The following is a 288,358-nucleotide window of genomic DNA, read 5'->3' as shown; positions in this document are numbered from 1 at the left end:
CTCATGAACTCCCACCACAATCGATGGGAATGTTCACATGTGCAACATTAAGCATGGGCTTAAGCATTTGTGAGACTGGAACCTTGGTTTATGAGGTAGAGAGCAGGCAAGGGAGATGGTTTATTTCTATTTATGAATCTAGCCAAACAGAATGATCAACATTCCTTGTTTGCCCCAAATCACAAGAGGTGACGGTGTTTAATACATGAAAGCACAGAGACTGCTTCAGCTATAATGCCATGAAACAAGGGACTGGTTTTATTACCCAAAGTCAGGGGAATTATGTTATAACCAAGAGAACGGGCTCCCAGACATGGCTATAACTCTGCAAAACATATGCAAATATTCAACTCTCTCCTGTACTATTAGAAAATTAAGTACCGGAAACCTTAAAACCATGGGAAGAAATTAAACAGTTCTCACAGAATGAAAAATTATTGTACTTTGTAGGTGAATGGGTGTTTTGTTGCTGTTGTTCTCAGCACAGCCAGACAATACAGAGAACAAACACTGTAAAAATCAGTTATGCTATATGGTTCCTGGTGTAGTTACCCAACCTCCCTTCAGGGCAGTTATTTGCAGTATTTACATTTTTTACTAAATTATCAAGTGAAAAATCCAATTGTTCCTAATGACATCCACTCTGTGTGTCTCCCATTCTCATATATGAGAAAGGGTTTATTATCCATTTGTAGTAATTAAGGCACTGATGTTCTATGGATCCATAAAAACAACTTCATTAAGCCAACAAAGAGATTTTTATCAAAATTACAGCTGCAAAATATTTATTTAAAAATAAAAGCTGAATTCAAATGTGTAGCAAAAAGATGGTTTGAAGAGAAATATAGCATCGGAGAACCTGCAGTGTTCTTAGAACTGGCCAAAAGTACAACTCTCTCTATATATTGTGAAATAGTTATATTGCTGGCTGCAAGGAAATGAAGTAATTAACCAGCTAAAAATGTCAATGCGATATTATCAGTTTGATGACACTGCCCATTAGTATTTGAGCTTCACTGTTGTAAAATGTTTAAGTAGCTGCTTTATTGAAGTGCAAGGCAAGATATTATGGTCAAAATTGGAAAAGAAAAAAATCTTTCAACAACTTTGCATGATTTGTTACCGATACATTGAACATGTTATTAGATCTATGACTGAAAGCTGGTGTTCCATACTAGTGCTTTTATAAGAGAGACCCATTCAACAATCATTGTATATCAGGCATGGAAGGTTAGGAATTGCATATCTCCATCCAGTCAAGTAATTCATTAGAAAATCCATCAAAGGAAAGGAAGGGTTTTTGCTTTCTCTGCCAGATCATCCCTCTTAGTGCTGTTCAGAAGTAAAGGTTTCATTATGGGGTTTCTTTACCCATAAGAACATGCTCAACTGATGCCAAAACATGCCTCTCACACAGAGATGAGTGAATATTTGGTTCTTCAGTTTGGTGGCTGAATTAAAAAAATCCATAGAAAATTTTTGTTTTGAATTGAATCAAACCTAAAATTTTTCAGTTTTTCATTTCATTACAATGTTTATTTCTATTTTGTTCTGTTTGAGAGCATTTTATATCCTGTTTAAAAGAGATCTAACTACATTTCTAAACAAACCATCATTTTGAAAGAGAGTCAAAACATTTTGAAATTCTCAATATTAAAGAAACCATTATGACTTTTTCAACAACAAAAAGAAAAATTCCATTGTGCAACTATTTGCCAAATTCACAATTTTTTGCCTTTTGCAGCAAATAAAACATGACTGAAAAATTTCACCCGGCTCTACTCTCCCAGCCTTGGGAGCTTGGTATGGTTTACCCAGCCCTGACCAGGGACAAAAATGGATATGCTGGCCACTATGTCCACAGTCTCCTATGAAATTGACCTACAGCAGAGAAGCCCAAATTATCATCCTTTTCAAACCTAGGGCTAAGTAGAATATCATGGAGTAAGGCCTCAATCCAGCAAGATATTTAAGCATGTGCATCACTTTAAGCACATGTCTAGTCCCATTGATTTCAGTGAAGCTCCTCTTGTGCTCAAAAGTATAGTACCACAAGACGACATGCACGTACTTAACTAATTTACTGAAGCAGGGCCTTAAATCCACAAAGATAGTTCTGCACCACCCACAGCAGGCAAGTCAGCATTAGATACTGGTGTTTCCAAAATAACTTTTTTCCCAAAATGTATGGTTTGCAAGAAATTTCAAAATATCTAAACTTTCTGCAAACTTTGAAATCCCGAGTTTTAGCCAGTTCTACTCACTTGAGCCCCTGAACAAGACTATGATGAGTCTCAATTTTTAAGAAAAAGAAAAGTAGTTAAGAAGGAAGAACTACACAATAAGAAAGCTAACAGAAGATGCATTAAAATGTAATGGGTTGTCCTATTTCTTCCCCCTCCACCCTCACTACTCCCATTACCACCACCCAAAGTGTCATACTGAAGAAATCTGGGTTCTAGCGAATCAGAAAAGATGTTCCTGGACACGCCCGAATTCACTGTCATTCCATCAGCCAGCCAGAAGGGATCACACTCCTTTAATTGCTAGACTGTGCTCTCTCCCACCAAAGTTCACTAGCTTTGTGGTGCCCCTGTGTCAACCTAGAAAACTGTAGACCTGCACTCAGGATACGTCTACACTATAGCAGCACAGCTATGGCTCTGCATCTGTGACATTGCAGCACCATAGTGTAGATGCATCCTACATCAACTGAAGGGGTTTTTCCTGCAATGTCGTTAATCCACCTTTCTGAGAGGTGGGTAACTAGGTCAACTGTGTCGACAGTGGGAATTGGGTTGACCGACTATGTTGCACATGGCATACAAATTTTCACAGCCCTGAGCGATGTAGCTAGGTCAATCTAATTTTTAGGTGTAGACCATGCCTCAGATCCTTGTAGCAGTACTATGAACTCACAGAATAAAAATCAGACTAGCCTTTTTTCACATTTGACTTTGGTGTGATAATTACCGAGTCATTCACATGTAAAAGCAGTCCCATAAATATAATCTTGGATGGATCCTATTTGAAGCAGCTTGTAAACCCTAATGATGGTGGTGTACACATTCCAGATGTAAGGGCCTGATACAACTCCCATTGAAGCCAATGGGTTCAGTGTGATTTGGACTGAGCCTTTAAGAAAAAACGTACGTTTCCTTACTGGACTGTTCTATACTACACTCCCAAAAATCTTAGTTAAAATGTTGTACAAAATCTGTTTAATGGTTTAATTTCATGATGCATATTACACTGTACAAATTGGATTACTAATTATCTACTTAATTTATATAAAGTTTTACTTCTATAAAGCAAATTATTTGCATATATATTAACCACAGTATGCATATGAAATAGGACTTCAGAAAGTGTTATGCATTAACTCTCTACAATAAAGTTTGATTTTATGTCTTAAGTCAACAGGGAGAGCTGCTGGGACTGTTTCTGACTCCAAGCTTTTACAATGCCTAACATAATGGGTCCCTGATCCTGGCTGGGACCTATAGGAAGATATAAAATACAGATATAAATAATAAATTTTCCTGATTTTATTATTTAGGCTTTTTTGTTACATAACATCATTTCCCACAATGCGTCCTTAAAATCGACTAGAGATAAATTTGCTTAATTACCCTACAGTTCTACCACCAAAATTACCTTTTCCACCAGGATTTTCTGGCTGTTTTTTGTTTGTTTGTTTTAAATTTAATTAAAACCTCTCCTTTAAATTAGAAAAATATAGCGCACTGGGGAACCAAATATATAAGGGTGACATTTTCAAAAGCCTTCAGTATTTGACCTAACTCTGCTTCAATAAAAGTCAACTATTGAATGTTGAAAGTTAACCTGTCTTCAAAGGGCAGTGTCTTTTAGAGCTTGTGAGTTTTTTCATAATGACTCACGAGTGGTGGAAACTCCACAAGTCTTGTAACCTAAAAATAAAAACAGATTTAAATTCAAATAAGCAGTTTAAAAAATAAAGTTTCTATGGTTCAGTATGAGCCAGTGAGGAAATTTTTCAAAATCCCCAGGACACAAGGTGCTGAGTAGAGATGTGTGAGTAACGGATTGTTTGGTTTCCTGGCCAACCAAAAAAAAAATGAAAAAAAAAATAGTTTGGGGTTGAACAAAACAGTTCATTTTGTTTGAGGATTGGGTTTTTTCTTTAATTTTAAAAACAAAATTGAAGTAAATGTCTAAACAAAAAGATGTTTTGAATAAAAAAAATCAAAACATTTTGTTTTGAAAATAGAATGAATCACTTCTGTTTTGCGGAGAATTTTTTTGGGGGGGGGTTCCCCAATCAAAATAATGTGGTGAATTTGACACATATTTGTGAAATGTTCTGGTCAAGATGAATCTGCATTTTTTGGCCAAAAAAAAAAATTTAATCAGAAAATTTTCAATGAGGCTACTCCGAAGTCATTTGGGTGCTTTAAAAATATTGCCTAAACTGGCCTAATTCTGCTCTGATTGAGGTAAATGGTAAGACTCTCACTGATTTCAGTGGGAACAAGAGCAGGCCAAATTTTATTAACTTGTTTTAGAATATATGGTTACCTCAAAATATTCAGATTATATCCTCCACTGGGAACTAGAGACTAGCAAAACTGGCAGCAGTTCTGCAAAACTCAAACCGTGTTTTTCCTCTGAGTCCTTCTTATTGGAACCCACCAAATTTGGGGGGTTGGTGAAATGATGCATGTTCTGATCCAGGTCTAGAAACTGGCAAAACTGGGCGTGGTTTTTTAATTCAGATAGATTCATATTTTGGAAAGCTGTAATTTGGGAAGGAGTGCAGGCCAAATGGTTATAGTGTAGGTTAAACTATAAGTGGGGAAAGGAGTGTGTGGTTTTCATGTTTCATGTTTCCCATTGGGAATGCTCTTTGGGGCTATATCATGACCAGGCCACGAGGGAGACTGCGACTCAGAATTTCCTATCTGCCTGCAGGAGTAATGGATCAACCCTGATTGGTACCCAGCATGCTGCGCACAGCTCAATATGCCAATAGAGCTACGGGGCTGGACATCTTGAGGTGTCAGCCTTGGCTCCATCCACTTCCACCCACCTGCTGGAAAGAGAACATAGCGATTCTGTGGAGCCTGCTTCCGCTCCCTGTAATGCATGTAGCTGGGACCAGGGAGTAAGGGGTCGCCCCACACCTCCTTGTGCCACCATGCAGACCAGGTTATGATTTGACCCTTTGTACGTATCTGCTTAAAACTTGCTATGTAGTTGAGATCCTGGCAGGCAAGACCATTTTTAATTCATCCCAGAAACTAAAGGTGAGCTGGCTCGAGGTCCACCTGTGCCTACTCCCTAGGACTGCAGGAAATCAATCACGTGCGGTATGCTAGCATGATCCTAACAGATGATTCCCGCTCAGGGCTCCAAAAAAGAACAATAGAAAATCCTAAATCCCCACCAAGATGCCCTGCTATGGGAAATTTATTTCCCAACCCCATTTCTAACAATCAGTTCAACTCTGTGCACATGGGCAATCAATCATCAGGGTTAATTATATCAAAGAGGCACATCTCCCCACGCTCACATAAATATTAATGATATTTAGGTATGGAACAAGGGAAGAGTAACCCTACCAACAGGGACCCAATACAGCAGTGCACTTAAGCATAGTCCCATTAGTCCTGATCCGCAATGAGACCTGTGCAGAAGAACTGCTGAGCCTGCACAGAACTCCACTGAGGCCTAACACAAGGGTCCACCTGCATTCATCTCAATGCATGACTGGGTACTATGTGCATGCTTAAAGTTAAGTGTCTGCTTAAGCGATTTGCTGGGCTGGGGGCTAGATGAGTAAAATACAGCAGATGAGAACACTCACATCTGTTTTGATTGCATGTCTCTCAGCATTACAACTAAAACAAAATGTAATTCCAGAAAGGATTTTGTATTTATTTATTTTTTTTAGAAAAGTAATATTCAGTTCATCCTAAAGCAATTAATTAGAATCATTCCATTTCCCCCCTCAGAGCTCATCATTGTCTCTGCTGCTGAACAAAGCTCACGGTACAAAATGGAATACATGCAACCACCGTGATTCTATTAATCAAAACTATGTTAAACCACTTCAAAGTGAATATCATGAATATTTCACCTTCATTGCTGTGAGCTTCAACAGGAACACTTAGAGGTTCATGCTGAGAAGTAGCAACACGGTGCTTTTTATTAGAGACTGGGAGGCTTTAGCTGCAGGCAAGTTAACAGCCTTAGCATCTCTTCTAGCCCTCAGCAAGCAGGTAGTTATTGCTATCTTCTATAAATCACTTCTGATTTATACACAGACCAAGAACCCTGTTCATTAAAATTACTTTTAATAAATTTCTACTTTTTTTTATTCACACAAAGGCCTTTTTCCTTAATAAGTACTAGACAGTAACTATGGGCCCGATCCTGGAACAATTACTCACACACACAATCTCTCTGACATCAATGGGACTACTCATGTGAGTAAAAATGTCCAGGTCAGGCTCTATAGGTCAAGTTTTCCATGTGTCTGCTGCTGAAAACAAAGACCTGGATCTTTCAAGGGCACAATCCACAGCCCATTGAAGTCAGTGGAAAGCCTCCCATTTGCTTCAGCAGTTTTTGGATTAGTCCTCTAGGGCCATAATCTGCTCTAACCTACACTGGTGTAAATCCACTGACATGGAAAAATTACTCTAGATTTACACTGGTGTGAAGAAGAGCAGAATTTTGCCCTTAATGTTGTTTTACACTTAATGTCTAATTGGCACTTAATCTAATAGGATTAAAGGCTAGAAGGAGCGGGGGGGGGGGCTGATCTTTGTTGGTTTTTTTTAAACCTCACATCACTCACTTTGATATATTGATGCACTGGCCTCTGCACTGAACTGCGTCTTTATGAAAAGCAAAGCAAACACTCTTATTCTTAAGCCAGAGATAAAAATCGCACCTGCTTTGCCTGAAATGCTCAGCATGGTATTGCCAGTAACAGTACTTAGGAACATAACTGCTCAAATTATTTGCTATAATGGTGCCATTCTATGGTTCCCAGCAGAATTGGAATTGCTGAACGTTGCAGTCTTCACAAGTAAAGAAAAGCTAGTATGGTGCTTATATGAAAATTCACTATATTTCTGCTACCGAGGGAATAGTTTCCTCCTGTGATAATCCAAAATGTAAAACACATTGAGTGTTAAGACTTCTGAATATAAAATAAAATTGGTGTGAATAAATGATTATTTATATAAAAAATGCACAGTCAGAACATCTGCTACATATGTAGGACCATAAAATTTAACCATTTCACTGCTTTGCAGGAACAGCAGCCTACTGTAAGATATGGTCCATTCCCAATCACTCATACTAGCTCTGATCCCTCATTAGCTATAATAAAAGATTATTTCTTAATGGATACAGGGTTTTTTATTCTATTATTTGTCTTTTATAAACCTGTTTACTTATAAACTCACATTTTATTTTTTTTAATACAAGGAATTAAAATATCAGCTTCGAATAGGGTAATAATACTTTATCTCTTCTCCGTGTTTCAATAAGGAGAGTTAATCTGAGCAACAACTGACTATGTCTACACTACAAATTACCTCGGTATAACCTATGTCACTGAATGGTGTGAATAATCCACACCCCTGAGCGATGTAAGTTATACTGACCTAAGGGTTGGTGTGAACAGCAATATGTCGGCGAGAGAACTTCTCACACCAACATAGCTACCGCCTCTTGTGGTGGTAGGAGTTATTAAGCTGACAGAAGAGGTCTCTCTCATTGGCTTAAACATCTTCACCAGTGTCGTGTAGACGTAGCCTCAGTGATTGTAGGCACAATTGGTTAAAACAAAAGATACTGAGGCAGGAAAGAGAGAGATTGCTTAGTAGATAAGGCATGGGGCTGGGAATCAGGAGAATGAGGTTCTAATTTCAACTCTGCCACAGCTGTGTTGTGTAACAGCGAGTGAGTTGGTTCCTCTTTCTCCTTCCACCATTTGTCTGTTTAGAGTTTACTCTTTGAGGCATACAGCCTCCTACTACATCTATCTACAGTGCCAAGCATGATATTGTTTGGAGTCGCTAGATGCTGCTGTAGAACAAATTACAACTGGTAGGGATCACTGTAATGGATAGAAGGAGGGCCTTGCAGTCCATTTAAACAAAGTTTTAAGTAAAAACGGCTCCTGTTTCTTATTATTGTCAAGACAAGCAATGTCATTTTTCGAGGTCAGGTGGGAGAGGGAATAGGATTAGTTAATCTAGAGGAGAAGGAAGATTTATAATAGTGTTTGTGGCTGATGTGTAAATTAGATCTACCATTAGAAAATGTCACATTGGCCATTTTGAGGGGTTCAAGGTCAGAATGGTTGTTGCTTGGGCAGAGAGAAGAATAGGCAGTTGCTTCTTTTGGTAAGTTTCTCCCTTGGACCCTGATTCAGCAAACCCCGTCAGCACATGCTCAAGTACTTTGCTGAGTCAGAGTCCTGACCCCTTTTGGCATCTCCCCTATGGGAACAATAGTAAATTAATCCTCTCACAGGTATCACACACATGATGGAAGTAACATATCACTATAGTGCAGGGAGAGTCACCTCACTGGAGTACAGCGTGGACTGGTAGTGGAGCTGAAAAAGCAGGTTTGTATGGCTTTTTCACTTAATTTACAAACAATTCAGTCTTTTTGATGGGATATTCAACATTACTGTTATTGAAATGCTAACGTTGTCCTGCGCTGATAAATTGGGTCATTCTGACTGCCATAAAAGGACCTTTAGCTAGAAGATGGCAACTACATGTTATTTGTTCTACATGTCATTTGTTATATGTATTATGTTGAACAAGTTCCTCTGTTGGAACAGACTCCAAGAATTTTCCTAACAGGCTGCTGGAACTGGAGTGAATTGACTACAGTATTTGAATTTTTCATAAGGCAAGAAAAATCAAATTCATGTATGAAGGGAAACATTGCCTGTTAATTCTCACTGTGCTGCTCTTGCTAGTAAGACAAGTAAGGGTGCCCTCTATCTTTTGAGCCTGGTAATCAGGTTTAATTCTTTCCCATTGGTTGCTTCTGATTCTCCCACTTTGTTTTTCTGTGCGTTCATGCTTATGCATTGTTATGCTGGAAAAGTATCAAGTCATCATGAAGGTAAATTAGGTGACACCACCGCAAAGCAGAGTCCGTAGTGCCTGCAGTCAAACTTTATACTAGTAGGTAGGGTGACCAGATGTCCCAGTTTTATAGGGACAGTCCTGATATTCAGGGCTCTGTCTTACATAGGCACCTATCGCCCCTCACTCTGTGTCTTGATTTTTCACACTTGCTATCTGGTCACCCTACTAGCAGGGGAAGTAGCACTTCTTCGGGTGATGGAATGTGCTTCCTTTCCTGTCAGGCAGGGTTGAGGCATATCAACAAGGTGGCATGAGGAAACTCGTACTGCCACTTCCCATACTGTAGCAGCTCTGAGGATAAACAGAGGACTCTAGTCTCCAGAGCTGTCAGTACTGCAACACTATATTTGCCGAAAGAGGAAAGAGAGAAAATATGAAAGAACGGAGGACTCAGAATGTACGGCAACACTACCATGCCCTTCCTGTCCCTCTGTATCCCACATTAATCCCTTGACGTAGCTCAACATATACTGCTGTATTTTCTTGTCAAGATGTTCACATTTTACAACAGGAGAGCCATTAAGCACTCAGGCCCAGGTCTCCATTCACCCAGTCCTCACTCCCTGGGAAGGTACAAAACAGCCAGAACTTGAGAGGTTTCCCCATGTTCCTGATAAAATCCTTTCCTCTCTCCTTTAGGAAAAGACCTTTTCTTATTCCACCGCTGTGTAAATAAAGGGCTAGATCATTCCCTGGTAGGGCAAACCCCAAGGGAGAGGAAATCTCTGTGAGGATCTACTTACAGCATTCCTCTTCAGTTGTTCCTGGGGTAAGAGGGGTGTGTTTGTATGTGTTTATCTCTCTGCTCTAGTAAAGGCTGCAAAGTCTGACCCTAAACCTGGCAGAGACCCACCACCCTCTGCAGCAGAAACCCATCATGTTGCAATGGCAGCTGAGTATCTCTTCCATGCATACTTGGCAGAAGAGGGGATCCATGCATGGAGTTCCTGTCCCCCCAGGACCAGATTTCGAAATATTGGACCAATATTAGGTTCACGCATCACAACACATCTAACCCTTGCTGCATGCTTCTTAAATAGCAAGAAAGGCTGTTTGAGGATGTGCTGCTAATGACATCTCTCCCAAAACCAATGATGGTCTGGAAAAGTGACTTGCATCCCCCAAGGCAAGATTAAAAGTCTCTATTTATTGATCAAATAGTTAACCACCAAATACTACATTTTACAGTCTAAAGGTGTGATTTATTAAGGGCATAAAGAGACTGTAAAAAGAAATACCCAGCCTAATGCGGTGACCTAGCTTTTAACATTGGTAAGTCAACACATTATACTCCTTTAAAGCCCTGATTTGTTTAATTTTGTGACATTAGCCCTTTCCGGGTGGCTGAAGCCCTACGTGACAGATGGAGTATTTTTCCCCACACTCTTTATACCTGGCCAGACACAACACGCCTTTTATGCTTTCGTTTTAATTGAACACTAAAAAATAATAATTCACTGAGTGAAAGATTTAGTATACCACGTAAAATATTAAATGACAATAAAGTCACACACACACAAATTAAGAGAGAAGCCCTAAAATCTAACCTGTATGAATGTCATATTTTTCTGATGTCCATTTTTCATTTCCCCCTCCTTTAAAATGCAATAAATTACCATTATTGGTAAATATTTATATTCAGTTCAGCAACACAGAGCTACTGATAGTGAACATTAGCTCTCCCCCCAAAAAATATTCCCATCTCCCTGAGACATTATCACATATGACTTTCTGAAGGTTTATAAATTGTGTCTGAAGGAGCTAATTTAGGGAATACCTTTATTCTGACCTCCAGGGCTTTTAGCTAGGAAAACTAAAACAAATTAGGACTTGGATATTCACATACATACTGGATAAAATCAATAGTTTTAATTTTCGCATTTAAACCCACAATTTTCATCTGACAGGCTCAGCAGGTTTTAATGGACACAAACAATTTACTTTTACTGTTTTAATTGTTTTTAGTCAATCACTTTTATTGCTTCTCTGCATCTGACTAAACAAATTAATAGAGCTATGTTCATAAATGATTACTTTGTAAAATGGCTTGATACACATATTTGACAGTTCCACCTTCAATTACTGCCAACATTAGTAATATTTATACCAATAGGTATGTTTATTCAGGTTTTTCAATTAAAACAGGAACAGTACTGATCAGAAAAAAAACAATGCCTTTCATTCAGTTACATACAGTCTTTCTGCCAACAGAATAATGTATCTAGTCTGAACAGAGAGCTATCATAAAATTTACTCTAGAGTTGACTGAAAACTGTTTTCCAGACAATGTTCCTATCTAGTCTAGATCATGGTACTGTTGCTAGACAGGAAGATGAGCCCAGTGGTTCAGATGCTAGCCTGGGACTTCAGAGAGTGGGATTCAATTCCTTGCTCTGCCATAGACTTTGCTTTTCTGTGCCTCAGTTCCCCATCTGTAAAATGGGTATAGTCACATTTCCCTACCTCACAAGGATGCTGAGGATAAATATAATAAACATTGTGGGGTGTTCACATACCACAGCAATGGGGGTTGTATCAGTATCTACGGATATGTCTACACTGCAAAGTGAAGATGTGATTATAGCACAGGTAGGTTATGCTCATTGTCTGCTTACACTTAAGTAATATCAGAGAGAGCTGTCTGTTCTTCATTTACTCACATTGGTTCTTGTTTTAAAGCCAGGATAGCCAGCCACTGCAATAGACACAAACCCTGTAACACATTACGTTCTGCATTGGAAGACTAGATTTAGATCAGATTTATATATATACATTGGAAGACTAGATTTATATTTTGGACCATTCGATACTTTTGTATAATTAAACCCTCATTGGCTAAGTAACTCGTGACTTTCATAAATCTCCATGTTTTTAAAAAATATAGTATTCAGTTTATTAGATTTCTGGAAAAGGAACTTTTTTCTTTCTTTTTTTAACTGCAAAGCACCCACTACAAAGGGGTCTGATCCTTGATTAGGTGATACAGCAGTAATAAAAAATTATATTTAATTTGTCCTGTCACTAGTCTATGTCCCCACCCCAACAACAGCAAAACTACAGACAGTACACACGATATTTCATAGCACACCTTATAAATTGTTACATAAATGGGAATATATTGCCCAGATCTCATCTATTTATTTCATCTTCAATCTGAAATTCATGCAAAATATGACACATTTGATTGAGTCTTTCCATATTCCTCAAAAATACTTAAACAAGTTCCTCATTTTGTATTTTAAGAATTACTCCCTACTAAACAAATATTTGATCATTGAGTCATTTGCACAAAATCTTTTTTTCAGTTAAAAAAAATGCAGGTCTTCCAAATCCTACCTTTTGGTTGTGGGGCTGCGCTCAGCTCGTATTGAAATATGAAGCTGATGGTGGCCATCTTGTTTAGATGACATGTGCCCTAGAGTATTTCCATGGTCAAGACTCTTCAATAAAGGCTAAGTCCAAGACAAGGTAATACAAAGCATTCTGATTACAGATATCCATTTAGATTAAAGTTTTGTATTAAAATCCAGGGAGATGATCAACAGCACCATGACCAAACCAGGACACAGTTGTTCTCCCAAGACTACAAACAACAAGATCATCTGATCTTCATGCCCTTTATGGCGGTTCAGCAGGAGAGTGACCTAACTGATTTTTAAACTTGCCTTGAAATGTTAACACCTTGCAGAGAGTCAGAACAGTCATTATCTTTCTGTGGACCAATAGCCTGGGATAGCCAACCTTTTGCAGAGCTATTTAATGGAGTCCTGACCTACTGGGTTTGGTCCGTAAGGCTGCTGAAAGCATGTGGTGAGAAACTTTGCTTGAATCTGATATAGTTTGTGAAGTCAGGCATTTGTAAATGTCTTATCTTGATTTTTCTTGTAACCATTTCTGACTTTAATGCCTCATTACTTGTACTCACTTAAAATCTCTCTTTGCAGTTGTTTTATGGTTTTAATCTAATCCAGTGTGTTTAAATTGAAGTTTCTGGGTAACTACATTTGAGGTGACAAGTTGTGTGCATATTATTCTCTTAAGGAATAACAGACTTAATATAATTGGTACTGTCCAGGAGCGTCCTGGGCAGGACAAGACATAGGGGGGAAATGTAAGACTGGGGTGTGTTGTGGTCACCCTGCAGTATAACCAAGGCTGATGACAGCGAGACTGTAACCCAAGTGTGACTGGTAGGCTGCTGCTACACACGGTCACTCAGAGTGTGGCTTGCAAGCTCCAAGGCTGTTTGTGAGTGACCCAGGTGCAGGCTACATCAGCAAGGCCTTGGAAGCCACACAAGGTTGCAGGGTAGAGGTGACACAGCTGCTCACCTGTCTGGATTGTATCCTGGTGTGTCACAATGGTATATACACATTGTGCCTCCCTAAAGAGCTTACAATCTAAACAGAAAAGACAAGATCAAGGAAGTAGAGAACTGAGGCACAAAAAAGATTAAGTGACGTGCCCAAAGTCACACAGTCTCGGCCACAGCCAGGAGTCAAACACAGATATAGTGAGTTCCAGTCCAGTTCCTTAATCACAATACCATCCTTCCTCAAAGCATCCGCTTACGTTATTCCCACCGGTGTTTATTCTAATCTCTGCACAGAGAGAAGCTACACAGGGGAACAGTTTGGCCCCATCTGTTTAATTGTGGAACATACACTTAAACACATACAAGAGAGACTAAAATAATGTGCTGATACCTGTGAAAAGTTCACAGCTTGGAGAGATTACCTCTTCCCACTGCAATAGCAAGGATTTGCCATTGTCTCTCCTAAAGCATGAGACAGAGCTATTGTACAGAGATGCTAAGGATTTATCCTCCTTTAGTGTACATGCATAACTCTCACTAGAATCACATGTGGACAACAAGCAAATATAATCTGAGTCCAACTATTTAGAATAAAATTTGCACCCAAGATACAAGAAGCTATATGTCAGATTAATCCATTGCTGGTAATCATACCCAAACACTAAACCCCAGATAAATGGGGCTTGTAAAGGATACAACAGCTGACTGTGTCTACCAAACATTCTATTGCCACATCGTAAATGTGTTTTCCATTTACAAGCACACAAAGGGTACTTTACTGCCAATTCCTGCTTTGATGGCACATCTTATGACACAATACAGCTGAGCCACCTAAAGCAATCTCAGCTACAGAATAACCTTTCACACAACCAGCTCTTCCATCCATTAGCACTGTCAGACACAGCAGACCGCCAGGTTCTGTGCGTAACCTCATGTCAGAAAATAAAAAATTACAGAAGGTTTGTGTGGTGCAGGAGGTTGGTGCCTTTGGTGATTTAGGATTGAAGCCTGTTTAGGTCGTAAATAAAAATGGGATTTGAGTCTCAATTCACCCCACAAATTCTTTTGACTCCATGACATCTTTTCCATCCCCACTTTCCCCTTCCCACCCCTTTCCCTCTCACTCTGACTCGCTCCTTTATGCTTGGGATTTTGAGTCAAGTAACGCGAGAAAGATTTTTTTTTTTAATGGGGAATTCTGCTGCCCTAGTTCCCTCAGCTTCAAAATCAGAGCCCTAGTACAGCCCTTTGGAGAACAGAAATGGGGGCTTTCAGGGTGTTTGACCAACAATGAGCAAAAGGGCAACTATATGACAATGAAAAGACAGAGGGTGGACAGCTGATAATCTACATTAAATAAAGGCTTTCGCTTGTAAACAAGAAAGCAGTCCCTTGAGTAAAGTAGTCCCTCTCTTCTAGGCTTGTTGCTGTGGGCAGGACTCAGACTGCCTGCTTGTTTTATACACTGCTTTTTCTGCATTCCCTTTGGGACTGAAGAACTACCAAGCCTGAAGAAACCCTGAGACCTGGAGTTCCTCATGAGAAGAAACTGCTTGGAGCAGAGAGTTTTCTTTGCTTATTTAGTACCTCTTCCGACAGCATGCGGAGCTGTAACTAGTTCCAAGCACTATCTTCAGAACTGGGCTTGATCCTGCATGTCTTATAGAAACACAATTCCCCATGTGTTTGCCTGGGCAAGGACTGCACAATCAATCCCTTATGCTTTGTCAGTGGGTGACTCAAAGTGCCAGTTTACTGCCAACTGCTTTAGCCTCTGCCCTGCCCAGCCTGCTGCAGGCCTTATCCATAAACTAGGCAATTCAGCCGTCAGTGGCTGGTTACCAGCCTACCTGCACAAGTGCAAACCCCTGGTGTAGACAAGCAAGCAGTACGAGCTGCTATTGGCAGCACCACAGCTTATTCCTGATTGATATCAGGGTGCAAATGGCATCTTGTAGAGCAGGGTTTCTCAAACAGGGGTCGCTGCTTCTGTAGGGAAAGCCCCTGGCAGGCCAGGCCGGTGTGTTTACCTGCCCTGTCCACAGGTCCAGCCGATTGCAGCTCCCACTGGCCACAGATCGCTGCTCCGGGCCAATGGGAGCTGCTGGAAGCAGCGAGGGACTTACTGGCCGCTGCTTCCAGCAGCTCTCATTGGCCCAGAGCAGCGATCCACGGCCAGTGGGAGCCGTGATCAGGGCAGGTAAACACACCAGCCCGGCCCTCCGGGGGCTTTCCCTACACAAGCGGCGACCCCTGTTTGAGAAACCCTGTTGTAGTGTCTTTACTTTTCTTCATGAGGGGTTTGCACTGAGACAGCTACACTGTGGGCTGCCACTGATAGTTGTAACCTGAGCAAATCCATGCTCTCGATAAGACTTCTCATTACCAAATCACACTACAGGGGTGTCACTGACTGAAACCACACAGAGAATGCAGATGCATGAACCACTTCCACAGACAGACAACTGCCTGAAAAAGAGTGTATTTGCAGGAGGTAGAAAAAATAAATCAATCTCCATCTCTGGATGAGGTAATGTGCAGGGATCGTTTTAGTCACTGAGGCATGGTTCACTTCTCCCATGAGACTGGGAGATAAACAAATAACCAAGGAACTACAACACTTGCATTTAGTTCCCTTGTGGGATCACAAACCACATCCGCTTTCTCTCCGAATGTGTATCGGATCTAAGTCATTTAAAAAAAACTGTAAAAAACGACATGGAGTCAGTTACTCCTGCCATGTGACATTAGCTAAACCACGACTATAAATAACCCAAACCAAAGCCATACAGAGAGCCTTTAGGAACAGCTCGTTGGTACATTGTCCTGTATAGGGCGACCACCTTTTCAAAAGGCAAAAGTGGGACACAAGCAGGGGGCCCTCCCCCTATGTAGTGGCCCCGCCCCTGCTCCTCCTCTTCCTCCAACCGCTCGGCCAGGCCGGAAACTGGAGCTGGGCCATGGTAAGGCCTCGAACCTTCCACCTGCCCTAGGCAGGAGGCTGGGTTGCCCGAGATCAGCCCCGGGGTGCGCCGCCCAGAGCAAGTGGAGAGTCTGGGGCTTCCCACAGCAGCCCAGGCTCCCTGGGTGGCTCTTACTGCTGCCCGGCTCTAGCTTCTGGACGGGCCAGGGGGAGTGGCCTAGGGGGCAGGAAGAAGAGAAGCAGGGCCTCCTGGTGAGGAGGGGCTAAGGCGCCCCTCGGCATGCCCCCCACCAGGAAGAGGCTGGTGCCACCCCTGAGCCTCGGGCAGGTGTGGAGCAGCGCCGCAGGGAGACCAGAACAAATGCTGTGTTCGAGTCATTCAGCTCAGGACCAGGACTTGAAGTCTGCATTTCGGGACTGTCCCATCCAATTTAGGACGGGTGGTCACCCTAGTTCTGTACCTTCCACTTTTCCTGCACTACATCAAAACAATTTTTTTTGGTATCCAGTAACAGCCATATGGTTCATACCCTCTTTAGTGCTTCATTTCCCCAAGGAATCCACCTCACACCTTCTTTCTTGCATGATCCCTATGTTTAAGTCAACAGCCCTACATTGTGGCAAGGAGGCTGTTCTGTACATTATTGCTTCCTAAGGTCTCATGGGGGATTTTTAAGGAACAGACTAGTTGCTTTTTGTTCCTTTAACGGAAAGCTGATGAAAGTCACATTGTACTCTCAGTGTGTTAAAATATATGTTGCATTTCAGTCTCCTTGGGGCTATTGTAACCAGACAGATTTGGGGGTTTTCTAGGCTTTTCTTTTTAATTTTACATCTAGTGTAACCCATGCATGTAAATCCCCTTCTAGTGGCAGGTCCACTAAAGGATAACGACTTGCTCCTGCTACTAGGTAGTGAAGTTACTCCTTTTGCTCAGGTAACAGAGGTCTGCATTGTGACCATAAAGGATCCAAGTACAAACCCTGCTAAGGATCCATGCAAGAGGCGCCATTGTAAAAGCAACATCCCATCAAGGGCTGGCTTCTTCTGATAGGCCCCAGGTACCCAGGACAAGCTTCCTCTTACAGGGGAAGAATGTAACCAACTGGCAAAGTGTACATCATACTCCCCTCTAATGGCTGGTTGACTAGAAAATAAGAATCTACTACCGCTACCAGATTTACTCTTCCCTAGAGTGGTAGATGTCTATGCTGCAGGTTCCAGCTTCAAACCCTTCTGATGGCCCATTCAAGGGAAGGTGTCATTACAATAGTATACAATTCCTCATCCTGATTTTATTCCCATAACATCAAGAGCATGGCATGTTTACCCTGTTAGAGTTCTAGGACCCCTCTTACAAGGCAGTTTCTGAGGGCTTTATATCCAGACTTTAAGTGGTTGATTGATTCTTGTTAAGTGTGGATGCGCTCAGCACTGCACAAGAGAAAGGCAGTTCCTTCCACAGTTTTCTGCTGGCACATAGAGGGAACACACATGCCATGGGCTGAAGCCTAAATGTATTAAGTCCTCATTCTAAAAACAAATCATTTTATCGATTAAAAATCGAGCAAGTATTGAAGACTTTAAAAATCAAAACATCATCATTAATTGGTTTTGCCTCCAGTTTGACAACAATAAACCTAGACGCAGGCCATCTACTGTGCATGGACAGAAACAATTTTCTACTCTAATTCCAAACATTTTAGCTCGTGAACTTCATGTCCACACACAGCTGTCAGGTTTACAAGATGGCCAGACCAGCTCTTGGGGGGCACATTCACCCGCGAGCATAGGCCCTGGGAACCATTTGAGTCCTTCATGAATGTCTTTGGCTTAAATGGTGGAACATGCATTGTGTGGACCTTCTGCATTCAGGTGACCTTTGCCCTCTTGGGCGCCAAAGGCAGAGATCCACTTTCTGAAGAGAACCCTAGAACTAGGGAATCTCAACTATCTGAAGTTCTAGAAAACGCTGCTTGTAAAGGGATTCGTGTAACAGGCAGGAATGGCTTCTGCATGCCCAGGTGGATTTGAACACCTCTGTGTTGTGCAACGGAAAAGTAAAGTAGGGCCTACTATGACAGGGCTTCCTACAGTCAAAGTCCAGAACAAAAAGCTATGAGGTCTGGTTTTCTTCGGGCAAGCCCAGAGAGAAAAGGATGCCACCATTGCTTTGCTCCACTCTAGCATTTTTCAAAGAGATCATTCCTCCCTGAGTCTCATTCCTAAACTTACCTCCGACCAGCATATCCCTCTATAGTATGCTTCAGGGAGATGAGAAGGAGAAGAAAATTAATTCACAGGAGCTGGCCAAGCCCTGTTACCCTGTAAATCCCAGCACACAGGACAAGTCCCTTCTGTAGCCAGAGGAAGGGCCTGATCCTAACACACACACACACACCCCTCCCCTTTTTAGAGATATATTTTAAAATATATCTAAGACGTACAGTCAGGAAACGAGATCAGAAGAGAGACACCTTTGGAGTCTGGAGCAAAGCTCTTCAGCCAAGTTGAAAGTCAAACAGAATGAAAAAGGGAATAAAGAATCAAAGGGAGGAAGTTGAATGTAACCTGTAAGGTTCTGAATGGTGCAGAGTTGTATTTTGTATTAAGGGAGCACCAAGAAAATAAGCATTTAAAGAAATCCATTTTGTAATCATACAACACATGCAAATGGTTGTGTATTACCTATAATCTTCCCCTTCCCGCTCAACACACTGACTGAATGTTAGGGTTGCCTGTGTGCAGGGAGGCACTCACCTCTTGAGCATCTCCTTGTGACTAGGTGTGGTATAATATAAAAAAATATAGAGACATATACCTATCTCCTAGAACTGGAAGGGACCCTGAAGGGTCATCAAGTCCAGCCCCCTGCCTTCACTAGCAGGACCAAGTACTGATATTGCCCCAGATCCCTAAGTGGCCCCCTCAAGGATTGAACTCATAACCCTGGGTTTAGGAGGCCAATGCTCAAACCACTGAGCTAACCCTCCCCCTTTTTCTTACTCCTGCCACCCACTGTGACCCATCTGCCTGCCCCTGCTGGTCTTCTGTGGCTTGGCCCTCCAGCCGGGCCACACAGTCAAAATGAACCCCTTCCTGGGTAGCAAAGAGTCCAAAAGATAAAGTTTATCTGCCCTCACCAGGGTCTTCAGCTCCCGTCCTCAGCCCTTTAAATTCAGCCCTTCACTTGGACTTCCACATGAGCCCTGTCCCCTTCTTGGGGCTTAGACTAGGCTTGTCGTCCTGCCCCCCAGGGTTTATGCCACTTTGCCCCCCTGGGCCCACCCACTACTCTAAGTTCCAACCAGGGATGAACAGCACCATGTACTGCTCAATTCAATTTGCTGCTGCTGCTGCTGCTACTTTCCTGGGCCTTTTTCCACTTGGCCCCATTATCTCGAAGTTCTCAGGTCCCTCAATACCGAGCTCTGCCAGTGCAGTCAGAGAAGAACCTTGGCTAGTGCTCAGGCTCCTTTGGCCGGAGAGGAATGGAACACCATGCCCCTTTAGTCCCAGCCAGGGACTGCCCTGCTAAAGCCTTGCAGCGCCTTTTATCTGAGCCTGCTGGTTCTGATTGGCTGTTGCTAACCCCTCTAGCCCTTGAAGGACTAGGTCTCAGTAGTTTCTAAGATGGCTTCTCCGGAGAGGCCTCTCCAGGCAGGCCTGGAGGACCCACCTTCACTGCTCCTTTCCTCCCACATTGCTGCTTCCTGGGGTAGGGAGCTTCAAAGACCAGGTACACTCCGACACACTGTGCAACATTAATTAGGCCCTCTTGTGCCCAGACATTGTCAAATGTTACATAGGAAATCTTGGCAGATCTCCTGATTCCCAGTCCAGTGCATTAATCCCAAGAGAACAGCCTCTCGTCTCACAACCCTCTGCCTCTCCCATTGAAGGAGGCAATGAAAACAAATAGTTTGAGACCATGTAGTTAATTATGGCAGCCTAATATATACTCATAAGGGGGCTGAATTCAGCCTTAGGCAGAGAGCAAGTGTGGAAAGTCTCAGTCTAAAAGTTTACAGTTTGCCAAAGTTATAAGGAATTAAAAACAGTGGCTTGTGATGGAAAGTCTTAAGCCACTTCAACTATAGGTGACACTACCAGCACTGCCCATAATTTAAGACAAGAACACTAAATTGATGAACTTGTAATTAGTCACCTTGTCTCCAATTCTCCCACCCACTCTCTCTGTTTCTTCCTTGGTCTTGCCAGGTCTTTACTTAGATTACAAGCAATTTGGGGCAAGAATTGTGGATAAAATTTTTGAATGTGCCTAAGTCCCATTTTCAAAAGTGACTTCAGATTTAGTCTCCTAAATCCTACATCTTGATTTTCAATGACAGGCACCTCAATCACTTAGGCATTTTGAAAAATGTACCCTGTCTTTTCGTTTTCATTTTCTGTATAGCACTTTTGGGTGCTGAATAAATAAATAATAAGAGAACCCACCGGTTTGGTAATATCAAGCCAGTCTGATTTGGAAAAGTAAACTGGCACCAACATCGTGCCTAGGCTCTTAAGGTCCTATCAGGCACCTGAAGACAAGCAGTAACACATGTTAGAGAAGGGTAAAGCCTATTTAGAAACCTGCACACACGTGGAAGTGTACTGGTACCCACTGAGGATTTCTGAGTCCATTACTTCAGACCGCTCATCTGGGATAATCGCATTCCCACCTGCAGCACAAGAAAAGCATTGCTAAACACAGGGCCATGGAATTAATGTGGTTTTGCTCTGTCCCTTCCAAGGGCTCCTCTCTGTGTGTGCACTGAAGACAGTGGAAATAATCCTACTTATTTCAGTGAACTTTGGATCAGGCCCTATTTCTGCTTCAGTTTCTGGCATGGTTTGATTTACTACATCAGCTCAAAATCCACTCTATGTTGGGGATTGGTGTGCACACGCAGTACAGTAGTATTCTGAGGAAATACACAGCTCAGCAGCATTCCAACCCTTTTACAAAAAATAAAATCAGAGGGGCTATGTAGTAAGAGGGGGGGATGTGAACAGATGCTCACAAAAGGCTATGTGGTGTCAGGTGGTTTATTCACCATAAATGTAAGTGGGGAGCATTCTGTGTGAAGTAACTACATGGACCAAGGCCCTTTTAAATGTTAGCAGCCATTTCTCACTCAAATTCCCACGGAAATAAATGGCTTAGACGGGAAATAGCAGCCTCTCTCCCACAAAACTATTTCTTTATTTTGATTGTCACATGAAATGTCAGAAAACACCTGCCCTGGCTTCTACACACCCTCCACAAGTGACATATAAGATCCAGCAAAAGCATACACAGAATTCTGGTTAGACTTTACCAGGAACGCTGTGTTCTGATCTGGGCACCTCCCCTTCAAAAAGATATAGACAAATTGGAGGACGTTGAGAGAGGAGCAACTGAAATTATCAGAATGGCCAGGTGCCTGGCTTTCAACTGGAAAGTCCAGTCGAAAAGGAAACCTGACAGTGTCCAGTCAGATCTACTGACCAGAAACCAAAAGTCTCGTTACCTCAGGTGGGGGAGGTTCTGGTCATCACCCACACCAGCCCCTACTCAACCAGGGCCACCTCCTACCTGCGTCGGGCAGCTGTAGCTCCCCGTTCCGGCTCTGCAGGTGAGTCCCTCTCAACCTGGGCAGGGAGGGAGGGGAAAAACGCATAGTGACAGGGAGGAGTGGGGAAAAGGAGCCAACGAAGGGCAGGGCCTTGTGGGAGAGAGGCGGGGCAGGGGAGGTTCCAGCACTCCTGCTGGAGTGTCTGTTTTTTAAATATTACAAAGCTGGCAACCCTACGCTGGAAAGGCTTATGAGGGAAGCTAAAAAGAGTTAAGTACAAATTGCTTGACTAACTGATGACTGGAGGGAAAGGGGAAGACTTGATATCATCTATAGATATTTAGGGGATGCAGACTGCAAGGATTAAGAAAATTATTAGGAAACCAAGAGGTATGTCTAGAAATAATGTGACGAAATAAGGAAAAGGAAAATATAGGATGAAACACCAGGAACATTTCCCCAGCAAGAAACATCCACAATTAGCTGTGCTCAGTCTTACATCCAACTGAACTCGGAAAAGGATTAAGATTATTTCAACTTTAAATATACCCAAAACTAGAAAGAATGTTTCACGGCCACTTCATTCCTCTCCACTCTCCCTGTTATATTTAATTTTTCACAGCCAATACTTATATTGCACCTCTGATCCATTCCAGACTTAAGGAGAAGAGAGAGATGTGCCGTACTTGTCTCTTAATGGCCATTTTAAATACATGAGCATAATGATCTGATAGCAGTGTTGTGTGTTAAATGGTTATTAATTGATATTTGTATACAACACATGACATGTACTAACAACTAATGAGACCTGTGAAGCAAGATAGTTATTTATTCATTAAGAGATAAATATGCATCTCAGCACCAACCAATTACAAATATTACCTAATTCAGAGTTGCACTCCTGTCATTAATTATTTAAGAAAGTTAATATATGCATATTGGTTGTGTTTATGCTTAAACTTCTCATAGTGCCAGGATGGGACCTTCCAGCTTTATCTCATTAGCTACTCTGCATATGTATAGTAGGTGATTATGGTTTTTACATTATTCACAGGTTTTTATCAAACATTAAAATAGTCTTACTAAATGTGGGTATGTTTCTGTTGGTTTCCAAAACACAGTGCTCTCTCTACTGGTCATTAGAAATATTGCACAGCCGGACATCAGACACAAGCAACCAGGAATGACTCAAGCATATACACAAATATACACAGATAATGTTAGTGCTCCTCTGCTGATAAATAAAAATTAATTGCTGATCCATAAATTTATGAGAAATTATTTTATGTTTATTTTATTTGTAGCAATATATAGAAGTATGCCAGCCACATGTAGGTTGTACATTCGCTGTAACTAATGGTTAATTTGTAGGGAAAAATTCCCTCTGTCTGTTTCTAACTATTGAGTAACTTTCCTGCCAGGGAATTAATCTCGCTCAATAAAATTATCCATAGGCTTCCATTGTCATGTGTTACATGTATTATGATGCGGTATTTTCTCTGCTCCACAGCTTTCAGAAGTTTGTGAGATGTATATACCATAGATTTCCCCCATCCCCAACAATTTTATCATACAGAAAGTAATGCAAGGGAGCATCAGCTATCCATACGCCAAGTAGCATAGCAATGCCTTTCTAGAGATACAATGTACTTGAAAGCCTATCTTTGTATAGTTTGCAAAACTAAATGAGCACAGTACAGTGTCCTTCAACTGCAAGCCATCCCTCCCTGGAGAGGTTTGGTCCCCTTCTGGGAGAGACAAAAGCAAGCTAGATAGCCATCAGCCAATTATGGAGATCAAGTATCTTTTCTGTTAGCAGCTAATAATTAACCACTGAGCCATCAAGCCCTCTCTCAAGGGAATGCAAGTCACACACAGCCATCTCCCCAACTCCCAAAGAGGTTCTGTGTAAAACCTGGGAGCTGTTCCTTCCCGTCTGGCCCATCCTTCCCGTCTGGCCCACCTCATGTTACTGGCCCAAATCGTCACTGGCCCTGCTGAAGCAGCACTACCATAGTGCCTGTCAGTCACCAGCTTGACATGCCGCCTCATGTATTTCTGCCTCTCATTTGTCTTCTATTTCTAATTTCCCAAAAGATTCAGATTGTGTCATTCCTCTTTGGGTCTTACTCAAGGCGTTCCTTGCCCTCCACTTTAAAATGACTCCTTTTCCCCTGCCTCCCCTCACAAATGGTACCATCCTTTTTAATTAGATGACAGGCTTTTACTTTCTTTATTAAAAACCAAGTCAGGGAACTAAGGTGCCGTCTGCTACACCGGCCTCACCACTCCATCGGCTGCACTATTTCTGTATGCAAATTGCTTTCCAGCTTTTTGCTAACCTATTAGATGCAGGCCTGCTTCGGAGGATCCTGGTGCACAAATCACATAATACACCTAGAAACTGGCAGTCTCCTTCTGGACACTTCAGAGCAGTGGGATTCAGGTTCTTTGGGCAACAGCATCAAACATGGGACTTTGGGGTTTAACTTTAACCAGCAGGAACTGCTGTATCTAACAGAGACTTGGAGAATGGCATGTACAGATGCTCCTAAGGTTTAGCAAGTTGTGGTCCAAATTCTGCCTGGTCCTTGCAAGGGTGTACAAGGTGTGAAGGCGGGATAGGTGTGAAAGGAGCCTTTTTCCACCCTCCTTGCACACTCACCATAAGGGGTCAGTACATTAACAGATGTCAGTGGGCAAGGACTATTTCCTTCCAACATCCACCACAAGAGGTACATGCTACCACAGAAAAGGTAAGGGAGAGGTGGGTCACGGACCCACACCATTGCACCAGCCTGGTCACATTCTAAGGGTGGGGGCTAGTGCCCATGTTGCACTCATGGTACATAAAGGAAGAAGTTTCTCTGCCCTAGCAGTGTCACAGGCCAAGGTATAATTTGCCTTTGCTTGTGAGTCCAAGAACCCCTATTCATAATGTGCTTGGACCAGCTGATTGTTTCTTGGTCATTTCATATGCCGTCTCACTCAGAGAACTTGTTTATTTTGAACCCAAATCACTCATGTGGTGACTATAACTAGAGACAGAACCTGGGACCTATAGAACTACCAGCATAAGTTTCTATGCTTTGAGCTAAATTAGTCCCATGGCTGGCATTGCAGCAGACTCAATATCCTCTCTGAATCAGGCCTACCACACACTGAACAGTGGGCTACACTTGCATTATGATTGATTCCTAAGCCCAGTGCACCTAGATTCTCTAGGAGAAAGAGGGAGGTTTATGTGAATGCTCCCAGAACTCCTGTGACATTCAGATCTAGGTCCAGAATCTGAATTGGAAGAGATTTTTGGGTGAATTAGTCCATCCCCCAAGTCAGCGCAGGCTTGCACTCTGCACTACATAGACTTCACCAAGGACGGATTTGGCCCACAGCTTTTCTGAACCAGACCTAGATTGTATTTGTTGTTATTATTGAATTATCCCAGTTCAATCAACAGATCCACTGAGAGCTCAACCTCTAACGCACCTTATCTACATTAGGAACAAAAGAAATCCTAACAATGGTGTAGGCCCATTACAAGATGAGACAATAAAAATATTAAATATTTCTGTTCTGTAGTTGGAAAGAAGCATGTGACATGAGGATGATTAACTACTACTCCTGGGGGAAAACTGTGCCACTGAGCATGTGCAGAATTCATATCCCCCACAGACTTTTTCTCTCCGCAGAAAATACATTCTGCCAGAGAAGAGCTGCAGTTATGCCTTTTGCCCACCAGGGACTGCTATGGCACCAGAACAGAGGGCTCACTAGCCATAGCAGCCAGCAGCTGATAAGGAGGAGGAGAGGCTGCATTCCTCAGTGCCCTGCCCACAGGACCAGGTAAGGAGGCACGGGATATCGGGGGGACAGACAGAGCGGGGCACATGGAGCTGCTGGGGGGGGGTCACAGAGACTGGGGTTCATAAGGGCTAGTGGGGGACAGACTGGGGGGCTGAATGGGAGTGGGTGTGCAGGGTCACATGGGGTTGGGGGGGCAGATGTGCCTGACTGAATGAGAGAGGCTAGGGGTCAGCCAGGGTCTGTATGGGGGAGGCTCCCCAACTCCCTAACAATCCCTCCCCACCCCCAAAAACACCTGTTGCATACTTCGCCCACCCAAACCCAACAACCCTCCAGGTTCACTCCCAGGCTTCCTTTCAGCAATTACTTCTATCTCCCTCAGCTTCTCCGTTACCCAAAGCCTTTGCACAGGTTCTGAGGGGTGCAGGAACTACATTGCTGTATTGTAGTTTAAATGAATTATTACTCAAAGTTCTGTATTAATATGCCTAATATGGAATCTATTTGTCAAAAATATTTCCTGAATCTTTTTTGTGGTCTGTATTGTTACAGATATACTTGCGGGCAGCTATTTTGAAATAAATTGCCAAAGTAATTGAAACTGGCGTGATTATATTGTGTCATTTTGACAATATGCAGAATTTTGCAGAATTTTAAAATATTGTGTGCAGAATTTTTATTTTTTTGGCACAGAATTCCCCCAGTGGTAGCTACTTTCCACTCCATTAGTAATTAAGGAGGATGTTAAACATTGTAAATCAACAGGCCCAGATCATTTACACCCAAGAGTCCTAGAAGAGTTGACTGAGGAGATCTCTGCCTCACTGATGTTAATTTTTAATACATTTTGAAATACTATGGAAATGTCAGAAGTCTGGAAGAAGTATACAAATGTTGTGCCGATATTCAAAAATGGGAAAGCACCATGACCCAAGTAATTATACTCTGGTTAGTCTGACATCAATCCCAGACAACATAATAGGATAACTGATACGGGATTCAATCAATAAAGAAAGCAAGGATGGGAATATAATTAATGGTTTTATGGAAAATAGGTCTCATCAGACAAACCTGATTTCATTTTTATTGGATCACAAATTTGGTTGATAAAAGAAACTGCATAGATGTAGTATACTTGGATTTTTATAAGGCATCTGACTAAGCATCACAAAACAGTATGTCTAAAAGTTAACACTATAAAATATCAGTAAAGCACATCTTTAATAGATTAAGGACTGGTTAACTAGCAGATTTTAAAAAGTAGTTGTCAATGGAGAATCATCGAATAGACATTCCACAGGGATCAGGACTAGGACCACTGCTATTCAATATTTCAATCAATGATATGGAAATAAATGTAAAATCGCTGCTAATAAAATTTGCAGATGATAAAGACTGACAGAGCAGTAAATAATGAGGACAGGGCAGTCAGATAGAGTGATCTGGACCACCTGGTAACCTGGGCCCATTCAAACAAAATGCACTTTAATAAAGTCAAATGTAAGGCCATACATCTAGAAACAAAGACTACAAGCCACACCTCCAGAATGGGAGAGACTGTCCTGGAACACAATGAGTCTGAAAACGATACAGGTAAGTCTCATCTTACACACATTTAACATGCATGAATTCAGCTTTGCGCGGTCGGGAAAAAAAAAGAGAGAAAAAAAATAACTATTTAAATTCTATACCTGTAGTGCGGGCAATTCCGCCCGCGATTACACTCAATGTAATTTTGACTATACGCAATTTTCGCTTTACGCGCTGACTGCGGAACGTAACCCCATCATAAGATGAGACTTGCCTGTATAGTGTTCAGAGCGTACGAGTACCTCCACATGAGCTCCCAAACGATGCAGTGGCACAAAAGGGCTAATGCAATCCTTGGATGTATAAACAACGGAGTAGCAAGTTGGGAGGAGATTTTACCTCTGTATGCAGCACTGGTGAGACCATTACTGGAATATTGTTTACAGATCTGGGCTCTACATTTTTAAAAGGATGATGAAAACCTGGAAAGAATGAGAAAAGAGCCACAAAAATTATTCGACGGTTGAAGATAATGTCTTCTAGACAGAGATTAAAGAGCTAAATCTGCTTATTTCATTTATAAAAAGACTGAGAGGTGATTTGATTACAGTATATAAGAACCTTCAAAGGTGAGAAAATACCGGGTACTAAAAGGCTCTCTAAACTAGCAGAGAAAAGCCTTTCTGGAAGATATGATTTAATTAAATACAAGTTATTGGGCTCAGTAGAGATGTAACTGGGTGAAACATAATGACATGTGGTATATAGGGGATCGATCTAAGTGATTAAAAAACCTGTAAACAGAGAAGATCTATTTTCTCATCAGTTTTTTCACTTATTTGATTTGTGCAAGACGAAATAGCATCATGAAGGATGTTTTCCCATTTGCAAGCTCCTTTGAGCTTGCATATTAGAAACTTCATAGAAACCATAGACACATATGAACGACATTCATCCCTCTGCAGAGGGCCAGCAGAAGACCTAAGCACTGCTTACATCCTGCTTATACTCTTTAGGCAGCCTTTGCATGAGGGTTGGTTTTTATTTTTACATCCTTCCTGCACCAATGTTGGCACACAGGACAGATCTAGTCTCTTCCCTTCCTCTCTGACATTTGCTGCTGCTTCCATCTGCTCTATGGTGTCAAGATGAACTGTCCTGCCTTCCCTTCTAATATTCTTCTTATGGTTTCTCTTGGGTACCCTTTTTTGCTCACATCAGTTGGTTTCCACGTGATGACTTCATGTGGGAGTCTGTGTTGGCATCTGTACATCCAAAGCTTCCTTCAAAATCTAGTGGAAACGAGCTGCTGGTTGAGGATTTCTCAGCTCTCTTCATTGGTGATGAAGACTTTCCATCCAATGCTCAGGATCTTTGATAGGCACTTGTTTGCAAAGGTGTCCAGTGTGGTGTTGAACATTTTGGTAGATCTCCAGCTCTCACAGCTGTATAATAGTGTAACCGACACACCTCCTGAGAGTGGTGTTCTGTCCCCTCTAGTGGCACTGAGACCACTTAGAGAGAGATTAATGAGTCTGTTCCACAGCCTTAACTAAGAGCCATGTGGCTTTTAGCTCCTGCCATTAGAGGCTCATACATTTAGCTCCAGAGGTCCCAGGTTCAATCCTGCCTGCCGACGACTGGGGTCTGTCAGTGTTATAAGTCGGGGCTTGTCCAGGATTTCAACTGGGAAGTCTCTAAAGCCCAGGATGTGCTTCCTCAGCTAGAGGAAGTAGGTAACCCACACACCTCCTGGGGGTGGTGCTCTGTCCCCTGTAGTGCAGTGGTTTTCAAACCATGGGTCACAACCCAGAACTGGGTCGCGGAATGTCAGGCGCTGGGTTTCAGCAGCTCTGGTCAGCACCGCCAACCGGGCTGATAAGAGTCCTCTCAGCGGTGGCGCAGCAGGCTGGTCCCTACTCGTTCCAACACTGTGCTGCACCCCGGAAGCGGCCAGCAGGTCCAGCTCCTAAGCGGGGTGCGGGCCACAGGGCTCAATGCGCTGCCCCCACCCTGAGCACCAGCTCCGCACTCCCATTGGCCAGGAACCGGCCAATGGGTGCTGGGGGGGGGTGTCTGCAGATGAGAGCCACACAGAGCTGCCTTCACGCCTCCGCCTAGGAGCCAGACCTGCTGCTGGCTGCTTCCCCTCACCCCCAGCCCAGATCCCTAACCCCCTCCCATGCCCCAATCCCCTGCCCCAGCCCAGATCCCCTTCCTGCACCCCAAACCCTCATCCCTGGCCCCAGCACAGAGGCCCCCCCAGCCCAGAGCCCTGACCCCCTCCCACACCCAACCCCCAGCCCAGAGCCCCTCCCACACCCTGAACTCCTCATTCCCGGCCCCACCCCGCAGCCCTCACCACCGCGCCCCAACCCTCTGCCCCAGCCCACAACCCAAACCCCTCTGCTCCAGTTCTGTTGGCTCGTGGGCATCAACAATTTTCTTCAACTGGGTCGCCAGAAAAAAAGTTTGAAAACCACCGTTCTAGTGGTACCGAGACCACTCAGGGAAAGATTAATGAGTCTCCTCTACAGCCTTAGCTAAGGGCCACGTGGCTTTTAGCTCATGGAGTTAGAGGCTCGTGCATTTAGCTCCAGAGGTTCCAAATTCGATCCCACCCGCCGACGACCGGGGCCTGGCAGTGTTCCATAGCACTGAGATTGCAGCGGAGTTGAAAGTTCTCAGTTTTGTTCTGGTGCTGCATATCTTCGCTTTCCATACACTGGTGAGTTTAGTGAAAGCTGTGGATGCCTTTCCTATCCCTGCTGTCACTTCCACCCTGAGGCTAACCTGATGCTGCCCAGGTAGATGAACTGTTCTATTTTTATTTTTTACGGTTTTGCCTTCTAATGTGATGTTGCTGCTGCATGTCTGGGTTGTGAGGATGCTAACTGATTCTGAGCCCTGCTTGGCCGTCTCCTTCTGCAGCTTTTCAGGGGTGTTGGTCAGTAACATCATATCATCAGCAACGTCTCTGTTTTCCAGGTGTGCTATACCAACGTTTGTGTTGCTACTATATTTATTTACAGGGTTTAATCTTAACATATTAGTTGAAAGGAAGCTGTAATCACTGCTCAGAAGTGCTGAAATATTAACAATGGACTGGGCAGATTTTCAAGCATCCATGCTAGCCTGTTTTCATTCCAGTTCCACTCTGCTTCAAGGCTTTAGTAATGGGGACTGTATGGTCTGTGGAAAGTCAGGCAGAGTCACTGACACCAAAGATGGCTCCCTCTGCTCATTAGAGCAATTGTAACACGCGTGTATTCTAAGCAAAGGCCATTTTCACAAGCACTTGCAGATCAGCTGTGAGACACAGGCTCAGAGTCATGCATCCACCAGTTGTCAATAGTCTATAACAGGGGTGGGCAAACTTTTTGGCCTGAGTGCCACATTGGGGTTGCAAAACTGTGTGGAGGGCTGGGCGGTGAAGGCTGTGCCTCCCCAAACAGCCTGACCCCATCCCCTATCAGACTCCTCCCACTTCCCGCCCCCTGACTGCCCCTTTCAGAACCTCCAACCCATCCAACCCCCCTCACTCCTTGTCCCCTAACCGCCCCCTCCAGGACACCCTGCCCCCTGACAGGCCCCCCTGGGACCCGACACCTATGCAACTCCCCCATTCCCTATCCACCCCCCCACCCCCTGAGACTCCCACGCTTATCCAACCCCCCCAGTTCCCCATCCCCTGACCACCCCCCAGAACCTCCACCCCATCCAACTGCCCCCTGCTCCCTGTCCCCTGACTGCCCCCCAGGACTCCCCACCCCTTACCCAACCCCCGGCCCCAGCCCCCGTACCATGCTGCTCAGAGCAGCATGTCTGGCAGCTACGCCGCCCGGCCAGAGCCAGACAAGCTGCCGCACTGCTTGCAGGAGCATGCAACCCCGCCACCCACAGCACTGCCCACATGGCGGCGTGGCTGTGGGGGAGGGGGGGCAGCAAGGGAGGGGCCAAGAGCTCAAGGGCTGGGCAGGATGGTCGGGCGGGCCGGATGTGGCCCGCGGCCCATAGTTTGCCCACCTCTGGTCTATAGTGACATAAAGAGAGTAAACGGTGCTAAAACTGTCTCAAAGTATGACAGTCCCCATCTTGGCCAACACACTGGGGATTCAACCTGGGACCTCCAGAGCTAAGGCATGAGCTGTTACAACTTGAGATAAACAGCTATAGCTCTGTCCCAAGTCATATCCTCCATGGATCAGCACAGCGGGAGACCGGAACACACAGTCACCAGCGGGTCACTACGCAGGAGACGTAGCTCTATTAGAGCAGCACCCCAGCAGAGATCAGGGCTCCACTGGGCCAGGCACTGTGCAAACAAATAATGTGATAGTCCTTGCCCCAAAGATCGTACACTCTAAATACAGCAAACAGACAACGGAAGTGGTGTCATCCCCATTTAACAGGTGGGGCGACTGAGGCAGAGAGAGATTGAGCAACACAGGAGGTCTGCGACAAAGCTTGATCACCTATATCCCACTCCCTGACATGCACGATCCTTCCTCTCCACCCATTGGCCAAGACTCCCAAGTCAGAAGGAAACAGAAGACCCAATGAAAAGGCATCCGGTATGAAATAATTACAACTAATCACTAAGTCAAACAAAAAATGTGTTACAAGAAATGCCAAATAAAAAGGAAGACCAATACTGCACAGCTGGCTGGTGGGTGGTTTCAAGAATCCTCCGGATCTAGGTAATAATTGGAGATATACCAATCTCCTAGAACTGGAAGGGACCTTGAAAAGTCATTGAGTCCAGCCCCCTGCCTTCACTAGCAGGACCAATTTTTGCCCCAGATTCCTAAGTGGCCCCCTCAAGGATTGAACTCACAACCCTGGGTTTAGCAGGCCAATGCTCAAACCACTGAGCTATCCCTCCCCCCCAAAAACCCAATTATGAGGAATAATAACAATTGGAGAAATACCCATCTCCTAGACTGGGAAGGGAAAGGTCATCAAGTCCAGCCCCCTGCCTTCACTAGCAGGACTAAGTACCGATTTTTGCCCCAGATCTCTAAGTGGCCTCCTCAAGGATTGAACTCACAACCCTGGGTTTAACACAGGCCAATGCTCAAACCACTGAGCTATCCCTCCCCCCGAGTCATCTACCTGCAGGAGACTATCACCTATCCAAATGATCTCCCATCACTTTGTAAATTACATCACAAGGATTAGTTAGGATCATATGGGCAAATTATTATTCTGAAATAACATTTGATGGCACTTCTCTCTCTCTCTCATACACACACACTTTGATGTTATAAGCAGAGTCACACTCTAGATCCAGTCTCTTGCACTCCTTGGAGAAAAGTGAACTAAAGCTAGTTCTTATATTTCTGGCTTCTCCATCCAATCATGACATCTTGGTTTTCAGAAGCAATTCCAAGAACTTAAATTACAGCGTGTTACTTCTTAGAGAGCAGTTTGTTTCTAATATTACAAATGCCAGACAGAACTGCTCTGGTTTACGTGATTGCCTAGATGCAAAAGAACTGAATTGGAGGTGGGAGGGGAGACTAAGCAGCCCACGTTTTCATCCATTCCCTGAATTTGGGTACGGGCCATTTATCGTTACGCAGCCCAAACACCTTTGACGTGATATCAGTGAAAACGGATGATTCTTTTTCAACCTTCGAGTTAGAATAAACTGGCTTTGAAACGTGTTTCAATGAAATTAGCAAGAATTCAGGACAATTGTCTAGTTTAACTCGGAGGGCTCATCTTCCCTATAAACAGTTACAGTGTTTAACCCAGTTGTAAGTTAACTGTGCCGTCATTGTAGACAAAGCTACAGTGTCAAGAACTCTTCACGATACCAGTGGAAAGTATCTGCTGCTTGGTTCAGTGGGCAGCGCAGGACTCTGGCTTGACTCAAACCCACACCTGTTCAATTCTTAGGTATCATGCAAAAGTACTCAGAAATGCACTGCACTCCCTTCTGTGCCCAGCTTTTCCAGTGATTTTAAGGTTAGCTCCTCTCTGCTTTAGAACCCATGAGACCCACCACTTTGCAACAGCTGGATCAGTGTCACATCAGCTGAGCTAATCAGGACAAAAGCCTTGGCAGACATGATGCTGAGCACGTTTTGCCCTACTCTCTGCTTTCCACAAAGTCCTGGCCATCTTCCTATCAGCCAATGTGATTTTTTTCCCCCAAGCCTGACTGAACACTAACATTTTGTAACTTAGCCAATCACAGATTCAGTTCACCCAGGACTGCTGGCCTCCGCCGCAGTGTGGCAAAATCCAAAGGGATTTTAAGCAGGATGAGTTACCTTTGCTGGGCTACCCCCATGTACCATAATGAGCAATGGACACAGTGGGGGCAAATTTTTGAAGGGTCTAGCTGTTAATTTTGTACTCATAGTAGGCCATGCAATTGGCTGGTTAGACTGATAAACCCCACTGTTTGCTGATGCAAAACTTAGAGACTGCTTGGAAAAAAATGTCTGGGTCTGTCAATAGGGCACTAAAAAGATTAACCATGAACGTGATCTGATGCCCTCGCAACATTATTTCATCGATTTCTAGCCATACAATCTTGCTTCCCAGAAGCATTAAGAATGGCTAATTCCAGTCTTCCCCTTTCTTTCCTGCTTGGTTATTTTTCTTTTCATCCTGTTAGATTTATTTCACAGCTGAAGTGCTTAATCTCATTCCATTTTGTTTCCCCATCTGACTTAACCCTAGTTTCCGTTCTAACGCTCATTGTTATTCCTTCAAAATATCTTGGCTCCTTTAATTGTGAGTGCTTTGCACTGAAAACTTGACTGTTTTCCACAGTTCCTCTGTTGCGGTTACTTTTAAGTTCCTTGGATTACATTGTTTTGACTGAGCTGTCAGATTTCAGAGCTTGTTACTGACTAAAAACATATGGAGCACAAAAGAAAAAAATGAAGACCATGAAACACACCACAGACCTGCAACCCACCCTTGTCGCCAGTAGGTGGCAGAACAAACCCACTTGAACTTGCTGTATAAAGGCTGTGGCAGAAGTAGTTTTGGCAGAAGCAAATTCCACTTCTGCACATGGAAATACAGTCTAATGATGAAAAGTGAACAGATTTGCAGTGGGACTCCCTCGAGAAAGACAACATTTACCCCAAGGAGAGCTGACACTAGCTGCATTTTTAAATGCTCCCCATTTCATTTCCCCCGCAGTGATCTGCTATTGCTTGGTGTTTCCATTTATTTTTAGTGAGTTTGATACTCACAAATCACAGACTAAAACGACGGGAAGCTCTAGTCGTGTGTTTGTGTGTCTAGGATGCACAGCATGAGCAGGAAGCAGTAGTGTTAATTTCCATGCTCTGTGCTACTCTGGAGGGGAGACTTCAGAGGGAAGCATAATAGTTCAGTCTCCTGGCTACTGATACTTCAGCCTCTTGCCAGAAGGGTGCCAATTTGAATGTGTGGGCTGGACTTTGGGTCTCTCTACAATCCACCCCACCCCCCCCAAAAGGTGTTCATAACTCGGATTAGATAAACCCCATTAGCCAACTCGGTTAAAATAGCAATGAAGACACGGCAACTCGGGTTTTAACACAGGCTAACAGCTCAAGTTCAAGCCTACCGGGGTCTATCTACATAGCCCTTTGGAACGAGCAAGCGAGCCTCCCAGCCCTGGTTGACAGACTCAGGCCAGCGGGGCTTGCACTAGCGCTATGAACAGAGCTGTGGCAGTAGACCCAGCACTTTTCAGTTTACAGCTTGGGCTGGGGCTCAGCCTCTGAAGCCTAACGAGCCCAAGCTCCACCCAAGCTGCAACTTCAAAGCACTGTCTGCGTAGTTGGTTTTGAGCACCACTGGCTGGAGTCCGTCCATTCGAGCCGGGAGGCTCCCTCCCACTCGCTCCCAAAGGCTGTGTAGACATATCCTAACAGAGCCTGCAGTTCAACTCAAGCTGCTAACCTGAGGGTATGTCTACACTATGAAATTAGGTCGATTTGATAGAAGTTGATTTTTAGAAATCAATTTTATACAGTCGATTGTGTATGTCCTCACTAAGCACATTAAATCGCCAGAGTGCGTCCTCACTACCGTGGCTAGCATTGACTTCTGGAGCGGCGCACTGTGGGAAGCTATCCCACAGTTCCCACAGTCTCTGCTGAACATTGGAATTCTTGGTTAAGCTCCCAATGCCTGATGGGGCAAAACCATTGTAACGGGTGGTTTTGGGTACATGTCGTCCATCTCCCCTCCCTCCCTCCATGAAAGCAACTGCAGACAATCATTTCACGCCTTTTTCCCTGGGTTACCCGTGCAGACGCCATAGCACGGCGAGCATGGAGCCCGCTCAGCTCACTGCTGCTGTTGCGAGCATTGTAAACACCTCGCCCATTATACTCCAGTATGTGCAGAACCTGGCTAAGAGACGGCAGCATGAGGACGATTGTGAGGAGGACATGGACACAGATGTTCCTAAAGCACGGGCTGTGGCAATTGGGACATCATGGCGTCAGTGGGGCTGGTTGATATAGTGGAACGCTGATTCTGGGCCTGGCAAACAAGCACAGACTGGTGGGACCACATAGCATTGCAGGTATGGGATGATTCCCAGTGGCTGTGAAACTTTCGCATGCGTAAGGCCACTTTCCTGGAACTCTGAGTTGCTTTCCCCCACCCTGAAGCGCAGGAATACCAAGATGAGAGCTGACAGTTGAGGAGCGAGAGGTGATAGGAGTTGCAAGCTTCCATAGGGCTATCAGTCGGGAATCAATTCAGAGTGGGCAAATCTACTGTGGGGACTGCTGTGATTCAAGTAGCCAATGCAATCACTGATGTTCTGCTGACAAGGGTAGTGACTCTGGGAAATGTGTAGGTCATAGTGGATGACTTTGCTGCAGTGGGGTTCCCTAACTGTGGTGGGGCGATAGAACGCATATCCCTATCTTGGCACTGGACCACCTTGCCAAACAGTACATAAACCACAAGGGGTACTTCTCAATGGTGCTGCAAGCACTGGTGGATCACAAGGGACATTTCATCGACATCAACGTGAGATGGCCGGGAAAGGTGCATGACGCTCACATCTTTAGGAACTCCAGGCTGTTTGAGCAGCTGCAGGAAGGGACCTACTTCCCAGACCAGAAAATTACTGTTGGGGATGTTGAAATGCCAATAGCTATCCTTAGAGACCCAGCCTACTCCTTGCTCCCATGGCTCATGAAGCCATACACAGACAGCCTGGACAGTAGTAAGGAGCAGTTCAACTATAGGCTGAGCAAGTGCAGAATGGTGGTAGAATGTGCCTTTGGACGTTTAAAAGCTCGCTGGTGCTGTTTGCTGACTAGGTTAGACCTCAGTGCAACCAATAGTCCCATTGTTATTACTGCTTGCTGTGTGCTCCATAATATCTGTGAGTAAGGGAGAGATGTTTATGGCAGGGTGGGAGGCTGAGACAAATTGCCTGGCTGCCAATTTTGAACAACCAGACACCAGGGCGATTAGAAGAGCACAGGCAGGCGCGCTGCACATCAGAGAGGCTTTGAAAACCAGTTTCATGACTGGCCACGCTATGGTGTGACCATTGTGTGTGTTTCTCCTTGATGCAAACCCACCCCCCTTTGTTGATTTTAATTCCCTGTAAGCCAACCACCCTCCCACCTTCGATCACAGCTGGCGAAGGAATAAAGTCACTATTGTTTTGAAACCATGCATTCTTTGTTTATTAATTTTTTTTTAAAAGGGAGATAACTGATAAGGTAGCCCGGGTGGGGTGGGGGAGGAGGGAAGGATAAGGCCACATTGCTTATTGTAGCCACACTACGAACCAAAGCTGTTTGAATGACAGCTTGGGCCATCCTCTGGAGTGGAGTGGCTGGGTGCCTGGATCCTCCCCCCCACCACGTTCTTGGACATGTGGGTGAGGAGGATATGGAACTTGGGGAGGAGGGCAGGTGGTTGTACAGTGGATGCAGTGGCTGTCTGTGCTCTTGTTGGCTTTCCTGCAGCTCCACCAGACACCTGAGCATATCCGTTTGCTCCCCCATTAGCCTCAACATTGCATCCTGCCTCTTCTCATCATGCTCACAATTCTTTTCCTGGCTTCTGCCACTGAATGCCTCCATGCATTCAGCTGTGACCCATCAGTGCGGGAGGACTGCATGAGCTCGGAAAACATGTCATCGCGAGTGCATTTTTTTTGCCTTCTAATCTGCGATAACCTCAGGGATGGAGATGATAGGGGGAGCATAGAAACATTTGCACCTGTGGGGGGATAAAAAGGGAGAGTAAAATTTAAGATGATACATTTCTGAGAACAAAAAGGAGACTCTTTCACAGTGAATCAAGCAATTCACAGCGGACCACACATGTGCTTTAGGTACAAGGTCACATTTTGCCTTTTATATTGAGCGCCTGCCGGTATGGTGACACATCACACACGGCTGGGCAACAGAATTCAGTTTCCAGGCAGCCATGGTAGGCCAAAGGGTACGCAGGTTTGGCTTCTAATGCCTTCATAAAATGTGGGAATGTTTTCAAACTGCAATGCTCTCCTTTCCCATAGCAAGCAATGCTGGTTGGGCTTGCCATCTAAAAGGAGGGGCTGTGGTTTTCGGGTGGATGTGCAGCACACACCCTCTCCCACCCCTCCACGTGGCTATTTGGGATGATCCTGTCACCCCTCTGCAAGGCTATTCTCAGGGATGATCCCTTTTAGCCAAGCACAAACAGCCCAGCATGAACGGAGTCCTTTTACTGTTTCCTTACAAAAATTCCCCTATTTCAACCAGTTGACCATGAATGATATCACTCTCCTGAGGCTAACACAGAAAGATATAGACCAAATGTTGCTCGAATGCAACCACAACCCAGGACCATCCGCTGCCATGCTTTGTGCTGCAAGGATTCCAGACTACTTGCTACTGACTTGGCGTAGTAAGGGGCCCTACCATGAAGGACGAAATAAGGCATCCCTCCCCAGAAACCTTCTGCAAAGGCTTTCAGAGTACCTCCAGGAGAGCTTCATGGAGATGTCCCTGAAGGATTCCCACTCCATCCCCAGACACGTTAACAGACTTTTCCAGTAGCTGTACTGGCCGCGAATGCATCCCAAGTCTTCAGGGCAAATCAAACATTAAATACTATTGCTTTTAAACCCTGTACTGTAGTTACAAATGTGCACTCACCAGAGGTGCCTTCTCCACCTTCAGGGTTGGGGATCCCGCCTTGGGGGCATTAGCTCCAGAGTGATGAAAAGGTCCTGGCTGCCAGGAAGAACAGATTCATCGTTTGCCTGCTGCACATTCTCCTCCTCCATATTGTGTGAGGCTCCCCCGTTGAAGGTGTCCACGGACAGTGGTGGGGTAGTGGTAGGGTCCCCCCCCTTGAATGCCATGCAGCTGATCATAGAAGTGGCATGTCTGGGGCTCTGACCCAGAACAACCATTTGCCTCCTTTGTCTTCTGGTAGGCTTGCCTGAGCTCCTTGACTTTCACACAGCACTGCTGTCCCTGTTGTAGCCCCTGTCCATCATGCCTTTACCCAAGAAGCAAATGCATGTGCTTGCACCAAAAGATGTACACACCTCCCATTACTGGAAGAATATACCTGTTCTCCTATTATATTTTACCATGGCTATTGCACATGCAAGTTTAACACAATTACATTGTGGTGAATCAGTTCCTTAGGCTATTATATGGAGTTTAAGGGTAGGTACCAGGTTACAGGAGAACAGGGCCGCCCGGACGGGGGTGGGGGGAAGCAAGTGGGGCAATTTGCCCCAGGCCCCGGGGCCCACAGGGGCCCCGCGAGCCCTGGCCCGGTGACAGTCTGGGTCTTCAGTGGTGGGGGGCCCTTCAGTGCTGCCAAAGACGTGGAGCGACTGAAGGCCCCCCCCCCGCCACTGAAAGACCCGGACCGCCGCCGGGTGAGTACAAGCGTCGCAGATCCCCCGCTTTGCACTAGGCCCCCTGAATCCTCTGGGCGGCCCTGCAGGTGAAACGCAGGAATGTTGTTAGTTACTTAATCTCTAGTATTTAATGTAACAATTTGAGGGAAGGGGTGTTTTGTTTTGAACTTCTTCAGTCACCATTGTTTCAGAAGAATTTCTAACCCTAAACGACAAGGAGCTCAAGTCACAAGCAGAGAGTACGCTGGAGGTTACCTAGGGAGCAGGTGTCTCAGAGTACAGTGTATGGCTCTCTCTCTGGGGGAACCACTAAGACTGCATCTGGATCACTGCATTTAGTCTGGGGACCTCATTACCGGAGAGATATTGACATAAAGAAGTGAGTTCACCAAAGATCAACACAGTTAGGAGGAAGTGTTCGAGCCAAATATGTGCCGTTTGGCTAAACCATGACTAAGACACGTGAATGGATGTGAACGCCAAAGGAAGACAAGAGCTATTTGTTTAGGGCTCTATAAGAGGGAACAAGTGAAGCAGTCGTCTTCTAAGATAAACCCCTTTGCTTGTGATAGAGGCAGGAGCAGCTGAGCAAAGTGTGTTTATCATCCCTAATTTCTATAACAGATCTGGCATAGAAGTCAAGGGGTTCAGAACAGCTGGCTTGGCTCCTGTTTAAACACCCAAGTAACCAACCTGATTTTCACAAGTGCTGAGCATCTAGCAGCTCTCACTAAAACCAATGGGAATTCAGTGGTGTTCAGCACCATTGCAAATCAGACCCCCCAGTTCACTGCATACAAATGAATTTAGGAGCCAAACTTTTAGGCAACCATTTGTGAAAGTCTTGGCCCAATCTTCCAGCTCTGTGACAGCTTACACCTTCCAGGAACCCACGTTTGAAGTGTCCCCATGGGCCATATCCCACAACAATGTGAAAATTAAGTCAGAAGAACGTTAATTGTTAATGACTTAGGGCCTCCTCCTACCTCTCCTCATAGGGCTACTTCAGGTTGAATTCCTGGCAAACTCTCTGTCTGGATCCCTCTCTGCAAGGAGCCATTGCTGGTCCTTCCACAAATCCCAGTCCCTGGAGAGCCCCATCTGCAAGTTGCTATTCATGAGTGCCCTCTTCCGGACTTTTGGCCTTTTATCCTGCTTCCCTCTCCCGGCCTACAGTCACGTGATTCCGCTAGGGACTACACTTCCCAGAATGCTGACCTTTACAGAGCCAGAACTTCAAGCAGCAAGTTAAGGGACAGTACACTGTGTTTCTTTACAGACTTGTCTAGACAGCAACTCCTCGCTTAATGTTCTAGTTATGTTCCTAAAAATGCTACTTGAAGCGAAACATTATTAAGCGAATCCAATTTCCCCAAAAGAATTAATGTAAATAGGGGGAGGTAGGGTCCAGGGAAATTTTTTTCACCAGACAAAAGACATATACTCTCTTTGTGTTTGTATGTGTGTGTAAGTTTTAAACAAACCATTTAATACTATACACAGCAATGATGATTGTGAAGCTTGGTTGAGGTGGTGGAGTCAGAGGGTGGGATATTTCCCAGGAATGCCTTGCTGCTAAATGATAAACTAGCACTCGGCTGAGCCCTCAAGGGTTAACACATTGTTGTTAATGTAGGCTCACAATCTACAAGGCAACACAAATGGAGGAAGGAGACACAATAGACGCATGGCACTGGCTGCAAACATTCCCTGCGGAAACTGAACGTGATGATGAACCCACGCTATCCCACTGGAGCACACCACTCCCTCCACTTTCCAAAGTGCACGTGCGAGAGAGACAGACAGACACACACACTGTCCCTTTAAGTATGCTGACCCCACTAAGTACACTGTCTTTTTAAGTAGATCAGCAAGTTGAGACAGCAGCTGCTGCCAGCAAGCTCCCTCCATCCTGAGCCCTGTCGTGTTTGTCCCCCACTGCTCTGTGGAGATGGGGTTCAGGAGCACAGGGACACCCTGACATCACCCTTCTCTCCCACCCCCGGCACAGCAAGCAGGAGGCTCCCAGGAGCAGATCCAAGGCAGAGCAGCACACAGCAGTGAGGGGAAAGGAGAGAGAGCTGAACTGCCATCAATTGATAGCCTGCCCATAGCCAATGGGGGGTGGGAGGAGAGCCGGCCCACCCTGGTTCCAAGCCCCCATCAGCTCGCTCCAATTGGCTGCTCTTCCTGCAAGCAGTGGACAAAGCAGGCAGCTGCCAAATGACGTTATAAGGGAGCCTTGTGCAACTTTAAACAAGCCTGTTCTCTAACTGATCAGCAATGTAACAACGCAACAACATTAACCAGGACGACTTTAAGTGAGGAGGAATATATACATATCTGATTTAATTCATACCTTTGGCTATTTCAATGCAAGTCGATATGTGGGCGTACCCTGAGTGCCTGGAAGTGGTTCCACTCTCTGCTGTAGCATCCCCTCTTCACAGCATGACACTGCAGAGGTCGTCACCTCTGGCACCTCCTGCTGACCACTTCTTCGGTCTACAGATGGCCTGTCTCCGACCCTCCATCTGGGTCACCCTTCAGGACAGCCCCCTTCGAAACAGAAGATCCTTTGCCCCTCTCCGGCTATGCTAAAGTTCCCTGCGCTTCACCCCTTCTCCTGGGGACTGCAGATTTCCTACTTTTATCCTTGGACTGAGCACTGTCTCCCCAGGCTTTTTCCCTGGAGGCCCTTCTTCCTAGCCTCCCCTCCTTAGGGACTCTGGCAGCTTCTCACAGATTTCTCTCCAGGCCTAACCTGCTCCCTGTAGTCCTCTCCAGCCTGCCTTCACCAGGCCCTTCCCAGAGAGAGGGAATTCCCACTGCTCCTCCCACTGCAGTCTCCCCTGTCTCTCTAGTCACCCTGACCCTTTCACAGCTGAGATGGCTAGTTTTAATTGAGGCACCAGATCAGGATCAGCTGGAGGTTAACTGTTACATCACAGGGCAAGGCTCAGCTTAAGTCCATTCCTTGCCAGCTTCATTCAATTGACATAAGTGCTTGGACCACAATAAGACTGTCCACACACAGAACACCACCAAAATAGGTAAGAGTGGGAAATACAACTAATAGTTATTTTGGTTCCATTCACCATGTAGACAAGCACTAAAAGAATCAGGGCACAAATACCTAAAGTTCCCCCAGGACATACACATTTATAAACCAAGAACTGTCCTCAGCTGCTTCTCAACTGCACTTTTTTTTTTTTTTTAACCAGTTAGTTCTGGAGGGAAAGCTCTAGGCTGAAATACCCTGGTTCTAAGGTTTCCTTACATAACCTGGAAGTTTCCTCCCACCCTTGGTGTAGTTTTATATCTGCCACTGATTTCATCCCTTTCGTTCTAAAGCCGTCAATCAGAACAGCCAGATAAAGGAGATACATAGGAGCCAGCAGGCTCTGCCATAGCACAGTGCACATGGGGTCCGTGGTGGCTGACTCCACCGTCTGACCCAGAGACTGCTAGCTGGTGGAACAGAGGGAAATTCAGGGCTCTGGATCTGGCCCACGGGATTGCCCCCTGTGGTGCCACGGGCCCTGCGCCGCTCTGCAGAAGCAGCCAGCACCACTTCCCTGCGACCCCTGGGCAGGGGGCTCCGTGCATTGCCCATGACTCCAGGCACTGCTCTCCCGCAGCTCCCATTGACTGGGAACAGGGAACTGTGGTCAATGGGAGCTTCAGGGGAAGATACCTGGAGGCACAGCAAGGGCAGCGCACACGGAGCCCTCCGCTCCCCTCCCCACCCCCGGAGCCACAGCACTTCCTGGGGCAGCGCGGCATGGGGCCAGGGCAGGCAGGCAGGGAGCCTGCCCTGCCCCGGTGCATACCGCTGCTACCCCGAAGCCGCTTTAGGTAAGCAGCACCAGGCCAGAGCCCGAACCTCTCCTGCACCCTGCCCCCCAACTCCCTGCTCTAAGCCCCCTGCCTGCACCTTGCACCCCTCCTGCACCCCAACCCTGAGCCCCCTCGTGCACCCCAACTTCCTGCCCTGAGCCCCCTCCCACACCCCTGCCCTAAGCCCCCTGCTGCACCCCAACCCCCTGCTGATCCCCCTTGTACATCCTGCACCCCAGCCCCCTGCCCTGAGCCCTCTCCCATAGTCTGCACCCGTCCTGAGCCCTCTTGTACATCCTGCACCCCAATCCCTGCCCTGAGCCCCCTCCTACACCCCAACCCCCTTCCGAGCCCCCTCATACACGCCGCACCCCTCCTCTGCCCCAATCTCTTGCCCTGAACCCCTTCCTGCACACCGCACCCCCCACACACACACTCCGCACTCCCTCCTGCACCCTAACCCCGGCCCTACATACAATTTCCCCACCCACCTGTGGCCCTCGGCCCAAAAAGTTTGCCCACCCCTGCTGTAAACAGTAACTCCTCAAAATCTGACCCACCAAGCCATGTCACTATTTCCCCTTCCCCCAAATCAGCTCCAGGGTTTCTTTCAAACACAGTTGTTCCACCCACACACCTCCAACAAAGCACAATTTCCTCCTTGCCACATTCAGTGAAGAAGGGTGACATACAGCACTTTGGAGAGGGTGTTAGAACCTTACAGCTAACAACTTCATTACAGTTCTTGACCAACAAGGATTGCACTTACGGTGACCAGACAGCAAGTGTGAAAAATCAGGACAGGACATGGGGAGAAATAGGAGCCTATATAAGAAAAAGACCCAAAAATCGGGACTGTCCCTATAAAAACAGGACATCTGGTCACCCTAATTGCACTCCCTCCAGTCACAAGTATACCACCACCCATGGTAAATATGCACTAGCAGCAGCTAATTCCCAAAGCCACACCACTCTCCTTGATTTCCTCTACTCTCTCCTGAACTCCACTCCCAAAAATCAGGCTGCAGTGCCTCCTTTTGAACTGAGAACATAAATATACCAGGTCTGAGTAAGAACAGGATTGATTGTCCTTGTTTACGATATTGGAGCTATGAACGTGTGGGGTTTGGTTTTGCTTTTTTCAAGAAGCTGGAATACTTTTCTTGAACAGATGGAAGATCAAGTATGAAAGGCATGCTCAGTATTACAGCATACGAATAAACAACTGCATGAGTGTAACAATAGCTTTTTCTCTATGCAGAGCTGATTAAAAAGGCTTGGGTCGGGGGGAAATCATTTTAACAGGTCTGAAACCAGTCAGTATTTATGCTTATTTTATATTAAACTCCACCTACTAACAATAAGCCAAGACAGCACACAGGTGACAGTAAGAGCTTAAGGCCCATTAAACTCTGAATTTCCTAATCTATCAATTACAGAAGACACATACCAAACAACATTAGGCTGAACCACTGTTCAACTCAGTGTTCAGTGGTCCTGAAAACCTCATTTCCTTTACCTGCAGAGGCAGCCCAGTGATTCTAAGTTTGGCCACAGAATACTACATGCAAGGAAACTGCCAGACTTTTAAAAGGAATGTTTGTATCATGTATCTCAATTGTAGACAGGAGATACATCCATAGTGTCTAAAGACTTAAATAGATTCCCATTGACAGCTAATAATGATAATGGGCCAATCAGTCATTTTCAGTGAATAAAGCTAAAGTTGCCTGACTCCTAGAAATAAGGATATGACCAAGCTCCAGATCTGGACATTTGTCTTAGTTCTTCCATGAGTGAGAAAGTTCTTGTTTTTAGTTTCTTTCAGAGATGCCATTGCATTCTTTTGTACTGGATCCATGAAAGGAGAGTACAATATTTTGTACCTTTCTATAACTGGAGTCACAGTGCTGCACTTGCTTGGATCCCTGCAGCCAGTGCACTTCCTGAACTTTGAAAGTTGACAGCAAAAAGGCCCCAGTGATTAAGACAAAGAAATACACTTTTCAGCTAGTTTCATGTATCATCTACACCAGATGAGAGCTGAATGCAGTTCTAAGTTAGTTTCCAAATTACTAAGTACTCCCTGCTGAAATGTTTAAATAGTCAGATGGCTTTTGTAATGTGTTTTGAGGAACCTTAGGCGTAGATTTGATACAAACATTTTGGATATGGATTTTTACTTTGCCCATCTAGACGAGCAGCAGATCCAAAGGGATTAATTATTTAAATTCAACCTATTCTTGGCTCTGTATATGCAGAAGACAGACCCTCCCCCAAAGATCTTGCATTCTAAAATAGAAAAAAATTTGCATTGGATAATCCAAAGAAGGGCATAACTGAAGGGTTTGGGTCTTATCGCGAATTCAATTTGTGAAATAAGGAGCTATATTATCCCTTTTTGTTCTGTAAAGCTGAACTCATTTGTGTAGGCCCACTGGTTCTGGAATCATAAATGGACAATACTGAAGGTGTGAGCGTGCCAAAGCACTCCATCACAGCCATCGCTCATTTAGCCTGCTGTCCAAGAACCGGACCTGAGAGATGTGACAGGCACCTATAGTTTCCATTAAAAACGCTTCAAATTGCTACATTTAAAAATATCAACTCCAAATTCTCATTCCAGTGCAGAGAAACTAAAGGGCCTTATTCCAGCTTAAGTTTTACCCTACTATAGTATTAATATTTGAAGCATGAACACATGCTATAACATAAAACAATAGCATAAGTGCCACAGCAGCCAGGTCTAAGCTTTATTAGCATTACATATGCAACAAAGTTCCTCCTCTACCTTGCTGGGTCCCGTGCTTATTGGCAGATTTGCTCGCCTCAAAGATTCCCCATGTGGGTCAGGGAACAGCCCAGAGACCTTCCCCTCTGGTAGAACCCACAGTCCAGGTCAATTCCTCCTGTGTCTGATCAGGAGTTGGGAGGTTTGGGGAGAACCCAGGCCCACCCTATACTCCAGGTTCCAGCCCAGGGCCCTGTGGACTGCAGCTGTCTAGAGTGCCTCCTGGAACAGCTGCATGTCAGCTACAACTCCCTGGGCTACTTCCCCCTGGCCTCCTCCCAACACCACCTTTATCCTCACCACAGGACCTTCCTCCTGCTGTCTGATAATGCTTATACTCTTCAATCCTCCAGCTGTTCACTCCTAATGCCTCTTGCTCCCAGCTCCTCACATGCATCCTACAAACTGAAGTGAGGTCCTTTTTAACTCAGGTGCCCTGATTAGCCAGCCTGTCCTAATTGATTCTATCAGTTTCTTCTTAATTGGCTCCAGGTGTCCTAATTAGCCTCCCTACCTTAGTTGGTTCCAGCAAGTTCCTGCTTATTCTGGAACTGCCCCTGTTACCTTACCCAAGGAAAAGGGATCTACTTTGGGACTAATATATCTGCCTTCTAACACTCTCCTGTAGCCATCTAGCCTGACCCTGTCACACATAGTATCCAGACATTTTAATTTAAAAAAATTCTTTAATTAGCAATGTAGCAATTAAAGTGTGTCATTTTACACACCTTATTCTGAACATTGACTCAGTGTTTGTGGATTAAGTATGAAAGACTAACACGAGCTCAAAACTAGAGTAGGACTATTCTAGAAAGACTAACTGGCTACTCCTTAGAAGTGAGGGTGGCCAATAAATAAGATTCTGATTTTTTAAAAGAGATGGCACATAAGCTACATGCTTAATTCATGTATGTAAATACTAAAATAGCTTGTACATGATGTATGCTGTTGTGGTATTTGTAGGTATTCTTTTTTTTTTAAATCAAGCCATAAGTGTGGAGATATGAGTATATGTAATTACATGCATTTATAATAGTAGGGAACAATGGTTGTCTATGCAGTCATACACATTAGAGATCTGACTATGCTTCTGCTTTGGAACCACTGAATACCAATTACTAGCATGTACAGAATGTTAGCAACATGTGCACTTACCTGTGCTATTTCATAATTAACTGGTGTTTAAATGCAGATATATTTAAAAGCAATTAACACTTAAGGTATGATGTGTATTCAAACATGAGTTTACTTTAGTAGTAGTTATTCTCATTGCAAAAGAGCAACATTTGCTGATTTACAAGGGGATACATCTCAAAGTTATTCAAGCAAGTTTTTAACAGTTCTGCAACACTAAACATTTGCTAAAATAAACATATCAAAAGGTCATAGGTGCTTAAAGAATAGGTTTATTGACAATATTTTCACAAATAAACATTCTAAAGAAAATTTCAGAAATCTCTCAACTTAAAAATTTTAAAATTTTGTTCTCATTGGTAAAATATTTCCAAAAAAATTCCAAAAAAACAAAAAAGGTATGATGTCAGTATGTTACGTCATTTTTGAAAAACTTTCCTAATTCCAACATTTTGGTTCAGTCCTTTTATTTTTATGATACATAGCCAACCCTTCAGCACAATGAAAGAAAACCAGCTGTTAATGTTTGATTTCCGTTCTGTCTAGGGAACACTAATCTTAAAAAAAAAAAAATCCTTTTAACAAGCCTCTCCTCTGAATACATCCGGTCTGCTTTGAACTTGATGAGCAAGCAAAGTCAGTAAGTAGTACATTACCTTACAAATATACAAACTGAGCCAAATTATTCTGGTACTATTCAAAACCTGTATTTCCCCAAACGTATATATAAAGCATATCACATAGAACAAGAAACTGTTAGCATGAGGTTTTGGGGGTCATTTTTGTATTTCAGGAATCTGAACTTCAACTAAAAAATGGGATCCTTTTATATTGTGATAAAAATGTACTCGAATGTTTTATAACATTAATATTTATTGCTTTATATGAATACTGTATTGAAAGCCCAAGCATTCAGTTTACACACAGAAATTATACAATTATATACCGTTTCACAATGGCAGTGAGCACTCATTACAATCTACAAAAATCTACTTTACAGAAATTTAAAAACTCTAAATATCAAAAAGATACAGTTGAAGAAACAGGTATAAATTTGGCAGCCAGTAATTGTGATTGGGAGGTTGCAGTTTGGATGTCTTTAAATATGGGAATTTGAAAACATTGCGAGTTTAAAGCAGTAGTTGTGCTTTGAGCTGGTTTGGAAAAAAAAAAGTAACACTGGCTGTCAAAGTAGCATGTTCAAAAATATTTAGTTCACTTCCAAAATGTTATACAAATTATGGTGATTTCTATGCACCCCTAAAACGTTTAGTCATTTAGCTCAGGTACATAACTAAGGTAATATATTAGTTCTTCCAATACAGTGGTGTATCATACCAATGACATTTGCCTACATTAGAATTTTGAAAGAAACTCCTCTAATATTCACAATGCTCTGAGAAGCATTCAAAAGGCAAGTAGCTGTCCAATTTTTCTGAGATATTATTAGGTTTGCAAACATTCCACCTACAAAAGTTTAAGATCAAGTTTTGATTACTCTGTCCGTCCTCCACATAAAGCACATTTTCTCATAAATAAATGAAATCCTTTCACTCAGGCACCTCAGAAGTATATAAAAGTGTTGTAGTCTTAACAGTTTTCTTGGAATGTGTTTCACCTGGTGTTTCCAACAATGCTAAGATTTCCAGTGTTCCATATGGGCCAGATTTTATTTGGTTTATTCAGAGGCAAAAAACTGCCTTGAGAGGTGAACTCAGTCTTTTCCAATAGAAAAAGTGTACACTGTATTCATCTTTTGTAGAAACAGAAAAATATAACATTTCCCCCCTTAGAATTGTGTGTGTGTGTGTGTGTGTGTGTGTGTGTGTATAAAGTAACATTTTAAACACAATTTAAGGTTCCATAGTATGTAGTCAAATAAGTCTGGAAACCAGCATGAAACCCTATAATTCACGTTAATGTTGAAATTGTAACCAAAATAGGAAGTAACTGCTATAGCTGTCAGAAAGACAAGACAAAAAGCTTTCTTGCGTACATATAACTAAATGTGGTAATCTCCAAAAAGTTGTCAAAATTATAATTATTACCTTCCAGTTTAAAAACTTTTATTCTAAATAAAAAAAACTATACACAAACCACTGATTTGACCAAACCAAAAAGTCAGCGGTAAGCAGGACCTGAAGGAGCTGGTATTCACAGTTCTTAACATGTACGGCTCTTTCAGGGTTCGATCCATGGAGAAGTTTATTTTACAACCTGCTTCTCTTGTAAAACTAAAGGTCCACTTTATTACATAAAATTATTTATACAGTGTAAAACCAGAGCCTTATGGAAAATACTGCATCTAAGTGTATTTAAATTATTAGTCTTGCTCCATAGGTTCTTCTGCAGCTTCTGTGGCTTCATCACTGTTTTCCATAGGGGTCTCTGACGACGTTTCAGGAGTTTCACTGGCATATGATCCTAATTCTTCAGTTTCATTGCAGTCAGCTCCCCTAATGACAGATCCACTATTTTCACTGTCTTCAGAACATAAAACCTTCTCTGCTTGAGACTGGTCAGATTCCTCCATTTGATTATTCTCCTCGGAGATCTCTTCATTCACAGTTAAGGATTCAGTGTCTTTTTCTTGATCTTTTCTTTCTGGAGAAACATCTCTTGGGGACATGAAGGACTCTGAAAGCATTTACATTCATGACTTAGTATTAACAGTACATTCTTTTTAAACAAGTCAACAATAGAATTAAGTTAGTTTGAATACCCAAACATTTACACTAGGGAACTGATTTATTTAGAATATAAAAATGCATTACTCTATTTTTCCTCTATAGAAAAAGTGAGTTGATGTACATTTTAAACTCTGAGCCACCTTAAAAATACTAAAGTTACCAACTTCCACAACACCATATTATATACAGGATTTACAATATAAATATGAATGTAGTATGACACCATTAAACCTTGTGACTTTATACAGAGAAGCTTTTAAGCGATGAATGGGCTTTTCTTACTTCCTCACATTCCCATATCTTTTCCCTAGAGTAGCCAGTCTTCTTGATACGAGTTGTGAGAACACAAAATTGTTCTGAACACAACGTGGACATCAAAATTCCACCCAGCAGGATATTTTACAAACTATGTTGTGAACCTTGAATGTAGGGAACCAGAATGGAAGAGAGGAAGAATCTGCAGATACAAATTCATGCCAGCCTCTTCTAGATAGAATATGTATGTGTTTACCCTGCACTAGTGCCAGCTTCAGGGCCCTCTGGATAGTACTCTGCATTACAACTCACAAGGCTGTTAGGTTTTTGACTTGCTACCCTGGCACTGTTTGAGTTAGAAATTGCTGTGTGATGCTCAGCTTCAAGGACAAGAATCACCTTACGTTCACTTTGCTGTAATTTAGGAATAACACTGACTGTCAAGTGTAGTCCCCGCCCCATTCAGGCGTCCTCAAGAGAAGGAAGGTCCCAAAGTAGATCTAGATACAACCTAGAGGATTCCCAGTCCCTAGAAAAACTTTACGCATATATGGATAAATCTGAAATACCTTCTTCCTCTTCCTCTGTACAATGCTGTCTGGTACAGCTAGTATCTTTTTCTTTATCCTGAGGTGTAGAAGATGTTTCAGTCTCTTCTGTCATGACCGAAGAGACTTCACTGGAGGCAGTTTGGTTAGATGTCTCTCTTGCTTCCCCTTCTTTGTCATATTTAAGTCTTTTTACCTCATGTCCCTCTGCTTCCACAGGGTCATCTTCAGGGTGCTTATTTTTTACAGGGCTGCCTTGAGTACCTTCTGATTCAGATGCTGGTGATTCACTGTAAGACCCAAAGAAGCCACGCGTGAGTACCAAAAAACATTCCATATCTTGCCTCATTTCTTATACCACTCATCTGAGATCAACAGAGCAGCATATGGGAGAACATTATTTGCAAGGTATTCTCCAGAAGAGATCCTACACAGTAGAACTCAATCTGCTCATTATTGGCTAAAGCCCAGATTTATTATATTTTCAGGCACGAGGTAAAGACCACACTTTTTTTTCCAGCATTTGGGAAGGAGTTGTATAATTGGGCAGATGTATGGTGGGTCTGGATTATGGTTTATTATGATTTGAGGAAAGGCAGATCTATAAGTAACAAGCATTTATGATTTTAAAATGTACTTGTTTTAGCGTACCATCCTGGCAGTAGTTAAATGTGGAAACTTAGGGATCCCCTCTTAACTCAACCTTACTCATTTTTCAGTCACACCTTTTTTACTAGATATCCACACAATCAGAAAAGAGCTGGACTACTATAAATGTATAAAAACTCAGCAAATAAAGCTGAGTAACATGTTCAACTAGACAATTCTATTGGAGAGTCACAGCCCAATACAAATCTTCTCTTTGCATATATTAGGTCAATAAATAAAAAGTAGCAAGTAGATATCTAATACAGTTGAGTATTTACCACAATACTTTTGAAATGTCTTTACCAGAAGGGACATGTTACTTTAAAAGTATTTACAATATTGTAAATGTGAAGCATGAGAATAATGAAATATTCAATATGTATTACTCCGCACAAACCTGTGGTTTTTCTCTTCCTTTTGCTGCAAGTTTGATTCTTTATTGTCTGTGCTGTCGGGCAAACCGTTTGTTGTCATAGGAGTTGACAAGGAAACCTTCGGTCGATTTACTGGTCTGGGAGTTCCAGGACCATTTATATTAGCTCTAAAAAATACAATTCATTTTTTAATCCTTTTTGATTAAACAATTAAAATATACTCTAGATTCAGAAACCCTGGAAAAGGAACATGCTAGAATATTTTAATTTTCAAAGCTGAATTATTTAGTCCAAAATCCAACATACATCCTATCATGCAAAATCAGTAAAATTCACCTGCACACGAACTGGATTAAAAAATGATTTTAAAGCATCAGTGGCATTCTGTAATACCCTACTATGGCAGGGTGTCTGGGCCAGGTGCTTCCAAAACCATAAGATTTCTTCATCCTATCACACCCCCACCCAAGTACATGTTGCCTCTTGAAACTGCTCAACTTACCTCTCTGAATAACCTGGTGAGTTTCCTGGAAACATAACACCATTCATCCTGTTTAAACTATTGGAATTATTTTTCCTACGAAAAATCAAAAATATTATACTTAGCAATTTAAGGTTCCTTAGTTCACAGAAGGAGATTTTTAAAAAAATCTTCTGGTTAAAAGTAATTACAGATTACTAGATTTAAATAATATATTCCTATACACTGGGTTTATTTTTACAACCAAATTGACTTCAATATCCATTAAGTGCACTGTCATTTGCCTTTGTTCCTTATACCCTGAATATCTTCCTTGACATCCTCTAATTTCCTTTAAATAATTTATCTTCAATGTGACTATACCCATATTTAAAGTGAAGCACATGCGTACCTGTTTGCTGGATTGGGGCTTTAGATTTTAAACTCTGCGGGCAGGAACCGTGTCTACTGGCTATGTAAAATGTCATGTGTGACTATGGGATAGATGCAAAAGATAAAACCACCACCACCACCAAGTTCGGCCTTCATTAAAGGTCAGTTTCCCCATTACACCACACCCTTTGGAGGACAATACTCTCCACACACAATAGATGCTGATCCAGCAAGAATGCCTTCAGACCCTACACACTCTGATCCCACTCAACATCCTTCAGGTTCTGACATGTGATGAGTAGGGTTTTCACATGCCTGTGAGACATATGCCATCCTTAACTGTTATGACGGGGCACAGTACTGTCATTTTTATACTTAGTCCTGCTTCACTGCAGGGGACTGGACTACATGACCTATCAAGGTCCCTTCCAGTTCACATGTCTATGATTTTACAGCCTCATCTTAAGATAATAGCATTGCAAGAGCTTGTTTCTGTGCTTTACCTACATTCTTCAAATTAGTATCGTGACAGGGGGCCTTCTCGTAGTTGGGAAAGTAGCTTTTGCAGGCCCAGGAAGACAGACTGAGGTAGAAGATAATTTGGCACTTCCTCTTCTAGACAACTCAACTGGCCCTACAGCCACTTTTTTTAAGTCTGTTTTTCCTCTTTCATACAAGTGTAGATTTTTTTTTTTTTTAATTACTCCCTTTCACTGCCCCGTCAGTTTCCAGATCCTGTACTTTACTTTGCAGTCGTCCAGGGACTCAGATGTAATCTAGGTTTTATCTAAATAGATGGAACAGCACAAGATGTCATAGGAGCACTAAACTGCCTACTGTAGGACAACCCTACTAATGGTGGGATGGGAGATGTGGGAATCCTCTCTTGATATGAGTTGTGGAAGGCAGGAATCTATATTCCCTTTGGTTCAGTTCCAATGAGATTCTCATCTCTGAACCTTTCACTTTTGCTTCAATGTTTGTTTTTCAAGAGACCCAAACTAACCCCATATTTGTGCCTCCACTAAGCATCACTTTGTATGCCAAGTTGCTGTTCAGAGTGTATTTTTGCAGAAGGAATTAATTTCTGAAGAGGAAAAGAGTTTATTACAAAGACTGACAAAACATTAGTATAAGAGTGGGGATGATGCAATTCTAACACAGGCGTTGTTTAATGCACTCGTGTATGGTTTTGAATTAATAAACCGTGCTGTAAATTTTGGCTCAGAAGCTTGTTTTTCATCCCAAAGTTACTACACAGGTAGACCAGCAAGCAGTGTATGCCTGCAGGACATCACCTCTTTTGCCACACAAAGTTTGTGATATTCTGAAGGGCATTTGTTTAACTCATTGACATGGAAGTTGAATTTTTGTAGTGCATGTCTTGTTGTTGGCAAGAGGATACACCATTATTGCCAGCAACAAGAACACACACAAAAAAAACCCTCCTAATATAATCCCAAATCTTTAAGTAGTTGAAAGTAAATGTATGCTTACTCTGAAGATGGGTATACACAGCTGACTACCATGACATTCTGTAATACAAAAAAAATGTAGTGAGTTTAGAAGCGGAAAAATGAAACATTTCTGATCCTGACAGAACTTGTAAACTTGAAGATTAACAAGACAACCGGATTTAAAAAATTCTAGCTGATAAAAGTAATATTCTCTACAGAACTTTAAATTAGATTATTCTGAAGTCAAATACAACCTTGGAAGTAATTTTTACCTCCTAAAATCCTCAATGGTAAAGGTGCTTTGCTACTGTGAAGACTACAAACCAAACAAGATTTCCAATATGCTACAGTAGAGGTCAAAGCAATTTAAGCCACATTTTGGTGAGGTTTGTAACTTAAGATGTTTTGGTTACATTAAGCTGATACTCCACACGGAACTGTGAAAATCCCAAACTGCTGCCAGTGCTCTTCAACAGTGGTAGGTATAGCAAAGCTATAATAATTTTTACCCTATGTCATGTAATCACCAGCTCTTGGTTTACACTAGTACTCCCATCAGTCCTAGCCCAGGCAGGGCTTCACTAGTGCTACACCAACAGTGAGAATTTCAGAAAAAACCTTACTGTGGAAAAAGTATAAGACCATTTTTTTTATTTCAGAAAAAGGGCTGATTGTTTGAAAGATAACTAATGCATATACAAGATGACTATGCCAATGCAGTTTTTAGTGTGCATTATAAGAATCATACAACAGGGATTTCTGAATTAGCAATTAAAGATAACATGCAATGTTACATACTCCAGTATGTGTGTTGGTTGGTTGCAACTAATTACAGCACAAAACATGGTCCAACAACATGAACATCTTGCGACAGAACATCAACACAAATATCAGAAAGCACTGATTAGTTTTCTGACAAAGGTGTCAAACTACCAGAGGATTCAAGGTATGTGTCAGACTGCTCGATCCCCCATGATAAAAATCAGACTGTAAAATACACACACTTTAAAAAAATATCTATATCTATCTATCTATCTCAAGGCCAAGATTTTCAAACTTGAGTGCCTAAGTCTGTAACTCTTACAATTTCAAGTACCTTCTGAACGTGAACACTGTAGCACTGTTTTAGCCTGAAACAACTCTTAAGGGTGCTCTATTCATTTCAATGAGGTTTTAGGTTTAGATATCAGTTATCAAGAGCCACATTTTCTAATATCGTATTACTGCAATTGTACACACAATTCTGGTAATTGCATGCACAAAGGGCAGAAACAGTGGTGCAACTAAAGAAATGGACTGCATATTTTTTCCTCTCACTGCTGAACACTACATCAGCTTTACTAGATAAAAATTTAGTCACTAGATGAGAGCTATAATCTACCCTGAAACCAGCCATAAGCATCAGTGGCAGATCCACTATAGGTCAGCAGCAGTATGGGGCCCTAATTTGCAATCCATGACGACTTTCACATGCCCCAAATGTAACTGGGCCTTCCCAGGAGAACAACGATTTGACATCAATTCTGGAAGTGGTACTGCATGCTTTTGGCAAACACTCTATATAAATACTACAAACAAGTTCTGTATGCACTTAATGAGGGTTTTAATGTGCTAAAAAAATTAAAGAGAGCTGAAAAATAAAAGCTGGAGGAGAGATTTTTGAGTTTGGTTCAAACCCACAAAGCGAGGAAGGAAGGAAGAACTGCCCAGACCTGATAACTTACATGGTTGCACCCATTACATATGGCTCAGTTATTTAGTGGTGGGGGTTCAGAACAGTGACCGATATTAAATCCTATATAAATTGCAATATTGGAGCACTACAAACTGATTAACAGAGACAGCCTTAATCCTGGAATTTATTTGCTTTTGAGTAAAAAATATTTTAGAATAGCTTTTTGCAGTTACCTTTTTAAAAAAATAACCAAATTGGAGTTGCTATTATAGCCATAATGAAGCCAATAAAACGTTGGGAGTCATTTAAATATGATATAGTGGGTAGTTACAATTTAGCTCCAATGCCTCTGAAAGGAAGACATACCTTCTCCACTCCTCTAAGAAACTTGTCTGTTCCTGTATAGTTCCTCCTTGGATCTGTCAGCAACTCACAAAGTCGCTGAATAGTAAAGGGGATACTGCAATGAAATACATAGAGAACAGTGTAAATGGTACTTAATGGGTAAAAGGCTGCTAGGAAGCAACTGCATTATTGCTCTCCCTGCAGGCTGAAAAGGTTCAAACAGAGGAAGTAGAATTTGACTGAAAGAGCTTGTAGTAAAAGGATAGTTGGTTTCCTCTGCACTTGGTGGTAGGGGTGTAAATCCCAGATCATGTTGACATAATCTCATTAGTGCTCATTGAGCTAGCATGCTAAAAATGGTAGTGCAGCCATAGTAGCATGGGCAGCTGTGGCATGGGGTAGCTGCCCCGAGTATGCACATGCTGTGGATACGTACTTGGGGTAGGAAGCCCATGTCACTGCTTGCCGCTTCCTATGCTTCTGCGTCTACGCTACCATTTTTAGCAAGTAGCTCACTTAGTAGTGCAATTATGTCTATGCAAGCTGGGAATCACACACTCAGCTCCAACTGCAGACAGCTTTAATCTCGGATTTACATTTCTCATTTTGCATAAACACTTAGAAAACACAGCACACACTTTTGGGCAATACATCCTCCACCAAAAACCCAAAAGACATCATTCAAAAAAAAAAAATCACAAATTCACTTAGCACACTGTATTCAATAATGAAGTTACATGTAGATTTCAATTCAAGAAATCAGTCACAGTTTAAGATTACTTTTATTGGGTAAATTATGATGGTAACAAAATATGTGAAACAGCAACAGTAAAAATGCTTTAAAACAAAGATTCACACTCCTATATCTGGCAAAAATAAGAAGCGATTCTCAAGACCTATTTTGATTTTACAGTTTATAGGAAATGCATTACATTTTGTAAATAGTACAGCCAGTTGTTAATAGTTCAGAAAAAATATGGTATCTACATGTTCAGCTCTGCTGATATATATAAATAAAACAAAACAAGTATGATTAGTTTTTCTGCTGCATTGAAATAGGACAGGGCTATATACCCATATAATATTTTGTTCATACAATCTGTCCTCTGTCTGGCAATTTAGTAATTGATTTCACACAAACACTAGCAAGACCAACTCACATTTTTCATTTTAGCAATGCATAACAGGATCAAATATTTAAGTTTAGCTGATCTTAAATATTGTTATTGGAAGTGCATGTATTAATATACATTTACAGTAAATCTATTTTGTTACAAAATAATCAGCATTTAGCAAAACTTTGTGATTTATGGTACAGGAATGCAATACTGCTTTTTAAGCATTCTAACTGAATTTGTCTGAGCTTGAAGTCATTACACTTGGAACACAAAGTGCTTAGTACAATATGAAGAATAAGAATTATATATTGTGACAAAGTTCCTCCTTGGTGGGTCCTGAGCTTACTGGCGGATTTGTTCACCTCAGAGATTCACCATGTAGGGGTATGGCTACACTTACGGTTTGCAGCGCTGGTAGTTTGCAGCGCTGGTCATCCAGCTGTGTAGGAGCAGCGCTGGTGTGTGGCCACACTCACAGCTACCAGCGCTGGTGTGTGGCCACATTTGGAGCATTTGCAGCGCTGTTGGGAGTGCTGCATTATGGGCAGCTATCCCAGCATTCAAGTGCACCAACGTGCTTTTCAAAAGAGGGGGGTGGTGGGGGGTGTACTGTGACAGGGAGCGGGGAAGATAGAGAGAGTGGATTTTTGGAGCCAACACTGAGTGTTAGCTTCCTGGATTGGAAAAATCACAAAATGTTCATGAGCCCTTAGTCTTAACTCTAATTGCAAACAGCCTGCCTGTTTGCTGTGATCAGTGTTTATTTTTTTAGATAAGCAGTTCAACGGAGCGATCGGCTCCGTTCTGTTTCATTCACTCTTCCTGCCTGCCTCTCATTTGATCGTTCACAGCCAGGTATAGATAGCTCCTGTTTGCTGTGATCAGTGTTTGTTTTTTTAGATAAGCAGTTCAAACGGCTCCGTTCTGTTTCATTCACTCTCCCTCCCTGCCTGCCTCTCATTTGATTGTTTACAGCCAGGTACAGAACGGAGCTCCGATCGGAGCTCGTTCACAACAAAACAAAGAAAGGCTGCATAACAAAACAAAGAGAGTAATTTATAAAAGCATTCTGGGATACACCTTATTCCCTGGAGGCCAATCACAGCGCTGGTGTGTGGCCACACTTGATGACCAGCGCTGCAGCACCAGCGCTGGAATCCTTATTCCCCATGCTGAGTGAGGTGTACGGCCAGCGCTGCAGCCAGGGAGTTGCAGCGCTGGAAGTGCCCTGCAGGTGTGGCCACTTACTAATTGCAGCGCTGGTGGAGGCTTTCCAGCGCTGCAAATCGCCAGTGTAGCCATACCCTAGGTCAGGGAACAACCCAGAGACCTTCCCCTCTGGTAAAACCCACAGTCCAGGTCAATTCCTCCTGTGTTTGATCAGGAGTTGGGAGGTTTGGGGGGAACCCCGGCCTGCCCTCTACTCCGGGTTCCAGCCCAGGGCCCTGTGGACTGCAACTGTCTAGAGTGCCTCCTGGAGTAGCTGCATGAGAGCTACAACTTCCTGGGCTACTTCCCCATGGCCTCCTCCCAAAACCTTCTTTATCCTCACCACAGGACCTTCCTCCTGGTGTCTGATAATGCTTGTACTCTTCAATCCTCCAGCAACACGCCTTCCCGCTCTCCACTCCTACTGCCTCTTGCTCCAAGCTCCTCGCATGCACACTACAAACTGAAGTGAGGTCCTTTTTAAACTCAGGTGTCCTAATTAGCCTGCCTGCCTTAATTGGTTCCAGCAAGTTCCTGCTTGTTCTGGAACTGCCCCTGTTATTAGTCCCAGATTAAGTAGATCCTTTTCCCTGGGTAAAGTATCTGCCTTCTAAAACACTCTCCTGTATTGGTATCACAGACCTGTGGATCCTCCCCTTAGGCTGAGGGGAGGTCCTTTAGCAGTGGGCACCAACAGGAACACTCTCTTGTAGCCATCTGGCCTGACCCTGTCACAATATGTAGGCAATTTTAAAAAATTACACCAAAACAGTTTATACGCACACTCAACACGATTCCATCCCTGCTACAGAACTGTTACAACTGTGTTACTTAGAAATTAGACTACTAATTTTTATAAAAAAATATAAATGAATCTAGTTTGCAATGGGTAAGTCACTCAAGCTAGAAGAGCACATTTTATGCCTACTTCATTAAATAAAAAACGGATCTTGTTCAAACATACACTGATCTTATTTTTCACCAAGAATATGCCATCTTAGTCAGGAGGAACCATTTTCAACCAGTGAGAGTGGTTACTGGCATTAATTCTATTGGAAAGCCCTTAAGGGCCAATGTTTTTCCTATAAACAAGGAGAAATTGTACCAGACTAAATATCACCCATTTTAATGTGTTTTGCAGATTCTACCATGTGTTACGGTACAGTGGAAGGTATATAAACCATAACCTGAAACAACTAAGAGGTATGCTGTAAACAGAATCTAGGAGAAATCTTATATTTGGCATGTTGTCAACATATCTACCTCCAAATACCTCAGAGATGATGCGTATCAGCTGTACTGTGGATTAATCAATATTTATCATTATCATACACCTAAACCATAACAGAATCTCATCTTTATTTCACTGAGTCTGACAGGCTAATCTTTGTGGGTCCGTACATAGCTCCTTCAAATGGCAGAGAATTAAATACATGTACGGCTTGCGACAGGAGCGATAAAGCAAGAGGACAAGAATATTCCCAGAACACACCTTCACTGTAAATTTCTTTTGTATCAAAAAAGTAAGTCGAAAGGTAGGAATTTAGTGAATGTTATGGCAGGCATATTTTATTTGTCCACCAGGTGTTTGACCCCTCATCTGCCTACCACTGACCAAAATTATATTTTGACTGTTTTTTCTAACTTGGTTCCCTACAAAGTTTGACTAAAATGAGCTCATGTATTCCTTTTGGTTCAATTTACTCAATGAGAATGTCCCTGAGACTGTGAGGGTTCACTTCCTGTTAATACCGCTCAGAACATCTTTGCTATGGATTAAATTATACCTCGTGTTTCATCAAGTTTTGGCCAAGGTGTTGAGTGACTTTACTCAGAGATGCCAAACCAGAAAACCTCTGCCATGCACAGATTCTTCAATTTGCTCCCCTTGTTGGTAGTTTCACTCACTCTCTCCCCCAATCTCGGTAAGTGTGCAGGAGGATTTAATTGATTTGTGAACTCACCCATATATGTGCTGCAAATCTAAATCATATGCATAGCTGGATAAAGATATAACTGCTGCTCGTTTGTTGGGCACTTTTTTTGGGGCTGTCGGGAGGGACAGGACAGTAGTATACAACCAAAGCTGTAACAGCTAATCTTTAAACAGTAAATTTAAATTACCTGTCTGCTTAAACATCCCTTTTACACAGACCTATAGTTTAAGGAGTAGCATATAAAAAAAGTGAAAGTGTCCAATCTGGTTAATTTATTTTTAATAGGTATTGGATGTTTGGAATACAATTTGAAAGACTAACATACATGAAGGAGTTTATGAAACTCAGTGGGATTCAGCTTATTTAGGTGATCTCAAACCCCATAAAATTTAAGATTTGCAGTTTCAAAGTAAATTGTACGTTCTAATTTTTTATTTTAACCTACACTATAATCTGTGTTCTGGCCAACAGCAACACTGTCTCCTTTAAAGCATCTATAAAATAGTGAACTTTGTTTAATTGTATAGTAGATGGCACCAAGCATCCAAGTATGTGCTTTACAATAAACTGACACTGAGTTACATGGTTGACTTTTTAATTAGCCGACTTCCAGAGGCAACGACATCTCAGCTACAGTGAATTACGTAAAAGTCGTATACAAGTACATATAGCAATTAAAGGTGTGGCTTTAAACCAATTTAATTAAAGTAAGTGCAACTTTGTGCATGGACATTCAAACGAATTTAAAAGTGAGCGTACTGAGGAGGTTGCACCTACAGTACTAAATAAGTTTCTAAACTCTTAGTTAAATCCATGCACAAACTGCATGATAAGGCCAAAGATTTCTTCAACTGAGCAAAAGGATTAGGAATTCCATAATCAAGTGAAAATGATCAGAACTGCACTTCCCAGTGCCATTGGTCAGAGTACTGTGAAGAGAGCCTGATCATGACAGCCATGTTGCAGTGTGTTAAGCAAAAAGGGACTGAAGAGAAGACGAGGAGAAACTCCTTTAGTTGGTCACATGACTAAAGGGGAGCAAAGACAAAGTTTGTATATTCTAAACATGAATATTTCTCTAAGGTACCCAAACAAAAAGCCCTCCTAACACAATAATCACAACTGACGTAGGGAGACTAGATCAGAGACGTGAAATATCAGGATACCGGGGGAAGGGGGGAGAGACGACAAAAACAAGAGCCGCTGGAGCATAGGAAAAATTGGTAGGGTCTGAGCACCCACCAGCAGCTCCATGCCCCGCCCCCCCTGCCCCAGCTCGCCTTCACTCTGCCTCCACCTCCCCTGAGCTGGCTGCTGCGTCCTGCTTCTCCCTCCAACGCTTGCACCACCATACAGCTGATTAGCACAAGCCTGGGAGGGAGGGGTGAGGAGGAATGTGGCGTGCTTGGGGAAGAGGTTGGGCCAGGGCAGGGATTTGGGGAGGGATCCAATGGGGGAGGAAGGCAGGGGCAGAGTCGGGCCGGGGCAGTGCAAGCCTGTGCGCCGGAGGACAAAATATCGGGACCATTCACGTCTCGACCGAACATTGGTCGGGACGCGGGACAAACAAGTAAATATCGGGACAGTCCCAATAAAAATCAGGACGTCTGGTCACCCTACAACTGAGGACCAGTACCCATTCAAAAATATCAAAGATTAAGGAAGCTTACCTCTATTAAAAAAAAAAAAAAAGACAGCATACCTCCACCAGTGTGTTGGAAGTGGTGCTGAAAAGCCAGAAACTAACTCAGACTAGCAAGAGTGCAAGGACTACATCTGAAAATTAGCCCTAGAAGAGTTTACTTCTTGTTGTAAAGAATTTTCCATGATCCATACACTTCCAGTGGTTAGTTTTGGAAGTAGTCACAGTTTACTAGAAAAGGGACATGGGAAACATCTTAAGAATCATTTTGGCATATAAGTTTCTTAAATGTGGCATGAGAATCTGACCCTACCCACATACAATGTCAGATGGATACAAATTGATATTTTGGGTTTAAACAAGCACTGCCATGTCACTATGCAGCCACCTGAAAGAAAAAGCATACTTATTCTCTGTCCAAGTCATTTCACCCAAAGTCACCGATTACCCAGAGAAGGCAATCATCTCTTAGTAACTGCTTTTGTATGATGTCTTCGTTTACAGATCAAGAGGAAAGATTAAACGTGCCCTTTTTCTTCCTATCTTATGCTTCCTGGAACCAAGGCCAGGAAAACCTGTTAGGTCAGGGTCACAGTAAGCAGCCACATTTTCTGTTAGGCTACCCTGCAATGATCTGAATAAGAAGATCCATGAACTAAAATGGTAAAAGGCCTGAAAATAACTGCTCTGGAGCAACTGGTGCTCTCTGGAGTCAAGATTTCAAAGGAGTTCATTAAGTGACAGCAATGCTATAGATAAAATAGAGGCTCCATTATCCCAATGAGGGAGGAAAAAACCCTATACTCTTAAAAGAGAAGTGGTGTCTGCAGGACAGCCTGACAGACAGAGGCAAGAACATACTGGTGGTGTAGTGGTGATGTGATACGAAATCTTCATCTGATTGGTTGCTGCTGCCTGGTTGTCAGGAGCAGGAAAGGATAGCTCAACAATAGAGACTGATGAACCTGAGGACACAGAATTGAGTTTTATTTACGTCTAGTGTCTAACGTCACATTACCAAAAAATTCACATGTATTTTATGCAACAATTCTAGTAACTTAAGTGTTATTTTTTATTTTGCCAACAGAAACTTATAGTATATTGCTTAGGTCTTCATTGTCATGGGCTTTATCAGAATCATGGGCTTTATGGAGCAGGATACATATACCATATTTTTAAGCCTTTTAACTGTATGTATTGCTGTTGTAATATAGGCCTGAGTGTAGGACTGGTCTTGAATTTGTTCAACTGAATCAGTTTAAATTAACTGATATTGATAAGCATATAAGGTATCAGACTGTACAAACTGCAGCGTGTCTGTGTTATATGTTGCTTTAGATACACATCATTGGACTATGATAACTCAACAAGAATCATAGCCTCATTATAATAAAGTTATATGAGTTGCTACATGGATTATTTCATTCCTGTCTGTGAAAAGTTTTGAATTTTAGCATTTGTTTAAAGGCAATTATTATACGGCCTCTGGTTTTTCCAACTGGTGACACTAGCTGGTTTCCACTTTTAAAGAACACATGAGGAAAGTGTTTGGAGTTTTTCCTTAGAGTTATAGTAAAACTTTTTAAAAGTTTGCTTTGTCGTCACAGTATTTTAATAGTGTAAAAGGCTCAGACACCTAGAAGTTTTGTCGTGTGTGCTTGGAACTATATGATGTGGTGGTTGCCTAGCTATTCATTTCCTCTGAGTGGTTTACGAGTTTAGGTAAGCTATGCAACATAAGCAAAAAACAGCTTTGAAATAATAGAACAAAAAGCCAAGACATTAGGACAAGTTTTTACTTCCTTAAAGTAGGCTACCATTAATACTAGCCAGCAGAACGTAAGAAATCATGTTACCATTTGTAGGTTTCATGGAAAAATTCTAGGCATCACACTTAAGTCAGAAATTTGAATGTGAAAGTACCTGAAAAACTTTCAACATGCAAAAAACATTTATTTCGATAGAGTCAATTCTGAAGCACAATCCATGTTTTAAATAACGTCAGTCTTAGAGAACTGTGATGATAAGAACCACTGATCTAACTCCAGCATATGAATCTCAAGAGGGGTCACCACAGTCCTTTAAAGTTAGCATTCTCAGAGGTAACATGGAGGAAGGTTCTAACATGTCCATTTGCTGATCAGCTGAAAATACATCAGATAAGTGGTTGGTACAAATTAACAGAACACTAATTAACTGGATAATAAATTTGTGACTGAGTGTGCTATCAAGCCATTACAAAGAAACAGCAAATAAGAGAGTAGACGCCCATGAAAAACAAGAGCTTTATTTAAATGAAACAAAGTGAACTTCAGAAAAGTCCTTTTACAAAAGCAATAAGCAGCAAGAATACACTTTGTAGTCTAGAGAAACAAACAAGTAATCTTTCAAATGCTAAAAGTATACTTAAACAACCAGTAAACACATGGTTGTTTTTTTGACCTACAAATCTGAATCTGTAGTTTAACAAGTCATAGTAGATACACTGTCTGTCTTTGTTGCACTGTTTGTCACAGAATTCATTGTTCTCAATGGAGCTGCCAAACTGCCACATGCAAGTTAAGGGGACAAACACCGAATGGTTACAGTTCATAAAAACCTAAGCACCTAAAAGTAGGTTAAAATAAATCTGACTTTTTGTACCTATTTCTATCAACATGCCTCTTTATGTATACTTTTTTAATTGTATGAACAATGTCCGTTAAAGAAAAATGGAACCACAGATTTTAAAACAACTGAAGACACTAACAAATGTCACAAGATATTAGAGTAATCATTAAAAGACAGATTTCAGACTGAGTTTTTAAAAGATCACAATAAAATATGTTTAAATTGATAGGTACCGATTTATTTGTAGCTGAAGTTGTCTATGGCAAGCGTTGAGCAGAATAAACATGTGGAAGTAAATCACAGTAAGATTGGAAGGGACCTCAAGAGGTCATCTATGAAGGATGATACATTGCCTAGCCTTGAGAAAAAAATTGTTCAAAAACAAATGAGATTTGGTTAAAAATTACATACCCATTAAATCCGGTGACGATTTTCAGGATTCGTTCCTTCATCTCCTCAAAGGGAATATATTCCACATTGGGATTAGGGGGGCCTCTTGGTTCAGGTGCGGAGGTTCTGAAGTCATCCATCACTTTCTCCAGTTTGAAGATAAAATAGCCTTTAAACTGAGACCACTGAATCCTAAATTCAAGGTAAAAAAACACAAGTGACTTAAGACACATGAAAAATATCCATATTATAATTTTGTTTAGACCAAAGCAAAAATCTTAGAAAAGCATGCATTTTTATAACCAGGTAGCTCAAAGATTTAATATTTTTAAGCAATAAATAGTTTACTGTAGCCAAAGATGAGACATTTTAGAAGACTATTCCAAGGATAGTAGACCGGACAAAATTAAACATTTTATCTTCAACAAGAAGGCTGTCACCACCACTTTTGTACATAAATTTAGATATGAAATTTTACAAAAGCTCTTTTGCAGTCCTGAAGAGGAGCTGAACATAAACTTATTCTTCAGTTGTGCAACTCAGTAAGTGACAGCTAAAATTGTCAGCTCTTCATAACATGGATAATTTTATACTACATTTGTAGAACACTTTGGGTCAGCAATCCCAATTATTATTCCCATTATAGTAGGCCTAGGAGCCCTATGCATGGACCAGGACCCCATTGTGCCAGATGCAGTACAAACAGAACACCAAAAAAAGTTTCTGTCCCAAGGAGCTCACCATGTTTTAGCCAGGGGTATATAGTAAAAGTCATGGACAGGTCACAGGCCGTGAATTTTTGTTTATTGCCCATGACCTCTCTGTGACTTTTACTAAAAGTATCCGTGACTAAAACGTAACCTTAATAATGAGATAGCTTTGCAGATGTTTACAGGAAGCACCTCCCATGGGTGTTGGGCAGCATAGGAGAAAGCATGCATATGCTTGTTTGAAATTTTAAGTAAGTGGGCAGTGGCAGCTGGCATCATGGATTGATCAGAGGTAAGCAGCCAGACAGCCAGCGAGATGATAGATAGGGCGGGGATTCACTGTGAAGGGTCTTGAAAGTGAATACAATCAATTTATGTTTGATGTTAAATGAGATTGCAGCCAGTAGAGGGATTCAAAGAGGGGGGTGACAGCATCAAAGCAAGAGATTAGGAAAATGATCTTTGCAGTAGCATTCTGAATAGGTATGAGCAGGGCAAGGTTTCATTTGTCAGAGCGAAGGAGATTGCAGTAATCAAGGTGTGAGATGAGAGCCTAGACGAGGAGTTTCAGCTGTTCGAGTAGATAACAAAGGCCATATCTTATAGATGTGGTGCAGAAAGAATTGGCAAGATTTTAGGTATAGCCTGGATGTGAGGGCCAAGAGTGAAAGGCAGAATGGTGGTGGTGTCCACAGTATTCAAGAAATGAGGTAGGGCTGAGGGTGGGGAGATGAAGCACTCTGTTTTCTTCCAGGTGCTTCTTACCACTAATAAATAATATGGAACATACTGATTTTTTTGGTCCATATTTAATTCATATGGGTATCTACAATAATAATAATGTAATTCATGTGGAATATTAAAACAAAAGAATCTCTCTAGCACCTGTGTAAGAAACCACTTCTGAGGAATATTTCAAGTTTAAAGAATTAATATACATTCAAACCAACCTAGCTTTTAGAAAAGCACACAATTTCCTTTATTCAAATTTAAATTTGATATGAGTCTTATAGACTTGAATTTAAAATGGAGCATGGCCCTATATAATAAGGGAGTAAATGTTTCTACTTGTGTTGAGCTGGGATATATTAACCTTTTACTTCCAAATGTCCACCTTGGTGTGAACAGTATTTTTGCCTTCACCTTTTTGCCTAACACAAGATACTATCTATTCAGCCCTCCTCCAGTCTACAACATCTCTGCCAAGGTATTGGCGGTAAGATAGGACTATGGCTAAAAGTCTAGAATTGTGCTAACCTAAAAGATGTGCATACTATAACTATTCTCTTATATAGTTACTGGTCTTAAGTGTCTCTTTAGAATAGGCTTAAGTTACATGCTTCCATATTAATTTGTGAAAGGAGAACTTTACAACAAATCAGACCTTTTTTTTGGTGCCTTAACTCATCTGTCTCCCAGGGCTTGGCTACACTTACAAGTTGCAGCGCTGGTGGAGGCTTTCCAGCGCTGCAACAACACCCCGTCCACACTTGCAGGGCACAACCAGCGCTGCAACTCCCTGGTTGCAGTGCTGGCTGAAAACCCATCCCGGCAGGGGTATAAGGAGTGCAGCGCTGGTGATCCAGCGCTGCTCAGCAGGTGTGGACACTCACCAGCGCTTTACCTGTCCTCCAGGGAATAAGGAGTTATCCCAGAATTCCTGTTCAGCCACTCTGCACATCAGTTTGCACTCTACTGCTCTTGCCTCAGGTGACCCGCCCTGTAAATGCCCCGGGAAATTTAAAAATCTCCTTCCTGTTTGCTGCAGCCAGGTGTGGAGTGCAATCAGTTTTAATCAGTTACAGGTGACCATGCCTCCATGCGGCAAACGAGCCCCAGCATGGAGCACTGGTGAATTGCAGGACCTCATCAGTGTTTGGGGTGAGGCATCTGTTCAGGCACAGCTGCGCTCCGGCCGTAGGAATTACGATATCTTTGAGCAGATATCAAGGGCCATGCTGGATCGGGGCCATGATCGGGACGCAGTACAATGCAGGGTGAAAATTAAAGAGCTGCGGAGTGCCTATTACAAAGCCCGAGAGGGGAATCGACGATCCGGAGCTGCTCCCACGACCTGCCGTTTTTACAGGGAGATGGATGAGATACTTGGGGGTGACCCCACTGCCAATCCCAGGATAACGATGGACACTTCTGAGCAGGCTGGGGGACAGGAGGAGGAGGCGGCGGAGGCGGAGGCGTGGGGGGGGGAGGAAACCGCGAGTGAAGCTCCTGGCATGGGGGAAGAAACCGCAGATTCCCTGGAGGCATGCAGCCAGGAGCTCTTCTCAAGCCAGGAGGAAAGCACCCAATCGCAGCAGCCAGCAGTTTCAGAAGGACAAGCAGAGGAGCGTGTTACCGGTAAGCGGCTTTTATTTTCTGGGTGAAATGTTTCTGGAGAGGAGGGGGGGTTATGGATGCATGCATGCCAGCCTCTAGATGTGGAATAGCCCGTTGATGTGGTCTATCACGTCGCGGTAATCTGCCTCAGTTATCTCAGCAAAAGCTTCATCCAGAGCGTGGGCAATATGCCTGCGCAGGTTTATAGGCAGAGCCACTGTGTCCCTTGTCCCAGTGACGGTGACGCGTCCGCGCCACTCTTCTGCCAGTGGTGGGGGGACCATTTCTGAACACAGGCAAGCCGCATAGGGTCCCGGGCGGAATCCACATTGCTCTAAAAGAGCCCCCCGCTGTTCCCTAGTGACTCGCAGTAGGGAAACATCTTCCAGGATTAAGTCCTGTGAAAAATGTTGGGAGACTCTTTAGTGAAGAGATAGGGAGATAAGATCACCCCTGCATCTGCATCTTCATTTCACTCAACCCCTCTAGCACTCCAGATTACCCGAAGCAACCAGCTCCCCTCTTTCACCCAAGCCCCACTTCTCCCCATATAAGCACTGCTCACTCACCATTTCGTGGCTTCTGTAGTGTTATGCGTGTGGGTAAAAGAATGCTTAAATAAGAACTCACTCCCTCAGTGTAACAATTCATGTCTGGAGATAGTGGATACAATGCTGCCCGTGTTAAATGTTGTCATTTCTGTTTCTACAGTGACCTTGACTACTGGACTGCCCAGATGTTCAACATCACAGAGGCTTCAAAATTTGAGAAAAAATCCCCGAAAGAACAAAGAAGACATGCTGAAAACTGTTCTTAATCAGTCTGCTCGAGAGAGTAAGGACTTGAAGGATTGGCGAGAGAAAGAAAGCAGGACACGCAAGAGAAATGCAGTGGCCAAGAGGAAAACCACGGAGCGGCTGCTAAGCATCCTGGAGCGCCAAGCGGAGTCTATAGAGTCACTCGTTGCCATGCAAGCAGAGCACTACCGTGCTACTCCCCCACCCGCCCCGTCCTTTGTGCCTTGTGCCCCAATGTCAGCTCAAACCACCTTTCCCCAGCATCCAGGTTCTTACCACCACCAGCTGCCTCCAACACCTGTACGTTCCCCAACCAGCCCTGATACCTACCACCACCCTTACCCTCTGCATTCAACCCCCATCACCATGCAGTATATGAACCCTGAAGTGCAGGATTCATTAAACAGCAATCCAGACAGGGCATATGCAAACTTGTGACTGTACAGTTCACCAACCCACACCCCTGCCCTCTTGTGTTCATGAAATGTTGTGTGTCTGTCTGTCTGTCAAGGAAGTTTTTTTCTTTTCAATAAAACAATTCTTGGCTTTGAAAACAGTCTTTATTATAGCAGATAGTGAAAGATACCTTAGCCCAGTAAAGAAAGAGGCACTACAAATCATATTATTATTATGGATAATAGAATAACAGTGTAAGCAGTGCAATTCACTCCCATGCAAGGCAGCAAACATTATTGTTGGCTTTCAGCCTCAAATTCTTCCCTCAAGGCATCCCTAATCCTTGTAGCCCTGTGCTGGGCCTCTCTATTAGCCCTGCTCTCTGGCTGTGCATATTCAGCCTCCAGGACTTGAACCTCGGTGGTCCATGCCTCACTGAATGTTTCACCCTTCCCTTCACAAATATTATGGAGGGTACAGCAAGCGGATATAACCGCGGGGATGCTGCTTTCCCCCAAGTCTAGCTTCCCATACAAGCAACGCCAGCGGGCTTTTAAACGCCCAAAAGCACACTCCACAGTCATTCTGCACCGGCTCAGCCTGTAGTTGAACCGGTCCTTGCTCCTGTCAAGCTTCCCTGTATAGGGTTTCATGAGCCAAGGCAGTAACGGGTACGCGGGGTCTCCAAGGATCACAGTGGGCATTTCGACATCCCCTACTGTGATCTTCCTGTCTGGGAAAAAAGTCCCTGCCTGCATCTTCCTGAACAGGCCACTGTTCCGAAAGATGCGTGCATCATGCACCTTTCCAGGCCAGCCTGTGTAAATGTCAATGAAACGCCCGCGGTGATCCACAAGCGCCTGGAGAACCATAGAGAAATACCCCTTACGATTAACGTACTCTGATGCCAGGTGGGGGGGGGCCAGAATAGGAATATGCGTCCCATCTATCGCCCCTCCACAGTTAGGGAAACCCATGTGTGCAAAGCCATCCACAATGTCCTGCACGCTCCCCAGAGTCACGGTCTTTCTTAGCAGGATGCGATTAATTGCCTTGCAAACTTGCATCAAAACGATTCCCACGGTCGACTTTCCCACACCAAACTGGTTCCCGACCGACCGGTAGCTGTCTGGAGTTGCCAGCTTCCAGATTGCAATAGCCACTCGCTTTTCCACCGTCAGGGCAGCTCTCAATCTTGTGTCCTTGCGCCGCAGAGTGGGGGCGAGCTCAGCACACAGTCCCATGAAAGTGGCTTTTCTCATACGAAAGTTCTGCAGCCACTGTTCGTCATCCCAGACTTCCATGACGATGTGATCCCACCACTCAGTGCTTGTTTCCCGAGCCCAAAAGCGGCGTTCAACGGTGCTGAGCATTTCCGTAAATGCCGCAAGCACTTTAGTGTCACACGCGGCAGGCAAATCCATATTGATATCATCGTCGGACTCCTCACTGTCACTTTGGAGCTGAAGGAATAGCTGGACTGCCAAACGTGTTGTGCTGGTGACACTCATCAGCAGAGTCCTCAGCAGATCGGGCTCCATTTGCCACAGAAATCGCGATTCAGAGTAACAGAAAGACACTCACAATGGCGCCAAACGCTGCTGGAAAGAGTGAATGCTGGGATGTGAAGCGATGCACCACGGGGCGCTGGCAAACAGGAAGCGGAATGACCCGCACAATTCCTTCCCCTTCCCACAATACTCAGCGCCAAAACGGCGCCAAAACGGGACGAGGTGCTCTGTGGGATAGCTGCCCACAATGCACCTCTCAATACAGCGCTGGAAAGTGCTGCAAGTGTGGCCACACTGCAGCGCTGGTAGCTCTCAGTGTGGCCACACTCCAGCGCTGGCCCTTCCACAGCTGCATGACCAGCGCTGTAACTCCCAGCGCTGCAACTTGTAAGTGTAGCCAAGCCCCCAGACTTGTCAGTGCTTAAAGATTCAGATGTAAAACACGTTTATGAAAGTCATTTTCAAACTTACACAATTATTTTAAACAACTTTTATAGAGAATCTTTTGAAGTACAATTTACCATAACACTTCAATCTCTAAGTCTGATGTCACTGAAAATAATTTCCATGTATTGGAGTTTGCCAAAAAACTAGAAAAGGATGGGTCAGAAAATTACTACAGATATTATGGGCAGGTTCTGAATAAGCTTCTCTACATTGAGTCCTGTGGCACCTTTAAGACTAACAGATGTTTTGGAGCATAAGCTTTCGTGGGTAAATACCCACTTCATCAGTGTTGCTTTTTACAGATCCAGACTAACACGGCTACCCCTTTGATACTTCTCCATATTGATCACTACATAGAACCTGCACTGCAAAGAAAAGTTTGGGGCATTTTCACATCACAGCACTTCCTCAGTAGTGCAGGTAGAATTATGAAACTGATTAATTTGTTATCTTAATACATTTCAATCTACTCCTACTGGTGTGGTTCATAGGATTCTGGATAATTGATGAAGTCACATTTAGCCCTCTTCAGCTGGAAAAAGGATTTCATATAATCTTCAAGGACAAAAGGGAAATTAAGATAAAGTAAATATAGGGCTAAAGAGGGCAGAATATAATTCAAGCTCCCCTCCCAAAGAGATTCAGATATGAGGCATTGGTCTTTTTAAAACATATGACTGGGGGAAAAAAATGGAGGTACAACAACAATCAAGTTTGAAATAATGTGTGGTTCTTTTATTTAAAATATAACAGGGGGGCTAAACTGGATTTAAAGGTGAGTGACATACCTTGAAAAGACTTTACCCCTCACCCCAAAAAAAGAAAGAAGGGAGGATGGAAACTTAACTAGAAAAGAAAAGAAATGTGGGATTGAGAAAGATCTATACCAAAAACATGAGGGCAGAGATAAACGGGCAGAAATAAGGGGAAAAAACAGAAAATCCCAAAATGACAAGGCATAGATAAACTGAACAGAATAATTGTTTGTGGTTACCACTCTAATTAGCTACATAATACTAAAGCAAAGTTTATCATTTGAATGTATTATATTTTTAGCTTTTTTTTATTTTTATTTTTTATTTTTTTAAGTTTAACCCTCAATGCTAGCATCCATCAGATTCTGCAAAACTGTAACCACGACAGACTCAAAGAGACAGAAGATTTCAAAATAAATAGCAAATGTTTATAATAAGTGAACAAATCTCAGAACTCAGACAGAAGAGACCCACTAAATCACCTACATGTCAGTGCTGGATTACACTTTATAGAACATTAGCCCATGAAAGTAGATTCCAATATTGCACTAAAGATTTCACAGATCCATTAAGATTTTTTCTCCTTACTTCCAACCTAGGTCAGTTTTCCCTTACTCATTTTCATTCAATTTATTATTTCTTCCTAAATACTACTACTTATCCTTTCACACAATATCGTTGGTTCTCAATATTTGTAGACAGATATCAGATCCATGTGGCTAATATGTACTACTAGTATGAAGGTTTATAGTTGGAAGTCTACTACCCTGAGGGTGGCAAACAGTGCCCTGTGTCATTTTAAAATGCCTGAAACCACAGAAAATACTGGTGCCACCTGGGCATATGGGAATCACATTTTCAAAGCACAAGGCAGAAATTATCCCTACAAGTTGAACCTGAAATCTACTTGGTTTTAGTTTATTTTTAAGTTACTTTAATACACTGCCCCTCTCCAGGCTATAATGCTGATTTCAATTTTAACAGCATCTTCCATCCAAGATCTCAAAACATTTGACAAAATACCTGTCAAGCAGAAAGTAGTGTTCCCATTTTACAGACTGAAGAACAAGCAAAGTTAAGTAATTGGTCCAAGAGGCACGCAGGTCATTGGTACAACTAGGAATAGAACCTAAATTTCCTGATCGCTAATACTGTGATTTGAACACTAGACAATGCTGGAATTTAGATAATCCTGTTGAAGAGCTGCCATTTTGAACTTTATGGAGCAGTTTATCCAGGTAGTGGTACACTTGGAGGCTACTCCTGCAATAGACTGATAAGGACCAACAGCAACTCTATTAAGCCCACAGAGCAGACGAGGCACATAACATCATACGCTATGCTCTTAGAATCCCTGTTCTCATTTTAAGTGTCTATAGGATCTTGCAGAATTTTGGATGAAACAGGAGCAGATAGTGGATAGCATGTTCAAGATGAAATTATACAGCTCACAGCTGCTTGGTAATGGAGGAAAATTCAGTCTTATGATACTACTAATTTTCATTTCTATAAAATCATCAAGAATTCTCACTCCCTTTACCGGGATTAAGATTTTTCTGTTTAGCAATCTTGGCTGAGAAGTTGATCTTTTGGACCAAAGAGAACTTGATCTTCTCCAAATTTAACTGGACTTCTTCCCTTCCAGACTGCACCATTCAGAGTCTATTCTCTTCCAGAGATTTCCAATCTGATTAACCTGTTCACTACTCTTTCTCCATAGGTGCCATATTCAGATTAAGCTGCAGAAGAAAGATGATTTTATGTACCAAGAAATGCCAAGTCTTGGCCCAGAAAAACAGCCTCTAGCAGCTACAAATTCTTTTCCACTGAGCTGCTGCAGGCTCACAGAACTGAGCCAGGAGTGGAAGCCCCTTTGAAGTGGAGCCCTGTATAGAGAAAGATCAATCGCTATAAAAGCCATAGACAAGACATCCCCAGATTCCCTCAAATCTTTCTAGGAGTATCTCCCTATTAAAACTGTTAGGTGGAAGGGAGAAGGAGGAAAAGCAATCAAAAATTCTGGCACAGAGGCAGACTAGGGCTCGATGAGTGCAGTAACCAATTCTTGACAGCAGAGGGGGATAGCAACTAGCTGTAACAAAAAAGACAAGCGAAGTCACTAACAGATAGGATTAGATTCAGAAAACCTGTCATTCCCAGACTGCTGGGAACAGTGGTTTCTCATGTGGACATTGAAAGGGAAACCATTTATCTAGACAGCAATGCTACAAACAAAATAAGTTCCTTGTTTCAAAGAATTGCTGAACACACAACTTCACTGAATCTTTTTTTAAAACATTTTATCACGTCACTCAAGCCTAACTTGTTTAATAGCTTTAACCAGCAGGTGCAGCTAAAGCACAAACTTCACTTTCATGGTCTAACTTACAAGTTTGAGGGTGTGAATTTGGTTTTCCTAGATACCACACTGAACACAGAAGAATTTTCACATGCAATCAACCAGCTGAGTCAATTGCATACATACACTTGATTTGTAGATGAAATTAATTCAACTGTGGAAGTTATGTGCACAAGTTAGACATACAATTTGCATACCTAAAGTTTGAAAGTTAGACCCTTAAAATCTATTCATTTACAAGAGACTATCAAAGAAGGTATGTCACAGATATGTCTGTGAAGTTTATTATTTTTCAAAAGCTCAAACACTCTTCATTTGTCATGTTCAGCACCTGAAGCATTCCTGCAAGAAGTCAGCATAGTAATTAGAAAGGGAAAAAAATGGGGATGAGCTGATTTCAGTTTCAAGTAGTAAAGTAACATTGTACAGTGTGTCAAAAATACCTTCAGAATGCCCTCTTCAAACTGTTTTTGAAGTTTTTTTGTTGGAGAATAGTGACTTTTAGGTCTGTAATTGAGTGACTAGGGAGGTTGAAGTGTTCTCTGACTGGTTTTTGAATGTCATAATTCTTGACATCTGATTTGTGTCCATTTATTCTTTTGTGTAGAGACTGTCCGGTTTGGCCAATGTACATGGCAGAGGGGCATTACTGGCACATGATGGCATATATCACATTGGTAGATGTGCAGGTGAACGAGCCTCTGATGGTGTGGCTGAGGTGATTAGGTCCTATGATGGTGTCCCTTGAACAGATATGTGGACAGAGTTGGCAACAGAGTTTGTTGCAAGAATAGGTTCCTGGGTTAGAGTTTTTGTTGTGTGGTTGCTGGTGAGTATTTGCTTCAGGTTGGGGGGCTGTCTGTAAGCAAGGACTGGCCTGACTCCCAAGATCTGTGAGAGTGAGGGATTGTCCTTCAGGACAGATTGTAGATTCTTGATAATACGCTGGCAAAGTTGTAGTTGGGGGCTGAAGGTGATGGCTAATGGCATTCTGTTACTTTCTTTGTTGGGCCTGTCCTGGAGTAGGTGACTTCTGGGTATTCTTCTGGTTCTGTCAATCTGTTTCTTCACTTCAGCAGGTGGGTATTGTAGTTTTAACAACACTTGATAGAGATCCTGTAGGTGTTTGTCTCTGTCTGAGGGATTGGAGCAAATGCGGTTGTATCTTAAAGCTTGGCTGTAGACAATGGATCGCGTGATGTGCTATGGCAACACCCATTTTTTCGTGCGTGCGTATCTTCCTGTATTTTTCACTGCATGCGTCCGACGAAGTGGGTTTTAATCCATGAAAGCTTATGCCCAAATAAATTTGTTAGTCTCTAAGGTGCCACAAGTACTCCTCATTCTTTTTGAGAATTTATACTAGCAACTTATCAAGAACCCTGGATGGCAGTTTATTTACATGTGTAACTATATAATGTTTTAAATCACATTCCTATGAGTATTCCACAAATACTGTACAAATACTTTCAGACTCACTACGTGGGGTGAAAAAAATCAACTGGCCTTAAAAATATTTGTTGCTGTCCAGAGTGTTCTAGTTTTGATAGGCTGAATTATGACTTAAAAAAATACCCAAATTCTACGCATTTCTAAAATGCTTGAATAGCTTGGTCATCCTCTATCAATATATCTAATGCCAATGACAGCATAACAAGAACAAAAGTTATGATGCAAGTATGTAACAAGCAGCATTTCTGTCAATAATAATGGCTAATGCAACCCAAGGACTAAAACACTAAAGTATTAAAATGGTACAGCAATATAAACAAACATGGAAACAGCTATGCTTTAATGCAGTGGTTCCCAAACTGGGGTTCGTGAACCCCTGGGGGTTCTCAAAATGTTACAGGGGGTTCTTGGGAAAAAATTCCCTAATGGCGGACAGAGCTGTCTCTAGGGACCCCGGGCAGCATGAGGCCAGCAGCCCAAAGTTCCTGGACTTCCAAGATCTAAGCAGATCAAAGCAAGCCTATCAATCACACTGAGGAGATTTAAACTTCAACACTCCTTATAAGAAATGGAAAGGGAGGTGGATATTTTTTGTTGTTTTTAAAATTAAATAGGCAGCTAGTATTGTTTTTTAAATTATTATGAACAAGTTTAAGCTTTGTTGTAACGTGTGTTGTTTGCCTGAACTGCTCAAGACCTGAATGGTTGTGTAGGAGGGCTTGGCTACACTGGAGAGTTGCAGCGCTGGTGGAGGCTTTACAGCGCTGCAACTTAGTAACTGTCCACACCTGCAAGGCACATCCAGCGCTGCAACTCCTTGGCTGCAGCGCTGGCTGTACACCTGGTCTGCTTGGGATATAACGAGTGCAGCGCTGGTGATGCAGCGCTGCTCGTCAAGTGTGGCCACACACCAGTGCTGTTATTGGCCTCCAGGGTATTAGGAGATATCCCAGAACGCTTTTAACTAAAGAACTCTTTGTTTTGTTATGCTGCCTCTCTTTGTTTTGTTGTGAACTCGGGGCTCCGGGAGCTGCTTATCTAAAAATCAAACACAGCTCCTGTTTGCTGTGATCAATCTGTAACTGACTGTGAACAATCAATTGAGATAACCCACTACCTTGCTGTGAATGAGGCAGGCAGGGGGATGAATGCTGTTTGCTTGAGGAGAGAAACAGGGGAATGGAGGGGGAGAAAGGGAGTCCCGTTGGAGCAGCTGCTTATCTGGTCTGCAGGCTATTTGCAGTTAAGAGTGAATAAGGGGTCGAGGAAATGTTCAGATTTTGCAAGGCAGGGAGCTGACACACAGTGTCGGCTCCAAAAATCCACTGTCTCTCTCTCCCCCACTCCCTGTCACACTCCACCCCACCCCCCTCTTTTGAAAAGCACGTTGCTGCCACTTGAACGCTGGGATAGCTGCCCATAATGCACCACTCCCAACAGCGCTGCAAATGCTGCAAATGTGGCCACACTGCAGCGCTGGTAGCTGTGAGTGTGGCCACACACCAGCGCTTTCCCTACACAGCTGTACGAAGACAGCTTTAACTCCCAGCGCTACACATCTGTAAGTGTAGCCATACCCTGAGTTGGCTTCTTAAATACCTTCATGCTGTTTCACATCTGATACTCCTTGATGAAACATAGGAACCTTGTCTTATAACAGGCTTATTCAAAGTGATCCAAGATCTCACTTTCCTATCTTGTAAGAGTGTTGCCGTTTTCATAACGTAATAAAAATACTGTAATTATAAATAATAATGTGTAATAAGCATGTCATAAAAACATTTTCTATTTCTAAGATCGCCGCTTTTATAATTTATGTGCAGGTAGCGGAGAAAATCCCTGGAAATATTCAGTTTTAGGAGGGGGTTCATGAGACTTGACATTTTAGTGAAAGGGGTTCACAGGTTGTTAAAGTTTGAGAACCACTGCTTTAATGTTATAGTGCACTTTGATTTCTTAAACCAAGACTTTCCATTTCATGTTGCACTCAGCAAATCAAACAAGACACAATGTTCTAGTTTTAAAAACTGTTAATCACTACTGCTACATAGCAACAGGAACCAAACATATATTGCACTATGATTCTGGGAAGTATCATGCAGTAATAAAGCACAGTCTCTGACCTTACACTCTAACAACCAGAGACCGACCACAAAGAAAACAGACATGAAGGGGAAGGAAAAACATTTAAAACATAAAAAACAAAGCAAAAAGTTATAGTGGATAGAGTGTAGATCAGAGATGGGCAAACTATGAGGCCCGCAGGACCCTCCTGCCCAGCCCCTGAGCTCTTGGCCTGGAGGCTAGCCTCCAGCCCCTCCCCTGCTGTTCTCCCTCCCCCACAGCTTCAGCTTGCCGCAATGCTCTGGGCAGCAAGATCCTGGGGCAGCACAGCCGCAGAGCCCGGCCTGACCCAGTGCTCCAGGCAGCACGGTGGCGCAGCTGCAGCGCCACCAGCCACTGGTGCTCCAGGCAGCGCAGTAAGGGGGCAGGGAGCAGGGGGGTTGGATAGAGGGCAGGGGAGTTCGGGGTGGTGGTCAGGGGTGGGGATTTGGATGGGGGTCGGGGCAGTCAGAGAGCAGGAAACAGGGGGGTTGGATGGGGCGGTGGGGGGCAGTCAGGAATGGGAGGAGGGGTTGGATGGGGCGGTGGGGGACAATCAGGGGTGGGGGTTCTGGGGATGGTCAGGGGACAGGGAGTGGGGGTGGGGGGGGATGAGGCAGGAGTCCCCGGGGATGGGGAGGATCAGAGGAAGAGAAACGGGGAGGAGAGAGGGGCCAGGCCATGCCTGGCTATTTGGGGCGGCACAGCCTCCCCTAACTGGCCCTCCATACAATTTCTGAAACCCGATGCAGCCCTCAGGCCAAAAACTTTGACCACCCCAGTGTAGATCATAGGTTGATGTTTTTAACTGGAGACTGAAGTAAATAAATAAGGAAGTAGGCAGCACTAGAGTAGAAAGTCACTAGTGGGATTTGAGAATGAGAGGAGGCGGCTTGCACACGGAGACAGGGAATCCATTATAAGCACAGGAACAGAATAAAAAGGGACAAAGGATGGAGAGTGAGGAATAGACAAAAGGAGCAATAAGAAGAGTGGACAGAGATGAAGATGTCAGATGGGAAACAAAAGGATGAGATGAGGAGGGCAGAACTGTGTACAACCAAGGCAAGGAGTTTGACCCTTATGGGGAAAGCAATAAGGAGCTAGGAACAATAACATGGTCAAAGCAGAACAGGAAGATGTGTTTTAATTGCTGAAAGTTGAATGGATTTGAGAGAGAGAGAGAAGAGAGTTAGCGAGAAGAGATAATACTTCATAGAAAAGACCACGATAGCATGGAACTGGAAACAGACAGGAAACAGTGAATTTTAGAAATGATATAAAAGCACCAAGATTTGCTGAGAACCTGGATGAAAAAGGAAAGAGAGAAAGGGAGAAGTCAAAAGTAGCTAAATTGCAATTACACTGCATGAAGATGAGTTGGGTTAAGGTGAACTGCTTCTTAGAAGTTGCACAAATTAGCCAACAGTTTCCTTGTCAAAGTTCCTTTAAGTTATACCAGTTCTGTTTGAGGAATACTTTCCCAACTTAAGGAACACTGCTTGCCTTCCCCCATAGCTTGACATTGTCTGCTAAAGTTTTCATTCCTCGTTACCATGGCTTCATTACAGCAATGCATTATTAACAAGCCTTTCAAAGAATGTAAAGAAAACAGTAGTTCATTCAGCAATCTAGTGCTATGTTTTGATTTAATGCAAGAACTATAAGAACATTAAGTTCTTTATGAAATGCACTCACTTTTTAGTGCATTACCAAGTTGTGCAAGATCATACTGACAAAAGCTTATCCTAGCCAATTAAACAGAAAATCCAAAGTTCACTGCATACAGAAGAGCCCAATCATACTGTTATCCTACCTCTTTGGGAGTTTGGAAGGGAGAACAATGAAGTGTAAGACTCCTGTGGGGTTGGATCACAGAAACCCCCTTGGGAGCTGCCATCTGATGTGCCAAGACTACTTCTAGCCCTGCCTTCCCTGCCAGCTGAGGGCCCCAGCACCCTGTCTTGCTGAGCCAGACACTCCCGTCTGCTCCAACAAAGACCCAGGTCTGAATTATTTGCCCCAAGGCTGCAGGTTTACCTGAAAGCAGCTAACAGAAGTGTTCCTGTCTTTAACACTCAGATGCCCAACTCCCAATGGGGTCTAAACCCAAGTAAATCTGTTTTACCCTGAATAAAGCTTATGCAGGGTAAACTTATAAACTGTTCACCCTCTATAACACTGATAGAGAGATATGCACAGTTGTTTGTTCCCCCAGGTATTAACACATACTCTGAGTTCATTAATAAATAAAAAGTGATTTTATTAAATACAGAAAGTAGGATTTAAGTGGTTCCAAGTAATAACAGACATAACAAAGTAAGTCACTAAGCAAAATAAAATGCGCAAATCTATGTCTAATCAAACTGAATACAGATAATCTCATCCTCAGAGATGCTTCAGTACGTTTTTTTCCTCAGGCTGGACACCTTCCAGGCCTGGGCATAATTCTTTCCCCTGGTACAGCTCTTGTTCCAGCTCAGGTAGTAGCTAGGGGATTCTTCATGATGGCTCCTTACTTCTTACTTCTTTGTTCTGTTCCACCCCCTTTATATATCTTTTGCATAAGGCGGGAATCCTTTGTCCCTCTGGGTTTCCACCTCCACCCCCCCACTGGAAAAAGAACCAGGTTAAAGATGGATTCCAGTTCATGTGACATGAAAACGTCACCCTAAGACACCATGGCTTGCCTGCAAACAGAGCCATCTAGTCAATTGTCCGGGATGATGGGAACCATTAAGATTCCAAACCACCATTAATGGCCCACACTTTGCATAATCACAATAGTTATATTTCATATTTCTAGTTTCAGATCCGAGTGATACCTTTATACAAATAGGATGACCACACTCAGATTATAAGCTTTGTAATGATACCTTACAAGAGACCTTTTGCATGAAGCATATTCCAGTTACACTGTATTCACTCATCAAATTTTTATAAGATCATATAGACTGCAACGTCACAACTCCTCTTTTTGCTTCACCATCCATGTACTTGGAGGCCTTACACTTGTGGAAGTGGGAAAAGCATCTCTCCCCTTCTTCCTCGCCTTCTCCCCCACCTGTCATGGGAGCCCTTCTCCCTTCCCCCCAGCTCCCTGACTACTGGGAAAGGGGGAAGCTTCTTTCATCTGTTCTCATTCAGTATCAAGCCATTTCCTACATTTCCTACCAGTGAATGCGTTTTGCAGGCACCAGGTAAGTTTTACAATTATCTCACTAGCTTTTGGATTATCCTTCCTGGAACGATCAGACTTCACATTTTTGACCAGGAAAAACAAAATAAACTATTTAATAAAAAAAACAAAAAATGTCAAAAAAAAACCTCCTACACTGTGTTTAAACAAAGAACTTTACACAAAATGAAGCATCCAAATGGGCTCTAAAAAGGCAGTATAACAACTAGAAATGCAGAAAATCCTAGAATCCAAAGGATTTCAGAAGGGTACCCTAATGCTGAATCTCTGGCAGACAGCAGACCAGAGATAGTTGTGCCAAAATATACACATACAACTCTACCCCGATATAACGCAACATGATATAAAACACAAATTCGGATATAACGTGATAAAGCAGCACTCCAGGGGAGCGGGGATGCGCACTCCGGTGGATCAAAGCAAGTTCGATATAACGCAGTTTCACTTATAACGCGGTAAGATTATAATTTATGTACACCTCTACCCCGAGGACAGCGTTATATCGGGGTAGAGGTGTACATAAATAAGTAAAATAATGGACATTCTAACTGCAGCTGTCCTCAACAAAAAACATATCTGCCCATTGGCGTGTTCCTGAAGATAACTATCCAAGACATATTTGAACACCCTACAGTCCTATGTACTCAAAAATAAATAAATAAAATAAATAAAGGCAGCACACTGGAAAACCTGGTAACAACACTGTGGTATCTGACACTACCATAAGGTTTGGTCTTGAGGTGCAGCAGCATGTTTTAACTGTGTTACAGCACTTGTCTCAACAGAACTGCAGCAAAGAATACAGTTAAAGCAGATTTCAGATCTGCCCACACTAGGAGATTAACACCTTGTTCTAACCATGTAAGAGACTACTGTATAGTAAACAGATCACCAACACCATTTTCACACAGTAGATGGGACATTTAACATAGAATAAAACTGTAAACTTCAGTAATATATGTGGAATAGAAAGTCAGAATGATGTCTAAAGGAGTCTGAAGGGGGGGGGGGAATTAAGGTTTAGATCAGAGCAAATAATCTGAAGTGAAGGTACTGCCATTATCTCAATCTTTCTGAAATTGTCACAGATTAAAGGTCCAATTTAAAAAAAAAAATCACATTATCCTGCAGAGATGTTGAACTTTGGGAGAACTAGCCATGATCTTGCAGCATTAGAGTCTGGGGAATCCTAGTGGATGGCAATCTTTAGATTTTGCTGAATTTAAGGAGTTCATTACCAAGTTACTTGGTTTAAATGTTAAGAGGACTCCATCTCTTCTGAAAAAAAGTCATAATACCAGAAAAAAACAAAACAAAAAGGCAAACAATGGACACCTACTACTGTATTTTGTGAACTTGAGACCATAGAACAAAACAAAGTTTTGTTTCAGATATAGGAAAGGAGGATTTTTATTTTTCCCTAACACTAGCCCAGTGAAAAGTAAAAAAAAACTAAAAATTTTAAATACAGCTTTACTGAGAAAGTACAATCAAGCATACCATTTCCAGCTAACCTAAAGAAAAAGAAGCTGCATTTTCTGTGAGAGATTCATAAAAAATGAAAATTCAAAACCAGAGGAAAAGCTGAAAACTTAAGTCAGAGAGGTGAAGGCTTCATTCAGTATACTCTGTGATGGGAGAAGAGGGGGAGGAGAGAGAGAGCTCATTCCATTAATAGCTTTCCCCAAAGTTACTATTATTGCTGACTTTGAAGCAAACTGAACACTGAGCATTTTATCTTCCATTTTCTTTTATTTCTGTGTGTGGGTTTGCTCAGTACACGCTATGGCCTTTTAATACAACAACAAAGCAAAATAATCTAGTAAAGTTTTTAGCTCTTCCTTTCACTGTCATCCTCCTACTCCTTTGCATAGTACCCATAGTGGAGAAAGATATGCTTCTGAACACAGTACTTCCCCAGAGGTACTGGCAGTAGCAGCATGAAAGAGTCAATTTCACTCTCCTAGTGTTAGCAAATATTGGGAAAGCACTGCTGAAACAGAGTTATCACTAGGATTATCTAAAAATTCAGGGTGAAGCAAAGAAATAACTCCTGCAAACTTGCACCCAATTTAAACACCAGCTTTAGGAGCCATATTTTGCAGTATTCTTCCCTGGCCTTGATACAAACAGTATCCAAACAGATAATTACCATTTATTATTTTTGGAAATGCCTTAACGCCCATGTTGTTCTTAAATTGGGTTGTTGGGTTTTTGGTAAAAGATAAAGATCACTATGCACACAATCAGAAGTGTTCGGTGATAGGGGAGGAAGTGGAAGACATTTTTTCTATTGCCTCTGAAAATATCTAGGATGAAATCCTGGTGCCATTATAGTCAATGGCAAAACTCCCATTATTTCAGTGGAGCCAGAATTTCACCCCTGATACTTGTGTCATCCCTATGCTGCATCAAAGCTAGTGAATGAGCTAAGGAACTAGGAGAAAAAATTTACTATCTGGAAGCTAGTGTGTTGCTGTACTAGCTAAAGATACTTAGTAATTTAGGGTGAGAAGAGAAAGTGTCACTATCAGTCTATAATAGAGTTTATATTATTTTAAAACCTAGATTCAAATATTTTAAATTTCTCAACTTTAAGAATTATTTAGTCTCCCTAATTTCTCCTGCACACTTGCTATTTTGATATACCAAAGCATTTCAATACTTCTGGCTTGGAGACAGTGAAAATAGCGATATCAATGCACTGAGGATTAACATGGGAAATTCCCAACAATGATAATAGGATTTATGTATGAAGATCCCCTGTACATCAATGAAAATGACATTCTTAAACACTTTCAGCATGCAAACAAACCCTTGAATTCTACAGGCTTAACAATAAAAGTTGTGAGCTAATGATAGCTGTAGGAGCATAAAGAAATCTATAGCACTGAATGTAACACTCGTGATTATGTATTTATTGGGGTGTTCTACTTGAGTCATAAAAAAGTATTTTTTACTATTTTAGCTAACACGAGCTGACACACACAAGATAAAAATCTTAGTGAAGGCAGTTTGTAGTTTTAACACAAGTTAGAAGGACAAAATATGTGGACTATGAGCTGTCTAGGGTTAACCTGGACCTGCTAGTGGTGTGTAGTATTAACACAAGTTGAGTCTTCACTATGATTTTACCTCCTGTTAACACATTTTTTTCCTCTAGTGAAGACAAAGTCTAAAGGGGAAAAACATGGAATTTCTCAATTCAGAAGACGTTCTTTTGGTTTGTTGACTACTTGCGTAAATAAAGTTTTTGCTTTCTTTTTGGGTGTATGACACATTAGATCCAGACCTAAGGGCTTGGCTACACTTGCAGGTGTGCAGCGCTGGGAGTTGGGAAAGCGCTGGAGTGTGGCCACACTGACAGCTACCAGTGCTGCAGTGTGGCCACATTTGCAGCAGTGTTGGGAGTGGCTGCAACGTGCTTTTCAAAAGAGGGGGGTGGGGTGGAGTGTGACAGGGAGCGTGGGGGAGAGAGAGAGAGGGGATTTTTGGAGCCAACACTGTGTCAGCTCCCTGCCTTGCAAATTCTGACCACTTCCTGGACCCCTCATTCACTCTTAAATGCAAATAGCCTGCAGACCAGATAAGCAACTGCTCCCACGGACTCCAAAAAACCCTCCCCCGCTGTGCTGTTTCTCTCCTCAAGCAAACACTAGCTGTAGACATTCATTCCCCTGCCTGCCTCATTCACAGCAAACAGGAGCTGTGTTTGTTTTTTAGATAAGCAGCTCTGGGAGCCCTGAGTTCACAACAAAACAAAGAGGCATCATAACAAAACAAAGAGAGTTCTTTAGTTAAAAGCATTATGGGAAAATTCTGGAGGCCAATTACAGCGATTTTGGTGGCCACACTGGAGGAGCAGCGCTGCATCACCAGCGCTGCAATAGTATAGTTATACCCGAGGCAGAGCAGGAGTACAGCCAGTGCTGCAGCCAGGGAGATGCAGCGCTGTATGTGCCTTGAAAGTGTGGACGGTAAGTTGCAGCGCTGTAAACCCACCACCAGTGCTGCAACTCTCCAGTGTAGCCAAGCCCTAAGTAATTAAGAATACCCTCTGGCTGCATCTACACTGGCAAAACTGGTGATCATCAGTGCTGCTCCACTGGTTGTGAATTGCAGGTTCCATGTTTGCCAGGAAAGGCAAGGCCTAGTTAAGGAAGCTGACAACTGATAACGGTATTAAGAAAATGCCTTTGAATATCAAAGGATGAAACTGAGCAACAAATGCTAAGGTCTTCCCAGTGCTAACTAGGACTGGAATTGCTATTTTCAATAGCCATTACTTTTTTTTTTTTCCTGTTAGTTTTTTTTTAAAAGGAAGGACAGTAATATCGCATTGGCAAATTCCCCATCGAAACGAAGAATGGAACAAAAGAATAATAAAGGCACCTCAACTTTTCCTCATGTAGGATAGTCTTATAATATGGATCCAGATATCTTCCAATCACACAAGCTGAAAATTGTTTCACTTTACTGCAGTTCTGTAACCATGTGGGAACCAGCCTTGTCTGTGTTCTGTGCACATCCAACATTCTTATAGAATTCAGAAGTGCCTTGCTTTTGTGACCATACTACCTGATATTTTCAGCCGTTGTAAGCGAAGCGGGTTTACATTTAGTAACTGGGTGGGAAGCCTCTCAGAAAAAGTTAGGTGCTGTAGGAGGTGTTGCTTATTCACTAGGTAATGAGAGATCTTCCTGTCACAATAGTAAACCAGTGCAGCATAGAATGCACTTTGCTCCTAGAGTCTAGAATGGGGCCTTTGCTTCTATACACAGCCAATTAAAGACAATGAAGACTCCCACTCACTTAAACAGGCTTTGGACAGAACTGATTATATACAGGGTAACTCCACTGTCTTCACAGGGTCCTGATCTCACAGCGGAGGGAGGGCATGTGAGGTTGTTGCAGAGACACTGCTCAGGGATGGGAACCTCCTGGCAAACCAGCCTCCAAAATCATTCAGGCTGCACTTTCTGCACAACTAGGTGCTAGCTAAGGGGTGTGTGGTAATTGGGGGCCTCTGCTACAGGTGATGGAAATCTCAGGTACTTAAAGTCATGTCCTAGAAGTGGGAAGTGCCTAACTCCAGAATCTGCAGCTGCCTAGGGCAAGAGCTGAGGATTTAGAGTCCCTAGTGCTGCCACTGCAAGGTTCAAGCATGCTCAGCCTTGGAATTGCCACTCCTCCCTTGACTAGTAGCTGCAGCTGTCTAAGGCTGGCCTCTGGCAATTGGCCCCATAGCTATAGCCAGAGAAGCTGCAGGTGGCTCTGTGACTACTGGGGGCCATTAAGCTAGAGCCGCTAAAGACACTGGAGTTAACCTCAAGGAACAGAGGTCACCAGCAGGACAGGAATGTCAAGGGGAGCAGGGAAAGAGGAAGCAGATCAGGCTGGCAGCGGAAGAATAGCCCCAGCTGGTTGGGGAGCATGTCCAAAGTAGAAAGGAAACAAGCTTGGGGAGAGGTAGTAGACTAGCATGTAGATGGGAGCAGAGGGAGAGAGGCTGGTATCTTCAGATTCCCAAGGGCTAAGTCCTCGCTTTGGGGAAATGGTGTTTGCAGGTGGCTGGCTCACATGGCAGGATGGGGGCTGGAGGGAGGAATTGGTCAGCATTGATCAGGTATCTACTGGTTTTAGAACTTTGAGCTGAGACTAGGACCACGTGCCGTGACTGGTGACATGGGGGGTACTGGAGACATGGCTAGAGAAGGTCTGAATGAGGAAGGAGATAAATCTGTGGGGAGTTTCCCTGATCACTATGAAAGTTCTACTCACTGTGGACACTGGTAAACCCACATGGGTGTACAACTCAATGAGAAAAACGGGGGGCTGAGGGAGCTGTGTATGGCAATGCATAGAGTCATGGAGAGGTGTGTGATCAAAATGAAAAATGTCTCTGAGATTCAGTACCGGATACACTAGGGCACCAGTGGCACTGCCACACCAGGCCCACACTCAGAGCCCACAGTGATTACATAGAGGCCCAAAAATATGTTTGGTGCCGGGGCCCACAAAAGGTTAATCCGGCCTTGTATGTAGTGTCTACACTAAAGTGCTTACAGCAGCTGTGCTCCTGTAACATTTCAAGTGTAGATAAGTCCAGAGTATAAGAAAAGAACCCATGAAGATGCTGAGGAGAAAAAGAAATCTAATTAGTGGAGGGAGGTAACAGAATTGATGAAGCAAAGTTAATGAATGAATAGAAGGGGAAACTGAATAGGCCTGGGTCAGGGTATGATTAAATTAACTGGTGTATAGAGTGACTCAAAGGTAAGTGGTGGGGGTTGTCTGTGTGAGGCTCTGGGTATGTCTACACTTGCAGAGTTTTTGTGCTCTAAGTTTCACCGGTGATAGGGAACCAGTGAAAGAAAAGCGCTGGTCTGCATACTCACTTAATTCCTCAGGTGTCAGAGAGTGTTTACACTAGCAGCACTTCCATCCTGGATGAGAGCAGAGCTGTGAGGCAGCTATCCCACAGTGCAGCTCTCTCAATAGGTCTTGTAGGACCGGGGGGGGTGGGGTGCAGGTGGGGGCGCAGAAGGCATTCTGGGTCTCTGCTTAGTGCCCCGTGCTGCCCTGCTTCATGTCCCAGCAGCCCCATTACTTGCTTGTTTCTTTAGTGGCATTTTTTAAAAACCCTGCTGTCTGGCTGCTTTCCCTGCCATATCTACAAGCAAAGGGAAAGGGAGTTTCAAAAACTTCCCGGGGCTTACAGGGGGAGGGGTGGATGTCCGTTTACTTGGCGTCAGAGCAGCCAACAAAACTTGCAGATGATACAAAATTACTAAAGATAGTTAAGACCCAGGCAGACTGCCAAGAGCTACAAAAGGACAAAGCAGAGATGCTGGCCAGAGTGATCACTTTTGGCATTGTGAGATATCCTTCAGAGGTCAAAAGGTGTTTACCCTGGTAGAATGTGCCTTCACAACACAACAGCGATAAGAGCTATATGCCTCTCGTGAAGGTGGTTTTCTTTTTGCGGTGAAACTTCTGAGTTTCACCCCAAAAAGTCATTAACAAGTGTAGACGCTCCCATGGTTTTAGCACAAAAAAGGGACTTTTGCGCTTTAAATAGTAAGTGTAGAATAGCCTATGTCTAAACTGCAGACCTGGCAGCTGTACCACTGCAGCTGCACAGGTGTAAGGTCTCCCGCGTAGTTGCTCTATGCCAGCAAACTATCCCCAACAAGCGATGGTAACTATGTCGGTGGAACAGCATCTCCTGTTGACATAGCGCTATCCACATAGGCACTTGTGTCGGTGAAACTTCGGTTGGTCAAGGGTTTGTTTTTTCCACACCCCTGACTGACAAACATTTTACCAACGAAAGTGCTAGTGTAGACAAAGCCTGAGAGAGGAACAGCTTGATGTTTGTAAGAAGAACAGCAACGGTATGAAGTGAGCTTATAAGGCCTGGTATACACATAATAGAAACTACATACAGTGGCATCAGAGAGAGTTGTATGTGACAGCATATGCTCACACACATATTGATGTTACTGTTATTGTGTACATTATTGCCTAGGCTGGAATTTTCATGACACTTTAACAAGGGTGATACACAATACATTCAATGTGGCATGTTAGAATTACTATGAGGATCTTGGATTCTCCATTTCCATTTCTTTACTCAAAATGTTAATTCTGCATTAATATCTCTTTGACATTTAATTTCTGTAGGACAGATTCAGAAGCGCTTAGGACCCAAATTCCACAATGTGAGCTACTGGATGTCCCTTTCCCTTCACTTCCAAAAATCACAACACAAAAGAGACCCACACTAGTTCACATTTCTGGGAGACACCAGTACAGTTTGTGTACACCGCAATGATGCCTCCGAAGGGTACAGCACTGAAATTGCACCATTACTACACAGATAATCCTTGAAGCACAAGCATTGCATTGATAACTCCATAGTTGCCAGGGAGCCAATTTACCACCTGAGAAGAGACAAATGGGAGAGTTCCTTCAAACTTCCTGTGCTCTGTAGGCTGCAGCATACTTTGGGGTACTAATCCCAGAACCTCGCAAACTGAATTGAGTGGAGGATGACTAAAGTGACGTCAATTTTTTAAAAGGGCTCCAGAGGTGATCCTGGCAATTACAGGCCGGTAAGCCTGACTTCAGTACCGGGCAAACTGGTTGAAACTATAATAAAGAACAACATTGTCAGACATATAGATGAACATAATTTGTTGAGGAAGTGTCAACATGGTTTTAGTAAAAGGAAATCATGCCTCACCAATATACTAGAATTCTTTGAGGGGGTCAACAAGCATGTAGACCAAGGGGATCCAGTGGATAGAGTGTACTTAGATTTTCAGATAGCTTTGACAAGGTCCCTCACCAAAAGCTCTTACGCAAAGTAAGATGTCATGGGATGAGAGGGAAGGTGCTCTCATGGATTGGTAGCTGGTTAAAAGATAGGAAACAAAGAGTAGGTACAAATGGCCAGTTTTCAGAATGGAGAGAGGTAAATAGTGGTGTCCCCCAGGAGTCTGTTCTGGGACCAGTCCTATTCAACATATTCATAAATGATCAGGAAAAAGGGGTAAACAGTGAGGTGACAAAACTTGCAGATGATACAAAATTACTAAAGATAGTTAAGACCCAGGCAGACTGCCAAGAGCTACAAAAGGATCTCTCAAAACTGGGTGACAAAGCAACAAAATGGCAGATGAAATTTAATGTTGATAATGCAAAGTAATGAACATTGGAAAGCATAATCCCAACTATACATATAGAATGATGGGGTCTAAATTAGCTGTTACCACTCAAGAAAGATCTTGGAGTCATTGAATGGATCTTTTCAGAGAACTATCCACAATGTGCAGCAGCAGTCAAAAAACCTAACAGAATGCTGGGACTAATTAAGAAAGGGATAGCTAATGGGACAGAAAAGATCACATTGCCTCTATGTAAATCCATGATACACCCACATCTTGAATACTGTGTGCAGATGTGGTCGCCCCATCTCAAAAAGATATACTGGAATTGCAAAAGGTTCAGAAAAGGGCAACAAAAGTTATTAGGGGTATGGAACGGCTTGCGTATGAGGAGAGATTGATAAGACTGGGACTTTTCAGCTTGGAAAAGAGACGGCCAAGGGGAGCTATGATTGAGGTCTATAAAAGTATGACTGGTGTAAATAAAGTAGATAAGGAAGTGTTGTTTACTACTTCTCATAACACAAGAACTAGAAGTCACCAAATGAAATTAATAGGCAGCAGGTTTAAAGCAAATAAAAGGAAATATTTCTTCACACACTGCACAGTCAACCTGTGGAACTCCTTGCCAGAGGATGTTGTGAAGGCCAAGCCCATAACAGGGTTCGAAGAAGAACTAGATAAATTCATGGAGGATAGGTCTATCAGTAGCTATTAGCCAGGATGGGCAGGAATAGTGTCCCTAGCCTCTGTTTGCCAGAAGCTGGGAATGAACGACAGGGGATGGATCACTTGATGATTACCTGTTCTGTTCATTCCTTATGGGGCACCTGGCACTGGCCACTGTTGGAAGACAGGATACTGGGCTAGATGGACCTTTGGTTTGACCCAGTAGGACCATTCTTATTGGATGGTCAAACATTCAAAAATAAGCCCATTTTGGTACGGGATCAAGAAAGACTGACCACTTCAACTTCATTTTTAAAGTGGGCACATTAACAGTCACATGCCCCGCATTTATTTGAAAGTGTTATATTGCACTTGGCACAGAATTTTTAGGTAGTAGTTAATCAGAAACTTGACTAAGCAAAAACAGGTACTTTTCACTGAGAACTACCTATGTCCTCTGGCTAAAGTTTAAAAGTTTGCATTTTTAGTCAGCTGCAGTTAAAAAAAAAATATCAAGATAATAGAAAAAATAATCACTCTCCAGTAACTCAAAAAGTTGAATGAATTTGCCTCTTATTTTTTCTTCAAAAAGAAATCCAACTTTATTCTGAGACCAAACTTCTAACTTTTAGTATAAAAGGAGCTTTTCAAAAAGTTACAAGTGAAAGTCAGATGATAAATGTGATCTTATCTATACTTACTACTGAAAGCTCGACACTGGCGAACCCATGTATAAAGCAAAGCAAATTTGAAAGTAAAATAAAAACAAGAACATTGTTCATCAAAATAAGGTTTAAATTATAGCAGGGGAACCTTTGAAGTTAGAGCATATGTTGCCACAAAAATTTAAATAGACTGAAATACAAGAAAGGAACTTAACATACAAAATGCCAAAATATGTAGCTGAAATGCCAGAAAGAAAATTTGAGGAACTTCTGTCCATATTTATAGTTATTTTCATCATTAGACCAGTTTTACAACCAGCAACCCCTTTTTAGCTCTGGTTCAGCTAAAAAAAAAACCAGAACTGATCAGAGTTCACAAAGGAAGTTTTAAAAGAGTCCAATTAAAAACTAAACACTTTCCACCAGCAAGAGTAAACAACGAGATATTAAAATGGACCAAAATACTAATGAGGTTAAAAATGTGCCCCTTTCTGTATTGCCTTAGGGAGAATACAATGCATAGAACATATGCTGGACATTTAGAGACCACTACATGCTAAACTCACTCCAAGATATTTTTCAAATGCAGGCCAACCTGAGAAACTGAAAGGTTGACTCTTGGTAGCTTCCTATGTATTCAGTTAGACAGAAGTTGGGAAAACTTAGAAGACAAGAGCATCTAGGAGGGAAAACCTGACTACAAAAAAGAACCAACTATGCAATCCACAGCCTAAAGTTAAAAACCAAAACTAAGTAAACACAGAGTAATGTACTCAGAGGCACTTAGAGTAAGCACTAGTGCAGTCCTGCACAACATGCGGCCCGCACGGGCTCACTGTGCGGCCCACAGGGGGGTGAGTAGGCAAGCGGCGGGTGAGGGAGGGGGGCTGAGGAGGCAAGCAAGTGGGCAGTGGTGGGGGAGCAGGTGAGCCAGCGGTGGGGGAGGGGGCCTGAGGAAGTGAGCGGGCGGGCAGTGGCTGGCCCCAGCTCACCTCTGCTCTGCCTCCATTCCTGAATGCTCCGCCCAGCTTCTCCCCCTCCCCCGATTCCCGTGAATCAGCTGTTCGCACAGGAAGCCTGGGAGGGCAGAGAAGCGGTGCGGCAGCTTCACGCTCAGGTCCAGGGAGGTGGAGACGGAGCAGAGGTGAGCTGGGGCGGGGGGACGCGAGGAGGGCCACCCGCACAGCAGGAGGTAACCCCAGGGGGGAGGGGTGCAAGGGAACCGCTCCCTGCCCCAGCTCACCTCTGCTCTGGGCCTAAGCGCAAAGCCGCCGCTTGCTTCTCAGCCCTCCCAGGCTTCCTGCACAAACAGCTGATTCGCGGGAAGCGGGGGTGGCTGCGAGCTCGGCCTGACCCAGTGCTCCAGGTGCTGCGCCGTGGCCTGGCTCCAGCCAAGCGGCGCGGCTGTAGCACCACCAGCCACCTCCAGGCAACACGGTAAGGGGGCAGGGAGTGGGGAGGGTTGGATAAGGGGCAGTGGAGTTCGGGGTGGATAGGGGTCGGGGTGGTCAGAAGGCAGAGAATGGGGGGGTTATGGGGGCAAGGGTCCCAGGAGGGCCGTCAGGAAGGAGGGGGAGGTTGGATGGAGTGGCGGGGGGCAGTCAGGGGCAGGGGTTCCAGGGGCGGTCAGGGGACAGGGAGAAGGGGTGGTTGGATGGGGAAGGGGTCCCGGAGGGCCATCAGGAATGAGAGAAGGGGTTGGATGGGGGTGGCGGGGGGCAGTCAGGGGACAGGGAAGGGGGTTGGGTGGGGCAGAAGTCCCGGGAGGCAGGGGCGGGCCACGACCCCCTTGTGGGGTGAGGAGGGAACCGGTTGTTAAGATTTTGGCAGCTCATCAGTGGCCAGGGAGGTGGGAGGCTGAGGAAGCAAGCGGGCGGGCAGTGGCAGAGGGTGAGTATGCGAGCTGGGGGGGAGGGGGGGGGGAGAAGAGGGCTGAGAAGGCAAGCGCGGGGGGTGGGCAGGTGAGCCGGGAGGAGTGGGGGTCTGAGGAGGCGAGCGGGCAGGCATTGGCAGGGGGGCTGGTGGCCATGGGGGAGGAGGGCGGAGGAGGCAAGCTACAAGTCAGTGGCTGACCTGTTCTACTGATCTGGGCTGGCTCTCATCCCCTCTCCAAGGGTTGCCTGCCTTCCACAGTCACACCTCATTCATTCAACAGGGCAACTGATTACAAAGTGGGGGGAAGATCTTATTCTACTTCTAGCAAAAAGACATTTTTATTTTACCTTAATTATACTATCTTAGGGACCCGCTATAACATATTACCAAGGTTCAATACCGCTGCTTCGGCGGGGCAGCGCTGGGGAAGGAGGGTTTGTTTCTGCGGGGCTGGCGGCGCTGGGGGTGGGGTTGTGTTTCGGGGGCCTGGGTGGCGCTGGGGGGGGTTTCAGTGGGACCAGGGGGGGTTCGGCCCTCAGCTGTTTTCTTTAGACTAATATGGCCCTCACCGCTTTACGAGTTGTGCAGGCCTGCACTAGTGCAACCCCACCAATTCCTGGTCACAGGTCATGAATCATAGCTGTTCCCAAGCACAGAAAAGGCCTAAAACTATTTTACAATTAATCACTCCTGCCCTGAGCCCAGATTTCTCCAGGTTTTGGTAGGATCTTAACAATGTAGAAAAAATAGGTAACTAATAAAACATCTGCATTATATCTTTTACAATAGGAAAAGCTATAGTTAAGACTGCAAACTTAAAGGTTACCTGGATTGGGAGTGGAGAGGGGAGGCCTAAGGCAGAAGGGAGGGAAAAGATTATCTATGCTTTTTGGGGTATATAGAGAGATCCTGAAACTTTTTTAAAACTCTGCTTGTTTTTTCTACCTTAGAATTACCAGGAATGTCCAATCTTTTTTCCCCTGTTTTTACTACATTTCCTCAAAGGACCCAAAGAAATGGATTTGAAGCTCTTCTGCCATTAATTGAAGGGGCAGATTCTTGAATCCTTAATTCAGAGACCCTTCTTTCAACTGTTAGGCATTTGAATTAAGTGGCAATACTAAACAACCCCCTCTCCCACTCCCCCCCCCCCCGACACACACACAGTTTTAAGTAGTCTTCAACAAAAAATGCTCAATTTATCAGATTTTACTTCCGCAATACTGGAAATGTCAAATACTAGCTCTCCAGTCACCTAGAGAGACTTCCTGAAAAATAGTGTTTTTCTACATTACATTAGGGTTTGTGCAGCTCCACAAGTGATACAACTGGACTGTTTTTCTTTATAACTACTGAGTGATGTAGTTTAAGGCCTACAGAGTGGCAGAAAACAATTGTGCAACTTCACAGCTCTCCAGGTAGGGTTTTTAGGTAGCAGAGTTGCTTTCTGCTGAAAACTGTTAGCTGAAAGCTGTTTCACACGCACATTACAAATAAGATAGTACTAGGAAACAACTTGCAACCACCAGTTCTCAGATACTGTGGGTTGGGCATAATTGTTGTTCAGTATATATCTCAAAATTATAAGAAACCAACATTATTTTGCATAGCTCCATAGTGCTTGGTTAAAAATTCAGGCCACAATCTTTCAAACACTTAAGTATATACTTAACTTTGCTCACAGTAATAGCCCCATAGACTCCAGTAAGTAAAGTTATGCATATGCTTGAGCCGCAGATCAGGCTTTTACTACAAGGTGCTGCAAACCAAGTTTAGCATTTGCACAATTATACCCAGGCTTCACAATGTACCTATAAGATTTTTAATTACTAGCCCAATCCTACACACACCAAGTAATTTTACTCAGATGACTATGTCCCACTGAGTCAGATAGAACAACTCACATAAATTAGTGTTTGCAGGATTAAGACGTAGGCTATTAAATGTGCAATATATAGCACGTCCATGCTCCTTTGAGAACCTCAAGACCATTTTTTCTAGACATATTTCATTTTAATTTTCAAAGCCATACTAATTAAAAGGTAGTAACTGTTTACCTACCAGAAAGTACAGTTGCCACAGAAGGAAAAATCCTATTCTTTAAACCTTATTTTATAAAGTTATATATAAGTTTGGAAAGAAACATTAGGAAAGCCCCAATGCCTCTACCTGAAAACCAGAGGTATAACAATAAACTGAGACAAGACAGAAAGCAAAATAGCCTCATGTTATATTATCTCATTTACCTCCTTCGCCACTATCACAAATCCTTTTTGTTCACTAGCGTATGTGCCAGCAGGAATATGTACAACTCCACATAGCACTGGTAAAAGAAATGTTGCCAATGTGCAGAATCTCCAAGATAGAAAGCCCTCCCTAAAAAGAGGGCCCTAATTATTTAAATAATTGTGTTCCTGATACTGAGGTTTAGCAACCCTTAGAACTAGTTTCATTTTGACAAACATTGTCTCCGAATATTTCAATATGCAATGGGTAAATAAATTTAGCAAAATATTAGACAAAGAAATAATGTAGATCTTGAGGTCTAATGGGAGCAGAATTAAATGTACGGTGAAGCCTGCGTGCATGTAGGTCCATATATTGTCCTGTTTGTGTACAAAGGAGAACATTGGAGACTTGCTGAACTGTTACTAACAAATGTGAAACTATTAACAAACAGCCTAGAGCAACTGAAATATCTGAGTATTTAGAAAAAAAATACAGAGGGATAACAAAAGAGAAAAACTACTGAGAGTATACAAATGATGGCCCTGTACAAAGTGTGAAAAATGTGTCTCTCTCAAACAACACAGAGCCCATTGCAGGATCAAGGCCTTTGTTTGTGTAACTGACTACAAAGTTAATGCATTTCCCAAACAGAAAGCAAGCAAAAGTTAACAGTACAAAAGAGTTACATTGTATCGCCTGGCCCTAAATTCCCTATCACAAGTGATTTCTTAAATATTTCCCCTGAAATCTTTTTTTTTTTTTAATATTTTATAGTTTCCAAAACAAAAAGTAGATAGGCAAGAAAACAAAAGCCTCTAAGAAAAGTTCAGACAAATGTAAGCAATTAGCATATCTAAAGAATAATTTTACACTTTATAAAAATAAAACTTCTTCTAAAATAAGACAGCATAAAGACTCATTAAGCAAAAATATCTGTATTACAGCTGTGCCTTTTTCTGCTAAGTTGAAGCCTTTGATTCAAAGAGCAAAGTACATTTCAGAACTTGAGTTTTCCCTTCAAGGCCACAAATTCAAGCAGGAATAGCACACTACATTAAAAACAGATCTCTTGCAACTTAGACACTATAAATTAGAACAAAAAGACTCTGTGAATCAGTGGTTCCTAATAAAACAGTGGTATAGGCATATATTCCTTTCTGAAGCCTGTACTAGGCCTCAAAAACAAGGAGGCAGCCTGGGAGCCAGAAAGTGAGCAACTCACAAGCAATGCATCCAGGGAAGCCTTTCTCCTTCCTGCCAAATAGTGAGACAACAAGGAAGTCACCCAATGCAGCACCAGAGATTATCCCTGACAAGGAGATATTCCAGCTCCTTTACAACTACAATGGCCCTTCCAAGAAAAAACCAAATGGCTCCCACCCCAGTTAATGTTGATCTATGAAAGAAAGTCTGGGGAAAGTGAAATGGGAGTAGTTGTGTGCAGACTGCATTTTATTAGGTACTCATTTCCCAGAGTAACAAGTTAGCTCCCATATGCCTCTTGTGCAAACAGCACCTAAATTATTTCTCCTCTCCCCTTCATCCACATAAAAAGCAGCAACGGAATATAAGCAAGCCTGTAAGTATGCTACACAAAGCCTCCAAAAATTAATCTAAATTATGTCATCCACTTCTGTGAACCATGCTATCAGATATCACATTCAAAAGAGATCGCAATACACATTAAACTTTTCCTCTTTCAGGCTATGAAAACTGATATGAGTATTCTATAAAATACAGAAAAAGCAACAGGCTCATTGTATTTAATAGGATCAATGAAACCTGACAGATGACCCTGAACACAAGGAGAAACTTCTCAATCACAGCAGACTAATGTGTAACAACTCTAAGTGTGAAAGGAAATAAACTGAACAAAACTCAAGAGGTCTTCAGCCATCAAGAACTGCAACTAGAAGGAAGGGGACTATATTTAGCTCACCAAATCAACCTACAAGCAAACAAACTTGGGCATTATTCCATCTATCTCTGGGCCCAAAATTGAGAGCGCTCTTATAAGCCTCAACTGGGGAAGAGGAGGGGGGAGTGGGGAACAGATCAGACTTACATTGTCTCTCCAGTCTTGGCAACATGACAAAGAAACTGATCCAGTACTGGACACACTTCCTTCTTCCCCCTCTTCTCAAAATCTGCAGGTAAGAAGGGGTGGGGGTGGGGGAGGAGAAAATCCCAATCAACATTAATGGACTTGGTCTGTAAATGCAGCTCCCACAAGCAGCTTTTCCAGGTCCCGGTGTGCTGGAAAGCAGAGCCACCCCCTTCCACCCCACTCGAGCCGCAGCCTTAGGGCCCTGCGAGCCTCTTACTGCTTCTGAGGAGGGAGCCGTCTGCAGCTGAATGGCAGTAAGTCACTCGAAGTTGATTTGCAACTTCTCTGGAGCGGCTACAGCCACGAGAGAGGGGCTGAGGGACGCCGGCTGCGTCCAGGGAGGCAGGACGAGGCTCGCACGAGCGGGGCTGGGGAGAGAAAGGGCAGGGGTGAGAGGGGGGGCGGGCACACGGGGGGACTCGGCTCCGGCAGGGCAAGGGGGGGGGGATCAGTGGGAGGAAAAGCAGGAGGGCCCTACCCCCCCCAGTAACCCCCCCTGAAGCCCAGGACACCTCAGGGAGGGGGAAAGGTCATTCCCCCCCCCCCCCATGTCCCAGAGGGCTCTGCCTCCCCAGCGGGCGGGGAGAGAGGGGACTCTCCTCTCCACCGCCTGCCCCACGGGGGCCATGGCCTCCCTCAGCGCAGGGACCCACCCGCAGGGGGTCCTGCCGCCCCCGGGGAGGAGAGCGAGCGAGCGAGCGAGCTCCCCGCGTGGGGACCCCCCCCCCCAGCCCGGCCACCACCTTTCAGCGCCTCCTGCAGCCTCTCGACGTCCATGGTCCGCCGCTGCCCCCTCTCCGCGCTGCTCCCGCCTCCTGCCCCCCGCCCCGCACAGGAAACAGGCACCGGCAGCGGCACAAACACACACCGCGGCCGGGCTTAGCGAGCCTCCAACATGGCGCCCGGGCCGTCGCCGTGCGCGCCCCCGACGGCTCGCCCCCGCGCGCGGGGGGGCGGGGCCAGGCTGCTGCCGCCTGTCTGAGAGAGAGAGACGGCGGGAGTGGGCGGGCGAGGGGGCTGCGCCAGGCGGGGCCGGCGGCTGTGGCCAGGGTGCCCGTAGGCACACTCCTGCCATGCTTAGTAAGGGGGGGGCTTCCCCCGACCCCCACCTTCCACACTTAGATTTGGGGGCTTCCCAGTCCCCCCCCACACCCACCTTCCGCACTGAGATCGGGGGGCTTCCCAGCACGCCCCACACCTGCCACACTCTGACTGGGGGGCTTCCCCCGACCCCCACCTTCCACACTTTGACTTGGGAGCTTCTCAGCCCACCCCACCCACACACACACCTTCCACACTGACTGGGGGGCTTCCCAACCCCCCCCCACACACACACCTTCCACATTGACTGGGGGGCTTCCCAACCCCCCCTCCCCCCACACACACCTTCCACATTGACTGGGGGGCTTCCCAACCCCCCCTTCCCCCACACACACCTTCCACATCGACTGGGGGGCTTCCCAACCCCCCCTCCCCCCACACACACCTTCCACATTGACTGGGGGGCTTCCCAACCCCCCCTTCCCCCACACACACCTTCCACATTGACTGGGGGGCTTCCCAACCCCCCCTCCCCCCCACACACCTTCCACCCTCTGACTGGGGGGCTTCCCCGCCCCCCCCCCCCACACACACCTTCCACACTCTGGGGGGCTTCCCAGCCCCCCTCCCCCCACACACCTTCCACACTGACTGGGGGGCTGGCCCCCCCCCCCTCCCACACACACACACACACACCTTCCACACTCTGACTGGGGGGCTTCCCAGCCCCCCCCCCACACACACACCTTCCACACTCTGACTGGGGGGCTTCCCAGCCCCCCCACACACACACCTTCCACACTCTGACTGGGGGGCTTCCCAAACCCCGCCCCTCACACACACACACACACACACACACACACACACACCTTCCACACTCTGGGGGGCTTCCCAGCCCCCCTCCCCCCACACACCTTCCACACTGACTGGGGGGCTTCCCAACCCCCCCTCCCACACACACACACACACACACACACACACACACACCTTCCACACTCTGACTGGGGGGCTTCCCAGCCCCCCCCCACCTTCCACACTCTGACTGGGGGGCTTCCCAACCCCCCACCACCACCTTCCACACTCAGATTTGGGGGGCTACCCAACCCCCCATGACTCTCCCCCACACACACTTCTTCCAAACTCAGCTGAACTCCAACTGGAGCGGTAAATACATACCTTTTCTCCTTTGCTTGTGCCATTTAATTGTCCCTTATCTCTCTCTGCTAATTGCCTATTATAATATTATTTACCTTTGCAAAGTATTTTTGCAATGTTTTGTATATGAAAATTGCCATGTAAAATAAAGATGCTTTGTACAATAATGCCATTGTGTACCATGGTATGAATTAATATTTTCTATAGCTTTCAGGTATGTGTGCAACTGACTGTCCGTCTTAAAACTAAATAATTATTTCTTATATAAAAATCTAATAGAATTAAGACGTGTTTGTAGTAGGATGACCGCCCAGCCAAACATGAAGGAATATTCCTTAGTTGAGATCTAACATCTTGAATCCCATATCCAGTCATTAAAGGGCACACTTCCAGCAGTAATCATGAAAAAAACATACACAACTATACAGATGTATGATTTTCCACAGTATGTAGCTTTGCACCATAAATGAAATGTAGGATGCTATCCCTAAATTATATATATGCACACACACATTGACCATATTTTAACAGCTGTAGGTGGTCACTCACATTTGATCTGACTTAGCTTTAGAAAATTTATGTTCAAGAATATATAAATAAGAAAAGTTAATCAAACAGTTTTTGAACAAAACTACGCAAACAAATATTTTTAAAAATTACAGAAACTCAGAATGTCAATGTTTTCCATTATTTGTAATGAAAAAGCTGATCCTTTCAGTCTGAAACTCTGATTTGGCAAACAGTGATGTGCTTAATTTGGAGCATGAGTAGTTCCCATCAATGTATTAAAGTCAGTGGGACTACTCACATGCCTAAAATTAAGCACAGGAAGTAATTTGCAAAATCAGGATATTAGATTGAACATCATCAAATGGGACTTCGGTTGGGAAGTTTAAGTGAAATAACAGCCTCTGCTGAGGGAGAAAACAGAGCCATGCACTGAATACAGACACTGAAGAAGTGTGACGGACTTCTAAAACAGTTTTACAAATGTATTTTCAATATATATTCTTATAATGGTCCATACATTTCCCTACACAAAACCCCACAGAGGATGAACACCACAACTCTGCAAGCGTGGTGGTAAAATCTGTGCAATCTTCCCAATTCTTCCCTGGACTGGGTCCCAGAATCAGCAGGGGTGTAAACTGGCCTATGAACAAGCCCCTAAAATTGAAGCAGAGAGGCCTGGGATTCATGGGAATCTGAGCCCCCAGATCTGCAGATTTTAACCAGCCAGCCAGCTGCACACACAGAAACTTGTCTACTGTGAACACTTCTGTAGAATTGAGGCACCCATGGTGATTATTCCTAGAAGGAAATGGAAATGCCCATAAAAATGAAGTTGTAAATAACGTAGCCAAATATTGCAATCAACTCTTATTCTAGGCATATGTGAGCTAGCATATCTGCTGTAATTTACTATTAGGTAAAATCCTGAATAGACCTGGATCATCTCCCATGCTCTACCCCAGATCTGCATGTGCAGGGATGTGTGCATATAGATTTCCCTCTTCTCATACAAAAAGGGGCAAGGAGGAATCAGCAGCCTCTGTGGCACCATCCTTCCTCCTCCCACCACCAACTTTTCCTGCAAGTCCAGAGTATGCATAGCATGAGATGGAGATTTGACAGTCCATGAGGAAGAGTGGGAGGGCCAGAGCATGGCTGGTGATGACGTTCATTGCCCATCTTCCAGCCCCAGCAGATTTCCTGGAAAAGATAATACAGCCTCAGGTTGTATTATCTTTTCTGTATAGTCCAGTCCAGGGTCCTTGGTAGAACAATTCCAATACAGCTGCATTGCAAGGAAGCTTGGGGTGGTGGCATAAGAGATTACGCAGGTTTGTGTACATTCTTTTCTCTGGATAAGGGCAAAACCAATAATCCTGACAACAATACAGGGTGCTCTGGCTGGGGACTACTGTCCCCTGAGCTCCCCTGTGTGAGTTTTGGCATGGGGCGGGGATGATCCAGTTCCTAGAATCTAACAATGTCCTCAGGCATATTTTTTCTACAAAGCAGAGAACCACAACCCTTATTTTAGAATGTCATGGGTTCTAGAACTGAGACCCTTGTAGAACTTTTGGACCTCGTAGAGTACTATTTAATAAAACTTTTGGAACTTGTAGAGTACTATTTAATAATACGAATAATGCTACTTAGCACTTCATATTTACAACATGCTGTACAAACCAGCTATTTTGTGGTGCAATGTAAAAAATATGCTTAGTTTAAACACGCTGTATAAAAAGAATTCTAAATGTTTTGTAAACTCTCTACAATATTTTTAAACCTATAGCAATAGCTCAGATTTAACACTTTGGAGTTCTCCCTGGCTGAATTTGGATACCTGGTAATAACCTCAAAGCAGTAGTTGAACTGTAAACATTTTACAAAAGAATGTTATTTTTCATGCCATCAGTCAATCCTCAATTTTAAAAAGAAAAACAGCATTGCTCCCTGAACTCAATTTCAAGAGAAAAACAGCATTAGTGAGAATAATAGTAATTAGGATTTACATACTGCCGCATTTTTCATTTTCAATGTATTTTCCACACATTAAGTAATTCTAGCATCCTTTAAGTATCATTAGTTCCATTATACACATAAGCGAATGAGGAAAAGAAGCTGTGATTTGCTCAAGCCATTGAGGGAATCAGTGTCTGAACTGGAATTAGAATTCTGGAGTTCCTGGCTCCCAGTCCTGTGCTATGCCCATACTACTCCCTCAGGAAAGCTAGAGTGGAAAGTTGAGTGGCAGTGAACGGAGGAAGGAATGCTCCCATTGGGAAAATCATTACTTGTTTTGTTCCTGCTAAGTTGGCCACCCCATATTGTTAAAATTTTCATGACTGGTGATTTTGCTCTTGTAGCATTTGTTGCCATCTGCCACTAGTTTTGTGCATGGGAGAACATGCAGGTGGAGCAGGGGTCTGCGCTATAGCAAACTGTCCGTCAAGCTGCAGTTAGTTCAAGTGGCTCATTGCCACACTTGTGGGGAAATCATTACATTGAAAATCTTTACAAATCAAAGCTATGCTTATTTGCTTTTATCTTAGGGCAATATTCTGCTCTCTAGTTCATTGATATTCTCAACCAGTAATATCACTGGGTGCTCCACATGTCGAAATAGTGCAAAATCTGTCGTAACGGGAGGAGATCTGCATCATAATTCTACCACAGTGGAGGAAGGAGAGAATTTTGCCCATCGAGTAAGTTGAGGGCAGGAGAAAGATTTCAAGGCAAGGAATGGATATGCAGCAGCAAATGTAAGTGTTGTGGCTTGTGAGCAGATACACCAGCAAGGAGAAAGGAAAATAAAGGTCAAACCACAGTTCAGCCTAAGTTCCTTTCCTGAGAGCCTGCCCTGCTTTATTAACCTAAAGGAGATGCCAAAACACGAAGTAGCACAAAACACTAGCAACAGCCAAGTAAGTCGTCTCCAGCTTTCACCAACCAGGGAGGGAGGGAGGAAGGAAGGAAGATACATTCTTCCCACTAAGTAGCTTCTCCTGACTATCTCCTTATGTCCCGTTACAATTCCCCCATGGACTAACTTCCCTTCAGCTCTCCTAGCCCTTTTATAGTTCCCAAAGGTGGTCACCTGATTTCTCTGGTCACATGACCTTGACTCAGTCCCTCCGGGGGAACTACATTTCCGAGAACACTTGTTTTTAAAGGGCTTATGAGTCATAACAGACATACTGGGACATATGCATGGGCCTTCTTACGTTGCCCACTGCAAAAACATTAGTAGGCCAAATCAGCCTTCCTGTGCAATACTTTTCCATTCACTGGTGTTATGGAGATCAGAATATGGCCCATATTCTAAGTGTCCATTTGAAAAATGATGCACCAGCCTGGGTCAAAACAAAGCAAACAAACAAACAGAAAGTTCCCAGGAAACTTGTGCTGAAAAAGCTCAATGTAGTTCACTGAAAAGCAGGTTACAGACAATGAGGACTTTGTTTTCTCTAAACTGTGAATATTTCATTCAGTGCTGTACTGCTATCAAATACAAATCCTCATCAGCCCAATTTGTAATAGAATTATACAACCCCAATATGGTTTTTATTAAATATTTCATTTCCGAGCCCAGAGAAATACTTCAGTGCTATAAACTGGGATTGTGGAAGATTCAGGTTTGTCTTTTAGAACCTGGCAAACAAGTTCTGAGGATGAATTCAGAATTGCCTCAAAGTTAGTTGGCTGAGCCATGTGACCCTTCTCATTTCAGGATCAGATTCAAATGCTAGTTTTTTATTGTACTTGCATTTGGAGCATGGTCACTTTTGGACTTGTGTTTTACATTACTGGCAAGTTATACAATCCATTGGCTTTGCTATGTAAGAAGGATATTGCTATCTTAGGGGGTAGGAAAAGTCATCAGTGGCCACCATTCCCAGAGTTTATCTGTCAAAAGAGGATATAAGTCACCAGACTCCTCCCTACAGGATCTGACTGTTAGAAAATGGCTACCTACAGCTTCTCCGCACATGGGTCTTGCTATCTTATGAGTTGGATGTAACCAGTGGCCTCTGAATTAAATGTCAGAGGGAAAAGAAACAACTCATCAACACTAGTTCCTCAATGAGCTCTTCTAGTTTGTAGCACTCACCACTTGCATGTGTATCTTGGCATGTTAAATAAGACATTATTGTAATGTGTCCTTGGCACAACAGAAGAAAGACTGTTGCCTCACAATGCAGCAGAGTTTTAATGAAGGAGCACACTAAACCTGATTCTTCACAGTCTTGCAACTTGTGTAGTCCTTTACATCTGTGCAGAGTGGGAGTAAAATGCTACCATATCAGAATGGTACCATTTTACACCTTGCACAGATATACTACTATGCAAGGCACAGGGCAGAGGAGAATTGGGACCATTGGATCCTGTCATCCTTATTTATGTGGGTAATCCCATTCAATCACAGAGACTAATCACAGAGTTAACAGTTGCAGAACACAGTGTCAGGCTGTGACAGTGGCAGACCAGGTACCAGCTCTTGCCAAGGGTGCAGACGTTAGCTAGTCTGACAAATTCATAGCTGGAAACCAAACTAGTTGACCTGTATGTTAGTATTCAAGATAGGTACTAGACTTATAAGAATGTGTTTAGACTCTATGGAATGCCTGTAAGTTGCTGCATGCGTTAATTTCACTTGTAATGTCTGTATCCCATGCTATAAGGTGATGTGTAAGTTTTGCTTTATAACTGTAAAAATGCTTGCTCTGAACCTGTGAACCAATAAGAATGGTCCACAGCTCATCAAGAAGGACTACCAAAAGTAAATGGCCCATTGTGGAATATCATGATACAAAGACGTGGTTAATGGTCCTCTCACACCCATGAAGGTGCTTTGTGGAAAAAAAACCTCATCCCATCAGCTTGAATTCTGGACGAAGGAAATAGAGATAGCTGACATGAACATTTTTAATCTCTTTTTGCTGTTTGGACTCTTACAGGGCTGGAGCTTGGAAACAGAAGCAGAGATCCCAAGATCAACTTGGGTTAGCCCTAAAAGACATTCAGTGCTCATGGGTGCCAGGTTTGTATAATTTTTGGTGGTGCCCAGAACGGGTCCAAGCAGAGCTGTCCCATCTATAGGATGGACTGGGGCAACATCCCCAGGCTCCTCGCTTTGGGGGTCCCCCACGCTTCAGGGGGATACGGGGTCAAGGGCAGCCTGAGGGGTTAGTGGGAGCCCTGGTGCCAGCAGCAGTGAACAACCCGGCCCCAGACCACCCCGCTCTGCTCCGCCCCACCGGCTCCCGGCATCACTTGGGGGAGGGAGCCAGAAAGAGGTGGGGTGGGGATGAGGGCTTGGGGGAAGAGATGGAATGGGGATGGGAAGGGGGCGGAGCAGGGGTGGGAAAAGGTGGGGTGAGGCAGAGCAGGGGCAGGAAGAGATGGGCCAGGGGCTTAGGGAAAGGGATGGAGTGGGGATGGGGTGGGGACAGACAGAGCAAAGGCAGGCCAGGGCGGGGCAGGCTGGGGCCGAGTCTCTTGCTGCTGCCGGCACCAGGCTCCCTGCTAACTCCCCAGACCTCCCTGGACTCTGCATCCCTCTGAAGCGTGGGGCCCCGCAAAGCATGGGTGGTTGCCCTGGTCCATCCTATGGATGAGACAGCTCTGAAAATATAAGCCCAAACATGGGTGAAGCCGGGCCCACATTCCTTAATATTGGCGGAGCATGGGCACCATGGGCCTATATAACTCACCGCCTATGTCAGTGCTTTAAAATTACACACTCATTTGTGTATATATGTTGCCTGCTTTAACCTGTAAATAACTATCATTTCTTTTTCATAGTTAATAAATCATTAGTTAGCTTACTATAGGATTGGCCATAAGTGTTCTCTTTAAGTGTGAAATCTGGGGTACAAATTGATCTGGGGTAAGTGACTGGGACTGGAAGCAATCTGGAAGCAATCTGTATCTTTTGTGATCTTTGATGTATAGCAACCAACTAACACTAAGTCAAGCTTGCCTAGGTGGCAAGGTAAACTGGAATGCCCAAGGTGACTGCCTGTGACTCCTTGGTAAGGTTGTTACAGTGCTTCAGGAGTTCACATTTGTTACTGGGTTAGTGAAATCTGATTATAGGTTGGGGTCTCTGCCCTGCTTTTTAACAGTCTGCCCTAAGGATGGCACTCACAGTAGGGAACCATTCCAGGCAGTGTGACACAGGCCCATAACTTTATTGTCAACCACACAGTCAGTGGAAACCAAAGTTCTGGAAATCAGGCAAATCTCCAAATGTTGATTACAAACACTGGTATCTGAGACTTGGCATCAGTAGAAGAAAGCATTAATCATACTGACAGTTGAAAAGAGGAATATTACTAGATTTGGACTGTTTCTTTCAGAGCTGTAAGAACGATAATGGAACCTATGCCCTGAAGATGTTACATTATCATAGGCTAACACGTTTATTATGTTGTGGGAAATCTGTTGGCACTTACATAGCTCCCTACTGGAGCTTATATGGTTTTGGTCTTGTACAGCTTAATCGGCCCCCATATCCTTGCACACTTATGTCGCACCACAGTGTGTCTGCAGTTCAGCATTCTGGTGATGTTTTCCTCTTTTAGGATATGTTTTCCTTTCATTTTGTCATTTTCCTCATGGACGTGCTGTACTATCAGTTTGGATTTCACATATTGTAAAATTAGTGTGGAACAACATTGTACGAGCGGCTGTGAAACTTAATAGCAATTGTGTACATAAGAGGTTTGCCCCAGTCTCCATATTGCTGTTTGAAGAAAACAGTGAATGATTCTGTTTGTATATCTGATGACTACACAGAGGAGCGGAAAGGAATCAATGATTAACCCTTCCCTTTCTGTATATTTTCACTTTAATATGTTCATAAATCATGGTTGCGGGGAAGAAATCTTTATGTCCTGTGTGTGATCCCCAGAACCCAGTTAAGTACTGAGACCTAATTAATTAACTTAATGGAGGCATTAAGTCTGACCAATTTACATTGGTTAACGAAGAACCTAATATTCAGGGCCTAGTTCTCTACTGCTTTCCCCCTTGTGCAATGCTTTACCAAGTGAGTGTAAAACTCTACCCAATCAAAATGATCAAGTTGATATCCACTTTGTAAGTAGCAGCAGTCAATGCAATGTCCTTTTGCTGAAAAATGCCAGTTAGTCAAAAATGAAATTTATCATGAAAAAGGTTAAAGCCTAAGACTGACCTTAACCAGTTAAGCACATGCTGGAGAACAATTGCTTTGTCTTGGCCCGAGTTTTGAAAGTGTTAGTTAGATCAAGCTGGATAACGTGATCTAACATCACACTTTTAAATACTAGTCTAGACATGGCCTAAAGCCCCAATGCTGGGACTATTCATGTAATAACGTTCAGTACAGTGCGTAAGAGTTTGCAGGATCAGGGTTTAAGGCGTCGTCTATAGGGGAAAGATTTTTCAATATAACCTCAGGTGTGAATTTAAATAGATATAGTTATAACCCTCCCAAATGGACATTCTTATTCCAGTATAAAAGTGACTCTGTGATTTAGCTTGGGAAGCAAAAAGAAGCCACTTTTATAGCAGAATAAGAGTGTGCACATGACAGGTTATACTAGTATAACTATACATGGATAGCTGGTAGAACTTTCCCTTATTGCTGAAAATGTGTAATGTTGAAAATGTTACTTTCAAAGCTACAATAACATTTTCACTTTTAAAAATAACACTGGACTTCACCTCTTTACTTTTTCTTTAACTAAGAGAAAGTAACACAAAGTCACACTTGGACTTCATTCCAGTGGGAAAATAAAAAATGAAAGAGACTGCTTCCCTTCCCCTCCCCTCCCACTATCTTTTCCTTTTTCACTTATGTCCCTTTTTTCCAATAGAAAAAAATAGGGGGTGGGGGGAGAAGAGGGAGGACAACTAACAAAAAAGTGAGAAAGTGGGATATTTAAAAAAAATTAAATGGAGACATATTTAAATAAAATCCCAGCTGGAATATATAAAGTACATAACAGGCCCTGCCACTGATTTGTTGTGTGACCTTGGACAAATGAGTTAGCCCATTTGGACATCAGCTTCCTTATCTGTAAAATGGGTATGATATTTTCCCTTCTTTGTGAAGTGCTTTTAGATCCTTGGAGTAGAGATGTCATGTGGCTATGCTTTGTGTGAGCTCCTCTTGTGTTGTTCTTTGAGTATTTACTGTGTGTTAAGCACACTGCACCTTCTTTTCTATTTTGGCAGGTATTTTTTTTTTGTTAGTCACACAATATTACAACAATGAGACTTTCTTTCATGTCAAATTGTTTTCTAACCCAGGTGTTTTTTTTTCCAGCAAAGCAACTTAGTCTAACGGTAATTACCACATGATTGAGAATTCTTACCCTTCTATTTTCATATGGCACATGTTGCTGATTTCTTCAACATACGTGAACCTGGGTGTAAGATCAAGGATTCTGAATGGTTGTTTATGGACCCCTTAAGTTTAAGCGTAAAGCTGATTCAATACATTTTAAAGTAAAAAAAAAATCAAAAAACTTGACAAAACCATTTCATTTTCACTTACTCATTAAATGTAACTTTGTTTTTGTGATTTTTTAATATTAGAATTTTAATACAAAAAGGAAAACAAACCAAGACTGGAGCTGATTTTACTCTCCTTGGAAACCCAAAACTCCCACTTGTGTGAGAATTTTGAGTGCCCAGAGAATAAAGGATCAGGCCCCATATGTGATAATATTAATCCATCTCTGCGCACAAGGAGTGGGATTACACTTTTGTAACTCCAGAGCAGACTTTGGCCTGATAGGAATTCATTATGCCCATATGCCAGAGGGCAGAATTGGGCTCTAATTTCCCTGAGTGAGGCAATGCACCATTAAGACCACATATTTGAGCCTTATTGTGCTGAGATATTGCAGTTTTTTTATTTGTACAAGCTCACTCACTCCCAGGTTTCCTGTACCCATTGATACTAAGGCACTTTAGAGTGAGCTAACAGAAGAGTGACAGCAGAATGGCCAGATCATGCTCTACGTGGGAGGGAAAAAGACAGAAACTCAGTGCAATGAGCTCCTCTGGAATCATCCTGTCAGGGCTGGTTTACACTGGGAAGCGGGGGATCGATCTAAGATACGCAACTTCAGCTACGCTATTTGCTATTTACGTAGCTGTAGTCGAAGGATCTTAGTTCGACTTACCTGGCCGTCCTCATGGTGGTGAGTTGACTGCCCCGGCTCCCCCGTCGACGCTGCTTACTCCTCCTGCCGAGGTGGAGTGCGGGTATCGATTCGCGGATCGATTTATCGTGTCTAGACAAGATGCGATAAATTGATCCCCGATAGATCGATTACTACCTGCCGAACCAGCGGGTAGTATAGCCGTACCCTAAAGTTTGTCCTGCCTGGGGTGGAAGGTGTGTAGTTCTCCCCCAGCAGCAGTAGAAAATCTGCTTCTTGAGTCCTAGCATTGAAAGACTTTGTAAAGGTTCCATGGAATTATATACTGGAGAACTCCCAAGGCACAGCTTGATCATCAATAGACCTAACTAATTAAAATGATGTAAGGCACGTGCCCAACCGTTACCTTTGCTTTTAGTAATCAAGCTCAGATTAGGTATCTAGTGATCTTTGACCTGACCTGGACCTAGAATAATTTAATTCATTAGAGTGTGACAGCACTGTGTGTGGCACTTCAATTCCATCTGAACTAAAATTGATTAGTACACTGAAAGAATCTGTAACTAATTGATGTAATATCAATTAAGCCAGGAGTATATACCACAGGGATAGGCAAACTAGTTCATAGCAAAATAAGAACGGCCATACTGGGTCAGACCAATGATCCATCTAGCCCAGTATCCTGTCTTCCAAAAGTGGCCAAATGCCAGGTGCTTCAGAGGGAGTGAACAGAACAGGTAATCATCAAGTGATCCATTCCCTGCTTCTGGCAAACGGAGGTTAGGGACACTTCAGAGCAAGGTTTAGCATCCCTGTCATCCTGGTTAATAGCCATTGATGGACCTATCCTCCATGAACTTATCATCTAATTATTTTTTTAACCCTGTTATAGTCTTGGCCTTCACAACATCTTCTGGCAAAGAGTTCCACAGATTGACTGTGCATTGTAAGAAGAAATCCTTCCTTTTGTTTGTTTTAAACCTGCTGCCTATTAATTTCATTTGGTGACCTCTTGTGTTATGAGGATTAAACAACACTTATTTACTTTAACCACACCAGTCATGATTTTATCATATCCCCCCTTAGTTATCTTTTTTCCAAGCTGAAAAGTCCCAGTTTTATTAATCTTGCCTCATATGGAAGCCGTTCCATACCCCTAATCATTTTTGTTGCCCTTTTCTGTACCTTTTCCAATTCCAATATATCGTTTTTGAGATGCGGTGACCAGATCTGCACTCAGTATTCAAGATATGAGGACCTTTCCTCTTATCCCATGACAGCTTACTTTGCTTAAGAACCTTTGAGGGGGAACCTTGTCAAAGGCCTTCTGAAAATCTAAGTACACTATATCCACTGGCTCACCCTTGTCCACATGATTGTTGACCCCCTCAAAGAATTCTAGTAGATTAGTGAGGCATGATTTCCCATTACAAAAACCATGTTGACTCTTCCCCAGCAAATTGTGTTCATCTATGTATCTGATAATTCTGTTCTTTACTATAGTTTCAACCAATTTGCCCAGTACTGAAGTTAGGCTTACTGGCCTGTAATTTCCACGATCGCCTCTGGAGCCTTTTACAAAAATTGGTGTCACATTAGCTATACTCCAGTCATCTGGTACAGAAATGGAATTAAATGATAGTTTATCCCAACTTCAAATACCACCCAAATCTTTCAGTGACGTTTGAGAAATAATTATACTTCACATTATGTAGTGTTTTTTAATCTGAGGATCTCAGAGCACTTTGTGTACATTAATCTTCAGAACATTCCTGTAAGTATCATTCCCATTTTACAGATGAGGAAACTGAAGTACCAAGAAATCAAGTAATTTGCCCAAGGACATGCAGAAGTCAGTGGCAGAAATTCTGGGTAAATACCTCCTACCTACTACAAGATAAGTTTTGGCCCCCACCTTTGAAGGACTGGTTCAAAATCCACAATGGGATTTCAACAGGATTGTAATCTGCTACAGTCTCATCTTGGGTTCATAAGGTCAGAGTGGCCCAATGCATTGTGGGGTGCTGTTCACCTGGAGAAGCCTTGAGGACTATGAGGTTTTAAGACAATAGCCATTCTCAGCTGAAGAGAGAGACTACTAGACCTGCTGAGGCTGCTGATGGTCATCCATACAGAGACATTTTTACATTAGCCCATCATTAGAATTGAGGTTCCACATTCTCTAATGCACATTATACTAGCAGTCAATAGCAAAGCACATGCCAGAGGAACTCTCTCTCTCTCCACACAGCCAGCTGCCACAAACCTTCCTCCCCTCTATGCCCAAGCCTAGGAAGCAGAAAACCTCCTATAGGGAGCTATCATGAACCAGGCCGCCATTCAAGTGAAAACCTACTATTCCCACTTGAAGACTTTAGTGTGTGCAGAAGTAGGGGTTCAGGTTAGCCTGCCCCAGTTCCACTCAGAGGATTTATTAAGGGTGCAGAAAAATGATCCCTATGCTTGGAGATATGTAGCTGGAGAAGGCACCTGTTTTGCCACAGATCCTGAGATCCACTCCAGCAGGGGATCAGTCTACTTTGTGTTGCTACCTGGTTTCCCTGCCTCCCACCCCATCTGGAAGTCATGTTCCATAGCCTTCAGCTGGCCATTTGCATGGCACAAAGGAGGATTTATGAACAACTTTACAAAAGCAAAATGATGCAGTCATTTGCCTGGTGGCACGATCCATAGTAAATCCATGGAATTGCTTAGGATACCTGTGACATTGAGTCCATGAAATATAGAAACCATACCTTAACATTCCTGAGTTTTCTGGTTCCCTGTCATCTCACTGTGGGACAGAGGCAGCACATCTAGTGGTTAGAGCAGTGGATTAGGAGACATTGAGTCTTGTCAGTTCTGTCACTAGGTCCTGATCTACACACAGATTTTGTACCAGTGTAACAATTTCAGTTAGGGATGTAATGATTTTTTTACCTATATAGTTACTGGTACAACCTCAAGTGTAGATTCAAGTATTCTAGTACAAGGGTGCTTAAACCAGATAGCTTATCCCCTCTCTCTTATGGGAATAAGCCCATTTCTACTGCTACAGCTATGGCTACACTAAGGGGCTCATACCACTTTAACTGTGCTGGTATAGTTAAAGTGGTAACATGGAGTGAGGGATAGCTCAGTGGTTTGAGCCTTAGACTCTTAAACCCAGGGTTGTGAGCGCAATCCTTGAGGGGGCCATTTAGGGATCTGGGGCAAAAATCTGTCAAGGACCGTACCTGGTCCTGCTGTGAAGGCAGGGGACTAGACTCAATTACCTTGTGAGGTCCCTTCCAGCTCTATGAGATATATATATATATATATCCCCATATAATAATTTGTCTGTGTAAACAAGCCCATGTGTGTAATTCAGTGTGACCTTGGGTAAGTCACTTAATGTAAAATGAGGATACCACCACCTCTGGTACCCACTAGATCCTCTGCTGAAAGACATTATGAATTATTATTGTGCAACACAAGCCATTTTTCATACATTTATAGAAAAAACCTTTCTGCTAATTTAATGCCAATGTATCGTTGCATTAAATGACTAACAACTATCTCTGAAATTCTTGAATCGCTTTATATGGATTTGCATATATCTCACAATCCTGTCCAGGAGGAACTCATGAGGACAACTGCTTTCCAGACTGCAAACAGATGATGATGATGATAATAGTGTGTTAGTAAATGAAATACAGTTTAGGGCTGAGTTTGCAGTTGCATGTTCAGGAGCACGCTGGTTTCTCTGGCATAGCAGCACCATTTGTAAAACATTTAAATGGTGATTAGAAGAGGTATTTTGTTAGGATCTGAAGCTGGGCTGAAAGTGCCATGTTGTTATATCCCCTGCCCTTTAAAATTTGTTAGTACCTATGAAGACGACATTTTTAAAACAAAATTGATCTTGACAACTAATAACTATCCAAATACTCAGAAGAAATGAATGGCAAAATCTAGCAAACTGTTTCAAGTGCGGAGGAGGAAGCGTTTATCATCTCCCATAGCATTTAGCAAAGTCCTAAATCACACTTGGGTAAGTGCACTCCTGTGTGCAATTGAACTGAGATAGGGCTTAACCCCCATTACTTGCACAGCTAGCGAATACACTCAATTAGGCATGCTCTTCTGCACCTGTGGCAGTGCGTAGCTAATTGGCTCCCAGACAGAGGGGGCAGAACTAAGGAGCTCAGTTGAGGAGAAACTAGCATCTCTGGCCCAGGGCAAGGTAACAGACAACGATCATAAGGGCAGTGCAGGCTTCTGCCAGGGAAACTCTGAAATGGGGTTTTACAAGTACAAGGAGGAGACCACTTCAGTAGCCCAAGGGGACAAAAGAATTATCCAGATTCATTTGGACTTGTCCAGGATACTCTGGAAGGGGTTTGAACTATGTGATGTACAGCTAGATATTGCTCAGATAGAATTAAAGTTTCTATTTTGGAAATGGAAGCAAGCTGGCATGTGGAAATGCTAATTAGTTGGGGGAGGGGGAGAGTCCTGGGGTGAGAGAGAAGACTGCAGGTGTGCATTTACCCAAGGAGTAGGTCTGAGCATTAACAGTAAGGAGAACATGGAGAATTACTGCAAAATTCAGGCATCCCATTAAGAAAAAAGTTGTTTGTCAAGTGCTACCCCAGTATCAACTGTTCGGACTGCATTACGAAAGACAGCATTCTTCTATAAATGCTACAGATCTGGCTTTGTTGGTTCAAGTGCCCAAGACTAGAGCTGGCTGGAGAATGACAATTCCATTTTGCGGCACTTTCAAGGTTTGGTTTTGTTCCATATTGGAATGAAAACAAACCTTAAGTGTTTTCATGAAACAGAAATGCATCAAAATGGATCTGGTTTTGAACAGACAGGTCAGTTCTCATTTAGTCTTACTCTTCCTGGAGAGCCCACCCTGGACCTCAGAAACCTTCCCCTTCAAACTGATGCATCTCTGCCAGCGGTTCTCAAACTTCAGTGCACTGCCACCCCCTTCTGACAACAACAATCACTACACAACCCCAGGAGGAGAGATCGAAGCCTGAGCCCATGCCAGCCCCGATGCAAATTCAAAGCCACACCACCCCAGGGGGTGGGGAGTGGCAAAGCCAAAGCCTTCAGCCCCAGGCGAGGGGGCCTGTAACCTGAGCCCCATCATCCTTGGGCTCAGGCTTCGGCTCTGGGCCCCAGCAAGACCAACACCAGCCCTGGTGACCCCATCAAAATGGGGTCGTGACCCGCTTTGGGGTCCTGACTCATAGTTTGAGAACCACTGGTCTCTGCAAAACTTTCAGCTTTGATAAGACAGCATACTTCATTGAAAAAATGTTTTGTTCTGACTAGCTCTTCCCACGACAAAAATAATACCCATATTCACATTTGAAAGCAAAGTGCTGGAGCTTGCTAATCAAACTCACGCTAGCCTTTCTCCAGTCTTTCCATTCTGTGGAACACATTGTTTCTTCGCAACCTTCTAATGGACCCATCCTCTCTCCCAACACCTCCATTCCCTATGGCTTGGTTTATACCTGTGGACAGCCGGAAAGCACTCCAGGACCATTAGCAATCAACAGAGAACCACTTTATTACATAACTGGCCCAATCCTGCTCTCACTAGAGTCATTAGGAGTTTTGTCCTTGACTTTAAAAGGAGGACTAGGCCCAACGTTCAATACAAGTGACCAATGCCATAGAACAGCATCTGATTACCTTTGTCTCCTTCAAAAAAGGAGACATCACCATACAGACAACTGGTTTGGTTTCAGAAAGATTGGGAATTTTCTGGCCTGCAGAGAAGTATCAGGGAAGCAAATACAATCCCAGCAATGATTGTCTAAGACTGAGTCCATAAGAAGGCAGATACTATGAGGAAAGACAACACAGGGTAATGCAGAATCAGTAGGGAAAGGAAGAGAAATGATCCTCAATTACTGAATCCTGCAAGTACATGTACAACTGAAGACCTCTACTATTTTAGTTAATATGAAACGAAGATGTTGTTTTACAGTGTAATACACATCTTGGGCCCAGGGCCAGCTCCAGGCACCAGCGAAGGAAGCAGGTGCTTGGGGGGGGGGCAATGGAAAGGGGCGGCACGTCCAGGTCTTTGGCGGCAATTCGGCAGCGGGTCCCTCAGTCCCTCTCTTCCTCTTTGAGCTGCCGCTGAAGAGGAAGAGAAGGTGTGAAGGACCCGCGGCCGAAGAATGGAGCAGCACAATTGAGCTGCCACCGAAGTGCCGCCGCGGCTTTTTTGTTGTTGTTGTTGCTTCGCCACTTGGGGTGGCAAAAAAGCTGGAACCAGCCATGCTTGGGCCAAATTCTTCTGTCATACCACTAAGTCAAGTGAGAAAGGAACAGGGTCTCTTGTTATTATCAAGGAAATGCATATATTTTGTCCCTTTCAGTAGCCATATTCAATTATCTTGCTGGAATAGGCCCAATTTTCTTTGTTAAATTCAATGAGCACTAGCAGAGGACAAATTTCCCTCTAGGCCAAATCCCTGCACATGCCATTGATCTTGAACAGATAAGACCTTTAAAGACACACAGTATAACAAAGAATTTACAAGGCAGAAATGTATTAAAAAGAAAGCTCATTGAGGTCTGATGTCCATGTTATACAAGCTAGTTCCCCAAGAAAGGATATGATTGAAATAAACCGGGGGGAGGGGAGGAGACATAATAAAGATTAAGTGCCAATGTGCCCTCAGTTACGCACATACAATCCCCTGAGGTCAATGGGTCAAATTCATTGTTGGTGAAAGAGGGTGCAACTCGGCAGGTGCATTTGGTCCAATGGGACTACATAGATGTACTAGGAGGGCAGTTTAACTTGGTACATTTAGGGTTTAGTCTTCATTTCTAAATTTATAATATCCACAAGATGTAATTAGAAAAACCAACAAAATCTTTGTTTTAGTCTTAAAGCATATTATGGAAGAATAAGGTTTTGTACTTCAAACTAACTTTATTATTAAAAAATAAATTAACAGAAAATGCAGCAAAAATAAGTTAACAGATCCAGACTAACAGGGCTACCCCTCTGATGATTAACAGAAAATGATCATTTATCATAAATATGCAACATATACCTCTACCCCGATATAACGCTGTCCTCAGGAGCCAAAAAAATCTTACCACGTTATAGGTGAAACCACATTATATCCAACTTGATTTGATCCGCCGAGTGCTGCTTTACCGTGTTATATCCGAATTCGTGTTATATCGGGTGGCGTTATATCAAGGTAGCGGTGTATTAAGAACAGCCTAATACAGAACTGAATAACTACACTGTAATACCCAGCTATTGTCAAACCTCCATTATGTTGTGCATATAGGTGGTCAGGGCAATATATGGTCCTTAAAGTAACAAGACCTATTACTGTGAGCCTTTTAATTTTTTTTTTTTTAAATTAAAATTAATCCGCCGAGCGCTGCTTTACCGTGTTATATCCGAATTCGTGTTATATCGGGTGGCGTTATATCAAGGTAGCGGTGTATTAAGAACAGCCTAATACAGAACTGAATAACTACACTGTAATACCCAGCTATTGTCAAACCTCCATTATGTTGTGCATATAGGTGGTCAGGGCAATATATGGTCCTTAAAGTAACAAGACCTATTACTGTGAGCCTTTTAAATTTTTTTTTTAAATCAGAACAGAGACATCAAAATGTGGAGTTTGCTTAAAAGTTCATTTATTTATATTGCAAGCCAAAGAATCTTAAACATAGAAATGCACTGCGATGCCTCCTTGGGAGCTATAAACAATTGGTGCACTTGTCAGATAAAAATATACAAGCAATTAAATGATACAGAAATTGATCATAATTCTTTACACACACACACTCATATGTACATGTGCGCACATACACACACCAAAAAATAGTTTCCAGTTTCCACCTATAAAGAACAGAAATTATAGCAAAGCTATCTAGCTCACTTTGCCAGGTGCAGGCCAAATAGCCAAAAAAGCCCTCACATTATAAAATGATGCAAACAAATGCCTCCCTCACTAGCAGTTCCTCACTGTATAATGTGTATTTTTATTCTGACATTTCCTTAAAAGGTTTAGGGCTGAAAGGAGGTGCTCAGCACCGCTCAGTGTCAGGCCCTTATTTGTATAACTTTAGCAAGTTCAAGTACAGCACAGCAAATTTAAAACCTGGAAATGTGCATTATAGCCCTTATCAGGCCAAGACTTAGGCACAGGCTTTATTTTATACACTGCGAGTAGTTCCACCTGACTGCGATGGGGCTACTCACAGTGCGAAAAGTTTAAGCACATGCGTAAGTCTTTGCAGGATCACAGCCTGTGTTCAAATACCGGTAACTAGGGCAGTTCTTTAGGCTGTACCGTACCACATTGTTCTGAGTGCAGCAGATGAATTTTTCTTTGTGAAATCTGGGTTACCAACTCTTTGAATGTGCCAAAGAATAAATTTGTATTCATCTACAGACAACTATTTTGGTGTTCTCTTTTAGTGCTAATATGTTATGGTGTCATTGCTTAGTGTGGTACATGAAAAATGGTATTCTGTTTTGTTGGGGGTTTTTTAGTTACCAATACAATAGTAGTATATAAGGGGAGGAAAAAATATATAAATCCTACATAAGTATTTACATAGTTCCATTATTAAAATAAATGAGGCTAATTTACAAGTAATTAGCAATGAGTATGGTGTATGATTAACGTAAGCTTAATATTAAAACCAACTGCTGTTGAAATGAAGACATGTTTTTTGGAAGCAGTAGTAAAATATAAATTAATAATTCTAGTCAGAACGAGAAAACAAAATTATGTAACTTTTTAAAAAAGGCTTTGGAGTTTTCAAATTACAGCTCAATTAATTTTTTTCAGAAAAACAATACCAAAAAAAGTTATTTTCCTGCATAATCACCTTCACATTACACTGAAAGCTATTTTCACGTTAAAATGTATACTTCATATACCTTATACAACTGTTAACATAATATTGTTCTTTATAAAAATACAGCACCACCTGTAAACACTGTTTTAATCTCCAATAACTTTATAAGTAATAATGCCTTTATTTTGTCATTAACTATATAGTATCTTATTTGATTCCTTCTTCACAAGTATGTTCCCATGGTTCCAAGTTCTACTGAATTTTAATAGACATAATCATAACCTACTAAGCGTCTGCGAGTTAGCAACTCTACTGCTGTATATGAGAGGCAATGTTCTAAAATGCAGAGTTCCAAGTTCTGGACAAGATGACTTTTGCTCTACAAACTTCTGTGGCTTGTAGATACCATAGAGATGAGCAATTTAGAAATGCTCAGAGGATGTCTAATCTAACCAAATAGGACCTACAGACAGTCTGCTTCTCCTGATTTAGGAAATCAAACTATTTTTAAAGTGTGCACTATTGCCAAACCCAAATGTTTAAAAATCATGAATCAAGCTCCCAGACAGCACGAGAGTATTTTTAAATATCGTGAAGCTTTTAAAATAATATACTTTGAATTCTTTTTATTTGTTTACTAGCTTTTGAGCAGTTCAGGTACACTCGGGTCACATTTTCAAGCTCTTCTCCATAACCACAAGAGCCAAAAACTTACATTTCTTTTTAAATGAAAACTGAAATTCTAAAGAAATCATCTGACTCCAGGAGTTGGGGCTTGAAAAAAAATGCTAAATATTTCAAGCCTGCACTATATAGGTTTAAATGCCTTTCTGGTCCCCATTAAGAGGGATAGCTGAAAGACTGTTCAGAATGACTGCTTCTGTCCATTGCTAGTTAAGGTACTTTGATCTCTTACATAGTAAGAGAAGAAGATAATGTGAGGATGAGAGCCAGAAATGTGCAAATTGGGGGCGGGGGGGGGGGGTGTTGAGGGTCCTTTTAGGCCTTGTGTCAAAGAACTATACTTTTGTCTGTTGTGTCTCTTCTGAAGACTAGTCCAGACTGGGGGTGAAATCACTGACTTTAGTGGGGCCAGGACTTCAAGTCTGGTATTCTGGGCTCTTTCATTCACTCTACTCGGACGCTTCCCTAGTGCTGCTGTCTGTCATGCCATGCCATTCACTCAGTGTGCCTACGGATGTGTCACATATGTTTTCACACCCCATGCATTTGTAAAAGGTTTCCACAGGCACCTACCACTGTGTACAACCTGCCTGTTTGGCAGCCTTAGCTGCCAGCAAATCTCATGTCTTCCTCTCCCTCACAAGCCAGGTATTGCATTTGGGCACATTCGTGTCAACTGTTCTGATTAGGCCGAGAGAGACAGCTAGCCTGCTGTTACTGGAGAAGAGGGACACACGTAGGCCACCCATCTAAGAGGATTTTCGGTTGGCACGTGTTCCCTTGCGAAACTGTATCAATCATGAATGGTGAGGGCAGCAATGCCAACACTGCAGACTGTCTTGAACTTCTAGACTCTAATTAAAGTGACATGCCCCTAGCACTCACCAGCCATGCAAGGTAAGTATGTATGCCTGGAAAACTATTGGCATTACATGCATATTACTGCATAATGCAGTCTATAGCAGCTTTTTCCATTACAGAATAGTTCCCCCTCGACACCTTGCGTACTAGACATAAAAGACAGTTCCAAGTGATGGCTGATTTTTCTGCTGAACAGATAAGGTAAGGCAAGGCTGTCTATTCAGTTGCTTTCCACATGCTGAACAATATAACCTTTCTGTTGTATACATCCCTCACGATTTTCACTTACAAAAGTGTCTTTTATGGGTATGTCATTGCACCATGAATCCTTAAAGTTTCAGGTTTCCTACAGCTTCTGCTGAGCATCTTTTAATTATTGCAAGTTTTAATGAGCTGAGTAACACTATCTGTAACCTTCAGTCTAACTACTTACAACATGAACATTCTTTTGAAATATAACCTAAATTAAATATTTTAAATAAAAAACAAACATCAGAGCCATCTTGTATCCCATTTCACTTTGAGGCTATTAGTTAAACTCCTGGCACAGATGCTGAACTTCGAGGGATGAAAGTGCCAAGCAGAGATGTGGATTTTTTTTTTATGTCCAAGAACAAGTGGATTTTTGGCATATTGGAAAAAGCAGTCAGAGGCAGCAATCTCAGTCTCCCAGTAACGCTGTGCTGGAAGAAAGGTTCTCAGTGGTACAGAATTATTCCCAAGCAGTAAGTAGTAATTAAAGAAGGTTAATGAGGAAAACAGTTCAATAGTACCTGTTTTCCTACAGTTCATTCACAGTGTTCTTGGCCTGTTTTTAACATAATTAAAACCACAAAATAGCAAGAAAGGTAACGTATTTAAAACAGGAAGAAAAAAAAAGACCAAAGCCATGTTCCCACAGAGAGGGGAATTTAAAACAGCCACTTGAAATCTAGGTACTTTCAGCAAGTGAGTTAACACTAGTTTCAAGTACTGTACTTATCTCAACATCCCTCTCCCAAAATTTGTGCATATGTTCTTCTTAGGCTTTAATGGGTCTCCCTCCTGTTGTTCTGTGAAAGGCCCAAACAAAAGAGGGAAAGTAGGCCAGGAAACAATGATACTCACTAGACACAAAGTGCTGTCAAATGCACAAAGTAAACAAACAGACCCCACCCGCACCCCCACACCTTTCAGTGATTTTTAAGCAAATGGTTTCCCTTTAATACAGTCATGTTTAACTAAGGCTGTCTTGATGGCTTGAGCATCTACTTTTAAGTCAGTGATGCTGTCGATTTAAATCTAGACCCAAATTTAAATCTTGTGAGATGAAATTTTTTTTAATCTAAAACAGATGTTTCCACAACTGAAAAACACCTCCAATGAAAATAGTTGTTTTTAAACACATACACATTCCCCTGAAGTGTTTAAACTTAAACATGAAACTCATTCTAGTGACGGTCAAACCACTGATTCTCCTTGTTCAAGGGGAGAGAAATGCAGGAAGTGAACAAAGAGCATAAGCAGTGGCAGTTTGAATGGATTTTTAAAATTCCATATTAATCATTTAAGGAGCTATTAATATAACAGGGAAATTGATGAATTCCAAGGCCAGAAGGGACAACTGTGATAATCCTGTCAGACCTCCTGTATTACACAGGCCGTAGAACTTTTCCAAAATAATTCCTAGAGCAGATCTTTCAGAAAAACACCCAATCTTGATTTAAAAGTGGTCAGTAATAGAGAATCCACTGTGATCCTTGGTGAATTGTTCCAATTTAGACAATGTTTCTTTTATAACATGAATTTTAAACTGACAGTGCTCCTGCCACAATTTAATTTATCTGACTCAAATGATTTGGATACAAGGATGAAAATTATCTTATAAAGTATAGCTATGTTTAGTATCTGTAGTTGGCTATATGAACAATGACACGACTTTCATAAACATTCTTCATCGTTTTCTCAATCTGCTTCAGAAAAACTTGTGGAATTCGCCCACATAAAGTGTGTACAGTATCCAGAAACTTAGACTGAAGAGGGTAGTACAAGGACTGGAAGAGATTGTCTTCAAAGGGAAACTGAAGAGGGAGGAGAGCAGAGAAGAAAACTGATTATTTTCAGTAGCTATAAATGACATTTGAAAAGTTTACCACCACTTTTAGTTGGGAGATATGCAGAGGGAGCTAAAAATGTCCTCAGGGCTGCTATTCAACCCATAAAAAGGAGCAGGAATAGGCCCTATACAAATTGGCTCTGGCTTGCTCCTGAGTCACCACTGACTTCCGATGTATTGAAACCACCTGTCAAATCCATTTGAGACTACTGATTTTCAGAAAGCTCTGCCCAGCCATGTTGTCTAGCACAGCCAGCTTCAATAAATTGCATTTTTAAAGCCCAGGCTAGGGGGTAAGTGTAATACAGCTGGGGCCAAGCATGTTTTTGGAGTTTATGCTTATGCTCATTGATGGAGATCTTCTTCCACAAGGATGTCTGAGGCAGCTCTATGCCAGGCCTTGAAGTACCACAGAGCACTATGTATAAACAGCTCCTTTCCTCAGTATGGAAGGATAGGCTGTTGTAAAGATCCCCAACTGGGGTCAGCAGCTGAGACTGAACCAGGGACTTCAGCCCTGAAAGCATAAGCCTATGCCACTTGAGCTATGAGTAACTTCATTAACTGGCTGCAGTAGCACGCTGTTATCCTGTATGTGGACCTGTCGCTACATGAGACCATGACACATGTAGGCAGCCTACTAAGTAGCACAAAGGTAGAGTAACTGGAGATGTTTTGCTGGGCTTATGCTACTTATACACAGGTTCTATTAACAAATAAAGGGTGAGAACTAAATCCAGTGTCTTAAGAAGAAACAAAAGGAACCCCTGAAACACTTACCAAAAAAACTCAGCAGAGTCTGAAGTTAGAATTCATCCCACGAAATGGAAATATGGGACCGATTCTACAAGGTGCTGAGCACCCTGCACTCCCCAGGGAGGTGAAGAGTATTTGAGGGTGCTCAGCCCCTGCCAGGATCAGGCTCCATATAACAGTTATGGAGTCACAGTTGTAACGGCATAATTAAGGATGCAAGATCCAGCTCATTCGAATCCATTTCCATTAATACACTACAGAAGCCGTTTACCAGGCCTTAGGGTTTGAAGTTTGTTTTAACATTGAGGATGGTTTCAACCATCCCTCGTGTGTATACACACACACACACACACACACGGAAGTCCAACACAGTGTTTTGTGAACACACAGTATACACACAGTACCCTTTCCCTCAGACTCGCGCTCTGCTGTAAGATCTTGCACTGCTTTGTATCAAATAATAATAATTAAAAAATACCAAAAAAGAGAACACTTACATCACGTATCACTTCATACAGTGCCTTAAAAGTAGGCTGCTTGTCATCATGGTAGACGCCTCTATTACCATGGAGAACAGATATGCCTTCCTCTTCTGCGCCTTTACAGTTACTCCCATACATACAGTGATCGGGCCGGTAATTCCACTGACAGGGAAACACATAGAGACACTCTGGCAACATCAATTAGAGGGAGAGAGAGAGAGAGAGAGAGAGAGAGATTGAACTAAACAATTACCGCAAGTTAATCACATTGCTAGGAAAAAGTGGTGGGGTTGTCAGTCCAGAAGATTTTCAGTCATTTTGTTGGTAGTGACTCAGGCTAATGGTCTAGAATTCTAACCGGGTTTTCTTCAGGAGATGATTGTGAGAGTCCCACCGCTGTTGGGCTGGGGATTGTTATAATAGGAGACTTGGCCCATAGCAGAACTGGGAGAAAAGAGAAACTGAAGACAGAGGAGGAAAAAAGCATGCTTTTCAGGCTACTAGTGACAGAACAAGGCCTTGGTCCTACGCAACGTGTAGCTCCTTCGTCCAGCATCCTCTCTAGTTGTGTCTGTGTACATGCAAGGCCATGGAATGAGAGGGAGGCAGCGCAAGTCACCATCTCCTGCATCCCACTTGAAGACAGACCTGTAGTGGTTGGCTGAATTTTGACTCCTATTGGAGCCAGTGGGATAAAGCTTTTCAACTATTTCCATGCTTACCACTGAAACTCTCATCTAGGCGGTTGACAAGCCAAGCCAGAGAATGGCAATTTGTTGTACAATGAATTCTCAGAGCATGCAATGAAATAATTTATCCACAAATGCTGCCATGGGAATCTGTGTGGACCCTAACATACAGAGCCACCCTACACACACTGACACCCGTTTCTAAGCCCTCTGTCTGTTACGTATACAGTTCCAGATTAATTCCAAAGGCAAACTAATTACTTGCAAAGTGCCTTATGAACAAGCTCCTCCTGCTTTTCCTCTTCTCTTAATTTACTCTGTACATTCCCAGCATCCGCAGCACACTACAATCAATCATGAAAAGTCCTGTGGGTCATCTCCCAGCCAGGGACTAGAGCTGTTCTGGACCCGTCTCCATGATGGCAGAATCATGGCTGTGCCATATGCACCGAAAACTGAATACTTCATTTGGCCTTTCCTGGGGCTCCACTCATCCTGCCCAGTAAAGCTGTGACTGGTCCTCGGGTGGGTTTCTAAGGGGGCAGAGGGAAAAGCAGGAACGCTTTTCTCCTTGACGCCGCCAATGCAGGAGGTGGTCGTACGGGCCCTTTTCCGAGCTCGTTCTGTTCAGCCTGACATTTCTCATGCTTCGCTCCCGCCAAACGCTCAGTGCTAGAATCAGTGGAAGGGGAAGCTGCCAGGGCCTGGTCAAAATCCCATTAATGTCAATAGGAGCCTTTCCATTGGCTCCAAGGAGCTGCAGATGGAGGCCTCTATCAGCACGATGCCAGTACTCAGCGTTTGCACAAGCACAACTCCTCCCCAGGCCCTTAACACTCAACAAGGGTGTCATGTCGCTTATCAGTTTTCACATGCGGTACTCGCCCATGCTCCTCTCCCGCACCCCTCAGCTATGCTAGCACTCAACTTTTGCTGTCACAACTAGGTGCTAATTCTAGTCACTCCTTCAAGTCTATTAATATCAGAGCTGCCGGGGGGGGGGGGGGGGGGTTGTGCTCCAAGGATTATTTTACTGGATTCTGACTGTTCCTTTTGCATGGCTGGATTATTTCAGGGGACAGAGGTTATACTTTCCCAGGTAACATGGCTAGGTATATGCCTGGCTAATGCACTGGAAAAGCTGCAGTGGCTTGGAGTAGATAGTGAAGGACAACTAATTTAATGTCTGAGATTTTGAATTGATGGCTCTTTACAATAGGGTTTTCTAAACTGGCATGGGAAGGAAAGTTTTGTTGCTTGTTCGGAAAATACTTTTGATACTAAATAGTTCCTAGAAGCATATTTGCCAGATGTGAGGAAAAGACCAGGCCTACGGAATGAAAAATGATATTCACATGTGGAGCTAATCATGAGTTTGCTAGTCCCAGAATTCAACTGGTTTCTCAATTTTCTCGCCCACTTTAAATGATCATTGTGAATTTGAACTAATTGTGGCGTCTTCTTTCCTTCTCCACATACTGCAGCACAAGGCCGTATTGCCCAAGCATCTTGGGAGTCTGCTTTTTTTTGGAAACCATTATAACATTTAATAATGAGTACACAGTTTTTGGACTGCCACATTAGCTTTTTCCTAGGATTATGAGGCTATTACTTGTCTTAAATTAGTGTTTCGGTTGCAACATTAAATAGCTGTTGCTATAATACTTGTTTTATTGCTTTGCATTTCCCCTGCCTCAATTTTTTGATTTTTGTCTGGATTTTATGATAGCCCTTGTCACTTGACTGAAGATTTGATAGGAGGGGCAAAAAGAAACAGAATAAAGATACTCCCACGTTTATGCTGTGCTCAAGATCACGTAGGGCAAAGGGGGGAAAGTTAAAGCAGATCAAAGTGGATACTGGCACATCAACATGATGGTACAGGTCCAGGACAAAGGTCCTAACTTCTCCGAGTGAGCAGAGACCATACCACAGAATTTCGGTCTAAGTTTTCAAAAGTGAGTAGTGATTTTGGAAAAGTCCGAGTCCAACTTGAGGCACTCTCAAGGGGCCCGCTTTTCACAGGTGGGTGCTTAGCACTTTCTGAAAAGTCAGACCCCTTTAAAACTGCGGCACCCAAAATCACTAGTCACTTGAAAACAAACCTATGTGAATATGACCTGAATTCAGACGGAACTACATGAAAAGCCCAAAATAGAGCAAGCTGTTTAAAAAGACCCTGTGCAAAGCTGGTGGGCATAAGTCAGATCCAAACAAAATAACATATTTGTGTTTGTGTCCCACACTGCCCCTCTGCTTGCTCTTATCCACTCTCTGGGGCAGGTGGGGGTACCTAACATGCTTTCCGACAACAAAAGATCTTGTAGGATTTTCATATCCTTCCTGTTCACAGGCTCAGAGCAGGCAGGGTAAAGGGAGAGCACAAAACGCAACACAGCTGGGAGTGCAAACAATCCGAACATCCTGAGGTCACTGGGATGGGTAACTCAGCTGAAGAGCCGAAACACTGTCTCATTGGAAGGTCTGGCTTTTTAGCACAGGGTTGGGAAGGGAAGAGATTTTTCAAGAGTCAGTGTCGCATCCGTCGGCTTTGACACCGTCACCCCTTTAATAAATATTGGGATTGAGCCGAATGTCAGAAAATAGATATGGACTTGGACAAAGGTGAGTAATTTCAGATTCAGATAAACATCCATGAATAGGAAGACGAAAATGTTGCTCAGCTAGGCTCTAATGCGGCAAAGCATGTAAGTATGTGCGTGACTAACTTCAGCCCAGGATTCAGCCTGCAGTTAGTACCATGCCTAGAAAACTCTTCTATACTTTCCAGGCTCCTTAGGTAATATAGTTGGGCATCTGCACTGGAAGTAGGCCCCAGTCCCAACCACACTTATGCCCATAGTCGTCCCAGTGGGTGTAAATCCCATGTACATACATGTTTGCAGACTAGGGGGCCTTAGGATATTCGTTTCAGGCCAGAACTCAATCTCCTGTATAGTTTTTCCATCATAACAATCCCATTATTGGATTATACAAGGTCTAGCCCTTCACTTGTTCCAGACAAGCATGAGACTAATGGGAATCATTACATACCTGGGTTAAAGTAAAAAATAATATTTAGCAAGTCCTGGTCTCCCCATGTAATGTAATTTTTGTACTTTTGGTATAATGGGTACAACATTTCCTCCCACATCAAGCCTGTTGGGATCATGCTGTTCTACAAGGCAGAAAGAAATCAGAGGAAACGGGTTAATGTTTTACCAAACAAACAGGGTAATAAAGTCATGGCTTAATGCCCAGGCCCACCTATGCAGAACTCTCCCAAACCCTCCTGTGCCCAGGAAGCGCTGGGCCTGGCTATGAGTGGAGTGGCAGGACTCACTGAAGGGCTCCTCTTACTCAGCTGAACAGGGAAGCAAGACCATCTGGGTCTCGGACTAGCGTGGTACACAGCCCCTGCTCTCCAGATACTTGCCATTGAGAGCAATTGGCCAGGGAGCTGGTGAAGAAGAGCAGGAGTGGGTATAGTGTTGGCTCCAGCCTTCTTACGCGCTAGCCAGAGTAGGGACCAGCTGCAAGTTAAGGGAAGTATGCTGCACCTTCCCAAGGGCTATTGTAACTTACTTCCCCTTCAGGGCAGGGGAGGGACCATAACTTTGGAGGCACAATTCCTTCCTGGAGCTTCCCCAGAGGCGGCACAGCTATGCACTGATCCTTACTCAGGGCTGAACTGAAAGGCTCAATCTAGCCTGGGTAAGGCTATCAGGACCAAATCCTTTAGGCAAGTTCGTGGAACATTTCTTCACATTGCTGGGCACTTACTCACAAGAGTAGTTATGGGAACAAGTGCTCTCCAAGGTAAATAAAAGGTTCCACAGGCAAGAGCCTTTTGACATGCAAACAAAGCCAACTTGAAAATCATTCTCCCCATTTCCACAAGTATCTCCATTGACATCCACTCGTGATTTGCAGGGGTGTCAGGGAGCTCATTCGATGTAAATAAAAAACAGATCATTCCCTATGTTATTCACACCACCTTGAATCATTACCAGGGAGAGGTATTTTATAAAGTCCAGTATGCTCAGCACTACTGATCCTGGGGTTATCAATGACATCAGCTTTTCTTTTGCTTTAAGGCTGTTGCACTTCCAGGGTCTTAAAACTCTGGCTTTTGGGGAAATGTTTGTTAAAAATAATCATTTTCACACACCCCTTTAAAAAAAAATAAAAATCAGGAAATCTTTCTACTAGTTTTTCTAAAAGCTTGGTTCTGACCGAGTTTGTCCAGCATCCCTTTCCAATTCCATCCTGTACAAGTTGTTTTATGCATGCACACATATTCCTAAAAGTTTACTTTAAAAAAGAAAGTAAAATTCTACAGCAGTTTTTCACCTTGAACTGTGTGTTTCTTATCCGGGTTAAATTCATCAGCATGACTCCGGAATTGACTCCAGTTGTTCCATAGTAAGGGTGACGAGCAAATCGACTATACCAACCAATCTTTGGTATTTCATGCTCTGGGGCCATAGCAGCCAGCTGTGTGGAGTTGAACTCTTTCAGAAAGCGCCAGATGTCGTCAATGGGCCTCAGGAAGAGAACGTCAGTGTCCACATAGAGAAGAGAATCCACATCCTTTAAAATCACCTTTGGGGGTTGCGGGGTGGGGAAGTGAGGGAAGATGGAAAAGGAAACCAGACAGACGGAAAAAGGAAATTGATTACTGCTCAAGAATTACTTGCATTTTAAATTATGCATTAATGCAAATGACAGAGTTATCAACTGACATTGCCAACTGTTGTGGGAGTCACAAACAGAAGGTAGATTTAAAAAAAAGGCAGCCAGCATTGCAAAATAGCTAGAGCAAAGGGCAAAAATCAAAGGCTATTCTTTACACAAAACAATAATCTGCTTAGCTGTCATAACAACCTGAGATCTAACCCACAAGTCTTATTTCATATTGATTTTACTAACAGAACACCTACCTTCTGCACTAATATAGCATTGCTAGTTTTCCCAAAGACTAGGAAGTTGTGTGATTACTACAGAATGTGGATATGTGTTCCATTCTATGCATCCGAAGAAGTGAGCTGTAGCTCACGAAAGCTCAAGCTGAAATAAATTTGTTAGTCTCTAAGGTGCCACAAGTACTCCTGTTCTTGATATGTAATTTAGGCATTGATATGGCAAATGTTTTGGAAAGTAATTATCAAAAAAAAAAACCAACTCAACATTTTACAGCTATATATATTGCCACAATATGCACCAGGTCCTTGGCATAAGACCCTTTCATGGTCTAGCCAGACAGCAAAACCTAGATCCCATATTGGCTAGCACACCACACACCCCCTCCCCCGCATCATCTGGGGCACCTGTAAGGTGGTTGATAACAGAACAAAGAACAGTACTTGTGGCATGAATCTATCTCCCCATGTAAGTATTCTCACACTTCTTATCAAACTATCTGTACTGGGCTATCTTGATTATCACTTCAAAAGTTTTTTCTCTTACTTAATTGGCCTCTCAGAGTTGGTACGACAGCTCCCACCTTTTCATGTGTGTGTGTGTGTGTGTGTGTGTGTGTGTGTGTGTGTGTGTGTGTGTGTGTGTGTGTGTGTGTGTGTGTCCGTCCGTCCGTCCTCACTATATGTTCCAGTCTATGCATCCGAAGAAGTGGGCTGGAAAGCTTATGCTCAAATAAATTTGTTAGTCTCTAAGGTGCCACAAGTACTCCTGTTCTTTTTGCGGATACAGACTAACACGGCTGCTACCCCCCCCCCCCCGCTGCTGGCCACTTTTCCTGTTACAGCTCTCTGCCCCCACACTGGGTAAATTACATCCACTTATTTACATGAATTAAAGCCACGTTTCCATGCAGTTTAATTTAAAAAAAGTTAACTGTGGATCGCCTGCACTAAGTGTTTTTAATTCTTTGCTTTTTAGGAAAATATGCAACCAGCCAAATAAAAGAAGTCTTAAAAAGGAGGTTGTGTGCCATATTCTCATCTCAGTTACCATAGTGTAAGTCAGGAGTTACTGCAGTTAATTCAGTTACACCAGTGTAAAGCTGGTGTATGGGAGATTAGAATCAGGCCCATCATATCTAGTCTATTCTTGCTTGCCGTATGCCCCCTTGTGGAAAGCCAGTAACTTACACATTCATTGATAATTTTAGCAGAGAAATAATACAGAACTTTAAGGGTGTGGAAACTCCCTTGACCTTTGCATCAGAGAGACATTCAGCTGTTCATTATACTGTTTACTAAACAGCAAATGCTTAGTTAAAGCTGAAAATCAGTTGCAATGATAACCTTCCCATGGCTCCCCATTTTTATTTGCGAAAACTGTCCAAAAAGCTGAAGGGCTGACATTTACTAGCCGTGGTCTCACCCAAAAGATTTGTTTGTTTGGCACCGCTGTTCAGCCATGGATTGTGGTCAGGTTGGGAAAGGAAACAAACAATCACTAGCCCAATTGCAAAGACAAGGTATCCACATTTCCCTCCTTACTCAGATAACTCAAAAACCAGTTGAACTTGTAAACTGGTGCTCGCTGAGGTGTACCCGCCTCCCCTGGCAACCATGTATGGGATAAATTGGGTTATTAAAGTGATGTGACAGAAAAAACACTTCTGAGCATGCTCAACAGGCTTTTGTTAAGACTGGACCAAATCCTTGAATGCCATCCTCAATGTGATTTCCTCCTGGCTCAAGGCTTCAGGATTTGGATCAACATTTAGCCTAGTTTAATGAAAGCTCCACGCCATTTCTGACATCACAAAGGCACATTCTCCCTTCCCAGCCTGACAAGCAAAAGGGGTGCTTCAACTTTTTATAGTGGAAAATAATGTCTCTAATGAGGGCTCCATGCAGACCGTTACTAGCTTGGTTATTGAATAATACATTCAGCTCTAACTTACTGTAGATAATGGCACACACAATATCCAAGTAGTATAGTTTTTCCTCTGAACGGGCACCTGTTGTTACTAGACCACACAACCCCGTGACAGGAAGATACCAGTAAAAACTATATAATATTATTAGTCCAATACGATGGATTAGAGAGGCAGATGCTTGAGCTAGACTGGGACTCAGGACTCCTGGGGAAGTGATACTCAGAGAACTGGGCCCTGAGTTTCTCTTGCTAGCTCTGGAGGAAGCTAAAAGATGATAAGCTGAAACACCCTTCCTTGTCAGCTGCCGAAGGATGTTCAGCACACCGCTGAGTCCGTTATTATTTATTATTAGAATTAGAAACCCTGGTCATGGCCCAGAATCCCCTTGTGCTAGGTGAAGTACAAACACAGAACAAGAAGGCAGTTCTTGCCCTAAACAGCTTACAAGCGGAGGCCTTGTCTACAGTACGGCGACTATACTGGCATAGATATGGCACCGTAGCCATGCTGGCATAACCCGGTAGTGAAGATGCAACCTACACCAATGGAAGGTGTTTTTTCATGGATGTATGAACAGCACCTCCCTGAGCAATAGTAACGATGTTAATGGAAGCAATCTTCTGTTGACCTAACTGCATCTATTCTGGAGGTTAAGTCAGCATAACTATGGTGCTCAGGCGGTTGGATTTTTCATACCCTGATTGATGAAGCTATGTCGACCTAAATTTTAAGTGTAGACTAGGCTTAAGTATAAGACAAGAACAGATGGACACAGACAGACAGGGGAGTACAAAGAAACAATGAGACAATATTGGTCAACATGATAGGCAGTGGTCTCAGGACACCGGCGGCCTTACCACAGTCATGCTTTTGTAGGCGTCATAGAAAAGGAGACTTTTAAGGATCTGCAAAACTAACTCATTATCCTCCTTCAAAACCTTCCTAGCAGGCTGGAAGAGAAGTGCTGCTATTTCTTCTAAGCCTTTAGCACTTTCCTTGTTCACATAGGAAGTGTAAAAAAATCATCTTTAAGCTGCAGAGGTCAATGTGATGAGACCACATCTCTTCTTGGATGTGCATATGAGTTGGCCTTGGGCACAGCAATTTAACTTCTAGAATAACTTGGCCAAATGAGTCCCTCATGTAACTTCACTGCAGTCAACGGGGTTAAACCAGGGAGGGAATCTGGTGCAAACTCTGGTGCTTCCCACAATCAAGTCAAATTCAGTATTTACAATAATCTTTGAGCTCTGCTAGGGTGAGATTTTCGTAAGCAGCTAAGGGAGACAGGCACTGCCTTCTCTAGGGGGGAGGGATAGCTCAGTGGTTTGAGCACTGGCCTGCTAAACCCAGGGTTGTGAGTTCAATCCTTGAGAGGGCCACTTAGGGATCTGGGGCAAAAATTGGTCCTGCTAGTGAAAGCAGGGGGCTGGACTCAATGACCAAGGTCCCTTCCAGTTCTAGGAGATTGGTATATCTCCAGTTATTACCTTTATTACCTCACCGAAAGCCAAAGAGAGTTGGACGCCTAACTCGCTTAGTTGCTTTTGAAAAATTGCAGCTTTAAATGTCTCACTTTGGCAATAGCAGATGTACTCGATACTAACAAACAAGTCTGCAGACAAGATTTTTGAGTCAGGAGGTGATAGAATTCCTCCCTATTATGTGACTTTTGAACATGACCAACTGGGAATATGAGAGTCCTGCTATTCCTTGTCCCCTTCCTTACCCCTCCAAGCCATTTACAGTTTAGAGGAGCATAATCTCAATGTTTTTCACAGCTGTGTAGCATTTTGCTAATAAATCTTTTGAGAGTTCTCTCCAGAACTTGCTATATTTAGCTTGACACTTCAGTTAAATACTCAATTATCTGTAATTTGATTCCACAACTTCTGTCTCTGTGGATTCTCCCTATGTTAGTAAGGCTGGCAAGTAATAACATGCTGGCAGGTAAGCATATACTGGTGCCAAGAGAGGCAGTGTTGCCGACAGGTTCAAACTGGCCACCGGGTCCATACTCCTGCACTTTGTCCAGATCCTAGGGCTGACCCATGACCAGGATAACAGATTTGGGGAATGTCTACATTAGACCCACAAACATCTTAGTTAATGGATTGTCAAACTGAGCTACCTCCAGAGCCAAAAACTCTAGTCAGGACAATGCCCTGGAGTCTATTCCCAGTTCTGCAACTGATCCACTATGTGGCCCTTGGCAAGTCACTTCAAGAGACTCACGTTAGTTACCTGTAAAGTGGGGATGACACTAATCTCCCTCACAGGCTTCTATGTATGAAGTGCTTGGCGAATCTTGGGTGGAAGATTCTGTATATATGTTAATTATTAAGACTGAAACCTTCCTTACGCCCTCTGCATATTTATAGTGTTTTTGTAGCTCCACGCAGCAACTGAAAGGGCCACCCCAGCTCTCTAGATGGGCTATAGCATCTGTTCATCCAAGACACACAGCACGTTTTCACCCAGATGTCTGTAAATCGCACCTGCCAGCAGGGCTCCATTCCCGTAGCTTCTTGCTCACTGGAAAAGTAGATGCTTGTTACTATTTATTGTTTTGCAATAGCAGCTAGGAGCCCATGTCATGGACAAGGTACCCACTGTGTTAGGGGCCGTACAAACACAAAACAAGTGATGGTCCCTGCTCCCAAGCTCACCCCTTCCCAAGCCACTGCCAATGTTCCCAGTGAAATGACCAGTGCTGGTATTCAAAAGCAAAGCAGCCAACAACCCACTGACCATACCAATAGCGTCACTGGCCAGGAAGGCAGCAATTTTTTGAGGGGGGAGGCGGAATGGGCTTGCAGTTCAGGTACAGGACTAGCAGGCAAAAGGCTTTGCCATAGGCTTCCTGCATGACTTTGAGGCAGAAAAAAAGGTTAAGGGAACTGCTCTGTTTCCACATCTGTGAAATGTGGACAGCATTTAGCTCACTCACAGGGCCACCAGGGCAATGAAAAAGGACCAATTTTTGCCAGCTTTCTTCAAACTGCACAGCGCCCACTTCAAGGTTTTATATTGCCACCCATCACCATCACAGCTGAGTACACTGAAGTCAAGGAGACTATCTGTGGCATAAGATGGTATCTAGAGTGAGTGAGGGTACCACCACCTGATACTGATGTTTGTATAGACATTGCAGATACTCAGATGGCACTTGCTAGCAATAATAATATTCCCATGGAGGGGTGTCACTCTGCTACCCACCAACCTGAATATGTTGGTATAATGAATGTACCCTTAGTATCTCAACTGAATTTTGTTTTTAAAGCCCGTTATTTGTAGTCATTTTAAGATCCGATCTGCAGCAACCCTGATTTGGGTTTACAGAGATATACTGCAGCCAAAACATCAATGTAGACTTTCCACTACTTGCATCCGACAAAGTGGGTATTCACCCACGAAAGCTCATGCTCCAAAACGTCTGTTAGTCTATAAGGTGCCACAGGATTCTTTGCTGCTTTTACAATGTAGACTTGATTTCAAAATTACCCTTCGGTTCAGTCCTTCTACCCTATGACTGATATGTCAGGTTTATAATCTGATGCTGTGACTTGCCCTTCTTGGCATCTACTGTGATCTTCCTTAACATTTTAATCTCTGGTAGCTTCTACAGAAATCAGGAATGCCAGCATTCAACTGCCACTCAAAATGAAACACTTCATTATCTGGGGTTGCAGGAACACAACACATGGCCTCAGCATTATTAGCAATGAACTTCGCATTGAAACTTCCTTGTACAAGGCCCCTCCAGTGCACGCTTGTACGTTTCTTTGCAGTTTCACAGGTCTGTTGGCGTTCTGGAAAGAAAAGCTATTTAATTGGCAGGGAAGTTCAAAAGAGATAGTAAACCAAAGGCTCGAATTCTGACCTGAGATCAGCACATGCATTAGCTGAACCAAGATAATGTGTGCATCTGCGGGGGTACATAGCCTATGCTATGCTAAGCTACTGTTCCCTTGGGACCCTCCAAAAGTGTTAACGTTTTATGCAGTTCCACTCAGAGATCCATAGGACATGGAGTAATCTGAAGAAAGGTGGAAGGGTTTATTTATTTGCGCACTAGCCTATCAGTAGGCTAATTTATTTAAAAACACGTCTCAACTTAATGGTTTAAACAGACGGACTGTAGAAAGGGCATTAAAAGAACTCCACTCCCACCCAGCTCAGGTCACCTTCTCAGAAAAAGCCTGAGTGTAGGGACAGGTCTTGAAGCACATCCTGAGGACCCAACTAATTTGGTCTCTGTTGGACTCCAGAGGAGAATTCTTAAGGTGAGGGCCTTCAAATTAAAATGCTTTTCCACCATTTCAACATAAGGTCTGATAGCTTGAGAGCCCTGGGATATCATGGGCCAGATCCTCAGCTTGTATAAATGGTCCCTTATCTCAACTGTTGAGGTTATACAGGATGGGAGAGCTGGTCACGGATAGTCAAGAGCCAAACCATGAAGAGATTTCTAGGTGTAAAGCAAACACCTTGGACTCCATGATGAAACAAACTGGGAGCCAATGCAACCTCCGCATCACAGGTGTAATATTCTTCAGTGAAACATTTGCCTTCTGCACTAGCTGAATTGTCTCAGGGTACGTCCATACTACCCGCCCGGGTTGGCGGGTAGTGATCGACTTCTCGGAGTTCGATATATCGCTTCTCATCTAGATGCGATATATCGAATTCCGAACGCGCTCCCGTTGACTCCGGAACTCCACCACCGCGAACGGCGGTGGCGGAGTCGACGGGGGAGCTGCAGACTTCGATCCTGCACCGTTAGGACGGGTAAGTAGTTCGAACTAAGGTAGTTCGAGTTCAGCTACGCTATTCGCGTAGCTGAACTTGCGTACCTTAGTTCGAACCCCCCCCAGTGTAGACCAGGCCTCAGACAGTTTTAAGGCTGGGCAACCATAGCATGCGCTGCAGTGATTCAGTCTGAGGGGACAAAGTTATGAATGTGGACATTGTCATGGGTATTCATGAGGAAGGGCTGGAACCCTGTGGCTGAGCACTGATGAATAAAGCTTTAACTACAGCTCTGGTCATCCAGAAACAGCTCACGGTCCAGTAAGGCTCCAGATTGTGAACCCTGAACAACAAAAAGTTGGTGTACTCCCTCAACCAAAGGGTCACTGACCACCTCAGCCATTTCCACTTCTTGTTTTTCCCAGCTCACCATCACCTTAGTTTCAGTCCCAATTAGGTTGACCAGATGTCCCAATTTTATAGGGACAGTCCTGATTTTTGGAGCTTTTTCTTACATAGGCATTATCCCCGACCCCTGTCCCGATTTTTCACACTTGCTATCTGGTCACCCTAGTCCCAATGGTCCTCAGTCACCTAGCTCTCATCCATGCCTCAGTCTCAGTCAGACACTAGGAAAGCTGGAAAAAACCCACTGATTTGGTCTGAGAAAACAGACAAAGCTTAGGATGCAGGGCACTCAATTGTGTTACTATCTCCTCACAAGCATCTTAAATATGAGGAATGACAGGACAGAATCTCAGGGCACCCTACACAAGTCAGCCCTTGGAGCTGACAAGCATTCGTCCAATACTCCCCTCTGCGTCCTCTCAGAGAACAAAACCACTCAAGAACAACTCCCCCTGTCCCTGGTAGGGTGTGCAGGTTCTACCATCACCTTGTGGCAAAAGGTGGTGAAAGCTGCTCATTGACCTAAAAGCATCAACGTGGACACCTAACCTTTGTCCATCACCAGAAGGATGGATGGAGATCAGCCAGTCAATGACAATAGAGCAGTATCTCTGCCCCAAAAGCCTCAATCCAGGTGGCATAAATGAGCAGAGAGGTACAAGGCATGGAGGATCAGGCATATTCACAACAGGGCTCTTCTGAAACCGGGTTACACTCAGAATGAAAATGCTGTTCCATGAACGCACACTTAGGGGTCTGTTTTCCTGGTGCGTGCTGGGGTTTAGCTACAGGACTCCTATGAAGTCAAGCCAGCGTCTATGAGAATGCAGGCTCCGAACACGTGCAGCGTGCGGCGTGTCAAAGCAGTGCTACAGCTACTAGCACGGCTGGTCTGCAGGCCTCCTGTATACACACTTCACAGGGACACTCAGCTGTCTGCCTCTAGCTCCAACATTCCTTCTTGTCTGTAGTCAACTTTCCACGGGAACTGGGCACCCAACTGGTCTTTGTGCCTTTGAAAGCCTCCCACTAAATGTTACTAAACAAACAGAATTGTTGTCAGTACAAGTTAAGGGAGAGGGTGGCCAATACAACCTGTGCAGAGGCTGGAGGAGTTAACACGTGGGCTTTTTACACTGCACAATTTTGAGAGTCTCACATGGGACCACGTTTTTCTGAACCATGGAATTGCATTCTCAGGGACAACCTGGATGCATACGGGGGGCACAGGTTTGCAAGGGAAGAAAAGTCCTAAAAATCCTCCATTCTAATGGGGCACATCGGGAATGAAAGAAAGGGGACCCAGGATTGCCTCTTTAAAGGAATGAGAGATTTGGAAAGCATGCAGCACCTACATCCAAACAGCACTGACACTGACCCTCAACAGGCAAAAGGAGCTGGCATCAAACAAGAAGCATTCTTTGCCGGGGGGAGGAATGGTAAGATTGTGTTTTAAGTGGATAGAGGAACAGATAAAGATGTCCTAGAAAGGAAATTTCAGCTGAAAAATGTTTTCAATCTCACATTGGCAAAGCTTCCTTACTTTGAAACAGACCTTTTCCTGAAGCTGCATATTCAGAAATCCAGGTGCCTTACCGGAAGAAAGAGGCGCTGGGCAGCACAAGGTTTGAATAATTTTTTCCATTCCTGAGCATTTCCTACTGAAAAAGCAATTGGGTAGACATTGTATTCAAACTTCTTGGTGTAAGAGGAAGGCCATTCCCTTAACTGAAAAACATGGGGGAAAAGGATTAAAATTCAGATGCATAAAACTATCTATGTAATACTATTAAATAATCAAACAATTAAAAAAAGAAAACCCTATACAGACCATGTTTAGTAACAAGCCCTCACATTTATTTATTTTTTAAAGATCCTATCCACTAATTAACTTGTTGACATCCATGTCCTTGTTATCATACATTTTCAGGCTACAACCATTGCATTGTTTTTGAAAATGAGAAAGACGCAGACTCACCTTTTTCTCAAATTCAGGCTTCAGGGAATCCTCAGCAAAGATGTGAAACTTGAGCTTCCTGTAGCTAAACAGAACTGCTGATTTCAGCATGATAATAGTCTCTTCCAGCCGGTTGCCACATGCCACAACTGCCAGGTGCATCCATTGCAGAGATGGAAGTTCTTTCAAGTATTTCTGTTCCCCAGGTCTTCCGAAAAATAAATATAAATAAAAAAAACAGGCAACTGAAATGAGTGTGGGGGAGGATTTTTTTCTACATTAAAAGAGCATAATATCTATAAAACAAGAGGTGGATTCGTTAAAGTGGAGCTTGTTAACAGGATGTAGAATGTGAGTCACTGGGCCCAATCAAGAATGTTATCATGAGAACATGAAGAAATATGCTAGTTATTTTCTGTATCTTTAGCTAGAACAGGTTTGATAGCTCTTCCTGTCTGCATACATCTGTACACACAAGTTACACTGAACTAACAGCACAGAAAGTCATTGTTTGGCTTTTGAAGAGTGAGTGAGGTTTTTATTCTAGATTCACTGATTTTAAAGCCAAAAGGGACCATTATCATCATCTAGTCTGACCTTCTGCATCAAGCCCATTATGTCCGTTTGAGTAGAGCACGTCTCCCATCTGAATATTTTTTTGTTATAGAACGTTTGACCAGTATATAAAAGGAGAACGTACATATCCAAACGTACATATCCCAAACTGCCAGGTAAAAGGCATTTTCAGAGGCCCTTTATACTCATCATACTGTGCCTCCTCCTATTCCCATTGTATCTTGGGTCACTAACTCCAGTGAGAAAAAGGGGTCGGCCCATTGCATCCATTTAAAAAGTGACTAGTGATTTCACATGCTTCAACTTTCTGGGTGCCAAACTTGAGACATTTTCAATGGGCCCGATATTTACAGAATGAGTGCCCAGCACTTTCTGAAAATCAGGCCCCTTTGTAACAAATTATGATACCTAACTCTCATATAGTGCTTTTAAGGCATCTCAAATTGGGAACACAAAATCACTTTTGAAAACTTTGGCCTTTGCTTTTTGCATTTATTAGTATAGAAATAAAGCCATTCCTAGAATGTTTCCTCTTGGTTCGTCCTATTTGTGTGCCGATCTGAACCACATTAACGCGCTGCTATCCAGATGCATAGAAAAATAAGTAAATCACAAGCACCACAGTTATCGCTGGGTTGTTCAAAAGGATAAAGGTGATATATCACTGAAGTGAGGAAATAAATCCTAGCCTGGTCCCACAAACTGACATCCACACAATCAATCAGTGCAGCTAATATTACCAACAAAAGGCCTAAAGAAATAACAAAGAGAAAATGGCAATTAATTAATAAAGCTGGGGATGTCTCTTTCCAGAAACTAACATAACGTTCATAATGACCTCAGCATGATAGCTGTTGTCCTGTACTGCAGAATAATCTGCTTATAACTTTAAGCCACCCGTACTTTACTGACTGCACAAAGCAACATGTTTCATTAATGGTTTAAAAGTCTTAGTCTTTAATCATAATTAAACCTCAATTTCAACAGCGTATAAATAATGAAACACTACATTTATGTGAAGTAGTATTTACTTTCCAGACTATTAGTGTAAAAACCACTGAATTATTAAAATGAATAATTGGCTCCTAATACAGATCCTGTTTCCCCACCCCCTCCTCCTAACCATCTCTTTAATGTTTCCTCTTAATTGAGTCTCTAAATCAAGCCATATGTAGAATATAAATGTGAATTACTTTGCTATAGCTTATGGCCACGGACTTCAATCAGAGCAGGACAAAGCTCTAACCTCATATTAAGACATTTCAAGTCCCTGTGCCAAAGCCCAAAGCGCTGTTGTGCGCATTTTAACCACTATCAATTCTCGGCCACAAATGCAGAGAGTGAACTCAAAGGAAAACCTCCCAAGCCATGTAAAAATGGTCTTCCAGCCAAGGCATGCTCAGCACAGCCTCAATGGGTTCAGCCTAAAGGAGGTTCCCTTTTGGTCCACCTAGTACAGCTGCTGTCTTCAGGCCTGGTCTACACTTAAAACTTAGCTACGTCACTCAGTGCAGTGATAAATTTCATACCCTGTGTGATGTAGTTAAGTCGACTTAACCTCTGCTGTCAATGCAGCTTGGTTGATGGGAGAATTCTTCCATTAACCCAGCTATCACCTCTCCAGGGGGTGGATTTACTACAGTTATGGAAAAAACCCTTCTGTCACTGTAGAAAGTGCCTACAGCACAGCACCACAGCTTTGCTACTGTAGCACTTGTAGTACAGGCATACTCTCAGGCCTGGTCTACGTGTTTAAACTGAATTTAGCAGCGTTAAACTGATTTAACCCTGCACCCGTCCACACAATGAGGCCCTTTATATCGATATAAAGGGCTCTTTAAACTGATTTCTGTACTCCTCCCCGACGAGAGGAGTAGCACTGAAATCGGTATTGCCATGTCGGATTAGGGTTAGTGTGGCCGCAAACTGACGGTATTGGCCTCTGGGTGGTATCCCACAGTGCATCATTGTGACCGCTCTGGAAAGTGATCTGAACTCGGATGCACTGGCCAGGTAGACAGGAAAAGCCCCGCGAACTTTTGAATTTCCTTTCCTGTTTGCCCAGCTTGGAGCTCTGATCAGCACGGGTGGCGATGCAGTCCCAAATCCAAAAAGAGCTCCAGCATGGACCGTATGGGAGATACTGGATCTGATCGCTGTATGGGGAGACAAATCTGTTCTATCAGAGCTCCGTTACAGAAGACGAAATGACAAAGCATTTGAAAAAATCTCCAGGCTATGATAGACAGAGGCCACAGCAGGACTCAGCACAGTGCTGCGTGAGAAGCGTAACGGAAAGCCAAAGAATCAAATGGACGCTCATGGAGGGAGGGAGGGGGTACTGAGGACTCCAGCTATCCCACAGTCCCCGCAGTCTCCAAAAAGCGTTTGCATTCTTGGCTGAGCTCCCAATGCCTGAAGGGTCAAAAACATTTTCCTGGGTGTTTCAGGGTGTATGTTGTCAATTTACACCCTTCCCCCCCCCCCCCCCGCCGCCCCGAAAGAAAAGGGAAAAAAATTGTTTCTCGCCTTTTTTCAATGTCACCCTATGTCTACTGCATGCTGCTGGTAGACGGGGTGCTGCAGTGCTGAACACCAGCATCCCCTTCCCGGTGGCAGACGGTACAATATGACTGCTATCCATCGTCATCATCAGCCCGTGAGTGCTCCTGGCTGGCCTCGGTGAGGTAGGCCGGGGGCGCCTGGGTAAAAATAGGAATGACTCCCGGTCATTCCCGGCAGATGGTACAAAAGGATTGGTAACCGTCCTCATCATAGCAACTGGAGGCTGAGCTCCATCAGCCCCTCCCCTTTCATGTCTAAAGAAAAGATTCTGTACTGCCTGGACTATCATAGCAGCTCGAGGCTGCCTCCCCCTCATTTTATGTCACTAAAAGTCAGTGTTTCTTATTCCTGCATTCTTTATTACTTCATCACACAAATGGGGGGACACTGCCACGGTAGCCCAGGAAGGTTGGGGGAGGAGGGAAGCAATGGGTGGGGTTGTTGCAGGGGCACCCCCTAGAATGGCATACAGCTCATCATTTCTGCGGGATCTCTGGGGCTCTGACATGGAGCGGCTGTGCTCTCTGGTTCTCTAGTACACTTGCCCCATATTCTAGGCAGGACTGACTCTATTTTTAGACAAAACATAAAGAAGGGAATGACCCAGGGAGTCATTCCCATTTTCGTCCATGCGCCCCTGGCCGACCTCAGCGAGGCCAGCCAGGAGCACCCATGACAGCAGCAGATGGTACAAAAGGATTGATAACTGTCATCGCCAATTTCCAAATGCAAACGGTGCAAAATGACTGATAACCATCATCTCATTGCCAATTTACAATGGCAGACGGTGCAATAGGGATGGTAATCGTCTCTGCTACCTTGCAAAGGCAAATGAGTGCTGCTGTGTAGCACTGCAGTACCGCCTCTGTCAGCAGCATCCAGTACACATACGGTGACAGTGACAAAAGGCAAAACAGGCTCCATGGTTGCCATGCTATGGCGTCTGCCAGGGCAATCCAGGTGAAAAAGGGCGCGAAATGATTGTCTGCCGTTGCTTTCACGGAGGAAGGATTGAGTGACGACACTTACCCAGAATCACCTGCGACACTGTTTTTGCATTGGGATCTCAACCCAGAATTCCAATGGGCGGGGGAGACTGCGGGAACTATGGGATAGCTACGGGATAGCTACCCACAGTGCAATGCTCCAGAAATCGACGCTAGCCTCGCTACATGGACGCACACCGCCAAATTAATGTGCTTAGTGTGGCCGCGTGCACTCGACTTTATACAATCTGTTTTAAAAAACCGGTTTCTGTAAAATCGTAATAATCCCATAGTGTAGACATACCCTCAGTTTCAGTCTGGGCAGAAGTAACATACAGCACGTGCGCATACCACAAGTCCCTTGTCTATATAGGGGATCACACTAAATGGTTGCCTTTGCTTGAGTATCAGGTTAGCAAGAGGTAGACTGGATCAGCTCTTACATGTCACTATGGGTTGTGAAGAGAGAGCGAGAGAGCCAGATCCTCAACGTGGGTAAACTGATGTAGCTTCATTAACTTCAACACAGGTACAGCCATTTACCTCGGCTAAGGATCAGGCACAGAACCTGCGACATTCAGCACAAAAAGCACAGGTCTCTACCACTTAAGCTAAAGAAAAAAATTCATTAGCTGTTAGCACCAGTAGGATCTTATCCTCTGTGTAGAAAAGCCACTAGTGATGGACACAACACACTTAGCTAGTATTACACGCTGAGCTTCCAAAAAGGAGGAGGAAAGATACACTGTTAGCTCACTTAACAGAGTTGTTATTTTGGGACAAGAGAGGTCTACTTTGAATCTGGGCCGCGGTCTTGTACAGAGACCATACTTAGTGAATCCAGCTATTATATAAAGCCTTCTCTAATTGGTTATGTTTGGTTAGTGTTTAACCATTAATTGGCACAACTACATTTGGAAGCAGACAGTTTTCTGACACTTTGGTTGGAAACTGCTACATCCGTCAATAAGATGATTGGTGCAAATTAAATGCCTCAAAAAAAATGCTTTAACAAAAAAAATGCATATTTGTCAAATAGTGTGGTAACCTTCATAAAGGCTCTAGCATTTGTTTAAGTGAGACATAAGCAGTTGGTAAAGCAAAAGAAACAAATACTGATCTTATGAAGTCAACAGTTTAAAATATTAAAAGATTTTCGTTATGGAGAGGCATACTGTCCCTATGAGGCTTTCAGCAAGTCTTTAGGACTTTGTTTCCTCATCTGTAAAATGGGGATTATAATAATAGCTACCAGCCTCACAGGAGTCTTGTGGAGATTAATTAGCATTTTGCAAAGGACTGATGCTATAAAGCACTAGATTATTAGCAGCAAACTCTTCCTCCGTTTGCATATATGTGTTCATTCATTGATAATCTGATGGATTGGTTACTGAAGTAGTTACTTGTTTTTAATAACTGTTACACACATGGATTTTATCATTTTCTTTCCTTTTTAAATTATTGGAATATTTAATTTTAAAATATTAGAATCACATGGGTCTAAAGTAGATGACATTTGAGGGGTTTTAAAACAGTCAACCAAAGCGATTACATAAAATGGGAGGTTTCTGCTATCTTGATCTCCTTTTACTAATCCCAATAAATAAACCTAGTTTGCGTAGGTGAATTTAGGCAGAGCGGGGAGCAGGAGGAAAGACAGGAGAAAAGAAACAGACAGATAAGGATTAATTCAGAACAGAGACTTCCATACAGTATCCATGTAAGACAGATTCTAATATGCCATCAGCAGCCTCATTACATACTAGTCCAAGTACAGATACCTTTAATATTAAGCAGTACTACTTAAAATAAGTACTACATAAAGCCTTGACAAGCACTTGCAAAGCATATCATAAACATTCAGCATCTGTCATAGAAAAGTTTAAGCCAGCTCTGTTAGCATCCAATAGGGTATATTAATGCTATCAGCATTAGGCCCCTCAAGGATACAGCATCACCAACCCCTACGCAGTTGGCTTTAACACTGTTTGTATTCATGGTCTCCTTGGGTGGAGCAGAGATAGTGGCAAGAAACTGAGCTCCCAAGCACAACAGTACACTTTCCTTTCCGGGGGTTTAGATTAAATCTAATTTTCTCATTTGTCATAGCCAGAGGCTTGAACATAATCAGACCATCACCTATCCAGAACCAATCCAGATCCATACAAGACAACGCATCTCTGCCTCCTTATGCAACCTGCTAATCTATTCAAGTCTGCAAATTTTCTTAGAGGAAGGCAAATTCCATGCAGCATTCCTATAGGATGCTATGTAATACTTTTTAAAAGCCTCATGTTATGATCTCATCATATCTCACAAAATAAATAGGGTTAAATTTAGGCAGAGTTGACCCAAAAAGGGAAACCTTACAGGGACTGGTGATTCATTAAATAAGCTTCTTTCCGGTGAGTCAACACTGAAACAATGGCTGTGGTAAAGGGATAGATAAAGTAAAAACACATTCAATGACACTTAAAAAAAAAAAAATACTAGAGATGCTCAAAATTTTCTGAATTAAAAATATGATCATTTTTTCCAACCAGCTATACATTAAAAATGATTGCAATTTTTTGACAATCAAAAAGTTTTGTTGAAATTTTAACATTTTTCTAAATTTGGGAAATAGGGAAAAAACAGTAAAATAAAAATTAAAAATTCCCACAAGTAGTTTTTTTTTTAATTATTATTTTTTTAAACTTTTGCTGTTTTGGGTTGATGAAGATCCAATCAAAGGTTCTTTTAAAAAGTAAAACTATTATACTATATAGAGAAAGGTGTGATCTAGTAAGATGCTCTTTCTTTAAAGGAAACACTTTTGGGAGGCCTAAACATGTTGACAAGCATCTTTTTAAGATTTTGCAGTCCCACTTCCCAAATCTTGCCACTTTGACTAACTATAGATCCTAGTTTGTGTGTTTTTTCTTCCTTAGAGGTGAGACAACCTTTTGCATACCTGGGGCCAGAACCTGCTAACACTCATTCACATCAGTAATCCCACTGAAAGTTATGAGACTCATTACTCGCAAGTGTAAGGATTCACAAGATCAGGCTCTCAGCCAACTGATGAAATAGAGAACAACTTTAAAAGCACAACAGAACTTTGCAAGCAATGCTGAGCTTTAAGAGAAGCCTGCAAAAAATAATCCAAAAACCATAATTAACCAAAACAGAACAAGTGGGGATGTTCAGTGCTGTCCTTGGAACTTCAGCAGGTGCTCAGTGAAGGCCTCACCTTCTAAAACCCTGTCCATGCTAGGAAAAATGGTATCTTTTTAAACTTTAAAACAGCTAACATGTTTTAATATAATAATGTAGACAGAGCAAGTGGTAGTAGCTAACATTAAAATGACCATTTATTCTGTCTACACTAAGATTTTAAAACACATTAGCTATTATGTTTTAAAAACAATCTTTTTTCCTATTATTGACACTGTAATGCCCTGTCTAAATGAGCAAAAAAGGTGCATTTTTCTCCAATCAAGCTACACTAACTCAACTGAGTTAACTCGATTAATTCCCCCTCTCTCCCCTTAATGCCCATGTAGACAGTTTCATTTCTTTAAGATCATTTGAGCATACCTAGGAGGTCTGGTCATATTGCAGCCTACCTACTTACAGGTCAAATGGTTTTAAAGATGTGAAATGATGTCCTCACTACAGATATGTTAAAGGAATTATGGGACTGGGGTTTCAACCAGGTTAGCTCAACTCAGTTGAAAAAATAAAACCACCTTTGTTTGCCCATGTAGAGTATGGCAGTGACCAAATGACCTAAGGCCCTGATTCATCAAGTTACTTAAACTTGTGTCAAGTATCAGAGGGGTAGCCGTGTTAGTCTGGTTCTGTAGAAGCAGCAAAGAATCCTGTGGCACCTTATAGACTAACAGACGTTTTGCAGCATGAGCTTTCGTGGGTGAATACCCACTTCTTCAGATGCAAGTGAAGAAGTGGGTATTCACCCACGAAAGCTCATGCTGCAAAACGTCTGTTAGTCTATAAGGTGCCACAGGATTCTTTGCTGCTTAAACTTGTGTCTTACCTGTAAGCATACATAAGCCCCAGCTAAACACATGGGACTACTCACATGCCTAAAATTAGACATAGGCATAAGGAATTTACCGAATCACGGCCTATTTCTCCAGGGCCTGATTCCAGCCCTTCGAAATTAGAGACTTGCTGTTGATTTCAATAAGCTTTGAATTAGGTCCCTAGAAACCAAGCAGATCATCTCTGCTACACGTCTGGCCATCAGCAGGCTAGTGAGAGAGAAGTCTAGCCCAGGGGTTCTCAAACTTCATTGCACCGCGATCCCCTTCTGCCAACAAAAAATATTACACGACCCCAGGAGGGGGGACCGAAGCCTGAGCCTGCCCCAAGCCCCATCGCTCTGCGGAGGTCCAAAGCCAAAGGCTGAGCCCTACCACCCCAGGTGGGGCGGACGGGGTCAAAGCCCAAGAGCGTCAGCCCCAGGCAGGGGGCCTGTAACCTGAGCCCCGCTGCTCAGGCTGAAGCCCTCAGGTTTCAGCTTCCGCCCTGCATAGTAAGGCTCAGACCTCAGCCCCAGGCCTCAGCAAGTCTAAGCCAGCCCTGGCAACCCCATTAAAAGAAGGTCGCGACCCACTTAGAGGTCCCAACCCACAATTTGAGAACTGCTGGTCTACCCTAAATCTGGGTCTGCCACTGGTCTTCTAACTACTTAGAGAAATAAGATTTTTTTTTCCTAGCCATGATATAACTTTTACATACTTTGCAAATTATACCCTGACTTGACTGAGTAATACTCTCCGGCAGTTGTCTCAGAAAAAACAATGGAATGGCTAGTGCAATCAGAATTGGACCCTATCTGCTCCTGCTCCCAATGAGTTCAGTGACACGGCTCCAATTAACCTCAGTGGTGCAGGATCACGCCCTAAGAGCCCAGACATTTAATGAAAGCAGAAGAAAATGCAGTGTTTAAACGCAGCATCTTTACTTTTTTTTTTTTTTTTTTTGGAAGTGCTCCTGATTAACAATGTTTCCTTGTGCAGACCTTGTAAAAAGTACTTGAAAATTCAATACATAAATAAAGCCCAGATAATGTCAAATTTTTAGAACATGAGACGATTCTTATTCATTGAAATGAGAGGGTTGTTTACCCTCTTCAGAAGATCTGGCTACTTTCACTCTTCATTCTTTTAGTGTTGTCCATGATTTCCATGATAATCTAAGAGATATGCTCCAAAGAAAAATGACTCCAGGAGGTACAGTTGCTAATGTAAATAATCCTGCTTTAATATATCAATTTGAATTCTGTTCATGATCCAGTCACAGTAAACACCACTTGCACTCAATATGATACAACACTTGTAAGAAACCAACTGCTTTTATAGCTTAAAGAATAAGATCTTATAAAACGGGACAGTCTTTCATTCGGAACATCTCTGTGACATCATGAATCAAAGACATACAAAGTTAATTTGATAGTTTAGTCACATTCACCATAATACAGCTAAAATGCAGAGAAGAAAAAGAGTAGGCTACCCTCAGAAAAAAAAACAGTGCAAATATTTTTACTTTTCTGATTCATAATCATAGTAACTTCTAAAAAAATATTCCAGTTGCAAAAGATTTTAAAAGTTAGATCACATTAATTCAAACATCATTTAGCCAAGTTTTCCTAACCGTACTCATGTATAACAAGATGTATTCATTGTCCTCTTAACTATTTAATTCCAAATCATTCTATAAAATACATTAGAACGTTATTAATGCCACATAAATATTCACCTTTCATCTGATTTCATTTTGTTTTCACTCAGTTTCAATACAAAATAAGCACAAGTTTAGCCTTTGAGGTTGACAGAAATGTCTCACCTATTGATAATCTATCACTACCAAATTACACATCTTTTAAAAAAAAATCAGCCTTATACTTCAAAAGAACCACAAAACCAGTCAGAATGGTTTTGCTTATAAAGGCTGCTTTCTCCCAAAGGTGAGCCACACACATCTGTTACCTGTACAGAAATGGGAATTCTTCTCTACAGGGTTAGAAACAGAACCGTTGCATGACACCTCCAAACATTTCCAGGGGGTCTCAGACACTGGTGTTTTAAGGAAAAGTCGATTAAAAGACAGGCGAAGCAGTTTATACGCTTACAATTATTGCATGCAATGCAACTAATCCGTGGCCTTGCAACCTAAGCGGGAGAGAGCGTGATGTAGTTGCCAAACTCAAGACTGAAAAAACTGGGCTATTTGAGGAGGAATTAAAAAGCAAAGGAAAGGGCCAGTGTGCGACTCAAACCAGAGGGATTAAAGGTAGTGAAAGGAAACTGAAAGTCCTTCCCCAGGAAAGTGCATTGTGATGTAGTTTTGCCACGACTAGACCTAACGCCGAAACTGACCCGGGGCACCGAACAGCCCGCAGAATGCACTGCTGGGGCGGCTGCTGCTCCAATGCCAAGACATTGTGGACAGAGGAAGGCTCCCGCTTCCAGCCCAGCTCCGATCCAAACAGCTGCCACCCGAGCCGCAAAACGAGGATCTCTCCCGAGCCAGGGGATCTCTAGATCCCGGACCAACCCTCGCTGCAAACTTACCCCGGAAATTTCCCTCCTCCCCCAGTCCCCTATTGTGGCCGCCAAGCCAGGGGGAAAATAAAACAAAAGCAGCAGCAGCAGCAGCAGCGTTTACCGAACGTTTGCAAACTTCCCTCTCGCAGGACTTCGCTTGCCGGGGTTTCTGCTGAGACGTGGCTCTCGCTTGGAAATCTGAGCCGCCGCCGCCGCCGCCCCCTCCGCCTCCGGCGCTGCCCGGACGGGTTGGAGATGTGCAAAGAGCGGGTGGGCGCGGCCCCCGGGGCCGGAGGAAACGGGCAGCCAGCGGGCGTCTCCGGCCCCGCGCAGCGGCGGCGGCGGCTCCTCCGCGCTGCCCACGAAGAGATAGAGCAGCAGCAGGGCGCCCAGGCACAGCAGGGCGGCCGCCACCTTGCAGTAGAGCTTCATGGTGCGGCCGGCGGGCGGGCGGCTCAGTCCCCGGGGAACGCCTGGCGGGGGCTCCGCATCCCGCGCGCTGGCCGGGGCGCAGCGCGAGGCACCGTGCGCGGGGCGCCAGCCCGGCTCGCCTGGCTGCGGCGCTGGCGGCTCCCGCGCCGGGGGAGGAGAGGGGGAGCCGGGGCGGAGCTCGCCCCTACCGTACTGTGTGGAATAGCGGCTCTCCCGAGCTACCCCCCGCGCCGCGGGACTAGCCACAGGCTGCCTTCCTGGGCGGGGGGAGTCTGGGCTGATGGTTAGGGCAGGGGACTAGGCGCTGGGGCTCTAGGAAGGCAGAGGGATCTAGTGGTCAGAGCAGGCAACGGGGGAGCAGGGATCGGGCTCTGTTCCCACGCCCTGTGCCACCGGGTGCTTTGTCTGGGGGGAGTCACCCAGGGATGGCTCTTGTAAGTGCTCTGTGCCAGCCCCCATTGGGAGTTCTGGGTCTGGGGCGCTGCTGGGGATGGGGCCTTCCCCTTTCTGTGCCTCCCGTCCTGGTCCCCCCATCCGTAAAACAGGGATGCTAATACTGAAATAAACCCACAGCCCTCTAGGAGTTCACAGCTGTCCCCTAAGGGTACGTCTCCGCCGCAGCAGCAGGTGTCATTTCCATCTGGGGGAGTCATACCTGTGCTCACTCGCATGGCGCTAGCATGCTGGAAATAGCAGTGCTGCTGGGGCACTGAGCTGCCAACCCCTTGGGTATACACTCGGGCGGCTAGCTGGTGCTGCCGCCCGTGTACCCACACTACTATTGGTACAGTGCTAGCTTGACAAGAGTAATGTAAGTTAAAGTATGTCTACCCAAGCCAGAAATTACACTCCGACCTGCAGCGTAGACGTACCCTAAACGGCATGTCCTGGCCACGCAGAACTTCATGGTGGCAGCAGGGAAAGGATTCCAGTCCTCTTGCTCCAAAACACAGGCCCCTGCCCTTTGAGCTCAAAAAGAATCCCCGGTAGCAATTAGGAGTATAGGTCCTATGACACACAACTGTGGAATTCTAATTCCGTACAGACTAACTGCTTCATTAGAGCACTGTCCCACTGCCAAGAGGAGTTTCACACATAATTCACAGTTAGAGACCCTTTGGTCAGGGATGCAATCAGTGTAAAAGTCCAGTTTGGTGGTGAGAACAGGAACTGAGAATCAGGATTCCTGGGTTCTACCACTGACTTACTGTATTACACAGGCTAAACTTATGACTGGCAGGTCCTAAAAGTGCCATGGTTATGTGAGTGTGTATGTAGGGTGTGGAGGAGAAGCAGTGGATGGGGATATATCAGTCCCTCAAATACATTTCTTCCATCTGTACTGCCAGATTGGGAAATCAGGCACTGAGATGCTATCTACTATGCACCTCAACACACATCCGCACCTTATCACACACACCATTCATGTCCCAATTGCCAGAGGTAGATTATGATGGGTGGTGAGTGGTGAAATTTTCATGGGAGTGCAGGAATGCAGGAATCCACTTACTTTTCTTGTGCTTTGGACTTGCCTTGCTATGACTGAGGGCAGGTTATTTCAACCACCAGTACAAGATCAATGGCGATGACAGTGTTGACCTATCTTACAGATTAGGGAGTCAAGCTCAGTGAGGTTTGTAAATTGATTTGTGATCCTGGGATGGAAGGTTTTATAGAAATGCAAGTATTAATATTATCCCTTTGTGCTAGAATTTAACTACCCAAAGGATGGAGGCAGTATAGTCACAAATCTCTGGAGTAACATAGCTGTTCTAGGGAAATAGGGCCCCCAAGTTCTCTCTTTAAGGGTGTGTGCTCGATACAAGATCTGCAGCAGAGCTACAGCTGGCCCAGGTCAGCTGACTTGACTCAAGGGGCTCCGGCTGTGGGGCTTCAAAACTGCAATGTAGATGTTCGGGCTCAGGCTGGAGCCCCGGCTCTGAGACCTTCCCCACTCAAGGGGTCCCAGAGCCCAGCTCCAGCCTGAGTTTGAATGGCTGCACTGCTGTTTTATAGACTTGCTGAGCCTGAGGCTAGGTCTTCGCTGGAGGGGGGGTGGAGTCGACCTGAGATACGCAACTTCAGCTACACGAATAGCATAGCTGAAGTCGGTGTATCTTAGGTTGATTTACCTGGCTGTGAGGACGGCACTCTGCTGCCGCTCCCCCGTCGACTCCGCTTCCGCCTCTCGGTGCGGTGGAGTTCCAGAGTCGACGGCAGAGCGATCGGGGATCGATTTTATCACGTCTACACTAGATGCGATAAATCAATCCCCAATAGATCGATCACTACCCGCCAATCCGGCGGGTAGTGTAGACATACCCTGAGTCAGCTGACCCAGGCCAGCCCCAGGTCTTTTATTGCAGTGTAGACGTACCTTAAGACACATTTAATTCCTGAAACAAACTGGAATGGTGTCTGCTCAGTGTTGTCTCATGGTTTCATTGAGTATCTTTAAGTTATTTGTGTAGTACTGAAGTATGGCTGATGGCTTCTGATGCCCTCAGGAAAACTAAATGTGTTTCTCAGGAGACTGTCTCAATGGCAGGTTTTAAACCAAGGGCTAGCCCTGCAACACTTTTGCAGAAACCCCACTGAAATCACAGCACTGCTCATGTGAGTAAAGGATAGGCCCCAGATAAATAAATAAGCCAAGTTGTTTCTGTTTTCTGAAATAACACCTGCACTCCACAGTGTGTTTTTTCTTATACCAGACTCACAGGTAGTGAAGGAACCAGGGCATTGTACATGATGCATCCAGTGCAAAAGAGTGAGATGATTAGATATTCAGTTCCATATGTTACAATACCCTATGCTTTTAAAATCAGCTTTGCCTTTAGGATCAAATCCTGCCAAAATGAGGAGTAAGAATGGCAGGAGTTGGATCTTCACACGTAAAGAATAAACGTTGAGAAAAGAACATTGTCAGTCACTCTGCTGAAAATGTGAGAACTGGTAAAGAATCTGTCAGGAGTCATTTTGGAGAATCTCCTTTGGATATTCTGTTAGCTGCATTTCTTTTGCTTGACTTGAAGTTACAACTCTTTTCTTAGTTAAATAGATTGGGCCAGATCTCTAGGGCCAGATGAAATATGCTCAGTGTAGGAACCAGAAAGCTACGTTTCTGTTCCCCTGATCCTAATACGGACTGGAGACCAAGCCAAGGGCTGCTGTGCACTGTGTTGGCAAGAATGCTCCCTCTGAGGATTGCTGCACTGACAAGAGATTACTGGAGCCTAATGTGCTCCAAACTGATCCCCTCCTGCTTTCTGTCACATCCCTGATCCCCCACACCAAGGAAGCTACACCAGCTTTATGCGACCCAGGGAATCCATTGATATCCTGTCAGGGCAGCTCTCCATCCTGTTTGCACTGTTCCAGCTGTTATTTAGTTTTCTTGTCTTGTTAATTAATAAATGCATAATTTGCCCAGCATGTTTGACGCTGGGTCTTTCTAAAAAATATTTTAATGCATTTTTAATGATCTATACATCTATATATCTATGCATCAATGTTGCAGATACATTTTTTCCCCCACACTGAGTACACAGGTGCAATTAGGAAAAAGATAATTATCTAAAGATAGTCAGAAAGGATTATTAAAAGGTCAGTGTCAGGTAGTTTAGGACCCAAGTTTACATTTTATAAATAAAAGAACTGACCATTACATGTTTGCACCATGCCTTAGCACAGTGGATCTCTGATCTTAACTGGTATCTAAGGATGGCCACCATAATACAAATAACAATTAATAATAAACAGTAGCAAAACACTTTTAAAAGATTTGTCCAAGTACCTGGGAGATTGCCCATGGCAGCTCTATGTACAGGAAGAAGACCCCGGTGAATTTAAAGAGATTCAAGTCAGGATTGTACACGTATATCTGATAATGTACAAGTTTGACACTGGTACCTGTTTCCTATTAGTAACTACTCCCTTAAGATTGCTATAGAGATTCCAATTAGGAGATTGAATGTTGCTGGGTAATAGGAGTTTAAGATACAAAATTAAAAAGAATTCAAGCATTTTTTTTAAATAAAGAAAATAATCATTAAGGAACCTGATCCTGTTTCATTCATATTAAATTAGTCAGCTGGGCTTATGTGCCATGCTTCTCACCTTGGTATTCAAACACCTTATGGAAGACATTTGCAGTTCTGCAGGATCAGGTCCTGTGTGATTTAAGTTATCTTCTCTGAGATTATCAGTATCCCACAATGTACTTAAGTCTAATATTCCTGGAAAGAGTTTACTGAACTGAAAAGAACGACACAGCACTTCTTTTATTCGAACTGTATGATAAAATCTATCTACATTTACTACTGAAAACTTAATTTAACTTAGGTTCAGAGCAGATGCCAAAATATAAATGACTTCATAGCAGGAGAAAATAGCAATAGTAAATGAAAAAGCACAGAAGAACCACAAGCACAAACACATGTGTGCTTTTTTCAGCAGTTATATACTGTCCTATAAAAGAATTACACACTCATTCTCTATAACAGGAAGAGGTATCAATAACAAAAGCTCTGACATTTGCCTTGCTCCGTTTTACACCATCTGTTGTTTACATCTAACCTGTATGTAGGAGAGCCATGGGCCATTGCAAATTATGCAGTTTGCAAAACATGTAGGGGATTTTTACAGGGATATTTTCCCACTTCACTTTTGCAATACCTTGTGCTGTGCCACTCACCTATCTGCTCACTCTCGTTTACTTTAAATCAAGCCATTGCAGAGATATGAACTCCTTAAAGTACCATAAGATGATACACTCAAGCAAATTCAGCTCAGGAAAGCAGTAGGTAGGGATTTTATGCAGAGTTACATTACTTTGCCTTTAAATCCATTATATTCTGCCCATAGTTCTCCATTGCATGCAGCTCTTTTTTTTTTTTTTTGGCTGTGTGATGAATTGCCATTCATGTCAAGTTCTGATAATATATTGCAGCAGTTACAGAGACAGGCCACTCAGACAGATGGTTTAGATCTATATCTGTGGTTGTAGCCAGCTCAAATAAGTGAAACTTCTTATACTGTAGCTTTAACTGGAATGTTTTGACAACTATATTATTACTTAAAAATTACCTTGTTACACATTTTGGTATTGTAAATATGTCTCATGTTTTGGAGGCTCTTTGGGGCCCCCTCTGATGATTAAACAGCTCTTTAGATGGTAAACTGCACATGCCTGTGAATCACCAGGGTAAAATGCAAACCTACTTCATCTCCCTACTGGTGCTACCTGGGAGGAAATGGTGGTACTACGCTCTCCAGCCTCATTTTCCATATGAACGTTTAAGCATTGTCCAGTGGCCACACCCACACCCACAATCCCAGAATTCCCCTTTTCCCACTCCACTATCTACGTAGGAATATTTATGGCTCCCCTTGTCTTAGTATATGACATTTGTTGTCCCACGTAATTAGTTGGTTAAAAAAAAAAAGTATATGAGTGCCCTACAATCAGAGCCCCTGTGAAGTAGGGAAGTATTATTATCCCTATTTTACAGATAGGGAATTGAGGCACAGAGCGTGAAATTCAAGCCTCATTGATTTAAATGAAGCCACGATTTCACCCCTGATTTTTAGAGGTGATAAAGTATCTGAAGTGTCCCTGGACTTTGATTGGAGTTGTGGGTGCTCGGAACCTCTATTAATCAGGCCCAAAGTGACTTATCCAATGTCACACAGGAAGTCAGTAGATGAGTCAGGAATTAAACACAGATTTCCTGAGTCCCAATCCACTTCCTTCACCATGAAATATTTCTTTCTTTTTATCCTCACAATCCCAACATTCCTCTCCCCAGTTGCCACATCCACAATCCCAGCATCCTCCCCACACACGTACACTTTGCCATGATTACAATCCCAGTTTCAGATGGTGGGGATATATAATCGAATATAATTAGCTGTCTATGAATCATGTACATATCATGCTAACATCTGTTTAATTTCCCTAAACCCGTAGACATTGGTAGGGAACAATATCAATGTTTTACCCACTGGGCTTGGGACAGTTAATAAAAATAAGAAATGTGAGGAGGGACAATAAGGATTTAAAAAGTTAAATTCATCCAAAGTGCAGCTCCATTGACTTCTAAGGGATTGTTTACATGGTGAATTGGTGCATGACAAGCCAGAGTATGAATTTACAGTGCACTAGCTTGCCAGGCAGTAACATCCCATGTAGACATTGCTACAGCACACTAAAAGTTTTCTAGTGCACTTTGGCATACTGCTGTTTGAAATGGCGGTTAGTCAAAGCGCACGGCAGAACTTATAGAGCACTGTAGTAGTGTCCACACAAGATATTACCACATGGCAAGCTAGTGCACTGTAGATTCATATCCTGTTTTGCCACATGGTACCTTCCTACGTAGACAAGTGCTTTAGATTCATCAGGGTTTAGTTTGGCCCAATGTCTGTGATATCATTGCCCACTTATGATAATTGAGATTTAAAAAAATTCTTGAAGGCTTTGGATTAGAACTGCAAAAGGCATGGAAGACAATCAAAGATTGAAAAGAGTTATGGACATGTAAAATAGTCATTAAATATCAGCAATGATTCTATTATTATTGGAAATACTTAGGATCAAGAAGCCTTCATAAACTGAATAGCTTTAGCATGGGAATCTGACCAGTATAAACTGCATTACAATAGATTATAGCCATAAAGAAAAATCTGCCCTATAATCACATCCACATGAGTCTGCCAGTTTAGAGGAATCTGATGACATAGAAGATGATTTCTTCATATTTCCATTCAGATGTGGCTTTTGAGCAATGAGAGATTTGGTCTCTACATCAGAAAAACATTTAAAAGCCAAAAATTGCTCTCTCTGTAATGTTTTAGTTTACATTTTCCTCCAGTTTAAACATAATAAAATGAAATGTTTTGTATTAGTGAGAAAGTTATATTCTAACATTAGCATAAGATCCAGCTGGCTTTTCATTATGCAGTCCTGTAAATGATGCCAAATTATGTAACGTGGAAACTGGGCATGCATTTTGCTAAACTTCTATAACTATTTTACTCTTGGCAGGGCCGGTGCAACCCATTAGGCGACCTAGGCGGTCGCCTAGGGTGCTAGCATTTGGGGGGCGGCATTTTGGGTCCTTCGACGGCGACCGGATCTTTGGCTGCCCAGGTCGTCATTGGCATTTAGGTGGAGGGACCTGGGGCAGGGGGGGCACGGGGAGGGCCGCCTTCAGCAAGTGTGTGTGTGGGGGGGCATACAGGGGAACTTCCCGCCCCAGCTCACCTCTGCTTCTGCCTCCTCCCCTGAGCACACCACCCCACTCTGCTTCTCTCCCTCCCAGGCTTGCGGCGCCAAACAGCTGATTGGTGCCGCAAGCCTGGGAGGCGGGAGAAGTGGAGCAGCGATGGCGTGCTTGGGGAGGAGGCGGAGCAGAGGTGAGCTGGGGCAGGGAACTGCCGCATGGCTCCCCGGGCTGGGGGGAGCTGCCACGGGGGGGGCGCCTCAGGGAGGAGGGGGTGTGTGGAGCTGCCGTGGGGGGGGGGGCCTTAGGGCGGAGGGGGGGAAGAGAGCTGCCACAGGGCTCGGGGGGGGGGGGGGATGCAAGGTGGAAGTTTCACCTAGGGCGCGAAACATCCTTGCACCCGCCCTGACTCTTGGATAATAGGTTCAAGGTATCACATCATAGAGGGAGAGCTTGGAGAAATAATGTGGTCATCCTGCACACTGAAAAACGGAGTATCCAAATGCTTGTAAAGGGCTAACTGGGGCTTTTTATTGCTGAACTAGAATTAATTATTTAATTGTATCTAAATCTTGATTCTACTCTGAAAATAATGGTAAGAATGACACCTTCTTAATCAATTTTGTTTTCTGGCACACAGACTTCCAGGTGGTATTACAGCTACCATCTTGGTGGATGCTGGGCACTGAAATAGCTAACTGCACGAGTTACTGAAGCTTGAGCTAAAGAGCAGGCTCTGTAACAGACTCACATTCTCTTTGGATTAGGCATAGAAGGGGACATGTAATGTATCTGGAGAGTGGGTTACAGTTTTAAGCAGCAAAATAACTCATGGCCTCCTGCTTCAAAAAAATAGGACCCTATCACTTGGGCTAATAAGTGAATTTAACCCTGATTCTGGATTGCAGTAAAAATTGAGAGGAGGTCACAGGGGTGCAAAGGCTGATGTATACTACCTTTGTGCCCTCTGAATTTCTGGAGTTGTTAGCTAGAGCAGCTCCAGGGGCAGCTCTGATTTACATTGTGCTGCCATAACTTCCTGTGGAGCTGGCCACAGCCAGAGTGCAATGCCAACTGCCCCCTATAACTCCTTGCCATGCCCTGACATGCCTCTCCATGTTTCCATTAGCCCCATGCCAGCAGGAAATCTCCCTGGCACAGAACTGGCACTTGGAGTTCACAGATTAGGTCATGACCAGGGTCTTTTTGTTATGTGTAGTAATATTAAGGCTTATATCCTTGAGCAGATAACAGCTAAAACAGAATATGATCTTTCTCTCTCTTTCATGCATTCAACCCACGTGTGCACATGCGCACGCACACACGCACACTCACACACAAACACTCTTGAACAAGTCTGTCATTCTATCTACCTAGACACACTAGGAAGTACATTACACATACTTCCTTGATTTTGTTTAAATTCCACTTTTTAAAAAATCATTTGAAGTTTGAAAACATGATCCCAAAGCCAATAAAAGACATGATCCATACCTTCCTGTGTCTAGTGCTAAAAACATATTTAATACATGATATTAGATTTATTTTTAAAAAATAAAAAAACATTACATAGAAGAACAGTGTGATTCAGAGTTCCAGATCTTCTCTGGGGAAATAAAACGAATAAAGACTGTAAAAGGCCACAAGAAGAAATAAAGCTACTAAACTATCTATTGATGGTCAAAATGTTTTTATAATTGAAACTACTATAAAGTCCAGAGAAACTAAATCAATGACTTGGAAACAAACTCAGATTAAGGAATGTTTAACTAGTGGGGAGCCCCAAGGGCATTAAGACAGGAGAAGTCAAAATCTTTTGTTTCTAACTGGTTTCTGAAGGTACTAGGGATGAACAATTGTGATTTTCCTCTATAATTCCTCTATTCTGATCTCAGGAAAACCATCTAAATAACACTTACATCATTCCTGTAGACTGAGATTCTGCAAACCAGAAGCCTGAAGATGACCATGTGAATCTGAGTGACTATTTCAGGGAACCAATATTTTATCTAGATTACAGCAATTTAACTACTGGTCCATCGCCTTTCCAGTTGCACAGGTGTTTTGTAATGCTGTGATGTTATTTGCTCATATGCTCTGGCTTTCCAGCAGGTGGAGTATTTATATTTTAAAGAAAAAGGGCATTTCTCTGTAGCCTGGAAGAATGTGTTTCTTTCTATTTAAAGCCACTACCAGCAGAGGTAAAAAAACCATAAGCCTCTTTTTTTTACCTTTAGGAAAGAGATTCATGATGCATTTCAATGGGGGTCTTCAAACATCAACATTTAAAAATGTGGATAATTATTTTGAACTGAAAGCCAAGACAGTGTCCCTCCTTCACAATAGCTATGGCTTTAACACTCTATGCTATTTAAAACAAATGTTGTTGAATATCTTTGCCTTTTAGCCTCAACTTTTATGCTTTTAATGTTTTCTTTGAGGTTCTTTGTCTATTTTCTCTTTAAACTTTGTATTTCTGATCTATGGATTGATTAGTCGGGATCTGTCCTTGCAAAGAGCCATTCACATATATAATCTTATTCATCTTCACCTGTTGATTTCTGTGGGACAACTTATGTGAGTGGAAGTTTCTTATGTGAATGATACTCTGTTTATCCATTCTTTCTGAAGGTTTCCCTCCCCTTAATACATTTTTCAGTTTTCAAAAAATTCCTATAATCTTTCAAATTAATTTAAATCTTAATCTCCCATTCTATTTGCTTGGGAGCAATAGACCCTCAGTCTGTATTCTTTCATTCTCTCTTCCCCACAGTTGCTTTTTCTTGCTGTATGTTTGCTTTTATTTCCTTACAAGCCCACGTCATATTTCTAGCTCTTATGTGGCATCTACTTCCAAGGGCCTGACCCTGCAATATAATTATAAAATAGTATGTGGCCATATCTACAATGTGCATGGTGGTATCAATTACTTCCGGATGTCACAAGGTGTATCTACGGCTAGAAAAAAAAAGGAAGAACATAACACGTACACAAGAGGGCAGAGTTAAGGTTACACAGGCAACTTTAACTTTCCCCTTTCCTGACTTTTGAGTGCTTCACTTTGTAACCACATTTTTTAAATGTAGTTTATTTTTAATGGACTAATGAGGATACTTTTCATGCCTGCCTGCCTGCTGCTTAGAGAACATTACAGACAGCTCCACAGCACCCCTGGGAAGGAAGGAAGGAGGATTGGTGTCAGGGGAAGGTGGATCCAGGATTTGAATTTGTGACTTCTGCTTCTTCCCTTAAGGAACCACCCCTGGGGCTGAAACAGGCCAAGCTCTGGCCCCGTCCTGATGCTGGGCTAGGCCACAAGGGCCTCAGCCCCTGAGGACAATGGGAGCCTTTGCAGTGGCTTCAGGAACGTGCCCTGAACCCAGAGAAATCCCCAGTCGTGGGACGTCCTTAGCCAGAGCCACCAAGCCAGTGGGGTCACTGCGGCCCCCTCACAGCCTGTGGCTGGGGCAGGAAGAGAACCCAGGTGTCCGGGCTATACGTGAAGGGGGGGAGGGGCGGCTTTCCCCTCAGCAGGACACACCATGAAGCGCGAGGACGGAGGAGCTGGGCGGCCCTACCAAGGCCCACGTGGGCGGGCAAACGCCACCACTGCTCTGTTTTCAGCGCGGGCGGCGCCGAGCAGCAGCACAGTAAGCAGGGGCGGGGCACCCTCGGAGGCGGGGCTGCCCAGCCCCTCCGCGGGTGGAGTCTCCACTAGCCCCGCCCCTTCCCGCGCTCCGCGGCCTGTGTCCCCGCCCCTGCCCAACGCCATGTGTGTCCGGGTCACGCGCGGGCGGCGCGCAGCCTGGTCCGCGTGCGAGGGAGGAGGCGGCGCCGCAGTAAGTGGCGGCGCGGGGAAGGGTGGTCGGGGTCCCAAGCGCGCTGCCGCCGCCATTACTGCCTGGCCGCGCGGGCTTACCGGTGCTCACCCACCCCCCCCCGCGGGGAGACAGACAGACCCTCACCCCCTGCCCCCCCGCGGGGAGACAGAGCGACCCTCCCCCCCCCCCCGCGGGGAGACAGAGCGACCCTCCCCCCCTTCCCCGCGGGGAGACAGAGCGACCCTCCCCCCCCGCGGGGAGACAGAGCGACCCTCACCCCCTGCCCCCCCGCGGGGAGACAGACAGACCCTCCCCCAGGCAGAGCGACCGACAGAGCGACCCTCACCCCCCCGCGGGGAGACAGACAGACAGACCCTCCCCGAGGCAGAACGACCGGCAGACCGACCCTCACCCCCCCCCCCTCGGGGAGACAGACAGATCCTCACCCCCTGCCCCTCCGCAGGGAGACAGACCGACCCTCCCCCAGGCAGAGCAACCGACAGACCGACCCCCACCCCCCCCCGCGGGGAGACAGACAGACCGACACTCCCCCAGGCAGAGCGACCGACAGACCGACCCTCACGCCCCCCCCCCCCCCGGTCAGACGGACTGACTGCCCCCCCCAGCGGGCAGGTTAGACCCGCTCGGCACCCCCCGCGGGGCCCAGCCCCTGCCCCCCATCGTCTGCCCCGCCCCCGGCAGCCAGAGCCGGCCCCTTCTGCCCCCCCGCGAGCCGAGAGCGACCCTGGAAACCTGGGCTAGGTGTCCCTGAAGGGTGGAGGGAGAGATCGCGCTACTCACCCCCCCCCCCCCCGGCCGTGTGGGTCCCACTGGTTTGGTTAGCGGTGTGGGGTTTTTGTCTTTACCAACATGGTTGTGCAGTTACAGGGTTGTAAAGTTGCTTTAGTAGCTCTCTCCCCCATCCAGTAGCAGGGATGCAGTTAAACTAATAGAGTTGCATGTACTGGTATAGCTAGTCTCCCATTCTGTAGGGGAGTAGCTATAGTGGTATAATTGCATCCACAGAAATGGGTGGGGCGGGGGGGGGGAGTGTGGTACTGTTTCAACTGTGGGGTATAGTTGAAGCAGTCCAGCTTCTCAGTGTAGATAAGCCCAAAGTTTTATTTTGAAAGCACATTTACCCTACAGCCCAGTTAAATTGGCTCTGGGTTATTCAGTTTCCTGACTGTTAATTCAATGTCATAATGTTAAGGGCATGAAATAAAGAAAAAATGCCTTTCTTGTGTCTAAACCCCACATAATGGTCAGAGGTATTTTACCATATTGCACTGGAAAGGCAGTGGTGTGACAAAAAGGAAGTTGAATCACTTTGGGACAATTGAAACTTGATTGGGTAAAGCACAGGATAATAAATACACCGTAGAGGACAATCCTACATTGGTGGGGAATGAACTAGATCAGGGGTTCTCAAACTGGAGGTTGGGACCCCTCAGGGGGTCATGAAGTTATTACATGGGGGGTCACAAGCTGTCAGCTTCCACTCCAAACCCTGCTTTGCATCCAGCATTTATAATCATAGGCGGCAGGTTCGTATAATTTTTGGTGGGGCCCAAAATGGTGCCCCCCCCCGCTCTCACCCTGTAAGCTGATATAAAATGAAGCTACAATGTGTCAGCACCACAAGATTACAAGGGTCAATTAAAAGTGGAAAGTCAGAAGCAGCACTTGCCTGCTTCAATATACGGTATTAAATTTTGTTGCACCTGTTGTGACAAAGTGGGAATGTTCTTAATGTTTTCTCTGAATACTGTGTGGGTGCCTCAGTTTCCCCTGCAAAGTGCCAACTGACGGTGTTGGGGACAAAGAGATCAGGTGGCCTCCTTGTCCGGAAGAGACACAAAGGCCAGATGAGGGAGTGTCAGTTTGGAGCTGGCTGGGGAAATCGGGAGAGGCCCAGAACTTGGGTCTGGGCTCCCCACCCCCCAAGATGGACCTGACTGAGGGGTCCTGTTTTCTGTACCTACAAGCTCTGTTTTAGACTGTATCCCTATCATCTAATAAACCTTCTGTTTTACTGTCTGGCTGAGAGTCACATCTGACTGCGGAGTTGGGGTGCAGGGACCTCTGGTTGCCCCAGGACCTGCCTGGGCAGACTCGCTGCGGAAAGTGCATGGTGTGGAAGGGCATGCTGAATGCTCCGAGGTCAGACCCAGGAAGGTGTAAGCTTCTTGCCCTGGAGACAGTATGCTCAGACAGGAGGCTCCCCCAGAGTCCTGACTGGCTTTGTATGGAGTTGTTCCAAAGCATCCCAGCATCCCCTTCCACACCATGCGCTTCCCGGAAGTCTGCACAGGCACTGACACTCCCTCCTCTGGCCTTTGTCTCTTTTCCAGGCATTAGGAGGCCACCTGATCTCTTTGTTCTCCAACACCTTCAGTTGGCACCTTGCAGGAGAGAGGCCCAGGCCATCAGTTGCCTGGAGGCAGGGTTGCAGCCATTCTCTGTGCAGACGGCATCACACTGGCCCTCTAGGGCTTTACAACAATCACACCCCCTTATCCCACCATCTAGAGCCTTAAGAAATGCATTGGGAAAACTGAGGCACACAGACAGTATTCAGAGAAAACACCTGTATACATACTGTATACACACAGTTACATACTTTGAAGGGTGTAAAATAATCAAATATTGTGCTAAATACAATGATACTCCAAACTGACCACCAAATTTAAGTTGCATGTTTTTCCCCTCAGGTGAGGGTTCTGGGGTGGGGCTGGGGATGAGGGGTTCACAGTGCAGGAGCGTGCTTGGTGCTGGGGGTGCAGGCTTTGGGGTGAGGCAGGGCTGAGGATGAGGAACTTGGGGTGCAGACAGGCTGCCCCAGGGCTAGGGCCAGAGAGGACTCCCCATCACCACCACTGGCAGCAGCAAGCTCCAGGGGAGGGACCCCTTCTGCCCCCCACGGCACACACACTCTGCACATGCTCCTAGGGCCCCTCTCAGGTCCAGAAAGCTCACTCCCCTCCCCTATGATGGGTACTGGGGGGGGGCACAGGTGGCCTTCCATGTTGCTGCCCCTCACCATAACTTCACTGTGGATGGGGCTGCCCCTTGCCCAGCATGGGGCAGAAGTGGGGTAGGCAGGGTGGTGGCTGGCTATGGGATGGGGGAGCAGGGTGTCATAAAATTCACCCAAGCCCCAGCTGCTCAGGTCTAGGAAGCCTCCCTCTCCCATCCCTCCTGTGGCGGGTGGGTTGGTGGGTGCTGGGGGAGGGGGCATTGCCTTCACATGTGGCTTCCTGCCTCCCCTGTGCAGCCTGCTGTGCCTCACTGGGGGTAGGAGTAGGGACTGGGGCTGGGGCTGGGGCAGGGGGGGAATCATAGGGTCAAACACTCACGGAAGCCCCAACAGCTGCTAAGGTGAGTGATGTCTGTCTCCTGGCCCATTTGTGTCTCCTCCAGGTAGGGGCAGGAGAGGGGAGGGGAGGGGCGGGGAGGCCCCCACCCCGTCCCTCCCCTCCCCTCCCCCTCCTGAGTGCTTCAGCAGAAGTTAGCATTCCTCTTATGCTAATGCTGCAGCCCTTAGGCTACGGCAGCAGCAGCAAAGGAGAGAGAGACGCGCTGTGCGCTCTCTTTACATTCAGGCAGGGAAGCTCCGGGGAGGGGGAAAAATCTAGCTCCAAATATTGGTGGAGCAGAGCCCCTGATTATGAATATTCCTGGGGCTTTAGCTCCAAGAGCCCATATAAGTTGGCGCCCAGTTTATAATAGTGTTAAATATATTAAAAAAGTGTTTTAAATTTATAAGAGAGGTTGCACTTGGGGTTTGGTATGTGAAAGGTGTCACCAGTACAAAAGTTTGAGAACCACTGCACTAGATGATCTAATGGATCTGTATCTCTCACTTAACTAATGCATTCTTCAGAATTGTACTATACGGTGTTTAAAGTGATGGGCATTGCAAAGAGAAAAAGTGAAATATCTAGCAAGTATTCAGATCTCTTCTGATACCTCAAGAATGCTCTGTATGCCTGGGACTGTAAGGGAAGCAGCGTAAATCTGCATATGGTGGTCAAGCATTGGGGGAATTCTTCCCTGGATGGTTGCAGTTCCTTTTTTGCCTCCAGATGTGATTTTTTATTTAAGTTGATATTGACCAGTTAAACATTACTGGTCAATTAAAACTATTTAGTCCCTGATCCTGCAAACACTTTGCAGACATTGAGCTCAGTGAGACTACTTGCGGACATAAATCTTTGCAGGACTGGAGACTGAGTTTCAAAGTAGCTTTTCCGAATTTCTTAACACAGAAGTGACATCCGTGTACTCTGACCATAAACTATGATTTGAACATAATTACATTTTTTCTTTGCGAATGTGCTGAAATACATCATATGATTCATGTATGAAAAGAGCACTTGTAATGCATGATATGAAATGAGAGTTTCAGAGTTTTTTTTTTTTTTTTTTTTTTTTAAGAAAAGTTCTTCGTGGTCTATGAATGAATGTGTGCTTTAGAAAAATGAAGAAACGATACTTTTTTTCTTTGTTTTATAATTCATAGTCTCTGAAACAATGTATTCATAAAATGAAAAATGGACACAGACGTTTGGGGAAGAATTAAAAGATAGACATTTGTCTGTGGGGTGTTAACCAACTTCCCATATCTGTTGTTATACAAAAAAGACATTGATAGGAAATACTCAACTGAAATGAATTTCTGATACAGCATGGAGCAGGGGTAGGCAACCTATGGCATGGGTGCTGAAGGCAGCATGCAAGCTGATTTTTAGTGGCACTCACACTGCCTGGGTCCTGGCCACCGGTTTGGGGGGCTCTGTATTTTAATTTAATTTTAAATGAAGCTTCTTAAACATTTTAAAAGCCTTATTTACTTTATATACAACAATAGTTTAGTTATATATTATAGACTTATAGAACGAGACCTTCTAAAAATGTTAAAATGTATTACTGGCACGTGAGACCTTAAATTAGAGTGAATATATGAAGATTCGGCACACCACCTCTGAAAGGTTGCCGATCCCTGGCATAGAGTATTATACTTCTGATTAAACATAGTGATGGTGCCCTGCAACTGCAATGTCACAGTAGATGTAAAACTGCTATTTATGGATTGACAGACCTATAGATGCAGAATATATTTGTGAAAAAACTAAAAGATAGCATAAATGACCTTATTTTGTCTGTCTTGAGCAGGCATGGGCAAATTGCGGCCCACAGGCCGGATCCCGCCTGTCAGGACTTTGGATCCGGTCCGCGGGATTGCTACCCCCGTGGCACCGCGGGGCTAAGGCAGGCTTCCTGCCTGCCTTGGCCCTGCACTGCTCCCAGAAGCAGCTGGTGCCATGTCCCTGCGGCCGCTGGGAGCTTTGGGGGAGGTACCCGCAGGCGAGGGCAGCGCATGGAGCCCTCTGTTCCCTCTCCCCCTGGGGCCGCAGAGACATGGTGCTGGCCGCTTCTGGGAGCGGCGTGGGGCCAGGGCAGGCAGGGAGCCTGCCTTAGCTCTGCTGTGGGCCAGTGCCACCCTGGAGCCGCTCAAGGTATGCGGTGCTGGGCTGGAGCTTGCACCCTGCACCCCAACCCCCTTCCTTGAGCCCCCTCCTGCACCCCAACCCCCTGCTCTGAGGCCCCTGCTGCACCCTGAACCCTCCTGCACCCCAACCCCCTGCCTTGAGCCCCCTGGACTCTGCTCCCCTCTCTGCACCTGAACTCCCTACCCTGAGCCCCCTCCCACACTCCGCACCCCCTCCTGCATCCCAACCCTCTGCCCTGAGCCCCCTCGTATACCCCGCACCCCTCCTGCGCCCCAACCGCTTGCCCCGAGTCTCTTTCTGCACACTGCACTCCCTCCCGCACCCCAACCCCCTGCCCCAGCCCTACATTCATGGCCCTGCATGCAATTTCCCCACCCAAATACGGCCCTTGGGCCAAAAAGTGTGCCCACCCCAGTTCTTGAGGGGTGTGCTTTAATATATCATAAATCTGGCTCATATTTCTCAGCCTGTTTTCTGTAATATTGGATTTCAACACTTCAGGGTCTACAATCCTCTACATGTGCAATGAGATGTTAATATCTTCATTGCTCAGCAGAGTTTTAGGTTGTGAAATTGTGAGTAATTTGATACTGTGATTCTTTGTCATATTCAAAGCATACTTTTAAGTGATTTTTTTTAATAAGTTCTTTTTCTGCTTTAGTCTATTTTCCATCATATGGACAATTCTCTTCCAAACTTTATTTAATTAAGTTAATAAAATTTACAGATCTAACATTTAGCGCCTGGGAAATTATAATCTGCTTTTTTAAAAACAGGAATGAATGCAGTGTTTCAAAAGTCAGGAGTACTGTTAGTGTTGCAGGAAGCCAAAAAATTGGTTGATATGTGTAGTTGGTCCATGTCAAATTTTTCATTATTTGTTGTAAGATACTTACATAAAAGCCATTTATTAAATTCATGACTATCTAAATTATTCCATATAGAGATTACACGTACTGAGACTTTTCCTGCCTTTATGATTTTAATCATTGTTAGGATTCCATTACTGTGATGTGCTAATGCAATGGAGCCAAAACACATCAGGTTACTAGACTGATCTTTTTTTTTCCAACTGCTATAGCCAGGGCCATCTCTAGACATTGTGGTGCCCTACACAGCCCCTCCGTGCGGGGAGGTAGCCCCAGGCCTCTGCATGGGTGGGGGCTGTGCCCAAGGTCTGTGGGGGGCAGGGGTAAACCATCCCCCAGGATGAGCAGGTGGAGTGGAGCAGGTTGGGGCTGGGTCACTCCACTTCCTGCTGCCTGCTAAATGCAGGGTGTGCCAGACCCCTGCTGCCGTCCCCTGGCAGGTAGCTCAGGGGAAGGGGTGGAGTGGGGACGGGGCTGGGATGGAGCAGGATTGGGAAGAGGAGGAGTGGAGCAGAGGCGGGAGCTATGGGGAAGGGGGGAAGTGGGAGTGGGGGCAGCTTTCCTGGCCGGCTCAGCTGGCCAGGGAATCGGGCTGGCCGCTGGAGCAGCACGCAGCTCTGTAGGGCACCGGGAAATTTGGTGCCCTATGCAGCTGCATAGTTTGCGTGTGGGTAAGGACGGCCCTGGCTATAGCAGAGCTCAGGTCTTAGGAACTCTGAAATCAAACAGGGCAGCCTAACACTTGCTCATATGTGCAATAGCAAGTCAGTCCCATGAACTATATCAATTCCATCTTCTACCTCTTCCATTTTTCCTACCATATTCCTAAATATTTTATAAAGATTCTTCTGGGGGGAAAAAGTGTGTGCATGGGAGAAGGGAATTGAATAATAATGGATTAAATAGTACACACCATGATCAATGGCCTCCCTATGGGAATCAATTTTCAAATATTGTATACTGAATTCTATCCAATTCTGATTACGATGACTAGTCATAAGCGTCAGTAAATTGGTCATGTACCACCATCCTCATATAGTGGATTATACTTCTACCAGGTTTATCGGGTTTTAATTATGATGTTAGGGCTCAGGATTTCTTTTGCATTGTATAAGTGTAAAAAAAACACCAGAAAACAAACCCACAACAACAACAAAGTAACTGGAATGTTTTTTCTTGCTAAAATTAAAAACTCTTTTGTTTCTCCATTGACATGATTATTAGAGGTAGTTAATTAACCAAAAGTTATCACGATCAGCTCTGTGCTTTACATACTGAATATGCTTGGCACTTTAAAATACTTCTGGAGTTTATCTTCATTTAGTTGGTTTGATTAAAGAGCTATAATTAGGAACCAAAGAGATTGTTTTGCAATTCTTGACGATGAAAATGTAAACAGTTCTTTTGTTCATAGATGTTCTATTCATGTGTGTATAGAAGGTATCACATTCTCCTCCAAGCTGAGATGCTGTTGTAGAAAGTGTATTTATTTTTGTAGTTATCTTCTTTTGTGAAGGTAATATTTTTTTTCTTTTTTCCTTTTTTTCAATAGGATTTTACAGGGAGTGTGGTTGCCTGTTCAGCTGCATTCATCATGATAACTCCAGCATTTGAACTGAGCCAGGACCCAGATTTTCTTACTATAACAATCAATGTACCTTATGCCAAAGTTTCTGAGTTTGATGTATATTTTGAAGGAAAGGATTTTAAATTTTATGCTAAGCCTTACTTTCTCAGGCAAGTAATGTAGGGATTTTAAAACCTTGAGTTTCATAAAATAAAAATACTGAAAAGAGAATCAACTTTATATCTGTGTCTTACAGAACATTCTACTGCTGCAGTTCCTATACTGTGGTCTGCAGAGAACTGACTGATCATATGGTGCTGGTTCTCTTCTTGTTTCCAGCTGCTAAATCACATTAAAAGAAGCTAAAATATGTTAAATGCGTTCCTGATACTACTTTTTCATGTTGGATAAGTAATGCAATGATGAATGGTATAGAAGATCCATGAAACAATTCCAATATTAAGAGGTCATCCGCACTGAAAAAGTTTGACAACCCTTCACCTATAGTATCGTGTAATTTTAACAGCTCTTTTCTTTCTCTTGTTATGGGAAGCACCAAAGCATTAAAGCATCAAAGCACCAGCTCTCATCTCTTGCACATGTTCATATACCATAAGTGGGGTTGAGTAGGTGGGTGGACAATAGTATATCAGTTAGTCTAAAATAACAGAAGGATTTTTCTGTCTTGTCATTCCTGGTCAAGTCTCTTCATTCCTTGAAATGGCAAAATCCTTTACCTGTTCCACATAGTGCCGAGGATGTCTTCTCTGTAATGATGCTGATCCTATCCTGGCTGGGGAGACAGGAAAATCAAATTCTCTCTCAAACTTTAAACTTTCAAAGTAGTGCACAGGGATTTAGCTGCATGACTTCCATTAACATCAAGGAGGGTCATGTAGTTAAATCCTCTGTACTGCTTATGGAATGTGCCATATATTTTTACTGGTTGAGCCATTAGATGATAAATCAGGTGTTTGATAAGACATGTCATCTTTGTCCATAGGTTAACTCTTCCTGGAAGAATTGTGGAAGATGGAAGAGAGAAAGCATCTTATAATGTGGACAAAGGTATTAGTTAATAATGTTGTTTTTTTATTATTATTAAAAACACAACACATGCTGTGTACTAATGTATCTTCTGCTGCATTGTAATTACACAGAACTTTTAATTTACTTGCAGCAAAGCATGTTTAACTGGGATTCCTCCTGGTTTTGGTTGTGTTTTAAAACCTGTAGTTCAGAGTGGTTTGTTTTATATACATTTACCATATAAACACAAATGGGTTATGCTAACTAAAAAGAAGGAAGGTAATGACATTTGCATGTTCTGTTCTTATCTGGCATAAAGAGCTAGCTCCTGGTGGTCATCTACTGAAAGGACATTGAGTGACCAACCACAAGTGAGAGTGGCTCCCATAATAGAACTTTCTGTATCGAAGGCTGATCCTCATGGATACAGATCATAACATTCCTGTTAAAGGAAGGTCTATGTATATGATTTCTTCCAATGTGACATGAACGATATAAATCACTAAACCAAGATCAGTAACCTATTCAGCCTGCAAGAAATATAAGAATGAATAAGTTTCAGTAACTAGTAAGAGAGCAAATCTCAAGACAGACTCCTGGCTAGTCCTGTGAAAGAAATCAATGGAAATACACACATCAGCCATCCCACCAAAAAGTAATGTATTGCTGTAGAGACAGGACTAGTAAAGTTTTTGTTGAGCTCCAGAGAGAAATTATAATTCATGTTGAATCAGTAATAGTAGAAATACCATGCAATATTCATATTTGCTGTGACAGCTGCATTATCTTTCATATGGTGATGTCAAAACGTGGAAGTAGACACATTTTCAGGCCTCATGGTAAATAATATATATACAAATTGCTCAAGATTTACAAAATTTAATGCCTGGATCTTCTAATGAGATCTGTGCTAAGCTCTGTGCATTGCCCATTGATTGCTGTGGGACTTTATGCAGATGTAAGTACAGTATCTGTGTGTGTGAAGTGACTGCAGCATTGGGGCTTAAAATTGTAAACTATCTGGTTCAACAATGTATTCAATTAACAAAATGAAGCCCCACAAGAATACGTTTTGTAACCAAGACCTGGGCTTATTAAGATACAGTCTGCTGCCTCCAAAGGCATGTTTATATACCTGAAATAAAATATGCATCAGAATATTAAATGTGTCTTTCTTTAATCTTATGGTTGATTATTTGAGGGGAAAAAAGGTTTAAAAATAAAAATGTACTTATTCTATCTTTGTTATATGAGCTGTGTCAAGACATCACCATAAATGATAATGATGCAGCATTTGTGTACCTTTTGAAAAAGAATTTAATTATCTGGTTTCTGTGGAAATCATAGGTTAACTGTAAAAAATGCATAGAGATGAACACATAGGAAAATTTTAGTTGCATGCACCTTGGGTGAAATACACCCAAATAGCTTCCCGAACATTTAGCTTCAATGAGAAATGGTTGTACATTTTTTTACACCATTTATCTTTTAAATTGTTATACATCTGAACAAAATTTTAACTTCTCTTTCAAGGCATTTTTACAGTTCGACTGCCTAAGGAGGCTCCTGGTCAGCATTTTGATGGGTTGGACATGCTGACAGCTCTGTTAGCACAGAAGAAATCTAGATCAGCTAAACCATTAGTGGAAGAGATAGGTATGATTACTGACACTGGAAAATACAACATATTTTAAAAGTTTAATTTGTATAGTTGATTTTTTGTTTGAGTTTGTAAGGTGAATTTGTAAGCAAGAAAACTTACCTTGTGTGAAGTGCATTACACATTTTCATGGTTTGAGAAAGTGTTTTGTAAGAGTTATATTTGCATTCTCTCAAAATATATAACCCTTACTAATCCTTTGTTCCCCTGTAGTGTTTGTATATGCATAGAGGTTTGAGATTCTGCTGCTGCCTTTGTGCTAAGGTATCTGGTCTTTTAGCTCAAGTAATAGTAGCTCATTAGATCTAGCGGTCCCAGATTCAACCCCTGCAAAAGACCTAAGGATGCTCTTACATATAGAAGAAAGCTTTAATAAATGTGATTAATTGTGTGATTGTCTATCTCTTACCAAATAATTAGCAATATCTCTTGTCCGTGTGTGTGTGGGTTTGTTTTCGTTTTTTTTTTTTTTAAATATACAAAGTTGTGATCTTCGGGGTGAAATCTTGGCCTTATTGAAGTCAATGTGAGGTTTGCTATTCACTTCAGTGGGGCCACAGTTTCACTCTTGGTATATCTGGTTTGTCTTTGAGCCTCCATTATTGCATGTAGGAATGTGGGGCCCTGATCGTGCATGGAGCATTAACGTAAGGGTCTCTCTGTATGAAAAATTGCTTAATAGTAGAGAATGTGGCTCACTGATTATCTGAGCATTCTGAATGATTTTAAGGTGTAATCCAGGGTAGAGCACAATGCAGTACCCATCATCAGGTGATTGAAGCAAGCATAACTGATGGGGCTTGCATCCAAAATAAAGTCATTGTCTTTTTGCCAAGTATGTGTAAAAACGGCTCTTAGAACAAATGCCACTTGGCTATCGAGAGGCAATAATGAACCATCATGAACCCTCAACTTCTGAACCTGAGTTACAGATGGTGGACACACGACCCTCAATCAGAAATCTGATATAACCTGACATTCCTTCCAGTTGCCTCCTGCAGTCTCTGCTCATTATCTTAGTCTTCTGTGGATCGAGTCTCTTCAGGCTAGCTCTCATCCAAGCTCAGTCATGCTGACTAAGATAAAATAAAGTTTTAGATGTAGGTATCATACAAATAAACATATATCCTCTCTGATCCTCCTGATGGATCTAGAGACCTGTCAAACAAGGTGGGTCGTGTAGAACCCTGTGGAACCCTGCCAAAGAAAGTTGTGGGTGCAGATGAACAGTGACCCATAACCATTCTTTGGGAGCTCTTAAAAAAATAGTGGAGCCATTTGAGCACAGATTACTCCTGGGGGAATTTTGCACCAAAAAATTAAAATTTTGATGCACAATATTTTAGAATTCTGCAAAATAATGCATATTTTATATTTCAAAATAACAATATAATCATGCCACTTTGAATTATTTTGGTAATTTATTTCATAATACCTGTCAGCAAGTATGTCTGTAACAATACAGACAACAAAAAAGATTCAGGAAATGTTCTTTGACAAATAGATTTCTTACTAGGCATATTAATACAGAACTTTGAGTAATAATTCATTTAAACTACAATACAGAAATGTATTTCCTGCACTCCTCAGAAGCAGTGCAAAGGCTTGGGGGAGTTGGGTAGTGGAGGAGCTGAGGGAGAGGGAAGTAATTGCTTGGAAGGACCCTGGGAGTGAACCTAGAAGATTGTTGGGTGTAGGCGGGAGAAGTATTGAGCAGTTTTTTTTTCTGGGGGGGGGGGGAGAATAAGGAATTTTGGGGACCCCCCATGCAGACCCTGGCTGATCCCTAGCCTCTCTCATTCAGTCAGGCACATGTGCCTCTGTCCCCCCAACTAGCTCTTCCCCCAGCAGTCCCATGTACCCTATGCTTTCTGTCCCCCCATGCCTTGTACCTCCTCACTTGGCCCCACGAGCAGGGCACACTGTGAGGAACGCAGCATCTTCTAGCAGCATCTGCAACTGGCTGCTCCCACCCAGGAGCAGCTGACCTGTGTTCTGGTGCCATAACAGCCCCTGGTGGGTGAAAGACGTAACTACCGCCTCTTTAGCAGAATGTATTTTCTGGACAAAAGAAAATTCCATGGGGAATCTGAATTCTGCACATGCCCAATGGTGCAGAATTCCCCCAGAAGTAACAGATTTGTCAGCAGCACCTGATGTTTTGCACTCCTGAATAGAGGTGTTGACATTCAAAAACAACTCCAGAATTTACCCACAGGCTTTCACTAGCTAAGAAGGACATGGAACTAATTTGTATACTGGTATGTGGGCCACACGTATGCACACAGTGAATATATACTTACGCATTTGGTACCTAGATGACATTTATACATACAACTACTACATTGTCCCCCAGATAGTTTTCATGGCTTAGTTTTAAAAATAACATTGAACTTTGTAACTATAGTTTATATAGTGCCATTTTAAAGAAAAATAATCTAAACTGCAGGAGATAAATGAATGCAGACATTGTTATTGCTGAAATGTGTTGATGGTGCAAAATCCTTTGTTGATCTTCCATTTTCCTTCCTTTCTCTGGAAACTATAGGGTTGTCTGATACTAGAAAAGTTTTCCTAATAGTTAAAAAATTTGGTAAAACAAAAAAATCCTGATTCATAGATTAACTAGTAATCTTTTCATTAGCTGATACTTTAGTCAAAGTGTAACTTCGAGATCCTTTTCTTTTTTTGTGATACAAAACATTTGTAGGTACCTCTGCTGAGCTAGCCGAGGAGGAGGAAGAAGAGGAAGAATTTGACTGGGAAATTGAACAGACCCCTTATCATGAAACTGCAGAAAGCACTTTACATTTACAATGCTGCTATGGGTTTGGAAATTTGAAATCAGGAGTGTTCCAACGATTGCAGGTGTGTAATTTTTCTTTAAAAGTGACCGCTATTAAGTTTATAGTGTTTGGTATGACCTAGCATGCTGATTTCAGTTGGACTTAAAGGCAATGCAATAATATTTCAAATGTGTTCAATTTAGCAACATGTATTTGTTCAGAACAAATCATGTCAAACAACCTAATTTCCTCATTTGACAGGTTTATTGGCCTAGTGGATAGTGGGAAGCAGTAGATACGATATATCTTCATTTTTTTTTGCAAGGCTTTTGACACAGTCCCACATGACATTCTCATAAGCAAACTAGTGAAATGTGGTCTAGATGCGATTATTGTAAGGTGGGTGCATAACTGGTTGAAAGACCATATTCAAAGTGTAGTTCTCAATGGTTTGCAGTAAAATTGGCAGGATGTATCTAGTGGTTCTGATACTATTCAGTGTTTTCACTAATGGTTTGGTTAATGGATTAGAGCTTATAAAATTTGCAGATGACACCAAGCTGGGGGGGTTGCAAGCCCTTTGGAGGACAAGGTTAGAATTCAAAATGACCTGGATCAATTGTAGAGTTGATCTGAAAGCAACATGATGAAATTCAGTAAAGATGAGCAAAGTACTGCACTTAAGAAGAACAAATACAATGCACAACTACAAAATGGGGAATAATTGGCTAGGCAGTGGTACTGCTGAAAAGGATCTGGGAGTTATAGTGGATCACAAATTGAATGTGAGCCAACAACATGGTGCAGTTGCAAAAATGGCTAATATTCCTTTTAATACGCATCAGAGTGTTGTATGTAAGACATGGGAAGTCACTGTTCTACTCTACTCGGCATTGGTGATGCCTCAGCTAAAGTCTTGTGTCCAGTTTTGGGTGTCTCAGTTTAAGAGAGGTGTGGACAAATTGGAGGGAGTGCAGAGGAGAGCAACAAAAGTAACAAAAGGTTTAGAAAACCTGACTTGAGAGGAAAGGTTAAAAAACTTTGCCCTGTGTAGTCTTGAGAAAAGAAGACTAAGGCGGGGGGGGGTGTCCTGATAACAGTCTTCAACTATGTTAAAGACTGATATAAAGAGGATGATGATTAGTTGTTTTCTATGTCCACTGAAGCAGAGCTGGAAGTAATTGTCTTATTCTGAAACAAGGGAGATTTCGGTTAAATATTAGGAAAAACTTTCTAATTATAAAGGTAGTTAAGTTCTGGAATAATTTGGAATCTTTGTCTAACCTGTTCTTAAAAACCTCCAATGATGAACCCCTGCCATGGATGGTCTAGTTTACTTGGTTCTGCCTTCGCACAGGGGGAGTGGACTAGATGACCTCTTGAAGACCCTTCAAGTCCTACATTTTTATGATTCTATGTAATTGAAAAGATGGGTCTAAAAATGAGGACAAACAATACTTTGAACTATCAACTTGGAAATGTAAAGATTCTATCTAATGCAAAATTAAATTATTCTATAGTCAATTCTGTTCTCTTGTCTGAATTGCCCAGCTGTAAAATAAGGAAAATACTACTTCTCTGCATGAAAGCGGTATGAGGATAAACATGTTAAAAATTAGAATGCCATATAATGACTTAAAATACATGGATATGTGACAGATATGGGAATTTTTTGTAGTACTTTTATGAATCCAATGTGCACCTCAGTTTCCCTCTGTGCTTTGTACTGCTATGTGCTGAGTGTAAAGAGCAGGAGGCATAGGTATTTTGTCACATAGCTGCCTGGCGTCACTGCAGATACTTGCTGAGATGCACTGATCCTTGAATAGGGTAAAAGACTCCTGTTCAGAGACCATGTCAGTTGGATATTCTGGGCAGAGTTCACGGAGAGAAACAGGAGTGCTGGAGCCCATACGCTCAGTCTCGGAAGCGATGAGGCTGTGTGGCCTACCCTTGAGGAAGAGTGGGATCTCTTGGGGATCTGGAATGCTAAAGGGGTACTTTCAATAAACTGTTTAAAAGCTAAGGCGTAGCACATATCCTATGGATCTGTGGCAGTATATTAGTGAAGTCAGTCACAAGACAGATACGTGGGTTGTTTGTTGATAAACTCTGTTTTTGTTTTCAGAGTTATGCATACATCTTGTTTAATATAATTGTAAAAAAAATCTTGAATCTATATCCAAAACTTAAAAGTGGATTTTGAAGGATATACTTTATAGTTGGTTGTATGTGTTTAGTCTAGAGAGAAAGTTCCAGCTAACTTGCAAAAGAAGTGCGTCAGTCTGGACTAATTACTGCATTCTTGTCTGACTATACATGTTTATGCCAGATAATCACAATAATAAAGTTATTAACTAGATAGTAAAACTGCTTATGGTTTTAGATTCTCAGAGTAAAATGAACTGAAAAGGCCACTTCAATTATTCATACTAGTGATACAGTTATTAAAAACAATTGAAATAAGATTGGTGTATGTATTATTTGCCTAGAAGAAACTGTTACTAACTTTGACCCCAGTCCTCCAAGTTGTTCTGCTTCGGTAGACTCTGTAAAGTTAGTGGGGTACTGCTCAGGCACAGGAATCTACATGTGTGGAACAATTTTCTGGATCGAAGTCTTAAATTTTAGGCTTAAATCTGCATTGCTAATGTACACTAAACCGTTTCTTTGTTTATTGACTGTTTGTAGTTCATCTCCAATTTATTCCAACCTACAGGGAATAAGGATTATATAAAGATATCACAAATATGTACAGCATTTATTATGGTAGATTATAGACCGTTTACTAACTAAAGTTTTGTTTATGTACATAATAACCAATAGATAGAAGTACTAGCTGCTTCTGTCAACTCTGACTGTAATACCAAGATCATATAAATTGGTTACTGCATGAATGATTATGTCTTACTGTGGAAAAGTGAAGTAATTTTGGGGGAAAGCTTTCATGTTCTAATAGCATGTATATTCATTGATCTGTTGCCATGGAATTCCTGCAGAAGTACATATTACACCCATATTAATGCCCCATTAGTTTGATTATTACAGTGAAATTCCAAATTACTAATGATTGCCCACTTCAATAATAACAGTGTCAATTTGTGCATAAACAGTCCTGCGATCTCAGGTGCAGAGTGTAGAAGTCAGTGGGGATTTGGGGATATGAAACGTGTTGTAGGGCTGAGCCCTAGAATTGCAAGAACAATAATGCCTGTTTTTTGTCTGTATCTTTATTGCAATAGTTTTCATTAAGTATTGCAGACTTGAGGCACTAATGAAAAATAGTGCATCTTTTTCTTTGTAACCAAGAGAAAAGCCCAAACAGAATTTATAGTGTTTGAAACACCTAAGGCATTTGGCCATTTTTTATTTAAGCAACTCAGTCTGTATCTAAAAGGTGTGGTGCAGGTGAGCAGAACTGATTGAAGTAGATTTAACAAGAATAGCACCCAGTTTTAATTATTACAATCAACATGCAATCAACAGCAGATACATTATGAATCAAAAAGCAGTAGAATTGTAAAAATATGGGGGCAATACTGGATCCAGGTCAAAGCTTTTTTTATTTCATTGTTTACTGTTTCCACTTTAGGCTAATGTCTTAAAAACAAAATAAATGTAATTATACTAATTGTGCATAAAAACAAATTATGCAACGAAAGGCATAGTATTATGACCCATAATTAATGCTAAGATTTTGTTATGGATATTTTTGGAAAAGTCACAGACAGGTCATGAGCAATAATAAAAAATTAATGGAAGCCCGTGACTTGTACCTGACTTTTACTAAAAATATCCATGACAAAATGTGGCGCCTGGGCATCTGCCGGTGGGCTGGGAGCTCCAGGGATCCCCACCATCCATGTGGGCTTCGAGCTCCCTGGTCACTCCGCCATAGTGGCGACAAGGGAACCCCACAGCTCCTTGCCTCCACAGGCAGCAGGGGACTCTGCAGATCACAGCTGGTGCTGGTTGAAGTCACGGAGATCTTTGAAAGTCACTGATTCTGTGACTTCCATGATCTAAATCGCAGCCTTTCCCATAATACATAGCTTTTCAGTAAGGGAGACTTGGTAGTGGCACTTAACATCCTAATAGCTCACCTTAGTATAAGGCCGTTCAGCATCGCTTCTAAACTCTCATTTATTCTTTTTGTTCCTGTTGCCTTTCCAGGATGAGCTCAGTGATGTTATTGACGTTAAGGATCCAGACTTAACTCCTGCAGATGGACGCAGACAGAAGCGACTGGAGACTGAGATTGCTAAGTTTGATCCTGATCATTATCTGTGAGTACTGCTTTATTCCTCCTGAGGAAGTGAATTTACATCAGCTAAAATAAATGTATTTTGCCATTTAATAGATGATGGATTTTAAAATCTCTTTTAAAAAAAATGGGTTTACTTTTTATTTGCCTGACTCTTCATGTCTCATAACACTAGACTTTAGAGGGTATTCATAAGTGTGACAGCGACACAAGATGTTGCTCATCCACTTCAGGCTTACTTTGCTGCTCAATTAAACTCAGAGGCCAATCTGTACTCAAGCAGAGCTGCTGTGAACTGCAGAATATTATTTCATAGTTGACCTCTCAAGCATCAGGGTAACGAATCCTTGCCAGCATTTTAGGTTGTAGACATCATAGTTTTGTTTTCTCCTGAGTAACAATGTAAGTCAACCCACCTTAACCATGAGCAGGTAAACATTCTTTTTTTAGATGGATTCTACAGTGTTTCTCTGAGTTCTGTAATCATTTGACTTTTGCTTAAGTCACCCTTTATTTATTGCTCAGATCCCATCCCCTTGTTATTGAGCCCTTTGTTCTGAGGAATGAGCACAGAATTTAGGCAGAGACTGGGTGCGCACTCTCAAGCAAAATTCTTGATGCTCCTTTCCCAGATTATTTCTTCCTGTGTAAGGCGGGTAGAAATAGATCTTCTCTGCCTTTCAGGGAGATTCTTTCAAAATTGAACCTTTCAAATCAAGAAAAAGACAAAAACTCATGGATAGATATACAGCCTAAAAATGGCAAATAAATGACTTCCTTTCGGGGGGGGTCTTTTCCACGTTTAGACCTCAGACACCTCTCTTCTGCTGGTTGCAAAATAACAGTCTGCAGTAGGAAGAAATTATTTTTGGTTTCTATAAACTTTGAGGCAGAAGATGTCAACTCCCCTTAATCCAGTCTGCATGTTTCAGGACAAAGAGTGTACTTCCTAACCACAGAGCTCTTCTCAAAGACATACTCCAGAAGGAGTAGAAAGTGTCTCTTTACTCAATCAAATCTTTTGAAAATAGTTTTTACTGCAGCTGAAATAGTTTTAGATATTAATCTGATGTCAATTACGGGAATGATAAATTTCAGCCTGAGAGAGACCGTCTTGTAGCCTGTACAGTGGGGCTAAATTCTTTGAAATCAGTAGAAATTTGTGGTTCATAGGTTGCAGGATCAAGCGTTTATATTTTCATGTGTGTATTTTGATATTTGTTTAAAAAAAATATCATTATTAAACTGTCCTGTGGCACCTTATAGACTAACAGAAGTTTTGGAGCATGAGCTTTCGTGGGTGAATACCCACTTCGTCGGATGCATGTAGTGGAAATTTCCAGGGGCAGGTATATATAAGCAAGCAAGAAGCAGGCTAGAGATAACGAGGTTAGTTCAGTCAGGGAGGATGAGGCCCTCTTCTAGCAGCTGAGGTGTGAAAACCAAGAGAGGAGAAACTGGTTTTGTAGTTGGCAAGCCATTCACAGTCTTTGTTTAATCTTGAGCTGATGGTGTCAAATTTGCAGATGAACTGGAGCTCAGCAGTTTCTCTTTGAAGTCTGGTCCTGAAGTTTTTTTGCTGCAGGATGGCCACCTTAAGATCTGCTATTGTGTGGCCAGGGAGGTTGAAGTGTTCTCCTACAGGTTTTTGTATATTGCCTTTCCTAATATCTGATTTGTGTCCATTTATCCTTTTCCGTAGAGACTGTCCAGTTTGGCCGATGTACATAGCAGAGGGGCATTGCTGGCATATGATGGCGTATATTACATTGGTGTACGTGCAGGTGAATGAACCGGTGATGGTGTGGCTGATCTGGTTAGGTCCTGTGATGGTGTCGCTGGTGTAGATATGTGGGCAGAGTTGGCATCGAGGTTTGTTGCATGGATTGGTTCCTGAGTTAGAGTTACTATGGTGCAGTGTGCAGTTACTGGTGAGAATATGCTTCAGGTTGGCAGGTTGTCTTGTAGGCGAGGATTGGCCTGCCACCCAAGGCCTGTAAAAGTGTGGGATCATTGTCCAGGATGGATTGTAGATCCCTGATGATGCGTTGGAGGGGTTTTAGCTGGGGACTGTATGTGATGGCCAGTGGAGTCCTGTTGGCTTCTTTCTTGGGTTTGTCTTGCAGTAGGAGGCTTCTGGGTACACGTCTGGCTCTGTTGATCTGTTTCCTTATTTCCTTGTGCGGGTATTGTAGTTTTGAGAATGCTTGATGGAGATTTTGTAGGTATTGGTCTCTGTCTGAGGGGTTAGAGCAGATATGGTTGTACCTCAGTGCTGGCTGTAGACAATGGATCGTGTGGTGTGCCCGGGATGGAAGCTGGAGGCATGAAGGTAGGCATAGCGGTCGGTAGGTTTTCGGTATAGGGTGGTGTTAATGTGACCATCACTTATTTGCACCTAGACACCAAGTGTCCTTTCTTGTCAGTTGCATTTTCCAGGAAAAAGCAGCTTTCATATTTCTCTCCTGGAGTTGTAATTGTCCTCATGGTTATAAAGGAGGGTAGCTGCTGTGGAAATAACGGAGGTGTGTACCGCAGCTGCATACTAAACAAGGAGATGACTTAGCAGTTGGGGAAATAATACTTATAAAACATTCTGTGAAATACTTAAATCTCCCTCTTCCTTTTTATTCTGTGGGCAGCTCTCAAAGCTTGGATTTTTGTAATAGAATTCTCTCTTGCCTTACACCACTGAGAGACTCCGATGACGGGAAAAATGACTGTGGAAGGGAAGGTGGTACATTTAGAGGCCAGACTTAAGGCAGTGGAGGCAAACAGGAAATACTGTCTATGAGGGAAAAAATAGGCTGGGCTATACATTAAATACATTAAAAGAACCTGCTATTTATTACTATAAGAATAAGACAGACTGTACTTTGTATTTAAAAAATTTGGGTAGTACTCATAATAAATATTAAGAAATATTTCCTGCATTTTTACCATGAATTGTAGTCCTAAATTTTCTTGTTTGTTTCATTGCTGTTTGGCCTGAAAGGCAAGATAGGATGATAGCAGAAAACTTGGACTTTTGAAAATCCTCTAACAGTACATCCTTTGTCCATTGGATAATAATGGAGAGAGAAAATGGACAAAACATAGGAACAAGTGACTCATAAGTGCAGGGCTTGAAAACTTTGCTAGGCATATACTGGGCTGTAGGCTAAACCTATTAGGTAGGTATACAAGATAATGGCTAGTGTGGAGGGGGATGGTGTCACTCTAAGGAGGTCCAGAGGCAACACCCTGCAGGGAAATCCAGGCCCCAGCCTTTGCATCTCCAGCTACTGGCAAAGATGAGGATGGTGCAGCAATTTCTACGGGTACGTCTTCACTACCCGCCGTATCGGTGGGTAGCAGTCGATTTCTCGGGGATTGATATATCGCGTCTAGACGCGATATATCGATCCCCGAACGTGCTCATGTCGACTCCGTAACTCCACCAACGCGAACGGCGGTAGCGGAGTCGACATGGGGAGCCGCGGACATCGATCCTGCGCCGTGAGGACGGTAGGTAATTTGATATAAGATACTTCGACTTCAGCTACGTTATTCACGTAGCTGAAGTTGCGTATCTTATATCGATTTTCCCCCATAGTGTAGACCTGCCCTAAATGTGTTCTCTATTTTGCTATAGAGCCCTAAATGAGTTGAGCCAGGCCTACTTGAGAAGCCACCTTGCAATGTGTAACACTGCCATTTCTGCAGTCAGCAGAGATGCTTTGAGCTGGAGCCCCCTTGCCGTGAAATGGAGTTTTCTGGCAGCATGGCAGTAAGGGCTGTCAGCTTTGGAAACTATTTCCTCTTAACTGATCCAAAATTAGTCAACATTCAGGACTTTCCTGTATTGCGCATCTATTACCCCAAGCTTTAGGGTTGGGAAAAAGGAGTGTATTGTTTAGGTTTTCATCTAATCTTTGGTTAATTATTTTTTGGTGTCGAGGGAAGGAGCTGATTTTGGTTAGGTTTGTTTTTAATGTGATTGTATTTTTAGTAGGGCTGTCAATTAATCGCAGTTAACTCATGCAGTTAACTCAAAATTAATCATGATTAAAAAAACATTAATCACAGTTTTAATCACACTGTTAAACAATAGAATCCCAACTGAAATTTATTAAATATTTTTGAATATTTTTTATATTTTCAAATATATTGATTTCAGTTACAACACAGAATACAAAGTGTACAGTGCTCACTTTATATTACTATTTTTTATTACAAATATTTGCACTGTAAAAATTATAAGCAAAAGGAATAGTATTTTTCAATTCACCTCATACAAGTACTGTAGTGCATTCTCTTTATTGTGAAAGTTCAACTTACAAATGTAGATCTTTTTGTTACATAACTGCACTCAAAAACAAAACAATGCAAAACTTTAGCGCCTGCAAGTCCACTCAGTCCTACGTCTCGTTCAGCCAATCGCTAAGACAAACAAGTTTGTTTACATTTACTGGAGATAGTGCTGCCCACTTCTTAGTTACAGTGTCACCAGAATGTGAGAACAGGCATTTGCATGGGACTTTAGTAGCCCACATTGCAAGTAGGGATGTAAATACTGTTTAAAAAGTTAACTGTTTAAATTATTTTAAAATATTTTGTTTAAACGGTTAATCGATTAAAGGGCTGGCAGCTGGGGCTGCACTGGCCGGGTGGCACTGCTCTGGGTGGCGCAGCTGGGGCCGCTTTGGCCGGTGCAGGGCCATTGGGGTCGGTGGGCTGGCCAGCGCAGGGCTGCCGGGGCTGGCAGGCCTGGAGGTTAATGGTTAAGGCAGGTTAACCAGTAAGACTAATGCTTACTGCTTAACTGGTTAACATTTTACATCCCTAATTGCAACATATTTACATGCCAGCCATGCTAAACATTCGTATGTTCCTTCATGCTTTGGCCACCATTCCAGAGGACATGCTTCCATGCTGATGGCGCTCGTTAAAAATAATGCCTTAATTAAATTTGTGACTGAACTCTTTGGGGGAGAATTGTATGTCTCTGGCTCTATTTTGCCCACACTCTGCCATATATTTCATGTTATAGCAGTCTCAGATGATGACCCGGCACATGTTGTTCATTTTAAGAACACTTTCACTGCAGATTTGACAAAACGCAAAGAAGGTACCTGTATGAGATTTTTAAAGATAGCTACAACACTCAACCAAAGATTTAAGAATCTGAAGTGCCTTCCAAAATCTGAAAGGGATGAAGTGTGGAGGAGCATGCTTTCAGAAGTCTTAAAAGCAACACTCCAATGCAAAAAACTACAGAACCCGAACCACCGAAAAAGAAAATCAACCTTCTGCTGGTGGTATCTGACTCAGATGATGAAAATGAACATGCGTTGGTGTGCACTGCTTTGGATTGTTCTTGAGCAGAACCCATCATCAGCATGGATGCATATCCTCTGGAATGGTGGTTGAAGAATGAAGGGACATGTGAATCTTTAGCGCAGCTGGCATGTGGAGCCATTTAGGGATCTGGGGGAAAAAATCTGTCTGGGGATTGGTTCTGCTTTGATCAGGGGGTTGGACTAGATGACCTCCTGAGGTTCCTTCCAATCCTGATATTCTATGATTCTATGATCTTGCGACGCCGGCTACAACAGTGCCATGTGAATGCCTGTTCTCACTTTCAGGTGTCATTGTGAACAAGAAGCAGGCAGCATTATCTCCTGAAAATGTAAACAAACTTGTTTGTCAGAGCAATTGGCTAAACAAGAAATAAGACTGAGTGGACTTGTAGGCTCTAAAGTTTTATATTGTTTTATTTTTGAACGCAGTTTTTTTTGTACAAAATTCTACCTTCGTAAGTTCAACTTTCATGATAAATAGATTGCACTACAGTACTTGTATGTGGTGAACTGAAAAATATGATTTTGTTTTTTACAGTGCAAATATTTGTAATAAATATAAAGTGAGCACTGTACACTTTGTATTCTGTTATAATTGAAATCAATATATTTGAAAATGTTGAAAACATCCAAAAATATTTAAATAAATGGTATTCTATTATTGTTTAACAGTGTGATTAATCGATTAATTTTTTAATTGTGCAATTAATTGTAATTTTTTTTAATTGCTTGAGAGCTCTAATTTTTAGTGCATGCCACTAGAGAATCTGGGATTGGTGTTTTTTTTTATGTGTACTATACATTGAAATAAATAACAATCGACTCTTTTCTCCAGTGCTGACTTTTTTGAAGGCGTTGTCATTCAGCATGTTTTGAAGTACAAGCCCTGGTGGGTTGATGCTTATGCAAAAAAGATGGCTTCCCAGGGAAGGAGTCATCATGAACATGTTAGTCAAACAACGTTCGGTAAGAGTGTATACATTTCATTTAGTTTTTATTGGTTCTGTTCCACATTACTTGTCAGAAAGCTATCTTCAAGATGAAAAGTCATGGTTCTAGCTAGCAATTTCCAGTCATGTAATATTAATACGACCCTTTGTCATTATTTATTTCAAGGATGATTATAATGGGGTTGTTTTGAAGAGTTGAGTATCTGTTTGGATAGGAGATATATATTGGTCATCTATCCTGCAGCATTTATATATAAACTACTAGAGTTTTTTGTGCAATTAATTATTATGCAACCTCGTATCTTCAGAAGAAACTGTAGTTTTAGCTTTGTCATCTGTTCTCACGGATTATATTAGACACATCAGTGATCTGTGAAGATGCAGCTCCCTTTTAAGTCTTCGTTATAGATTTTATGGACTTCATGGAAACCTCTCAAGAGTTGACAGTCATGAAATGTAATTTCAAATTAAAACTGTCATTGTTTGGACATTATATTAGCTGGAAGGTGCGAGTGCCCAGTGTGTTACTAGTATAGCTCCTTTTTTTCAGATTTTTCGTAAGTCATTGTTCTCCTGATACCAGATATTTCCTTTTTTGAAAATACAGTAGTAATTGATTTATGTATCCACTTGTGAATATGATGCAGACACTGTACTGTAAGTCTCATTGTTCAGAATAATTTGCATAAAACTCTCGTAATGTCTGCCAATATTTCTATACAATATACGAATCATCTTTAGAAACTTGTATATTATATCGTTCCACAGGTGGTTATTCCACATATATATTTTTTTTATGTATCCTATGGGCTTCTTTCAATTCCTTGTTTTATGGCTTACAAGATGTGTTTCATCTTTAGAGGATGAACTTGTGACAGTACTATTAATGGGTATCTGTGTGAGATTACTACTTGTATAGATAGTGGTTTTAGAGTTGACTTACCTTTATATATGTCCTCTGATCGTTATATCATCTCGTAGAAGACTTAGGACAGGATTGGGCAAACTACGTCCCGCGGGCCGGATCCGGACCTTCAGGGCTTTGGATCCGGCCCGCGGCACCGCCGGCACCAAGTCTCAGCAGCCCCTGGGCTGGGGGGCAGAGGGCTCCGTGTATTCCCTCCAGGCACTGCTCTCCGCAGCTCCCATTGGCTGGAAATGGGGAACTGCGGCCAATGGGAGCTTTGGGGGAGGTACCTGGAGGCGCGGCAAGGGCAGCGCATGCGGAGCTCTCCGTCCCCCCTCTCCCAGGGGTCGCAGCGCTTCTGGGTGCAGCACCGGGCTGGGCACAGGGCAGGCATGCAGGGATCCTGCCCTGACCCTGGTGCGCGCCGCTGCCACCCTGGAGCCGCTTTAGGTAAGCGGCGCCGGGCCGGAGCCTGAACCCTTCCTGCATCGCCCCCCAACTCCCTGCCCTGAGCCCCCTGCCAGCACCTTGCACCCTTCCTGCACCCCAATTCCCTGCCCTCAGCCCCCTGCCAGCACCTTGCACCCCTCCTGCACCCCAACTTCCTCTCTGACCCCCCTCCCACACCCCGCACTCCTCCTGCATCCCTTCCCTGAGCCCCCCATACACACCGCACCCCTCCTCTGCCTCAATCCCTTGCCCTGAGCCCCTTCCTACACACCTCACCCCCTCCCATACCCCACACTCTCTCACGCACCCCAACCCCCTGCCACGGCCCTGCATACAATTTCCCCACCCAGATTTGGCCCTCGGCCCAAAAAGTTTGCGCACCCCTGACTTAGGAATACAGGATTTGCCATGCTAAATGATAATTGTTAATTAATCAAACATGGGATCCATATATATAAATATTACTTTGTGTTTCTAGGCCAGAGGTGGGCAAACTTCAGCGTGCGGGCCACATCGGGCCCGCGGGGCCATCCTGCCTGGCCCCTGAGCTCCCGGCCCCTTCCCTGCTGTCCCCTCTACCCCGCAGCCTCAGCTTGCCATGCCGGCAGTGTGGTCGCGTGGCAGGCTCTGGCCGGGTGGCGCAGCTCAGGGGCAGATTTGCCAGTGAACACAGGGTGCCCTTGCAGGGGCCCCCCAACAACAGGGACCCAGGGCCGGGCACTTGGGCAGCTCAGCACCGGCACACACCCCCTCCCGCAGGAGCGAGGGGCTGCACTGCAGGGGCAGGGGAGCAGGTGGGAGCACGGGGAATGCAGGCAGAGGACTCAGGAGGAGCAGCGGTGCAGCCGGCTGGAGAGAAGCGATGCTTTGAAGGGAAACTGCTGCTTCTCTCCGGCTGCGTGGCTGTCCCTGCTCCTCCTGAGTCCTCCGCCCATGTTCGCAGGGCCACATTCTGAAATGGGCGGGGGTGTGTGTGTGTGTAAATAGGGGATGGAGTCCTGGGGGGGGCCGCTTAGAGGCAGAGGGTGTCGGGGTCGGGGGCAGTCAGGGGACAGGGAGCAGTGGGGTTGGATAGGAAGTAGGGTCCCGGGGGGGGGGTGTGGTTAGGGGCAAGGGGTACCGAGGGGGGCAGTCAGGGGACAGGGAGTGGGGCAGCTTGGATAGGGATGGGGTCCCAGGAGGCGGTTAGGTGCGAGGATCCCGGGAGGGGGTGGTCAGGGGACAAGGAGCAGGGGGGGATTGGATGGGTTGGGGGCTCTGAGGGGGGTAGGAAGTGGGGGGGGAGAATAAGGGGCGGGGCGTGGGCTGTTTGGGGAGGCACAGCCTTTTTTACCCGGCCCTCCATACTGTTTTGCAATCCTGATGTGGCCCTCGGGCCAAAAAGTTTGCCCACCCCTGTTCTAGGCTCCAGTTCCTTGTACTCTGAGCATTTACACAGGAAACGGAAGGGAAACTGAGTAAACAGTGTGTGTTGCAACAGCTCTGGTGCATTCTCTCATTGATCTCCATCAGCCATTGCAATGAAGCATTATTAACACACACATCGCATACATTGGAGACACAGTAGATTAAAGACATTGGACAAAAGTGTGAGAGACTTGGAAACAAAAAAGTAGTGAGGTTTATTTCTTTTGTTTGCGCTCACTGTTGACGTCTCATTTAATAATGTTGTGATCACATTTGTCCATGTTACAGAATACAACGAAAATGAAGAACAATGCGCAGATTACATAGATAGAATAAATAGGGTTTTTTTGCAAATGATGTTCCTAAAAAAACCATTGGGCTTTATAGGAAATGACTCAGAAATTACTCAAAAGCCCGACAAGCCTTAGTGACCCAACTAGGAAAAGTTATGCAGGTATTGGGACAGTCCTAAGGGACCATCTCTTTCCCAGACGGCTCATTACAGGGGAGAAGTTTAGTTTTGATGTCACAAACATGATAGAACCCCTCAGTCTGTTGGCTGAATTTAAGAAACTCATGACATTTTGTGAATCTCGTGTAAATTTAAATGACTCATTAAAAGACTGAATGGTGTTTGGATTATGTAATGACAGCAGCCAAACAAATTGTTGACTGAGAGAGATTTGAGAGAGAAGCTGCTCTTGTGTCAGTGGAAACTTCAGCAAGAGATGACAGGGAACCGAGTGAGAGTTTGAAACCAGTGGAGGCTGTTAAATCCTGATTTAGATGTGATAGAAGAAATCACCATGAGAGGGAGTGCAGGTTCCACCTGGAGATTTGTCATTAATGCAGATGCATAAGGGGGCAGGAAGCCTCAAGGGTACAGAAAGTGTGTACATGCTGTGGAGGAGCAATCAGTGAGCAATCTGAGTTCTCTATGTTTGGAGAAAGTATTAAAGCAATAAAATCCAAGACAGTGCAGCCAATTTGAGTTATAACGAAGATTCAAGGAATTCCTATTTATACAGAGTTAGAGGTAGCAGGGATGTCACAAAAATAGTTTACTTGGTACTTACAAGGAAAATGCAAGTTAACTGTCTCAAGATCTGTATTAGTGATATAGTCTGGAAAAGAACTGATGCGTCAGGCTATTGCCAAAGTGGAAGTGATATCGAAAGTTCGCATGTAGGAATTGACACTGTATATTGTGGAAAGGGAAGGATTTCTCGTACTGGTTGAGAGTGGCTGCGTTATCCAATAGGACTGGGCAGATATCTGATTGCAGTAGGCAAAGGTGCCATGTGTGCCTGAACCAAAGCTTGTTGAAAACTGGGAAGGCTTTTAATGATTTCAAAGAGCTTTGGATCATGCCCATATTAAAAAGTCTCAGGAGGGCTCCCAATGCCCAACTGCAAAATGTCAGAGTTTAAAAGTACAGGCAGTCTAGTGGCACAAACTAATATTACATGTATTATAATATCCTTTGAGATCGATTTAGATGATGCCCATTGTATGATAAACCTGTAGTTTGTTGGGCATTTCAGTTTGTACACCACTGAAAGTGTTTGTTGTGTGCCAGACTGAATTTACAGCAGTGCCCATAGGGGCTGCCCTGTGCCCTCCCATGCAAGGGCATAAGTTGTGGAGTCACCGTTACCCTCCCTTGGTTCCTTCTTACTGCCCTCCTACTGCCTTCAGTGAGAGAGAACCCAGTGAGTATCCATCCTACTACCTCAGCTAAGCTTCAGACTTATTCCTTTTCAAACTATTTGAAGAATATTTCTTGAATGTTTCGTTTTTATTATATAGGGACAAAGTAGTGTTAAGGCCTCACCCAAAATCATCCTCAGAATGGTCTGAAACTTCATCTGAATCAATCCATCAAAAAACCACATTTGGCTTTGGGAGAAAATAAATTGCACACTAGATGTTTCCAGGACTTTGCTTTGTTATATTGATAGGACAAAACCATTGAGATTAACCCTCTCTGTTTATGGCTATAGATGGGTGTTGTAAAGGTTAAACCATCTCATCTCAGAGAATATCAAAATTGGCTACAACAGTGTATCTCCTTGTGTTAACAGTTGGCTGGTGAATATCTCCCACTGAACATCAAGACTCATTACAAAGTGACATTTGCATTCTTCAGACATTTGCCAATATCAGAGATGTACAAGGCGATGACATGGAGTAACCCCCTAACTTTTGTCAAACACCTTGGACTTAGCGGCTGGGTCAATACTAAGTTTAGGAGAGCAGTATTACAATCAAGGTTTGACTGATGGAGCTGAAACTCCTCATTCCTCCCATCCTGAGGGGTAATTCTTGCCAGTCATCTGTAGTGGGATCCACACTCCTGCATGCTTGAAGAAGAAAGGACAGTTACAGTACTTGCCTTATGATATCTTTGGTTCTTCAAGATGATGATGTCAGTGTAGATCCCCTAATCTGTCCTCTATCCCTGCTTTTTAGAATCCTCAGCTACCAAGGGCTTTGAATTGCAAGGGAACTGAAGGAGGGTTGTGGTCACTGCTCTTGCATAGAAGCATGAGGAGGCACAGTGTGCATTTGCAGCCGTAAGGGACACTGTTGTGTTTAAAAACAAAAAACAAAAAAAACCCCTGATCTCATGCTCATCAGATGCAGGCACACCTACAGTGGGTTCCATGTTGACAACATCTCAAAGAACCAGTTACTGTAACTGTAGAGTAGGTAACTACTTCTGTCCTTTATCAGCCTGTCTTTCCATGGCTTGAAAAGCAGTGCTTATGGAGTACACGTGTTAAGCTTTCATGTATGTATAGTTTGTATGCCGTGTAGTTTTGTAGAAAACAAGAGAATACACATTTACTCTTCCCATGTTATCTTATATAATCAGATAATATATACTGCATTAAGTTCCATTTTATGACTTTCGGCTTTAAGGGACATTTCTTTCTAACTGTGGGAAGTACTCATTATTCCTGACAGAAATTTATTGAAAAATGAATCCACTTGTAAGAACATTTAAAAAAGCATTATTGCTTATGTTATATTTGTAAACCAATTAATGTTGCAAAATGTAAGTGATTTATAATGGGTGTATGACTCAGTCCATTATGGAGTGGCTGTATAGTCAGAACCATTCCATTTTGGTGTTAGAGAGCACTTATTTGCAGAATTTAGTGAAAGTTTAAACTGAAAAGTGAAAACTTATTTATGTAATTAGCCCACCTTCATCAACTTCACTATCTTTTTTTACTTTGAATGGGTGGCTGAATGGAAATTTGAGCTAGCCCAATCATACTTATACTTACACCTCTACATACTAAATACCTATAGAGGTAATAGAAGCCCAAGTAATCACCTTTTTTCAGCCTAAAGTTGTTTAAAAATGGACCCGCATCTCCATTCTCTGCAAAATATATTTTTTAAACTTAGCATTTTCTCTACAAATCCTCTAAAACAAGGGCTTGCATCTGTGTTAAAAGTTCGTGCTCCTTATCTGGCCAACCCAGTGCAACCAGGGTCCTGGGGGACGGGGGCACATTGAGGTTACTCAGTTAGGGCAAGCTGCAAAGAATGGGGCAGACAGTCCCCAAAGCTGGTGGATATGCCAGTACTTAGATTTACCAAGCCAGCACAAAACAGCTTCTACAATACCTTACTGGTTACACAGAAGCCAAAAACTCAGTTCCCTTATAGCAACCCAGCCTTGGGCTTCCACACAGACTCTCAAGTCAAATATGACAAGGATTACTGAAAATTTTATTCATTGTATAAGAAAGTTCTACCAATCCCAAAGGATCGGACACATCACCTATCAAGTTAAAGAATATTTCATATCTTACCAATTCTTATTAACTAAACTAAAATGTATTAAAAACAAAAAGAGAGAGAGAATATTGGTTAAAAGATCAGTATACCCACAAACATGAGTACAGTTCTGAGATCAATTTCATAGAGATGGTGAGCTTTGTAGGTTCAAAGAGTTCTTTCAGAATTAGTTCATAGATTCAGTCCAGTGTTCATATCCACGGTGATCCAGGTGGGACTGGAGATCTCAGTCTTACGACTTAAGCTTCCCCTGCATAAAGCTAACCGAGACAAACGCAGGTTCGAGTAAGTATTTAATTGAGAGAGGAAAATCAAAACGTGACAGATTGAAATTTCAAACCACGTGGCCGTTTATTAACAAGGGATAAGTTACAACTTGGGCCGGGGGAAGGTAATTTATCAACTAGAAATACTATCAAGATAAACCACACATAACTTGAAAACAGTCTATTTGCATCTAACACCAAGAACTAAATGACCTATGATCAACCACTTACTAAAATCCAAAATGGACACGCAAACTGAGTAAACTGTGCACGCATTAACCGAATGTTGTGAAATACACCAACTAACCACAACAGTAATCAATACAACAATTTGATCCTCCTATACTGTATACACAACTTTGCACCAAATAAGGGAGAGAGGAAAAAAAAAAAAGAGGCTAAGCAAACAAAGTGTTCACAGAAATTAAAATGCACATACCACACTCCAGGCGCAGCTGACCAGCAGTACAGACACAAAGTACATGACGAATTGAGGGGAAGTAATCCTAACACGACACGACACGAGCCGGCAAAATCCGGAGGAGACCCTGGCTGAAAGGGTGATCAGGCCTTCCAGCTAACACGCGGGCACACCTGCCGTTTTTGGCGCGAGATACAGTTTTATTGGAAGACTCTTACTCGTGTCAGCGTCTGATTGGTCCCTAGCTCCTTCGCCCTCCAGGTTCCGAGCTGGAGCCCTCTACGTCAACAGGAGCTGCACCCGGCACACTACTCTTTTGCACACAACACGCTGGTATTGTAGCACACGGCACCAACTTGACCCACAATTGACCAGATAGAAGGTTTGGGAATAGGCACACGGCACTATAATGTTGCACACCGCACTACGGTGTTGCACACTGTACCAATGTGACCTTTTGACCGACAATTGCCCATACAGACGCCATGTTTGAGCATGAGTTTAGGGTTGCGACGAAAGCATCAAGCAGATCTGGGATAAAACGGATCAGGACCCCAGAGTTTTTTAGGTAGTTCCAGGCCTTCTTTTGACAGCTGAGAGTTTATAGCTGAACAGTAGGCAATATCCTGACTCTGCAGAAGACCTATTTCCTAACTATCACCTGTAATTAGCTACCCAGAATAACATAAGGCAATTGCCTGTTTTCTACCATTTGCAGGTGATTTGCTAGATACTTCAAAGAGAAATCAATACAATGATATCACTATATTTACAGTTCATTTAAATGTTCACTCCTTTTGATCTCTGAATGAACAGAATACAGCTCAGACAGGAAATGTTCGATCGCATTGTTAACTTGTGACAATATTTATGTAAACACACAAAAACATCATCATCTACCAGTTTGTCCCTAAAGGTTGAATTTGGGTCATGTATCCTGTAGGATGCTTAACCCTTTCTGGCTACGTGTCACACGCAGTAAAATATCAGTCTCCTTCAGTTGTTTTTTCTTATACCAGCTGGATGAACTGTTGTTTCAAAGATGGTAGTCAATGCATTATCCCTGTTTTGTTGTAACTGTCAGTGGTGTAAAAATAGATGTTGTCCTGGAGGCTGGTTAGAGAGTGAAGGCAAACATTGATTTATTTTGTGAGATAGTGGCAACCTGTTGTCGAGTACAGGATGAGAGCAATTGTAGTGTTGACAGGGGCCGATCAGAGGGGGAACCATTTGGTCTGCGCCTCAAGCTCAAAGGGGGCCTCAAATGTAGACACTTGTGAATTTTTTGGCATTTAATAAGTTTCGTAACTTGTTTTTATGCACATCCCTGTCGGACCAAAATGTGATGCACTCTCTCAGCTTAGAGCTGCAAATTTAAGCAAATAAGAGATGTGATTTGGTAACAGACATAATTTTTTTTGTTAACCGATATAAATATTGTCATATTAAAAAGTTAAATATGTTCATAAATATTAATAAAAATATATCTGTTCTGATGGCACAAGATTAGACTGTGATGAACGTGTCCTCTCAGATCAGCTGATTATATAAACAAACCACTACTAGTGGCTGGTGCTGGATCAAGTGCATATTCAAAGGTAGAGAATTGTTACATTTTAGTGTCTTTATAGTTGTATGTTTAGTTGTTTAAGGAATTATTTGTGTGAGAATTCCTCATTATCTTCATATGGTAGCTAAAAGAGGTGACTGGTTGGTTGGTTGATTGAGACCTAGCTTGGCCATCGTCATAGGCTTTCGTAGTCTATAGGCCTAGATTCAAGGTGAAAATTTGTGAGGACAATCTTGTACAGTGAGTTTCGTGAGGACACACGTTTGAAATTTTTGGACATTATCCCTCTGTCTGTATCCATGTCTGTGTTTGCTATATACATGTCATCCCTTTTGTCTTCAGCTCAGCCTGTTATACCTTGCGTGCTTGAGTTTTGATTCAGTGATAAGGATAATAACCTGTCTGTCTGTTTCATTTTGTGTTCTTAATTAGTATTCCTTCCTTTTAAGTCTTTAAACATGTACACAAATGCTGTACAGTAGAAGATTTCAAGTGTAGATAAGCTACTTACTTATAGCAGAATATTTCAAGTGTGGATAGGCTACATATTGACCAGATAGATTACTATGAAGAGGAGATTTGAAAGTGTGCAAGCAAGAGATGGAAAAAACAATTGAGTGAAGCAGCAGCTAAGAGCTCAAAGCCAATAACTTCATTTCTCAAACCACTGGAAAACACACCTTCCCCAACAAACAATGCTACAAATAATGAAAACTCTGCAACTGCAACAGGTGATATTTCAATGCCAATACATGAACCTGAGGACAGTAGTCAAGAAGGAGATGTGGCAACAGTAACAGACGCAGTTGAAGATCCTGTGTACGATTAAGAAACTCAACAGCAACAGGAAGATGTAGATCTTACACAGCAAGAGCAATTCATGAGTACTGCAGTTTGACTGTGACTGACATTGGAATTATTGACGAGCAATGCTGCCCAAATGCAATCTTTCCTTGAAATTGCAAGTAACATTCCATGAGATGCTGATAATCATGCCTTTCCTACTCGTCTGCTGACAAAAACTATTCCAAAGGGTGAGACCTGCACAAGAGTCTGATTATGCTGGAGTACGGAAAAACAATCTCTGTACTGTGCACCCTGCTTCATTTTGAACAAAAGTGCTACAAATGCATCGGTTCTCTCTGATCAATTAGGATGGAGCATCAACAGAGGTTGGAGGAGGTTGAAAGACCGAATACCATCACGTAAGAGTTTAACATCACACAAAGAAAACTGTGTTGCATGGAAGGGTAGAATTAGCTGGAAGTTCAGTTGAGAATTTACTCTCGACTCAATTCTCTACAGAAAGTAATAACTGGAAAAAACTTGAGTGCATCCTGAATGTCATTCTTTTTTCTTTCTGAGTGGGGATTGGCTTTCTTTGGTTCCAGTTAAAGTATTGGTGATCGTGCAAATTGAAATTTTCTAGGCATAGTTGAGCTCCTCAGCAAATATCACCCACTTTTATCAGAGCACGTTAAACGTGTTTGAGAATTGCAAGAGAGTCAAAAGTGCATGCAAGTTCATTATCTGTCCACATGGATACAAAATGAGTTTATTGAGCTATGTGGGTCATACAAACAACAATTCTTAATGAGATTGGAAATGCCAAGTATTTTTCAATCGTTGCTGATGCCACTCCAGATTGTTCTCACAAGGAACAGCCTACTATGGTTATTCACTATGTTAAGATTGTAAACAGCTCAAAATTTTCAATTGAAGAAAGGTTTCTTTTGTTTGATAATTTCACGAAAAAAACTGGAAAAGAAATTGCTGCTCGAGTACTAGCAATTCTAGAAGGTTTTAAGTTAGATTTTCAAGTCTGAGTTGGTCGAGCCTATGATAATGGATCTAATATGACTGGGAAGTACAAAGGTGTACAAGCAGTTCTGCTTGAGCATAAATCAAACAGAATTTTCTCCAGCTGTGGAAAGCACACACTTAACCTTGTAGGAGTTGACTGTGCTGAATCATGTAAGGAGAAAATTACCTACTTTGGAACTGTTCAGCAAATGTACAATCTCTTCAGTAGCAGTCCAGAAAGGTGGGAAATTCTGAAGCAGTATCTTCCTGTTTCACTGCATGAGATGTCCAAAACTAGATGGTCTGCACAGATTGATGGTGTTCAACCAGTTGTGCAGCATTTGAATTCAGTGAGAGAGGCTTTAAATGAGCTTGAATCTCTCAATCTCACAGCACAGGCACGAACTGAACTTCAGTCTATTCAAAAGCACATGTCCAAATTTGAATGCATTCTGATGTCATCTTTGTGGATGAAGCTACTTACCATGATCCACCAAACTAATCTGGTAATTGAAACACGTAATGCTCCACTTGATGTTGAGAGGGATAACATTGAAAGTCTTATCAGTGACATTTAATAGATACGTTGACAATGGGGTACGATCCTGACTGAGTCCAAATTAGTAGCACAGAATATTGGCATTTCTCTGAGTTCTCCACCAGTTGCAACTTACCTTCTGAATCCGAGGCTGAGCAGCATTAGCGGGTCAGTGTCTTCCTTGTTATTGACTCGTTCAGTCAGGTCTTACACATCGATTTCAGTCACTGCGACTAATTTGTACCATTTTGGGGTTTCTTTAGCAGTTCAACAGACTGAGTAATGAAGGTCTATTTTCTGCAGCTGAACAATTTCAGCAACAGTACAACAAAGAAATCTCAAAAGATCTCAATGACGAGGACATCTTCTTCAAATGAATATATTCCATGAACTTTAAATTGGATTGCAAGCCAAAGGAATTGCTTCAAGAAATACTCGAACTTGGACTCTCTGGGGTGTTTCCTAATATCACAATCACATTGCGTATTTTTGTCAGTTTGCCTGCATCTGTGGCTTCAGGTGGACGCACCTTCAACATGTTGAAGCAGGTAAAGAACTATCACTGTTCAGCTATGGGACAAGAGCGTTTGAATGGGCTCGCCATGCTTAATATCAACTGTGACATTGCACGAAAGCTAGATTTTCCCCCCCCCTCAATAATTAGCGCATTTGCACAGAAAAAGACTAGAAAAGCATTTGTTAAATAAAAAAAATTGAGATTCTCTCTCTCTCTTTTTTTTTGGTGCCTTATTTTGGTTTCATGTGTCATCTTTTCTTTATTTTTGTTATGGCTAGGGCCCTCAAAAAGCTGGAAGTGGCCTGGGCCTCTTTGGACCTCTGAGAGGGCCTGGTGTTCACTAACAGTAAGAGATGGCTTGGTGCTTTTATCAACTACTTTGTGAAGCTTTTGCTGTTGGTCATCTATAGCAAATAACAACAATGTCCTGTTTCTTAGCGGTGAGACTTGTATGAATGCTCACTTGTTTATATTTTTCTAAGATACTAAGTGAAAGAGAATCTAGACCAGGAGTCGGCAACCTTTCAGAAGTGCTGTGCCGAGTCTTCATTTATTCACTCTGATTTAAGGTTTTGCGTGCTGGTAATACATTTTAATGTTTTTAGAAGGTCTCTTTCTAGAAGTCTATAACAAATAACTAAACTATTGCATGTAAAGTAAATAAGGTTTTTAAAACATTTATGCTTCATTTAAAATTAAATTAAAATGCAGAGCCTCCTGGACCGGTGGCTAGGACCTGGGCAGTGTGAGTGCCACTGAAAATCAGCTCATGTGCCGCAGGTTTCCTACCCCTGATCTAGATTAATATCAAATTAATAGCAAAAAAATTGTGGATGAAGAATAAAACTATAGGTCAGGGGCTCAAATAACATGTTGATGGTAACTTACGAAACTTGATAGATAAAGGCATGTTTGGAAGAGAACAGTAAAAGCTGGAAAGGTTAGTTAGCTGGGCATCACATCTGATATCTCCAAAAACATTTTTAAAATGTCTTAAAACGTAAAAATATAAAGTGAACCAGGTCCATGATTTTATTCTTTGTAATATAGTGTGGAATACAATACTATGTTACGACACTTATGCCATGACAAATGCATGATTTTCTTTATTTTAAAGTTAAAAAAAGTCACCATGACAAGTGTATAACTCCAGTAATGATTATATAGCTGTACATTACTGGCAAAGTAGTGGTGTCAGAATAAAATAAGTAGTACAGGAGAATAATGACTCTAGTTAGAAAATTTTCTTAATGATTCATCACTGATACATTACTTTTGTGGTTTTCTCCCTTTGCAAACCTAACAGGATATTCTAGATGTATCAAAATAGGAAAGATCTCATCCCTTCAGGCTCCCACTGAAAGATTTTTGTTTCTTCACAGAACTGAGGGTAGCCTAGGGTATGTCTACACTACGGGATTATTCCGATTTTACAGAAACCGGTTTTTTAAAACAGATTGTATAAAGTCGAGTGCACGCAGCCACACTAAGCACATTAATTCGGCGGTGTGCGTCCATGTACCGAGGCTAGCGTCGATTTCTGGAGCGTTGCACTGTGGGTAGCTATCCCATAGTTCCCGCAGTCTCCCCCGCCTGTTGGAATTCTGGGCTGAGATCCCAATGCATGATGGGGCAAAAACAGTGTCGTGGGTGATTCTGGGTAAATGTCGTCACTCAATCCTTCCTCCATGAAAGCAACGGCAGACAATCATTTTGCGCCCTTTTTCCCTGGATTGCCCTGGCAGACGCCATAGCATGGCAACCATGGAGCCCGTTTAGCCTTTTGTCACAGTCACTGTATGTGTACTGGATGCTGTTGACAGACGCGTTACTGCAGCGCTACACAGCAGCATTCATTTGCCTTTGCAAGGTAGCAGAGATGGTTACCAGCCCTATATCACCGTCTGTAATTGGAAATTGGCGATGACGGTTATCAATCCTTTTGTACCGTCTGCTGCTGTCATGGGTGCTCCTAGCTGGCCTCGCTGAGGTCGGCCGGGGGCGCATGGACAAAAATGGGAATGACTCCCCAGGTCATTCCCTTCTTTATGTTTTGTCTAAAAATAGAGTCAGTCCTGCCTAGAATATGGGGCAAGTGTACTAGAGAACCAGAGAGTGAAGCCTCTCCGGGTCAGAGCCCCAGATATCCCGCAGAAATGATGAGCTGCGTGCCATTCTAGGGGGTGCCCCTGCAACAACCCCACCCGTTGCTTCCCTCCTCCCCCAACCCTCCTGGGCTACCGTGGCAGCGTCCCCCCATTTGTGTGATGAAGTAATAAAGAATGCTGGAATAAGAAACACTGAGTTTTTAGTGAGGGAAGATGAGGGGGAGGCAGCCTCCCGCTGCTATGATAGTCCAGGCAGTACAGAATCTTCATTAGACATGAAAGGGGGGGTGAGGAGCTCAGCCCCCAGTTGCTATGATGAGGACGGTTTTCAATCCTTTTGCACCGTCTGCCGGGAATGACCAGGAGTCATTCCCATCATTGCCCAGGCGCCCCTGGCCGACCTCACCGAGGCCAGCCAGGAGCACTCACGGGATGATGAGGACGGTTTTCCACCATTTTGTACCGTCTGCCATCAGGAAAGGAAGAGGAGGGGATGCTGCTGTTCAGCGCCGCAGCACCGCGTCTACCAGCAGCATGCAGTAGACATACGGTGACATTGAAAAAAGGTGAAAAATGATTTTTTTCCCCTTTTCTTTCACGGGCGGGGGATGGAGGGGGGTAAATTGACGAGATATACCCTGAACCACCCGGGACAATGTTTTTGACCCTTCAGACATTGGGAGCTCAGCCAAGAATGCAAATACTTTTCGGAGACTGCGGGGACTGTGGGATAGCTGGAGTCCTCAGTCCCTCCTCCCTCCCTCCATGAGCGTCCATTTGGTTCTTTGGCTTTCCGTTACGCTTGTCACGCAGCACTGTGTTGAGTCCCTGCTGTGGCCTCTGTCTGGTGATTTTTTCAAATGCTTTGTCATTTCGTCTTCTGGGACAGAGCTCTGATAGAACAGATTTGTCTCCCCATAAAGCGATCAGATCCAGTATCTCCCATACAGTCCATGCTGATCAGCGCTCCATGCTGGGCAAACAGGAAATGAAATTCAAAAGTTTGCGGGGCTTTTCCTGTCTACCTGGCCAGTGCATCTGACTCCAGATTGCTGTCCAGAGCAGTCACAATGGTGCACTGTGGGATAGCTCCTGGAGGCCAATACCGTCGAATTGCGGCCACACTAACCCTATTCTGAAATGGCAATACCGATTTGAGCGCTAGTCCCCTCGTCGGGGAGGAGTACAGATATCGATATAAAGGGCTTGGTTGTGTGGACGGGTGCAGGGTTAATTCGGTTTAATGCTGCTAAATTCGGTAGAGTAGACCAGGCCCTAGACTCACTCTTTCTTACTTCTTAACAAGACAAGTAGATCTCAGTTCTGCCAGATAGTTAAACATGTGCCTAACTTTAGGCATGAGAATAGTCCAATTGAAATCAATGGGATTATTCCCATGCTTAAAATTAAGCATGTGCTTGAATACCTTGCTGAATCAGGCCCATTCCTAAGCAAAAATGCTTTCTTGGTACAAGGCTGTAGAAGCAAGAACTCCTTAGCAGAGCTTCAGAGAGCAATTTTGAAAACCCTTGTTCTCCACTTCTTTATACTCTCTGCAACCTGCCTTCTTCTGTCGCATTTCTGACACTATCACTAGGACAAATTAGCTGAAGTAGCACCGCTGTATGGCCTGGTCTACGCTACAGAGTTAGGTTGACACAAGGCAGCTTACATTGACCTGACAGTGTAAGCGTCTACACTAAAATATTGCTCCCACCGATGTAACTTGCCCGCTACGCTGACGTAATAACTCTACCTCTGCGAGACGTGGAGCACTTAAGTCAATGTAGTTAGGTCGAGCTCTTCTTATAACCCTGGTATCTGGCTGTTAAAAATCAGCAGACAGCTGTTTCATCTTCACCCTCCACCCTGGCAGAAACTTCTCCCCCTTTGCTTCAGAGATATTATAAAGTGCACAGCAGGCAGCTATAACCAGAGCTGTCCCTAAGGTACGGCAAACTGGGGCAACTGCCTGGGCCCTGCGCTTCCTGAGGAGGCGGGCGGGGAGGTGAGGCGTGGGGGGCGGGAGGAGAGAGGAGCCGCCCCTATAGCAACCTCCGCCACCCCGCAGCGCCTCCTGTCTGCGGGTGGGCCCCACAAATCAGTGCCTCCACCTCCCTCCCAGAGCCTACTGCCAAACAGCTGTTTTGCTGTGTCTGGAGCAAGGGCGCAGTGCGCTTTGGGGAGAGGGAAGAACTGGAAGGGGGGCGGGGCCAAGAAGAGGCAAGTGGGAAGGGGAGGTGGGGGCAGGGCCTGGGGGAGCACCTCCGGGCAGATAGAAACTTGGCGCCTGTGTCCTGGGCCCCATAGCCCCTAGGAACGGCCCTGGCTATAACCAGTGGGATATTTTTTTTCACTGAGGTCTAATCTTGTGAGTAGACAGCACCAGAGACCTTTCAAGCAGCCAAAGCCACATTCAACTGTCATTTTGTACCCGCTGTGGTTGAAGTGCTCCTAGCTGCTGTTGAGGTGGCCAGTGTATGGCTTCATGAGCCATGGGAGTAAGTGTGTGCTGGGACTCCCAGCATCACTATAGGCATTTCAATATCGCCAATGGTAATTATCTGATCTGGAAAGAAAGTCCCTGTTTACAGCTTTCTGAAAAGGCCTGTGTTCTTAAAGATGCGTGCCTCATGCATCTTCCCTGACCATCCCATGCTGATGTCAGTAAAACGTGCCCTGTGATCCATCAGCACTTGCAATACCATAGAAAAGTAGCCCTTTCTGTTGATGTACTCTGTGGCAAGGAGGTCCGGTGCCAGAATAGGGATATGTGTGCCATCTATCGTCCTACCTCAGTTCCTGAACCCCATTGCTGCAAAACCATCCGCTATGTTCTGCATATTGCTCTGAGTCAAACTCCTTCATAGCTGGATGTGATTAATGGCCCTGCACGCTTGCATCACAGCAACCCCTCCCCCCCAGTGTTAGCAATCTGGTGTTGCCAGCTTCCACACAGCGATCTCCACTCACCTTCCACAGCCAGTGCAGCTCTCGTTTTGGTGTTGCTGTGTCGGAGGGCTGGGGTGAGCTCCGGACACAGTTCCAGGAATGTGGCCTTGTGGATCCGAAAGTTCTGTAGCCACTGCTTGTCATCCCATACCCGCATAACGATGAGGTCCCACCTGTCGGTGCTTGTTTCTTGGGCCCAGAACTAGCGCTTCATTGTTTGCAGCTGCTCTTTGACTGCCAACAACAACCTTTAATTCTTTCTTTTCATGGTGCACTGCAAGCCAGCCTGCAAAGAATTGTCCTATTCCTTGTGGCTCTTCTTGTGGCTCTGGAAATGCTGCAGGATCAGGCATGTTGTGTTCACAACGCTCATGGCAATAGTGCAGAGCAGTGTAGGACCCATGCTTCTTGCAGAGATGGCAGACACGCGGGTTTGCAGAGCATTTGAAAAGAGGCGTGCAACATTCTGGGATGCAGATAAAATTATGGGATGGAGAAAACTGCATCATGGGACATTGAAACCATATTCCTAGTTACCCCTGTGTGACTCTCTTGCTCCTGTGAGGCATTGCAAATCCTTCCCAAAACACCCTGTGCTAAATAATAGTGAGTTGCACAGTGGAATAGCTACCCACGGTGTACTGCTCTCTGCATTGATGCAAGCACTGCTAGTTGGAGATGCACCCTGCTGAAACAAGGAGCATAATGTGGACATGCAAAAGTGATTTAATGACTGCGGCAGCTCTACGTCGATGTAACTTAGGCTGACTTAATTTTGTAGTGTAGACTTGCCCTATGTCTCATCACTACTCCCCTTGCTCAGCCTCCCTCCCGCCTGTGTTTGTGGATAACCTGTGCGCTCAAGGATTCAGCAGTACTGGAAGGAACTTGGCAGCTGGCTGGCCGATGGCAGGACATTGCTGGGAGAATGGATGAAAACGGACATAATTGAAATGTATATTGCGTTTGTAAAAAAAGAAGAGCTTTTAATGAACAAAGGGTTGTAAAATGCTGTGTAAGCTAGTAGAAGTTCATGGGAAAATGACAGTCAGTATATTTAATTTACTTTCCTATTGAAAATATTGAACTAAAAAGCAGCTGAATTATTGTTACTGCCTTTACTAATTTGTCTTGAGGATTTTTTTAATCATAAATAGTTTCTTAGAACAAAACATTTGATTACTTTTGTTTTTGACTGGGAGGAGTAAGTACAAATACGGATATCTTTTTGCATGGTTTTATTTATTTGATTACTGCTCTTACTTTCTTCCTTGCTTATTTTCCCTTGTTTTGTTTTTTACCTCTTCAGTTCTCTGTCTCATTACCAGATTTTTTTTGGATCAGCTAGTCTTATTAGCATTTAATGCCTTTAGCTGTTTTCTATTCTTACCTTGAATCTACTTTTAATTAACCTTTTCTGGCTCTTTCTCCAGCTTTTATGCACACTGTATTTTTTGTCGTCTTCTAATTTGCTGTTTCATTGTCCTAAGTGTTTTTTTTTCTTTTTTAGTCCCTTATATTTTTATTGTTTGTTGGAATCATTACATCTCCAGTTCATTGTTTTCTTCCTGATTTTTCTTCTCAGCCTGAATGGCAGTCATCAGGCTATTAAAATCACCGAAAAACTGCTTTTGCTGCACAATGCCTGGGATGCCAGTGGAAACATTAGAAATTAGACTTCATCTTCATTGTGTTTGTGGCAAAAGTATCATTTCAGGGATAGGCACCTTTTTTCTTAAACGGACAGCCTCAGATTTTTGTTCATGCTTACAGTGTCTAAGGCAGGGGTCAGCAACCCTTGAGAAGTGCTGTGCCGAGTCTTCATTTATTCACTCTAATTTAAGGTCTCACGTGCCAGTAATACATTTTAATGTTTTTAGAAGGTCTCTTTCTATAAGTCTATAATATATAACTAAACTATTGTTGTATGTAAAGTAAATAAGGTTTTTTAAATGTTTAAGAAACTTCATTTAAAATTAAATTAAAATGCAGAGCCCCTCGGACTGGTGGCCAGGACCCAGGCAGCGTGAGTGCCACTGAAAATCAGCTCGCGTGCCGTCTTCGGCACCTGTGCCATAGGTTGCCTACCCCTGGTCTAAGGCAAGTCAATAATCCTCCTCCCCCCCCGCCTCCCCCCAAAAAGCCTAACTAATTACATAGCTGTTCCCATGAGGGAAAAACTTTTGAAAGGCTCGTTCTTGCTGCTAAGGTTCACATTAGAGTCTTGTTTCTACAGATTCCAGATGAAATGCTTTACATTTTGTAGCAGTCACATTCAGCTTAGTTAAAAGTTCATTTTTACTCTATTTCAAAATGCTGAACAGTAAAACTCCTTTTTAGGCAATACAAAAGTCTTCAAAGACTCAGGCTGACACATGTATTTAATATAGCATTTACATGCTCCAGGGATCACTTGTTTTATTTACAGTAATCCATCATGCTTGCCAGTGACCAGTCTGATTTTTTTTAAAGAACAGCAACAATTTTTCTTTTTAAAGACTGAACCTTTCCATAAGCTGTAAATTTCCAAATAAATACAGCTCGTTCACCTGCACATCTACCAATGTGATATATGCCATCACGTGCCAGCAATGCCCCTCTGCCATGTACATTGGCCAAACCGAACAGTCTCTGCGCAAAAGAATAAGTAGCCACAAATCAGACATCAAGAATTGTAACATTCAAAAACCAGTAGGAGAGCACCTCAGTCTCCCTGGACACTCAATAACAGACTTAAAAGTTGCCATTCTTCAACAAAAAGTACTTCAAAAACAGACTCCTACAAGAAACTGGAGAACTGGAATTAATTTGCAAACTCGACACCATCAAATTAGGCCTGAATAAAGACTGGGAGTTGGCTGGGTCACTACAAAATAATTTTCCCTCTGTTGATATCTACGCCTTCTTGTCAACTGTTGGGAATGGGCCACATCCACCCTAATTGAATTGGCCTCATTAGCACTGACCTCCCCCACTTGATAAGGCAACTCCCATCTTTTCATGTGCTGTATGTTTATACCTGCTTACTGTATTTTCAACTCCATGCATCGGATGAAGTGGATTATAGCCCATGAAAGCTTATGCCCAAATAAATTTGTTAGTCTCTAAGGTGTCACAAGGTCTCCAAATAAATACAGTTAGTTGGCGTTTCATAGGTTGACAATGTTGTGGCTGTCTTAGTCTTCTGAAGTCTTCCTTGCATTCATTGCATAGGTGACATTAGTGGCACGGATCTGCCCTTCAGCAAATACTTTTTCATATTGTGAAAAAGTATTTATGTACCACCCCAAAATTTATTATGCTCTTTAATATATATGAAAAGCAAGCTCCTGCCCCCGAAATATTACAGTCTAAAAAGGTGACACAAACATAAAGGAGAATAAAGGATTATATCTTTTTTGATATATCTTATAGGTAATAGTTTTGGGGAGGGCTTGGAGGAAGAGAGAAGTTGAGGTTCAGGGAGGACTTTCCAGGTGTAATGGCCTCATGGGAGAAGGCGTGGAAATGCTTGGAGGAGAGAGGAGGGCGGGGCGGGGGCGGGGGGGGGGAGATGGACTTGGTAAGAAACAGGAGAGTGATGAATATTCAGGAATGAGAGGTAGAGGCATTAGCAGAAACTTGAAATTGAGAACAAGGAGTTTGAAACGGATGTGGAGGCATTAAAGGGACTGTAAAGAGGGTAATGTGTTTGGAGCGATGGGCAAGGAAGATGAGCTTGACCACAGCATTTACAGAGGCTGGAGATGAGCAAAGATGTTTAACTCAATGCGCTTTGTATTTTTTAGGTTCCCAATATGGTTTGTTGTTGAATATCTGGAGGGCAGAGACTTTCTTATTGTCTGTTGTACAGCATCTAGCACTTGTGGGTCCAGGATCTTGAGTGGAGTGTCTGAGCACAATTGAAATCACAATAATAATGCATGTTGCTGTATAATATCATAGAATTTTGAAAACCATAGAAATGTGTTCACTAGTGCATAAAACCTTGCTAACTTTACCCCATAGACTGTTTTGTAACACCAGCATGGATCACTGGTGTTACTGACACTACAAATATAATGAACACTGTAACATCTCAATGGGAGATAAGTGAAAATTTCATGTCCAAGTTTTACAAAGATAGAATGGAAATGTTTTTAAATTTGTTTATAAAATACAGTGACCAATCCTGCAAGGTGAAGAACAACTCCTGGGGAAGTGTTCAGCACCCACAGAAGCAGGCCTCTAGTTAGGATTATTAACAACACCGTGCATTTATATAGCGCCTTTTATCCAAGAAAGGCGCTATATAAATAAAATATATAAAAGATTTAGGAGCATTAATTAATAAGTGTCACTACCGCTCTGTGAGGTAGGTATTGTACCCATTTTACAGCTGGGTAGACTGACACCAAGAAGGTTAAGCAGTTTGCTCAGTGTCATAAAGTCATTGGCAACACTGGAAATAGAATTTACAGTGAAACATTCTGACTGTTTGATAATTATTCCCTCCCTTTAAAAGATGTTAAACTATACTGACTCTAATATTAAGAAGCAATTTGAAACATTCATATATGTTCCTGACAATGTGCAGCCACTCTAAAAAAAAAAAAAACAACCAAAAAACAAACAAACAAAAAAAACCCCCACAAAACCAAACCCTATCTGTGCAGACCTATGTCATTGCTGGTTCCAATACATGTTACCATTGAGGAAAGGGTATTTTTTTTAATTAGTTCAATTTAAACAACTTTTTTTAAGGAAATGATCAAGTTGCTCTATAATAGGTGCCTGATAATTTCTTGTAATATTTGTCTTGTTCTGAGTTTGCCATGATAACCTTTATTTTTGTTCTGTCTCCTACATTTTGAGCTGTGAAAAATGCTCATGTAGTTAAATTGAGACACATCATTTGGGCACTGACTAATGTATAAAATATTTTAAATCAAGTTTAAAAATTTGTGTATGTGGAACACAGTTGGTGATGATGCTACTTTGCAAGAGGTTAACCTTAAATACTATGAAAATATTGTTAGACAAAACACATTGGTAACATAGAAGCATGCATAGCACACATTTAAAGTGGCAGAAAATGCAGTTATGCATTTATTGTTCTGCTAAACTTAAATTATGCAGAATTTTTTAAAAAGTAGAAAGAGAATATGAATAACTAGATAGGTGTTTTTGTATGTTAATGAGCAGTCTCAGGCCTGGGTTATTTATAATTCAAAGTCCTTGATAAATGGAAAGATCTTTATTTATCAACTAGAAGAAAAATATTTTCTCTGGGGAGAAATTTTATTAAGAACACCTGGCACTTTGTATCAGCTAAATTAATGAATGTCTCACCACTGTACCCTTGGGGAATTGTTGCAAATCTTTTTTGCCAACCTCTAGTGAACTTAAATTTTCTCTGTATATATTAGTTCCAGTTGAATATACTTTATAAGATACACTCTTGTCCCCTTCAAAACATATACCTCTTCATATCCTATCGTTCATGCCCTCTCACTGTTATGACTTGGGGAGCTTGATCACCTTTTTATATAGTTTACGTTGCTCTTCACATAAACAGTAAGAGGCGTAGTATTCATTGCACACACACTCTTACTTATGCCTCCTAAAATGCAGTTTTCAGATACAGACTCCAATTAATTTTTGTTAGTGGTAAACATTTTTAAAGTCAGTTTACGTTTACCACTTGCCATTTGTTACTTTTTTCCACTGAGATAGGTAGTGCAACTATAGGAGTACAGGAATTATTGGGGCAGACCAGAGCTGACCTGTGGTCCATCTAATCCAGTTACCTCTGTATGACAGTGGGCAGTGCCAGATGCTTCTGAGGAATTATTTAGCTTCTCTGACATATCATTCTCCTTAATAGCTCTCTTATTGCCTGGTAGCAATCTTCTGGAGACTTTCAGACTCTGATATTGTGATGCTCTGATTGTACATAGGAATCAGCCAGATCTGCTGCTTCCTGTTCAGAACCCAGGGGTTTATCCCAAATGATTTCTCTGATCTCCTTAGAGCATATGCTCAGGAAATAGTCTTGTGCAAAGAGGCCAAATAAATGGTCATAATTCTCAGTCCCTTTCCCCTTTGCCCGTTTTCTCATTGAATCACATATCGTATATACATATTCTCTGTGACTCATCATTCTAAACCTTAACGTATACATTTTAGGGGTACATTGAAATATTTGCAAAACAATTCACTCGTTTAGTTTCCATTTAATTAAATACACAACGCTTTACCGAAGAGCTTTGCCGCTAGCAGGGAGATGTCCATGTCTTCTGGAATTTTATGTAATTCACAGTCTCTTTACAGTAGTGAAATATTACTTAATACAATGTATCTGTTTGTAGACAGGGCTCAGTGTCTCCCAACTGCGTGTTTTTTGGGGAAGATTGATTACTGCTTGAGGATTTTCTGGTTTTAGTTCCCGTATATTGAGTTCATGTTGGCATTGCTTCTCTCTCTTCTTGCTGTAGTTTGATCTGAAAGGTTTCCAGTTGCAATTTTTCTCTCTCCAGCTATATACATCCTGGGCTCCGTTATAAGCTGGAGGGTCTGTCTCCTCCCATCACTGTAGGCTCTGGAACTGCAGATATGCTTTGGGGAGCTGGGTGCACTCCATGGAGGCAGTCATACTCCGACCTTTTCCCTGCAGAGAACAACTCTTCTAATTTGCTTTCTGGTGTATTTGGCATAAGTTTCTTTTTTCATCCTGCCCTTGCTGCTGTTCTGTTTACCTTATGCTTTCCTTTGTTCTATTTCATTTATCCAAAATAAACAGAAAACAACAAACTGTAGCCTTATCATCTTGTTCCCAGCCATATCACTTTGAATCACTTAAAAAATCTAATTTACCAGTGCTTGAAGTGTGAACTTCAGTCAACCAGCAAGCAGCATGTAAATCCTGCAATTGACTATGCTACTGATGCGCTCCTCAGGACAGCCTAGAACCATAAGCCACTGTTTTACCCTTCCACCTTAGCAAGAATGAGCTTTGTTGAAGATTAGACTGTATCAGCTTCCTACCCCACTAGGAATGTCCACCTCATCAGCAAACACCTTGAGACTTTGCCAGTCTTAAACCTTGACTTGCAGGTAGCACTTGGTGAACCCGTTCCTGAGTTCCCCAGAGATTTCGCTCTGCAACTGTCCCTCTCACTGGGCGCTCTCAGAAATTAAGTTTGCTCCCTGAGGAGAGACCGTACACACACCAGCCTGTTAGGCTAGCTGAAGACTTATTGTTTACTTCAATATAACAGCACCGAAATGGTTTATCGTAAAACTAAGAATAAGTTTATTAATAAAGAACACAGGTTTAAGTGATACAAAACAAGAGAAAAAGATACATGTTGCAAACAAAACATTTTTAGAGACTAAAACTTAATTTTAGCAAGTTAAAATTTTTGCCGAAGTGATTTTCTTTCTTACATCAAATTATTAGCATCTCTAACCCTCTAGGCCAGAGGATCCAATGTTCATAGAATCAGAAGGTGCTGTCCCTTTTGTTCCCTAAGTGATAGATAACTAGAATGCCTTTTTTTTCCACCCCTTATGTTTCCCAAAGTCCATTGGCTCTGCCTACATAGCCAGGAAGACTTCCTGGGGAGTGTGGACTCTGTCTCTGAATATGGCCACAGTGCTGTTTCCGCTGACACTTATTAGCTTGATTCCTTTGTTTACCTTATATGTAAATGTACTTTCATTGTCCTTTGCCTGTAATCAAGCCAGTCAGACAAGTAAATCCACATTGCTTTGTCTAGGGCAGGCTTGACTTATGCACGGTCTCCAAAACACATTTTAAGAACATATTTCCAACACACAGACATAACTCTTTATGCACAACCCATACTTTCGTCACGCAATAATATTCATGACCAACATATCACCAGCTTTCATAAAAGACCTTACTCAATACACTTTTGTAGTATAATAATCTTGTATATAATCAGTTGATTCAGTTGCTTATTCTTTGGGGTTCAGACCCTCTGGTGCCTGGTGCCCTGTGTGCCTGGACCCTGATTGTCACAGATATACTTAACCAAAGACTTGAAAAGATAAGGTTTATTATTTGCCCTTAGGATACATCTGCAGTTTGTGGCAGACTGCAGCAGCGAGCGTCCGAGTCCAGGACCATAGACTCGGACTTGGGTTACCATGCTAACAATAGCTGTGTAGATGTTGGAGCTCAGGCTCTGAATCCTAAGGAGGGAGTGGGTTTGCAGCTTGGGCTGGAGCTTGTACTCCAACATCTTCACAGCTGTTGTAAGCGTAGTAGCTCAGGCCTGTTGACCAAAGCTCTGAGACTTGCTGCTGCAAGCCATGGAGACATAGCCTTAGATTCCCTCTTACGCTTTCATCTTTTCCGTCTTCCATTTTGACATAGTTTGTGCTCTTTTATGTTGGCCTCAATAGAGTGGAATTTCCATTTATCCATAATTTTGCAATAGATCTCAGAATAGCTTCTTACTGAGGTTTCTCTATTGGAAGCTAGTTGAAATTTGAAAGTGACTTGTTTTTTTCCAATTTGATGTTACTGTAAGTGTGGAGACCCTGATGCAACAGCTTCTGTTATCACATTAGGGCCCGCCCTAGCGTAGCAAAATGTAAATGTATTCATGTTATGTTCTTTCAGAAATCAATTTATTTCAAATGTATTAAAACATTGCACATGTGTGCTTATAGATAAGTTAGTGTAAATGAACCAGTAATTCACTGAAAAAGTCAATAAAAGTTTATAAGATGATCTCTTTGTAAGTTTTGAAATCTAGATATAAGGAATAGATGCTAAATCATTCTGTACTGATGGAGAATGAAGGTTGAATTACCATCATTCTTGCTAAATTATAATTTCTCACTAAACCATGGCAACAGAAAGAGATCAACTTTCTCAAGATATGACACAAGCTTGAATTTCTGGGAATTTAGAAATAAGCTGGCTTCATTCCTAAGAAATGTTTAGTTCACAAAGAAGTTTGCTAAGCACTAAAATCAAAGCATGTAATGCTTATGAAGCAGATTGAGACATCGAAGATTTTCAAAAAGAATCATGTACAATTTTTTTTTTTCCATTTGCAGTCTAATGCTTTAAGAGAGTGTGTGTGTATATGTGTGTGCTGGAGCCTTTGGGGTCCATTACGTTTGTAATGTTTTATGGTATGTTTGGATAAATCTTGTGCCAAGCTCCTGGGATAAAGGAGACTACATGTCTTATGGAGAAGATTGTTTGTAACCATGAGGATGTGGATTGTATAAAAACTGTGAGCGATATTCCAGTGTAAACACACATTTCCTGGATTTACTGGATTTGTTGGAGGAATGTGACATGGTTGTGTTAAAGAGAAGGGGTTTATGCATAAAAGAGAAATTTGTTTACGCAATGTAACTATGAGAAATACTCTAATAATTCTAAGGAAATGAACTTAATGTTTTCTAGATTAGGTAACTGAAACGCTAAACATTGCCACACCACCACCAGCACCACCACTCGAACACTGACCTAAAGTTTCTACAAAAAAAACAGGAGTACTTGTGGCACCTTAAAGACTAACAAATTTATTTTAGCATGAGCTTTCGTGAGCTAAAGCTCACTTCTTCGGATGCACAGAATGGAACACACAGACAGGAGATATTTATACATACAGAGAACATGAAAAGGTGGAAGTATGCATACCAACAGGCAGAGTCTAATCAATTGAGATGAGCTATCGTTAGCAGGAGGCAAAAAAACTTTTTGAAGTGATAATTAAGATGGCCCATAGAAGGTGTGAGGAGAACTTAACATAGGGAAATAGATTCAATTGATGTAATGACCCAACCATTCCCAGTCTTTATTTAGACCACAGTTAATGGTATCTAGTTTGCATATTAATTCAAGTTCAGCAGTCTCTCTTTGGAGTCTGTTTTTGAAGTTTTTTTGTTGCAAAATTGCCACCTTCAAGTCTGTCACTGAGTGGTTAGAAAGGTTGAAGTGTTCTCCCACTGGTTTTTGAATGTTATGATTCCTGATGTCAGATTTGTGTCCATTTATTCTTTTGCGTAGAGACTGTCCGGTTTGGCCAATGTACATGGCAGAGGGGCATTGCTGGCACATGATGGCATATATCACGTTGGTAGATGTGCAGGTGTACGAGCCCCGATGGTGTGTCTGATGTGATTAGGTCCTGTGATGGTGTCACTTGAATGGATATGTAGACAGAGCTGGCATCGGCTTGAATGACATATCCATTCAAGTGACACCATCACAGGACCTAATCACATCAGACACACCATCAGGGGCTCGTACACCTGCACATCTACCAACGTGATATATGCCATCATGTGCCAGCAATGCCCCTCTGCCATGTACATTGGCCAAACCGGACAGTCTCTACGCAAAAGAATAAATGGACACAAATCTGACATCAGGAATCATAACATTCAAAAACCAGTGGGAGAACACTTCAACCTTTCTAACCACTCAGTGACAGACTTGAAGGTGGCAATTTTGCAACAAAAAAACTTCAAAAACAGACTCCAAAGAGAGACTGCTGAACTTGAATTAATATGCAAACTAGATACCATTAACTGTGGTCTAAATAAAGACTGGGAATGGTTGGGTCATTACACCAATTGAATCTATTTCCCTATGTTAAGTTCTCCTCACACCTTCTATGGGCCATCTTAATTATCACTTCAAAAAGTTTTTTTGCCTCCTGCTAACGATAGCTCATCTCAATTGATTAGACTCTGCCTGTTGGTATGCATACTTCCACCTTTTCATGTTCTCTGTATGTATAAATATCTCCTGTCTGTGTGTTCCATTCTATGCATCCGAAGAAGTGAGCTTTAGCTCACGAAAGCTCATGCTAAAATAAATTTGTTAGTCTTTAAGGTGCCACAAGTACTCCTGTTTTTTTTTGCGGATACAGACTAACACGGCTGCTACTCTGAAACCTAAAGTTTCTAGATAGTCTTAATGAAAATGTTTAGATCAGGTTCCTTGCTTCTTAATTTGACTTACAAGAGATTCCTTGTTGATGTAGCCTGATGTTTGCACAAGGATCATTTCTGGTCAGTCATTTATCTCTTCAGTAGTTTAAGGATAATTTCAGAGTCTTTTTGCATTGCATTTAAGCAGTGATCAGAAATATTATAACACACTATCTTTGGGTTCCTTTAAAAAACAAGTCTTGCGAGAGCAGAAATTAGTAGACAATTTTCACTTGTGTTATTTTATATGTGGACTAATTTTCTATGTGTACACTAGAGATTGTGCCACTACAGTCAATTTTGGATTCAGATAGATTTTCCAAGAAAAAATTTCTAACAGCAAAAATCTTATGCTGATATGATGAATGGCTAACATAATACATCAAGTACTAAATTATATTGGGTTTCATTTATCTGCAGGACCCAGACATGTTCTTAATATTCTGCTCCCAGCATCTAATCAGAACACATGATTTTTACTCGACACTTGAAGGATGGTAGTAGGGCAGCAAATGCGGTTATTCATACCTGTTCTTGGACTAAAACTGAACAGTGTATATGTTGTATTTATTCCTATTTATAAAAGTGCCTGTAACAGTGCACTAGTTGCAGAATAATAATTCTACATACAATCAAAACTCAAAGTGATCAAAAAAGGACCTCCCAACCCATTGCATAGGCTTCTCCTGCTTCCTGCAACACAGATTAGCTTCTTTTCCTGCACTGTGGAAAAGTATGGGAAAAGTAGCATATATTGAAGATAATCAAATCTGAGTGGTGTCAGAGCAAAGGAGGAAGTTGGTTCCAAAATTCCAGACAGCACCTTGCCACCAGAACATTTTTTGTTTAAACCTAATGGCTCTAAGCTTGAGCATCTCAGAAAGTTGCAACTGCAACATTAATACATAAGGAATAACATGACCCCCCAAATAGCTGAGACTGAAACAATTTACCGTAGTTCTTTAGAACTCAAAATCAACAACTAAAATGGCAGACCATGCAAATCACGGAGTATGAGTGTACTGTATTCCCTACTGATAATATAGTAAGCCGGCAGCCTCTTAGTATGCTTAGTAAGCAGGCAGACTCATTCTCTACCAGCTACAAATTCTGAATGGGTTTAAGATACAGCCTCATGTGAAGCACATTGGTGTAATTCAACCTTAAACTGTAAAGAGAGAGTTGGCTTTGGTGATGTCTATATCAGAAAGAAAAGGCCGTGATCTTCTTGACAAGTACAAGTGATGGAAAGAGAGCTTGGCAGCTGCTGATACCTGACATCTGAAAGCAGCTGGAGAACAAAAAAGGCACTCAAATTGTGAACCTGAGTCACAGATGGCAGGCTTGCTCCCTCGTTCGAAGGCGCTAATGTAATTGTGCTCAGCTTTGGGGTACTTTTCGCAGTATGTAATAACTTCAGTTTTCCTTTAGGCTTACTGTTACTTAACTCCAATAATTCAGTCTTACCTCAGTTTAGTCTCTACCACCTAGCCTTATCTAATTCCAATCTCCGTGGGCTCTGGTTCTGGGTGAATTTTTCAGTTGTCAGACATCTCCAGTGATTTGAAGAGTGAGCAGGGTATTGACAGCATGCTGAAGGCAGGTATACCATGCCTCCCCAGTAAACCCTCCTCACAGCCCCCATAGTGAACAGGAAGAGAGAAAATAGAACCCTGTGCCAGCAAATCCTCTGCTCAGAAGGGCAATTGCCCAGTCCTCTCCTCTGGATAATGTAAAAAAGAAAGGAGAATAGCTGTTCTAGAGCCAATCCCATCTGTTCCCGTGAAGGTCTGCAGACCCGTTGAGAGCACCAGTATCAAAAGCAGCTGACAGAAAAAAATTAGTATGAACACGGGGGGTGACAGGCTGAATGAATGGCGAAATGGACTTCAGTGGGGACAGGATTTCGCTCTTGATCTTCATTCAACACTGGGAGGAGATTGTCAGCCAATACAACCAGCACAGCTCCTAAACCTTATCCAGGTCTAAAATCAAACTTGACTGGGTTCAGAGTGACAGAATTACCCTTATTTTCGTTCTTTCTCTTATCATTTCTTTATCCTGCCACTGCTCTGGGAATGCTAATATCTAGGTTCCTTGGTAAGAACTGCAGAAATGTTCAGTCACTGTCTTTGGCTCTGATTTTGCATAGAGCGCTGTACAGGATACCCCTGCAACCTCACTGAGCCCTGGTATTTTCAGAAGGGTTCTAACATGGGTCTGCCTAAACAGAGTAACTTGCATGATTGGGGCATTGGCAATTCTAAGAGCCTATGCACTTGCCTACATGGGGAGAAAGCCCACAAAGTATCTGGTGTGCACAAGTTATGCCACACTAACTCCCTGTGTGGGCACTTTAGTGTGCACTGACAGAGCCTTTGTGCTCATTAGCTTAATGCCTTTTGGAAGTGTATTACATTAAACCACCTGAGGGCACTCTTAGTGCACAGTAAGGGTGTCCACAGAGGGAGTTAGTGTGCAGTAGCTACTATTGTGCTTTAAATTCACACCCTGGCTTACTGCACACTAACTTCCCCGTGTAGGTAAGCCCTAAGTCGAGTTAATAAGTGTTCAATAAAAGATTGATAATAATCAAAGTAAGAATGATTTAAGCTTTTTCTCTGAGATGTGCAGTGTTTTAAATATGTGATTGGTAACCAGTTTGCTTTCATGGGTTTGTGGAAGAAGTATACCTCTTCGTAAAAGGAACCTTTTGGTTTTTAATTTGTAATCTGTTGTCCTTCTACATTTTTTAGTCTCCTTGTCAGAAGAAGAGAAAGAGCAGCTGAGAAAATTCACAAATAAATCTTACCTGCTAGATAAAAGAACCCGTCATCAAGTGTATTTCAGTTTAATTGATATCCTTCTGGCATACTGCTATGAAATTTGCATTACTGAAGGAGACAAAAATGTAAGTATTTTTTTTCCTTAATGAAACTTTAGAAGTGTCTCAGCTGCCTGTCTACAAGACATTGTATTGTCCCCCACAAGGCAGGGCTTTTAAAGTGGACTTTGTTCCAGTATTTAAAAAGTGAGGATTGAAATGTTAAATTTCTAGATTAGCCTGTTGGGCAGCATCTTAGAATTGGTATAATTCCAAATGAATTTTATGCTGGTGCTACAGGTCTGAAATATCCCACAGCTGTGGGAGCAAAAAGGAAAGAGGGTGTGGTGCAGGAGATATAAAAACAAATGAATCACTTCAGGTTATTTCATAGGTCACTGCTATGCTACGACTTGATTATCCAGATAGGGACTAAATCAAAGAACAGCTGTTTTAATACTGGTTTTTTAAATTTTTTTTTATGGGTAGTTTTAATAGTTAGAATTGTTTGTAACAACAGTGTTTGGTTATGTAAAATGTCATTGGTGGGCGTTTAGGATGAAGGACGGGGTTCTGGAGTTCCACAGAAGCTGCTATGTTGAATTGCTTCTGTTCAGGGAATTCCATAGCTTTGAAGCTTTAAAACTGTGTTTTGTTTTTAAATGCCTCTTAGAGCACAGGTATTAGTTATGGGAAACAGTCAGTAAACTAAATCAAAACTTTTGAAACCTTCAAAGTAGCCACAGAAAACTTTGGCCCCAATTCTGAGTACTCCCTTTCCCCTAGCTCACCACTGGTTGTGGGGAGGGAGAAAGGTCGCTTTGCACCTCTGGTATTCTAGGCTTCCCCTTCCCCTGCGTAAGAGTAACCATAAGTCTCCCCTTACTTACGTTCTGTTTCCCATAGCCTCTGGTGGGCCATAGGAAACAGAACAGCCAGAGCACTGTGTTCTTCAGCTATGTTCTCCTCCCTTCCCCAAAACAGCCTTAGCGCCGCCCCCTCCCCCCCCCCCCCCATGGCACAGATTGAGAGAGCGGGGACAGCATAGAGCTGTACTTTGGCCAGGAAGGTGCCCTGGAGGCCGGTGTTGATATTCTCTGAGAGCTGTTCCTTCCCATTTTTTTTGCTACCAGAGTGGAACAGATAAACAGTCCTGCTCTCCTGATTGGAGTGAATCTTTAAGGATAGACATTAGAATTGTGTGCAGAACTTTGCAGGTCTGTACAGCTCAATGGTATAATAATAATACTTATTACTAATATAGCACTTGATATTTTCAGTGTGCTGTACAAACACACACAACTTTATCTTTACAATAGCCCTGTTAGGTAAGGGAATAAATATTGTTATGCTAATTTTTTTAAATGGGGAAACGGAGACATGCAGAAGTTAAATGATTTGTCCAAGGTCACAAATCAAATCTCCATCAGAGCTAGGATTATAATTCAGGAATTCATGGCTCCTAGCCGTTCTCATTCCACTAGAGCATACTACCTTACAAATCCCATGAATCTGCTACGCTTTAAAAAGAACAACACTGTACATGCACTGCTGGATTTAGATCACCCTTTGGAAGCCAAAAACCTTGAACAGTTTTCAGGAAAAAGAGGCATTTCAATTTGAGCTGTGTTGATTCATTGGGCAGACATTCAAGGTGCTGTTGCTTGGAGGAAAGTGTATTTATTGAGAGAGAATTCCACTAAAATGCAGTTTTTCTCTGATTGCTGTTGTGTTTCAAAAGGCTTTATGCATAAGCTAGATATTCCCAGTCATTTAAATACACACGTTACTATTTCATATTAATAAATATTTTTAACCTTTGCAATTTTAAATATTTAAATTACTACTGGCAGAATATTATTTGAATATAGTTTGCCAGCAATTTTGAATGTTGAATTAAATAATATTTGTTTTATTCTATTTCTCTTCCCTCCACCCCCACCCCCACCCAAAAAAATAAATCAGGTAGAGTCATCATGGAATATCAGGAAACTGAGTGCAACTTTGTGCTGGCTTGAGGTAAGATGAATTTCAAGAACTCTAGTGTTGGTGGTTAAAATACCATTATTACTGTATGTTATGTTCTGCTCATTCATAACTATAGATGTATTGAATGTTTTAAATTTCCTTTTGCTGTATGTAGTTATTTTAATTAATTACATGTTGTAATTTCCAAAACTGACTACAGAATTATTTAAAATGAATATTTTAGGAAGTGCAGTATACATTTGCAGGCTCAGCTTATTGTAAGTGAGATATTTTTGGACTACACAGATATCTGGTAAAGTTTTGATATCATTGTCACCACTGTGGAGCAAACTGTAATATCCATTCAGTGGAACAGAAAGAGAAAGTGAAGCAGTATAGAGAAAGTGAAACAAATACTTTGGCAAGATGTCTGAATCTGATAAGTAAGCCAGAACAAGATCAGGTGCTTTCTCTTGCTCTCATGGACTGGACTGACACTCTGAAGAAGCATTAAATATATCTTTCTTACCACATAAATATTTTTCCTTGAATTAATAAAGCTTACTTATCTGGTTGGATGTGATTTGTGGTATGTCAGTGAGGATATTATAGCAAATCTATGGTCTGACTAAACTAGGATTTTCCTCCTGTTATGAAAAAATAGTAGTTCGTTTACCAGCTTGATACTGTAATACAGTAAAATATTTGTCAAGTAGGCATATTAAGTGCAACCACATTCATAGCACTAGAAAATAATAGTATAAAACTCCAGCTGTTTGAACAAAAGCCAGAGATAATCTTCCTATTTCACTGACTGAGAGCAGCATTGGATGGTAAGACAGCAGCTGTCAATCTGAATGTTTGAAAAATACCTTAAAAATTAACTACAAAAACTGGCAAGTGGCTTTATTTTAATGGGCAATTAGTGTTAGGATTATTCTAATTATCTTTGTCACACTGAGCTCTCAAACACAAGCATATTACCTGTTTGAAGGGATACTGATCATGTATTACTTTAAAACAGTTCTGTAATTCTATCTTCATGTTTCTCTTATTAAATTCTTTGATTTTAAAATGGTTTTAAGACATTAAACTTTATTTCTGTCAAAGAAGGTAATCATGGCATGGGAAAATGGAAGCAAGAACAAATATAATAAAGAGTACACACAAATTGCAGTATTATGCAAATTTGCTTTAATGACTAGAAGTCCCTTTTTAATGAATGACTGATGAACAGTCAAGATAAAAACATATGGATGAGAGGCATTTGTTTTGCTAGAAAATCCTCTCATCCTGAGCACGGGCTGACAGAAAACATAAGATATGTATGTCAAATGTTGTAGTGATACTCAAATACAAAATCATTATGGATCACCAGGTTTGCAAATTACTAAGGGGCAGATTAATAACTTTATTTTATGAAGAGGCACATGTATGTCTTTATAACATTTTTATATATAACAGAAACATTTAAATATTAAACCAAATAAATGTATACTCTTTAAACAAAGACATGATGGAAGCTAGTGTATTATGTAAAGCGATGCACTATGAAAGGATACTGTCAGAATTGACAGGCCAAGTTATATCTACTTAAAATGTTCATATTTTACTTCACCCTGCTGCCCTGATTCCTAAAAACTGGTTTATGCCATCAAACAAGGATTATAGCACATTGGGAACTGAAACTGTTCTTCCGAGTGATACTATAATAATAAAACCCATAGTAAGGAGTTTCTCCACAATTGTAAGGGCATAAACCTGATGCTGTGTCCATGCCACTCTTGTGAGCGGGAATCTTGTAAATTTTAATAATCTACCTAAACACAAAAATGAGAAAAGCAGAATGGAGAGGCTTTGTCAAAATACATCTGGGCCTACTAGTTCTGTGAATTTAATTTGCTTCTGTAATATTTTTTATATTGTTAAATTAGTAAATTCTTCACATTTTGAAGTGTGACTAATTCATACTGTATTTTTATAATCAGTCCCGTGTACTACAATGGGACCAAACTGCAGCAATGCTCAAATTCTGCTCCAGCAACTTCTAAATTCTGAGGCAACAACCTCTAAATTCCATAGCAACACTAATTTATTTCATCACTTTACTATATTCTTCATTTCCCTCTTCCCATCTCCACACAAATACACACAGCTATGGGTCTGATTTTAAAAAACAAAAGAACTACTTCAGGTTAAATGTGTTTAAATATGTTTTACAGTGATTGTTTTTGAGGATGGATTTTTTTCCCTGTACTCTTTTGGAAGCCCATTCGGTGCACTGAAACTCAGCTCTTGCAGTGTTTTCTTGATAGCCCAGCTCAGGACCGCCTTTGCCATGTGTGGGCAGGGACTGTCATTTATTAGGTGTTTGTACAGTGCCTAGCACAATGGGAGGTCTAATCTGGCTATGCCCTTTAGGCACTATGGCAATATACATATTATATAATAATAATTTGTATCAGGGAAGGCAGGTACTTGTAGCCTGCTTCAGCCTCTCATCTCCGCAGCTCAATAGGTCTTGACTGCTGCACTGTTTTCCAGGCTTCATAGCCTACACCAGTCTGCACTTTTGGCTTCCTCTTTGGGCTGTAATTGGACTGTAATTCTGGCTCCCCAATCTTCTGCCACCTGGCGTCAAACAACAGTGCAGGGAGTATGCACTGTAATCCAGTTAACTTCCCCTTGTGCAGAAGGATGGGAAGCAAGCAGCAACTGCAGCCTGGTTGCAGACAGAAGACAAAATCTTAGGCTCTTGGCTGCAGCAGAACAGCAGATTTCGTGACAGAAATAGTGAATTTCATGGCATCTTGAAAAATATCCCAAATTCCATAGTTGCAGAATTGCAGAATCCACAGGCCCCTGATTGAGTTTACATCTCTCAGAGCTATTGTTTCAGGGTGTCTGCAGACGTGAGCTGTGGATGCTTACATTATGCCCTTGGTTCATATTCTCAACCATGCTTTTTTTAACTCCTGTGAACCTTAACAGAGCCAGTACAGCCAAGACTGAGTGAACTGAATTCTATTCCATTCTGTGCATCTTTCAGTGGAATTGTTCACTGAGTTTCTGTTACACCTGTATAAAGCAGTAGGGTTGCTCAGGTGTGACTGAGGGGCTTATCTGCCCTGTGGAACCTTTATTTCTGGTGAAGATAAAGAAGATAGAAAGAACCCAGCTTAATTGTCTGAGCCAAGACTCTGTTGGTAGGGTTGGCAATTTGAAAGAAAAAAAAAAGAGCCTAATCTTGCAAACACTTCAAATGATGCACTACTAATGATAGCAAACACTATTCAGTAGTAAGAGTTCGCAGGGATTGGGCCTTCAGTTTTGTAGGTTTTAACATTACCGTGCGTGTTACTGTGTAACACTGTAGTTAGGCGCCACTGATGAAGTAATAAATGCAGTGGCAGTCTTGACTTTTCACAATCATAACTTATTGTAATGAAGAGATTTTCTTATGGGCGTGCACTTACCGTATGACGTAGCAATTAGTGCTTCAGACACAGTGAGCAGTAGACTTTACACCCAGGAAATTCAGTTGTCCGGCACCAAGTTGTTAATAACAATGGCCAGGTCTATACTACAGACCTATATTAGAAGAACTACGTTGTTGAGGGGTGTGAAAAATCCACACCCCCGAGCGAAATAGTGCTATGTGGTTGGTACAACTATGTCGATGGGAGAGCTGCTCCTGCCAACATAGCTACTGCCTCTCAAGGAGGTGGGTTAACTATGCTGACAGAGGAGCTGTAGCGCTGTACATGAAGACAAGCCCTTAATCTGTTATGCAAACCATGTAGAAGCAGCATGTTTTCATCAATCTGCAAATGATGTTGCCTGAGATATTGTTTGTTTGAACTGACTGCCATTTTGCTGTGTATGAAATATACACGCTTTATGACTAACGTTAATGACTAACAATATATAAATAATTAAAATATGTATCAAACTGTTAAAATGAAAAAAGTTTGCAATCTTCATATAATATGAAAAAGTGCTGAGTGGTCAGCAATAGTGGTTTTTATTAATTTTAATCAATTGCAAATTCAGGATGAAAAAGGTTGTTTTTTTTAAAAAAAATTCATAAATGGAAAGTTTTATCTTTGAAGAGTGAAAGATGGAAAGGAAATCACTCCTGAGAGAATCTTTAATAACTCACTAATGCCTCTGGCCTAAGTAAACTAGAGGTCTTCTTCACTCATAAAGGAGGACAATGAGCTGCCTTCCCAGGGGAGATATATTTATCTCTATCTTCAATATCTATAACTTTGCTAAAAGGCAAAGGCATATATCATTTTTAGCGTTCTTGTGTGTGTACACATGGATTCTGTTGTTTTTAATTTTTCTTTATTCTTAAAAGGCTTTTTATAGCTCTCTTTAATATACCTAATGTTAAGGGACAGACTTATTGCTGTAATGTAAAGAATGGCAAAGACTTCAGTTAAATGTTTTATTGTAATGTGCCCTGAATTCAATATTTTTCAATTAAAAACTACTAAAATTTATCAGACTTTTATAATTGTACATGTAAGTTGAAAGTGCTGGGTCTTGTTTCTGTTTAAAATTAACCTAGTGTTTCCATAGCTGTTAAAACTATAGACCTTTTTGTGCGTGTTGCAATAATGTCTTTTAAAAAAAAGTAATTACTATGTGCTTTTTTTATTAAAGTAAATTAACCATACAATTTCATTGATGCTCTCAGAGTTTCACTAGTATTCCTGAGGTTCTGGTATCCTTTGGAAGAAGAGTTTTATGTTATCCACTCTACAGACATTTCAGATTAGTGACACGAGCCTTCAGTGATACAGTCATGATATTGCAACTAGGTGAGAGACTTTTTTTTTTACTATATGTATTAATTAGCCAGATACAGTGAAGTTTGGCTGTACTATATGTTTATTTGTATGGGGGACGAGGGGGACTTGTCTACACAGAACATTAGTACACACCAGCCAGGGTGTAAATTCTAGTGCACACCAACATGTCATGCACTAACTGTCCGTGTGGACTTTGCTGACATGCACTAAAAGTTCCTTAATGCATGTTGACATAATATTATGAGACTTTATCAACATGCACTAGGGAACAATAGTGTATGTCAGCAGGGTCAAAATGGACCGTTTGTGCATCACACACTGGTGTGCACTAGAACTTAACACCCCTGCTGGTGCGCATTAACACACAGTGTGGACAAGTCCTGTGTGTGTGTAGGCACGCACGCGTATTACAGTGAGGAAAAAGGTTTCCTTTACTGGGCGAAAGTATAGTTATGAAGCTACTGTCAAGCACAGTTAGGTGTTATACTTTTGTATTGTGCCCTGTTTTAAAGTATCTAAAGTACACTTTTAGTTATAATTGCATTGTATTTCTAATGGTGGATCATGGTCAAAAGTTTAGATGCACATCTGTAGTTTGTTAGCTCTTCCTGTGTTGTTTAATTGCCTGATCCAAAACCTGCTGAAATAAATGAAAGGACTCCCATTAGCTAAAATGAGCTGTGAATCAGGCTCCAATGGAAGTTTTGAGGCCCCCTGCATTTGGTTGTGGCTGCCATTCTGTTCAATGTAATAACAGCTGAGCCTGATGTGCAGTCCCTCACTGGAATACGTACATTGCATGCTACACAATGTGGATCATCAGAGCAGCTTCCTCACCTTGATCCATGATTTGGAAGAGCTGCTCCATTAAATTAACACTTGTGAATGGTGCTAAGAATTGTTCTGAAAGTAAATTTACTTTACTGTTAAATTCATTTTCTTAGCCAGCTAGTTTCCCAGAGGTAGAGCTTCTGCTGATTTTAAACTGATTTGGTCCTATTAGCTTTGACATTTTTTCCCCTACTTCAAATAATCATACTGGACCTCTGAGGTCCCTTAGTTCCAAAAATATGCTGTCACTTGTGCCAGATTAATACTGGCATATAGGTGCACTAATTTTTAAGGAACAGTTTGGGGGGCTTTTATCTGTGTGGTTCTTTTAACCTGAGAGTTGCCATTTCCTTTGTGGGATTAGAAAAAATGGTTGGGACAGCTGTGTATTAGGTGCAATGATGGAATGAAAAGGTCAGAAGTACAAATTTTTTTTTTTAATAAGGCCATGGCTAAAGATATTAACCATGAACATTAATGGAGCACTCCTATGGTATAACTGTATTTATACATCACTAAGATGGAATAAATTCTAACTGAACTAACATACTGTTTTATCAGTGACCCAGAATGGGTTGAAATAACAGCTTCATGATGTGGAAAGCATGAAAATAATGCAGTATGCATCATCAATTTTTTTATCACTTTCAAAGTCATAATTATATCTTGGGAGAGGAAGACATCTATAAGTTTGTCTTTTAGCACGCTGCCTCTGCCTTTACCTACGCAAAATCAGGCAGTGTTAAATAACCAAATAGTGCTGGGTAAACAAAACATATCATAGTGGGATTCCATATGGATAGGTTTTGTTTATTTTAAATTGAATTAAAAGCTGATTGCACTACATATTTGAACCTTTGCTTTGTTTCACACTTTAGGAGTACGGCTGTCATCTCTTGAATGTATGAAAGTAAATCTCATAGCAACAGAGTATTTATTATATGTCCTGTGTACCATCTTTCACATATGTGCAAATTTTCAAAACTGCTATCATGTCAGTTTCAATTGTACAGTTGTATCCACACATGTTGATATCCTGGGTTGTTAAAATTACTTACAACCACGCTGTGTATCGTGAATTACTACATTCAAAAAAGCAGTTTCTTCTATATTGATAACTGTTGATTCTTTGAAGAAAAAATTGTATTAACAGATTATTTTTCATGGTGTGTGAGAGTTGCAGGAATCGAAAATTATACTGATATCTGGAACTTGCTAAATTAATTCTGGACTAGTGTAAAAAAAAAAAAAGTGCTACTTGTCCAATTTACCACTGACAACATAAAGGTCAGGCAGTGAAGTTAAGCAGGGAAAGTATCAAGCCTCCTTTCCAATTAACTCCATTGGATCTGTGTAGTATCTCTTGAGTGTGAAAAAAATTAAATGCTTATGATACCAGACATAGTGTAGCATTCAGGCAGTCTGTCAGGGGATGTCTACACAGCAAAGCTGTGTGTCGGCTAACCTAGGGGAGCTAGCTTGAATCCAGCTGGTGGGAGTATTGATGATGGTGAAGACCGCGCAGTATGGGCTTCACCCCAGGCTAGTGAGCCAAGTACCTAGCCAGGGTTTTGCTGGCTTTGTACTACTTGCCCTGAACCCATGCTGGGCTGTCTTCTCTACTGTTGTTACCTATGCCAAGCTAGTTCAGGTAGTCTAGCACCCTCTACAGCTTTTGCTGTGTACATATAGCCTCTGATTTACTTGGGGAGGGACCCACAACAGAGATACTATGTACATTTTAATTTTAATTTTGTGGCACAAGAGAGATTTACAGAATGAACATTCAGTGACCCAACAAATAAATATTAAAAAGATTTTTGGTAACACAGACGGCACCCATGTTCTAAGGTCTTAAGTCTAGGATTGCTTTGGTGGACTCGTGTGAATACTGCAGGAAACCAGTGAATTTTTTCAACGTTTGTTGCTTGACCCGTCATCACCAGAAAGAAGAAAGCATGTGATTTGTGCTGTACTGTGATGGTATTTTTGAAATAGAAATGAGAGGATTGTTACTATTTATTGTTTATAATAATAATGCCTAGAGATCATTCAGTAATGGGGCTCCAGTGTGCTAGGCACTGTACAAACACAACAGTAAGCATTCGCTGCCCCAAAGGTCTGGCAACTGAAATAGACAAGACAGAGAAAGGGTAGCGGAAAGGAGTAACAACATATAGCAAAGAGTGAATTATATGATGACCTGTGAACATCATGTTACTGCCATTATTATTATTATTTATTATTTGGTAGGGTTTTGTTAGGAGGGGCTTAGCTAAATGGAAAGACTCGGAAAAAGAGAGAGGAACATCTGAAGAGAAATGATGGGGGGAAGAAGAAAGGATGCACAGAGTAAGGTAGGCAGGACAGGTTTGTAATGCAGCCAAGATGAAGAGAATATGAGGGAGGAAGCACTGGGAGGTGGTTGGAGCAAACAGCCAATCAGAGCAGAAGGGAAGATTTCTAACGAAAACTATAGGACATATTTTGATGATATCTTCACTTTCATTGTATGACAGACTCAAGGCCAAATTCTCTGTTTGTCTGAATTGCCGCAGCTGGCTTAAATTCAGCCAGAACACCAGCAGAGAATTTTACCCTTTGATTATTAATTCCTTGTTTAAAATGCAGGCTGAACACCTATGGTGCTGTGTCAATAATAAAAATAATAGATATGTTCATTAAAAACAAACCAGGCTTGCTTTCACATAAGTCACTGAGCAGTAGCAGCCTTGTCCTTACCAAACCTGGGTGGGTTCTAAACATCCTGATCTTAAAAGGAGCAGAGCACCTTCAGTTCCTGTTGAAGTTATTAAGGCCCTAAGTGGATAATTTGGAGCAGAAATGCTACGTATGCTTTCATTAGGGGCCTACCAAATTCATGGCCATGAAAAACATGTCACAGACTGTGAAATCTGGTCTCTCCCCATGAAATTTTGTGTTTTTACCCTCTACTATACAGATTTCACCGGTGGGGGAAGGGGGGTGAGAGACCAGCATTTCTCAAACTGGGGGTCCTGACCCAAAAGGGAGTTGCAGGAGCGTTGCAGTATTGCCATCCTTATTTCTGTGCTGCCTTCAGAGCTATGATGTATCCCATGAGCCATCTAAACTTCAATAATTTTAATACTTAACAGTAGAAAAGCATTGAAAAAAGTGGAAATACGACAGGTTTAGTTTCATTCAACTGCATACCATGCATTTCTTGTGCTGTATTGGTTACCTAGGAAACCATTGCAGGAAGAAATGTGATTGGCTGTATTGGTAGGTTGATTGTCAGAGTTGTGGGTGGAATTTCAAGAGCTCAGATTGTGTATGTAAGGCACAAAAAGTGAATACTTGCCCATTTCAGCATGTGTTTTTATTGGTAAAAAGAAAGAAACTGCAGTGAATATAAGCCATGATATTCTTTAAATATTACCTGAGAAGTTAAATAGATTCTAATGGGTTAATTTAGTCAGAAGGGGAAATTAGTCTTAATCTATTGGGCGGAGGGGCAAAATAGTTAATATAGTGGTGGTGATATAAACAAAGATTATTAATATCAATAGTGTTGAAAATGACAGTATTTATCTGCTGAAGTTATTTCTTGCTATTGTAGTTGAGAGTGTGTGGTATATAAGGCCTTAAATTCTTAAATTAAAAAACCACAAGAATATAACTAATGTTAAGTGTATTTAATAGATATATACCTTACCAGAAAACAGAATGAAATAAATAGGAACCTGTGTATGAATTTGAAAATACGGATGTTCAAACCATATTAACTTAAAGTTTTGTGCTCGTACTGTCTAAACAGCATACCACAGATACACTCAACAAAATGTTTACTTCTTCAAATTCCATGGAAAATCTAAGAAGGTCTTTGGGGCCTTTCTTTGCTTTTGTATAATGCCTAGCATATTGTATATACTAGTGAAAGCATAATACAAGTAAACATAATATTATATGGTGGGTTGTATGTTTATAGTGTATCATATTTATTTTCGGAGTATTGAACGCACTGAACCATGAACATCATGCTTTTCAGCATATCCAAAAGTATACATTACACACAGGTAAATGTGACTTGCTTTCATCATTTGGAAGCTAATGCTAGTAATAAAACTTACTCATAAAACCATTCCTTTTGACCCGAATTTAGCAAAACACTTAAGCACGTGCTTAACTTTCAGCAAGTCAGTAGTCTGATTGACTTTATGCTCAATTGAGGCCTTTTGCTATATGATGATAGACGAAGCTGGAGCGTAGTACAATAATATATTTGGAATTTAAAGTTGAATAAGATACTTTGGCAAGGAATTTCGTTGCCGCTATGATGGTGTCTGATGTGTTTAGTTTATTGATAACATACACAAAATGCATAGCCCAAAGTCTGAGACTCGGTGTACGAGATGAACACTTTCCAAAGGCACTTTAACAGAGCATAACCCTGTGAATGTTAAGGAACAGCTCCTAGGAAACTAGTCATTTCTACTCATTAAAAAGTAGTTTGTCAGTTTTGACACAAACAATTAACAAGCCTAGAGATCAGTCATTAAATGAGTTATTAACCAGTTTTTCAGAAACTGTTGCTTTTCCAAAATATTATTCAATTGACTTAATAGAAAAATGTACATTAAAAAGAGAACAACTGCCAGGAAAACAGTTGGACAGGTAACTCATAAAGGAAAATTGTGAGTTAATTTGTTTTAAAAATGTAGAGTTTACTCCCAGCATTCACAATATTGAATTTTTTTTTTGAGCTGATCGGTAAACTAAAGGGCGCATGAGACATTCATTTAAATCAGAAGCACAGTAGGCTAATTTTTATTAAGACTTATAGGAAGATTTCTCACATGCTCTGAGTGATCAGTGCTTTGAATGTTTTAAAATGCTTTTACAGCAAAGCTATTTAAGAGCGAATGCTTTGATTGCAGTATCCTGTCATATCTAAAAAGCGACAAAGAGTCCTGTGGCACCTTATAGACTAACAGAAGTATTGGAGCATGAGCTTTCGTGGGTGAATACCCACTTCGTCAGACAGCTAACACGGCTACCCCTCTGATACTTGTCATATCTAAGTTATCTGAATACATTTACAAACACTATTTGTATTGGATTTAAGCAATTTCTGATTTGTGAGTTATTGATACATACACACAAGCTATAAAATTGCTTAAAAAATAAACAAGTATATCAAAACTGACAGATGATTAAAGCACAGATTAATCATATGTAGCTTTAGTATATTTATATAAACATTGTTTTTCCTCTTCACTAAACCTGTAGGCATCCATATACACCTCTACCCCGATATACTGTGACCCAATATAACATGAATTTGGATGTAACGCAGTAAAGCAGCACTCCTGGGGGGGTGGGGGGGGCTGCGCGCTCTGGCGGATCAAAGCAAGTTCGATATAACGCGGTTTCACCTATAATATGCAGTAAGATTTTTTTGGCTCCCGAGGACAGCGTTATATTGGGGTAGAGGCGTACATTTTTTTTCGAAATATTGGAGATGTGTATAGTATTTCTGTCTCTAGGTAATGCTAGTTTGTGTATTTTACATTTATTAGCTGCTTGTAAAGATATAAACCATTGTGCTCCTTTATGTGAGGTTAAAGAATATCCTATGCTTTTTTCAGCATACATATGAACAATAAATTGATGGCTAATTATATATAAAAAGAGATTGATTTGTAGTTCTCAATTTAATTTCTTCTGATGGATGTTAGCACCAAAAGCTTTCTGCTTGTTTTGTAACAGAGTGGTGGCTGTAGGTGGCAGCACTTCATGTCTGGTTTACTTTCATTAGACTCTCCTGTAGGACACAGAGAAATGTGATTGATCGAACCTGCCATCAGATTGTAAAACCCATTACTGTAAAATTACCATGTTTGCCAACAAATCAAGGATCGTATTTGCCAACAAGGATCTTTGAAGATTCAGAATTGCACAGAAATTCTTGAGCCAGTAACACTAAGTATTGCTTTTGACACTTCGAAATGAAATTTTAAATTAATCCAAAATAGATTAATATTCATTTGCATTAATTCATGTTAACTTATATCTGTTTGTCATACAGATACACTGAGTTTTTTAGTATACTTCTCTCTGCTTAAATATTCTTGAGATTTTGTCTTAGAATCTGATGACTATATTGATGCAAACACAAGGGGTTGGTGACATCTTTTATAGTCATTCAGTTTCATGCTATCCTTTAATATCTTTGAGAGAGACAATAAAAGTTCAGTTTATTTCTTTAGATGCAAACTCATTTTGCTGCTTGCAAGTATGTGGGAAAAAATACATAGAATTGTCTTTGGGAAAAGAGCTTAATTTACTTGATTTGATGCTATAGAGGGGAAAAAAAACAGATTGAGGAGATAAAAAATAGCTGAATGAATTGTATAGTCTCCTGTTACTTCATAAATGTTTTATTTTCAATGCATGAGCCACTGAGCCTGTGAAAAAGTTAGATTACAGTGACTTTATTTCTGTTATATCAAATGATTGATGTAGATTTAGGCCCGAATTATACCCTCCTACACACAACCTCATAGGATAGGAAAAAGTTCTTCTGAAACTCCATAGTTTAAAATTGTGAGATTTCTGCTGCAGGCAGTCATAGCAGTGGACTCCTGCAGAGTCCAACAATCCAGCAAATGCGCTGGCTCTTATGGCACTTTTTGTGTTTAATATAATGAAATCTCATACATATTTATAAGATCATTGTTTCCAGTTGTCTTACAGATGTGGAATCTTTTTATGTATTTATTTTAAAATCTGTCCCACTAACTTTTAAGCAATCAGAAAACATCTGTTCAATAAAAGCAGTTTATTAACTGCTCAATATAATGTAATACCGTAACTTTACAAATAAACTAAATTGTTACAGGTTAATGTTTTCATTTATTTAAGACACCTTGAAGTGAATTCCATTTACCATACTTAGGTTTGTTTCTGTGATCATTGTATGACTTGGAAAAATTTTGGTGCAGCAAATACCTATGATGAAACAAAGAAAATCTTTAGTTCACAAACGTTTACGTTGATTTTGTGCACATTCTTAAACACTTATCATTACTTTCTGAATAGATTGTTTCCTGCTTCAACCTTGATTTGAGTCTTTGCACTGTATAAAAAGATTGAAATTGCCCACGCTTGGTACATGGTAATCAAGCTGATACTCAGTCCTGTGTTTCCAAACTACAGAATAAAGTTAACTGCAGTAAGTGACTTGAAGATGAGGAATTTAGAGTCAAAACAGTGGCATGGTCTTCATAGGCCATGAAATCTTAGACGTGAGTAAAGCACAGATGTTAGTAAAGGCCGAAAACAAGTGTCCTTGGACAGAACTTAGCATTGTGAATATCATGGTGATAGGCCAGCAAATGAGTTACACTTCCTAGAATAGCTACATTAAGGTTTGGATACTATTTTTATGTGCCTCTTCTTTATTCTTTGAGTATAGTCCCTATAGATGTATGTGCCTCTGTGCACTCTTGATTAGAGACTGCAAAGTAATGTCCACCATTCCACGCCTGCACAGAACTGTGCTTTGTGCTCTGACTGAGGGCACATAGGGTGGCGTGAGCCGACCCACCACTCAGTTCCTTCTCAGTTGCCTGCAGCTCAGGACCGAGAGTTCTGCTGTCTGCTGTATTTGCCTAAACTTGTGAATTCCCTACTCCCATGAGTTCCTTTCATGAAGAACATCCTAGGGAATGTACATTGTAGGCCCAAAGATTGACTATCTCTGAGCTCCCTTCCCTTGTCCCCCTCCAATGGAGTTATTGGAACTTATGGGGCCCTACAACAACCAACTATCGGGGACCTAAGTGAAAACACCAGCACCCACTGGTACCATGTCACCTACTGGCATCTCTAGACTGTCCTGTGCTACGTTACACGTTGGTACCGCACACTTCTCTGGTTTGGATGATATACAGGAGGAACAAGAATCTCAGGTGAAGGAGATTTCACCTCCATCTCTGGAGAAGGTGGTAATGCCACCACTGCCCTCCCACACTGATGATTTTAAGACCTTCCAGGACCGCAGGAAAAGGCAAGCAGACTCGCTTCAGATCCTGCTGGAGGAAGTGTGAAAGTCTAAGAATTCCTTGGTGGATATCCTGAATGTCAGTCCCCAGGGAAAGATTGCCATCACCTCAGTGAGGTGAACAGGGGAGCTGGGAGTGCTCGTGGTGAGCCCACGATGTATCACCTTCTACAAAGACATCTCCATCCTTGCTTCCTCCCAAAGGTCTCCTCGGAACATAACATTAACCAGGAGATTCACTATCTGTTTTCTACTCAAAACGTCATGCCTCTAGAGAAGAATCAAACCTTTGTTCACTGTGTTAGGAGAGCCCTTGCTTTCTATTTGGATAGGACTAAATCATTCAGGCCTCTCCTAGACTATTCGTAGCAGTTGCAGATAGGATGAAGGGCCAGCCGATTTCCACACAAACTAAGTGGGTTTTGGGTTGCATCATTACCTGCTATGAAAATGCCAACATGCATCCCACCTCACAGAGCAACAGTGTATTCTAAAACTCAGTCCACATCGACAGGGCTACGGAAGGACATTCCCATAGCAGAAATCGGCAAGACTGCTATTTGGTCTTCCACCTTTACCTTTGACAAACATTACGCCATCTGACCTGCTTCTAGCGATACCACCACCTTTGGTGATGATAGGTTTTGAACTATTCTGGACTTACCTCCTCAGCACTCCTTGATGGGTTACTGCTTGGGAGTCTCCTATGGTGGAGCTCCCACAGGGACATATATTTGAGAAAGGAAAGATTACTTACCTCATAGTAACTAGAGTTCTTTGAGATTTTTTTTTTTTTTACCTGTGGATGCTCCACCTCCCACCCTCCTTTTGCTCTACTGCAGAGTTAGGCTTCAAGGTCAATAAGGAATTGAGTGGCAGTGGGCTTGCACCTCCCTATATGCCCTTGTCAGAGCATGAGGCACTGATCTGCACAGCCGTTGGCCTGCAGACACTACTTTGCAGTCTGTGATAGAGAGCACACATCAGAGTTCAGGAACCTACTCAGGGCACTCATTCTCTGAGGAAAGAATTGACTGAAAGACCTTAATTAACAGGCTCTGGAGGGAGTTGGATTTACCTGGCGGGTTGCTGTAATGAATGGACTTTAGGTATGGATAGGAGAACAGGTTCCAACAAGTTCTCTTTTCTCTCCCCAAAAACGCAAAAGAAAAGTGGGATTGTGGGACAAGAAAGCTGTTAGAAATAAATTAGATTGGAGGTGACAGGCAAGAAATGAACATACAAAGCACATTTTTTCTTTCACTCTGGAGGAAACTCTGAAGTCTGGAGTGCAACTAAAAGCAAAATATTCAAGGGAGGAGAAAAGACAAACACTCACTAGAGGGGAGAAATATTAATAGGTTAATTTAAGGTGATATATTTTAATTGAGTTTCTTCTTTGAGTAGTGTTCTTGTGGGTTCTCCACATCACGATGTGTGTCTGCCTGTGCACATTTGATATGCGATTTTTGCCATCAGTGTCTGTGGGGTCTGCCTTTGTGCCATGCTTCTTCCCCTTTGAGGTCCAAAATACGATCAAGGACCTTCTCTTTGGAGGGCCCATGTTATATAATGACTCTTCATATTCTTACGCTCCCAGGCAACACTACAATCTTTGGGCATCTGTACACCCCAGACAAGGAGAAAATACAGTAGATTGCAGATGCCTCAATGTCTTGCCCAGGCCACTGCCAGCCCTGAGAACAGCTGAACTCTTACTTGTGTGCAGTGACATAATGTATTCCCTCTTTTTCTTTTTGCCAATGTAAACAATATGCGACTTGAAGGACAGTGTGATGAAAATGAAATCCGTGACAACATCCATTTGTGTCTTATCTAAACAGAGTAGAACTGTAACAAAGCATACTTTCCCTTCCTCATCCCTTAGTGTACTGGATGGCTCCTGACTTTGTGAAATCATTGCAGCAATGTATAAATTGGGTATGAAATGAAAATTCCCCTTTCTATCTAGTGTACAAGGACACTAGCCAAGTACTATGGAATCATTAAGTTGATGTGCTGTTTGCTGCAGCAGGGGACCAGTCAGAAAAGCAACCAAACCCCCATGAATATCAGTGAAGTAGAATCAAGATATACGGGGGCATTAGAGAGAGAATCTCGAACCCAGTTTGCCCCCCGTCTTTTATGTGTCGTGAAAACTTTTAAAACCTGTTTTATACTCTTTTGTTGTTGTTGCTAACTGCAAACTGTTCTGGCTGGCAGTTTGACAGCTAAACAGGGTTTTCACTTACATTGCCATTTTTAAAAGAAAATGGGTCTGCTTCTTTGCAAGTCAGAATAGTCTGCTTTGACAGATATTAAGGGCGATAAAGTTTAGAAGTTATTGTTCAGCCCCATGCTTGTGCGTCTTAATTTTTATCTGATTCTCTCTAGTTTTCTATTTGACTAATTCCTTTCCAGTGCAGCATTTCTCCCGCTTCTCCGCACCTGCCATTTACACCCTATTGTACAACTTCTCCTTCCTCGTTCCCTACCCCTCTGGGTAGACGCACTCGGACTGGGGCTCTTCTGTTCAGAGGTAATCTCTGATAAAACCTTGTGGTTGGACAGCAGGGGGAGTTCTACAAGAGATCAACTCAGATCTTAATTTTTTATTTATTTAGAGTGTAACCTTGCCAAGTTGAGATTAAATAATGTAGGAGGAGCTCACCCCAGCAGAGGGCGGCTGGTAGACTCCCTCTGCACACTTTATATTTTTTATTAGCTATACTTGTTTTCATTGTCTAATAAAAATATATTTTAAAAGTGTTCTCACTAGCACTTAAGCTTTAGTGGTTTTGAGGCTTTTGAAAAGAGGGTGCAAGGAAGTGCTAAGTAATTAAGAAATGTTTGTAGCTAAACATCTGCTTTGCAAAAATGGTGACATATGAAAGAAAAATGAAGCAGAACAGGTCTCTTCTGGTTGTGAAATAAGAAAATGTATTTCTGCTGCCAAATCATCTTTCAGAGATTTATCCAATGTTTTTAAAAATGGGATATTTTTTTTTTAGTTATTAGGAATGTATGATTTTTTTTATCCCAGACATTTGAGCTGCCAACTAATCTGTCACTAACAGCAGCAGGAAACAGTCTAATGAATTCTAAGACTCCGATCCTGCAACAAACTCTAAATGGGCACGCTTTCATTGACTTCAGTATGGCTCAGTGTATGCAAAGGAGTCCAATGAAAGAGAACTTGTGCAATTGGGACCTAAATCTCTCCCCTCTTTATTTTGTTTTTAAAATGAGGGAGAATGGGAGAATTCCAATCAAATGATCGAGGCACTAACTCAACATAAAGAGGTAATAAGATTGCGCCAAACCTGCCATATATGTAAAGTGTTGCAATGAAATGTTTATTAAGGTGTCAAGTGTAAGACTGTAATGTTTTAGTTTTCATTTATTTATTTTTCAAAAAGCATAAATGTTTTTTTCCAGGTAAAAGTGCAGTTTTGAAATGTCTGTTGGATATTCACAAGATTTTTCGAGAAAATGACCCTGCCTACATCCTTAATGATCTCTACATTACAGACTATTGTATTTGGATTCAAAAAACCAAGTAAGTTTTAAATCAGTTGCTATTCTGAGAGAGTTTTTAGCATATTGCATCCAGGAACAAGTGTTGATGATTTGTAAACTTCTCAAAATGGAAAAAAAAAATCCTTCCTTAAAATCATAAATGGAAATCTTTCACTTATTAAGCTTACCTAACATGCTATTCATGCAAGACAAAAGAAGGCATTTTATTTTTTTAATAATGCTGGTAGTAGTAGAAGAATGGAAGGTTTGCTTTTAAATAAAAATATAAATTCTGTTTGTTTGCAGAGTGCTAAAACATGAGGGAGGTAAAACTTTATAGGAGTGTTCATGTAACTGCACAGAAATCAAGAAGCTTTTTCAAGGAATTAAAAGGATTAAAAAACATTCATGTAATATTTGAAAAAAGTTTGTGGCAACTCACAAATCCTGAATTGGATGTCTTGAGCTAACGACACACACAAAATATTTCATGACTTAGGCCAGAGGTCGGCAACCTTTCAGAAGTGGTGTGCCGAGTCTTCGTTTATTCACTTTAATTTAAGGTTTTGCGCACCAGTAATACATTTTAACGTTTTTAGAAGGTCTCTTTCTATAAGTCTATAATATATAACTAAACTATTGTTGCATGTAAAGTAAATAAGATTTTTAAAATGTTTAAGAAGCTTCATTTACAATTAAATTAAAACGCAGCTCCCCCCGAACTGGTGGCCCAGGACCCGGGCAGTGTGAGTGCCACTGAAAATCAGCTCATGTGCCGCCTTCGGCACGCGTGCCATAGGTTGCCTACTCCTGACTTAGGCATTTTACATTTACTGGTTGTACTAATTGATTTCAGCACCTAGAATGAGGATTGTAGCACAGATCCAGCTGAATAAGTGCAGTCTCCACCGGTTTCTTCCCGGGGTAGAGAGGAAGCTGCGATGGACGGTTCAGCTGGTTCTCCACTTGTCAGTGCAGTGTTTTGCTACTTACTCCAAGCACCAATGTAGGGCACAGGAGCCTCAGTAGCTCCATAATGCCCTGGTACGGTCATGATTGTAAAATGTACTGTATATTGATGTGTTAAAACTGCTCTGTGAATATCTTGCTGCTGAAGGCATGGTAATTGATATACAGTATAATATAGTATCATCCTGATATGGCTTGATGGTCTGTAAGCAGCCTCTAAATCTTAGTCTGTAATTTAACACGGAGAGATTCACAAGAAATTGTGAATCCTTTAAATCCACCAGTCACAAAAAAGCAGATTATATTGGATGACATGCCCAAGAAAGTTTCAGAGCAAGAATTGGGGCAGGAAGGGAAATATGAAAGAGAATTTTTTATTTTATATAAAATATGGATCCAACTTAAATAGGCCAATATTAAGTAATGACACATCTCTGAGTTCTGAGGGTTTTTTTAAATTAAAACGTAGTTTGACATCACCAGAATGTCTCAATGAGTAATAGCCCTGCAATTCACAACTGCCTGTTACTAAATGCTGTGGATTACCTGATTGTTTATTCATTTGCTCTTTAGTATATTTTTTAAATGATTAATTTTGCTCCCACTATGAAGAGTGGGGAAAAAAATCTATTACAGTATAAAAGACTGTTTAATCCCAGTATAGCAAAATACTTCTAATTCAATCAGCTTTCACTTCTTTGATTAGGCCAGTTTAGGTCAGTAGCCTAAAGAGAGCCGCTGGAGAATTCATAAGTAGACTGAAGCTTTAGTAGAGAAAGTACAGTAAATGAAGACAGGGGTCTTTTCATGCATCTTTCAAGAAGAAATGTGTTCTAGGAGAGAAGTATTGCTGCTGTCCACATCAGTGAATATAACATCTAGCAAGCCAGTCATTGGAACTTAGCCTTTCTTCAAATGCAGTGGAGGAAAATGTAGGGTTGATATAAGGAACTGATAGATTAATACATTTACTGTAAGACATATACATTAGGTACCAGTTAAGCAGAACTGACATCCTCTGGAAAGAGGCAATTAAGCTATCTTACTGTCATAATGATATGGCACAATAGTTGCCTATCATTAGGAGAGCAAGAGACAGAGGAACTGCAGAATCAATCTCCTATTTTTAGGCCCCGAATCAGGAAAGCATTTAATCATGTGCTTATGTCCTTTTCTATTCAGGATAACACTGAACCGTAAGCTTGAAATTAAGCACATGCTTAAGTGCTGGCCTGAACAGAGATCTTTTCTTGAATCAGAGCCTTAATGTTTTCCACTAATGAATGTTGCAGGAAATCGTTAGGTTCACATATGATTTCAAATAATATGTAAAGGAATCAAAAATAGGCATTGGCTGGTCTGCTAACAGCGGGATGGGGGGAGCACATCCTAATAGAATGCATGATCACATAGCATCCCTGTGGCAGCTGCCGCAATTGCTTACCTTGAAAGGGTATATGGGGGTGGGGAGGGAGGGTGGGAATATTTAGGTATTTATAGCTATCTTGAATGAAGTGTTTCATTCTTTTTGAAATCCGTTGATGATACTCTCTACTTTTGGTCTTCATTTTATTGTTTTGTCATACCTGTTCTTTGCTCCTCTGAACACGTGACTAAAATGCTTTGTCCCCTTCTTTCCTGGGTGTTCCTCTGCTCTTGTGGCTGGCAGCGTCAGCCCCACTGATGGTTCAAAGTCTGTGAAGGCAGGTCCTGTTTTCTTGCCTCAGATTTGTAAGCAACTCGTAATAGGGGCTGAGCCCTTTTTGTTTCCATCTGCTTTTACAGGTCTCCTGGCTCCTTTTTGCAATGAAAAACTTGGATACTTATGAAAGCGGAGACACTTCCATTAGTTCTCCCTGGGTCTGCACCAGCAGACAACAGTCTGGGAGCCCCTGGTTTAGGACATATATTAGTGCACTTTCAAATCCTAGATTTGACGTGTGTCCTCGAGTTCTGGTTACACAAGGCTTCCAGTTTAAGGCGTTGTCCACAGTACAGTAGTGTATTTGTAGCCAGTTATTGACAGACTCATCTGACTCAGTCAGAACAAACAGTTTGAATCAGGGCTTTGGAGAGGAGCCTGGAGCTGGAGCACAGAGCAGCTCTGGAGCAGTGGAGCTGCAGGTTTTTGCCTGGAGCGGAGCCGGAGCACAGCTCCAAAGCCCTGGTTTGAATTATGTCCACAATGCAGCTTTTCTGATTCAGAGCTGGAGATAAATATGCTTCGCATCTCTGCCTACCAGGCACTCTGCTTATGTTTGCATCAGTGATTTCTGGGAAAACCTGGGCAGTTAACCGATGTTGCTTCAGCAGGGGAGAATGTGCCCAGAAGAAGCTGTGAGGTTTCTTAGGGTATGTAGGACTGAGAGTCACTGTGTTACACCCCCCCACATCCCTCCTGCCTCCAGCAAGCGGGAGACTTGCTTGTCCTTAACTGAATGTCAGGTGCCTGACACCATCAGCCTGTTTGCCACCCAAACAGTCTTCTCGGGCCTATGCCAGCCCTTATTTTGCTTTGCAGATTAACAATAGGTGCACCACAGTCCCTGAGCCCCTTTGAAGCATTCCACTGTAGTGGCCAGCCTCTTCTCCACCAAAAGTCATAGAAATACCAGATTTGCTGTTCCCATGGGAACAGTGTACACCAGTGGTCTCCAACCTTTTTACGCCCAAGATCACTTTTTGAATGTAAGGGCAATCCAGGATCTACCCCGCCCTTCCCCGAGGCCTCACCCCTTCCCCAAAGCCCTGCCCTGCTCACTCCATTCCCCCCTGTCTCCGTTGCTTGCTCTCCCCCACCCTCACTCACTTTCACCAGGCTTGGGGAGGGGGTTGGGGTTCGGGAGGAAGGGAGTGCTGGGCTCTGGGATGGGGTTGAGGGGTCCACAGTGTGGGAGGGGGCTGTGGGCTGAGCCTGGGGCAGGGGTTGGGGTTCAGGAGGTCTTGCATGCTCTGGGAGGGATTTTGGGTGCAGGAGGGGGCTCCAGGCTGAGGCAGTGTGTTGGGATGCAAGAAGGGGGTATGGGGTGCTGGCTCTGGGAGGGGGCTCAGAGCTGGGGCAGGGGTTTGTGGTGCAGGAGGGTGTATGGGATGCTGTTTCCAGGAGGGGGTAGAGGGTGCAGGAGGGGGTATGGGTGGTGGCTGCAGGTTGGGTGCCTAATAAAATACTGCACCTCATTAGTGATGCTATTCTGGAGCCTGCCAGAGCTGTCTGGCACACACCAGCAGGATGTGTCCCCATGCCTAAGGGGCAGAAAAGAAATACTCCATACCAGCCAAGGGAGCAGAATATTTATTTACATGCCCTGTTCTGAACTCTTCAGGTTTGCATGGTGCTACGGAGGGAAGTAGACAATATCAGTAACGTTTTCTCTCTAACAAGGAGGCTAAATGACTAGACCTCAACCATCCAACAATTCAGAACATCAAATTGTTTCTAAAATATGACTATTAATTACTCAAAAGTAACTGAATTTGCAAACAAATTCCCACAAGAGAATAGCAAACAGTTCAAACTATTATTGGGGAAGGTGAAATTGATTGCCAGATCCTCCCTCCAGACTACGGCCGATGCAGCTGACACAGCCTCCTGTTCAGTGGCTATGATAATCATCATGCATAGAGAGTCCGGGCTCCACTTGTCTGGATTCCCCAGGGATGGTCAGGCCATAGCAGACAACTTTGAAGGACTCAAGGGCTACTCTTCACACTATGGGGATATACATCCCAGTTCCCTAAAGGAAATTCCATAGGCCACAAACATAAAAACCCAGGCTGCCACCTCAACTCTTTAATGATCAGAGAGGATACAAATCACCACAAAAAAGGCAAAGAACACAGAGAACCGAGCATAACACTCCGCTTCCTCTTTCCTTCCAACCACAGCATCCTGCTAAAAAGTTCTTTTGATGGTATCTTTGAGAGCTGTGACTCCATCCAGATGTCGCATCCTTCATCTGAGAATCCAAATACTCAATTTGGTGGCCGCCTAACCCACTTCTCCCACATGTGGTATACAATAACAGTGGTCAGATTGGGTACTTGACATCATTCACTCCAGCTGTCTCATAGAATTCACTTCCCTTCTCCTTCCAAAGCCGCCTTCCCTGTTCAAGATCACCTTTCAAGAGAGGTTTGCCCAGTCAAGAAGTAGACTCCCTACTCCTCTTGGGAGTCATAGAGTTGGAATCCCCTCAACACCAAGGGAAGAGATTCTATTCACAATATTTTCTCGTCCTCAAAGAAAAGGATGGAGACCCATCTTGGCTCTCAGACAGTTCAGTGTCTTTATCCACAAAATAATGTTCAGAATGGTCACGCTATCATCAATAATTCTGTCTATGAACAGAAATGATTGACTCACAGCTCTTAATCTGAAGGATGCCTACTTTCATATAGACATACACCTCTCACACAGGAGATTCCTCATGTTCATAGTGGGCAAGAACCATTACCAGTAGAGAGTGCTCTCTTTCAGCCTCACCACAAAACCAGAGGTATTTACAAAAATAGTCTCAGAGGTAGCAGCACACTTTACAAGAGGTCTTCAATTTTTCCGTACGTGAATGATTGGCCATTGATGGGGAAGTCATAACAAGAAGTAGTGATAACAGTTTCTTCCCTAATCAACTTCCTGGCATCTTTAGGAGTCAGTGTGAACACAGAAAAGTTTGTTTTAGCTCCCACACAGACTGGAGTTTATTGGCGCAGCCGTGGACTTTGTTACCACCAAAACATATCTCCCTCATGACCCATTTCAAAAGAATCTTGTCCATAGACAGCTGTCTGCTTATGCCTGGTCCTTGTAGGTCACGTGGCGTCTTGCACTTGTGTCCTCTTTCATGAGACTTCTTTGTTGCGTTCAGCCTTGGCTATGCACAGTCTGTGTGCCAAGCAGACATGGCATAGACAAATTAATTACACTCCTTCCGGGGCGTAAGACTGGGCTTTGGGATACATCTATACTGCACTCTCCTTGTGGTGGCATGTAGAGTACCTACACTGCACACTCCCCTAGCACAAGTATAAATAGCAGTGCATATGGTGAAGCACTGATCAGGCAAGTAAAGACATGCCTGAATGCTTTAGGATAGGTACCTTACACGGTTCTCTGAGCACCCATGAATTGCCACCCCTGTCTGCATTGCTATTTGCTCCTCTGCCTCCCCACTGCTGGAATCTTTTCACACTGTGGGGAAAGGCTCTGGCAGTGGGGAAAGGCTCTGGTAGCTCCCTGCTGCTAGAGCCTTTCCCTGATGCAAGGAAAGATTCTGGCAGCAGAGAGGCAGCGGGGAAAGGCTCCTGGCAGCTCTCTGCTACCAAGGCTTGTCCCTGTTGCCTCCCTCCTGCCAGAGCCTTTCACTGATGCATGTAGCTACACACTGCAGTGAGGAAGCAATTAGCTTTTCACTGTGGCATGTAGCTACGCGTACCCTACACGCCTCTGCCAGAGGTGTACAGTGTAGCGATGACCTCATTGGACAGATAGAGACCATATATGTGTTGGAGTTCCATTTTCTCCCCCTCCACCTGTGAGGGCCCTAATCGTGAAATCTCTTCATTGGGATGGGGTGCCCATTCGGATGAGCAGACCATACAAGAAACATGGACTGCCCAGAAGTCCAGGATACACAAAAACCTTTGAGAGCAGAAAACAGCTTGAGAAGCCTGCAAACATTTTCTACTACTAATACAAAATCATGTTCAGGTGATGTTGAACTATGTGACAACAGTGTTCTACATTAGCAAACAATGGGGTTTAGAACCCCCTCCCCCTTTGTATAGAAGCGTTAACCTGTGGAACTGGTGTATTCACCACCAGATTACTCCCTTAGCTGTGCATTTCACAAGAGACCACAGTACACTAGCAGATAGCCTCAGCAGGCACTTTGTCACAGAACACATGTGGGAACTCCATGACTTGGTGGTCCAGAACGTTTTCCAACTATGGGGGATTCTGTTTTGCAACCTGTTTGCATCCCCAGGGAGCAAAAAATGCATAATGTACTGATCTAGGGCAGGTTGAGATCAGAACTCTGTGGGAGAGGCACTTCTAATCCTGTGGTCAGGACCCATAGTGTATGCATTCCCACCCATTCCCCTTTAATGTCGGGTTGTGAGGAAGAATCCAGCAGGATGGAGTGGTGGTGATCCTGATTGTGCCCTGATTTTTTTAGTCTCCTGTCCCATACAGTTGTCAGCATGTCCACCGATCACAATCCAATCCTTCCTTGTCTTTCTGATCCAGGACAAAGACAAAGTCAGGCATCCCAATCCAGATTTCCTCCATCTCACAACATATTTGTATGGGCATCAGCGAAGGACATGTTTAGAAGTTGTCCAGAACATTCTCAATAATAGTAGGAAGAAGTCCACTAGAAAGTGCTACACTGCCAAGTAGAACAGATTCTCCATCTGATGCCAACATCATCTATCAGCTCCAAAGGACTCTGACATCCCTACCATCCAAGCTATTTACGCTCCTAAAAGGCATCAGGTCTGTCCATCAGTTCTATTTGGGTACACCTAGCAGCCATTAGCAGTCACCTGCCCAATTGACAACAGCTTAATTTTCACCCATTTGGTGACTGCATGGTTTCTGAGAGGCCTAATGAGGACTTTCCCACAGGTGACAAAACTCACTTGGGCGTGGGATCTCAATGTAGTTCTTTCTGTGTTAACAGGGTCTCTGTTTGGGCCCTTAGCTATCTGCTTGCTGACGTACCTATCAGTGAAGGTTTACTAGGAGTCTGGTGGCACCTTAAAGACTGATTTATTTGGGCAACATTTATGCCCAAATAAATCTGTTAGTCTTTAAGGTGCCACCAGACTACTCGTTTTTGTGGATGCAGACTAACATGGCTACCCCTCTGATACATTGAATACACTATATTGTAAGTAACTTTTGGTTTTTAACTTTCCATTTGTTTACTGGGGAGGGGGCATATTGCACAACAAAACAGAGCGAGAAATAAATGTTAACCTAGTCTTCAAAAACTACACAGAGAATAGTGGAGGCGGCTCATAGTAAACCTCGGCAGGTGGTGTCAACATTTATGTTGAAAAGCCAGATGCAGCCAGATGGAAAATTGCATCTTTAACCCCTGAGGTCATAATGGCATGTCATCACTTCATTTGATCCCCCCTGCTAAGTGAGCTTATCATCCACCCTGCTGTCATTCTTATTACTTTCATTTTCATAATAAAATAACATTTAATTTGTCTGGTGTGCTTGCTTTTTTTTGGTCAGTGCTTTTACAAACTGCTATGATGTAGATTAGGGAATGATGGCTGCCTATCCAAAGCTGACTAAAAGACCAATTTTTTGTCCCTTTTCCTCCAAAATAAAATCATTGGGTCTCTGATGTGAAGAACATAGGGGAATGGAGGGAGCAGAAGAGCTGTGGGGTAACAATTGTTTATCTGGGGGAGAGGGGGCTGCTAGGAGCGAAGGAGTCTGTGTGGATGATGTAGGAGAAGAAGGGAGCAGGAAGCACTGATGCTGAGAGAACATCCTGTGCATCAAGAGAAGAGACTCCTGCTCTGTGACCCACAGGAGTTTTGTCAGCTGTTGAAGCCAGGGAAACACTAGTGTTTTTTCTCACCTGCTCCTGCAGCCCTGATCTACTCTGTGATCCCCCATCTAGCTCTTTCTGCTCCTCTAGGCCCCAGTGTTCCCCTTGCCAAAAGATTGCTCCCTGTCCACAGTCTCCCCCATACCCTACTCTTTCACATACCCAGTTCCTAGGCCTTGGTGGGGTGTGGCTCAAGCATAATACCCAGAGTAATTGGGTGGCCTGATGGGCGGCAAGTCTGTGTTGGATAAAGAGCCTGGGGAGGGACACCGGGAGCTGGGATTGGGGAGTGTCAGAGACAGAGGGATGACTGGAGGTCAGGAAGAAAGGCGAGAGAGATTAGATGAGGAGCCAGAAGGGAGAAACTGTAGCTGACTGGGCAAGGAGACTGGAGATAAGGAGTTGGGGTGGTGAGAAACTGGGACTGACTTGGCAAGGAGACTGGGACTATGGGACAGAGAGGGCTTGTGAGAAAGATGGAGACTGTGACCCAGAAGGGGAGACTAGGGCTGGCTGGGAAAGGAGACTGGGATGAGAAGCCTGAAGAATGGAGACTAGTACGGGGTAGGCAAGGAGACTGGGACTGGGATGAGGAAACAGGGATGAGGGAATGACAGGACTGGGACAAGGAACAGGTTGGAGTGATGGTAGAAAGATCAAGCCTAGGTGGAATAAGCGGAAGGGTCTGTTTCCACTAGAGCGCACTCTATTCCAGAGGTTGGCATGGAACCCAAGATTCTTAACATTCCTTTGCTGTCAGCAAATATCTGAACCCCACTGGCAAAGTGTGTGTCTCATCTCCTGCTAATGCTGGCCAAAATAGAGATTGACACTAGCTACTAGTTACCTTGTTAGTTCAAGTGGCAGAGGTCTGCCTGGTGAATTTGAAGGTTCCAACATATCCATATGTCAATATGATGGAGATAGTTTTTTATATGTAAGTTTCTAGGTTTTTTAAAAAAAAATGTTAAAAGAACATTAAGGTTTCAAAGTAAAACATTAAAAAGTTAGGAAATGCCACAATTAAGGTTGCTTGTGCAACATTAATTTGGCCTTCAGTGTGTGTGCACATTATGCAATAGTCTTTAATTGCATGATCACAGAATATATTTTCCATAGGATTCCTGCCACATTTTTTGTAATCTACTTTATAGCTGTCTCACTGAACTTTATGTATGCAGTGGTGTTGTAGCCATGGTGATCCCAGATATTCGAGAGACAAGGAGGTGAGGTAATATCTTTTATTGGACCAACTCACTGAACTTTACTTAGTCCCAAACTTTATCATATCATCTGGAGCTGCTAAATTTTGTGCTGTTTTATAATGTAAATACACTTCCATGAAGGAAGCAGGTTGAGACCAGCAAATTTATTTGACTTGGGACAAATACCCGGATTAGAACTCACCATTGTTTGTATGCCTGTCATCTTTGTGTGGATACATAATAAACTTAAATACCACTTGATTCTAAATTGTTCCTGGTAAACTACTTAGACTGATGTAAACTCCGTATAGGTATTTATTTTAACTTAACCCCACAAACACTTCCTGGTTGCGTGGCATTGTTTATCTTTCACAAAGACTAGTACTTGCTGGTATCCATTTAACATCTCTTCATTAATGCCAAGACTATAACAGGGTTCAAAAAAGAACTAGATATGTTCATGAAGGATAGATCCATCAATAGCTATTAGCCAGGATCGTGTCCCTAGCCTCTGTTTGCCAGAAGCTGTGAATGGGCGAGAGGGGATGGATCACTTAATGATTACCTGCTCTGTTCATTCCCTCTGGGTCAACTGGCATTGGCCACTGTCAGAAGACAGGATACTGGGCTAGATTGAACTTTGATCTTGACCCAGTATGGCCGTTCTTATGTTCTTGTGTTATCTTGCGCAAAGACTAGTATTTGCCGATACCCATCTACATCTCCTCAGTAAGGATAGATGTAGACAAAAATACTTACTTAGTGGCCTTCTACCTTATCACCAGTTGCTTAGAAGTCATTCTTTTTTCATTACACTTCTTTTGTAAAGAATTTATCCATAAATTTAAAGCATAATAAATGTCTGAAAAGTTTTAAAGCTAAAGTCACCTTTTTATAAGGAATCTGAGGCTAGTATAAAAACCGAAGGAGAAGCCTGACTGAGGAATAGAAGTTTTTTTCTTTCCTTTCAAGTCTTTTCTTATTATGACTGTATAAAGTCAGAATTAACTGGTGCATATTTCCCCCTCATATTGTGTATGGAGCTTGCCATTAATATTAATAGAAACTTAGTGTGCAGAGTATTGTATTGACATGCATAGGTATAAAAAAAATGCAACACTCAAAATTATTTAATTCAACAAAACAATATCATGTACAATATATTTTGGCTCACAGGATGCCAACATGATGCCTTGGAGATCAGAATACCCAGGATGTCCTACAATACATAAGCATCCAAACTTTAGTAATATTAACCACTAGGGATTCCATAGGAACACATGGTTTGCCTTACTGGATCAGACCCCAGCTCCATCTAGTCCACTGTCATGTCTCCGGCAGTGCCAAAATCATATGCTTCAGAGAATGATGTCAGAACCCTGCAGTAGGCGTATGTGGAATAGTCTGCTTTCCACATAGCTCTCATCCTGATCTCTGGCAGAGATTGGCTTAAATCCTGAATCACAAGGTTTAATGTCCTTTCTAAAATGTTTATTGTCATTATGATAAATTTGGATATTTTTATATCCATATAAATATCTAATTCCTTTTTGAATTTTGTTAAGTTCTTGACCTCAATGATTTCCTGTGGCAATGAATTCCACAGCTCAGTTACATTTTCTGAGGAAAGTATATTTTCTTCTATCCGTTTTGAATTTCCTACCTTTTAATTTAAATATGAATGTTCCCCTTGTTCTTGTCTCATGAGCCAGGATCTCCTTTCTGTATATCATTAATTTATTTTCTTTTATCATAGCCCTTCTTCATTTCCTTTCTAAGACAAACAGTCCTCCTAATCTTTTCACTTTTTCTTCATATGAGAGTTTTTCCAGACCTTTGTTCATTCTCTTTGCTCTTCTCTGAACCTCCTCCAGTTTTGCAATGTCTTTTTGAGATGGTGTAACCAGTACTATGCACAGTATTCCAGGTGCGACCACACTATTGATTTATATAAAGGCATTATAATGTTTTCAGTATTCTCCATCCCATTCCTTATACCTCCTCACAACTGGTTAACTTTTCTTGACTGCTGCTGTGCATTGAACACATGTTTTCAGTAGCTGTGTATGGTGACGCCCGGGTCCCTTTCTTGGGTTGAGAACCCTAAAAGGCGTAAGAGTAGTTTAAATTTTTTCCTCCAGTGTGCTTTACTTTGCAGTTATCAATATTAAATTTCATGTGCCATCATGTTATGCATTTACCAAGCTGTAAGTTCTCTCTGAAGTTCCACACAGTCCTCTCTAGTCATGACTAGCGTAAATAACTTCGTGTTACTCCATGTGTATAAGGAAAACAATATGAGAGTCAGGTCAAGAGCCCTGTATGGATCAGAGAGAAGCATTTTGTCCTTCAGACTTAAGCTATGTCTACATTAGCACTTTTGTCAGTATAACTTATGTTGCTCAGGCATGTGAAAAAAACAAAACCCCCCGCCCAAGCAACATAAGTTACACCAACAGAAGTGCCAGTGTGAACAGCACTATGTCGGCAGGATACTCTCTCTCACTGACATAGCTACTGCCACTCCTTGGGGGTGGTTTAATTATGTTTACGTGAGAGCTCTCTCCCATGTAGACATGGCGTTACTGTTAAGTCTGTGCCAATATATTGTGATGCTGAGAGGTACTGGTGACGGCTTAGCTCACAGTACCTCTTTTAGATTCAGTTAACAAAACTGTCAGGATGAGTTAATCTGACGCACCCCACTGATGACAAAAAGGGGTTGTAAACCCACCTGAGAGTGTGGACTGAGTGGGTGGAGGCATTTTGCTGAGTATTGTTGGGTGTGGGAAGGGGGCAAGGAAGAATGCACAGAAACGGAGAACAGACAAGAACAGAAGAGGGCAGGAGCAAAAGGCAAGAAGGCCAAGCAGCAGCTGGTGAACACTGTGACCCTGGAAAAAGTTAAGGCGAAAACTTTGGGTCTGTTGGTTAAAGAGGCTTGGGGCTATATGCTAAATAACTGCTCCTTATCATCTTGGTTCCTCCTGTATTTGGAGAAGCAGGACTTTATACATTGCCTATAAATAAACAAGATTGTGTCAAACAAAATGCCAAACTCTGTCAATTTCTGCTTCCAGCTGGAACATCCCCAGGACCCCAAACTTTGATAGCTGCTGGGGTCGAAAAGGGAAACAATATCCTACACATGGTAAAACACGACAGGAAGTGTGATGGGTGTACAGGGCTTTCGGTGCTCCCTGCAGATGGGGTCTCAACGTGTCTCATTCCATCCCCATTATACTACTAGGAGAAGGTTCCACCCAGCTAGACGGCAGCATAGTGCTTTGGGGGTTAAATCTTAGTAGGGTTTTCAGAGTTCTGGGTGGGATGACCTCCCTGAGCTGAACCAATCCTGTTCTGCTGAGCCAAACTCATAAAAAGAGGCCTGAAAGGAAGAAGAGGACTTTGGCTGTTCAGTTATGCAAATAAGCTTTCAGTGTAGCACAGGGCCCGTTTGGTTTTGTGTTCTTTTGCTTGAAAAAGAAGCCTGTATAATAAATCTGAAACTCAGGGATTTTTCTTGACTTGCACCTTCCATATAGTTTCTCTTCAGTGTAGGCCCGTGTTGTCTTAGGCCTGGGTCTACACTAGGACTTTAAATCGAATTTAGCAGCGTTAATTCGAATTAACCGCTCAACCGTCCACACCAGGAAGCCATTTAATTCGACCTAGAGGGCTCTTTAGTTCGAATTCGGTACTCCACCCCGACGAGGGGAGTAGCGCTAAATTCGACATGGCTATCTCGAATTAGGCTATGTGTGGATGCAAATCGAACTTAGTAGCTCCAGGAGCTATCCCACAGTGCACCACTCTGTTGACGCTCTGGACAGCAGTCCAAGCTTGGATTCTCTGACCAGCCACACAGGAAACGACCCAGGAAAATTTGAATTCCTTTTCCTGTCTGGGCACTTTGAATCTGATGTCCTGGTTGGACATCGGGGCGAGCTCAGCAGCACCAGCAACGATGCAGAGCTCTCCAGCAGAGGAGTCCATTAAATCCCAGAATAGAAAGAGGTCCCCAGCATGGACAGACCGGGAAGTCCTGGATCTGATCGCTGTGTGGGGCGATGAGTCTGTGCTTTCGGAGCTGCGCTCCAACAAACGGAATGCAAAGACCTACGAGAAGGTCTCCAAAGCCATGGCACTCAGAAGATACAGCCGGGATACAACGCAGTGCCGCGTGAAAATCAAGGACCTGAGACAAGGCTAGCAAAAAGTCAGAGCGGCAAACGGACGCTCCGGAGCCCAGCCCCAGACATGCTGCTTCTACGAGGCACTGCATGCCATTCTAGGTGGGTCTGCCACCACTGCCCCACCAGTGACCGTGGACTCTGAGGATGGCATAGTGTCGACGGGCAGTTCCTCGGCGATGTTCGCCGATGGGGAAGATGAGGAAGGGTTTGTGGAGGACAACGCAGGCGACAGCGCTTACAATACCGCTTTCCCCGACAGCCAGGATCTCTTCATCACCCTCACAGAGATCCCCTACCAACCCTCCCCGGCCGTTAACCCGGACTCAGAATCAGGGGAAGGATCAGTCGGTAAGTGCTATAAACATGGAAACATTTATTTTTTTAAAAACAGGAATAAAAAATATATAAAAACTATATAAAAACTTTTCCATATAAAACTATATAAAAAGAAGGTCCACACATATAGGGATGGAACAGAAATCCTCCTGGGACACTTCCACGAAGCTCTCGTACAGGAGCTCGAAAAGCCTCCGCAGGAGGTTTCTGGGGAGAGGTGCCTTATTTGGTGCTCCGTGGAAGCACACTCTTCCGCGCCAGGCCATCCTAATGTACAGCAGAATCATTGCCTCCACCAGCATGGCAGCATACGGTCCTGGTCTGTGCAGGGATTCTAGCAGCATCCTCTCTCTCTCTCTCTCTCCGAGTGACCCGCCTCAGAGTAATCTCGTTCGGCGACTGCTGCATCTAATTAGGACAATTAGTGTACTGTTACTATTGTGAATGCTTGACTTTTACTTTGCATAGCAATGACCTTCGTTTAACAGCCACGTGTTGGAGGCCGCAGAGGAAAAGCATACAGTGATCTTTCCTGGGCACAGCCGCGAGGGGCTGGAACAGGGTCAGACTTTATGCTTTCCAGATTGCCTTCAGCGGGAGGGCAAAGCTATCCATTAACTGTTAAGCAGCCTATAGTGTAGTGCTTACCAGGCCTGGCTGCTACACGGATTCAGCTGTACCGCCCCGCTTGTCCGATCTCCTGTGCAAGACTGCAGCCAATGAAAGCGTATTCCGAAATCTCGAACTTGTCCTGAGAGCTCGTGAGACTAGGTGCCCTGTATGGTCTTGTTCACAGAAACTGAGTAGACTGTGTTCAGTGTTCGCAAACATGTATCTTTTCAAGGAAATCACTTCCTTTTTCCCATCACACAGCTGCAGCTCTTTCACGAACTGCCCCGGCATCCCCCTCACAGAGGCTGGCGCAGATTAGGCGGTGAAAGAAAAAGACTAGGGACGACATGTTCTCGGAACTGATGGCCTGCTCCAGAGCCGAGGCGGCCGAGCAGAGACAGTGGAGGGAGACCCTATGTCAGCACCAGCGCTCACACAGCGAACGGGAGGACAGGTGGCGGCAGGAAGACCAGCAGGCGACTCAAACGCTGCTTGGGCTAATGAGGGAGCAAACGGACACGCTCCGGCGCCTTGTAGATGTTTTGCAGGACCGCAGGCAGGAGCAGAGAGCCCCCCTGAACTGTATCTGCAACCGCCTTCCCCCGCCACAAAGTCCTGTCCCCCCCTCACCCAAAATCACAAGAAGGAGGGGCGCTAGGGGCCGTGAAAACTGTCACTCCACCCCAGCAGAGCGCTCATGTACCAAACAGCTCTCATGCCATAAATTTTGAGAAGTGCTTCCCTTCCTGGATCACCCAGTCCCAAATCCAAGTTTCATCCCCCCACTGTGTAGTTGAGTATTAAGAGTAGTTTGTTGTTATTCACTGTTTCCGTCATGTTTTCCTTGTCAGAAGACTTTGTGTGAAGGGGGGGAGGGTTTTTTTAATTGCATAGGACAGCCTCCATTACCAGGGTACAGACTTGGGGGCAGGATCAACAGCAGGACACTCACAGACTGCAGTCACTAGGCACCAGGGTCATTCTGGGAGGTGTATGCTGCCCCGGGTCAGTCTGTGAGGTGTATGCTGCCCCAGGGTCCTAGCGCCTGCCATCCACAAATGGCAAGGCAGGCTGCCCTTACCATGCCCTTCCACCCTAGCCACGAGCCTCTCCGATGCCCTGAGCCCCAGCAAGAGCCCTCATCCACGGACACATACTCACCCTTCCCACACACCCCTCACCCCTTCCTACGCCCCAACCCCCAGCCCAGAGCCTGCATCCAAACTCCGTCCCAAAGACGGCACCCCTCACCCCTTCCTGCAAACCCACCCCTTCCTGCACACCCACCTGCAACCGTCCTCCCCCCAGAGACCGCTGTAGGAGCAGGAGCCTGTCATTCCTCTAGTGTAGAAGCGGTCTGTACATCAGTGCACACCGTACCCACCACAGTCTGCGTCCATGTTTCAACCCTTGAACAGGAATTCATAATTAAAGAAAACTTTATTAATAATCAGTGTTCCATTAAATTTATTTTAAAACGTGTGTTGGAAGTGGGGAAACCTGGAGAACGGGGTATGTAACCGCAGATCAAAGTCAACAGTCACTGAAACAGGCTCAGGTTCAGCTTCTCTGTAAATCAACTGGAGAGTCATAGGTTACCCTGCTCTCCGAGGAACCTAGCTTTCAAAGCCTCCCGGATGCACAGCGCTTCCTGCTGGGATCTTCTATCGGCACAGCTGTCTGGCTGAGCGTAATCAGCAGCCAGGCGATTTGCCTCAACCTCCCATCCCGCCATAAAGGTCTCCCCCTTGCTCTCACAGAGATTGTGGAGCACACAGCAAGCAGCAATAACAACGGGGATATTTTTTTCGCTGAGGTCCGAGCGAGTCAGTAAGCTCCACCATCTCCCCTTGAGACGTCCGAAAGCACACTCCACCACCATTCTGCACTTGCTCAGCCGGTAGTTGAAGAGTTCCTTCTCACTGTCCAAGGCGCCTGTATAGGGCTTCATGAGCCAGGGCATTAGCGGGTAGGCTGGGTCCCCGAGGATCACTGTAGGCATCTGCACATCCCCAACCGTTATTTTGTGGTCCGGGAAGAAACTACCTGCCTGGAGGCGTTTAAACAGACCAGAGTTCCTGAACACACGCGCATCATGAACCTTGCCCGGCCACCCGACGTAGATGTTGGTAAAACGTCCCCTATGGTCCACCAGTGCTTGCAGCACCATAGAAAAGTAGCCCTTTCGGTTAATGTACTCGCTGGCCTGGTGGGCCGGTCCCAGGATAGGGATGTGAGTCCCATCTATAGCCCCACCGCAGTTTGGGAATCCCATCGCGCCGAAGCCATCTATGACGACCTGGACGTTTCCCAGGGTCACTACCTTTGAGAGCAGTTGCTCAACGATTGCGTGGGCTACTTGAATCACAGCAAGCCCTACGGTAGATTTTCCCACGCCAAAGTGGTTCGCTACTGATCAGTAGCTGTCTGGCGTTGCAAGTTTCCAGAGGGCTATGGCCACTCGCTTCTGCACAGTCAGGGCTGCTCGCATCCGGGTGTCCTGGCGCTTCAGGGCAGGGGACAGCAAGTCACAGAGTTCAAGGAAAGTGCCCTTACGCATCCTGAAGTTTCGCAGCCACTGTGATTCATCCCAGACCTGCAGCACTATGTGGTCCCACCAGTCCATGCTTGTTTCCCGGGCCCAGAATCGCCGTTCCACACCATGAACTTGACCCATTGCCACCATGATCTCCACTGCGCGGCGTACCCTGCTTTGTGAGAGGTCTGCGCCACTCTGTGACTTCCTGTCCTCACCGCGCTGACGGAGCCTCCTCGCCCGATTTCTCAGCAGCTGACTGAGGAAGAGGTGGACGATAAGGTGCGAGGAGTTGACAACGGCCATAAGTGCAGCGATGATCGCAGCGGGCTCCATGCTCGCAGTGCTGTGGCGTCCGCGCTGTAACCGACCAGAGAAGGGCGCGAACAGATTTCCCGCCGGCGCTTTCAGGGAGGGAGGGCGTGATTGACGGTTCAATGATGACAGTTACCCAAAACCACCCTCGACACATTTTTCCCCCCAGCAGGCATTGGGGGCTCTACCCAGCATTCCAATGGGCAGCGGGGACTACGGGAACTGTGGGATAGCTTCCCACAGTGCACCGCTTCCAAAGTCGACGCTGGCCCCGTTACTGTGGACTCAGACAGTCGAATTAGTGTATTTACTGTGGATACACAAATTCGACTTCATAAGGTCGATTCCACAAATTCGAGTTAAGTAGATTCAAAATAGTCTTGTAGTGTAGACGTACCCTTAGGGAACATTATAGATAAAAGTAACTGCAAAAATGATCAAATTAATAATCAATGGATTTTAGGCAATTATCTCCTGTCCTGTACTATTCTGATTGCTAGAATTTGTGATGGATTCTAATTCACATAGTTAACCTGTTTGGAGGCATGTTGAACACCTGAAAAGGTATGCAGCTGAGTGAATCCCATATTTGCACAGTACATGTGTTTCTAGCAACTAAAGTATTCCATGTGTTGATGGCTGTGTCAGGAACACAATTTGAATTATGTCAAAAGTAGGCTTTATGTAAAAGCCACGCGTCTTAGCAGCATTTTCCTTTTTCATCCTCTCATTATGATCGAAACCCAATCTTTGTTACAACATAATTACCTTGTCTGAAGCCAGCAGGGAGTTGCTGCTTTATGTGAAGGGTGTGAAGTTCCCTAAATAAACAGAGGATTAATTACATTCTCAGCATGTCATTGAGGTGATGAGATTGATTGATTGTGATCACTCAACTCTTCTACTTTCCTGACACTAGGCTTTGTGAATTACTTTCAGCTACAGACAGTGGTGTTTGCTAGAGCATACTTGGAAGTTAAGAGCCCAAGCTTAGGCGTAAAAGCTTTAGTCCACTGCGTTGTGTCTAGTAGAAGGAAGGTTTATATATTCCCTAAACTGCTTGTTTTTAGTTTGGTTTTAGTTTGTTTCAAGTATGTATCTTACTCCTAATTATTTCAGTGGTCAGCACCATTACGCTTCCACATAAAACCAGTAATCAACAGGTAAAAATTGTACACTAAAAATTGCTCCCTGAAATGTACATTTGAAAATCAGAGCAGTGTTGGCAGTTTGGCCAGACAACTTGTTTCTGTATCACATTTGCCTGAATGGAAACTAGCACTAGGACTAACAAAACAGATTATGAAGTGTTATACTTCTTTTTAAGCCCCTTTTTGTTTATTTTTAAACCAATATTAATACAGTTTCACATGTCCTATTCACTTTCACAGGAAAATGATAAAAGACAAAAACGTTATCTGTGGGTGAGCACTTTTCACAAAGCCATCACTCTAGATCTGACCTATCAGTCCTCATCCTCAAAGGAAGCCTGCCCAACACTTTCAAAAGAGGAGCCTGGGAGCTTAAAGTCATTACTCTGTGAGACACTAAATATCATGGGCTGAAAAGACACCTTGGGTTTATGGTTTATTACAACAATCTGTAACATATTAACCCCCTCTTTTTGTCCTATGACTCACTGCGGGTGCTAACAGGCCACTCTACCTTGAATGGTCCCTTACTACTTATGCTATCTACTAATGCTAAACAATGTGTTCCACCTTGCATTTTGCTGTGACATTCGGGGTAATTTTTCCATACCTGAAGCAGAGCTCTATGTGGCATGAAATCTTGTCTCTCTCACCAACAGAAGTTGGTCTAATAAAAGATATTACCTCACCCACCTTCTCTCTCTAACGTATTCTCTCTTTTTTCCTACTTCTGGGATGTTCTCTGTGCCCCAATGCTGCCTAGGGAGACCAGACATCTCAATATTATCAGGTTGGTCCTGATATTAGGGGCTTTGTCTTATATAGGCAATTACCTTTTTTTAGGGGTGGGGGGGAGGTCCAGATTTTTCATACTTGCTGCTTGGTCACCCTAGTACTGCCCTATGCCCATTGCTTACTATCTTGCTTTGCTTTTCCACTTACTAAGGCTTTGTCTACACTACGCACCTTTCAGCGACATGGCTGTGCTGCTACAGCCATGCTGCTTAAAGGCGCGCAGTGTAGCCGCTGTTCGTTGGCAGGAGACAGCACTCCTGCCAACAAAGCGCTGTTCACATCGGCGCTTTTCATTGGCAAAACTTGTGTCTTTCAGGGGGGTATTTTTTTTAAACACATCTGAATGACAAAAGTTTTGTTGTTCAGTTGCCAGTGTAGACAAAACCTAAGCCATTTATCTTTACCGTTCTTATGGCACAGGGAACCTGAATGCAGCTTATGCAAACACCGCTTTCCTGAAATAGCGAAGCACAAATATAAGCATTTGGAAGATCTGGGCCAGGGTGTCATAAAATGTAATGCTTTCTAAGTTTGTGAAGTATTGTACTGTGACTTTTATGTGAATATTCAAAGATTTCTAAACAAGTATTTTAACAGTATTCACAAATTAGTGTTGCTCCTCATCAGGTTCTAGAGTCGCTCATTTGTGTGTTGTATACCTATTTGCATACTGAGCCGGGTGTGGCTTGAGTGATTGCGAAATCGATAGGAGAGGAAATATACAGGTGAAAACTAACAGCAGGGGAATGTCCAATTTATGAATAAAGACAAAGGATTGGTCTGGTATCGCTGAGTGCAAAAAGACACAGTGAATCCTTCACCTAGGAGGGAAACTGACAACGTGCTTGTCTCATGAAAAGAAGGTCACAGCCTGATTGAAAAGCGCTGCAAGGATTTTGGGTGAGCAATACTATACAAGACATGAGAGTAACTTGTTAATGAAGTCTAGGCTCTAGAATGCTGGTTATGATTTTATTTTATATGTAACCATTTGTTTCCAGTACTTTTACTTGCTACTACTTGAATATCTATGGTTTCTTAAATAAACTTATACTTGATTTCACCGTAAACAAATTTAAGTCCTGTGAGTGAAGTGGAGCGGTGAAATGCATAGGCTGCTGTGTACTGCTTCTTTGAAAGCAGCAGATTGGTGAATACTTCGTGTCCAGTGGGTCAGAGGTTAGATGATTTAGGAGTAAGGGAGCCGCAGCTGGGGGTGGGTATGGGGCCGAGAGCGGGGTCAGGGCTGGGAACAGAGCCATGGCCCGGGGTTGAGGCTGAGGTCAGGAGTGGGAGTGGAGCCACATCCGGGTACTGTGGCGGCCGGAAGCCAGGCCCATGGCTGGGGGCAGCTCTGCTCCTGGCCCTGTCTCTAGCCTTGGCACTGGGCTGCGAACGGAGCCACAGCTGGGTGCGGCTCTGCTCTGCTCCCAGCCCTGCCCCGAGACTCGGCCCGGGGCCAGGAATGGTACCGCGGGATGGGGATGAGGACAGGGTCGGAGCTGCAGTCGGACTGCAGACAAGTGCAGAACTGCACCGAGGCTGGGGACAGGGCCAGGAGCAGAGCTGGGGACGGGTGGGGTTGGGTGGCCATGCCACCCTGAATGTTCCTTTGTGCCTCTCCGCCCCCCCCCCACCCCCCCCCAGGTGGTGCGCTCTCCAGTTGGGGGACCTTGGCTGTAGAGACACAGCAGGGCCTGTGAAGCCTTGAGGGGAGTGCTTGCGTTGCCTGTAGCCAGTGAAGTTGGGGAGCTGACTCACATCAGACAAGGCTGCCTTGTGTTAAGAGCAGGTGGTAGCAAGGTGCCCTCACAACCCTGGGTACCCCCAGGAACCATCATAGAGGTCTCCTGTACGAGAGAGATTCAAGAGGTTTTGTTTAATATCAGAAAAGTGTCAACTAGAAAAACCTCTCTGCAGAAATGGAAGAGATTCCACTATTGGTGTAGCCAGTGGCACTTGTCCCCGTTTGATCCTTCCCTTTCGGGCATTTTAGATTACCTATTCAGTTTGACGATTTTGGGTCTCACTCTGAGCTCTGTTAAAGTTCACTTAGCAGCTATCACAGCTTTCCATTCCCCTGTTGAGGGGTTTTCAGTGTTTGTTATCCCCACCATTTCCAATTTCACTGAAGGGTTAGTTAACCTTTTTTCCAATTCGGGGAACCCACTCCTTCATAGGACTTGAATTTTCTGAGGAAGCCTCTCTTTGAGCCACTAGCTAAGTGTTGCTTTCTGCACTTTTCTGTGAAGATTTTATTTTTAGACGCTATCACTTCTGGGAGAATTGGTGAGCTAGGAGCCTTAATGGCTGATCTCCCCTAAATAGTTTTCTGTAAAGAAAAGAGATGTCTCTGGCCAAATCTCTGGTTTTTAGTGAAGGTGACCTTAGACTTTCATATCAATCATGGTGGTGTTGGCTTTTTAAATGGACAGGGCTAAGCCCTTTAGGCCCCTTTTTTCACAGACAGACTTAAAGGAGCCTCTGTTTCTATCCAAAAACTCGCCAAGTGGGTTTCTGGTTGTATCATCTCCTTCTATGAGGTCACATTTTAAGATTTGGGACCATATCCTGGAAAACCATAACTATAAAAAGGATTTAGAGGTCATGGTAGATAACCTGCTGAACAGGCGCTCTTACTGTGATGCTGTAGAGGGTGAATGCACTAGTTGGGTATGTAAGCAGAGGAACATCAGGTAAGGATAGAAGGTGGTATTACCTATGTATATGGCATTATTGAAACCATTATTGAAATACTGTTCTAGTCCTGGTGTCTACAATTCAAAAATAATGTTAAAAAATTGGAAAAGATTCAGGAAAAAAAACTACAAGAATGATTAGAGGTCTGGAAAATACATGAACTAAAAAGGTTCAGTGGTTTATGGAAGAAAAAGTTAGAGGTGACTTGGTCATGTTCTGCAAGTACCTACATGCCAAAGAGGTTTCTGATAGTAGAAGGCTCTTCAGTATAGTCGAAAAAGGCACAACGTCCAGTGGTTAGAAACTGAAGATACGCACCTTATCTCGTCTGAATTCATCTGTTTTTAATAGTGAGGGTAATTAACTACTGGAGCAGTCTACCTAGGGACATGGTAAATTCTCTATCATTTGCAGTCTATAAGTCAAGACCAAATATCTTTCTAAAAAATATGCTGTAGCTCAAACAGAAGTTATAGGCTTGATGTAGAAATTATTGGGGTGAGGTCCTTTGGCTTGTGTTATCCAGGAGGTCAGACTAGATAATCATTTGTCCCTAGGTCCCCTCTGGCCTTAAAAACCTCTGAAAATGTTATCACTTTCTCCAGAGGAGAAAACGTAGACAGAGCGCAGATAAGTGACTTGTCAAAGGTCCCACTGAAAGCCAGTGCCTATATTGGGAATAGAACCTGGTCTTTTGACTCAAATTGCTATGACTTAACTACTAGATCGCGGATCCCTGATTTAAAAACAGTAGCTAACAAGTTGTGTGCACTTCCATAAGCTTTTGTCTCATCCGTCATTGTTGCAATGCCTGTCCTTTCATATGTTTTCCCTTTTTTAATGTAATCTTGAAATACCATACTTTTCATGTAGATTATATCCTCTTTAAAACCCATACCTGTCACAGTAAGTACATCTAGGGCTCTTTATAAATAATACTACCCATGTAATATAAAATACTGACTAGAGTCGAGGCTTCAAGTAACAACCTATTTGGCCTGCAGGCTTGTAAAAGTGACTAATAGTTGGATATAATACCAGAAACTCCTCTTTATACATGTTTTAGCAAACCCTGTAAAACATTGCTTTTTAATAAGGGATTTAATCTCTTTTCCCAGCTGCTGGCTGCAGTTTCCTTTGATGTTTTTCTTTTCTCATCTCTGTTGTTTTTTCTTTATTCCGTCACTTTTCTCTAGCTCGTATTCCTCCAGGCAGTGTCTGAATGCACCTTGCCATGGGTAAACGGGAGGAAGAATAAAGCCGACTTCTCTCCCCTCAGGCTTGGGCTTTGATTTTCCAAAGTTGCGAGGAGGCAGTTCCTGTTTGCCTTCAGAGATCTCAGCGATTTGGGCCGTGTCTTTTCAGTCAGCACATCTCTGCTGACTCTCCTGTTTTGACTACAGGAATGATGAGCCTGTGTAGTTGTTGCCTTTTTAAGCAGGTGGAGTGTGCAGCTGTGATCAAAGGGGGAAGCTGTTCTGCAGGCAGATAACATCTTCCTTTTCTGTTTTCAACTTTGTCAGTAGCTGGCTTGGTCTCTCCCTTTGGCAGTGATTCCACCATAAACCACAAGTGTGAACGAGGATGGAGTGAGAGGAGGAAAAGGGTGAAAGTGCTCTATTAATAATGTGCTGAGATGATGATTTGCAGTTTTTGGCCTAACGCCTATTAGCCACTATTCCCTGGGGACTCCCTCTCTCAACAATTACTGCTCTAGGTCAGCTGCATCGAGTGTGGGCCAGCAGCTCTAGGTGTAAACACGAGATGGCCAGCAAATTCCCCTGTTATGGTCAGCCAGCAAGGGAACAGACCATCAACCATTTTAGGTGCAAAAGAGTATGATGATGATTCATTATTTGTATTACTGTAGCACCTAGGTGCCCTAGTCATGGACCAGGACCCCACTGTGCTACGTGCTGTACAAACACAGATCAAAAAGACAGTAGCTAGCTATGCTGTTTAGGCTGTTCTGAGATGGGAATGGATACACTCTTCCCCTCTACCAGGGATTGGTAAACTGGTAAAGTTTGGCACACCTCCATTTTAAATGTGCATGTTACTGAAGAATCCAGGGTAACAGGTTGTGAAGGATGGAGGCTTTTTTCCTTTGTCAGGATTAAAGGTAGTAGTAGCAGTTGGGCAGAACTATTAGTCATAACTTCACTAGCATTTTTCTGGGATTGAAATGTACACTTCCTTTGGATGCCTTTTGTCTCCTGGTACAGCACCCGCATTACATACCGTTCTGTGTTAGGAGTGCTATGTCATAAAAAAAGAACACCAGAGATACAAGGTGGAGACCAACGCCTATATAAAGATGGCTCAAGAGATGTAGAAGGGATTGTGGGTTGCTGTCTGCCGTATTTATGCTTAATACATTTTAATATATGGATACATTTTATTTCCCCTTATGGGAAAATCCAGGTAATGAAACTAAGATGTTACATTCTTAAAGCTTTATCCTTTCTTAATATTTATAAACGTGCTCTGGCTAAAGCTTAGTCTTTAGAGTTGGTGTGAAAGGAGCACTGTAGAATTTCAGAATTTCCATTGAGGGAGACAGTCATCATTTGAGACAACCAGGCAAACCCTTTAACATGAAACACCGCTACTGCATAGAAGCAATGGTACTGTATTTCAGATTTTGTTTTGCAAAGTTTGGTGCTCTAAGCCACCAGTTTGCTTACAGTACTGCCAGTTAGACTGTAACAAGTACACTTCCTTTTCTCTGCCTTCCTTGTCATTGCCCTCTTAATTTCAAAACCAGTTTATGCTCCCTTGGAAACGGAACTTTGAAAACGGAAGCCGGCTCTTGTGCCCCTCAGGGTCAGTGGATTCTTCCACTTTAGTCAGCTTTTCATATAAAAAGGGGCAAGTTCAGTTTCCATTTTCTAAAGCCAGATGATTGGTTCTTCCTTTGAAAAGGAATCTCCTTTAATTTAAACTGTTTAAAATTATGGAACACAGACCTCCATGTACAGGGGGAGAACTTAATCCTCTAGGTGTCTTTTTGAACATGATGCTCCAGTTTATATTATTTCTCTTTTGGATCTCCTAGTTTTATAGTAGAAGAAGCGGGTTGAAGCATACTCTCCTGTATCTCTAAGGGCTACTCTCAAGGAAACAATTAAAAAACACAAGCCCCATACATAGGAGACGATGGGAAGGATGAAAGTTTGCCAGTCTCTGCTCCCTGCAGTCACAGGAAATTTATATTGGCTAGGCCCATGTTATTCTAACAGCTGATACTACCAGAGGAAGCTCAAAACTCCAATTACTGGGAATGAATTACTACCTGCCCATAAAGGTGGTGATTGGTTTAACCCTAGTTCATATGAACAAATATTGCAGTATTTATGTCATGTTTACAGTCTTCTGGATTTTTCTTCTACTGCAGATAATGTAGTAAGTAGTGTAAAGTTTAGTTCAGTTTTCGTTTCAGCTACAGTTTTATAATCTTTAAAAAACCTACCTTCTCTCTTGAGCTCACTGATCAGATTTAGTAGGATGTTTTGTTTGGGTTTTTTGGTTTGGGTAGGATGTTTTGGTTTTGTTTTTTTTATGGTCAATAAAAATATTTATTTCTGACATTGTGAAAAATGTGTAATAAAGTAAATATGTAAAACACATATTATTTGTGTTTCTAATATCAGCCTTTAGCCACATCACCCCATTCTGTGATCCTGTCAGATCTCACAAGCTAAGTAGGTTTCTACTTGGATGGAAAGCTCTGGGAAACAGATTTAGTAAGAACTGCTGGAAGCTGTGTTGGTGATTCAGTAAATGCTACCATTTTCTCTTTGTCAGTATGTGTTTGGTGTACCAGAGGGTGTTGTGCTGTTGGACGTGCCATGTTTCAGGGAGGACGTAAAACAGATCCTGCCCTGCCTGTGTTCGTTAAAGAACAACTGTTGTTCTTTGTAAGCTAGTGATATCATTGTGTCTTTAGCAAATTCCAACTCAGTAATTACATTCTGCCTACTTAAAAGTTTCAACTCCAGTTTCAGTTGGCTGTTTTGGGGTTCTTTGGCCTCCGTTTGTGTACTGTTGTGCTCTGTTAAATAGTAGACATGTTTCATGCTAGAGGTGGCTATATTCCCAGCAATGGATAAAATGAAACCTACATATAGTTTGTGCTGGTATATCATTTTGTTTTGTAGAATACTTTGGGATGAAAAAAACTGTATAAATGTAAGATCATATCATGATCACAATATCGATAACACATAGCCATGCAAAGTGGTTGATTCAGATTATCTATAAACATTTCCAGTACAGATTCACAGGCTGCCTAATGGGATTTTTGTATTTCAGAGCAAACAAGCTAAATATACAGAATTTTTAGGTCCTAATAAGCAATATAGGGCATATTTGTTGGCTAAATGCTGTGCTTACTCTTTTTAAACCATTTGATTAGAGTGCCAGTGACTGAGTAGCTGAGTATAAGGGCTCGTCTACGCTTACATTTTCTAGCGCTCTAATTTGCTGGCTCGGGGGTGTGAAAAATGACCCTCCTGAGCGCAGCAAGTTTGGGCGCTTTAAAGTGCTAGTGTGGACAGGCTCCGAGCACTGCGAGCCGCACTCGGAGTTATTCCCCTCTTGGAGGTGGATTACCAGGAGCTCTCTCCCAGCGCTCGCATGTGACCACACTCACACTTCAATGCGCTCCCGCAGCAGCACTTTGAAGTTTCTAGTGTAGACGTAGCCTTTCTTGAAGGACTGATTTGAAATAACCTTGAAATTGTAAAGAGCAGCATGGAAATGTGGCCTCTTATGTAAAATGCATATGCCAAAAGGTATAATTGAGTCAAAGGTTTATCTCCAGCCATATTTTTAAGTTTTTTTTATTTTTTGTAACCCAATTCTTTATAAAGAGTAAGACCAGCAAATGGGTGGTGTCTGTAGGTTGATGTTTCTTGTTGTTATAGTTAAATGTTCATTTGTAAGGATTTTTTTCTGAAAAAATTACCCTGCAGTAATCGCCATTGTTGGGCTATTTATGCTTTTTTTTGTCCATATTAACGAAGGGTCTATTTTTGCATGCCATCATCAGTAACACTTCTATTTCATTTTAATAGTACCTAATCAAGCCTGCTCTTTTTACTATCATTTTACATCTGTATTTTATTGAAATCTAATTGAGCTCTTTCGCTATCTTTCAATTCTGTATCTCAGTAATTCAGTCAATGTTGATTTTCCTTTCTAGCAGCTTGGAACTGCTTTTCCAGATTTGGAGGGAACTTTTACTGTTTCAGTTTAATTTCTAAGGACAGTATGCTATCCTTAATCTATCCTGCCCTCTGTTTTTTAAGTAATGTTGGAGTGATTTGAGTACTTCTTTCTAGATGTCAGAATATGCCATTGTAGTAACTTATAGTATGGCCCTAGGGGGGCAGCTTTTCATTATCAGCTTCAAGGGATGTTCCCAGAAGAACAGTATGATCTCTTCCAATCACAGTTTTGGCTGCTGAAGCACCTGTGTCATACTTGATGAAAGGTGTCATCCAAATTTTAGATTGACGACTAATTTCTTTTCCTTTCAAATACCTATGGCTATTTTGTCATCTGTTTCATTCAAGGATCAAATTCCCTTCTGGCCCTTTCCTCCCGTGATAACATGGTCAACTATAACTTTGCCTGAGCTTTCTGTTTGAAAGGAGCCCAGCTATGAGATGTCTTGCCATATGCAAATTAATTTTCATCAAAGTTCCTGTGCAAAATTTATGTCGACATTATCTCATTCTCCTTAAGAGTATAAACCTAAGAGTATAAACCTAGACAATGGCAGGCTGGCTCCTTTGAGAGCCAGGTTCTTGGGAACAGGAAATAATAGTGCAAACGGGCTGACTCTTTGCAGATGCACTGAGATCTGTTTGACTCATATTCATCATTGATGATTCATGTAGAAACATACATGATCCTACTGCTGTCTGTGCTCTACGTGTGTAGTGGCTAAGCAAATAACTTCATTGTCCTTTATAGGTTGATTTGTTATTTCATCATCTTACCCAAACACTAAATTCACACACTCTCATCTCACCTTCCTTACGTCATGGGGACAAACATATCACTAAAAACATGACTGGAACCTCTGAGAAAACAATATTAAGACTGGAGGAGGCTTAAGATGTATGATGTCTCTACTCAAGGACTAATGGGGCAGTGGTGAGTAATGCAGCTTGGTATGATTCTGAACTGATTCCAGGCCTGACAAGCTCACTAATCTGCCATCGACACTTTTATCTATATATTGAAGCATATATGGTGTTCTCACTGCCGTAGTGCATGGAAGTCTGAACTGTGACAGGCTTTACCAAGAGCAGCAATTTGTCTTCACCCCGTTTTTCACTAGACCTCAGTAACTTGTACAATAACAGTGTATAACGTGGGTGATTGGAAATGCCCTGCAATCCAGCACGCACATCGCCTTTAGCTTGATAATGCAGCTACTTCACTCTAAGGTGAATCTCGTGAGTCCAGATCCCCCGTAGAGTTGGAGATAAGTTAAATAACTGCCGTTGGTAAATCAGTCAGCTATACTGATGGGCACAGCGTGATGTCATGTTGTATTTGAATGCACATTGAGGCATTGCAGGCTTGCCATGAGGGATGGCTGCTTAGCAATGTGACAAACTCATTTTCCCAGGTGGTGGAACCCTGGGAAACTATATGAAGAAGACTCTATCCAGGGACAGTCTGCCACATCTGTGAGGCTTGCCTGCCTTTTCTTTAAACATTTACAATGCAGGTTTAAATTTAGGGCTTAATTTAAAATAGGGCTTGTCTGCCCTACAAAACCAACTGAGTTAGGGGTTTACCAGCAGGGTTGTCCCCCTACTCCAGGCACAACGCAATTAAAACCTGTTGTATAGATACAACCTAACTGCATTATTTGTAACAGGACCACATAATGAAATATAGCCAAGGCTTTAGTCTGATTATTAAACCTTGGTTACAGCCTAGTCGGGTCCTGTCCACACAACAGGTTTAAACCATGCTGCGCCCGGGATTGGGGATAACATTGTTGCAACTAGATCCCCTGGCTTGGTGGTTTTTGTAATGTACTTAGGCTCTTTATCTAATGAAAGCGGAAGAAAGTGGGAAATAGTAGCAGAATCAGACTGTTATAGAATTTGTCCAGAATATTAGGAAACATCAATGTAAAATCAGATTAGCCATGTGATTTGTGTGATCCAACATGACAGTATCCACGCACCACACAGCAACTCAATGTGACTTAGCAAGCATAGGTAGTAAGAATGCACTGTTGCGCTCACCTGTAATATGGTAGCGCCCTGTTAAATAGAGAGATCTGAAGATTGTATTACTGTATAATGGTTCTCTAAACAAACACTCATTGTTGTAATGGTTATTGTTTTGTCTCTGATATTTGGATGGCATGGATTTGTAAACCTGTTAAAACTACCTCAATAAATAAATACCTATTTTAAAAAAAAGCACTGTTGCTTTATGCATGTATTGTGCCATCCCGTGCCGTTATGGCTAATTTACAATGTAAACTTCTCAGGATAGTGAACTGTCTTTTTATACATCTGTAAAATGCTATGCCAAACATACGCTGCAGTAGAGGAATCTTTTTTGTGTGTGTGTTTTTTTTTAAACCATTACGGAGGTGCTTTTATCTGCACATGAAGTTTTATTCTGTTTCATTTAGTAGCAAAATGTCACTAAGCTTGCATTCAAAGCCTGATGTACCAACCTGGCTGCTGTGTTTATTATACACACGGGTGTAAATTTTCCACACAGTAATTTAGCTGGGTAACTCCCAGGGTGGTGATGTCAGTTGCATGGTTAAAGGTCCATGCATTATATAGAACAGTGGTTCTCAAAGTCGGTCCGCCCTTGTTCAGGGAAAGCCCCTGGCGGGCCGGGCCGGTTTGTTTACCTGCCGCGTCCGCAAGTTTGGCCGATCGCGGCTCCCACTGGCCTTGGTTCGCTGCTCCAGGCCAATGGGGGCTGCGGGAAGTGGCATGGGCTGAGAGATGTGCTGGCCTGGCCCGCCAGGGGCTTTCCCTGAACAAGCGGCGGACCAGCTTTGAGAACCACTGATATAGAATATTTATTGCTAACTGATTTTTAACTCTTTCAGGTAGTTTTGCTACTTGGGCTAAATCACTAAACCAAGAGTGTTGCTACACAGGGCAATCTACTACAAGGATTGAAAGGCCTGCTCCAGTAGATCCCGTGTTCTTTTAGTTTTTCCTATGTAGTGTTATTTCTGGTTGGTGAGTATAGTGGGGAGGGATAGCTCAGTGTGGGGGGAGGGATAGCTCAGTGGTTTGAGCATTGGCCTGCTAAAGCCAGGATTTGTGAGTTCAATCCTTGAGGGGGCCATTTAGGGATTTGGGGCAAAATCAGTACTTGGTCCTGCTAGTGAAGGCAGGGGGCTGGACTCAATGACCTTTCAAGGTCCCTTCCAGTTCTAGGAGATAGGTATATCTCCAATTATTATATTATATTATTATTATTATAGAAAGGCAGGTTGTGCATCATTTTACTTTTATTTTGCTGCAAATTAATATCTAGGAAAAACTACAAACAAGGGATTCCAAGGCAGGATGGATGCCCCAAATTATCCATGTATTCTTTATATTTAATATCTAGGCTCACTTTGTAGGGGTTGTCTTCTCCCTGCCTCCCTACAGAACTTATCTTCAGCAACTATAATTTTCCCCTCCAAAAATATGATAAAAATAATCTCCAGGCAGATGCTGGAGAAACAGGCAGGTGCTTTGCCAGCAACTTTGGAGGAAGAGACCTGGGCAGTTCACTCCCCTAGACAAGTGTATGGGGCACCAGGTTCCAAATGCCCTTTAACTCCCCAAGCCACATCGGCTGCCAGAGACAGAACAGAAGCTCTTGGAGCAAAGCCGGCCTCTGGGAGCAGTATTGGCTGCAGTGAGGCAAAGAGTATCTTTAAATCCCCTGTACTCCAGTCATATCAGCCGACTGCACCTTAATTGGAACATTGAGACATTTCGTTTGTCTGCTTATTGGTGCTTTGCTTCAGGCTCCTCCTTCCCCCTCCATTATTACCCTCCTGTTGTTGGCCGCACTCACTCTGCTCCCCATACCCCTCTCCATCCTTCTCTCTCTCCTCACAACAGTCTCTTCCTTTTCCTACTGCTTTACTGTGCTGTATCGATTTCCCCCCACACTCACCTGTTTTTGTCTTTTTAGCAGATAAGCTATGTGGGGCAGAGTCACTCGCTTCATTCATATTTGTAAAGCACCTTGCACCTCAAAGCTGTGTTGTAATCTAATGGTGATAATACTACAGCATTGTCTTCCAGCTGTTACATCAAGTGTATGGACAAGACCTGTGAGGTGTCTGCTGTCTATTTATCCAAGCTGTACGTTAAATAAAATGTGCCTATTATCAATTTAACCTGCAGTTAAAAACATTTTCCCAATGCAATTGGCATCTTGACAACTAATAATTACCGTGTGTAATGCTTCAAATACCTATTATGCATGTTTATGTAAGATCACTATTACCATAATAAGATATTATTACCACAAGTGTGCATACTGAATGAACATATCTTCAAATAATCATGAGATTTCGTTAATCATTATTGAAGAATTAAAATATTTGTTACTTTAATCTTAAATACTATTCTAAAGGTTTTGGAAACAGCAAGGCATGTTTACCAGATCCCTAAATTCTGCACTATATCCTCCCATTTTGTTCATGACTTATGGTCACTTCTGTTCTCTGGGCTATTGTTTTAACCTGTATAATTTATCAAACTAAATCCACAGTCTCGCTTGGGAAAGTGTCCTGTGCTGTGATTTCTGCAGTGTGGTTTAGCTGTCTTCCACTGAGTCAGGTTTCTAGTACTGGCATGGTTTCTCTCTAGCTGGATTCCTGAGATTCAATTTTCCTTGCTAGTGGATTGTTTCCTTAAAAATAAAATGAATTGACAGTTCCTAATTGACAGGTGTGTGCCAACAACTACTTAGTTCTGTTTATCTCTTAAATAGAAGAGAGAAACTTTTTCCCCTGATGGCAACTGCATAACTGACCATCATATTTTTACTTGCCTTAATTCTTCTACAATTCAGAGAATGTACTGTATATACAGTAGTATTTTAGTAGATTATTTGTTTCTTGGTTCTTCAGCTATGCTTAGAATTTGGGATCTTTCTATAGGATATTTTTCCTTTTAAAGACTATCCAGAATAAAGGAAATATTCTTAGATAGATGAGACCTACTTTTGCTTTACGAACTTTAAATGCAGGTTGGGTTTGTCTTTGTTGGCTGAGGAGTTACATTATTTCCTTTCCATATTATCAGGAGTCATTCTCTTTCTCTCTCTCCTCTTCTTCTCCCAAAAGGCACCCTTTCTATCACAAATCCAGAATCTAACTAACTAGTTGTCAGCTGTTGAAAATCTTCTGTTCACATTGTTCTTTATGTTTTGAGCTTGGGATTCTTCAGATCAGTGAAAGTGATTATACAATTGCTTTAGCAAAAGGACTTTAAAAGATAAAAATTATTTAAAACAAAACCAACCAAACTTTTTATCAGAAAGTTTGTTTTTATGCGATTATAGCTAAGAAAGTGTGCTTGTTAAAAATGTCCTAGAGTCCTTAAATACAGTATAGACAATAGAGTTTTTGCAGTCTATACAACAATACACAAAATATAGATCTGAGAAACTCCCAAAATAACATTTATGGAATATGCTTCTTAAAAACATAGGAAGTTCTTGGGTTTTTTGATACCTCCTTTCCAACCTATCTCAAATATCAAGCATGCAGCTGATGAAGTCTATTCCTGAATCAGATGCATTGTCATCAGGTGTTTCTGTACTGCTTCTGTTCATTGTTCTGTTTTAATCTACCATTCATAAAACAAAGACAATAGCATGCAAAAAAATCAAGTTTAAATAATGCTAACATTGCAGCACAATCAATCAATTGCAGGGAAGATTTAAACTGAACCTACACCGGAAAAATAGCCATTGTGCTTTTTTATGCTGCTTTATGATATATAAAGAAGGCCTGAAAGTTCTTAGGCTCTCTTCCAGAAAAAGGGGGAAGGCAAGGCAAGCAGGGGAAAAGCCCTTCTTTGTACATGATATAAAGAAGGGGGGCGGGGAGGGAGGCACAAACCCATTTTTTAATTTGCAGGCCACGCTGTGGTAAAGCTGATAGTCATCCCACTTGTGTTTGTACCACAGGGCTCTTAGATACATCTCCAGTGTCATTTAATCTCGTGAGCTGCTGCATTTAGCAGAATAAGAATAGGATGCCAGTATGAACTCTGAATTTCCTTGCTTTTGTGTGATTACACATCATGCACATTAGTAGATGTGGGGTTCTGAAATGCACGCAGTCCAACAACAACAAAAATGTTATTCCTTGGGTTATTTCTCAGGTACGTTAGGGCAATTTTGCAGCACTCCACCAGCACAAAGCTGTCTTAACAACGCTAACATTACTGCCGCTCTAGGATCCCCCTATGTATGCTACTGTCCCCTTACTGAATCCAAGGTGGCTCTGCACCCTCATGATCCCTGCCTCCCGTAAGAGCCCTTTGGGGTTGCTGGCAGTCAACAGAACTTAGAACAGCCCCATGGCTGTTGCAAATGGGCCCAGGATTATGGGAGTGCAACAGTAGCTTAAAGTCTGCACCCGCATCGACCTTGTCCTGAGCTGCGCCAAGAACTTCTTGACCACAGCTCAGGAACCGAGCCCTTGTGTTTCTCTGCCGTAAGCATGCCAATGGCTCCACAGAACCATGCACGTAAAGAGTTACAGTAAGTCAACCGCATAGTTCAGGAGGGGACAGGTGGAATTGTTGGTCTTTGGAGAGCATTTCCTAATCCAGTCGGAGTACTCATACGGCTTTATTTTTTTTATAGAAAGTAGTGGGGTCCATTGTGTCATTTTTATCTCCTTTCCCTTGTAGCACATGATGCAGGTGGAGAACACGTCATCTCTCAGCAACTTTGGTAAAACTTTCAATGTGAAGAGTTAGTACGGATCTTGTAGCAACAGCTATGCAATGGAAATCAGTTAAGATCATTACATTACTATTGAAGTAGATCAGTTCATAGGAATTAAACCAAGGCTGTCAGAGAGTGAGTATATTTTCTGTTGCACTCTCGTACCTATCCTGTAGGAGAGTATTTATTCCTTCCTGACCTGCCCCTGTCAGACATCAACACTTTCATAAGTGGACTCACTGTTTAGTATGTACTTGTACCTGTGTAAGGAGTGGCAGGGACAAGTAATTGCTGCTTCAAAGAGAGAAACCCTTTCTTTATAGCCATAGTATTACATTTTTGTTAAGTAGCATAATGCAAATGAAGGAGCCAAAACATATTACCATATATTTTCTTCTTGAACTCTGAGCTTTAGATATTCTGGGGCACAGATAATTATTATGTATTAATAATAAAATTTATGGAGTGTTGTAAATTTATCTGGACCTCTACAAACTTAAATATGACATATTTCATCCATAAAGAGCTAGCAGTCTTGGGAGTTGAGAAAAGGGAGGGTGTGGAGAATATTAAAAAGGAGGGAGGTGGGATTCTTTGGCTAGGAGGGTTTAAGGAGTGATTTGAAGGGGCTGTGGAGGAGGTGCACTTGGCAGGGAAGAATTTGGATGATAGAAACCAGAAAGTGAAGAATTGGAAGATGAGAGGAAGTACAAAGAATATTGGGAAGAAGAGCTTGAAGAAATGAGAGGAGAGTAATATGGGGATAAGATTATATAGGGCATTGCATGGGACAACAGCTGTCTTGAATTTTATGCAGTAAGAGAGGAAGGAGGGGCTGTCATGCCTGGAGTTGAAGAACAGTCAGCAGAGAGAAAAACATTCCTCCTTTTAGCATCAGTCATGGTTTACTGTGCAACCAAAAGACGGCATGTTTGAAAGTTATAAAGGGAACTTTTTGTACAATGTACATTTAGTCTGTGCACCCAGAATATCACTGAGGCCAAGAGTTTAGTAACATTTGAAAAGGAATTGCATTTTTATATGGTTACCAAGAATATGTAGAGTTTTTTTTAAAAATGGAGATCCGGAAGGGATATAAAACCTCATTCCTCGGGGCATAAACCAACCTCTCAATAGTGGGGTCAGGAAGTAAACCAGGTGGGCAGGTTATTTCATTACAGTCTACTTGCAGGGGGATTTGCACCTTCCGGTGGAGCAGTCGGTACTGTTCTGACAGAAACAGGCTAGATGGACCCTTGATCTGATCCACTCTGGCAGTTCCTATGATTCTGTGTAACTTTGTACTTTTTAGGAAAATGCAAGTTGCTGAAGATGATTTGGGGGAAATGTTATGACTGAACAGCACTGGGATTATTTAATGAAGTAAATTGGTATATTAAATAGTTGATGAAAATTTTGGATAATGGTTATCAGGCGTTACATAGAGAAGTGTGTGGCTTATTTGTGAGCTTTGGTAAGTGCTTTTTAATTGTTTTTAAACTTTTATGTGGTTTTGATTACTCTCCATAAACATAAATTTCTGAGTTCTTTGGTTTGAGTGGAGAAAGTTAACAAATAATCTGTTTCAATCCCAGATTTGTTTTTAAATGCTACACTGTCTCTGTAAGAATGTGTAAGAAGCTGCATTAAATTCCCCTTCCCCCACCTTTTAAATAAAATTCCTTTAGGAGAAAAAATTGCACAGTCTATGTTATACTGAGTAATTATCCCCCCTGGGAAGCAGAATATAAAGATCTTTAAAGTCATTCAACTGAGAGAACAAGCGCTCTAACTTTTGCCTTGCAGGAGTTATGTATTACATTATCAGCTGCTTGCTCCAGTGTCAGTGTGTCATGCCTTGCAGGTTAGCAGGTTTTGGCAGAGGAAATGAAACCCAGTCAGTTACTGCAGGATTTATAGTAGACCTGCTGTTGCAGGAAGTGGTGAAAAGTTGATTGATAGTCTGAGGCAAAACTCTACAGTAAGAAACAGGATGTATGTTTGCTATTTATACCTGGTTTTCTTTTTTCCCACATTTCAAGACATTCTCTTACTTTTTGTTCTCTCTGTTTATAAATTTATGGCACAATTTTCTGGTAAAGCATGTGCTGAATTTCAAATACTTGAAGAAATTTTTACGGCTACAGCTGTACTAAATGAGCTTGCTAAGCCTGAAAGTTGACCTACCGTGTCTGTTGTCCCCTATTGTAGGCCTTACCTAAAGGGTCTAGCAGTTTTTTTGTTTAGTTCATTCTTAGGTACAATACTAAATAAATTTAAAATAAATCTACTACTGATTTATTCTGCAACACGTCCTCAAACAGGTGCACAGGTGCTGCTGTGACAGGAGAGAGAGAACACATATGAAGTAGGGCCCATAATAAGTTACATGGTTGCAGCATGTTTTTCTTTTAAATTTTACATAGCAGGAAAGATCATTTTTGGAAAACTTAGTGTGAGATAATTGTCAGCTGATCAGTTCTTGTGTGTATCTAAATTTTTGGCATTGTTGCTTTTTTAAAGTAGAATTAATTATTTTTGGCTTAATGAACATTTATTTGCTAAATGTATGGCTCAAAATAGACCAATAGGCAAATGTTTTCCCAAAGATTGTATTTTTAACCTACCATTAAAAAAAAACTGGTCTAAACCTTACCACTTTAGGACTTCATCTCAGTTAGTCTTGTTTTTGTAATGCAACATATTTTCTTACTCCTAACATAAATATTTATTTGGCACGTATCAGCAGTTCAGCCGAGGGAAGGTGTAGGACTCATTAAAGATGAGATGGGAAGATTTGTCATCTTAAAGAGGTAGGCTTTAAGAAATTGGAGAGGGAAGGGGAAAGAAGATGGGATTAGAAGAATGACAGTAGAAAGGAAGCATTGAGAATACGGTATTCAGGATTGAATGAACCTAGGGTGAATAATGTTTAGAGTAAAGTGGTGAGACTTGCACAGAAGAGGTACACATTTGTAACAGAGATGTAGGAGATTTCTCTTAGCCATAAAATCTGTGTCCTGCTTTCATTGTTTTTTGTGGGAGGGTTTTATATTTTGCAAATTTCCCATTTTCTGTGCATTTAAATGGATTAAATTTAATACAATTACTTTGTCTTCACAAATTATGTCATTCGGTTGAACAAAACCAAGTCCAGTACCACCTTTCCCAGGTTTAACATTGCTGTTTTGGAGGTGCTCATTTACTGGGGAAGTATGTTAATTGGCAATAATTTGTGTCCATTTGGAGAAGAATGAAGTGGTAATAAGAGATTGGTAAATATGTAATATAATTCTGAAGGAATCAGATAACTAAGGGACATTAAAGAGGAAAAATAGGAGTTTAAAAATAGTGCAAGTAGTCCAGTGAGAAGAACCTGACAAAATATATTCTGTAAATATTCTGTATTTTTGGTAACACTGTGAGGAAATTGTCATACCCTATTTACATTTGGGGTATGACAAAGCCAACTGACTTAGTCCCCTCTGGATTCATGCCTTACCAAGCTGTTTCAAACCAGCTAATGACAGCCCCTTGGGTAGCCAAACACTGCAGTTTTACAACATTAAAAATAGATACCATCTCTGCAGAGATTTCCTGTTGCTTCATCATCATAGCTGCAGTTGGTGTTTCTCATTACAGTGTATCTCCAAAGGTTGTAAGGAAGTGTGTGCTTTCTTCTGAAAAATTCACTGTCAATTTGCTGAGGTGACGATTTACGTAGCTGCTTTTCTAGCCTTGTGGGACTGAATAAGTTCAAGTGAATAAGGGATCATTTTTATCTTTGTTTCCTGTACCTTTTCTGTTACCATTCTGTAACTGAAGAAGGAAGTTGTTTACAAACAAAATGAATAACAAGAATGTTTAGCTCCCTGCTACTTATTATCAAATGGGAAATATTTTGTTTCTAGAGTTTAACAATGTGTTTTGTTCTTTTTTTAAAGGTCAAAAAAGTTGGCCGTGCTTGCTGAATCCTTACAGAAAGCCAAACTAACTAAGGCCCATTTAGGGCTTGAACTAGAAGAGCTGGAATCAGCTGCACTTCTGGTACAAGAGGAAGAAAGTGAGTTAAAAGCTGTCAGCGCAGTTTCCAAGCAACAGCTGCCATCCTCTGAATTGGAGACAAGTGACTCTGAAGAATCAAGCAGTACTTCATCATCTGAGACAGAAAGCTCTGATTCAGATGAACAAGAGTCCTCAGCCAGTGAAGATGGGAAAATAAATTCTCTACAAGGCACACTCCAAGAGGAGAGAACAGCCCCACTCATTGACTGCAATGGATTAGAGCGAGACACAGACACTTTGACGTTAGATGTTAGTAATGAAAAATCGAAGGCTTCTTTACAATCTACATCTGTTCCTGGAAAACTGATAGAGGAATTAGGAAAGAAAATGCAGACTGCAATTAGGCTTTCAGAACAGCCTGAAGAATTGGCTACTGCGAGCTACACAGTTTTGCAAGAGAAAGGTGCAAATTATGCAGTTGAACCCCAAAGACTTTCTGAGGATCCAAGTGGAAAAGAAAATTTCTTGGAGGTTTCCCCAAAGAAAAACCTACTGCTGTTTGTTGGCAGCACAAATGAAGATGAAGACTAAACAAGCGTGTTAGGAAAAACTCAGACCCTTTACGTAATACAGCTCATTGCTATAATGTGATATTGTTCCTACATCTAATGTGTGCAAAAAGGAGGTGATATTTTTCCTGGGTTTTTTTTTTTCCCACTCTGTTGACAGTTCTTAAACACAAGACTGCTTTGAAAGGAATCAACAAGACTTTCTGAAACCCTCATAATTAAATATATTTTGTACATCAGTGATTCATCAGAAAGTTAAATTTTGATCCCCAAATGCAGGAATCTGCAACTTCAGTAAATGCTTTCAGGAACTGTTTTCAGTAAGGTTAGTAATAGAATGAAGAGAGAGAATGAAATATAACTGAAAATAGTTATACCATCAGTTAACTGCCTCAACTGATGACATCTTCTTGATAAATACCCCCATATATTCATTATTTTTTTTAATGACATTTTACTACATTATTGGATTTCAAATATTTTATTACTAATTTCTCTGCTTTAAAAAGAATGATGAATGTCATAAAAATCCAAGCAGCACTGGCAGTTTTTGTTTGTAGTTCCAAATAAATGTTCCTCACCTTTTTGTTAGTACAAAATAAAGGTAGTTTCTTTATTGTGAGGTCCAAGCAATGTTATGTATAAGCTTTTGTTTCTACAGTCCTGTTATAAATTGTTCTTTACCACTTTCAGCATTTGTTTATTTTACTGTGATGTCCATTTTTGAAATGTTTCTAGGTTGTCTCCTTTTCAAAAATGAAAAAATCTTGTTTCATGTTACTATTCCAGGGCTGTTTCTGGCCCCACTGAGGTGGGGAGACAATGTGGTCTACTGCTCTGAGCACAGGAATGAAAGCCAGGAACTCTCAATTTCTAGTCTCAGCTCTGCCACTGATTTACTGTGTCTTTGAAAAAAGTCACTTAACTTCCCTATGCCTCATTTTCTCCATCAGTAAAATATGAATAATACTTGCCTATCTCAAGGTGATGATGTGAGAATATTAATTAATATGCTCATGGTAATAGTGAAGAGTCTAATGTTTTACAAATGAAATGCCATATTTCCAGGTATGACTTACCCATAAAAGGTTGCTTCAGGATGAAAGGTAGCTTGAATGGTCTCTTGCTTTCATGTTTGTGTGTGAGGTGTGGGTGTGGGTGTTATTAATATTAAAATCCAATTTTTGGGGAATGAAAAAACAAATTTGAATTTGGCAGAGTTTCTGGTAGTTTGTCATTGGTAAGTGTCAGTTCTTGAAAAGGGATGGTTATTGCATAGCGGATGGTGCTGTGCTGTCATTGGAACAGGGTAACAGATTGGTGATGAGGAACACAAGGATTGATGTGCTCTCATGGGAACTGTGAAACTCCAGTACATCTCAAATTTAGTCTTCCCACACTTACTTACAATTACAAAAGCATATAGGAAGTCACAATTTAAAAACGTTAAATTCTTCACCCTTGTTGCAATAGTCCCCGCACCTCTAAAGTCAGCAGGCTCCCTCTGTGCCAACACACACTCCGGTTTCACCTGTTGGTAGGAACTGCAGCCCTCACCCTACCGATACTGAATTTATAATCCTAGGTACTTGTGAGTCACTTCACTGCCACTTGTTTTCTCCTCTTCCTGGGGTGGAACCTTCCTCATCTTACAATTAAGCATTTCTTTCTGTCCCTACTAACAATTACATCCAAAATATAGCTGGTATAAGCAAGATGCATTTGAGAATGACAGAGAGAAAACAGGTAGAAAAAAAGGGTGAATGTTGAAACTTACTAGAAACAAGCTGCAGAAAGCTGAACTAATACGGGTTGGGAAATGCAAGTAGCAAAAGTTAAAGGGTACACATCAGAGTCCATGTCTGCTGCTTTCGTTTTTTGTTTTCTCTCTCCCCCATTTTGTGGCAGGCTGCCAAGGAGAGCTGGTTTGCCTGTTCTCCAAACAGGTTTGTTTCCCTCTAGGAACTGGCTACCTCTTTTATCGTGAAAGAAATCTCTTTGTTCCAAAGGATTAACCCTCCTGGTGGCTAAGGACATGACACCAATCTGCCTTTGTCCAGGTACACGATAGCTTGACCTTTTCCCACTGCTCCTCAGGGAACCTTTCTGGAGTGAAATACCTGGTGTCTCCTCAAAGTGACATTGTAGCAAATTCCGTATGGATAGGAACATATAGAACATAGTAACTCTGGGACACTTTGGGATTTCACCCAGGCCAGTAAGGGGCTGTGTCACCACCTCCTCGTTAACCTTGGTTGCTACAGTGCAGTGTAGTTTTGACTCAGAGCCCTGATACCATCAGCTTATTTGCAGCTCAGTGACCTCACCCTGGCTTCCACCTGCCTGGTTACTCCCTGCAGGGTGATGAAACAGCCCGTTCAGTTCAAGTTTCCCCAAAAATCTTCTCCTTCAAGTGCTCAGACCCTCTCCCTATAGCACTCTCAAAACCTTTTTGAGTTTGCTGCTCCTTTAAAGAGACAGAACACAGCACCAGCATGTTAGTTTGGCTGAGGATTTTACAGGTTAGTTTGAAATGCAGCAGGCCTGAGGTGGCTGTGTAGTAAAACAAGATTATTAAATTTATTACCAAGGAACAGATGTGTAAGTGATACCAAGTAGAAGGATTTTGGGATAGAAATTGTTACAAACAAAAGTAAACATATGCTTCAAAGACTGAAACCTAATTTAACAAACTAGAGTCTTCTGTTTGGAGTAGCTTTCTAACCACAGTTGTTCTTCCAGCATGGCTGGCGAATCCTTAAGCCAGGATCCCACACAGAGCCCAAAGCAGTGGTTTCCCCAGGAATTGAAACTGGGGGTGGGGGTGTTAGAATTTACAGGTGTGTGTGTGTCAGGGCTGATGAGGGGTGAGACTGTGAGGGTGAAGGTGGGCTGTATTACACCATAGAAAAACTAAAAAATGTTTCATGACCATTTTATTAGATTTAACTCATGTTTTTACATCATCACACAAATTAAAGTTGGCTACTCAAGCCTTCTATGAAGCATTATGTCTACATCCTCCTTGTTTTCTTGTTATAATTTTGCACAACTCTGTTAATGAACTTCTTGAATGCAATGCGTTCATCTTTGGTTGCTTCTTGTGTGTCCGGTACTTCCATTCCTTCAGTTGATATGCTCATTAGTTCATTCACATGATCAGGCAGAAGGCGACTTCTTTCAGAATACAAAATTCTATTCCAGGGGTTGGCAACTTTTCAGAAGTGGTGTGCCGAGTCTTCATTTATTCACTCTAATTTAAGGTTTCGTGTGCCAGTGATATATTTTAACGTTTTTAGAAGGTCTCTTTCTATAAGTCTATAATATATAACTAAACTATTGTTATATGTAAAGTAAATAAGGTTTTTAAAATGTTTAAGAAGCTTCATTTAAAAATAAATTAAAATGCAGAGCCCCCTGGACCGGTGGCCAGGGCCCGGGCAGTGAGTGTGCCACTGAAAATCAGCTCTTGTGCTGCCTTCGGCACACGTGCCATAGGTTGCCTACCCCTGTTCTATTCAATGATGAAAAAGAGCGCTCAACTGTAGCTGTTGTGACTGGGAGTAGCAAGAGATGAATTCCAACTTCTTTCATCCCAGGAAACAGAACACAAACATCGGGTCGAGCCACTAGTGATGATAAAAAAGAAGTTGAGTCAAATCTTCCTTCATTCATCGTATGATATTCCACTCTGTGTTCAAATTCTCTATTCTGTCCTGATCACATGGCAGACCCATTGCCGGTAGTGCCTCATTCCACTCAACTGTTGGTGTTTTATAGGACAAGCATCTGTAACAGCTACGTAGCAGTTGAGTAGAGTCTATAAGTCGCTGTTGTAGATTTTTAAGAATCAAGTCTGTGCACTTTTTCAGTTGTCTTAACAAACACTTATTGTCTTCACTTAAGGATTCAATATAAATGCCTTTATTAATCAACTTCTGGACTGAAGTCTTTGCTTCTTCCAGTACTTTTTCAGTGGATAACTCTCTGATTGATCCAAATGTAGCTTCTATTGCTGGACAAAGATCTACTACTGTTGTAGCAGATGCCTGGATGGCATTATTTAATGACCCAAGTGGTTTCAACATTAGACTTACAACAGAGAGAATGGCAGTAGTCTTCTCTGAACGTAAAAGCAAAAGTAATCCACCAGCCTCACTACTTAGATCCATCCCATCTTGGTAGATACTTTCCAAAGCCAGTAATAACGGCTGGAGTAATTTTAAGACAACAGCCAAGGATTGCTCATGAGAAAGCCAGCTGGTTTTCCCAGGTTGGACTAATCTGAACTTCAGTCCCAATGTATCTTCTATATTTTCCAAGATATACAGTCTTTTTGGACTCTTGCTGAAAAAAGAATATAATGAAGACATTAAATTTATAGCTTTTTAAATGTCTTTTGAAGATTCTGCAGCTCATACTAGTGCTAGTTGGAGTAGATGGCCTCTGCAGTGTGTATAGGAGAGATTAGGGTTATACTTTTCTCTGAGCAAAGCTTGTACTCCTGCCATGTCTTCCAGAGAAGTTTGCAGCTCCATCAAATGCACAAGCAGCCATCTGTTTGGGGTCCAATTGACAGGCATTGAACTCTTCTAAGATGTGGGTTGTCACAGATGCAGCCGATGTGCCTTCTATAACTTGAACATCTAGAAATGCATCTACTGGCCTACCAATGACACCAAGATAACGTACACAATGACTTAATACTTGATGCCCATTTGCATCGGTGCATTCATCGGCCATGTATGCAAATTTTTTGAATGTGGTGAGAGAGTTCTTCACTTTTTCAACTGTTGAGTCTTTCACTGTTGCCCCACATGCTTCTAGCCAGTCAGTTGAGTTTCTTGCAGAAAGATAGTGAGCATTTGCTGGTCTTGTTCAGAACCAGTGTTCAAGTTCAGGATGAACAAGTGACAATGCACTTAACATTGGCCTCCAGTTTGTAGTGTGTGGTACCTCTTGCTTAAACAGAAAGTAGGGTGCCACAGCCATGTTTGTTCGCATGAACTGTGTTGTGTCTCCAGCATTCTTAACAGCCTTATTAAGTACTTCTAAAATTGGCTTTGAAAGTGGGCTTATAAGGTTTTCTGAATGTTGATGCACTCCAGAGGCCAGGTGTTTTGCAGCCTTTTCACGTAGTTTGTCAGCATTGGCTTTGCTGATCGGTTTGACAAACCAAGCTCCTCCACTTTTACCAATTATAGCACTGGGAAGCTTTCCTCCTCCTTAAGCTTTTTTGGAAGAGGTGCACCAGTAGCCATCTTTTGTAACTTCAATAAATGGGAACACTTTGACCGACAAACATCGGGAACTGCCTTTAGGTTTTGGAGACACTGTTTCTTCAGTAGGTTGCTGTATTTGTGCTTCAGGCTGGTCGGATGTAGATATACCACTTGAAACTTCAGATGACATGTTGATATATTCTTGGTTCTTGATTTGTTCTTCACCTTGGTTAGTTTTTGAGGCCTTTGAGTGGAAAAATTATTGTATTGTTTTTTGCCTTTTCATTTTCACTTTGACCTGCAACTATTAAAACAGATATGAATAAAGTAAATGTTTTGTTAGCATAATACAAATTACACCAAAACACATAACAGGTCTAGATTTCTAAAAATATATATATATATTTTTAAAATGTATTTAATTTAAATTGACTTTTGAAAAGTAAGCCATCATGGGATAAGAGGGCAGTCCTCTCATGGATCAGTAATTGGTTAAAAGATGGGAAACAAAGGGTAGGAATAAATTATCAGTTTTCAGAATGGAGAGAGATAAATAGTGGTATCCCTGAGGGGTCAGTACTGGGATTATTACTGTTCAACATATTCATAAATGATATGGAAAAATGGGTAAACAGTGAGGTGGCAAAATTTGCAGATGATACAAAACTATTCAAGATAGTTAAGTCCTAGGCAGACTGCGAAGAGTTACAAAGGGATCTCTCAAAACTGGGTGACTGGGCAACAAAATGGCAGATGAAATTCAGTGTTGATAAATGCAAAGTAATGCACATTGGAAAACAATCTCAACTATACATACAAAATGATGGAGTCTATTAGCTGTTAACACTCAAGAAAGAGTTCTGGGAGTCATTGAGGATAGTTCTCTGAAAACATCCACTCAATGTGCAGCAGCAGTCAAAAAAACAGAATGTTGGGAATCATTAAGAAAGGGATAAATAATAAGACAGAAAATATCATATTGCCTCTATATAAATCCATGGTATGTGCACACCTTGAATGCTGTGTGCAGATCTGGTCACCCCATCCCAAAAAAGATACATTGGAATTGGAAAAGGTACAGAGATGGGCAACTAAAATGATTAGGGGTATGAAACAGGAGGAGAGATTAAAATGACTTGGAGTTTTCAGCTTAGAAAAGAGATGACTAAGGGGGGATATGATAGAGGTCTATACAATCTTGACTGGTGTGAATAAAGTGAATAAAGAAATGTTATTTAATCCTTCACATAACACAAGAACTAGCAGTCACCCAGTGAAATTAATAGCAGGTTGTTTTTTTTTTAAAAAAAAAAAAGGTACTTCTTCACACAACATAAAGGCAACCCATGGAACTCTTTGCCAGGGGATGCTGTGAAGAACAAAACTGTAACAGGATTAAAAAAAACTAGATAAATTCTTGGAGAATAGGTCCATCAGTGGCTATGAGCCAGGATGGGAAGGGATGCAACACCATGCTCTGATAGCTTGTTTGCTAGAAGCTTGGAATGGGCAACAGAGGAATGGATCACTGGATGATTACCTGTTCTGTTCATTCCCTCTGAAGCACCTGGCCTTGACCACTGTCGGAAGACAGGATACTGGGCTATATAGACCGTTGGTCTGACCCAGTATGACCATTCTTATGTAAAAATTAATTATAATAAAAACGTTTAGTACAGAAACTCCCCAACATAATGACCTCTCAAGATAGCAATGATGTGAGATAAAAACCTTGGCAAATAAGGCATTTTAAAAATCTTGGCCTACTAGGAAACATATTTATATCAGTTTCCATTCCCAGTCACAAATCTAGCATTCTGGAGCAAAGTCACTAAAATATAGTCCAACAAACAAATGTTTATTTAATGTGCCCCTCACTTTTCCCTCCCACCGCACTCCACTCACTGGTGTTGTCCTTGGTCAGTGGAGACTCAGCGTTCAGAGGTGCTTTCCCATGAGTTCATCTCCCCGGTGGGGGGCAAGCAGGCACTTTGCTTGTTCCTCCAGGTGCTCACTGTTCACTCTGACCACTGCTGTCCGTTGTGCCACGATTCACTCCACCACTCTGTTGCCAATGGCCCTGCACAGTCACCTTCTGCTGCCACCTGCCACTGTGACCTCTGCGAGTTGGTCTCTTGAGGTTCCACCAGCTCTCAGTGATTTCAGCTGAGCTCTCAGTGGGGGAACCTCGCTGCTAGTGCAGTCTGGGCTGTCTCTTACACAAAACCACTGTACCCACAGGAACACTGTCCCCACAGCAGGACTAAGCACACAGACCTGATTATCAGTGATTTCAGCTGCAGTGGTCACTTAACAGAACAAAAGATTATCTATGGAGCCTAATCAGCTCTGTCTTTAAACAGTGGAGAGGGACAGGTCCCCACCCTCTTTCTTGATGCCCTCAATCAGCACAGGCTAAGCACAGTTCTACTGCCCTTCACTCATACAATAAGAACAACATTTCATTCCCTCTCTCCCCCCCGACATTCAAGTGGTTTGTAACCCAACCCCAGCCAAAATCTATCACTTGAGCAACACAGCTCTGTTTGCTGGATACCTGGGTAGATTAGGTGTGAATGTAAATACAATCTGGTCCTGAAGCCTTTCCCCCCAGCTCATCACTAGCTGTCAGGGAAAGCTCATTTAGACTTTGCTTACAAATCATCATTTGAAATTATTAGGTTGGCCAACATCACCGAAATGAATGCACTGACATTGTCTTAAAAACAGCTGTATAAGGAAGCTAGTTTATGTTCATACTTTTCAAATCTATTATACTTTTTCAGATACATGTATTTTATCATACACTGTATGTGCTTTTAAAGTGTGTATTAATGTTTCAATTTCAATTCAAATTTCCAAACAGTCACTAAATTGGCATGTAACTAGTTCACAAAACTATGGGAGGGGGTGTTGGGAAAATTCAGGGGGGGTGTAGGGAAATCACTGGCCCAAAGTGCTTTGTTTCTTTGTCTCCTCAGGTGAAGGATGCCAAAATGGCTTTCTCAGAGTATATCCTCCAAGTTTCTCTGTGTTTTCAAAGTCAGGAAGCCCTGCTTGTGTCTCAGCTTGCTGTGTCAGGTAGGGAGCTTGACACCAAGTTAATTTGTCTCCGCTGCCCACCCCTCATGATAGTTAAATGGCCATCTCCCCCACTGGCTAGTTTGATGGCTTTGTTTACTTTTATGTAAACATACTTCCATGGTGTCTCCTTGCTCAATTTACATTGGAGACGCATTCGAGCTGGCAGAACCACGTTTCTTTGTCCTGGGGCGGGGGATGGGGGAGCCGTAAGCCCTCTCTGCAAAACAAATGTTAAGACCATATTACCAGCCCGTATTTATAATTTTTTATATATCACCTGTACATACACCACTCTAACACTTATGACCAACAGGTTACCAGTTCATATATGATACCTTACATAACCCTCTTTAGATTAAAATTATGGCAACAGTGAGTTGGGTGCACTGAACTGGTCAGGCCAGCTGACACTTACTCTTTGATGCCAGGGAGCCTCTGGCACTGGGATGCTCTTAGGGTCACACTTTCATATTAAGAGGTCATCACACTCACCTTCAAGGCCCTGCATAGCTCTGCCCTGTCACATCTCGTAAAACCCAGCACCCTGACTCTCACCCAAGGTTCTGCCAAATTGCCTCTCACGCCTCCAGGCCTTCTCCCCCTTGCCCTTCCAGCACCATTCTCCTTGCCAGGAGCCTCCTCTCTGATCCTTTGGATCTTGCCATCCTGCTCCTTCACCTCCGAATTCCTCCTCAGAAAGCTCTCCTTTCAGTCCATTGCTGACATCCACTCCTGCCTCCTTGCCAAGCTTGGAGGGACAGCCATGGCGCTGCTATGTAGTAATGTTAGGAATGCTGAGATGTAACAATGTTGTGAGCTCTGTGGGTTACCAGGTGAGGGAGAAGTAGTTGTATATTGAGTTGTTGCAATTTCATGTGTCATTGTCTTGATCTAATTAATATTGGAGGTAGTGGAATGTCTGTTATATGCCTAGAATGCTCAAATTGCCTGGGGTCTGTGCATGAAGGCGACACAGTGGCTTCCCAGATAGGACCAGGCATCTACTTGAAAGACAGTGGGGCAAGCGATTAGCTTCAAAGCTCCCATCTTCCGTGAGTTGCAAACCCATTTTGCCAGAGCTGGGAGTCCCCAAAGCAAAGAGCAATAAACAGTTAAAAAAGGAGTTGATTCCTGCAAAGAGGAGTGAGTTGCCAGGGCTGTCCAGGGCGTTGTCAGTGAGCCCTAATAGGCTGACACAGAGAGAGGGTCTGCCAAAGAGTCTGCAGGAAATTAGTTCTTGCAGATACCCCATGTGGAAGATGGTTAACCACCTGGTAAGTGAGAGATGCGAACAGTCTGATTTATTGTCTTTAAGATGCGCTTTCTCTGAAATGTTTGTGTTAAAAATAAATAATAGTTTGCTTTATTGAGGCTGTCTGCTCCCTGATTGCTACTGTCATTGTCCTGAAGAGAACAGAATTGCAGAAACTGGCCTAAATCAGACCTGCTGAGGTAAGTCATGGTTGATACACAGGAGATTGGAGGTCCCGGTCTGAGAGTGGGAGAATCACCTGGTTTCACCCCAAGGGGGGCAGTGCACTCAAAGAGACTAGGAGAGGTCAGAGGTGCAATTCGCCTGGTGATGGAGCAAGCGAGTCTATGCTAACCTATATAACTAATGATTTTGAGCATTTAAACACTACGGTTCATGTTCCAGCCACCGTGTGTTGTGCTGCTGGTGCAAAGCTGCCCTCAAGCCACTGTAGTTAACCATGGGAAGATCACTCCAGTGCAGGAGACTCTTCAGAAGGCAAAGGGCCAGCGTGATGATTTCTACACAACCTTTTTCTCCTGATTGCGGCCTCGGGGGCATGGTTGAAGCCGACCCCAATCCCCAGCTGCCAGTGGCTACTGAGGGTTATTTACAGCCATCCAGCTGTTGGAATCCAAGAGGGGAATCCCTTGTTATCCCAGGGATAAGGGGTCCCAGATGAACCTTCCCCTTCCTTTCCCTACTTCTGCTTCCTCCATCAGGGAAACCCTGTGGTCATTTGGGTTTGGTTCCCTTGGAGGCATCATTCTTATGTTGCTCCAGGGGAAAGCCTGGCTAAGTCCCACTTCCTGCCCCCCAGTTCTTGGCACAATTGTTACAACCTGCATCATTTCCAAAGGCAGTCACCACTAAGGGCCCATGTTTCCAGAGGTTAGGGGTGCGGGTGGCAAAGCCTCGCTGCTGCTTGGCGTGCTGCTTCCCCCTAAAGCTAGACAGAGGAGATCTGCCGGCCAAACTCTGCTCTTGGTGACACCTGTGCCAGCCCCTCTGCTCTGTAACTGGGAATTATTCTTGGGGATGTCTAGAGGGAATACAGTCCAGCTCTCCAAGTCTTGGCTGTAATGGCTCTCCAGGGCTAAGAAGAGTGGGAGAATTTGGTTTTGTTTCTAAAGTCAGTAGATGTGATGCTGAATGAACAGGGAGATCCCTGCCTTACAGAGCACGGGGTCTTTTTACCTCATCGCTTTTAAGAGTAGAATTGCTCTTTGGTATCAACAACAATGAGAGAAATCCTGGGCCCGTTGAAGTCAGTGGGAGTTCTTACACTGACTTCAATAGAACCAAGATTTCACCCTATCTGTTGCCCCCTGCCCAGCTCCCAACAAAAAAGGGTGTCTGAAACTATTCAAATTACATAACTGATTTTTTAATTGTTGGGCTGATTTATTTTCCTTTCACTTTCCTGAAAGTCTACATAGACTTCATCCCAGACCAAGTGAGGGAAGCATTGATTAGACTTGATTTACTGCTGTAAATGATACATGTGGCAAAGAAATTGATTCAGACCCCTGGAGTGAGCGCGGAGCATAGCTCTTCACCATAGGCACAGCTAAAGATTGTCAGAGCTGGAGCTGGTTGTCTCAAGGCTGGGGCACCAAACAGGGAAACACGTCAAACAGATAAATGGCTTTGCTGTTTGGAGCGCTCCATGGAGGCCATTTGTTTCCAAGATAAGGAAGAATACACTCCAAAGCAGTGAAAAGATAAGCCAGCAGAGCAAAATGAATGGGGAATTGCTTGCGGCTTGTTTGGACACGTGAACACTTGAAGTGAGTGCTCTGTCCTCTCTTCCCCCATTCTCCCCTAGGAATAAGCTGCTAATGTGGATCTGCGTCTGTTTTTCTTAAAATATTATGATATACCGTTCTGACACACAGTAATATTACAGCGTGCTAAACACAGCCAACATGCTAGCAAATGGGACCCATATCTGCTGTCTTACCATGTGAATAACTGATTTTTCTTCTGTCTCTCACTGATGGGTTTCTCTCCCTTCTAGTAGCATGTGGGTTGCAGCATATATGTGTTTGTAGGTATGTGAGGGTGGTTATTTTGTATTACCATGATAAAACAGAGATTGAAATACTATGGTTCCTAAAAAATATGGTATTTTACTTTTGGGAGGTTTGGGCAGCAGGGACAGAACCTTTAGCGTTAACGTGATATGTCCGGAAACCTGGCTTGCATCGCAAAAGAAGAGCTTGGTAATGTTAGTCTCTTTCTTATTAGACGGACAAGGCGGGTGAGGTAATATCTTTTATTGGACCAACTTCTGTTGATGAGAGAGACAGGCCTTTGAGCTTAACACAAAGCTCTTCTTCAGGTCTGGGGAATGTCTCATTAAACATTTGTCATGCTGCAAAGCCACAACACATTTCAGCACTATTGGCAGCCTGTGCAAAAGAAGCCTAGGACACAAACAGGAGCAGTATATTTCAGGTCAGGATTAAGATACGCTGGCAGAGCTCCATGAGGAAGCTTGCACAGCTCCTATCCTTCGGTCCGTCATTTTCCTGAAAGCAAAGTTTCCAGGTTTAAATTTTTAAGAAGGGAAATGGGAGAGTTATCTAGTGGTTATAATGAAAGAGGGGAGGCTGCTTTCCTGGTCAAGGCACTGTCCTTGGACTCAGGAGTTCACTGTTCAATCTTGGCTCTGCTACGGACTTTCCGTGTGACCTTAGGCAAGTCACTTAGGGTCAGTTCTCTGGTTGGCTCTTTTGCACTGCATATGCAGCCTTAAAACAGCCAGGGGGAGACAGCGGAGCGGCCCCCTTCCAAGGAAGCCTAAGCTTATAGAAATCAGGTAGAGGCATCTCTGCTTCCTCCTTTACCAGCTGCCCCCTCCACTCCTGGCATAGGGGGAGCGAAGGCACATTCGGAAGGGGAGGGAACGGATGGGGCATGGTAGCATGGAGCTCTGCTATGACCAGTCCTTCACTGATCCCTGCTTGACCATCTGCCAGTGGGATAAATAAGGGCTCTCCCTGTGCCGTCCTAACATGCGCTGGGGCTGGACAGCCTTGAATCAGATTGCTGCAACTGGCTCCCTGGAGCTGCTGCTCCCCAGTATATCTGTCAGAGCTCTGCCTGGACCCTTCATCTCTCTGTGCCTCAGTTCCCCAATCTGTAAAATGCGGAGGATGATATTTCCACCTTTGCCTGTCTTGTCTATTTAGCCACCTGTTACTACGTGGATGTACTGTACCTAGCACAATGAGGCCCCAGTTTCAGATGGGGGGCCTCTGTACCCTACTGTAATATAATAATAGAGAACACTAACTGGCCGCCAAGGCTCCTGGGTTCTTTTCCTCACTCTGCTACTGACTCTCTCTCTGAACATGGACCATGGTCCTAGACTCACATTTTCAGAACTTTTCCCTAATGTTTTTGTGCCCCAGCTTTTGGGCATCCAACTTTGAGGCATGTAGGGTCTGATCCTCAGAAAGTGCTGAGGACCTGCAGCTCAACTGACCTCAGTTGGAACTGCAGGTGTTCAACACTCCTGAAAATTAGACCAAAGGGACTTTATTTGGGAGCCAAAAAAGTCCATAATAATAATAATTTTAAAAGGCAGGGGATGGGGGAGGATGCTTCTGAAATTTTGTCTGTCATTTTGTCCGTGTGTCTCTACCTTTCTGTGAAATGGACATCAGAAAGCTACCACACAGGGGGGATTGTGAGGCTTACTTATTGTTTCTACTGTGCGTTCACATCTTCAGCTGAAAGGCCCAGTAGAAGTGCTTGACATTCTATTATTTCATGAGCCAGGGCTTTTTTTCAAGCAGCTAATATGCCTAGCTTGAATTCTGTATTTAGCCGGGGTTCGTTAATTATATAAAAATGAAAGTTAGAAAATGGTGCAAACCCAGAATATTTGTTATGGGAAACTGCCATGAAATTTTCATTTTAATTTGTGAAATGCCGTGTCTCTGCAAACAAAACCTGTGTGATACTAAATTACCAAGGATTCTCCACACTTGTGTTACCTTTGCCTTTGCACTAGTATAAATGTAGGACTGGGAACTGAATTCGTCAGGCTTCACCAAAAGTACCTGCTGATGATCTCTGCCCTAGTGCCTACAATCACAGCATAGCTAAGACCTACTAAGTTATTTCCTCTGGCAGCAGGTAGGCAAACGCCACGCAGAGTTCACTCCTGCTGTTATTACTCTTGAGAAGGCCTGTCGTCAGTCCTTCCCTTCTGCGGGCATTGTAGGAAGGAAAGCTGTCCACACTATGTCTTTGTTCTCTGAAGGATCCAGGATCTGACTTGGACTTCTTGCCTTGCCCATTCTGAAGCTCTTAAAGGGATAACTCCATATCGTGTGATCGGAGCCATCCTCTGTATCTGAATACTGCGTGAAGTTGTTTGGAAACTGTTGGCAGAGTCCAGATTTCCAAAGCAATACATACACTTCCAAAGGACACTGTGTCTTTATGGCAAGCAGCGTGTTACAAGGTCACCAGTCATTCCCCTGAGCCCCTATCTCACTGTTTAGGATCCAAAGAGAGGATATGAGTTGGCAGCCTGTCACCTGTCAGCCTGTCTATTTATCAGGGCAACTGTAGAACATGTTGTGAAGGGGGCAGAGAGCTAACCACTGGAAGCTAAGATTCCTCTCCAGGAGTGACATTTACCCCATGCACCACTTCAGCCCTGTTGTGAGGACTTTGGCAATACATAGGCCTTGTGTTGGCCGCCTGTACGAGGGCTGAATATCACCCTAGGTGCTGTCTTGCCCTCGCTGGTGTTGATGATGCAGATCAGGACTCAGTAAAGCCAGATTTATTCTAAGTGAGCAGGTCCATGCTGACCAAAAGGGTGCACTGTCCTCATAACTCACTTATGACCCCTTTTGGGGGGGGGATGGGGGAGGTTACTGATCCCCACATTCAATCAGATTCTGAAGAATCAAATGGCGCGCTCTCCAGCTCAGACGGATTCTAGACAGGGCCTATCCCTAGAGTCTGGGCATTATAGGAAATACTTCTACTTGATATTTGATCCACCTATAACTCGCTTTGCTTTAGTAAACCAGAATAACGTGTGCTAATGCATAAACCTCTCCCAGGCTGCTGCTTCTGGCAACCAGATCCCATTTCAGGAGAGGACAAATGGATCATTTCAAATTTCTTCAGTTATCTTAACGTAACTTTGTGGGTCCCAGCTCTCCATCCATCCCAACCACTTTGTTCTGTCACCCCCTTACACACGGGCGGCTCCAGGCCCTGGCATGCCGCAGGGGGGCGCTCTGCTGGTCGCCGGGAGGGCGGCAGACGGCTCCGGTGGACCTCCCACAGGCATGCCTGCGGATGCTCCACTGAAGCCATGGGACCTGCGGCCCCTCCGCAGGCACGCCTGCGGGAGGTCCACCGGAGCTGCGGGACCGGCGACCGGCAGAACGTCCCCCGCGGCGTGCCGCCGTGCTTGGGGCGGCGAAATGGCTAGAGCTGCCCCTGCCTTTACATATGACTTCACATCAGCACTATTCAGCAATGAGCCAGCTGTTCAAAGGGGGAAGGCTGCCTTACCTTTGATGTCACAAGGTAGAGAGATGACATCACCCTGGTTGTTAGAACCCCCCCTAGCCTTTCATAGAGCAGTACTTGCAAAGTATGAGGAATGAGGGGTGAGAGCAGGGCAGGACGCACAAGTCAGAGGATCAGATCAGCATTCATTTTGGCTAGGCTGAGAAAGAACGTTAAGAACATAAGAATGGCCATACTGGGCCAGACCAAAGGTCTAGCCCAGTATCCTGTCTTCCGACAGTGGCCAATGCCAGGTGCCCCAGAGGGAATGAACAGAACAGGTAATCATCAAGTGATCCATCCCCTCTCGCCCATTTCCAGCTTCTGGCAAACAGAGGCTAGGGACAGTATTCCTGCCCATCCTGGCTAATAGTCATTGATGGACCTATCCTCCATGAACTTATCTAGTTCTTTTTTTGAACCCCGTTATAGTCTTGGCCTTCACAACATCCTCTGGCAAAGAGTTCCACAGGTTGTCCATTATGTGAAGAAATTCATCCTTTTGTTTGTTTTAAACCTGCTGCCTATAATTTTCATGTAGTGACCCCTAGTTCTTGTGTTATGAGAAGGAGTAAATAACGCTGCTTATTCATTTTCTCCACACCACTCATGATTTTATAAACCTTAATCATATCCCCCCTTAGTTGTCTTTTTTCGAAGCTGAAAAGTCCCAGGCTTATTAATCTCTTCTCGTATGGCAGCTGTTCCATACCCCTAATTTTTATTGCCCATTTCTGAACCTTTTCCACTCCCAATATAAATGTTGCCCCAAAACAGCGTATGAATATGGGAGGAGGGACATTCAACAATTGGCCTTAAGTCAGAGAGCTGCAGTTCCATGTGTTGGCAGCTACGAAACAAGTCATGAACTACAAGAAAAATCCAGGAGTGCCTCTTCTTGGAGCAATAACTTTGCAAGCTATAGCTGTGCAATTCAGTCTGACATCAGAGGAAAGGTATACAGTGGTAAACATCATGCCATCTAATTACTCACGGATGTGTGGGAGACTTGGGTGAATAACTCATACATGTTAATGAGGCTTCTAAGCATAAATCACCCGCATGCCAAGATCAGAATAACCCCCTGTAAATTATACCACTAAATATTCCTGGCGGGGGGGGGGGAGGGGTTGATAAGGCATCCTACCTACATGATGTGTAATTAGTTTGTGCCTCATGTCCACGATTTTTGGTGACTGGCAGAA

General features: G+C 42.8%; 3 protein-coding genes across 6 annotated transcripts; 1 reads left to right on the top strand and 2 right to left on the bottom strand.

Moving 5' to 3' along the window:
- Positions 1–47,187: 47,187 nt before the first annotated feature.
- Positions 47,188–97,853, bottom strand: PPP4R2 (protein phosphatase 4 regulatory subunit 2). 3 transcript variants are annotated; one of them, XM_045024632.1, is made up of 9 exons: positions 97,709–97,853; positions 96,924–97,005; positions 64,704–64,874; positions 55,798–55,891; positions 53,797–53,834; positions 51,949–52,023; positions 51,470–51,613; positions 50,454–50,714; positions 47,188–49,570 (listed from the first exon to the last, which is right to left on the bottom strand). In XM_045024632.1, exons 1-9 carry the CDS (start codon positions 97,740–97,742, stop codon positions 49,255–49,257), a joined length of 1,215 nt encoding a protein of 404 aa, XP_044880567.1. In that variant the 5' UTR covers positions 97,743–97,853; the 3' UTR covers positions 47,188–49,254. The 3 variants fall into 3 exon arrangements, with proteins under 3 accessions (XP_044880567.1, XP_044880566.1, XP_044880568.1); XM_045024631.1 differs by having other exon boundaries at positions 47,188–49,568; positions 50,446–50,714; positions 97,709–97,851; XM_045024633.1 differs by lacking the exon at positions 97,709–97,853 and adding an exon at positions 97,183–97,201 and having other exon boundaries at positions 47,188–49,568; positions 50,446–50,714.
- An 18,641-nt stretch (positions 97,854–116,494) lies between these two features.
- GXYLT2 (glucoside xylosyltransferase 2) lies at positions 116,495–149,291 on the bottom strand. 2 transcript variants are annotated; one of them, XM_045025798.1, is made up of 7 exons: positions 149,214–149,291; positions 137,250–137,436; positions 136,868–136,999; positions 127,612–127,863; positions 126,313–126,436; positions 122,585–122,757; positions 116,495–121,296 (listed from the first exon to the last, which is right to left on the bottom strand). In XM_045025798.1, the coding sequence occupies exons 1-7, from the start codon at positions 149,246–149,248 to the stop codon at positions 121,117–121,119; spliced, it is 1,083 nt and encodes a 360-aa protein (XP_044881733.1). In that variant the 5' UTR covers positions 149,249–149,291; the 3' UTR covers positions 116,495–121,116. The 2 variants fall into 2 exon arrangements, with proteins under 2 accessions (XP_044881733.1, XP_044881732.1); XM_045025797.1 differs by lacking the exon at positions 149,214–149,291 and adding an exon at positions 148,031–148,341.
- A 10,050-nt stretch (positions 149,292–159,341) lies between these two features.
- On the top strand, positions 159,342–273,222 carry SHQ1 (SHQ1, H/ACA ribonucleoprotein assembly factor). The gene is made up of 12 exons (XM_045022675.1): positions 159,342–159,406; positions 167,326–167,510; positions 168,344–168,408; positions 169,903–170,025; positions 172,740–172,897; positions 176,989–177,101; positions 183,257–183,387; positions 213,851–214,005; positions 215,884–215,937; positions 220,592–220,715; positions 233,023–233,143; positions 271,416–273,222. Exons 2-12 carry the CDS (start codon positions 167,368–167,370, stop codon positions 272,065–272,067), a joined length of 1,839 nt encoding a protein of 612 aa, XP_044878610.1. The 5' UTR covers positions 159,342–159,406; positions 167,326–167,367; the 3' UTR covers positions 272,068–273,222.
- The last annotated feature ends 15,136 nt before the right edge of the window (positions 273,223–288,358 follow it).

Source organism: Mauremys mutica, chromosome 7 (assembly GCF_020497125.1).
Source record: "Mauremys mutica isolate MM-2020 ecotype Southern chromosome 7, ASM2049712v1, whole genome shotgun sequence".
In the NCBI taxonomy this organism is placed as follows: domain Eukaryota; kingdom Metazoa; phylum Chordata; order Testudines; family Geoemydidae; genus Mauremys; species Mauremys mutica.
Note: the sequence above shows the minus strand (reverse complement) of the source record. Positions and strands in the feature narration are given on the sequence as shown.

Excerpts from the sequence above, each read along its gene's own strand:
- GXYLT2 (XM_045025797.1), bottom strand. The coding sequence starts at position 148,341 with ATGAAGCTCTACTGCAAGGTGGCGGCCGCCCTGCTGTGCCTGGGCGCC. Across the intron at positions 122,758-126,312 it reads TATTTTTTACTTTAACCCAG|AGTGTCTCTATGTGTTTCCC; the intron begins GTATGTAATGAT and ends TGATGTTGCCAG. Across the intron at positions 121,297-122,584 it reads TGTATGAAGTGATACGTGAT|TTTCCCTTTGAAGACAATCT; the intron begins GTAAGTGTTCTC and ends CTCCCTCTTCAG.
- SHQ1 (XM_045022675.1), top strand. The coding sequence starts at position 167,368 with ATGATAACTCCAGCATTTGAACTGAGCCAGGACCCAGATTTTCTTACT. Across the intron at positions 214,006-215,883 it reads TTACTGAAGGAGACAAAAAT|GTAGAGTCATCATGGAATAT; the intron begins GTAAGTATTTTT and ends AAAATAAATCAG. Across the intron at positions 233,144-271,415 it reads ATTTGGATTCAAAAAACCAA|GTCAAAAAAGTTGGCCGTGC; the intron begins GTAAGTTTTAAA and ends CTTTTTTTAAAG.
- PPP4R2 (XM_045024631.1), bottom strand. The coding sequence starts at position 97,742 with ATGGACGTCGAGAGGCTGCAGGAGGCGCTGAAAG. Across the intron at positions 52,024-53,796 it reads TGTGTATACCCATCTTCAGA|GAAAAATAATTCCAATAGTT; the intron begins GTAAGCATACAT and ends GATTTTTCGTAG. Across the intron at positions 49,569-50,445 it reads TACAGAGGAAGAGGAAGAAG|AGTCCTTCATGTCCCCAAGA; the intron begins GTATTTCAGATT and ends AAATGCTTTCAG.